This window comes from Mytilus galloprovincialis, chromosome 12, assembly GCF_965363235.1.
Source record: "Mytilus galloprovincialis chromosome 12, xbMytGall1.hap1.1, whole genome shotgun sequence".
Taxonomy (NCBI): domain Eukaryota; kingdom Metazoa; phylum Mollusca; class Bivalvia; order Mytilida; family Mytilidae; genus Mytilus; species Mytilus galloprovincialis.
In genome coordinates, this window is record NC_134849.1 from 80,028,604 (window position 1) to 80,290,689 (window position 262,086).

The following is a 262,086-nucleotide window of genomic DNA, read 5'->3' on the forward strand; positions in this document are numbered from 1 at the left end:
GGATTACTTTTTTTGAATTTCGGGATGTCGAGATATTTAATTTGTATAATAAATTCAGAACCTCAAGATTTTATGTATTTAAGCCCGGGATATTTGGATCAGGGCCCCTCCGCAGTGGCGGATCCAGAAATTTTCATTCGCAGGGGCCCGTTGACTGCATAAGAGGAGCCCGCTCCGGTCATGCTTCAGTGATTCCCTATATAAGCCACCAATTATTTTTCAGAAAAGGGGGCGGGCCCCCTAAATCCGCCCAGTCCCGACCCCCCCTTTAATGAATGTTCATTAAATACAGATAAGCGCTACAATTATTCATGTGTCATTAAAATTAATAGAGAACAAACAAAAAAAAAGGATTTTTTTGTGGAAAAAGGAGGAGCTGGGCTAGAAAAACAATTATCCTGTCCCAAATTACCTATGACTTTTGAAACTTTTTCTGAAGTTCTCAAGTCACTAAATGTTTTACAAAAAAAGAAGATGTGGTATGAATGCAAATGAGACAGCTCTCCACAAGAGACCAAAATGACACCGAAATTAACATGTAAAGGTCACCTTACGGCCTTCAACAATAAGCAAAAGCCGATACTGCATAGTCTGATATAAAAGGCCCCGAAATGACAATGTAAAACAATTCAAATGAGAAAACTAACGGCCTAATTTATGTACAAAATGAACGAAAAACAAATATCGCTGAACCACTGAATTACAAGCTGCTGACTGGAATGTTCATAATACATGTACACTAAATGTATGTTCATAATGAAATTAATAGAAAACAAAAAATGGGAATTTTGGAAATAAAGGAGGAGGGGTAAAAAAAGCATTTTTCTGTCCCCAATACCTTTTAGTAGTTTTGATACTTTTCCTGAAATTCTCAAGTCATTAAATATTTTACAAAATTCTTCCTACAACACTTTGCATCCTTTCAAATAGGCTCTGAATGCCCGCGATTTCGCGGATGTGTTCTAGTATAGTTGTAATTGTTCTTGTTGGCCATTGGTATATAATTTTCTTTGTACATAGTATAAAAACTTTGTGTCAAGTATAAAAAATGTGTATATTCACAAAGAAATCGAAATTACGTATCAGTTGCTGGAATATAAATGGTTTTAAAAGTAAAGGGTACAATAAATATCAGGACTTTAGATTTTTAAGAGAAATAGAAACAAAGGATATTGTTTGTTTATTGGAGACACATTGTACCCAGGAGGAATCTTTAGTTATTAATGGGTTTAACTCGGTCCATTTATCAAGAGCAAAATCCAAAAAGTCCAATAAAATATGGGGAGGAATTTTAGTTTTTGTAAAATCAAACTTGAAAGCTGGGGTAAAATTTTTAGAACACAAAACTAATGATTACATATGGTTAAAACTTTGTAGCACATTTTTCAGCACAACTAAGGATATATATCTTTGTTTCATTTATAATACACCCTCTAATTCTTCTTACACTCAATCTCTAGATGAGGACATTTTTGACCTTTGGAAACAGATATTGAGAAATATTCAAAAAGTGGAAGTATAATTTTAGCAGGAGATTTAAATTATAGAACAGGAACTAAACAACCAGATTTTATTGAGGGGGATAATAGAAATGGTGTAAACCAGATTTTTAATAACTTTGATCCAGATATAAATGTACCTGTAAGTTATAGTATGGACGAAACTATCTCGTCTATAGACAATAGACAATATTTTATTTGCACAAACACATTTACATTAAATGGTTATGGCATACAAAATTAAGACAATAAACTTACAATAGTTAAATTGATTACAATTATATTAGAGTGACAGTGGTATTCACAGCAAAGAAGAAAAAAGGCTATAAATATCAACAGTTAACACATTATTAATGTTTATGAACAATTGAAAAAAGAACACAAACAAGAATTAGGTTGGCATTGCATATTAAAAGAAATACAAGTTATACAGATGTTCTTAATAAAAGACAATCATTAATATACTTTATGGTGATTTTTATAATGACTGGTAGACTGCTATTTAAAAGTACAGTCAAATGCTTCAGTGTTATAGCGGACTGTAATTTAATAAAATTGAAATTAAGATTTTTATTAATATTTTGTATATAGGGCAGATTTTACAGTATTGTGTTCTGTCTCCTACTTTTATGTTGCTAATGTGACGGAGACAAAAATGAGTAACGTTAGCGACATTTGGACATGTCACATGAGCAACAACATCTTTAAAAGTTAAAATGTATGCACACAGTGATGTTTAATATATGCCTGGAGTAATAAAATTGTACAGTCTGGTTTAGAATTTCTAAATATACAAAATGTCATTTGCAGGTGTACTTTATATCAAATGAATACACAAGAAACCAAAAAATTAGTAACGTTAGCGACATTTGGACATGTCACATGAGCAACAACATCTTTAAAAGTTAAAATGTATGCACACAGTGATGTTTAAAATATGCCTGGAGTAATAAAATTGTACAGTCTGGTTTAGAATTTCTAAATATACAGAATGTCATTTGCAGGTGTACTTTATATCAAATGAATACACAAGAAACCAATTCGTAATAGTAACATTAGCAACATCTACTATCATGACATTATGTTTTGTTGCGAACGTCTTTTTGATGGACGGAATACATTTAAGGTCCTCTTGTAACGATATTACATACAACTTACCTTCTTTGCTTCCCCATCATGTGAAGGAACTGACTCCGAATATATTTCTGCAAAGGGCGATATCGTAACTCCTATACAGGAGAGTTACAGATATAAATATATGTTGCTCACGTGACACTGATTTGGACGGAAACCTCGAACAGTAACGTTCGCAAAAAATAAAACAGCCAATGATATTGATTCCTCAAGTCCTTTGACCCCCTTACGTCATCCAAATTTAATATGATTGCTATTTTCAATTATTTATAAAACCCGGGATAAAAATAACTACAATGGGCTGTCTGAGAACTAACAAGAAAATTGCGATCGTGACATACCACAATGGACGGAAAAGACGTGACGTTAGCAACAATATTATTAAATTACCTTTTTTAGCCTTTACCAATAAAAATCTGCCTTAAAGTTATGATTAAAACACAAAAGAAGACTTTTTATTAAAATATAAGTCCATGTTATTAGGCTCCACTTATAAATAATACTTCAAAATTCCACTCCAAATAAGCTGGATGTCAGTAAAGTAGGTCATGATGTCTATTCCATGTCCAATATTTTGAAATTGAAAACCCTCTAATTCTAACATAAAACACAAACACAGAGTAATTTTTATTTTTATTTACTCAGAAAGACACATTTTATTCAATAACATAATGCATTACTCCATTACACAGTCTGTTTCACAGTTTCAGCAATTGCTTTTTTGATGGATACAAAAAACAATAATTCCTTCTTATTGTAAAATCTGCCATAGGTATCCCTTAATGATGTATAGCATGGACAGATTGAGAAGAAATGGTATTCATCCTCAATTTCTTGTCTGTTACAGGATAAGCAAATGCGTTTACTTCTTTCAATGTTGGTATAACGCCCTCTTTCAATTGCTAGGGAATGTGCACTTAGTTTAAATTTACTGAAAACTGATTGGTCAGTTTTGAATTTACATATATCAATATATGGGGGCCTTTTTCTAATTCTTTTAGTATGACAAAAGAAATTTAATTTTTCACATTTATTGATAGAACAATTTATAATTTGATAAGCCTGGTCATAGATTCTTTGTTGGATACTATTTATGTGATATTTTAAATTAAAAGTATCAAAAGTGAGATGACCAAAACCTAATTTATTTAACCAGTCTTTTACAATGTTAACCCATTCACTTGTTTTCTCTACATTATTATATATTTTATGGACTAAAGTGTTAGGCGAGTTTACAATATGGTTTAGAAATTTTATAGCTGAAAGCTGAATTTTAAAGTACAAAGGGATTCTGTTTTAATGATATCTGCATTGAAACAGGTCTTAGAATTTTAAATGGACAAACTACTGGAGACTCTATTGGCCAATTAACATGTTATACTCCAAATGGATGTAGTGTTGTTGATTATTTTATTGTATCAGAAAATTTATTATCAAAAGTATGTTTTTTTAAAGTCCACAACTTATTGGGCGATCTCTCTGATCATTGTCAAATTTCTGTGTTATTGAACATACATTGTAAAATAAAAGGAGATACATGTCAAACTCAGATGTCTCTTAAAAGTTATAAATGGAATGAGAACTCTACTGAATTATTTCAGGAAGCATTATCTTCAGACAGTATGCAACAAAAAATTTTGAATTTTAATAAAACTGAATACCATTCTGATATAAATAACATGATTAAAGATGTTAATACTATTTTCTATGAAGCTGCAAATTTATCACTAAAACAAAAGCCTACTAAAAAATCAACAAGCAAGTTAAAACAAAATGTAAAGATGCTTCATTATCTAAATTAAAAAATAACTTAAATGATAAAGAAAAATTATTACAAAAATATCCTTTTGATCCAGTAATAAGGTCATCTTTTTTCAGTCTATTAAAACATTACAGAAAAACAAGAAAGAAAAAAATAAGGGATTTTCGACAAAAAATAATAGATAAATTAGATAATTTAAAAGACGATAATCCAAGTCAATATTGGGCACTGCTTCATGAGTCGGAGTTATCAGATACAAATAGGGAGAATACCAACAGGCTATTGACAAGAACCCCATTAAAAACAGGATTGTAGTTATGACATTAGAAACATTTCAGTCATCGTCTGTGAAAAGGATATTCCATATCTGTCAGCCAACTTGTGATAGCTTCTGTAAAACTTATGTCACTCAGAAGGGATGACTGAATTCCAACTTCTCCTCTTGTAAAACTCTGTTTAATATCTTTAAAAAAACCTGAAAGACTAGCAAATTAATTATTATTCATCACTTAATTATTACTCATACTCAGGCACGGATCCAGAAGGGGGGTTCCGTGGGTAAAAAAAACTTTTTTTTTTGACGATCAATGCATTTGAATGGGGACATGTAATTGGAACCCCCCTTTGTCCTTGGTTAGGAACCCCCCCTTTTTAATGGACATTTACATAATCCAACCAATAAACTGTTTAATTTCAGATTAAATTAGGGAGCTACCATTTGATTTTTAGGGAGGGGGGGGGGGGGTGGGCTAGGATGAAATTTGAAAAAAATAGACAGGACAAGAGTTTTAGAGTAAAAAAAAAAGAAACTAAAAAAAAAAAAAGGCAGGACCGAACAGAGTAAAAAATAAAAAGGCAGGACAGAGATTACAGCTAAAAATAAATGCAGGACAAAATTTTTCATCCTAGCCCCCCCCCTAAAAATCAAATGGTAGCTCCCTTAGTAATCAAACAGTAGTATCCTCAAGGCATTTTATTAAGTCCACTGGTTGTTGACCCTTGACTTTAGTTGAAAAAGCGAGACATAGCAATCAGATCTACATTCCTTCGGCTGCGGCGTCCACAAATATTCACTCTGTGGTTAAAGTTTTTAAAATTTTAATACCTTTCTTAAACATTCCTGCATTTCTACCAAACTTGGACAGAAGCTAGTTTATGATCATAAGATAGTATCCAGAAGTAAATTTGTTTAAAAAAAATCCATTTTTTTCTTTATAATTTTACTTTTAACATTGTATAATAACATTGTGTAAATGGACTTAGTTTTTTCTGCCAGGAAACAACACATTCACTTTGTGGTTAGACTTTTTAAAATATTAATAATTTTCTTAAACTATCCTGTATTTGTACCAAACTTGAACAGCAGCGTGTTATGATCAAAAGCTAGTATCTTGAAGGAAAGTTTGTCAAAATTTTGTACCTGTTTATCTCTATTTTACTTATAAATGGACTTAAGTTTTCTTCCAGTTAACATTACACATGTTACATACAATCTACTGTTAGTTTTAAAACATGTATGATATGCATAAGATATCCTGAATTTTTACCAAACTTGGAAAGAAGCTAATCTTATTATCAAAAGATAGTATCAAGAGGAATATTTTAATAGATTTTTCCCTCATTTTTAGCTCACCTGGCCCAAAGGGCCAAGTGAGCTTTTCTCATCACTTGGCGTCCGGCGTCCAGCGTCCGTCGTCCGGCGTCGTCGTCGTCCGTCGTTAACTTTTACAAAAATCTTCTCCTCTGAAACTACTGGGCTAATTTCAACCAAACTTGGTTACAATCATCATTGGGGTATCTAGTTTAAAAATTGTGTCCGGTGACCCGGCCAACCAACCAAGATGGCCGCCATGGCTAAAAATAGAACATAGGGGTAAAATGCAGTTTTTGGCTTATAACTCAAAAACCAAAGCATCTAGAGCAAATCTGACATGGGGTAAAACTGTTTATCAGGTCAAGATCTATCTGCCCTGAAATTTTCAGACAAATCGGACAACCCGTTGTTGGGTTGCTGCCCTTGAATTAGTTATTTTATGGAAATTTTGCAGTTTTTGCTTATTATCTTGAATATTATTATAGATAGAGATAAACTGTAAACAGCAATAATGTTCATCAAAGTAAGATTTACAAATAAGTCAAACATGACCGAAATGGTCAATTGACCACTTTAGGAGTTATTGCCCTTTATAGTCAATTTTTAACCATTTTTCGTAAATCTTAGTAATCTTTTACAAAAATCTTCTCCTCTGAAACTACTGGGCCAAATTTATCCAAACTTGGCCACAATTATCTTTGGGGTATTTTGTTTAAAAAATATGTCCGGTGACCCGGCCAACCAACCAAGATGGCCGCCACGGCTAAAAATAGAACTTAGGGGTAAAATGCAGTTTTTGGCTTATAACTCAAAAACCAAAGCATTTAGAGCAAATCTGACATGGTAAAATTGTTTTATCAGGTCAAGATCTATCTACCCTGAAATTTTCAGATGAATCTGACAACCCGTTGTTGGGTTGCTGCCCCTGAATTGGTAATTTTAAGGAAATTTTTCTGTTTTTGGTTATTATCTTGTATATTATTATAGATAGAGATAAACTGTAAACAGCCATTATGTTCAGCAAAGTAAGATTTACAAATAAGTCAACATGACCGAAATGGTCAGTTGACCCCTTTAGGAGTTATTGCCCTTTATAGTCAATTTTTAACCATTTTTCGTAAATCTTAGTAATCTTACAAAAATCTTCTCCTCTGAAACTACTGGGCCAAATTAATCCAAACTTGGCCACAATCATCTTTTGGGTTAGTAGTTTGAAAAATGTGTCCAGTGACCAGGCCATCCAACCAAGATGGCCGCCATGGCTAAAAATAGAACATGGGGTAAAATGCAGTTTTTGGCTTATAACTCAAAACCCAAAGCATTTAGAGCAAATCTGACATGGGGTAAAATTGTTTATCAGGTCAACATTTATCTGCTCTGAAATATTTAGATGAATCGCACAACCCGTTGTTGGGTTGCTGACCCTGAATTGTTAGTTTTAAGGAAATTTTGCTGTTTTTGGTCATTATCTTGAATATTATTATTGATAGAGATAAACTGTAAACAACAATTATGTTCAGCAAAGTAAGATTTACAAATAAGTCAACATGACCGAAATGGTCAATTGACCCCCTTAGGAGTTATGGTTCTTTATTGTCAATTTTTAACAATTTTCATAAAATTTGTAAATTTTTACTAACATTTTCCACTGAAACTAATGGGCCAAGTTCATTATATAGATAGAGATAATTTTAAGCAGCAAGAATGTTCAGTAAAGTAAGATGTACAAACACATCACCATCACTAAAATACAATTTTGTCATGAATCCATCTGCTTCCTTTAATATTCACATAGACCAAGGTGAGCGACACAGGCTCTTTAGAGCCTCTAGTTGTTGACCCTGCCATTAACAGCAAAAGTAGACAAGACACTGGGCTCGGCAAAACCCTCACAATTTTTTTTCAATGGACTCCTGTCAGATAGACCCTGAAACCTGAGTATTCATTCAATATTTGACTGGTCCAAGGCAACAAATAAGCAGAGGGAACTCTTCAAACATCAACTCCCTCAGACAAGGCCAATACCAGTATCTGAAGAAGCTGAGGATGACACTGCAGATCTGTAGGTTGTGAACCAGGTCCAGAGTTTCAACATGCAGATCTAAGCCTAGGTTAATTATTATGTTGTACATATAATGTATGATGCAATGTATGTATAATTTCTGTATATTTCTTCATGATCCTTATGATAAACACAAAAAAATATCGGCTGGACAGATTTTATTTTATTTAAAGATGTGGTTTAATAGTCTATTTGCCATGGAGAGCTAGCAGAAAGAGCAAATTTAACTGTGAGTAATGTGAGTAATTGTTGTGGTTTTCAAATCTTTCAATTACATTTTGATAAGCTAAATACTTTTGACATCAGAAATTATTTTTCAAGGAAAGATTGGTTAAATTGCCAAATTATACATCACTTTCAATTCATCATGCTTTGCATTGGCAAAAGCCAATTTTGTCCAGTATAGAACCAGTCTTAGACTGGCAAAGGGAAGTAATCTGTTTAAAATGTGTGTAATAACAGAATCAAATCGGTAATTGGCAAATGGACTATTGCCGATGAGACAACTCTCCACACAACTCCACCAGAGACCAAATGACAGAAATTATCAACTATAGGTCACTGTTTGACCTTCAACAATAAACAAAGCCCATACTGCTATTGTCAATATTCATTTCATCTATATTTAGATTTTGTTTTAAAATGCATTTAAAATATAATGAAAATTATGCATCACAATATCAACTGTCATTTTCACTAATGATTTATTGAATAGATAAAATGTTTTCTTTTATAATTATCCAAATTCTGTGATATTATGATTAGTTTGGTGAGCTGAAAACATGGAAAATAAACTTGACCATTAATCATTCTCAAGATAACTATTCAGTTGTCAAACTGCTTCTTTATAATCAGTTTGCAATTGTAATTAATTATTTTGAATGAGTTAATTTACATCATGTACTGCTGCTGGACAGAAAGATGCTGGATCAATATAGTCTGAGGTATGGACTAAAAAGAAATGTGTGAATAAACAGCTGCTGGGCTGTCATGTCTGTTGGAGTCATCAAAAGAATAAAGGTATATTATAGTACTTTCCAATATTATGTTAAAAAGTTCCCAAGCATGTCATTATTTTAAATTGATTTGTAATTCCCTGATTTCATATAGATAAACCAAGCTCTACAAAAGATCTGACAGTTACATGGCCACACATACCAAATTTTCCAATTGCATATGCGCATTTACTACACTGAACTTACTGAAGAATAGGTCCATCTAAGCCAAAAGCTGAACTATTTAAGAAATCCTTTGCTTATTCTGGATCAGTATTATGGAATGGACTACCACACAAAATGCGTAAAGCTCAAAACACTTTTACTTTTAAGCAAAGTATCAAGAAGTACCTAACACAATCCTGATATTAGAAATGTTTGCTACAAAGTATTTGTATATTTTTTTATTTTCATTTGATTTTTTGACTTCATGTTTACTTCTTAAACAGCATTGTATCTTATGTTAAATTATAACAATACATTTATTAAACTTCATGACTGTAAATTAACTATGTGTAAATATCTGTTTTGATTGTAATACGTATTGTAATTTGTATGTGAGGGCCTCAGGGAAGATTAGTTTATTGTAACCAACTGAGTTTACCCTCTTTAAATAAAGAATTTATTATTATTATTATTATTATTATTATTATTATTATTATTATTATTATTATTATTATTAATAAAATGATCTGAAAAATAATCATTGTATTACATGCATACATCATTTATACAGGGAGAAAACACCTATATATATATAAATGATTCAAACATTCAACTGATTTTTAGAGTTATCTCCATGCTGTAGTGTTATGATCAACATTAAAAGTTTGGGAAGTTAAATTTCTCATCAAGGATGGGTGTAATTGCTAATTGTACTAACAAGGATTGCTTAAAGATTTCATTAGTGTTAAAGGGGCACTAGCTGTCAAATTCATGGTCACTGATTTGACTCAATTCTCATATTTGATTTATAACAATGTAAAACATTTATCCAAACTATCAAAAGTCTTAAATAAACAGTTTACAGAGCATAGGGTAAATATATAGGTTCGTTTCGTGAGTATTTTAGACCAGACGCCATCTAATTTACTATCAATTTGAACTCAGTTTACCATATAAGCGATGTAAACATAAATAAAGATATGAATAGATTAAACCAACACGTGCAATTGGATTTTTATAGGTCTGTTTGATTTGATTTTATAGATTATAAATATGACAGTTTTACTTTGAAATAATAATTAAACATTTCCAACTGATTTCAAAAGTATCATTTGGTGACACCATGACCATGATGACCGGTTGAGCAACTACTGAATAAAAATAAGAATGAAATCAAGGAAGTCAGTTAAAACAATGGTCAAAAATAATGCTTACATATGAAATGTTCATATCAAAATTATTCATACATCTGCTTATTAGACAAATAAATTTGTTTTTCAAACCACAGATGAATCATGATAAAGTGCATGTAATTTTTACTTTCAAATAACATTTTCTATACAAATTACTGATCTGCTGGAATTAAAGGGAAATAATTTACATGATTAATAATCAGCAAAATTTCGTTCTGTCTGACAAATATCAAATTTCCCCCATTTAATTTGTTTGTAACATTATTTCTGTGATTATTCAACTTTGAAAAGAAAAATGAATTTATTTAATTGTCAAAGATGATTTAAAATCTTGAAAAAAGCTGTTAAAACCCTGATTAAATTTTTAGTGTACATTTCAACTCAATAAAAATTATTTCCCTTTAATGCCAGCAAATCAGTAATTTGTATAGAAAATTTTATTTGAATTGCACAATAACTTTCTCTTAGAAGACAAAGCTATAAAATATACACCTACAAAACAATGTTTGGAACTATTCATTGATGAGATTTATTTATGATGGAAGTTTCCATGTCAAAATTAGACCTTTTTATTCAGTTACTCATACTATAGTAAGATATCATTTTTGTTAGAAATGATTGACAAAGGTATCAACTGTGAAAACTGGTTCTCTTTTATTACTTTTTGTTGTACAGCACTCACCTCTACTAACAACATTTCACTTGAGCAATCTGCTAAAATATTTTACCAGTTCATCAGTTAGTTGGAGTACAAATCTAACTGCAATTTGGTAAACTGTTTTAGTCATTGCTATTGTGATACCCCAAAGGTCACTGGATAAGCACAGTAAATAAATATAATTTGCGACTCTAATCTACAAAAAAATTGCATCATTTGAATTGTTTTTGAATTGTTTTTGCCCATCTTAACTCTATACTATATTAAAATGCTTCACTAAGGGAAGCCTGATATGACCACAGAGGTCAAACCCTGGACAGTTGGGATAAATATTGACACAATATTCAGCTTGATACTGTCTGAATTTGACATATTAAATATAGGTTTCTGACACAAAATAAATGTGGTCAAAGTTCTTAACATGAGTGCACACGCTAAAATGCTTCGCCTTCTTTACTAATCATTTATATTATGTTGATAGACCTAAATATAAAGCTTTATCTTTATTACAACTGTCACATTAACTCAACACTGACCAAGAAAACGAAACATTAATCAATGAACCATGAAAATGAGTTCAAGGTCAGATGAACCATGCCAGGCAGACATGTACAGCTAACAATTCTTCCATACAACAAATAAAGTTGACTTATTGCTTATAAATTAAGAAAAACAGACCAAAACACAAACACTTAACACTTAGCAATGGACCGTGCAAATGAGGTCAAGGTCAAATAAAACCTGCGTAACAGACATATACATAATAAAATATTTCTATACACCAAATATAGTTGACCTAATGCATAAAGTATTAGAAAAATAGACCAAAACTAAAAAAACTTAACTTTGACCACTGGACCATGAAAATGAGGTCAAGGTCAGATAACACCTGTCAGCCAGACATGTACACCATACAATAATTCCATACACCAAATATAGTAGACCTATTGCATATAGTATAAGAAAAACAGAACAAAACAAAAAAACTGAACTATAACCACTGAATCATAAAAATGAGGTCAAGGTCAGATGACACCTGCCAGTTAGACATGTACACCTTACAGTCCTTCCATTCACCAAATATACTAGACTTATTGCTTATAGTATCTGAGATATGGACTTGACCACCAAAAACTTAACCTTGTTCACTGATCCATGAAATGAGGTCGAGTTCAAGTGAAAACTGTCTGACAGGCATGACCACCTTGCAAGGTACACACATACCAAATATAGTTATCCAATTACTTATAATAAGAGAGAATTAAACATTACAAATATTCTTAACTTTTTTTTCAAGTAGTCATTGAACCATGAAAATTAGGTCAAGGACATTGGACATGTGACTGACAGAAAGTTGGTAACATGAGGCATCTATATACAAAGTATGAAGCATCCAGGTCTTCTATCTTCTAAAATATAAACCTTTTAAGGAGTAAGCTAGCGCTGCCGCCTTTCCTTTGTAGTATGGAACATTGTAGTAAAATTTAAGAGAGTCTGTATGTGCGTGTCCCAAGTCAGGAGCCTGTAACTCAGTGGTTGTTGTTATATTTTTTTTTTCAATTATTTTTTGTACAAAAATTAGGCAGTTAGTTTTCTCATTTGAATTGTTTACATTTTTCATTTCTTGGTCTTTTATAGCCAACTATAAAGTATGGGTTTCGCTCATTCTGGAAGGCAGTACTGTGACCTTAAGTTGTTAATTTCTGTGTCATTTATTGTCTTGTGTGAAGAGTTGTCTCATTGGCCATCATATCACATCTTCTATTTATATATACAGGTCATGTTACTATTGTCAACAATGATAGAAACCCATACATCATAGTCAGATGTAAAAGGCCCTGAAATATCGAGTCGACTGTTTTTTCCATTACCAGTCTCTGCATGATTCCTTCTTTTAAATTAATAAAGGCAAGATAAATAACAATTGTATGTTTTGAGAAATATGGGAATGATTAGAATGTTGCAAAGATTGAAGTGGGACATCAAAATATATAAACATTCCTATTAGTTTCTAGGTCAATTGAGAACCAAAATAAAACGTATTGTCATGTTTCAGAATCCAAATATATCTTTAGACACAACTATATACAATCCAAATTCAGACAGTATCAAGCTTAAATATTGTGTCCAAATTGCTATAACTGTTCAGGGTTTGACCTCTGCAGCCGTAATAGGCTGTGCTCAGTGAACAATTTATTTGATAAATGTATTTCTATTAGTATCCATCTGATGAGCTAAGACTTTTTCAACTAATTGTTATATAGAGTTCTTATGTTGTATTGTTACATTATTGTCCCAGGTAAGGGGAGGGTTCAGATCCTGCTATTAAACATGTTTAACCCTGCCAGATTCTGTATGAATGTGTCTGTCCCAAGTCAGGAGCCTGTAATTCAGTAGTTGTCATTTGTTGATGTGATACATGTGATTTTTATTGTTAATTCGGTGCCTTTTATAGCTGATAATGAGGTATGGGTTTTGCTCATAGTTAAAGGCTGTTCAGTAACCTACAGCTGTTAATTTCTGTGTCATATGGTCTCTTTCGGAGAGTTGTCTCTTTGGCAATCATATTAACACATCTTCTTTATCATAATCATTTTATATACAAAATAATGTAATCCTACTAGTACTTGAGAAACCCAATAAACCACAAACACTCAATGCTGATCAATAAATTGTAAAATAAAGTATCTGCATGCAAGTTATGAAGCGTAGAGGTATTCCACCATCTTATATGAACAGATTGTGTCTTTACATAAACCACACTGAAAACTGTGGTATAAATTGGCTTGCTAGTTCTCCTTCTGCACACTAAGTTGAAATTAAAACATTAAATAAACAATTATATTTTAGCAATATTTAATCTACTTAGAATTTTTTTCATATTTGTACTTTCACAATATATATTATGAGATAAACACTAAAAAAGTCTTTTTTTATTTAATTATTTTCTCAATGTCATAGCTGTCAACCCGTTCAATGCTGCATGCTGGTAAAAAAAAAAAGAAATGAGTAATTGAATAATATGAAACATCCCTTTCCATTGTCTTCTATAAAAATTCAAAATTTTTTACCATGTCAGAAAAAGAGTTTTATGAGTTATATTAAGTTTTGTCTATTAAAATTTTAATTTAATCTTAAATAAAGCTTTTTATGTATTATGATGCCATAAAGTAACTTAAATTTCTTTGATGTTAATTCAGCAAATAAATGTTTGCATTGATGTACATGATTAATGGTGCATGAAGGGGGTTGACCTCGAACAGGATATCAGTTGTCAGCTATGAAAATTTCATTTTTTTGCCATTTTTTCAGAGATTTAATCTGAACTTTTGAAAAAGTACATTTCAAATAAATAAATACAACTTGCTCACATAATATACAATAAATTGACAAAAATATAAAAAAATTAACAAAAATATTTGAATAAAAAAACAATAACACATAAAAGGAGTCTTTGATTTTGGAATCTTAAAAGGAATGGAATTATATGAAATCACAGAAAAACACAATGTATACACATACAGTATGCTTTAGAAGACAAATTCTTTATTAGAATCATTTTCCTTGTCCGGTCATGACTTAGAAAAAAAGCCTATACAATTTGTTTTTCAATTTTCTAACACACAAATTTGCAACCTGAAAATGCAAAAAAAAAAAAATAATTTGAAAATACAAATTGCAACTTGAAAATGACTGAAAATGACTATAAATGACTGAATTGGACATTCAGTGATTTAAAGGTTGCAATTTGTAACATATTCAAATTAATCTTTCATTTTTCATGAAAAGTTCAAATGCATTGTAAAGAAAATTTAAAATAAAATTGAGAAAGGAAATGGTGAATATGTCAAAGCGACAACCACCCGACCATAGAGCAAACAACAGCCGAAGGCAACCAATGGGTCTTCAATGTAGCGAGAATTCCCGCACCCGTAGGTGTCCTTCAGCTGGCCCCTAAAATATGCATAATAGTACAGTGATAATGGACGTCATACTAAACTCCGAATTATACACAAGAAACTAAAATTTAAAATCATACAAGACTAACAAAGGCCAGAGGCTCCTGACTTGGGACAGGCGCAAAATTGCGGCGGGGTTAAACATGTTTATGAGATCTCAACCCTCCCCCTATACCTCTAGCCAATGTAGAAAAGTAAAAGAATAACAATACGCACATTAAAATTCAGTTCAAGAGAAGTCTGAGTCTGATGTCAAAAGATGTAACAAAAGAAAATAAATAAAATGACAATAATACATAAATAACAACAGACTACTAGCAGTTAACTGACATGCCAGCTCCAGACCTCAATTAAACTGATTGAAAGATTATGTCTTCATCATATGAATATCAGGTACAATCCCTCCCGTTAGGGGTTTAGTATCATACTATCATAAAATATATGAGAAGAACATAACCCGTGTCATGCCAACAACTGTTTTTTTAGAAATAAATGTGTTTAGTTCCGATGCAAAGACCCTATCAGTGAATCAATGTTAAAGCCAAAATATGCAATCTTTAATGACCTGACAACAGTATCGTAACTATATCCCCTTTTAATAAGTCTATTTAAAGGTTTTGTTAGTTTCTGAGGAGAATACTGACATTTTTGTGCTTTATAAAGAATATTTCCATAAAATTTTGGATGTGAAATACCTGAACGTATAAGATGTCTGCATGTTGAGTTATATTTACGAATTATTTCCTTATACCGGTGATAAAATTTAGTAAATGTTTTGACCAGTTTGTGATATCGAAAACCCTGGTGTAATAATTTTTCAGTAATACATAAATTTCTCTCGCTAAAATCTAATACATTGTTACATACACGAGCGAATCGTACAAGTTGAGATATATAAACACCATAAGATGGTGACAAGGGAACGTCACCATCTAAAAATGGATAATTAACAATAGGAAATGAAAAATCATCTCTTTTATCATAAATTTTTGTATTAAGCTTCCCGTTTATGATATAGATATCAAGATCGAGGAAAGGGCAGTGGTCATTGTTATCATTAGCTTTATTTAAAGTAAGTTCTACAGGATAAATTTCTTTAGTATACATACTGAAGTCGTCATTATTTAGAGCCAATATATCATCCAAATATCTAAAAGTATTGTTAAATTTTTGTATCAAATGTTGTTTTGATGGGTCTTTGCTAATTTTAGTCATAAATTGTAACTCATAACAATACAAAAACAGGTCCGCAATAAGTGGTGCACAGTTAGTCCCCATTGGAATTCCAATAACTTGACGATATACGAAATCTCCAAAGCGAACAAAAATGTTATCAAGTAAAAATTCAAGTGCATAAATAGTATCAAAGCATGTCCAATTGACATAGTTCTTTTGTTTATTGCTACTAAAAAATGATCTAAAAGAGTTTGAACATATGTACTCGCATTCCGACTTTTTAAATGCCCAGTTAATTAGGGATGTGAATTTTTTCTTAATAAGAATATGAGGCAAAGTGGTATATAGGGTAGAAAAATCAAAACTTTGAACAGATTCAAAATCACCAATATATGCATGCAATTTATCAAGTACTTCCAACGAGTTTTTGACACTCCAAAAGTAATTAATTCCACTATTTTCAAAGGCCTTATTTGAACAATTTATTATCAGGTTTTTTATTGTACCAAGTGTACTAGTAAGTAAAACAGACAATTTAGTAGTTGAACAATGGCTGGAAGATGAAATAAATCTATATTTGTAAGGTTTTTTGTGCAGCTTCGGAAGCCAGTACATAGTTGGGACTTTCATTGTGTTTGGTTCTGCTTGTAAAGAAGTAGCTAAAAGTTTATGTTTGTTACAGATGTCGTTTTCTGAAAATGAAGTCAGTTGGAATGTTGGTGAATTCGTGATTTCCTTTTGCAGAACCTCTATATAAAATTTACGTCAAACAATAATGATATTATTCGCAGCTTTATCAGCCAGGACAAAAACAAATTCCTTGGCTAGTTCTGTTAGTTTATTTTTGATACGCGAAATAGGGTTTTTATAGTTTTTGTTGAGGGTAAAATGTTCTTTAAAATGTTGTATTCGAATATCAACTATCTTCATTACTGAATTAAAAAAAGAGTCCAAAGATTTTTTGTCAGCTTTTTCCCGTTTTACCCATTTCAAACAGTAGGCGCGGAGTGAGTCGTTGATGGATAGAACTAAAAAAATAATTTAAAATGATATATTTGATTAAAAGCTGGCTTCCAAAAGAACTGTCAATCAGCCTTATATCTAGGAATCCCAAGCTCTAAAAATAAAGCTTCATTTGTTTTAAAATATATAGAGTTATCTACCCTTATTCTTTTTAAGAGTGACCACTTATTTAACATCTGGAGTTAATAATCAACAATTTAATTACACATATTTCAAGACGTACCAATTAAAAATATTAAAATAAATAAATAGTATCAAATATCACATGTATATAAATATATTTAGCTCTAAACTAGCTTAAACATAGCAATTAAATTATGTAATCATATCTCAAATTACTCTTAAAATTGTATATTAAGAATAGCAAATTATTTTTGAAAATAAAAAAGATATGTGAGGTATACATCAATGTAATAGTAATTAAACCACACAAATAAATACCTCACAGAAAATCCATCTAGACGTCATCACATAAAAATAAGAAGGTGTGGTATGAGTGCCAATGAAACTACTCTCCATTCAAGTCAGAATTTGTAAAAAAATAAACATAGTCATCAATAACAAAGGTTCATAAATGTATATGATGTATGTACACTTTTAGATTTTAGATGAATTTGTTTTGAATAACCTTTTTCATCATACTTTTTAATTATGAAGCTGTGGGAAATTGTTTAATTTTAAGTAATGGCAGACAAAGTTACAAATTAGTGTAAATATGTCTATTCAATTCTTTATATCACCAAAGAATTACTCAAGACAATCATGAATTGAAAATTGTTTAACAAAATACAAGGCTTGAATATATAGTTTGTAAAGTCATATAATCAAGTATTTATCAAAATGAACATTTTCTCAAATAATCAAAAATAAAAGTGGCAATTGTTAGAAGCAGCATTTAATTAACAAAATCAATTGTAATATTTTCATTATGATTTAATCGATCTTACAAGTATTAATTCACTTTTTATACTTTGTGTCTAATACTGTATTATGTAATTTCACATGTTTCATCTTAAAAATAAAAGGTATAAAAAGTTGATGTAATGATAATTGATATATAACAATGTTTGAGTAGTTACATTATAAAATACAAAGTATTTATAGTCTGTTTTAGTTGGAGTGCTAAAGTTGTTTGTGGAGATTAATCGGAATCTGTACTATCTGGGACTTTCCATGGAGTTTCTGGGAACAATCTTGCAGCTGGAAAAGAGAAAATATATATAATCACAGATATAAACAGCATGGAGGAATATAAAAAAATAAACTTGTTCTTTTTTTAATCTGTCTTTATACACATACTTAAGTTTCTGTATTATTAGTCAGAAACTACCCTAACTTGTTCTATCATTATTATATCAATAAGATTTGCCTCTATGTGGGTTTAACATTGAGCCTGAACACCACTTCTTTATCGACTGCCATGAAAGAGTCCTGTCTGTTAGTGAATTTGTTCAATCATTATTCAAGTTATTGTATCTGAGAGCTCTGCCTATCTATGTGTGATTAACACTGAGTATGAATACCACTTCTTTTTTGACTGCCAAGTCTATTATTGAACACTTACTGGGTGGATCTCTCTCAGATCTGGCTGAAGGTGGCTGTTTTGGCATTTTCTGTTCAGGACTTGGATGTCCTGGCTTTACCCTAGGTTTGGAAACATTCTTGTCAAAAGATACATTAATATTCTGTGACGTGTCATCTCGAGCCCATTGTGGTCTGTCAGCGTTCATGGCATCCATTGAATAGCTCAGCCTCTGGAAAGTAGTACAATTTATTCAGTTAGTTTTGAAAATTTCTAAAGGTTAAATATTTTATGTATATAAAGGACATCTAGTTTAAAGATCATATCAATATACTCTGCTATTTATGTATACTGTCTTGACTACACATTTGAGAAGCTCAGGGTCTGGAAAATAGTACAATTGTAACATTTAGTTTGGAAAATTTCTAAAGGTAAAGCTGAAATTATGTAACACTTTTGCTGTACGTGTTTAAAGAATTTATCTATTGTTTGATTGATGGCTGTTGTGACTTATATTTTATGTATATAAAGAACATAAATGTAAATGTCATATCAATATACTCTGCTATATGTATGTCTAATGTCTTGACTGGTCAATCTGATTCCATGTTGACCACTCTTCTTTTTTAGCCATTTTATTTTCAACCTTTGAGTGTGAATGTCCCTTTGGAATCTTTTGTTTGTCTTTTCTCTTACCACTCTTTATCCTACTCCTTAATTTCATGCGTTGAGTAGTAGCATATACAAATCTTTCTTTGGTTGTACCCAATCAACGATTGAACCCACAAACTTTAGGTGGGCAAATAACTATTTTTCTAAGACCATTGTCTCAGTCGGTTTTAGGGTTTTGTCCTTAGTAATTATAAATGTTATGAAATTTTGTGAATACAATAAAATCCTCATTGACTTATACTTACCGACATAGACTGACTTTTGCGCGCCTGGTTGAGTATATTTTGTCCTGTTTTCACTTTACTTCTGGCATTAATGTTTATATAATCAGAATGAGGTCCATAAGACTTCTTCTTTCTCCTGAAAATAAGATATCAGATGCATAATTAACATGTTTAATATAACATTTCGGGATCATTTATCACTAACTATTGGGTATGGGTTTAACTCATTGTTAAAGACTGACTATAGTTCTTTATTCTTATTTTTGTGTCATTTGGTCTCTTGCAGAGAGTTGTCTTATTGGCGATTATATACCATTTCTGCTTAATTCTATTATCTATATATATACTCCTGACATTCTTTAACCCAATGAAAGTACGTCAGACCTGTGCAGGTTAAAAAGGGTAAAAATTGCATGTTCAAGGCAAAAGGATATCAATTTGCAAGTATACAATTGAATACAATTGAATAATACACTTTTTAAATAAAATAATGCAATACAACATTTATCATTGCAAATTTTATAATTACAAACGAAGGTATCACAATGAAAAATGAGACAGCATTATATCTCACCTGTTTGTAATTTAGATAGTAAAAGGCAAGTACTGAAATTAAAATGGCACACAATTATGCAATTCAGCCTGTTTCTTAGGTTTTCTGCCATATTTACACTAAATCCATTTGATGTGTACTGATTTAAGTTAAATATCATGGAATTTAATAGGGCTACTATTGAGATTGAAATCGACCTTGCTTGAGCTTACTCATTTCTTCATAGAAAACAAAAACATGCATCTTTCTGTAATTGATGACAATATATTTATCAGCTAGTATATTGTATCGCCATGTTTCTTTTGGTACTGGGTCAGACCCTCTATACTATATACTTACATTTTGGTAACATCCCCTACAATATCATTATTCTCTAGTACATTGTATCTCCATGTATCTTTTGGTACTGGGTCAGACCCTCTCCATGGCTGGGGATTCTTTTTCTTATCTTTCTGTGAGCAGAGAGCTCTATCCTGGCTAATTTTTAATCTCTCTAATTCTAGGAGGGCATCATGCTACAATGTAATAATAAATAAATTCTGAGTATAGAGTAGTTTCATAATCACTGATTTGAAATATCTTTTCTCTGAAATGCTTAAATGTAAAATTAAGGTTGCAGTAGTTTGAAGACGTTGAAATCTCATAAATCAATTAAAAAAGAGATGCACCAAGTAAAAAAAAAAAAACTGACATTGAACTCCAAAAGGAGCCAGACTGGTTGTGTTGACAGGATAATAACCTATGGATGAATCAGTGATGAGCAAAACTTATTTCCTGAGGTATGTCAACACAGTACAATGGAGCAGAGGGTATGTTAATGCTGGCAAATGGGAAGTTGACAATTGAAAATTTGAAATCATAACGTTTGTCATAGATTCTAGTTTGAAGTCTTCCAGCTGTGTCAATATCAAGGGAAAGTTCTCAAAATACATGAATCAACCTTCTACTTTGGGATGTATCCTTAGTCCAAGTTCACTGAGACTTACAAGATGTAAAAACTAATTGAAATATGGTTTATTGATTGATCATAAAAAAAAAGATCTTTGTTATACTATGAAGATAAACTGCCTCCAGATTTGTTCATACCCAATAAAATAAATTTGTCTGAAATTTTCCTACAATGGCAATAATTAGAACATCCCAATCTGATATTTTAGCTGTTTACTTTTCTGTTAATTTTATAATTTATCAATAAAATCTTAACAAACGATGCACATTCTGTTTTCTACTTGGATTTGTAAAATCAGCAAGCTACTTAAAATTGTATGGAAGACGAGGCTCTGGCATCTCTGAATGTACTGCCTGTATGTAAGTCAAGGTAAGATACTTTTAGCATGTTTAGATAGATCTTTTGATGTAGCAGTTGAAGTGCAAGATAAGGTTTGAAGAGGTATGAACTAAACATCTGGTTGCAATTGACCTGGCCAGAGTAAAATAAAAAAACAACTTATTTATCATATTCCAAGCATAGTCAACGAGAATTACCTGGTTTTAATGCTAGACATACCCACATCAAAATTCAAATTCACATTTTTAATTAGAATTAACAAAAGTAATTGAACAAAAGAATTGAAAAGTTATCAAATAATCAGTGTTAACAAATGATAATAACACTAAGTTAGTACTTACTACTTCTTCAATTAGAATTATAACAGAAGACTATATTAACACGGTCTATAATAACAACCTTTTCCTGAAACTCATGTCTGGAATAATTAATTTAGCTTGAATAACTGTCGATTTTGAAATAAGAAACTGCTCTGCTTGAAAAGCAGTGTTGTTTCACAGCAATGTAAAGTCGGCAATTGTTGCTGTCTATCCCTATCAACTTGTACAGGATATTTTGTTTATAACATGAAGAAATTTTTAAGTTTCTATAAATAACTACCCGGTATATGTGATTAATAAGCCGAAAATGTTTACATATATTACTATTCTCTTCCCATTTGAGATTCTCCTTAAACAATTTCTTTGTTTATCAGTTAAAAAAGAATAATGATGGATTGAAACTAATCCCTAATTTTAAGTGAACATCCTATAATCTCCCTTAGAAATTTCTGTATCCCTGCCTACTCTTACTACTGATCAGTCAGTACTGCCAGTTATTAGAAAAGTTTCCTTTCGAGCTAAATACATTACTCTGTTACTCCAAACATGACTTTTGAGAAAGAGCTTTACTGCCATTCCAAGTTATACATATTCCAAAGCTGAATTTAAGCTTAGGCCCAAAAATATAATATGTGTGTTTCCTAATTCATCTTTGACAAGGTAGGTAGGTTTTTTTTTAGTTTACCATTTTTTTATTACATTCTGACTATTGAAAAATGAAAAAAAAACAAACAAAAAACTGTAAAGTAGGCAATTTTGTTTAACTTGGAAATATAAGAGGGTATGATAACAGGAAACACACAAATACTTTAAGTTGGCCTTACTAGACAATGATCATGCACAACATAGAGATCCATGATATTAAACCCTAGCATATAAAATGGAAACCTATAAGTTAAACAAGCATGTACCTTAAATCCATGCAGTATCAGCAAATATGTTGTACCTTGTTACAAGAACAGTTAGCAAAGCATACCTTTTGTACAGCTATTCCAAAAATATGTATGAGTTATTGGAAGGCATTATTTCTCATAACAGCCACCTTACCTATTTCAAAAATCTGAGTACTGTAAATTCAGAAATTATTGGGAGGTTTTTATTATTGCGAAAAATGCGACAGAATTGTAAACACAATAATTTAAACTCACATTTTGAAATTTTTTATATGAATTAAACAGGAATTTTATCTAAAATCGTAGAAATTAAAATCACGTTTAAGTCTAAAATGACAAAATCGCAATAATAAATGCACCCAATAATTTCTGAATTTACAGTATTTGCTTTCTAAATCAGTATTTGAATGCAATATGCTCATGGATAAAAACTTCTAAATAAACCATTTGTTTTTCATTTTTTTGTGCCTTCCACTTTCATACATTATTTTTTGGAATAGTTCAAATTCTGAAGTTTATTCCAGTAAAAAATCTAAATATAATGTTTAATATTACCTAAAAATTCTTTCAGCCTTTCAATACACCATAAATTTTATTAATATATTGACAAAAGCAAATATAGAAGTCTTTGGAAGTCCATTTTTATACTAATTCATTTTCATTCAAAATGCATCTTTTGCATCAAAGTTAACAAAAACTATGGAGGTCAAGTACCTCTAATTTTTGAGAAAGGATATTTATTCACTTAAACTATTAAAAGAAAAAATGAATCCTGACAAAAAAGAATTTTTGACAACTCATTTAGTTTTCAAATGAGTAACAAACTGATCCGTTAGTATAGTCTTTACCATGTTTACTGGAATAACGTCAGATATAGATATGAATCAGTATTTTAGTTTGTTCCCTAGCAATCTACATTTAACATATAAACTGACCTTCTTGTATTCTAACTTTAATAAAAGAAAACAAACCATGCTGTTACAAACTTTGTTAAATCATGTCATCATAAACAGGCTTTATTTAAATATTAAAGACAAGTCCAACTATGTGAAGCTATAGACCCATAGCTTTATTCTAACTTTAATAAAAGAAAACAAACCATGCTATAATAAATTTGGTTAAATGTCATCACAAACAGGCCTTATTTAAATAAGACAAGTCCTACTACATGTAGCTATAGACCATAAATGGACAAAGTTAAATTGTTTACATGTCAATATTGATAAAACGAAGATCATGCATATTCGGAAAGCTTCCGCCACTAGATGTGATTCAGAATTTATGCTTGGAAATACCCGGATTGATTTTGCAAATAAATACCGCTATCTAGGCTTAATGATATCCGAAGATATGGACTACGCTGTTTCTGTGAAAGAGCTCTCAACAGCAGCTAGTAGAGCGCTTGGATCACTTACCTCAAAATACATTCATATGGGTAATATGGACTTTGCTACATATACAAAGATATTCGAAAATACGGTTATCCCTGTAATGGACTATGCGTCAGGGGTGTGGGGATCAAAGCGTTTTGATGTACTTGAAAGACTCCAGTATAGAGCAATCCGAACTTTCTTGGGTGTTGGAAAAACCTCGCCGATTCCAGCAATAACAGGTGATATGGGATGGACTTCTATATTTGTAAACAATCAATGTAATATAGTTCGTTTATGGTGTAGACTTATGAAATTGCCTGATTTCAGGATCAGTCGTAAAGTATTCCTTTGGGATATCGACCTTTCCACACGCTACAAGAACACCTGGTTCAACAGTGTTAAAACAATATTGAACAATAGTGGTCTATCAGCCTTAATTAACTGTACAAACAACCACGATACGATCTCAACAAAATACGTAATTGAATCCGTTAAAACTAAACTGGTAGATACTTTTAAAAGTGAATGGATTATTAATGTTCAGAACATGCCAAAACTAAGAACATACAAGTTACTTAAGACCGAATTTTGTACTGAACCGTATGTTAAAAAGTTCTTGTCCAGAAAACAGCGATCGAGTATAGCTAGAATTCGATGCGGTACACTACCTTTAGAAGTCGAACGTGGTCGATATCGAAATATTCCAGCCGACCGGAGAATCTGTAAAGTGTGCAACTCCAATGTGACTGAAGATGAAATCCACTTTTTGTTTTTATGTAACCGTTACTCTGTTAGAAGGAACGAACTCAGACGAGAACTCATCTCAGTTGACTTTGACTCCCCAGAAGAAACACTAAAAGAACTGTTAATCAGCAACCCGAAAACGTTGGCAAACTTTATCATAGACTGTTTAAGGATAAGACAAGATGTTATATAAACATTTTTACTTTAACAAAACTACACGACGTAAAAACTGTAAAACTTAATATTTTATATCAAATCAAATGTAGCTATACATGTATAATAATGTTTTAAAATGACAGTGCTTCGTAAGCCTATAAGGCTGGCTGAAAATAACAATGTTCATATCATATGTATTATATAATGGCAATTCAGGTTGCACTTTAATAAATTATTTATTCATTCATTCATATAGCTCTTAGTGTCTCTATGACATTCTATATTAATTTGCAGAAATCATCAAAAGTTCCATAAGAGCTAAGGTTCTGCAGCTAAGTTTGACTTGCAAGCTGACTCTTTCATAAATAACTGTATAACTTAAGTCCTGGACTGTTATGGTATAGAGGCTTATTTTGAATTAAGAAAAAAAGGGACATAAAGGTTATATGAAAATGAGAACAGATGAACTAAACACATCAAGCTTGTCAAGTGTGAGCTATTGAGAAAATAATTAATAATTTGTCATTTGGTCAAATTATAATGTAAGGTGTTTGAAAATTTTCTAGGGGGTTCAAAATATTTAATTGATAATGCATATAAGAATTTAACTTTTCCTCCCTTGAAAACCCTTACCTCCTCTTTTTGAAAACTATTAAATTCCTATTTGAAATTTGTAGAGGTTTACAGGTTATCTATGATGAGTTTATTAACAGGGTGAATAAACAGCTCAATTATTCTGCAAGAGTCTTTATCTTGTCTGGACATGCTAATGAAGAGTCAAACCATTTCTTTATGCAGTGTGGCATTCATACAAATAATAGTATAAACATGATATTCAAAATGTTTAGCTAATATGCCTATCATATGCACTATGCAAATCATTTACATGATAATGCAGTTAAAAATGCCATGCCAAAAAATCAATACTTGGTCTGAGAACTGAACCCTCAGTTTCCTTCTGTTAAAGGGGCTCAGAATTAAGTCCTTGTATTCATAAACTTCACTCTGAAAATTACCACAACATAGACACTTTTTATTTCAATATAAAAATGATCCCATTTATTAGGTTATCGTAAGTCAGAGAAACAGTAACCAACAACACACAAAAAAAACCCATCATTTTATCTGTACAGAGGTATAGCTTAATCTACTGTAGAAGTGAAAGTTATTAGAAATAATTTTCTTCATTAGGAAAAAATCAAAACTGGAGGGTTGGATCATTCATGGACAATTTCTCACTTAACTATTTAATGTGATTGCAGATGCCTAAGAGATCACGGAGATGAAGAACAGCAACAAATAGAATTGTTTAACGACCTTGACTGGCTATACAGCCCTCGCACGGTCGGTGAAGAACAGCAATGAAAACTTGACACCTTTGTATCACTATTCACAGGCAAATAAATTCAAATATGAGAATCAAATCTAAGGTGAAATATTTACAGCAAATCATGTTTTATTTGATTGAACATGCTGAAACATTTTTAAACTGATTTAAGCTGAGATTGACAAATATAGCAGTATGCTATGACTGTCACATACATGTTCAAATGTACAAATGTACTTGAACTCATAAATATTAGATTAAAAAGAACACTTTCATTCTTTCCTATATTTTTAAATCCATTTCTCTAACAACAGTATAAGTAAAATATTTTTGTAAACTGTTAGTTTTTCAAATTATTTTCTTGGATGTCATGAAAACTGTTACTAACTAAAAAGAGGGGGGCAGGACCTTTTTCAGGACGTCAGGATCGGGTGTTTTTAAGCTCGGGATTTCAGGATTGATCCTTTCAGGGTAAGGGAATTCTGTTTTTGAATTTCAGGATGTCAGGATATAATTTTCTTTAAATTCGTGACCCTGGGATTTCATGTTTTTAAGCCCGGGATTTCGTGATCAGGACCCCTCCCACCACCCTCTAAGAAAACAATGATATAGCCGTGGTAAATTATTCTTAACAAAACTCTTTAAGATTTATTTTTCTTTTATCAATTCATAAATATGAGCTAAAAATAATTACTCTTAAGATTTATTTTTCTTTCATCAATTCATAAATATGAGCTAAAAACAATTAAGTATTTTGTTTGGGCTTGAATCGAACATACCTGATCTTTACACAGAGGCGGATTTAGAGGTTTTTTGTGGGGAAAATTTGGTTGATTATTTAGGGAATTGCTGAAGCATGACTAGAACAAACCCCTCTTATGTAGTCAGAGCCCCCTCAGCTTATGAAAATCTCTGAATCCGCTACACATTGAAGAATTGCTTTGTTTTGGCTTTGATTTATACATGTTATAATCTTAGGTATTATGAAAACTTTCACTTCTCGACTAATAACTAGCATCTAACTACCTTCGGTCGTAACACCTGTAAACTTTTGATGTTTTCTATATAGTTTCTCTTCCATACACCAGTTTCATACGGACTAGGTGTAAAAGGTAGATACCATCCAAGTCTCACACATTTAGGCATCCATAACTGGTCAGATTCTGTCAAAAATTTCCAATGCCAACATACCTGTAAATATATCATAGATAAAGGAAGATGTGGTATGAGTGCCAATAAGACAACTCTCCATCCAAATAACAATTTATAAAAGTAAACATTTATAGGTCAATGTACGGCCTTCAACACAGAGCCTTGGGTCATACTGAACAACAAGCTATAAAGGGCCCAAAAATAACTAGTGTTAAACCATTCAAACAGGAAAACTAACTGTCTAATCTTTATAAAACAACAAGAAACGAGAAACATGTATAAATTACATAAACAAACGACAACTACTGTACATTATAACATGTTTACAATGATTGCAATTATTTACAGGAAATGAAAGTATCTTTAGAGGTACTCAGTACAGAATTCCATTAAAATGTATGAAGGGAGGTTTGAAAATATGGATATATGGTTATCTATGGTTGTATGTCAATTTGAGTTTACTCAATTTTAGTATGTTGGTTATAGAATGTTGAAGGGAGATTTTAAAATCCCATTCCTTAAATATTTATTTAAATCATCTTTTTTTTATATTCTAAACCATAAATATAGATTCTTACATTGGTACCAGTGGATTATCGGATTTATCCAATCCAGATAGTTAAATTATCAATTTTAAAGTCCGAGCCGCCTCGGTTGAGGACTTTAAAATTTATAATTTAACTATCGAGATTGGATAAATCCGATAATTCACGAGTAACTATGTAAGAATCTGTTTCTCTAATGATTAAAAAATACATTTTCATATTTAGTTAAATGAAAATCCCCTTCGAGTGCCTTCCACATTGCACGAAGTTGTCAATTTCATTAACATCTGTTATAGCATATTTTGATTCATTTCTGTCAGCTAAAAAGGTCATGACCCTTAAAATCATCCAATGATCTTCTGAGATCACCGGCAACCACACGTTAATTAATTTTTTTTATACAATGAGTTCGGAAAGGGATAAATTTACATAGAATTAGGGAAATATATATATATAACTTGCATCCTGAATTTGAGGTGGAAACAGCATTAAACATGTTAAATAATGTCTTGCTGATATGGATATTTTTCTTAATTTCAACTGACTTTGATCAAGTTTGATATATATACAAAATGTAGTTTAAGTTACTTTACATTTGTAGCATACCACTTTGAAAGCTAATGTCCTCTGACAGTCCCAGTAGTAATACCAATGTTTAACCATGTTTCCTAATAATCATAACTTTCTCCTTTTTTTTGTTAAAATATTTTCACAATTACCAAAATTGATATGTATGCTGGTGAAAAGCAGAGGCGGATTTAGGGCCCCCCCCCCCCTTTTGGGAAAAAAATTGGTTGCTTATATAGGGAATCACTCAAGCGTGACTGGAGCCCTCTTAGGTCAGTCAGTGGGCCCCCTCTTATGAAAAATTCTGGATCCGCCACTGAAAAGTGTTGTTAGAAATTCTCTTGAAATGTTAGGACCGGCGCTCTCACAATAAATGAATAAGGATTGGTAGTAAATTCCAAAAGAAATGCCATTTTTTTTGGTTAGGCTTATTGTACAATGTCGAAACTGCACTTGTTATTTAAGTGCATGTTACTTACTCCTTATGCCCGACATAAACTCCTTGGATCTAAGAATGAATATAAATAAACACTAAGGACTTTAGGTAGCACCCTTGTAAAGTCTTCCTGCTTCTTTGGAACTTTATCATTAACTAATGTTTGTGTATAGTAACTTACTCTAGAGGCCCGACATAAACTCCTTGGATCTAAGAATGAAAATAAATAAACACTAAGGACTTTTGGTAGCACCCTTGTAAAGTCTTCTTGCTTCATAGGAACTTTATCATTAACTAATGTTTGTGTATGTTAACTTACTCTAGAGGACCGACATAAACTCCTTGGATCTAAGAATGAAAATAAATAAACACTAAGGACTTTTGGTAGCACCCTTGTAAAGTCTTCTTGCTTCAAAGGAACTTTATCATTAACTAATGATTGTGTATGTTAACTTACTCTAGAGGCCCGACATAAACTCCTTGGATCTAAGAATGAAAATAAATAAACACTAAGGACTTTAGGTAGCACCCTTGTAAAGTCTTCTTGCTTCATTGGAACTTTATCATTAACTAATGTTTGTGTATGTTAACTTACTCTAGAGGCCCGACATAAACTCCTTGGATCTAAGAATGAAAATAAATAAACACTAAGGACTTTAGGTAGCACCCTTGTAAAGTCTTCCTGCTTCATTGGGACTTTATCATTTACTAATGTTTGTGCATGTTGTAATTGTTTGATTTTTGAAACATGAACTAAATCTTCTATAATTCTCTTCCTCTGTTCGTCTGTCCATTTCTCATACTGAAATAAACAAAATTCTTATAATTTATTGAGTTAAGCATAGCAAGAAAACCTATGTACCTTAAATTCATTATATCCTTGGTCATGTTTGTTGCTATTGCTACCTTGTGTATATATTAAGTTAAAAAAAAAAATTGAGAATGAAAATGGGGAATGTGTCAAAGAGACAACAACCAGACCAAGTAAAAACAACAGCAGAAGGTCACCAACAGGTCTTCTATGCAGCGAGAAATTCCCGCACCCAGAGGCGTCCTTCAGCTAGCCCCTAAACAAATATGTACTACAAAATGTAGTCCAGTGATAATGAACGCCATACTAATTTGTTTGTTTGTTTTGTACATAAATCAAGCTGTTAATTTCTTGCTTCACATTTTTTCATGTCATGGCCTGTTAATAAATGAATTATTCAAGACGGAAACAAAACTACACGTTCCACTTTCATTAGATTGATCTTCAGATTGATTTTTCCCAAATCAGTTTTAATGGAAATGAATTTCAAACATACCCATTTCTTCAAAAGTCCTCTTCTTTCTTCAAATATCTGTAAAAAAGTAAAGTCTGATTAACATGATTAAGAATATAAACAAATTAAACATTTTTTATTGTATATCATCATTCATCATAGTAATGGTCTTAAATAAAAATGTACATTTGTATAATGCATAAGAATGAATGGTCTCACCCTGTTTTGTACAATGATACTTATTTAAAAAAAAAGGTAGACCCAAAAGAAATGGTAAAATAATTAAAATGAAAAACATAAGTGTACCATGTGTACAAAGTTGATAGAAACTGGGAATCATCATTTGCTGAAGCAGCAAGATTAATTAGAAAGATTTGTGCTTGTGTCTATCCATAACATAGCATCCAGAGCAAATCACACAAAAAAAACATGTACATGAGGGTTGTTATGGGGGTACCTTCATCATGTTCATGATGAATAACAGTACAAATTCTTGCCAAATGACGTTAATGGTATATTTTAATATGAGGATAACTGCACACTTTCTTTTAGACGATAAAAACATCAACTGATTTTGACAAATAAAATCAATATTTAATTGTTTTACTTTGTCTTATTGGGGCCTTTTATAGCTGACTATATGCAGTATGGGCTTTGCTCATTGTTGAAGGCCGTACGGTGACCTATAATTGTTAATGTTTGTGTCAGTTTGGTCTTTTGTGGATAGTTGTCTCATTGGCAATCATACCACATCTTCTTTTTTATATTATCCCAAAATGTTGGTGACGATAACTATTTCAGACTTCTGACGAATCACGAAATGGGTATTTTGAAGAATCACAGTAAAATTTTAACCAATTTGACACTCACGGTAGCCAAAAATTACTGTTTGATGCCTGTCGTTAGTGGGCATTACTACCCTCGTACATGTACATTGTACCAAATTTTTTTTCACATGATAATATTGGCATTGAAATAACCATGATGATTATCTTATGGTTGATGATGGTGATTATTTTTAAACAAAACATATTTCATTGTAATTCATTGTAATTCTTTTGGTTACAAAATCAGGATACTAATTTGACAGATATTCATTTATTTGTTTTGAAGACCCATTGGTGGCCTTCGGCTGTAGTCTGCTCTATGGTCAGTTGTTGTCTCTTTGACACATTCCCCATAAATATAATTTCCATTTCCATTTTTTTCAATTTATTTTTTTTATTCTTTTTGGAAAACATTTTATGTAGAATTATTTTATTTTTTCCAATGGCTGCGACAATTCTTTTGTGTTGACATGAAATTTAAATTTTTTATTTTTGGAGTTTTTTGTGTATAAGAACAGACAATATAATCACAGGAATCGGAAGTTCTATCAATAAAATTCTGTAAATAATAAGGTCGACTATCAATAGAGTTTCTCAAAGCTCTATTGATAGTCGACCTTATTATTTACAGAATTTTATTGATAGAACTTCCGATTCCTGTGATATAATTATTGTTGATTATTTATATTTTTTTTGTTAACAAATTTCATTAAATTATACCTTATTATTAGTTTCTCCATTACTCAATGGTGTCCACGCACTCTTAATCCTGTTTTTAGCTATCTGAGACATTTTGTAAGTTTTAATCAACGTGTGCCAACTTTTTTTTATGTAAAATGAGTGTAGTCAATATTTCTGTGCATGTTCAAACATTCCTCTCTATTTTCGTCGCCATTTTGAAGCCGCCGATGTATCCATGCCGATTCTTTCCGAACTATGTTGAAAAAAAATGGACTAATTAAATGATTAGATTTGAAATAATTTTAATTTAATTATTGAGTCAATCTGCTAATTACCCTATACACACTAATTAACAGATTAAACAAGATTAGCAGGTGCCCGTTTTAATTAATAGTATATTTTTATCAATCAAACGCTTTTTCACATATGAAATGTACTATACGATAAAAGCATCCCATCAACACAGATTCGGTACTTTGGGTGCAGACAAACATGGCCGCATGATTGTCTGAAATTTTCTTTAATGTTTGCCAAATGAATTAAGGTTTAAGAACAAATTATACATAGCCAATTTTCCATTAGTCATCAAACCAAATTACTCTTCAAACTTAAAAAGTAACAATCAAGATGGTACGTAAAGAGATATTTGAGTAAATTATGGGTAAAGTTACCGGCACATGGCTGCTTCAGTACTTGGCTCAGCATCATTACCTTTTTATTACCATTTTTGGCCAGACCCTAGATAATTCTCATGAACAATTTAAAAAAACACAACCCGTTCATCCTTTCATTTATGAAGTATAAGTTTATATATATTCTTTTCTAATTGAAACTTTTTTGTTCAAAAAAACAAGGAAGCAATAGACTATTATAAGGTGATGCTGTATACATAATGTAAACAATGTTTATTTAAACAAATCTTCACAAAATGTACATCCAAATAAGACTTGCACATAAATAACTGGAATTACATACAGGAAACTGTCATATTCCTGACTTTACAGGCATTTTCAAATACAATGATTATATAAAACATTTGCAAAAGAAAAAAAAGCACTAGTAAAACAATACAATTAATTGAAATAAAATAATAAATCAAATTAATCAATGTAGACCAGCAATTAAATCCAGCTTGTTCATTTAATAATATACATTTTGTATTAGGTACAGTGACCTAGTTTAAAAAACTCACAATCTGAACCCAAAAAAGTGTGTTGGATAACACAGGTTACACTATTGTTTTATGCCCACCTACAATAGTAGAGGGGCATTATGTTTTCCGTCTGTGTGTTCGTCGTCCGTCTGTCCAGCTTCAGGTTAAAGTTTTTGGTCAAGGTAGTTTTTAATGAAGTTGAAGTTCAATCAACTTGAAACTTTGTTCACATGTTCTCTATGATCATGATGATATGACCTTTCTAATTTTAATTCCAAATTTAAGTTTTAACCCCAATTTCATGGTCCACTGAACATGGAAAATGATAGTGTGAGTGGGGCATCCGAGTACTATGGACACATTATTGTTTATCTTAGTATGAAGCATAGTAATTTATGAATATCAACATGATCGAGTATCTAACTTAAAAACTCTAAATGTCAAAATAATTTAAGTTTTTGTGATTTTTTTCAGCAACACAACATGAACTCATATCCAATTCAACATAATCAAGGCATGCCACAACAAATGCCACAAAGACAACAACAAAACAGTAAGTCAATATTCTTGAAACTGTTTCATTTCTAAAAATGCTCATGTCATGCTACAAACAAGGTTCCCATGGTTACATCAGTATCCAAATTTAACATACGTAACAGCTGCCCCTCCCAGAACATTCAATAATTAAGGTACATGTACCTAAATATTTGCAAATATCAACTGGTTTCAGTGTTCTTCGCATATATTTCATTTATCATCCTGGTAAACAGGAAAATTTAGAATACCATATTGTTTCTAGAAATTATAGCATCACCTTCATAACATAATTTATGAGAAAACCAATTGAGATAGAATCACATTCTCTAAATAGAGCATCACATTACCAAGATGTTAATTAAGAATTGAATGCTTCTTTTTGTAAATTTATTGGGTGGTAAAAGCGTTGACCGAAGTACATTTTGTATGAAGCGCGGAAGCGCTTCATTCTAAAAATGTATGCACGGTCAACGCTTTTACAACCCTATAAAGTTTCAGAAAGAAGTATTCAATACTTATAATTACATTTTTTTTAGCTAAAATCATGAAAACACGATTTTTATCCAGTTTTATTTAATTCACCTGTGCACATTTTTGTGGGACCTCGTGTCATCATGCATGATAAATGTTATTGTCTGATGCAATTGTTTACGGAATAACATGTTAGCTAATCAGAATAACGTATTGTAATGAAACTTACATCTAATGTAATTAATAGGCATTGAGAAGAACACTGTGTTTGATATTTTTTAATAAATCTGATTTTACTGATTTTACTGTTGGAAAATGTTCTATGTCATGTATGTGATCTCTGATTTACATATATTACGCCAAACAAAAGAGTATCTGTTAACTGTCATATGCTGAAAAAAAATAAGGTAGGAAGGTACTAAAATGTATGATTTAAAAAAAAAATATATCATTTTTTTTACATTTAGTCTATCATCTATGGGAGCAACATTGTGACTTTAACAGTGCTTAATCAAAAATGGTTTAAAAAAAACTTAAGGGTCGGTAGCCTAGGGGGTACAGTAAACACACATACTTTTTTGTTTGACCTTAACACTTTATTGACCATTCTTATTTGACATGCTTCTTTTGCTTTGTAAAGAACAGTGTGATCAAATTCTTTTAACTGCAGACTCTGAGATGTTATTATTTACCTCCCACTTAAATCTACATGTATTGTTACCTATGTGCAAACTCCATGTCAGTTTTATTGTGTTCAAATTGAAAAAGATAAAGAAACTACAGAACTTTTATTCCTATTTTAATGCATAATGTAATTAAAGAATTAAAATTTGGTGTATTTCAGACCTGCCAACTATCCCTATTTTCGCGGTATCATCCCGATTTTTACCCCTCAACCCGAATCCCGATATCGGGATCGTAAAATTAGTCAAAATCCCGATTTTCAACAAATATACCAGAAAAAATTATTGTTTACCGATTTTGAAGTTTTTCTGATCAATTTTAAAAAATCAATCATTTTACCTGGGGTCATATTATGACAAGTTAATGACCCTACGCTAATCAACAGTCACAACAGGTGTCATAATTAGTGGTTGTATGTAATCAGATTACCTAATGGGTCGTGACTGTCCTCAAAATTAATTTGTATACACAAATTTGGTCAAACAGCCTTTCAATTTTAATCAATTTATCATACAAGCACAATTTGCAACATTTGCCGTAGTTCCACAGCAAAATCATAATTAATTGAAAGATGAGAACTGTAAAGAACTCTCAAGAAAACATCGTTTATCTTGAAATTTGTTTAATTTTTGAATCCAGACATCGTGTGTCTGTTGATTTAAAATCGACGCCAGTTTGTATACACCATGAGTAAGACTAAATCAAAATCTGTCTTCATCCTTCTTACTTTAGGACATGTAGTTTTAGGTGTTTTGAGTCAAGGTTCATAGATGAGAAGGTCTATGGAGGGGGGAAAGGAGGGTCTCTACTTTGAATCCTTTATTTTTAATGCCATTTTCTCTATTCCTTAGTTATTTTGTCAATTTTATAATTTAATAGTACAAGAATCATGCAAATAAAAGAAATCAAGGCCTACTAGCTCATCATTAGTATACCAAAAGTAAAAAAGAAGAGAACTTAGACTATTTTAGGAGTAAAAAACAATGCTCACAGAAAAGTCGCTAAAATTGTAACCCTTAAAAATCTTGTCGCGCGCTAAATCCCCCATGGAGATTTTCAAAAGTTGGAAGGTCTGGTATTTAATTATTTCTAAATTCACTCTCAGATAATTAAATAGCACCATGCCAATCAAACAGAGAGATTGTAAACCATATTCACCTTAATGTCAAATACAACTGAAGATTTAGTTATAATTTCAGGAAGTCAAAGAAACAAAGGAGGCATGATAGGACCTGGCATGACACAACAGACACCAACCATTCTACAGCACAACCCAGGACTGAACCAGCCAACGATCCTCCAACAGAACCCTGCTGCTCAGTATTCTACTTCACTTCCTCCCACATCTGTCATGCCTCCTTATCAGACAACACAACATAATACAGTACCACAGAAACCTACTCCCCCTCCAGTTTCACAGCCTAACCAGAATGGAATCATCCATCTGAAAGGTGGTGCTGCTGTTGCTGCACAGAATGGAACAACCCTACCTAGTGGTGAGCAGCAACAACAGAACCTAGAGGACGAAGAGGGAAAGGAGGACATACAGACAGAATCATCAGAGACAGAATCATTGGCAAACACAAAAGAGAAAACCCCGATGTGTCTCATCAATGAATTGGCCCGTTATAACAAGGTAAGGGAGAAATATAGACATAATCATTGGCAAACACAAAAGAGAAAACCCTGATGTGTCTCATCAATGAATTGGCCCAATATAACAAGGTAAGGCCAAGATAAAACATGTGTGTGTTTCTGGTTACATGACCGACCTCATGTTCAGCCATGATCCGAAATATTTTATTTACGTTGAATAAAAAAAACCTAAAAAATCTGATAAACAACAAGTTAAGGGACTTATAATTTTTATGCCCCTTCCATAGTGGAATCCTACATCTGTATGTGGAAGTTGACTCGTGCAGGGCAGGGGCATCTTATGGGGGATTGGCATATTTTGCCAAGAAACAAATTCTCCAATTATTTTAAATATTTTAACTTACAAAAGTCGAGGACCTCTCATGCATTATACATTCTCAGTTTGCCTCTATTCATGGTTGTCTCTTTTTTATTCAATTGATACTATGTATGTTTAATTTGAACAGCTCTTATTGACTGCCATTTAAAGAATAGAGGGAGTCTTTCAGGCTGTTTATGTTTCAAGATAGACTCAGTTCAAGGAAAAGAACTCTTTTAATTGATTTAAAGATAATCTCCCTTTACCTAGACTTAAACATTTTAAGATCTCACATCAGTACAGGGAAAAAAATTAATGGTCGCCCAGTCGCCAATGGCGATCTTCTTCCTCAGTTGTAGTAGCCCAGGTGGCGAATTGAAAACAAGTACTTGAATGACTGAAATACACCATTTACATGACTTCAAGTACTGGCTACTTCACGGACAAAAATTTAAATTAAAAAAGAAAAATCTTTTTAAAATGTATTGCATCAAAGTCGAGGTCCCGATAAACAAGGATGTCAAATCATTGTTTACCTTTGACTAGATAAAGTTCACGTTAATTCAGGTCACTGATCGGTCGTCTATTTAAAGTCAGAATGTATTGTATGTTTGCAAGGATAACAAGAGAGGTGTTCCAATGGTCACTAACAATATGAAGCAATCATGGTTTTGGCCAGGGTTTCCCCTGAGTCAATTATTTTTTTCGCCACCTCTTTCGCCAAAACAATATATTTTTCGCCACTTTATTATTTTTTTCGCCAAATAACATAACTATATTTTTCGTTTAAAAGTTATTTTTTTTCTAACTCCCTCCCCCTTTCCATTAAATAAGCTGATTTTGCCCATTGTGTCTATGATTATGCTCTCAAACTTATTTTAATGAATAAACACTAAAAATTTACTTTAAAACAACAGGTTTTTAAATTTAAAAGGGAAAACTATTCATTGTATTTTAAACAACTTTTCTAATTGATTGGGCCACTATATATACTTTTAGTAATAAAGAAGATATACGTCCTGGAATATAACAAAATTGATGGACATGTTTTGATTATATAATACCAGTATAGTTCGTAGGGAAAGTTTCTTTAAAAGAAAAATACTGATGTTCCCTTTTGTATTAAGAAGGTTTTTTTACAACAAAACAAAAGCTTTTATCACATGATATTGATCCCTCGTTTCATGTGTAGTCATTACATTGAAGGGCTACTCTCATTCGAGCCAACCTTTTGGATAGATTTCCTCATAATCGACAGTTTTCTTTTCTTAAAGGGAAACTTCGCAAAAAAATCAAAAATTGATATTATGTCCATTCTGTATAAAAATGCTCAAATTTATAGATATTAAAGTTTTATTCCGCTAAATAAGAGATCACCATCGATTTTAAATTTTGAGTATCAGTTCTCTGCTCTCCGCCATCTTGTCACCTTCTCCGATGAAAAATCCCGATATGTCTATAAACCACAAAGGAACAAAACTACAGTAAACGATGTAGTCGTAATTGCGTGTCGATATCTTGTCAATTGTACGGTTGTTTTATCTGACTGACTAACTTGATACGGAAAATGGTCTTATATTTTTAAATAACCATATAGTCTGTTATTTTTAAACTGATAATATTGTAATTAGTTAAAAAGTCAAAGTTCAAATCATAAATAAGTGTTCCGTGGAAATTGTTTTCGAAAATCTAATTCGTTCATAATTCTTTCAAGTAATAAACTTTATTTAAATAAATTCGGATCTTCCCTCATCTGATCACCAGCATGGCTAAAGGTATTACTCCCAAAGGTATTGGAAGGGGTGTAAGGTGACACGTCCAGGTATTCAATCGATTTCCTGTCCGGCTGGCTTGCAAGTTCATGCATCGTTTCACTTCTGTAGGTATTGATCAGTGTACACGACCGTTACTTATAACTTTCCATTTTGAACTATCAGGTGCATGTATAATATACATTTTTGTCTTGCGTGTCCGAAAGTGATATTTATACTAGTCATTACTGAACTCATACGCTTGTTTATAAATAACATTTCTGGTGTAAAGAATATTATCTATAAAAAAAAATTAATACAAAAAAAAAAATTGAAGAAATACAAATCTATTTACATATTTTTCCAAGGGTTAATTTGGGAAAATGTAATATATACTCATTGTCAATAGTTTAGGACAGATTGGAACATACCAGAATTATTGATTAAAAAAAATGTGCGCACTTGTCGACGATTCGTGTATACATACGCCTGGGTAGAAAGTTACGGAACTATAGTCAGTAGCGCAATTTAAAATATGTATACATGTATACATTGAACATAAGAAAGAAACATACATTTTGTGTAAATTGTGGTAAAAGTTTTGTAAATTATTATAGACTAGTCCACGTATGCCAACAGTATGTAATCAACGAATTCGATAGACTATTGTATACCAAAAGAAGAAGAAGAAAAAAAAGAAACAATTTGATTTAAATACAGGTCAATTTATAACTTGCTTTTGGTTCATCGAAGTTAAGAACATAGTAAACTCAAAGATTTATATATCAATTAGATTGTTCTCGAATAAAGGACGAAATTTGTCATCATCACAATTGTTCCAACATTCATGTAAAATATATGCAACTGGACGTACACTAATAATCCCCAAGGGATGTGAATATTTTCTAGGAAAACTATTGAGTATCAATTTCGGGATTTATTTTCTTTCTTGATATTCAATGACAGCAATTTAAAGAATAAACTGCTTGTCGGATATTTGTCCGCTTTAGGGGTATTCTTGCAAGTTGAACAGACTTATAATAACATTCAAAAATAGGGAATGATAACATTAAATTCGTTGTCTTTTAATTTTAAACATCGTTGGTCAAATAGTTATTTAAGTATATATATACGTTGGGAGACGACGATTATTATAGTAGTCTCAGATTTTAATAAGGACGTTCCCGATTATGAATAAATTTGGTTGACGTTTTTCACACTTGAAAAGAATATCTATTCGTAATTTTTCGATTCCATTCCAATACAAAAGTATTTTTTCTTTATTCGTACATATTATATTCCGCTTCGGTAGAGTTATCTTCAGATAGTTTCATATATTAATTAATACATGGCTTTCAAAAGTCTAAATGTAAGTGTTCTCGTACATTTTTTCGCCCAATAAAGACAAATAAAAATGATTTAGTAAAGCTATTTCTAATTTCTATGTCCCCCTTTTTTATGAGACATAAATCAAGGACAAGACTTGTATATCATTTCATTCTGACAGATGAATTAAGTTTCCCGTCTTTAACCGAAAATTGTGTATTTCTTAGTAAATTAACTTATTTGAATTCAAATAAATAATAGCACCAAATATAATTAAATAATTCCACGGCGACCAATTTTTATTTGTCACCAACTTGAATATGTATTTGTAATGTGTGTATTAAATGCTCCCACTGATCCGAATAGACAGTCACACCTGGCAAGGTGTGCCCTAGAGGCGTGGTTAAATACCGAAGTGCAAATAACAATTTACCTTTCAACAAGCCATCTACGAGTATTGCCACAGAACCGTGAATACACACATCGTATAAACCTAGTCATAGCAGAGATAGTAAAAGGTCAATAATCATGAGTACACCAACATATTGTCTTTACAGATTATTGTACTTTTAAATTAATTTGTTCACCTTATCAGTCCGAAAATGCATTTATTAAAAATAAATTTATAACTTTTTGTGTTGTCTACAAACATAATTCGAATATATACGTTTAACATAGATAATTTATCTCACGAATGAGTACAATTGAACGTCTGTGCGTTTTATCTTCTTATTATCGGACGGTTATTAGATAAAGCATAAGTCATCGGCGCGCTTACGATTACGTTAAAATATGATTAAAAACCAAGACTTTTAATGATTGTATTTTAAATCCCGGCATGCAAAAATCAGGAGAAAACGTCACGACCTACAGGAAGTAGTTGATATTTTTTCATTAATTATTGAATTTCTCCTTTATTACTGCACATATAGCGATAAAACTTTGTGAATATATATATTATGTCATAATGAACATATTTAAACCATAAGTAAAAAATCGTGAATTTTCCCTTTAACCATCGTAAATGAAAAAGTTGAGACGTAAAACTAGGCTTGAAACACGTGTGTCACTCAAACGACTTTAAAAACGTCTTCCTAATAAATTACCGATATTTAAGTCAAAGGATAATTACAGTTTTAAATCCGAGATTTTTCTTGCTTTTGGACATTTTTCGTCACAACAACAGCTTTCTTTTCTAAACTATCTTTAAAAGCGGAGGAGCATCAAAAGTTTGCTTCAAACACGTGCGTCGCAAAGTGGTAAATAAATTCTGTATGCGACATTTAGCAGAAGCCATTTAACCATATCATTTTGTCAAACAATTCAATCAACACCTTTATTAATGCAGTCCTTTGTTGTCGATAGTTAGAAAATGCAATCAGCTGATAATTGATTTTCTGTCCAAACCTTAATGAGGTCAAGGTGAATTTCGAGTATTGTCTGATTGGGTAAAGTCCGAGAAACTCGTAAAAAGTAAATAAACAAGATGGAGGAAAATAAATCGTTCTATATATTTCTTTCGCCAAATTCTTTCGCAAATGACGATTTTTTATCGCCAGAATTATTATTTTTTCGCAAATTGCGAAAATGGCGACCGCCTGCGGAAACCCTGGTTTTGGCTTCAAGAAAGCGAAGAAAGTCGGGGAAGATGACAATAGCATGTCATGAAGTAATATCAGTCAAATAAAAGAAAGTATCATATATAATGGTGTTAAGAATCTGGAAAACAGTACCTTTTGTAGTTACCTTTTCAAGTCCACATGGTGTACAGAGAATGAGGGTCAAAAACGAAAGTAGAATATTGTCGACCACTTTAAATAACATTTATAGTTAAAATGATCAAAATTCCTTACTATAAACTGAACAGTTAACAAAAAAAAAGAATATCAGAGAAGATATCAAGTTCATGACAACGCTTTTGAAATACGTGAAATAGTCTTGAGAAAAAAGGGGGGTCATTTGTTTACAAATGTACGTAGTTTAATACTCAAAATGAATCGACCAAGATATTTAATAAATTAGATTATTATAGAATTAAATTAAAATATTTCATCTATCATCTACATGTATTCCAGAGCAGAGAATTCTTTAGTTGTCTTTTTAAAAAAAGATATTTACAGGGCATGAAGATTCCCATTTTGCAAATGATTTTTTTTTTAATGAAAGTCAACAACAAAAATAAGAAAAAATTACATTTTCTCAGGCAACTAAATCACCTCCAGGTATGCTCAGAATGCAGGATTTTGCATCTAAAATTTCAAAATTTTCTTGGGGGGGGGCATTAACTTTTGTAGATCTCCCACCAGTACACCCTGGATGATGAACAAGGACCAGCTTATAATAAATATTATCTTCCTTTATCCAGACTTTTACTGGTACATGTGCCTTTACTTTTGTAGATCTCCTACTAGTTCACTCTGGATGATGAATAAGGACCAGCTTATAATAAAGATTATCTCCCTTTACCCAGACTTTTACTGATACATGTACCTTTACTTTTGTAGATCTCCTACTAGTACACTCTAAATGATGAAGAAGGACCAGCTTATAATAAAGATTATCTCCTTTTACCCAGACTTTTACTGATACATGTACCTTTACTTTTGTAGATCTCCTACTAGTACACTCTAAATGATGAAGAAGGACCAGCTTATAATAAAGATTATCTCCTTTTACCCAGACTTTTACTGATACATGTACCTTTACTTTTGTAGATCTCCCACCAGTACACCCTGGATGATGAATAAGGACCAGCTTATAATAATGATTATCTCCCTTTACCCAGACTTTTACTGATACATGTACCTTTACTTTTGTAGATCTCCTACTAGTACACTCTAAATGATGAAGAAGGACCAGCTTATAATAAAGATTATCTCCCTTTACCCAGACTTTTACTGGTACCTTTACTTTTGTAGATCTCCCACCAGTACACCCTGGATGATGAACAAGGACCAGCTTATAATAAAGATTATCTCCCTTTACCCAGACTTTTACTGGTACCTTTACTTTTGTAGATCTCCCACCAGTACACCCTGGATGATGAACAAGGACCAGCTTATAATAAAGGTTATCTCCCTTTTCCCAGACTTTTACTGGTACCTTTACTTTTGTAGATCTCCCACCAGTACACCCTGGATGATGAACAAGGACCAGCTTATAATAAAGGTTATCTCCCTTTTCCCAGACTTTTACTGGTACCTTTACTTTTGTAGATCTCCCACCAGTACACCCTGGATGATGAACAAGGACCAGCTTATAATAAAGGTTATCTCCCTTTTCCCAGACTTTTACTGGTACCTTTACTTTTGTAGATCTCCCACCAGTACACCCTGGATGATGAACAAGGACCAGCTTATAATAAAGGTTATCTCCCTTTTCCCAGACTTTTACTGGTACCTTTACTTTTGTAGATCTCCCACCAGTACACCCTGGATGATGAACAAGGACCAGCTTATAATAAAGGTTATCTCCCTTTTCCCAGACTTTTACTGGTACCTTTACTTTTGTAGATCTCCCACCAGTACACCCTGGATGATGAACAAGGACCAGCTCATAAGAAGACCTTCTATGTAACACTCAAATTAGGAGACAATGAGACCTATGCAGAAAATGGACCCAGTATTAAAAAGGCCCAACATTCAGCTGCTGCTGTGGCCTTAGAGAAGACCTCTTATACTCACCCTCCACCCAAACCACCTAAAAATAGAACTACTCATGAACGTAAGTTTTGTGGTCATGTCAGAAATGCTGTTGTCTTTTATCGAATCTATTCAAAGCTGTCAATTTGACAGAAAAAAAATGAAAAAAACAAATATTTTTTTACATTTATCCATTCAAATATATTTATAGCAGAGATATAGTTTTTGTGCAGTATGAGTGCCAATGAGACAACTCTCAACAACTGAAAAACTGGCTACTGACTCAGGACAGGTACAAACAAATGCATCATCTTTAAACAATTCAACAGGTGCCAACCTTCACTCTGGCCTGAAACAGTAGTTTAACATGTATAGAAAGACACACTTAAAAATATCAATTATCAAAAAGACATATTAACAAAAACAAGAAAACATACACTGAATGAACAGATATGCTATAAATATAATTTTGATAATAAAGAAAAAGGGGGATGTTAAACAATGTAAAAAAGACAACTCTAACCTAAGACAAAATTGTGTTAAATAAAATACATACACGGGGAAATTTAAATAGGATAATTTTGGGGAACGGAAATATTTCCTAGTTCATTCTTTTTGTTAATGAATGTCTGGTATTAGTTGATTTAAGATTAGAGATATCTATTGTGACAATATGTGTAAACTTTTTTTGTATGCTGTAAGATCTTTTAATGTCTGTATTCTATGGTGAGTAAAAAGGTATGTTAGCTATTCTTTTCATGTAGTCATTTCTTAGATATTTTTTTATTCTCTAAAATTTTTTACTCTCTAAAATAGACTTCAAATTTGTATGGAAATTAATTGCTTATTTTTAGTTTTGGATCTTTTTAGATGACATATTTCCATTAATATGGCCTTGTGCCATTAAATTTTCTTCGAAAATAGGTCAATACTCCCTTGACACAATTTTTTTGTACACATGAAGAATAACTGGCTGACTTAATTACTTGTTGACTTGCATGAGAAAATGTATTAGTCCTTTTGGATGTCGTAAGACATCTGATCGGTATATATTTTCTGTAGCTGGTACTATTACTCCAACAGTTGAGCTGAATGCCTTGGCAATGAAGCGTGGAGAGCAGACCTTCTATAAACCACTCGACACTAGATATCCTCACTATCCACAACAGAATTACAACTACAGAGGAGTGTACAATCATAGGTAGGTGTTACATCATGTCTAAATATAGATATCCTCAATATCCACAACAGAATTACAATTATAGAGGAGTGTACAATCATAGCTAGATGTTACATCATGTCTAAATATAGATACTCTCACTATCCACAACAGAATTACAACTACAGAGGAGTGTACAATCATAGGTAAGTGTTACATCATGTCTAAATATAGATATCCTCAATATCCACAACAGAATTACAATTATAGAGGAGTGTACAATCATAGCTAGATGTTACATCATGTCTAAATATAGATACCCTCACTATCCACAACAGAATTACAACTACAGAGGAGTGTACAATCATAGGTAGGTGTTACATCATGTCTAAATATAGATATCCTCACTATCCACAACAGAATTACAACTACAGAGGAGTGTACAATCATAGGTAGGTGTTACATCATGTCTAAATATAGATATCCTCACTATCCACAACAGAATTACAACTACAGAGGAGTGTACAATCATAGGTAGGTATTACATCATGTCTAAATATAGATATCCTCACTATCCACCACAGAATTACAACTACAGAGGAGTGTACAATCATAGGTAGGTGTTACATCATGTCTAAATATAAATATCCTCACTATTCACAACAGAATTACAACTATAGAGATTGAATTATTCACTTGTAAGTGAATCATTCATCAGAAATGTTTCTTAGCATATTGACAAAATTGAAGCTGTCTGGCTGCTAAAAGGGAATCGTTATTTCACTTTTTCACTTTTGTAGCTAGTGCCCCCTTAAGTATCTTGAAGGAATTGAAAATTTTAGTTAAATGACTTTTTCAAGAATGTTCTATAGAAATGTTTATATAAATAGTAATTGACCTGAATCTTCTGAAATCTAGCTCATTGTTGAAATCTGTATAGTGACCTATAGTTACTTACATTCACATCATTTTGTTTCTGTTAAAAAAAAATTGAGAATGGAAATTGGGAATGTGTCAAAGAGACACCAACCCGACCAGAGAGCATATAACAGCTGAAAGCCACCAATTGGTCTTCAATGCATCGAGAAACTCCCGCATTCAGAAATGTGCGGAGATGGATGTCTCATAATTAATCCTACCACATCTCCATATTTTTATTCTTTTTATTTCAGATATCATTATCCCAGAATGCCAAGAGTTTTCTATGTTTCATTGAAATGTGGCCAGCGTGAGTTTATAGGTGAAGGACATAATAGACAGGAAGCCAGGAATGACGCTGCCACTAAAGCTCTCAACATTCTAAAGAAACTACCTGTTCCTAATGACGATCCAAAGAAATCAGATACTCAAACACCTGAGACACAAGAACCCAGTAGGTCAAATTATAGACATAAAAAAACTGATATTAAAAAGCAACAGAGAAACAGTTACATGGTCAAATTAAAAACACAATGTGTACTTTTTTTTCACTATCCTGGACAAAGAATATCATTGGTGATTGAATTCTAATTGAACATAATTAAACCTTTTCCTGTTATATTTAATACAATACAATACATACATTGGTAGACAAATCACAGAATATAATCAAATATTACAGCAGATTCCATTGAGTTTGTAGCCAAAGGTAATATTTTTGGATAGCTTGCATGTTAGCTGAACCATGAAGTCATTGTTAGGTTAGGTAAACTACCCTACTTTTATAGACTAGTCCGACAGAAAACCAATCGATCTGTCTGTTGGACTATGCTGCTTTGAAAGGAGGGTAGTATACCAGATCTAATAATGAATTCAAGGTTCAGTTAACAAGCAAGCTAACCAAAGATATAACCTTTGGATACACACTGTATAAAATCAACTGTAAGATATTAAATATATTTTTCAGATGAGAAGGACCTACTGAAGTCAGAGATAAGTCTTGTACATGAAATAGCTCTGAGGAGAAATCTTAATGTCATCTTTGATGTAAGTTAATAAGCTAAGGTGTAACTTGAGAGTCTAGAACTACTTAAGTCAGAAATAAGTCTTGTTCATGAAATAGCTCTGAGGAGAAATCTTAATGTCATCTTTGATGTAAGTTAATAAGCTAAGGTGTAACTTGAGAGTCTAGAACAACTTAAGTCAGAAATAAGTCTTGTTCATGAAATAGCTCTGAGGAGAAATCTTAATGTCATCTTTGATGTAAGTTAATAAGCTAAGGTGTAACTTGAGAGTCTAGAACTACTAAAGTAAGGGATAAGTCTTGTTCATGAAATAGCTCTGAGGAGAAATCTTAATGACATCTTTGATGTAAGTAAATAAGCTAAGGTGTAACTTGAGAGTCTCTTTTGGCATACATCTTTTGTGATATGTAAGGGAACATCGATTTATTTTTACAGGAAAGCTCCAAGCATGCTTGTAGGATGCTCAGAGCTTTTTAAGTATGCTCTTCTCAGCAGTTTATGTGACAATGATTATCATGATCCATTAAGATGTCAATCAAATCTACACCTCTTTTATAATTCGGAAAGTAAAACTTATATAGGAAGCTCAATTAACATCTGTATAAACATCTGGTCTATTCAAATACATTTTACTTGAAATTTTACAAAATTACGAATAAGCTTCCTCTTAAAGGGGCGAGCACAAGCTGTCAAATTCATGTTCACTGATTCTAATCAAATTCTCATATTTGATTTATAACAATGTAAAACATTTATCCAAACTATTAAAAGTCTACTAAATAAAACAATAAACAAGGCACAGACATGAACATCTGTGGCTTCGTTTCGTGTGTATTTGAGTAGACGCCATCTAATTATTTATTGAGTTGACCTCTATAGTCATCTGATTACCATATAAGCGATGTAAACATACATATAGATATAAATAGATTAAGCAAATATTCTAGGTCTATTTAATTTCATATAACAGATAAAAAATAAATGTTTATCATCGTTTTTCCCTGTATTAGAATGTTTATTTGTTGATCGAATCAGTCAATCAAATGATTTACCTTTGTTTCACTTTCAATGTTGACATTCTCTTCCTTTAAATAACTTTACACATACAATTCACATGTTATCCATCTCAAGGTAAGGGGTTAAATTAAAATTCACATGAATACGAATTCAATGAGGTCCAATTATTCACGAAAGTCATAATCAATATTTTTTTGCTTATTTTGACAAAATTGAACCTTATTGGCTACTAAAAAGGAATTATTATTTCACTATTTGCATTTTATTACTGATTGAGCCAAAAAAAATTAATATATTAGGTTTTTCATATATCTCGTAGCTAGTGCCCCTTTAAGAATTAATCTATGATCCCTAAGGTTATAACATGTAATAGAAGACCCACTCGTGACCTTGGGCTGTTTTCTGATTTTGGTCAGATTGTTTTTTCGTTGACACATTTTCCATATTTAACTGCAATTTTTCAGTTCATAGAACTATCAAGGTCACTACTTCTAGATCTACAGCTCAGCAACGATTTTAGCTTTTATCATTAAGTGATAGTTAGAGCATTGTCTGTGCAATTATTTTTGAAATTCTTTGACCAAATCTATTCAAATTTAGATATGATTTACCTGTGTAATCTTGTCAAATAAAGGCATGTTGTTTCCTGTGACTAAATGACAGTGAAGTTTGATTTAGTAATCTTATTATTTTAGAATAGAAAGTAAAACAGAGCAAGAAAAACATTGTCAGATCCCTATATATGAATCAGATTGTCATATTTTATTTTATTTAGGTCATAAGGGAATCTGGACCACCACACATGAAAAGTTTTGTAACAAAATGTCGAGTCGGAGAATTTGAAACAGAGGCTGAGGGGAACAGTAAAAAAGTATCAAAAAAGAAAGCTGCCGAACTAATGCTGGACAAACTGAAGGAGTTATCTCCCTTACCACTGATGGCACAGCGACCAAAGAACAAACAAAATCAGAACAAGAAGAAATCGAAAAACATAATAAAGGTTCAAAATGTAAGTCACTTTAAGTACTGTATTTATTGTCTGATAATTTACTTATCTCAATTTATATGTCTAAAAGCACAATCAAGGAACAGAATATCTTATCTTTTTTAGAAATGATAATATTTTGCAAAATTTGAAGAAGAAGAAAAAATGACTAACTTTACATCAAGTGCAAAATATGAAACAGTTAAGATATGGTGTAACTCTTAGGAACTTGTGCTAGGTCTACGAGTTTCAACCTTAAATTAAACAAAAGTTCTCTCTTTACAACAAATCAAAAAGACTTATGTAATATGGTTAGGAATTTCCTCAGGTACCTGAATAATTAAACCTCATTGATAAAAAAATTAATGCATTACCATTATCGATTTAAGGGAGTCCTCAGATTGCCGTTTTTGTTTTAGATGCTTACAACAAAATCTTTTACAGAGAAGATTAAACTTGCATAATTGATAATTAAGCAAGAACAAGTTTGTAAGGATTTATAGTTGTTTTGGTTACCCATTGTTTTGTTCTCCCTACAGCAAATGCAAAAGACGGACCCTAACTATGGAGTAGGGATAAACCCCATCAGTAGACTGATTCAAATTCAACAGGCAGAACAGAAAAAGGAACCAGTCTTCACGTTAATCACAGAGAGAAGTCTTCTTAGGAGAAGGGAATTTGTTATGCAGGTACTCGTAGAGAGATTTATTGAGGGTCACTGATGAGTTTTTTGTAGACGAAACGAGTGTTTGGCGTAAATGCAAAATTTCAATCCTGGTATCTATGATGAGTTTTTTGAAGTAATGGAACATTTATTGATCCCAGCAATTCAAAATGGCGGGTCCCTTCTTAGTTAAGACATGTAAACTGTGGATTTAATGGTAACATTTAGCCAATGAAAAAAAATGATACATAAAAATTCCATTAGAAAGATTGAAAGATAGATTTTATGTATCCAGAAGATCTTTATATCGTTATCACCTATAATGTTTTGACTTGTCAATGGTCAGGTTAAGTTGGAAGTTTGGAATGTCTAAAGGTATATATGTTTTACCTATATCTAATAAAAAGTTGTATTTAAGCATTGATAGAATGCATATGAATATTGTATTTCGGTTGACCATTTAAAATATATCTAGACCCATGAAAATCACGAAAATTGGTTTTGAAAGTACTGTAATTCAGAAATTATTGGGATGTTTTTATTACTGCAAAAAATGCAACAGGGTTATAATCCAAATAATTTAAACTCGCATTTTGAAACTTTGTATATGAATTGAACAGGATTTTTCTCAAAATGGCTTTTAGTCTGAAATGATGAAATCGGAATAATAAATGCAGGCAATAATTTCTGAACTTACCGTAATAATAATGAATCCACTGTTGGTGCTGTTTGTTTTCTTCAGGTACAAATAGAGGACAAGACCTGTACTGGTGTGGGACCCAATAAAAAGTTAGCCAAGCGACATGCAGCCGAACAGATGCTCACGTTGCTTGGTTACAACAAACCATCGCCACAACCGACCAAACCTGCCATCAAAACAGCTACAACACCCGAGGTAAGTAAACACAGTATAGGGTGGGGGGCCCAATAAAAAGTTAGCCAAGCGACATGCAGCCGAACAGATGCTCACGTTGCTTGGTTACAACAAACCATCGCCACAACCGACCAAACCTGCCATCAAAACAGCTACAACACCCGAGGTAAGTAAACAGAGTATAGGATGGGGGACCCAATAAAAAGTTAGCCAAGCGACATGCAGCCGAACAGATGTTCACGTTGCTTGGTTACAACAAACCATCGCCACAACCGACCAAACCTGCCATCAAAACAGCTACAACACCCGAGGTTAGTAAACAGAGTATAGGGTTATCCTCTAAAAGGTTAAAAACCAATACATTCACTCGATCTTAAGTTATTTATTATGTAGGAATGGGCATGGCCTGTAAAATTGAGAATTGAAATGGGGAATGTGTCAAAGAGACAACAACCGACTATAGAAAAAACAACAGCAGAAGGTCACCAACAGGTCTTCAATGTAGCGAGAAATTCCCGCACCCAGAGGTGTTCTTGAGCTGGCCCCTAAGCATCATCAGTTTGTTTTCGACTTATAAGTTTGAATATCTCTTTGGTATTCTTAGCCTCTCTTTTGATACAGTTTTTTTCTTGCCGTGACAGAGTCAAATTGCGAGACATAGTTATGCCCAGCGACGATGGCCATAGAGGCTTCAACAATGTATTAGTTTGTGATTAGGTTTAGTTTATGGTGAACCACAAGTGGTAGGTCAATGTTATTCGATATGCAGTTTTTGTCGAGCCTGCAACTTTTGTTGCAGAAAGCTCGACATAGGGATAGTGATCCGGCGGCGGCGGCGGTGTTAGCTAACTTCTTAAAAGCTTTATATTTTAGAAGGTGGAAGACCTGGATGCTTCATACTTTGTATATAGATGCCTCATGTTATGAAGTTTCAGTCAGTCACATGTCAAATGTCCTTGACCTCATTTTCATGGTTCAGTGACCACTTGAAAAAAAAGGTTCAGATTTTTTGTAATGTTGAATTCTCTCTTATGATAATTAATAGGATAACTATATTTGCGTACCTTGAAAGGTCCTCATGTCTGTCAGACAGTTTTCACTTGACCTCGACCTCATTTCATGGATCAGTGAACATGGTTAGGTTTTGGTGGTCAAGTCCATATCTCAGATACTACAAGCAATAGGGCTAGTATATTCGGTGTATATGGAAGGACTGTAAGGTGTACATGTCCAACTGGCAGGTGTCATCTGACCTTGACCTCATTTTCATGGTTCAGTGGTTATAGTTAAATTTTTGTGTTTTGGTCTGTTTATCTCATACTATATGCAATAGGTTTACTATATTTGTTGTATGGAATGATTGTAAGGTGTACCTATCTAGCGGACAGATGTCATGTGACCTTGACCTCATTTTCATGGTTCAGTGGTCAAAGTTAAGTTTTTGAGTTTTGGTCTTTTTATCTAATACTATATGCCATAGGTCATCTATATTTGGTGTATGGAAATATTTTATGATCTTTGTGTCAGTCGCGCAGGTTTTATTTGACCGTGACCTCATTTTCACGGTTCATTGCACAGTGTTAAGTTTTTGTGTTTTGGTCTATTTTTCTTAAACTATAAGTAATAGGTCAACTATATATGTTGTATAGAAGCATTGTTAGCTGTACATGTCTGCCTGGCATATTTCATCTGACCTTGACCTCATTTTCAAGGTTCATTGGTCTTTGTTTAGTTATCTTGGTTAATGTTAAGTTTATGTGACAGTTGTATTAAATGTTAGCTTTATACTTAGGACTATCAACATAATATCAATAATTAGTATAGAAGGTGAGACATTTCAGCGTGTGCACTCTTGTTTAAGCATTGGCATATCTAATTTCCATGGAGATTATTTGGCCCTGCGGCCTCAGTCATGGTCTATTGACTTTGAAACTTTTGCTTAGTTTACATGTATTAGGACATTTAATGGGAAATTACTAGTAGTTGGTCAATGATATTTGGTATGCAGTTTTATAAGCATTGGCATATATCATTACCATAGAGATTATTTGGCGCCGCCCACTTAGTCATGGTCTATTGACTTTAAAAACTTTGCATAGTTTACATGTATTAGTTTGCGATAAGGTTAGTTCATGGGAAACCATTAGTGGTAGGCCAAAGTTAATTGGTGTTCAGTTGTATGAGCATCACCACATCTCATTCCATGGAAAATAGTTTGCCCTGCCCCCCTCAGTCATGGTCTCTTGACTTTGAAACTTTTTCTTAGTTGACGGTGTACTAGTTTGTGATGAGATTAGTTATGATGAACTGATAATGTTAGGTCAATGATATTTGGTATGCAACTATATTGGCATTTGCAAGTATCGTTTCCATGGAGATTATATAGTCCTACCCCTTCATCATGATTTATTGACTTTGAAACTTTTACATAGTTTACAAGTTTATGTTTGTGTTTAGGTTTGTTTAAAGGTAATGACTTATAATAAGTCAATGGTATTTGTAATGCAGTTGTATTAGTATTGGCTCATCTCATTTCTATGGAGATTGTTTAGCCGTGTACCTTCAGTCAGGGTTCATCGACTTTGAATATTTGCATAACTAATATGTTAAAGTATTCCTATTTTAATTTCAACATATATGCATTATCAAAATTACAAAAAGGCGAGACATATCTCTGTGATAACAGTTTATTTAATTTCATGTTTTATCTATTGCAGCAAACAACAGGATCCGCAGAAAAGAAAGTCACCTTCCAAGAAAAGCCAGAGACTGCAACTCCAGGTAAGACTGCCACCCAATACATGTATATGATATAGTGAATGAGATTGAACACACAACATGTGTACATGTAAAGTTTGAGAACTTGCTCACAGTGGATTTTTTATGAATAAATGATTCATGGTTCACCTTTATCCCCAAAATCCATGACAGAAGTTTTAAAGTTTCCTGTAAGGGCTATTCCATTGTAATGTGGTAGGGTGGGAAGGGAATTTCGAAATATCCCTACAACCAAGAACTATTTTTTAAGTAAATTTGCATGATGGTAATGGATGTATACTGAAAAAGACTAATTACCCACATTCAATAATTAAACATCCCTCATGCATTAAATGGAATAGCCCTAAACAACCAATAACACTCATCTGCAACAATGAATGGAAGTTATTAATGACCTTGACTGGCTATACAGCCCTCGCATGGTTCGCCCTGGCTTGTGCCTTTTTGGGCATTTAATAAATTAATTTAAATTATTACCATAAGTTAGAATTGTCTAGGTGCTAAATATAATTTCCACTTCTTGCGTGTTACATGTTGTATATACTGGACTATTTTTCTTGCGTGTTACATGTTGTATATACTGGACTATTTTTCTTGCGTGTTACATGTTGTATATACTGGACTATTTTTTATTTGCTGCATATTCATTGGAGTAAATAACCCTCAATTTAGCTAAGGTTTCCTTCAGTTCTGAAGAAAAAAGTTCTGGAAATTTATCCAGATACTGTTTAAAGGGAAGTAATTATTATAATTTTTAAATATTGTCTCCTTTATTAACATTTTCTATTTCATGGGCATGCACTGACTATTCATTATATGCTATAATGCTGTATTTTATTGATTTATTTATTTTCATAAAAAAATCAATGTATTAAATTTTACTACCAATGGGTCCATGATTGGCAAATAAAAAATTTCTCCTTCTATTTTAGTATAGTCTAAATGTTGAAAATGTGACATACATCAGTTTCCAAGTGCTTTCTTTTAGTTTATTTATGAACAAATAGCTGAGAATACTTTAATTTCTTCCCTGCCAAGACCCTGAGAATAAAATTGTGTAGTACATAGTATATATGCTTTACAATGAAAAATTTGTTTGTAAAAAAGTAGCAGCAGTATAAAGCAGTAGTTTGTTCATTCTTTGAAATAATGACACAGGAATAATCCTATGTACACAACTTATCAGAAATCTACATATGATTAATGATTTTGAAGCTCTGTTATGATAGCTTTTGTTTTACAGTAAGCAGTGCTGGTCCTGGAGAAATTGCTAACGGTAAAAGTGGCCGACAGTTGATGCCAGGGCTATTACTACTGAGAGACTCTAATTATACGTCTGGAACTCAAAATATGTATCAAGGTATTTATAAGTTTGTCCAGTGTTACCCTATAGGGGGTTATTTTCATGATTTTCATTGAATAAAGTATGCAAAATATTTTAGAGGTTATTATTTTGGTGGATTCAAATCTTTTATCAATACCATGAATACCTTTGCATATGCAGTTTTAAATTGGCAGAATTTATTTGTGTGATTTTATTCTACAGGCAAATATTAGCGAAAATTTGCACCCCGTGAAAATAACCAGCTATACGGTATACTGTAGGGAAATAGGACTTAATTTAATTTGGGGTGTCCCTAACAGTATATTATATTGTAAGGAGAAAATATAGAATGCGATGTTTTCATCTTATCTGAAACGCTCTACTTTTAATATACCTCTATAAAGGATAACCAGATATAATATTGCACTTTAATGTATGCATAGAAATCTACATGACATTGTATATTGAAATATAAAAATAAGGAGATATAAGGTATGATTGTCAATGACACAGATATACACCAGAGTTCAAATGAAAAGGCAACCATATAGCCTTCAACAATAAAAGACCCATACTGTATATATAGTCTGCAATAAAAGGCCCAAAGATAAGAAAAAAAATGGAACAATTAGTTGAGAAACATGCGGCCTAATTCATATCAAAACAATTTACAATAAAAAAAAAACCAAGTACAACAGACATGAACCAACGACAACCACCGAACTACAGGCTGCATACTTAGTGCCTATTATTACAATGTATTATACCACCCCATTACATGATTGATTAGTGGTTTCTTAACACCCTCTGATTTATAGTGGTTTCTTAACACCCCCTGATTTATAGTGGTTTCTTAACACCCCCTGATTTATAGTGGTTTCTTAACACCACCTGATTTATAGTGGTTTCTTAACACCACCTGATTTATAGTGGTTAACACCACCTGATTTATAGTGGTTTCTTAACACCACCTGATTTATAGTGGTTTCTTAACACCACCTGATTTATAGTGGTTTCTTAACACCACCTGATTTATAGTGGTTTCTTAACACCATCTGATTTATAGTGGTTTCTTAACACCCCCTGATTTATAGTGGTTTCTTAACACCCCCTGATTTATAGTGGTTTCTTAACACCCCCTGATTTATAGTGGTTTCTTAACACCCCCTGATTTATAGTGGTTTCTTAACACCACCTGATTTATAGTGGATATTTATACACAAGCTAAGTGGGAATACAATGCCTTAAGATGAAAGTCTTGCCTTAGGAGAGAAGTCCCACAACAAATGCACAGTATAGTATGACAATTTTTTTTCTGACAGTTTAAACATAAAATGTCAAGTTCTATTTATTTTTAAAAATCGTAAAAGGGAACTAAGTTTTAATTACTTTGGAACTATTGATTAAATGAAAAATATTAATGAAAAGTATAAATTATAAAATAAGAAACCTGCTATATTTTACCATGTGAGTTTTCATTTGTAGCTCAGCCACCAATGACAGAACCTTTAGTATTTGGTGCGGGACACATGAGACCAGAATTACAACTGAGAGATATTGCTACTAAAAGTAAACTAGAAATCAAATTTGATGAGTTTGCAGGCAAGGTAGGAATTTAACTTGTTATTAAAAGACTTTAGATGATGCACACTGCTAAAAAAGATTGTATGAATGTACCACCTATGATAGTAGAGGGGCATTATGTTTTCTGGTCTGTAGTCCGTATGTCTGTTCGTTCATTCGTCCGTTCGTCCTGCTTCAGGTTAAAGTTTTTGGTCAAGGTAGTTTTTGATGAAGTTTAGGTCCAATCATCTTTAAACTTAGTACACATGTTACCCATGATATGATTTTTCTAATTTTAATGCCAAATTAAAGTTTTGACCCCAATTTCAAGGTCCACTGAACATAGAAAATGATAGTGGAAAGTTCAGGCTAAAGTTTTTGGTCAAGGTAGTTTTTGATGAAGTTGAAGTCAAATCAACTTGAAACTTAGTACACATGTTCCCTATGATATAATCTTTCAAATTTAAATGCCAAATTAAAGTTTTGACCCCAATTTCACGGTCCACTGAACATGGAAAATGACAGTGCGAGTGGGGCATCTGTGTACTATGGACACATTCTTGTTTTATTGGTGTTTAACACTGTTTCAGTTCCCTTGGTCATTTCATTGTGGCACAATGTGGTTAATTGACAAGCTTCTGAACACTGAAGACTTAGAATCAACAATCTTGTGTGAGGAACCCATGCTTTTGTAAACATCAGACGTTTCTAACTTTTTGTACTCTTAGAAATGGAATCAAATTTGCTAATAAGAAACTTTGACTACTTGTAATGTTATAAATCTCAGTCACAGTACATGCTGTGAATGTTATATTAATTTAACACATGTTTTTTTTCAGAACACAGAGATTTTATGTCGAGTGACTTTGCTTACCAATCCCCATCAAATGTTCCACGGTACAGGTCCAAACTCAGACTATGCTAAAGATGCTGCAGCTTTAGAAGCTCTCAAGTTCTTAGCTGAGCTTGGCAGGGAAGAAATTAAAATGACAGGAGATGGGTAAGTTCTTGGCTGAGTTTGGCAGGGAAGAAATTAAAATGACAGGAGATGGGTACTGTAAATTCAGAAATTATTGCGTGCATTTATTATTGCGATTTGCCGACCACAGGCAAAAATGCGAGGTTTAATTATTGCGACTTGCCGATTAAAAAAAAAAAAATTATGCTGAACATTATTGTAAATCACAGATGTTCACATGTCTTTTCGCAAAGTAAAGCTTTGTTCAAGTCTATGCATTTAGTTACCTTCCGTATGTTTTCTGTGATTGAATACACAATTCTTAACTGATGTAACTTGTAAAGGGGATCTAGAAACTAAGATGCATTACTAGAACTTATGTGTTGTGCATGCCGACTTTGGGGATCTAGAAACTTAATTGAACATCGACCACGTGCAGAAGATTAGTGTAGAACGAGGCCCGGCTTGGGTAATTATAGGGGTAAAATAAAATAACATCGTAATTTGTCACTTTATATAATAATCGAACAGCATTCAAAAGTAATTACTAGTACTAGTATCCCATTCATAAAAGTTCCCGGCAGTATTGTTCAATCATAAACATATTACAGACACATTACCAATTAAAAGTCGAAGTGTTATAAAAATGTCACCTGGCTTCACTGATTACACAGGTTAGCCGAAATAAGTTGTAAAAACATATTACCCTTAAATGCCCCAGGTGAAAGGTTAAACACATCACACCACTGAACAAAGGGAGATAAATCAATCACAAATTGACATTGGAAAAATGAAAGTAAGAATGCGAGGTTTAATTATTGCGATCATCCGATGCTCGCATTATTCGCATTAATAAAAACCTCGCAATAATTTCTGAAGTTACAGTAAGTTTTTGGCTGAGCTTGGCAGGGAAGAATTAAAATGACAGGAGACGGGCAAGTTTTTGGCTGAGCTTGACAGGGAAGAAATTAAAATGACAGGAGACGGGTAAGTTCTTGGCTGAGCTTGGCAGGGACGAAATTAAAATGACAGGAGACGGGTAAGTTCTTGGCTGAGCTTGGCAGGGAAGAAATTAAAATGACAGGAGACGGGTAAGTTCTTGGCTGAGCTTGACGGGGAAGAAATTAAAATGACAGGAGATGGGTGAGTTCTTGGCTGAGCTTGGCAGGGAAGAAATTAAAATGACAGATGGGTAAGTTCTTGGCTGAGCTTGGCAGGGAAGACATTAAAATGACTGGAGACGGGTAAGTTTTTGGCTGAGCTTGGCAGTGAAGAAATTAAAATGACAGGAGACGGGTAAGTTCATGGCTGAGCTTGGCAGGGAAGAAATTAAAATGACAGGAGACAGTAAATTTTTTGGCTGAGCTTGGCAGGGAAGAAATTAAAATGACAGGAGACGGGTAAGTTTTTGGCTGAGCTTGGCAGAGAAGAAATTAAAATGACAGGAGACAGGTAAGTTCTTGGCTGAGCTTGGCAGGGAAGAAATTAAAATAACAGGAGACGGGTGAGTTCTTGGCTGAGCTTGGCAGGGATGAAATTAACATGACAGATGGGTAAGTTCTTGGCTGAGCTTGGCAGGGAAGAAATTAAAATGACAGGAGACGGGTAAGTTTTTGGTGGAGCTTGGCAGAGAAGAAATTAGAATGACAGGAGACAGGTAAGTTCTTGGCTGAGCTTGGCAGGGAAGAAATTAAAATGACAGGAGACGGGTAAGTTCTTGGCTGAGCTTGGCAGGAAAGAAATTAAAATGGCAGGAGATGGGTAAGTTCTTGGCTGAGCTTTGCAGTGAAGAAATGACTGTGATGGGTAAGACGTTACATCAAAGAAAATTATATTTATATTTTTTATACATTTACGCTATGTCAATGTTTGAATGATGTTATAACTTGATGTTACTGTACTTGAACTTTGTACACCACTTGTTACAAATTAAAACAGCTGGGGTAATTAAAAAAATTATTTTCTTCCTTACCACCTTTTTTCATGGCCAAATTCCGTCCGTACCCATGGTTAAAAATATGCATACTTTACACACCTAAAGACTATATATGGTCACATAAAGAGAATCCCTAATAATTTTGAGATGGCTTTCAAGGTCAAGGTCTTAGATTTAGAGAGCCGTGGTTTAGTGGTTAGTGCATCGGACTACTAACACAAGGTTCCTGGAGAGCCGTGGTTTAGTGGTTATTGCATCGGACTACTAACACAAGGTTCCTGGAGAGCCGTGGTTTAGTGGTTAGTGCATCGGACTACTAACACAAGGTTCCTGGAGAGCCGTGGTTTAGTGGTTAGTGCATCGGACTACTAACACAAGGTTCCTGGTTTGATTCCTGTTCAGGGATGAAAATTTCAGGGACTGTATTTTCGGCTCTCCCTTGACACCATTTTCGAGTATGGTCTTGAGGAAACAATGATAGTCCCTCGGACGATAAATGGCTGACCCGTGTTAAGAGAGAGTCATATCTCTTGTACGTAAAAGACACCTTTGTAGATTTCGAAAAAAAGCAGGCTTATGCCGCTACAAGGCAGCACTGGAACCCGTAAAGTGGAAAGGAATTAATATAAGTTGCAAAACTTGTTTTCCAATCCACTATAAATGAATATGTTTAAACTTAGATCAAGGTCATAACTACCAGAAATAAACTGAAATTATTAAGAACAGCGATTGGAACAAATTTGACAGAAGATCAAAATCAAGTACATATACAGTTCATTCACACCAAAAACCATATAAACCATTTGATTTTGGAGCAGGAGGGGGGTTGGAAAATATAATCTAGCATATTCAGTTGCTAAAAAAGTAAGCATAATTTAACCTTAGATTTATATTTCAGCCCACATATGAAGACCAATGATCAACTCACCAACTCTACACTTAGTGGTGCCCCTGGTCGGGTGGGACAGATGTAGACACTCTACACTCAGTGGTGCCCCTGGTCGGGTCGGACAGATGTAGACACATTGATGAACTTTGACCTACCCAATTTGAAGAAGAACAAAGCTTATTTTAATCTTCACAATTTGTTCAAGATTGATGTTTTATTGCTTAATTATAGACTTTGAAATAAGACTGCAAATTATGATTGTTGAATTACTGGTAACTGTTAGTGGAATTTTACATGTTGGAACCAGTTGTTGCATAAGAGAGCATTTTCTTTTTTTTTCTCTTTGTATCTTTTTATTAAATCATTTACAGCCCTAGCATTTATGGATACTTTTAAGTTAATTATGTGCAAAAACTGGTCCCAAAAGTTAACTTTTTTATACTGTTTACAGGAGGTCGACATGGTTTAAGGGGGATAACTCTTTACATCAGTTATGAGTTTGTAGTAGGCAGTTTCGACAGTGATATTTTAAGCATTCATGTGATACAGAATAAGAATAATCTGTGTTACATATAAGCTTAAAATATATGTATGGAAAGTTAATGCTACAAGCGTAATAGAGATTTTAGAGATTTGTGTCCCTTATAAACCTAGGTCAACCTCCATTAATTTGGTTTGTTGACAAAGAAGTCAATAGTTCTCCGTGTCAGTTTATTTATTACAGGGAAGGTATTTATTGGTTTAAATCTTTTAAATAAATTGAAACAGAAAATCAAATATTTTGGGTAACTCTTGAAATTGTTGTGATGACTATTTTCTTCAAAGTTTGGGTTCAAAGTTCAAAGAACACTTGAATGAATACATGTGAAGACAACAATGTTTTATGTAACTAGGCAACAAGTCTAGTAATTCTTGTAGTTTAAATGTCCTTCTATGGGTTGTTATTAATTGAAAATATTTTAGAAGCTGTAATTTTTACTCAGAAATGTCTTTCTATTGGAAGTCAATTTTTACTAGAAGTGGATTTTTTGGGGGAAGTTCATTTCATTACGAATATGCTTCTGAAAATTTAGGAATACACTTTTGATTTTGTGTAGAATGTAAATGTACAAATTCATGTATAATCTAAGAAAATATTGTTATAGTTAAAACACACTGATTTATTTTGTTCGCAATTAAATTTGATGTGTTATTAAATAGAAAGGGGAGCATGTAAATATATGGACTTTCTCAAAACTGTATTCCAGCCTTAAAAGGGCTTTAGTACTCCTTTTAGCTGATGTGAGGAAAAAAGTGTACTTTTAATAGTTATGGGAAGTTTAAATTATAAAAAAAAACTTCAATATTTTTTGGGAACTTTTGTTTTTTTGGCAAACTGTTAATCAGTGAAATCTTTAAATGGAAAATTTCATTTTGCATAAAAATTCAAGATGAATGCTGCAAAAAGTATAAAATGTATGGAAAACAATGTTTATAATGTAATATTTAATGAATTGAATGATAAACTTATTACATATTCCAGAATGTTTTTTTTGTAATTTTGCTCATGACTTTAGCATTCATAGTACATTTGTAGCAACAACAAAATAAGTATTCATGTCTTTGTGATTTTTTTTCTTTACATCAACTTTGAAATGTTGTCTTCATGTATAATCATAATATATCTTTTTGTATAAACTGTATGGCATACAGGAGACATCTTCAAATTAACAATTCTGGCTGTTCTATACAAACATACATGGGACTCAGGGAAGGCGCTTTAAAATCTTAACTATGGATGGGCTTTTTTGTACAGTGAAAGTGTAGAACAAATTCTTAATTTGCCTCTATATTTAGTTACTCCATTTTCAAAGTGCCTTCTCTAGATAACATGTTTGTTTTGATAGAACTGCCCTTACAGTTTTTTGCTGAAGTGACATTTTCAAATCAGTTAAAACCTAAATTATGACATCATGTCATTACAATCATACATTGAGATTATACTTTTTTTTAGAATTATAAAGTATTTGTGAAGTTGCAAGTTATTCAACTTTTATATCTGAAAATTTTGGTAACATAACACCTAAGGGAGTTAACTCTTTATCTCTAATTTGAAAATTGTGAATATTTTACTGTTCAAAAATGTTATTGTTTTATGATTTGAAGAATGTCTCCATGGAAATTGTCAGTTATTTTGTTGCATTTTTCTGAGGAAATCCAACCATGTCAAAATTACTGTTAATTTATTAGTCAAATGATATCTTGGAATAAAATTATATTGGAATATTTTATACAATTGAAAATAATCAAAAGCATAAGTGACTTACAGCACATTCTTATCTCACATGATCACTTTTAGTATTTTAAGAAATCATGTGATCTTGGGTATTTCCTTGTCACATGACCACTATTCTTCTTTTAAGAAATCATGTGATCTTGAGTATTTCCTTGTCACATGACCACTATTCTTCTTTTAAAAAATCATGTGATCTTGGGTATTTCCTTGTCACATGACCACTATTCTTATTTTAAGAAATCATTTGATCTTGGGTATTTCCTTGTCACATGATCATTTGTTGACATATGTTAGTTAACATTGTGCTGATTAAAATCATTTGAGAAGGAAATAAGCATACATTACAAACCAATTTATTCACCAGTTCTTGTTCCAGTTTAATGAAAGATTGTATGATTTCAAGTGGCTGTCAATTATATAGTTTGTTAAAGAGTTACCTCCTCTTGTTAATCATACAATGTTAATGTTAAACAGGGGCAAGTCACATGACTTCTGCAGGTACCCATGTATTGACATGTTTAAATTATGTCTGTGAAAAAGTGTCCGTGCCAAATTAAATTCTTTTGTTGAAAAGTTGGTTTGTTAATTTAGATAAATTTGGGGTAGGGGAAACATGGTTTGATTTTCTCATCAAGGGCTATTCCATTAAAATGTGGGTGGAAGGGTAGGAAGAAAGTTTAATGATTGAATGTGGGTCAAGGGTCTTTTTTCAGTATGAGTCTTTACCATTATTCAAAATTATCTAAAAAATGGTTCTTGGTTGTAGGAATCTTTTGGAAAGCCCTACCTACCCTCCCACATACATTTTAATGGAATAGTCCTAAATGGGTTTTTGTATTGTAACTTTATTATTAGTTTTTTTTAAACTTGCAATGAAAGAACCCACTGCTACTAATCTTATTTGTCAAAATAAAATAAAAAAAATTTAAAAAAAACAACATAAAAAAGTGAAAGTTGTGTTGAGTATTATTTGTTTGATTGATACAAGCAAGCCTATTATTGCTAGTTCTATAAGTTGACAGACAACTAATGATCTCATTGGGATATTTGTTATAAGTGTTTTAAAATGTTGATGCGCCCTCGTTGTCTGAATATTTAGTTTTTTAATGAAAATTAGGTACATGTCAATCAGACAGCAATCCAATGTAACACTTCTTTATGTTACAATGTAAAATTGAGAATGGAAATGGGGAATGTGTCAAAGAGACAACAACCCGACCATAGAGCAGACAACAGCAGAAGGCTAACAATATGTCTTCAATACAGCGAGAAACTGCGGCACCTGTAGGTGTCCTTCAGCTGATCCCTAAACAAATATTTATACTAGTTCAGAATTTTAACTGCATTCAAAAGTTTTCTTGGTCAGCTCAATTTTAATTCTTCCCTCACCTGTTGTGAAAGCCACTGGATACAACACCAAGGAACTACAATCTAGAGGCAGCATAAACAATTTGTATTTAACTTAGTTTCAAGATTTGGAGGACTCATATTTTGTTAACAGATGCCTAGTGTCACTTAGTTTCCATCTGTCATATGTCCATTGTCCTTGACCTCATTTTCATGTTTTAAGGACTGCTTAAAAAAATTTTTTTTGTTAAGTGAATGTCTTTCTTATTATGAGAAATGAAATAACAAGAATGTGTCCATAGTACAAGATTGCCCCACTCACACTATCATTTTCTATGTTCAGAGGACGGTGAAATCTGGGTAAAAAATCTAATTTTGCATTTAAATTACAAAGATCATATCATAGGGAACATGTGTACTAAGTTTCAAGTTGATTGGACTTCAACTGAATCTAAAACTTTAACCTGAATTGGGACAGACTGAAAACATTATGCCCCTCTTTTGTTATAGGCTGGGCATAAACATATTTGATATATAGGTTCATTAATTTTCTTGGATACTTTAACACTATGGTGTATGGAATGATTGTAATGTGTATGTCAGTTGGAGGTATTTTGACCCTGCTCATTTTTCAGAAACTATGGAATATATTACATTACATTTTGAATGTATGAACAGTGTCAATGTATCACAGTCGTGGTTCATAGGTAAATGTTAATTTTTCATGGTAAGATCTATTTCTCCGGTACTAATAGCAATAAGTCAACTATATTTGGTGTATGGATTAATTATAAGGTGTAGATGTCTTTTATGAGATCTCTTGATTTTGACCTCATTTTTATGGTTCAAAGGTCAGTGTTGAAAGATTTTAATACATAAATGTCTGTCTTGAACTGAATTACATCATGGATCATTGATAAAAATAATAGTACATTTTCATAGTCAGTAAAGCATGAAAGACATTTCAGCATTTGCATTCTTGTATAGATAATTGTTCTTATCTGTCGCCCTACTGCCTTAATCACTCTGGTCAGCTCTTTATAAAATTGCATATCACAGCTTTGTGAAGTGAAACACGTTGGGCCATCTTAATAACTTTGACACCAACGAATCAGCCATTTCATGATGTTTGAACCAACGTTGATAAGTTTGACCCGAACTTATCAAGTCATCTTCCAGTTCCTGGTGAAACAACACTTCCAAAAGACGCAAGTACAGCCCAATAAATCAATAATCAGGTTGTCTGCATATTGATATTGTAAAATATCAGCTGCGCTCACTTGACAAAAAGCATCAAATAGTGACTCGCAGCATAAAAGTATTGTTCTTTTGGATATCAAGAATAAATATATCAAATCACTTCAACTATTATACCCTGTAAATATTTTACTTTCTTCAACTATTATACCCTGTAAATATTTTACTTTCTTCAACTATTATACCCTGTAAATATTTTACTTTCTTCAACTATTATACCCTGTAAATATTTTTTGGTTGTCAATTAGACATAGACATTAGATTAGACCGTTGGTTTTCCCGTTTGAATGGTTTTACACTAGTAATTTTGGGGCCCTTTATAGCTTGTTGTTTGGTGTGAGCTAAGGCTCCGTGTTGAAGGCCGTACTTTAACCTATAATGGTTTACTTTTTAAATTGTTATTTGTATGGAGAGTTGTCTCATTGGCACTCACACCACATCTTCCTATATCTATATAAATTGCTATAACTTACTCCTAACAAAGACCAAATTGACCTTTGAGGAACAATTTTAATGTTTATTCTCAAAAAAAATCTTTCCTGTGTTTTGGTATGGAGTGTAGCTGATAAAGACTAATCCAGTTTTAAGCACTAGGTAAAAACTGCTGACTCTCAGCCCTTGAGGTTTATCATTAACCAACTTATTCCAGAAATGTGTTAAGTGTTAGGAAATAATAATAAAGACATCTATCAACTTAATTTATATTTCTTCATAAATTTCTTCATAAATGCGTCAACTAAAGTTATAATGAATTTGTTTACAAGTAATGAGTATTTGTTTAATATAACATGGCAAATAAGTCTCGAAATACAATATATTTAAAGTTCAAGATATTTCTATTTCTTGAATGTCAGAGAGTCAACTATTATCCGAAAATTAAACTAATTGGTCTTGTTTTACTGCAGACGACTAGAAGTTTTGAGTGCATAAAAATGTAAATTATTGGAAACATAGTTGATAATGTATTTGATAGTAATAAGAACAATTATTTAAAAAAAACTGAATATATAGATACAGGAAAAGCAGGGGTTATCAAGCTCCTCATTAAGGAATATAAAACACTCATGTTAAATAATATGTGTAATCAAACCATCAAAAGTTTAAGAATACTCGTAAAAAAAACATCAACAAAATTATTTAGTGTCCATTTTGTCATCGTCCGAATCTTTTTTCTTTTGCTGTTCTTGCATGGCTTTGACGAAGGCACCAAGATCTACAAAATAAAATGACCCCTTAAAATAATCTAACATTCTTTCAAAGCATCATGTATACAAAATGTATATCTGATTGAGAAATTTAAAGTTTGTATGGTTAAAGATTGGTTCATAAAATTGAGAATGGAAATGGGGAACATGTCAAAGAGACAACAACCCGACCAAAGAGATAACAACGGAAGACCACCAAAGGGTCTTATCATGGGTTTTTAAATACATTGATGCAGTCTATGAACATAACAATTATAATAGTGACATATTTAATCTGTGTATTATTAGTTCTGGTTTTAATGAACTACAAAATCAACCAACTGTACTGTACAAATAGAATTACTGTAGAAATTATTGCATGCATTTATTATTGCGATTTTTATCGTTTTAGACTTAAATGCTAATAAGATTTTTGCAATATAGAGAAGAATCCTGTTTTAATAACTAATATGAAAAGAAATCAATATACAAGTTTAAATTATATTAATAACCCTTTCACATTTTTTGCAATATCTGAATTTACAGTACCAACACAGCAGCAGACCTTCGAGACTTATCAAGATGTAGAATAGCAATAACAGAATTGTTCATTTGATATGATACAAGGCGTTGAATGCGTTAATGTATTAGACCTACCTCCTTGTGCTGCAGCATTGGCCACGTCTTCACCGAGACCAAACTGTGACATCAGAGGACCTAACTGTCCTGATAGTAATGCTGCACTAAATGATGACAATGCCTACAAACATAGAAGTTAATTTATATGTTAGTTTTTTTTACATGCAGTGTAATCAGTGTAATCCAACACACTGGGAAATCAGAAATAATGTCGGATTAATCAGGGTGTCCGAATACTCAAGGTTTATCTGCAAGGAAAGGCATATTATGGGACCATGAAAATGTGTCGGATAAAGCAGGATGTTTGAATACTTAGGTGTCTGATTAGGCAGGTTACACTGTTTATATTTTAATGAAAAACATGTTACATTTCAATTCAAAGAAGTAAATCAAGATTATAATAGGCTAAACTTTGGGGGAACACATTAAAACTTTTTTATGTTTTCTAGACAAGACAAAATCACTGGACAACAGCTGTTTTCTTCCCCAAGTTTTACTTCTCTTAGTTGCTCCTACTTGACAGAGTACCAGAATGTTCTTCCACAAAGAAGGTAACCTGTTTCAAAATTATACTCTCTGAAGTTAAAGGTCTATAAAATTGACAGTTCCTCTGAACTGACTTGGTTCGTTCCCTGCCTATAAACCACTTGCTGTGTTGTAAAACCTCTCAGATATTTTTGATATTTTTTCTAAAATCCTACCACTGTGTTTCCTATTTTCACCCTCCACACCCTTTCATACATTACCTGTTGGAATTGAGGTGACCAGATAGTGTTTCGCTACATTGAAGACCTGTTGGTGACCTTCTGCTGTTGTTTTTTCTATGGTCGGGTTGTTGTCTCTTTGACACATTCCCTATTTCCATTCTCAATTTTATTTCTAAATTCCTGTTCTGTTTTCCCCTCCCCACCCCTCTAATAACTCACCTGTTGAAACTGAGGTGACTGGATAGTGTTTCTCAGTACATATTCTGTTTACCCCTCCTTTCCCCTCTGATATCTTACCTGTTGGAATTGAGGTGAGTGGATAGTGTTTCTCAGTTCGTATTCTGTTTCCCCCCCCCCCCCTCTGATATCTTACCTGTTGAAATTGAGGTGACTGGATAGTGTTTCTCAGTACATATTCTGTTTACCCCTCCTTTCCCCTCTGATATCTTACCTGTTGGAATTGAGGTGACTGGATAGTGTTTCTCAGTTCCTATTCTGTTTTCCCTCCCCCTCTGATATCTTACCTGTTGGAATTGAGGTGACTGGATAGTGTTTCTCAGTTCCTGTTCAGTTTTGGGTAGAGTTTCACCTTCAGGTAGGAATTTGACTAGTCTTTCTTGGACCTCTGCATTGGCAAGGATTGGAATCATGGACTCTGGATTTAAAGCCTGAACTAGATCTACACCTAAAAAAATATTAGACATGCTCATAAAAAATATCAAAACAAAATTTATGTTTATGGTAAATATATATTACCATAGAAATGTAAGAAAGTAGAAAGTATGCATAAAACAAATTTTTAAAAGTTGAGAAAAGCTAACAGTTTATTCTGTGATTACAATTTTAAGTTTTCAATACACATTTATATCATATATGCATGTAAATGTTATGTCTATTTATTGTGATGTTAACACTTTCATGGGTGACTAGTCTTGTCTGATAATTTCCAAGTAAAATAAAAACCAATAAATTCACTCCTCTAACATTTTATAACAACGGGTGTTGTTTAGAAGTTGTTGATGATGATTCATGAAAACAATTGAGAATGTATAAAAAAAAGATACGCACTTGTGCATAGTAATTTTACATATCTTTTTTTTTTTGTAATTTTTTTTAACTATACCAAATTATAAATATGACTGTTGATTTCCATACATTACATGTGTTTAGTCTCTTGATTTTGCCATTTGTTTCTATTTTGAATTGTCCTTGGAGTTCAGTACTTTTTTATTTGACTTTATACTTACTTTCTTTAGGTGTTGTAGGCACTGAAATAAAAAAAAAACATACAATGTAGAATACTGTAGCAAACTAAACATCAGTTAGAAATGAATAAAAAAAAACCATCAAAACATATATACATGTATATTTTAGAGAACAAGAAACAAAAGCCTACTTTTTGCTCAGTGTTAAATGTGCAAACTATGGTCTTGTTCTAGACTTTCTTCTGTGCACTTTAAGTAATTGCTCCAAACATCATGCATCTTTTTCTAAATATTTGTCAAGAGGGCTTTTAATCAAGTTTTGGTTTATTATTATAATTTTTAAAACTGTATGTTAAGTAGAGGCCTTTTCAGGTTTTTATTTTGTTGTAAGATTGCTATCACTATTTTATGTATTTTTTTCTTTAATTTTTTTTGTGATATTTTTTATATCATGGTACTCACTTGATAAATTGAAAATTCTTAAAATGTTTTAAACTAAGGGTGCACATGGGGTTGTCAATGTGAACACCAGAAATGTCATATGAAAATAGTGTTTTACAGATTATCAATGGTCATTCAAACTCGACGATGTTTCACGCTTCAATGAGTTTGTCACTGAGAAACATTTTCGTGTTTGAAAAACCATCGATAAACTATAGATACATACCAAAAATCTCCTTTAACATGTTTAATTCTAAATTCAAATCAATAAAAAATCTCTTGATTTTATAAGATCTTCAGACTGAATACTTTCAAATAAACAAGTTCAGTCAACAATCAAATAAAGAACAGCAATTTATCTTCTATTCCTATGTATTTTGTTATTAAGTTTGTTCAAGAAATAAATGTATTCAACTATTGACGGATTGGAAGGCAATATTTATTTTACTCTGCCATGCATAATAAATTATACTAGAACATAACTGCGAAATTATGGGCATTCAGAGCGTTGTTGAAATTATGTAAAGTGCTGCAGGAAGAATTTTGTAAAAGATTTAATGACTGGAGAATTTCAGGAAAAGTATCAAAATTCATAGGTAATTGGGGACAGAAAAGTTTTTTTTATCCCTCCTTTATTTCTCAAATTCCCATTTTTTTGTTTTCAGTTAATTTCAATATGAACATATATTTAGTATATTATGAACATTCAAGTCAGGAGCCTGCTATTCAGTGGTTGTCGTTTGTTTATGTGTTACATAGTTTTTCTCGTTTGAATTGTTTTACATTGCATTTCAGGGCCTTTTATAGCTGACTATGCGGTATGGGTTTTGCTCATTATTGAAGGCCTTACAGTGACCTATAGTTGTTAATTTCTGTGTCATTTTGGTCTCTTGTGGAGAGTGGTCTCGCTGGCAATCATACCACATCTTCTTGTTTTTGTAATCAATGAATTTTTGTAAAAGATTTAAAGAATAGAGAATTTCAGAAAAGGTATAAAAAGTCATAAGTACCTCCTTTTTTTTCCAAAATTACCATTTTTTTAATTTCTATTAATTTTAATAACATATAAATAATTTTAGCGCTTATCTGCATATTATGAACATTCATTACTATAAATAAAGTATTTGCTTTTTACTTTCAATTCTCAGTTTACTAATCGATCCACGGCAGTCATTGATATATTATACAGACTCTCTATTTAATAAGCTCCAGGGTTGCCGCTCAATTTGCGAAAAAATAATGATTGTGGTGATCAAAATTTTTCATTGGCGAAATAGTTTGGCCAAAGAAATATATAAAATGATTTATTTCCCTCCATCTTGTTTATTTACTTTTTTTCTTGTTTCCCGGACTTTACCTGATCAGACAATACTAGGAATTCACCTTGAACTCGTTAAGATTTTAACAGAAAATCAATAATCAGCTGATTGCATTTTATAGCTATCTACATCAAAGGACTAATAAATAAAGGTGTTGATTGTATTTTCGGACAAAATGATATGGTTAAATGGCGTCCGTCACATGTCACATAAAGGTGTTATTAACCACTTTGCTACACACGTGTTAGAAGCAAAATTTTGACGTTTCTTCTTCTTCTTTTAATGATAGTCCAGAAAAAAGGAAAAATTCAAAAGAAAAAAATATATTTGAGTTACTTGGCAAAATAAATTAATGAAGTGGCGAAAAATATATTGTTTTGGCGAAAGAGGTAGCGAAAAAATTAATTGGCCCAGGGGAAACCCTGATAAACTCTGTGACTGCTGTGGATAGTAAACTTGAAAATGATAGCAGATAGAAAATACACTTTATTCATGGTATATGTATGTTTAAAGAATACAGAAAAATGCAAACCGGAAGTCTAATCTGACTAAAAATTTCACCCAATGACGGAAACAATAACCGAATGCCTTTTTTCTCGTTTTTCTCCAAAAATAACTCAATCTGAATAATCATATAAATGGATGACAAATGCAACTATGCATGTTACCTATAGGCCACAGAGGCATGATGATTAATTTATTGTGGAAAGAAGAGAACCGACACACAAAATGAGGTCTTCTCGTTTAATAGTATAGATGTCTTTCTAAATTAATCTAAATTTCTAAATTAACCCATCATATGGTACAAGTGTGTTTCCACCACCTTCCCTCCCTAACAATAAATTCTTGAGTAGTACTTTTCTCGTTTGAATTGTTTTACATTTTGGGCCTTTAATAGCTGACTATGAGGTTTAGGCTTAGCGCATTGTTGAAGACCATAAGGTGACCGATAGTTGTTAATTTCTGTGTCATTTAGTCTCTTGTGGAGAGTGTTCTCATTGGCAATCATACCACATCTTCTTTTTTAATACTAAGCCCTTTTATCAAAAAGTAAAACCTACCATTCATACTAGAGAGTATATTCTGTAAATCACTGAGTTGTATTGGTGTTTTGCTGCCCCCTGTAGAGGTAGTAGTAGCAGCCCCTGCTGTCGTACTTGTGGTCCCTGTAGTAGTTGTTGTGGTTGATGCTGTTGTATTCTGGGAAGGAAGAGCAGCAGCAGTAACTGGTCTCTGTTGGTCATTACTGGATCCTCTGGTACCAGGAGATGACTGCACTCTCAGAGGTCTAAAATGTAAAGGGGTAAAATTCTAATTTTAAGGTTTCTAACAATATTGTTACAATATCAGACAAGAAGTAAACATCAAATCAGACACCTACAAAGTTACCAACACAAAAAAACAAAAATGAAAAAAGTCTAAAAACTGTTATGAAAGTATTTTTCAGATTATATTGCAAAATTTGCAGCTTAATAAGGAGGCTTGCGGGTACATAAATTTCGCCAAAAAATTAAACATTTGTTTTTTCATTAATTTTTTTATTTATTACACTATTATTTATTACTTTATCATATGGTACAAAAATCAACCATAAAAATCGATTCTGTTTGACCCCAGATGACATCTAAAATGTTTTTAATCATTGAAAAAGCTCCAAATTATTTCCCTATGGTGTAAAAATGCCATTTTTTGGCATTAAAATTGAAATATCTTCTTTTTCTCATCGGTGACCTTTATTTTTTATTATTGTTTTCAAATAAGCTTTACATTAACTAAATAATTGTAAAATTTTAGCGATTTCTGTAATTTTTATTTTTTTTATTTACCTTTATTTCTCCTATTAGTTGAACAGAAAACTAGAGGCTCTTAAGAGCCTGTGTCGCTCACCTTGGTCTATGCGCATATTAAACAAAGGACACAGATGGATTCATGACAAAATTGTGTTTTGGTGATGGTGATGTGTTTGTAGATCTTACTTTACTGAACATTCTTGCTTCTTACAATTATCTCAATTTATAATGAACTTGGTCCATTAGTTAGGCTTAAATTAAAATGTTGTTTGTTTGCCCTTTACCGACCGACCCTATAAATTCGTTCTGCCTGAAAATCTTTTATTTGTATTTACCAGCAAGATTTTATTTTATTTTATTTTTTCGTTCCTACCAAAATTCTTATATTTGTATTTCCCGCTCAAAACTTTTTTTACCGGAATCCTCGTGTTTTATCTTTAACGTATAAGGTCGAGTCCATTTGGTATCACGTGAGCGTTTGACATGAACACTTGCATTTGAAGTTTCAAAGCATTTGTTTGAAATCGATGTTGAACGCTTCCTGAAATCATGATATGACGTACGTTACTCTGTACCTTTATACTTGAAGAGCAGGGTTCATTTACAAAAAAGCTCGTTTGATACAAAATTATCAACGTGTGTACAAACTATTTTGTAAACGGACGTTGTATTCTATGTAAGGATGGCCTTTTGTGATCCGCAGATCAGGATGATTATGTTAACGATGCCGCTATATTATTAAATCTGACATGACCTAAAGGTGACAAAACCCTGTAAAGTGGAAAATATTTGGCAGTAAAATCGCCAAGTTTTCCATACAGATCATTTATAAATGGGATGTAAAATACGTGACAATTGAGTTTTAAGTCTTGGAACAATTTTATTGGAAACAAAGGCACACACGAAATTTTAAACACTCTAGGGACTTTTTCTACTAATGTATGTCTGCCCGGACACATCTTACCAGTACAAAGTTATCTCTTACAGAAAACCTTTAGGTAAGAGTACAAGGTACGTAGAGTTTCTTGTGTACAATTTGGAAGTTAGTATGGCGTTCATTATCACTGAACTAGTATATATTTGTTTAGGGGCCAGTTGAAGGACGCCTCCGGGTGCGGGAATTTCTCGCTACATTGAAGACCTGTTGGTGACCTTCTGCTGTTGTTTTTTTCTATGGTCGGGTTGTTGTCTCTTTGGCTGCCTACCCATGACAAAAAATATACAGAGCCAATTTATTTTTTTTTTTGGAAAAAAAATAAAATATTTTACCTACCTACCTACCCTGTTTCAAAACATAGGGTCGGAAAAGGGCAAACAAACAATATTTTAATTTAGGCCTTATAGAGGAAAATATTTTGTAAAAATTTACAAAAACTTACAAAATTATTAAAAATTGACTATAATATGAATAAAGAGCAAACACTCCTTGAGGGGTCAACTGACATTTTTGGTCATGTTGACTTATTTGTGGATCTTACTTTGCTGAACATTATTGCTGTTTACAGTTATCTCTATCTATAATAATATTCAAGATAATAACCAAAAACAGCAAAATTTCCTTAAAAATTTCCAATTCAGGGGCAGCAACCTAACAACCAGTTGTCGGATTCATCTGAAAATTTCAGGACAGATAGATCTTGACTTGCAAAACAATTTAACTACTGTCTGAATTGCTCTTAATGCTTTGGTTTCAGAGTTATAAGCCAAAGTCTACATTTTACCCCTATGTTCTATTTTTAGCCATGGTGGCCATCTTGGTTGGTTGGGCGGGGCACCGGACACATTTTTTAAAACAAGATACCTCAATGATGATTATGGCCAAGTATGGTTAAATTTGGACCAGTAGTTTTAGAGAAGATTTTTGTAAAAGATTAGAAAAAAATTACACAAAATTGGTAAAAAATGACTATAAAGGGCAATAACTCCTTAAGGGGTCAACTGACCATTTTAGTCATATCAATTTATTTGTAGATCTTACTTTGCTGAACATTATTGCTGTTTACAGTTTATCTCTATCTATAATAATATTCAAGATAATTTGATATAGACCCACGAGCCCCCTTAAATTTGTAATTCTAACAATTAATTTCTAACAAAAAATTTACTTACTGAAAATGGTCTAGAAATATTTTAAGGCAAATGTTATCATGGTGATGATAATGTACAAATTCTCTCTACGGCAGGGTTGGAATTTTATCTACTTTTCAAGGAGCCTAGTGGGCCCCTAGAAAATAGTATTTTGGTCAGTTTAATGATTTACTTACGGTTCAGAGGCTGTTGACTGAGCACTGCTAGGACGTGCTCCCATCAGAGCAGACAGTCCACCACCTGGACCACCCATTCCCATCGGTCCTACAATACACAAGCACAAACAACTTTTATTCAATATATTGGAAATTTTAACATTGTTCAAAGTCCCTTCAAACAGAAAACAGGTATCTCACAAATATGAAAAGTGCTTAAATATTGAAACTGGAGCTGTTGACTAAAGATGTAGCCGTTCTCTACAGTCATAAAGTATCTATAATACTAAAATTACGAGGTCCAATTTGTCACCCGTCATCACGTAAAAACGATGAATCAAAGAATTCAACTTTATATATAACTAATGTAGTACAATGGTGTTGATTAAAAATTACACCACTCTAGGCCCGATTGTTTTCCACGTAATTAATATTGCCAATAATTATGAAGTTCCGGATCGAGTCCGACACCGATACCAATAGTATATTCACCTGTTACCTATTACCTTATCTGTACATTCCGCATCAGACAGGCGCACCACCAAACAGTGTATTTAGAATTTTGCTGTATACTGTTGAGTAAAAAAAATTCCATTCCAGGCCCTTTTGTTTTCCAAATTATTAATATTACCAATAATTGATAGGTTCCAGGTCGACGGGTTCAAACAGAAAGATTTTGAAAGCAAAGAAAACTGTGCACCTTATACATGTTATAATCGGCATGACTTTATCAGATGACAATACCCATACTAAAATAAGGCATACGCATAGTTATATATCAGTCACGGACCCGCGATATCACGGGTGTGTTCTAGTGATGTTAATATTCATTGAAAGTCGATGCATAGGCAACAGACAAGGTGATTGCAATATAGCCCCACATGGCTGTGTGTGTGTTGGTCAGGGCTTTCCATTGAAGCCGGTAGCCGGCGGAAATCCGCCGCTTGCGGTGGCTTCAAGTGCCGGCTACTTCACTCACTGACAAAAATATAAATTCAAAAAGAAACCAGATGCTCCGCAGGGCGCTTTATACGACCGCAGAGGTTGAACCCTGAACGGTTGGGGCAAGTATGGACACAACATTCAAGCTGGATTCAGCTCTAAATTTGGATTGTGATTAAATAGTTGACACAGCATAGGTTTCTGACACAGAATGAATGTGTTCTAATGAACTTAAAATTTTTGTTTTCTCTTAGAGCAATTCACTATGCTGTTGAATATTAATCCTCTCAAAAAAATGTTTGAAGAAATTTTCTTTTTATTTATGAAATTTCAAATGAGAAAAATTGAACCCACTTTTTTAATCACATCCCCCTTTCCCTTATTCCAAAACTAATTTCAATTAAAATATTCTAATGGAGTTTGCAACAATAACTACTCATTTAAATACATCATAAAATATTAAGATGTAAAAAAACTGCTTGTTATCACTGAATGGTAAAGATTATTTAAATTTATCAGTTGGTAGTAAAAAGTGTATATACATTGTATATTGTATATAACAAAGATTTAAGTTGATTCTGGACAAAGAAAGATAACTCCAATTAAAAAAAATTCTTGCTATTGCACAATATTGTGCAATAGGATATTTCTTGCTTACTATTCTGGACAAAGAAAGATAACTCTAATTAAAAAAAAATTTGCTATTTCACAATATTGTGCAATTAGATATTTCTTGCCATTGCACAATACTGTGCAATTGAAAAGACTTGCTATTGCACAATACTTAATATAATAATTTTAGATCCTGATTTGGACCAACTTGAAAACTGGGCCCATAATCAAAAATCTAAGTACATGTTTAGATTCAGCATATCAAAGAGGCCCAAGAATTCAATTTTTGTTAAAATCAAACTTAGTTTAATTTTGGACCCTTTGGACTTTAATGTAGACCAATTTGAAAACAGGACCAAAAATGAAGAATCTACATACACAGTTAAATTTGGCATATCAAAGAACCCCAAGGATTCAATTTTTGATGAAATCAAACAAAGTTTAATTTTGGATCCCGATTTGGACCAACTTGAAAACTGGGCCAATAATCAAGAATCTAAGTACATTTTTAGATTCAACATATCAAAGAACCCAACCGATTCATTTTTTGTCAAAATCAAACTAAGTTTAATTTTGGACCCTTTGGACCTTAATGTAGACCAATTTGAAAACGGGACCAAAAGTTGAGAATCTACATATACAGTTAGATTCGGCATATCAAAGAACCCCAATTATTCAATTTTGATGAAATCAAACAAAGTTTAATTTTGGACCCTTTGGGCCCCTTTTTCCTAAACTGTTGGGACCAAAACTCCCAAAATCAATACCAACCTTCCTTTTATGGTCATAAGCCTTGTGTTTAAATTTCATAGATTTGTATTTACTTATACTAACGTTATGGTGCGAAAACAAGAAAAATGCTTATTTGGGTCCCTTTTTGGCCCCTAATTCCTAAACTGTTGGGTCCTAAACTCCCAAAATCAATACCAACCTTCCTTTTGTGGTCATAAACATTGTGTTTTAATTTCATCGATTTCTATTTACTTAAAGTTATTGTGCGAAAACCAAGAAAAATGCTTATTTGGGCCCTTTATTGGCCCCTTATTCCTAAACTGTTGAAACCAAAACTCCCAAAATCAATCCCAATCTTTCTTTTGTGGTCATAAACCTTGTGTCAAAATTTCATAGATTTCTATTAACTTAAACTAAAGTTATGGTGCGAAAACCAAGAAAATGCTTATTTGGGCCCTTTTTGGCCCCTAATTCCTAAAATGTTGGGACCAAAACTCCCAAAATCAATACCAACCTTCCTTTTATGGTCATAAACCTTGTGTTAAAATTTCATAGATTTCTATTCACTTTTACTAAAGTTAGAGTGCAAAAACTAAAAGTATTCGGACGACGACGACGCCAACGTGATAGCAATATACGACGAAAATTTTGTCAAAATTTGCGGTCGTATAAAAAATATCTTTTTCAAATGTTTACAGGCAGCCGAGAGACGTATTGTCGCAAAGTCGCGGTCACGATAAACAAGGATGAAAAGTCAGTGTTTACCTTGGGCTAAATATAGTTCACATGAATTCAGGTCACTGATTGGTTGTCTATTTAAAATGCATCGTTTCTTTTCAAAGATAACAAGAAAGACGTTCCGGTGGTCATTGAACGATAACAATAGATACGTTCCGATGGTCATTAACTCGTTGGCTTTTTGGGGCTTTTGAAACGTGAAGACAATCAGATAGAATGACAATCTTATGTTATGGAATATTATTAGTCAAATTTAAGAAAGTGTAGTAGATCATATTGTTCAGAATCTAGAACAGTATCTTTTGAAGTTCATTTTTCAAAGCCCACGTGGTGTTCAGAGAATCAAGGTCAATCAAAGAGCTGAAAGCTCTGAAGAAAAATGACGCCACTGTCTCTAATATTGGGATAGTTTTTATGCAAGTCTTGATTTTCACGTACCGTAATTAGTTTAACAATGCAACATGTATCGTGAGCATATAATTGATATTCGTATATGTGTGTGTGTGTGAAGTGAAGGTGACAACTGGCTGTTTTTTTAAGACAAATGAATAGGTCAAGACTAGCTGAATTGTACAAATAAATACCATAGAAAGGCTTGTATATTTCTCACTGGTACATAGTCTGAATACGGGTCCGTTCGCGTCCATTCACGTTTGCGCCCACTCATTTTCACCCCCTTTCACTTTCACACCCTACATGTTCGCACCCAATCTTAATTGGTTTTGTGTTTAATAACTCTGTAAGCAAGTGTTTTCTTATAAGTATAATTGTTGTCATTGTCTCAAAATAAAGTAAGACAGCAATTTTTTTTTTGTGTTGAATAAATCTTAATCATGTTTTGGATAGGGTATTGCTAAAAATAATAATAATCCTTTCTAAATAAAGTGGTATTTTGTTAACGTTTTATTTTGTGTTGAATAACTCTTAATCATGTTTTGGTTAGTGTATTGCTATAACTTGTTTCATTGACTTGTTTCAAAATGAAGTGAGATTCTGACTATGTTTGTTCCCGTGTGTTGAATAAATTTTATCATGTTTTGGTTATATTAGTGGATTGCTATATTTTGGTGTCTATGTTTTATTGTTTCGTTGTTTCAGATCAATGGGACCAAGCTGTTAAAAAAAATTATCTTTTGTGTTTTTTCCTTTAAAATCTTCAATGTTTTACTCATACCAAGCTATAAATACATTCAGTATTTACACCAAAGCAATTTAAAACAACAACCATGATTTTCCAATTATTCAACTTGAATTTGAATTAAAATTGGGCACGAATGAGTAGAGTGTGAATGTGCGAACGTGTAGGGTGCGAAAATGTATTGGGCACAAACAGACCTGATACAACACAGTCTGAACCCCCTTCTCCCACAAAATATTAAGTAAATAATCTTTTTGTTACTGCTATCAAAGGTCTAATGAAACTCAGATAATTTCAAACATTTTGTCAAAGAATTCTAGTCAAACCGGCACCTAGTTAAATTGGCACCTGGACAAATCATCACCTGGTTAAAATCGACACCTGATATAGTCAATTCATCACCCATGTTAAATATATATTTTTAACAGTATTTTAAGCAATAGGGTAAAAATAAGAAAGGGCTTGCCAGAATTTTTTTCAGTATTTAAGCAAAAAGAGTTAAATACTAACTTTCACATTTTTAGGTGTTCATGTACATTTTGTATATATTTATTTTTCTCAACTAAATGACTTTTTTGGTGTAGTTTTAATGATATATATATATGAGTAGTCCAAATAATTATTACGTCTGGCAAGGCTTTTTTAATTTTATTCTGGAACACTTTCCTATGACCGCAAGGCTATATTAATTTTTTTTCTGGGACGCCTTCCTACGAACGTCGTAGGAAGGCGTCCCAGAAAAATAATAAAATAGCCTTGCCAGACGTCATAATTATTTTGACTAATACATGAGATATTGGGTATTTTTCTGCATTATTTTAACCAGTTGAGCATTTTACAGGATTGTTGGTTTAATGCTGTATAAACTTTACTGAAAAAAAAACACCTTAAATTTGCTAATTATTTTGCATGAAAGATTGATTTATTGAAAGGGACTCATAGTTTTCCATTTTATTTTAATAATTGACTTGTTTTTACAATTACACAAATTGTCTAATTGTTAAAACAACAGCTTTGGTAAGGGCTTCGTTGTTTACCTTTATACACAACATTATTATATTCACTTTCGTTTCGTTGTTTACCAAAATACACAACAACATATTCACTATGTACTTGGTAACAGTAATTAATTAATTGAATAGAAAATATTATAACAAATATTATTGGATGCCGAATTGACGTCGAATAGGTGCCGATTTGACTAGATGCCAATTTAACCAGGTGACGACTTGACTTGTACGTTTCAATTCCTCTGCGATCGTTTGCGGTATTTTCTTGAGAAAATCTATTTTCCATCATCAAAGAGAAGAAGAAACTGCTTTAAAATGATTCTGGAACGCTTCATGATTGTTAAAATAAGTTTAATTCACTCAAAAACAATTTTAAAACTTGCGATGTTTAAGCAGGAAGTTTCCAAAGCATGTGTAAAAGAAGAAATTAACCGGTGAGAGTGAAAATCCGTATATGACAGATATCCCTATAGTACGACTTTGAAAGTAAAACAGTTCAATCCTTTTGTAAAACAGTCTTTAATATACCTTTCACATTAATGTTTGAAGGGTCTTAAGCTTATTCAAACCATATAAGTCGGTATGAAACACCAAAACGGAATGAACAATAACCGATTACGTTTTGTAGTTTACAAATTCTAAAACTGGTTTCCGTCAAACTACAACACTTTGTTCGAGTGTAGTGGAATTCAAGTAGAAACCAGTGTAAACTGGGTCCTGGCTGATTTAATACTACACAATGATGCATAATGATAACACAAGCAGATTCCAGTTTGTATGGAAAATAGTAAATACGAAACCAAGCGCGGTAGGCAGAGAAATGAAATGAAGTTCAGGTCGGCAGTTATGGAACAATGACTGCGTCATTTTCCAAAAACGAAAGTAGAATATTGTCGACTCGACCTCAAATGATAACATTTCCTAATGATTTATGTATCCTACTTATTGAACAGTTTACCTACTTATTGAACAGTTTACAAAAACTAGAGGCTCTAAAGAGCCTGTGTCGCTCACCTTGGTCTATGTGCATATTAAACAAAGGACACAAATGGATTCATGACAAAATTGTATTTTGGTGATGGTGATGTGTTTGAAGTTCTTACTTTACTGAATGATTTTGCTTCTTACAATTATATCTATAATGAACTTTGCTTATTAGTAACAGAGAACTATATTTGGTAAAAATTTACATAAATTTACCAAATTAATGAAAATTGTTAAAAATTGACTATAAAGGGCAATAACTCCTTAAGGGGTCAATTGATCATTTAGGTCATGTTGACTTATTTGTAGATCTTACTTTGCTGAACATTATTGCTGTTTACAGTTTATCGCTATCTATAATAGTATTCAAGATAACCAAAAACGGCAAAATTTCTTTAAAAATTACCAATTGGAGGGCAGCAACCCAACAACCAGTTGTCCAATTCATCTGAAAAATTCAGGGCAGATAGATATTGACTTGATTAACAATTTAACTTCTTGTCAGATTTGCTCTAGATGCTTTGGTTTCATAGTTATAAGCCAGAAACTGCATTTTACCCCTATGTTCTATTTTTAGCCGTGGCGGCCATCTTGGTTGAATGGCCAGGTCATCGGACACATTTTTCAAGCTAGATACCCCAAAGATGATTGTGGCCTAGTAGTTTCAGTGGAGATTTTGTAAAAGATTACTTAGATTTATGAAAAATGGTTAAAAATTGACTATAAAGGGCAATAACTCCTAAAGGGGTCAACTGACCATTTTGGTCATGTTGACTTATTTGTAGATCTTACTTTGCTGAACATTATTGCTGTTTACAATTTATCTCTATCTATAATAATATTCAAGATAATAACAAAAAACAGCAAAATTTCCTCAAAATTACCAATTCAGGGGCAGCAACCCAACAACCGATTGACCGATTCATCTGAAAATTTCAGGGCAGATGGATCTTGACCTGATAAACATTTATATCCCCATGTCAGATTTCCTCAAAATGCTTTGGTTTTTGAGTTATAAGCCAAAAACTGCATTTTACCCCTATGTTCTATTTTTAGCGGTGGCGGCCATCTTGGTTGGTTGACCAGGTCACGCCACACATTTTTTAAACTAGATACCCCAAAGATGATTGTGGCCAAGTTTGAATTAATTTGGCCCAGTAGTTTCAGAGGAGAAGATTTTTGTAAAAGATTACTTTAATTTACGAAAAATGGTTAAAAATTGACTATAAAGGGCAATAACTCCTAAACGGGTCAACTGACCATTTTGGTCATGTTGACTTATTTGTAGATCTTACTTTGCTGAACATTATTGCTGTTTACAGTTTATCTCTATCTATAATAATATTCAAGATAATAACCAAAAACAGCAAAATTTCCTCAAAATTACCAATTCAGGGGCAGCAACCCAACAACCGATTGACCGATTCATCTGAAAATTTCACAGCAGATAGATCTTGACCTGATAAACATTTTTACCCCATGTCAGATTTGCTCTAAATGCTTTGGTTTTTGAGTTATAAGCCAAAAACTGCATTTTACCCCTATGTTCTATTTTTAGCCGTGGCGGCCATCTTGGTTGATTGACCGGGTCACGCCACACATTTTTTAAACTAGATACCCCAATGATGATTGTGGCCAAGTTTGGTTTGATTTGGCCCAGTAGTTTCAGAGGAGAAGATTTTTGTAAAAGTTAACGACGACGACGACGAACGACGGACGACGGACGACGGACGCCGGACGCCAAGTGATGAGAAAAGCTCACTTGGCCCTTCGGGCCAGGTGAGCTAAAAAAGAGAAAATCAGAGGATTTATCAATTTTCTGTCAAAGCTTGAGAAATAATTATGATTTAAATACGCGTAACAGTCTTTAGAGAGAAAAGGGGGGGTCATTTGTTAACAAATGCACGTATAGTTATGCAAAATAAATCAGTGTTCTCCCCAGGCCGTTTTAGCGTCGCGGTACCGCGACGCTATATTTTATCACCGTGATGCTATAATAATTCCAGCGACGCTATAATTATTTTGAAGATGCTATTTTACCTGTCCTCAATTTCGAACTTTCATCTATTATCGATTATGATCATAAAAGTTACATCACCTTTAATTGTAATCCCTTTAAGTCGGACACTAGAGGCAATAAAGAGATTAAATAGCTAGGTGTTAATTGCCCTCAGGGTGATAACTGTTTGGATGCGAATATCCCAAGCTGACACTTGTGACATGACTAATACCACGTGTCTGCAATCACCAATTTCGACATGGAAAATTCAATCATAAAACAATTTAAAATCTACGTTTTGTATTAAGAAATTTCAAAGCTTGAAACGATTATTATTATTTTTTAAAAGATCGTTTATTTGTGCAACTCTCCAAAAATTACTTTCTTTCTCTTCCTGTAATACGAGAGCGAGAATTTTGGTTTACAGCTAAAATAAGTTTAATACTTCTTTAAAAAGTTATCATAATTGGCTTAAGTTTATGTTTAATCCATTTAATGTATTAAAAGCGTCTTATTCATTCACAATCTCTTGTCAAACAATGTTTATTCTCGGACTCATTTTCGTATATTTTTCTACGGCCGCCATTGCACATTTTAGTGTAAACTACGGATAGGAACCGGACGAGATATGACAAAAATCCGCATTTTCACGATAATGACAACAGATGGACAGTAGACAGAAAAAAATATACCAAGAGGGAAAACTACGCATTAACAGACTATTTGTTAGATAACTTTTAAAAAAAATACATATCATTCTAATGTAAAGATAAGAAACTACTGGGACTGATTCATTGAGTGCCATGAAACAATGAATTTCATAAACACGATAAAAAAAAGTTTTTAAATTGATTTTTTTTTGCTACTTTTAATATCTTTACTTAATATAATATAAAAAATAGTTAATTTTGTGTACTAGATATTTAGTTTTGTATATATACAAGTTGCACTTATAGGTATAATGAACCATTCATTCATTTGACTTATTGTTGGGTAACTGAAACCACATATTTATTTTTGTTTGGCACAAAAGAAAAAAATTAATTCTGTAACTATAAATGAATAAAGAAAACATAAACTGAAACAACTGTTGTTGTGGTTATAGTTTAATTGTATTCTCAGTTATGAATTGAACAATATAAACTAAAACATATAAAGGAAATAGAGCATCAACGCGACGCGTTAAATGACATTAAAAAAATACAGTTATTTTTTTTAACGCAAAATGTGATGCTATCCAAAATTTCTGGGGAGAACACTGAATAAATCGATCAAGATTTCTAACAAACCGGATGATTATTTAAATAAAACTCCTTTAAAAGTAAATGAATTTTAAGCATAAGGTAATGAAAATAAAAAACTAACATAAAAAAAAATGAAATTTCTTTGAGTTTTTTTTTTCTTTCTTTAATTTCATACATAAATAATGGTCATTTGAAAGATGAAATTAGAATCCAGGAGATTGCGAGAATGCAGGATTTTGCTCTATTTATGCCAGAGCTTCTGGGGGCCTTGAGCGGCCCCCACACCCCCTGCCGTAAGGCACCAAGCTTACAGCTTGGTGGGCGTCCGGCTTCGCCGAACGCATGTTACAGCCGCCTATAATTTTAATTGAGCCTTCTACTTCAATTTCAATGGAAAGCCCTGGTTGGTTTGTGTATTGTGGGGGAGGGGTAAAAAATATTGCATTCTAAGCAACGTTATTTAAATCAACATTAATTCTGATCAGCCAACAATTAAAACTTTTTATCATATGTAAGTGTTATGTATTCTAATGGCTGTCAACATTTATTACTGATGTTATGGGTCAAAATATCCATCTTTCATACTCATACAATTGAGAATGGAAATGGGGAATGTGTCAAAGAGACAACAACCCGACCATAGAAGAGACAACTGCAGAAGGTCACCAACAGGTCTTCAATGCAGCAAGAAATTCCCACACCCTGAGGCGTCAGTTTACAGTAAACTAAGTTTGCAGCTATCAAATCTACAATAGATGTCTAGAAATATTAAAATACTGAAATAATCCTACCTAATAACTGCATGAGTTGTTGCTGGCTCATCCCACCAAGTATACTCTGTAAATCGGAATCACCTACAAAATATCAAAGTTTATATTAAGTTGCTAGTGTGTGTGATACATCATGTCAGGCAAAATAAAATAAAACATGTTTCCTCTAACCCTACCTAATTTTAAGGGGCTACCCATACACTTTAATATGTCACTTTGGAACATGCACTGCTAAAATCTGACTAATTTCTAAGTAGTAACCAGTTAAAAAATTGTTGTAGCATAAAATTATACTGCCTACCTACCTACCCTATTTTTTACCAGCACATTTAATACCAGAAACACATGTTTTATTTTTTTGGGCCTAAAAGATTATCAAGATACATTTGTTTCAACATGTTCAAGGGAGGTTTGGAAAGCAGAATTAATGAAATCTAATTTTTTTTTTGTCTATGAAGATCAACCTTCAGAAATGAAGAAATACTGTGAGCCAATTTTTATATCTTCACAGTCATGCTGCTGACACAATATTAAGTAATTCTTTTCACTTGTTCAAAATAAAATCGCATCAAAGATAAAAAAAGTTCATTTCAAATATGAGAATACAAACAGAAATTTCAAAAGTGGCAAAAAAATCTTACAAGAAAAATACTCTCAGTCCTGAACATTAAATAAGAACTTTTTTTGTTAAAAGATTTTTGAGGAAAAAAACTCTAGTTATTTAAATCCAAAGAAGTGTGTCAAAAAAAATTTCAAAGAAATTCATTGTTTAAACAAGGACCACAAACATGACAAAGGGAAACCCAAAATGAACTGTTAAGCAAAAAACAAATATTCACATTACCATTTGCTCAACATGGAAGTGGAGTAACATGAGTAACTGGGGACTTTATTCATACAAAAACAAGAATTTGTGATTTCTGACTTTTTATAGAGGACTATGCAGTATTGCTCTTTGTTATTTGTTGCAGGCAGCAAGGTGACTTATAGCTGTTAATTTCTGGGTTATTCTTGTCTCTTGTCATGCTTGTGGAGAGTTGTCTCATTGACAATGATACCACATCTTCTTTTTTATATTAAAATATATGTAAACATGTTATTTGTACTAATTGTCAAAAGTTGGCTGATTGCATGATAAATAAAGTTTACCTAGTCCAGAGAGATCAGAAGATAATCCAGCTCCCCGACTGGATCCTGGTGTTGGTGGATTATTCAGATATTTACCTAGCCCAGAGGGATCAGAAGATAGTCCAGCTCCTCGACTGGACCCTGGTGTTGGTGGATTATTCAGATATTTACCTAGTCCAGAGAGATCAGATGATAGTCCAGCTCCCCGACTGGACCCTGGTGTTGGTGGATTATTCAGATATTTACCTAGTCCAGAGAGATCAGATGATAGTCCTGCTCCCCGACTGGACCCTGGTGTTGGTAGATTATTCATATATTTACCTAGTCCAGACAAATCAGAAGATAGTCCAGCTCCTCGACTGGACCCTGGTGCTGGTGGATTATTAAGATATTTACCTAGTCCAGAGAGATCAGAAGATTGTCCAGCTCCCCGACTGGACCCTGGTGTTGGTGGATTATTCAGATATTTACCTAGTCCAGAGAGATCAGAAGATAGTCCAGCTCCTCGACTGGACCCTGGTGTTGGTGGATTATTCAGATATTCGTTAACTTTCTTACGGTATTCCTCATCCTTGTCATTCTTAGGTTCCTGGAATCAAATAATTTCTTCCGTTACAAATTAGTCATTGAAATCAATGTTAGATAAATTATATAATAATTTCTCCCGTTACAAATTACTCATTGAAATCACTGTCAGATTATATAATAATTTCTCATTTTCTGTCCATTAAAAACTAATTGAAGATGTGGCAGAGAGCCAGTTTTTAAAACAACATTACTTCCCTTGAAAATGGACTGTTGTGAAATTAACATTTAAATATTACTGTTGATATAAATTATTGATAAAAATGATTGTTTTACATGTCATAATATCTATTTACTTTATTGTGCTTTAATTTGTTGAAGATATTCACAGATTTTTGATAAATTTGGAACTTAATATCATTTACTTATAGAGCTTTTCTATTGATCTTGCTCTTGTAAAACTAGTTCTGAGATTAATACCGACAGTGCAAGGGCTGTATAGCCAGTCAAGGTCGCTAAAAACTTCCATTTGTTGTTAAATTGCTTAATCATTTAGAGAGCCACAGTCTTCCTATAGAGACTTTTAACGGTAGGTTCTTTTATGAAAGAAAAGCTTCGCAACACTGCTTGTCGACACTAGTCATTCTGCAGTATAGCTTTACATATAGAAAGCTTGGTCTTGCACAGACCTTACCACTAACTGTTGGTTAGATGACATTGTTATATATATACATTGTAGAACAAAATGTCTATCTTCAGTCTTGCTGGTCTTGCACAGACCTCACCATATTTTGTCACTTTTAATTTATTTACATTTGAATACCTTTATCTTTATAATATTGTTGATATTTGCTAAATTGTAATTTATTATAATAAACTATGAAAACTTGCTAGTGTTAAGTTCTACAAAGCCACATACATGACATATGAAGGATCAGAGACTCAGGATTCCGATACTTACTCTTTACACGGTCTTGGGTATGATATGTAAAAGTTGACACAGAAAATATGCAACGTAAAAACCCCTCCAGTTACAAAGATATGAAAATCATTACTTGAACAACAAAATAACATTTATAGACTAATATTAGGTAATGTACTGAATAAATTGACATTTCACAGTTTTTTTCAAATAACAAAAATATAGATCAAAATTACCATGATTCCTGCAAACGATTAAACTCAGTTGCTTATCAAACATTTTCTGAGAATGAAAATAAAATTCTTTCTGACATCTCAAGACCTACCTACATCCCAGGCCATTCATTAGGAGGCGGTACCAGGTACTTTTACCCTCCTATGCTATTTACAAGTACCACCATAATGTAGGAATTCTTATATAAGATATTCATGATATAAATTGAAAAGTACCACCTAGAAATGTGGAAAGTACCAGTCAACATGAAAGATAATGAAACCCCTGACATCCAAAAAAAGAACTAACTCCTTGAAGTTGAAGTCTTCAACTTAAGGACGTTAGACTCTCCCTGTTCATGTAAGACCTACCTGCATCCAAAAGAAGAACTTTCTGCTTGATGTCTTGAACTTGAGGACATAAGACTCACCCTGTTCATGTAAGACCTACCTGCATCCAAAAGAAGAAATTTCTGCTGGATGTCTTGAACTTGAGGACATTAGACTCACCCTGTTCATGTAAGACCTACCTGCATCCAAAAGAAGAACTTTCTGCTGGATGTCTTGAACTTGAGGACATAAGACTCACCCTGTTCATGTAAAACCTACCTGCATCCAAAAGAAGAACTTTCTGCTTGATGTCTTGAACTTGAGGACATAAGACTCACCCTGTTCATGTAAAACCTACCTGCATCCAAAAGAAGAACTTTCTGCTGGATGTCTTGAACTTGAGGACATAGACTCTTCCTGTTGTACACTGAGTAACATGTTTGAACTCAATATCATCTGGGAAGATTATCAAATCCTAAAAATATAAAGAGAATGCAATTATCTCACCACAATGTATCACAAACAAGAAGCTTGCAAGAGTCTTTACTGCTCACCTTGCATTTGCTAAAAATAAGTTATTAAGGATACATCCTATAGTTTTTGTTGTATTTGAGTTTTTGTAGACCATGTTTTTTTATTACTTTTGCTGATTAAGGTTTCTACTTGTTTTTGTTTTTGTGCCAACTCAAATGAGGGATTGTTACTCATTTGGGTAGTACGAGATTACTCTGAGGTCCAACGGCTGTTTTGCCAGACAAGCTGGGGCCGTGGGACGTCAGAGCTTGTCCCATATCAAAAAGTGGATATTTGCCCACCCAAAATAGATGCACTGCTTCGTCACTTCTGGTGCCGACTGACGGCCCCAGAATTATATAAATCGGGCATCAATCTGTTCATTTTTCATTTATCTCTTCATTTATGTAAGTTTTACCTACCTGCCAACCTTTATTTTCTCAGAATTAGACAGTTTTCACAGTGACCCATAGATTTCGGCATTTTGACTTTCACTTTCAAATGGACGTCAAGTAACGAGAGAGTCCGTGGTCTCGAGACTCAAAATATGCAAATATTTATATTTGTTCACCTCCTTTATAGGAGATCGATGTTTAACATTTAGTAGCCAACCACGGGTTTTCACCTCCTTTACCATGTTGACAGGAGATCCATATGAAGCATTTAGTTCAGACCACATTACAATCAGAAGCTCTTAGATAACTTGCATCGTAAATGAACAAGTGTTACATTATGGTCATTTGCATAAATCATCACTGTTTTCTTGTGGTCATGTGATAATCTTTGAAAATGAAAGGCAAAATGCTGAAATCGATGGGTCACTGTGAAAACTGTCTAATTATGAGGAAATATTATAAAGGTTGGCAGGTAGGTGTAACTTACATAAATGAGGATATAAATGAAAAATGAACAGATTGATGCCCGATTTATATACATTTTGTGTAATCCCAAGGCCGTCAGTCGGCACCAGAAGCAACGAAGCAGCGCATCTACTTTGGGTGGGCAAATATCCACTTTTTGATATGGGACGAGCTCTGACGTCCCACGGCCCCAGCTTGTCTGGCAAAACAGCCGTTGGACATCAGAGTAATCTCGGACTATCATTTGGGGAACAGTTCCCCATTAGGTGGGTTGTCCCCAACCTGATTAATGTACCTGAAAACAGGAAATTACAAAAAAATGAGAATTGCTTAAGTTTAAGCGTCATACAGGAATATGACAAAGCAGTAGGCAGGATTCAGGATCAAAAACCCCAAATGAGACCCCCTTGAAAAACACCCTCCCCCTTTTCCTCCTAATTTCAAAAAGTCAGTACATAGAAAATTATGTACAGATAATTATGTACAGATACACTGTAATTTGTTGTGTAAATCTAACATTTCCTTTCTTTAAATATTAGCAATATCTAGAGCAATACAATGCATACATCAACATGAAATATGTTAAAAACCCAAAATGACATAGCAGTTTTCGTACATCTTCAATCGTGCCGGTGCCCCTGTCCTTCCAACAAAAGTGCATTAGAGAGTCTTCAGCCTGATACACGTAGAGCAACCCCTTCCTTTTATCTGGGTGGACCATTTTCTCTTTCATGAACATTTTGCCACATCGAAATTCAACCAGATTCTTGCTCTGAGAGCGACTATTTCCACCGAACAAAGCTCCAGTAGCCATTTTCAAAGTTTTTTGTACAGGAAGTGAATTGGGTAAATAGACTTTTACCATAGGGTAGGGCAGTAATTTTCATCTGTTCAAAAAATCATGAAACTAATCTTTCAATTTGAAAAATTATAGCAAATGTATCATCTTTTAAAAACAGAGAGTATTTTTTCCCATGAAAATGAATTATCTATATCAATTCATTTGAATTAACTTAATTTGGGAAAAGACTAATCTTTGTCCCCTGTCTGGAAAATGGACTTATCCTGTCAAGTTCAAGGAAAAATTCACAGGGGAGATAATTTGACATTTCTCTCACATGTGATGTTTTGATGCAGCAAAGATGGACTTTGGTGCTCTTTCAGAATTTTGCCGGGAAAATGCCTCAATATTGATAGCTTTAACTTTTATTATATTATACATCTGTTATTACTATCTTTTTGTAGTCAAGGTAAGCTGTCAAACTTTAGAAAATAGCAATTACTAAATTATTAATAAACTTACTGAAGACAGTCATTGACAGTCATGTCTGAATTTTTTTATTTTTAGGTTTTATTGGGGATCTCATTGGGGGTTCTAATTCCCGATATCGCTTACTGTTTTGTCAGATTCCTGTATCTCGCTTACATCATATACATAAGCAAAGTTGAAGATGGGCTTCATTTCTTATTAGAATGCCCTCTTTATGATATTCAAATTTAAAGGGACGATTTTTTTCAAGACATTTCTAACAATTGTTGTAATTTTATAGATTTAAATAAATCTAAATTTGTATGGCTCTTGACCCAAGAAAATGTTACTCTTATGGAAAAACTGGGCTGTTATATTTGTGACTGTTTTGAATTAAGGAGATCAGGTATGAACACTGACACCAAGTCAAGTAAATAATTTGAGAATAAATACATATACATGTATAATGTACATACCTGCCAACTTTCACGATTTAGGCGTGTACTACACGATTTTGACCCTTTGTCACGATTGCACGATCGTGATCGTGAAAAACCCTCTAAAACACGATTTTGTGAAAATCTACACGAAAAATATGACTGTTCCCGATTTTGAACTGTGTACAATGGAATACAATTGTGTTCAGCCAATCAAATTCTATGTTTCTCATGATCAAATTAATCAGCCAATCAAAAAAGTTTTCTCTCAAGAATATTCTAACATCCTAGATTTTGAACTTGTGTTGTATTCCTCTGTTTGTTAAAATCGTGAACATGGCAAATGGTTTTTCACCTGCAAGGAGGTTCTTACACAGAATAAGAATAAAAGCATGACTGATTGACAAACTTCAATGATGCAGTTCTACCATAATAAATAGTAGTTTATTCACTAATTTATTGATATTACACTTGCTGTAACAAATGTTATAAATTATTCAATTAAATTACCAAATTATTTAAGGTACAATGTACTGTTCTTTATTTTTCACATGGACAAAACAAAAAACCCCACATGAGGAATCTCTTAAATGAGGGACTTCCCTTAGTCAAGGGGTCATTTTACTCTTGTAAAAAATAAAATAGAAAAATCATAAAATGTAAAGTTTTTAACTTAAAAATGGGAAATTCTGACATTATATTTAGAACAACTTTTCTAAATGAAGGGTCCAATTATTTTGAAAAATATAGAAGATATAAGGCCAAGAACATATCAAAATTCTTGGACATGTGTTGACCATATAATACCAGATAGATCATAAGATGTATAGTTCTTTTGGAAAAGTTTCTTCAAATAATATGAATATGTGCTCATTTTACTTAAAAAGTGGTTTTTAATGTCCTTACATTGAGGGGTTACCCCTAGGTGTTGTTCCCAACCTGATAAAGGTCCTTCTTTGTGCATAATTTTAAATTGGAAAAGTCAACAATTATTTAATATCCTTACACATGAAATTAATTCCTGGTCTTGCAGCCACATGTTCATCTTTTCTACTGATATATAATAACTAGAATCATGCAAATAAACTTAAGAAAAAGGCATGTAAGCTCATCTCACAAATATGACACTTTTTCTAGACCACTAAACAGCACGCGCAAAATAGTCGTCGCAAAGTATTGTAACTTTTGAAATTGTTGTCGCGCACTAAAACCCCCATGGGCACTTTCAAAAGTTGGCAGGTATGAATGTAATTTTATTATTCTTTTATTCACAATATATATATGTGGTTTTTAGCTTGATTCTGACCAATGCTTATATTCCAAATATATATGTATATGCCTCTATTGTTGTTGTTACCAATTATGTAAATCAATTGTATCTGATTTTATGCCCTTTATAGGCCCTGTAATTTGGGAAATAAAAATATTCTAAAAAAAATTATTCTAAAATATTCTATTCTAAGCAATTCTATTTCCTGTTTTCATGGCAAAATAATTTGACTTTCACATGTCCCACTTACAAAAAAAAACAATCCCGCGTCACTCTTAGACCCCAATGAGACCCACTTTATTGTCAGCAGTATACAATAAAGTTATCAGGTAATGTTTTATCAGTTGTGACATTTTAAATCAGTTTCAGGATGTTTTATCATTTTAATTCAGTTTTCTGCTGTTGTCTGTTCTATGGTCGGGTTGTTATCTCTTTGACACATTCCCCATTTCCATTCTCAATTTTTTTCAATGGTACTAATCAGTTAATATTCATGACGTAGTTATAATAGGTAGAATTTCTGTTGAAAAAGAGTTGATGAGAGCATCTAGATTTATTTGGGATATTTAAAGTTTTAACATTTTGAATCAGTTTTCGGTAGGTTTTTCATGATACCTTGGTACTAATCATTTAATATTTATGACATAGTTATAATAGGTAGAATTTCTGACGAAAAGGGGCAGATGACAGTCAAAGGTCTAACTTAAATAAGTTATTAGAGAAAAATAACAAACATGTCGTTATTGTGGGCTGAAATATCAAAATACTGTAATAACATATGTATGTTACATGTTTCAAAGGGACTATATACAAACTTTATTTTGTTAAATTTTTCACAAGTTCTATTGACATTATAATTTTCTTTATGTATACTAAACTTTGCAAAGATATGGCAGTTCATAGTTTACCAATCATGCATAGTACACCTATGTTATTACAGAAAATATATAACCAAAGGGTGTTATCACAGCTTCTCTACATCTCTTTAAAGCCTTTGCTCAGACATATATCACAATGTATTTCAATTCCTTGTAAGTAATGATGATCAGAACTTGTAGTGAGGCACTGTGCAAAAAGTAATTCCCAAGTGTCTCATATAATAAGTTACTAAGCCTTGTTATTACAGCTTAATTTTCCCTTAAAGGCCTTGTCTCATTGATTTACTATGGTTGATCAAAATTGTATTAATGGAATTAGAAAACTAGTTATCTAGGTAAGATATTAAGCTACTGCGCAAATTTTCAAGTATTCCCATTTGCCCACAAAAGATAAAATATTTATGATATATTTAACTGATAACAAACATATGTTACTACAGATTAAGGAAAAAAGAGTAAACAACTCATGAAAGTGTCTGTAATAACACATGCATGTTATTTTTCTCTAATAACTTATTTAAGTTAGACCGTTGACTGGATAAAGCAACATGATTAATTCAAGATATATATTAACTCGAATAATTCAGCACCCTCTATCGGTCAGTGTGCTCTCGAGCAATCAATAGTGAGTCGCAATATAAAGACTGGATTAGTCGGGTTAGATATATGTTCTGGACCATATGAGTATTTGTACCATACACATGTGTGCATACTCATATTTTCTGACTATACGCGTATGGTCGGACCATATGAGTATATTCTCGTTTGGTTATTAACGGACACGGACCATATGAGTATTTGGACCATATAGGTGTTTTTATACGACCGCAAAATTTGAAAAATTTTTCGTCGTATATTGCTATCACGTTGGCGTCGTCGTCGTCGTCGTCGTCCGAATACTTTTAGTTTTCGCACTCTAACTTTAGTAAAAGTGAATAGAAATCTATGAAATTTTAACATAAGGTTTATGACCACAAAAGGAAGGTTGGGATTGATTTTGGGAGTTTTGGTCCCAACATTTTAGGAATAAGGGGCCAAAAAGGGCCCAAATAAGCATTTTCTTGGTTTTCTCACTATAACTTTAGTTTAAGTTAATAGAAATCTATGAAATTTTGACACAAGGTTTATGACCACAAAAGAAAGGTTGGGATTGATTTTGGGAGTTTTGGTTCCAACAGTTTAGGAATTAGGGGCAAAAAAAGGGCCCAAATAAGCATTATTCTTGGTTTTCGCACAATAACTTTAGTTTAAGTTAATAGAAATCTATGAAATTTAAACACAAGGTTTATGACCATAAAAGGAAGGTTGGTATTGATTTTGGGGGTTTTGGTCCCAACAGTTTAGGAATAAAGGGCCCAAAGGGTCCAAATTAAACTTTGTTTGATTTCATCAAAAATTGAATAATTGGGGTTCTTTGGTATGCCGAATCTAACTGTGAATGCAGATTCTTAATTTTTGGTCCCGTTTTCAAATTGGTCTACATTAAGGTCCAAAGGGTCCAAAATTAAACTTAGTTTGATTTTAACAAAAATTGAATCCTGGGGGTTGTTTGATATGCTGAATTTAGAAATGTACTTAGATTTTTAATTATTGGCCTAGTTTTCAAGTTGGTCCAAATGGGGGTCCAAAATTAAACTTTGTTCATCAAAAATTGAATAAATGGGTTCTTTGATATGCCAAATCTAACTGTGTATGTAGATTCTTAATTTTTGGTCCAGTTTTCAAATGGTCTACATTAAGGTCCAAAGGGTCCAAAATTAAACTAAGTTTGATTTTAACAAAAATTAAATTCTTGGGCTTATTTGATATGCTTTATCTAAATATGTACTTTGATTTTTGATTATGGGCCCAGTTTTCAAGTTGGTCCAAATCAGGATTCCATATCAAGTATTGTGCAATAGCAAGAAATTTTCAATTGCACAGTATTGCACAATAGCAAGAAATATCTAATTGCACAATATTGTGCAATAGCAATTAATTTTCAATTGGAGTTATCTTTCTTTGTATAGAATAGAAGTTGATAATATATGTTGGAAATTTGCCAGACATGACTATGATGTCATTTTCTATTTTTATTTGCCAATAACTTTATGTAAATAACTTCATTGGATATTTGCCAATATAAAATGTTGCTGATGAAGCTTTTTTTCCTTATCTTATCTAAAATGTTTTTAGATAATGTATGTTGGACATTTGCCAGACATGACTATGATGTCATTTTCTATTTTTATTTGCCAATAACTTTATGTAAATAACTTCATTGGAAATTTGCCAATATAAAATGTTGCTGATGAATAAAATTGAGAAAGGAAATGGTGAATATGTCAAAGCGACAACCACCCGACCATAGAGCAAACAACAGCCGAAGGCAACCAATGGGTCTTCAATGTAGCGAGAATTCCCGCACCCGTAGGTGTCCTTCAGCTGGCCCCTAAAATATGCATAATAGTACAGTGATAATGGACGTCATACTAAACTCCGAATTATACACAAGAAACTAAAATTTAAAATCATACAAGACTAACAAAGGCCAGAGGCTCCTGACTTGGGACAGGCGCAAAATTGCGGCGGGGTTAAACATGTTTATGAGATCTCAACCCTCCCCCTATACCTCTAGCCAATGTAGAAAAGTAAAAGAATAACAATACGCACATTAAAATTCAGTTCAAGAGAAGTCCGAGTCTGATATCAAAAGATGTAACAAAAGAAAATAAATAAAATGACAATAATACATAAATAACAACAGACTACTAGCAGTTAACTGACATGCCAGCTCCAGACCTCAATTAAACTGATTGAAAGATTATGTCTTCATCATATGAATATCAGGTACAATCCCTCCCGTTAGGGGTTTAGTATCATACTATCATAAAATATATGAGAAGAACATAACCCGTGTCATGCCAACAACTGTTTTTTTAGAAATAAATGTGTTTAGTTCCGATGAAGTTTTTTTTATTGTTTTATACAATAAACAATGTATATTCACTTTTACTACCAACCAATCTTTACCATTCAGTGATAACAAGCACTTTATTTTACATTTTAATATTTTATGATGTATTTAAAAGAGTAGTTATTGTTGCAAACTCCATTAAAATTTGAATTGATATCAGTTTTGGAAAAAGGGAAACAGGGATGTGAAAAAAAAGGGGGGGGTTTAAATTTTTCTCATTTCAGATTTCATAAATAAAAAGAAAATTTCTTCAAACATTTTTTTGAGAGGATTAATATTCAACAGCATAGTGAATTGCTCAAAGGCAAAAAAAAATATTTTAAGTTCATTAGACCACATTCATTCTGTGTCAGAAACCTATGCTGTGTCAACTATTTAATTTTAGATTTAAAAAGTTTGAAGAAGAAATCTTTAATTGATTTGTAAAATCTTGACATTTGTTTTGTGTAAAAAAAAACATGTAATGTCAAAAATTTGATCACAATCCAAATTCAGAGCTGTATCACGCTTGAATGTTTTGTCCATACTTGCCCCAACTGTTCAGGGTTCGACCTCTGCGGTCGTATAAAGCTGCGCCCTGCGGAGCACCTGGTTTTAAATAATATGCATTAGAAAATTTATTAAAAGAACAATGATTGCTACATGCAATTGTATTATTTACAATTAGAATAACATTAAATATTGATGCAAAAGTTAGTTTTCATCGATAAAATTTTGTATTCTTGCATGTATGCGAAGGCCTAGGGCATATGTAGGGTGACATTTACTTCCACAAGGTACCATAGCTTTTATTGGGTCCTGGGTCATTCCGATGTGTCTACAGTGTTTTTAAAAAGCTCTTGATCTCCAATATCGTAACAAGACTGAAGTACACCATATCACCAGACAACTTTGAAAATTAAACTATGGTCCTTGCCGGTGACATCATTCATTTTTTAAAAACAAAAACATGTATAAGTATAAAAATTCTGAATATTGCACTGCTCATGCTTATTATATAAAGTTTCAGAAGTACAAATGAAGAAGGCAAATTTTAAGATTCTTTGTCCTGTCGACTTTCACGTCAGTTTATTGTAAAACAGTTGACTTTTTGTGTAACAGTTCATTAAGATAATTTTGGAAGTTATCTTCCAAGATCTTCATTTTGCCATTCACTCGTAAAAGCATATCGGTAATGAAAAAAATTTGTTTACTAGTACTGTAGATTTTACTATAGTGATGAAATTTACTATGTGAAACTGCTTACATTATTTTGTTAATCTTGTTATTTTTAATTTTTATAGATCTAGAATAAAATTACCTTTGGTCGTGTCTTTGTAATGACGTGTAACTGTTCTGGACCATATGAGTAGTTGGACCATACGCATATGGCCATGACCATATACGTATAATCTTGCTATTTTTAATTTTTAACAGATCTTTAATAAAATGAGCTTTTGTAGTGTCTTTTTAATGACGTGTAACTAGAAGTAAACCTGTTAATTACCCAATACACATACGGTCGGACTATAAGCGTATGGTCAGACCATATAAGTATATACCCATAAGGTCATGACCATACGCCTATGGTCCAAATACTCACTGACTCATATGGTCGGGAACATATATTTATAAAAAATATTTGCTATATAAGGAAAATATAAAAAATAATCAAATTCCTTCACTTACTAAATTATTAATACAGAAGGATTTGTTGTGATCAGGTGATATCACACATTTATCCCTTTCCTCCATAATGACGCCTTTTGACGCCACCCCTTTACTCCATAATAATGCCTTTCCACGCCTGTGTAGTGCCTCAGTTGAAACTACACATCCCTCTTTTTGAAACATATTAGCTAGGATTAAACTTCATCAGCCTTTAAAAAAAAATGTATCTAATATAAAAAGTATATTCATGAGAACATCTGACTGGAATTTCATTGATGAAAAATTTGTTTTCACAATGCATTAATACTTTAAACCTGATGATTATTTTTCACTGAAAAAATCCTATGCGAATCAAGTATGTAAAAAATAAAATAATCCATGGAGGAAAGGGTTATAATTATCTATAGCTTTTAAAACTATAAACCTGATACTGTGGATTCATTATTATTGGTTGGATACCAGTTTTCATGGATTTCGTGTGAACAGGCGAACCACAAAATAAAATTTTCGACGATTACCAAATTTTCCATATGCATACTTCGGCAAGACCCAGAGTTCGCGAAAAGTGTTGGTCCTTAGAATTTGACCACTTAAATTTTGTATAGAACTAACAGAATTTTAGTATTTTTGATAGAATTAATAGTGAGGACCAGCCGATTTTCTTCATGGACCACCAGAGTAAAAAAACCTTTTCAAACTCATTCAGACCACCAAACTATATATCCACGAACATATAAGTTTTTTCAATCCATGAAAATTTGTACCCAAGAAAAAAGTGAATCCACAGTAAATGAATTCAAAGTTAACATACAAAATCTTTGTGAAATGTTACCATGGTTACAAATATTGTTTTTTTTTTTATTCTTACAGAAACCACAGATTGCTTGTAAGGACCAAAAATTTAAAAGTTTTCTGTTAGAACACTGTCCTGTGTTGAGTAGCAAATTCAAACCAACAATTTGGTGTTTTGAATCACGAGCTCAAACAATTCTCAGGTCATTTATTCCGACCTCTATCAGGATAACTTATGATGCGTAAGTATTATTTTACACAGAATGTTGTTTTTAAGTCACCAGACAGATTAATTTGGATGTGTTTATGGCAAGCTGATTTACTATTTATTCTAACTTCAAGATATCTGATAAACTTTATTATCGCTATTTTGTGCATTTTTCCTTTGATCTTTTTTTGTGATAATTTTCATATCATTCTACTCGCTTGAGATGGATAATTATCGCTAGAAACTAAGCATGCACGTGGCATTGCTAAAGAAATTGACATGAAATTGACAACGTCGTCATAGGTAAAATAGCGATGAATAAAATTAATTGGCTACAAATTAGCTACTTGGTTAATAGATATTAATAATATAGTATACATGTACATCATGATCTTAAGGCCACACACATTTATTTGTTGTTGTTCAATCTTCTAACTTTTAATCCAAACAAAAATTAATATACTGTGGATTCATTTATTTTCGTGGGTACCAATTTTCGTGGATTGCAGAAAATTTGGCTTTTCGTGTATATGTAATTTTGTGGTTTTGCCAAATCTGCATACAACCTGTACCCATCAAAACCACGAAAATTGGTGTCCAACGAATAACAATGAATCCACAGTAGGAAGAACAGTTCAAGGAATTCCATGGAAATACATGGAAAAAAACGAAATTTCCATCATTTTCCATCATTTTTTCATGGAAAAAGTTAAACTGGATGGAAAATCTAGGGATGGGACAGTTCAAGAACTCAGTCAATAAAAATTGCCCAGGTTGACATTACTAATGGATGTTGATATTACACGTGTATAGGTGAGGGGGAGGACAGGGGGTACCCTTCTCCCTTCTCCCACTACCTTCTCCTTTCTCCTACCCCCGTTCTCCTTTCTTCCATTAGAATAAAACATCTCCTTTTGAGATATTTTTTCTTGAAATGTTAGATCATTTTTTAAAAGGAGAGATATTTTATTTTTTCTCCTTTCTCCCAGCCTTCCTCTCCTTTCTCCTTTCTCCGACCCCCTTTCTCCTTTCTCCTACCCCCTTTCTCCCAGTCTCCCTTACCCCTGTCCTCCCCCTCATAGGTACCAGAGGAAATTGTTGATGGATCTGCAACCTTAAAGTACTGAACAATATAACTGTAATTAATAATGTAACAAGTTGTACTCTAATTTGTCTAATTTAGTTGTATGTATAAAAATATCAATACAGTTGTACAATATTATGTATTGTTAGCTCACCTGGCCTAAAAGGCCATGTGAGCTTTTCTCATCACTTGGCGTCCGTCGTCGTCGTCGTCGTCGACGTCGTCGTCGTCGACGTCGTCGTCGTCGTTAACAATTTTTCAAACATCTTCTCCTCTGAAACTACTGAATGGATTTGAATGAAACTTAACATGATTGTTCCTTAGTATATCCTGCACAAAATGTGCGCTTCGATTTTTGATCCGTCAAAAAACATGGCCGCCGTTACTTAAAATAGAACATAGGGGTCAAATGCAGTTTTTGGCTTATATCTCAAAAACGAAAGCATTTAGAGCAAATCTGACATGGGGTAAAAATGTTCATTAGGTCAAGATCTATCAGCCCTGAAATTTTCAGATGAATCAAACAAACCATTGTTGGGTTGCTGCCACTTAATTGGTAATTTTAAGGAAATTTTGCAGTTTTTGGTCATTATCTTGAATATTATTATAGATAAAGATAAACTGTAAACAGCAAAAAAGATCAGCAAAGTAAGATCTACAAATAAGTTAATATGACCAAAATTGTCAATTGACCCCTTAAGGGGTTATGGTCCTTTAATGACAATTTTTCACAATTTGTTCATCATATTTGCTAACTTTAAAAAATCTTCTCCTCTGAAACTACTGAATGGATTTGGTTAAAACTTAGCATGGTTGTTCCTTAGATTATCCTGCACAAAGTGTGTGCTTTGATTTGTGATCCGTCAAAAAACATGGCCGCCGTTACTTAAAATAGAACATAGGGGTCAAATGCAGTTTTTGGCTTATATCTCAAAAACAAAAGCATTAAGAGCAAATCTGACATGGAGTAAAAATGTTCATTAGGTCAATATCTATCAGCCCTGAAATTTTCAGATGAATCAAACATCCAATTGTTGGGTTGCTGCCACTTAATTGGTAATTTTAAGGAAATTTTGCAGTTTTTGGTCATTATCTTGAATATTATTATAGATAAAGATAAACTGTAAACAGCAAATATGATCAGCAAAGTAGGATCTACAAATAAGTCAATTTGACCAAAATTGTCAATTGACCTCTTTAGGAGTTATTGCCCTTTAAAGACTTTTTTCACAATTTGTTCATCATGTTGACTTACTTTAAAAAATCTTCTCTTATGAAACTGCTGTATCAATTTCAGCCAAACTTAGGCTAAATGAGTTTCAGAGTTTCAGAGTATCTAGTATAAATTTTATATTTCATTTCCTTGTATGTCAAGAAACATAGCTCCTATGGCTAAAATAGAACATAGGAGAAAATGATTTTTTTTTGCTTTTGAAGAAAATAGGACGATTCAAAGAACATTTAAATAAATTGAAAAGCCAAAATAATCATTGATGAGAGATTAAACCAAAAAATTCAGGTGAGCGATTCAGGCTCTTGAGAGCCTCTTGTTTTATTCTATTGTGTATACACTATATATAACCAATTATCTGGATTGTATTGATAATGTGGGGGTGTAAAAGAATAACTTCATAAATATTATATTTAACAGGCTATTATTTGAACTTGGAATTATTTTTAGTTATGGAATTCGCATAATTTCTTGTGTTTAAATTTTTTTTATAAATTCCATGTTTATTTTGTATTATGATCTTTTGAGCGGTTAATAACATTTTCCATACAATGTATTTTGGTTAGATAGTGTTGTGCGCGGCACAGTACATTCTATTGAAAATATACTATTTTCTTTGTAATAGAAAGTGTTGTGCGCAGCACAGAACATTTCAGTACAGAATAATCATGGAATTTATTAAAAATTTCAATAACAAGAAATCAAGCAAATTCCATAGTTAAAAATAATTCCAAGTTCAAATAATAGACTGTTATTTGGAAATTAACTGAAAATTGATGATAACTTTGACATGTAATCATGAATATTTGTGGTTGAGTAATAGTAGATACTGATCAAAGCATCATAATCCTTTAATAGCAATAAACCAGGAAAATATTGCCAGGGCTAAACATGCTAAAAACTGAACATTCAGAAAATATTGTGAGGTTTTTATTAATGCAAATAATACAACTAATTGAGTATACATATAGCAATAATATTAACTCATATTTTGATATATCTATTAATACATATATCAATAAAATTGAAAATGGAAATGGGGAATGTGTCAAAGAGACAACAACCCAACCATAGAACAGTCAACAACAGAAGGTCACCAATAGGTCTGCAATGCAGTGAGAAACTCCCGCACCCTGAGGCGTCATTCAGCTGTCCCCTATATCAGTACCCATATATTCCTGAAATTGCATTCATTCATATCATATTTTTGTCCATTTTGTAAAAAATCACTGAATAATTTCTTAATTTACAGTAATCCACAGTCATGATAGTTGAATTTTATTATAGTAATTATATTTATGGTAGTAAACTTTAAACCTGTACAAAAAATGTTGTATAATAACCTTGTAATTTCTATTAGACTATATCTCGTAACAGCCAGATCAATTCTTGGAACCTATGAATGTGACTTAATGAACCCTCCCACACTCAATAATTTAAATTTGGTCCAAATCAACTGTTATGTATATATGTTATGTGATATAACAAAAGTATGATAATTAAGCTGGAATAACAATAACAGATTCCCTTCAGAACCTAATGCTTAATTGAAAACCAATCCATACCAGCGGTTTATTGTTTCTGGACTATGCATATTAGGATCACTTGTTCTATAAGCTCTGCATTGGTGAAAGTTGAATTTTTGGCTTCAAATTTTGTAGATGTTAATTCTATTTTTGTCTGGCCTTGACGGAGTCAAAATGCTTGACTTAAATAAGGTTTCAGTTTCAGATGCTTGAGGCTGCAGAGAAGTCAATACTGTATTACAGGCCCCATGCCCGCACCCCCTCCTGGTGGTTCAATGTCTTTGAAACTTTTACCTTGCTTACAAGTTAAAATTTGTGTTAGTAGGGTATGGTTTTGTCCATTGTTGAAGGCAGTACAGTAACTACAGAGGTTAGCCTCTATGTCGTTTGGTCTTGTGGAGAGTTGTTTCAGTGGCAGTCATACCACATCTTTGTATTTTTATGAGAAGTAAATACATGTAGTATTTAGTATGCAGCTTTATAAACATTAACATTTCTCATTTCCTTAAAGATTATATGGTCCTCCACCTTATATCATGTTCCTTGATTTTGAATGTTATGTTGATTATTTATATCCTTAATCTGAAGATTTTTTGTTCCCTTGTGGTATTACATCAAACAATTGTCTAAATTATGTACATCTATCCCATAATGTTTATTTTACTCATACTATCATCACGACTTGACAAAAGATTGTTATTGAGCAGAAAGTATAGTCGACTCTTAGTAAAATGTGAAGTTTCTAGTTCTAAACACTGACAACGATTCCAATGACATGAGTGATATAATAGATAATTGTATAGGTGCTATATTTAAAGAACTTTTCCAATAACATGACCATATAATACCACTTGCAAATGACATGACCATATAACACCACTTACAAATGACATGTCTATATTCCATAGGGTATGTGGGATACATACAAGCTAATTGCTAGAGACATGACTGTATTACATAGAGTTGGATACATACCAGCTAATTGCTGGAGAGTAATCTATTATTTATGTTTTGTCTGAGTGCATCTGAACTAATATAATAACATTGTTGCTTCTGTAGTTGGAGAATTGTGCAATCATTTTTCCTGAAAATTAGTAGGGAAATTTAACCTTGGCATTTTTAAACACAGTCAGCCTTTAGCTACAACATATGTCTAAATCATAAAATATGTTAAGTTATAGTGAAACCCTTCTTTCAACATGTACAATGTGATAATCTTAAAAGCCTTTCTACAAACAGGCTATCCTAGTTTACATTATATTCTCTAATTTTTGTGCTATTTTCACATTTCCTGACCGGTGTGAGAAAAATATTTCTCCTCACTAGTGAAAAATCTGTTCTCGGCAAATGATTAGTCGAAATTTAATTATGACGTCTAAATGTTTTGTTTTCTTCTGAATTTTCCTATTGTGACGCCATCAAAATAGACGGCAATGCCTGATGACGTCGAGTATAAAGAACACAAGTTTCTGAAAATCTTTGAAAAAGAAGGATAAAAATCATTAGAGAAAGAGATTCCGACACTATAACTCGAGTATTACGATATTTCTCCACTCTCGACAGTTAAATTTTAGTTATTTAAAGTGCTCGGCAAGCCTCGCGCTTTAAATAATAAAATTTAACTGTCTCGAGTGGAGAAATATCGTAATACACTTGTTGCAGTGTAGGAATCTATATTTACGTAATTACAACATATAAAGTCAAGAGAATACTGAGAATGGAAACAAAGAATCTATAACTGATGGTGTTTCAAATTAGACCTCAATTAGTAACCTTTTGAAAAACCAGATAGATCTTATCTTATTATTAACCATCATTTTATAATAAAAAATATAGGGTATCCATCCATGACACAAAATTGGTATATGAGGGGGAGGACAGGGGGGTACCATTCTCCCTTCTCCCACCCCTCTTCTCCTTTCTCCTACCCCCGTTCTCCTTTCTCCCATTAGAATAAAACATCTCCTTTTGAGATATTTTTTCTAGAAATATTAGAAATTATTTTAAAAGGAGAGATATCTTATTTTTTCTCCTTTCTTTAACTTTTTCTCCTTTCTCCCAGCCTTCCTCTCCTTTCTCCTACCCCCTTTCTCCTTTCTCCCACGCCCTTTCTTTTTTCTCCTACCCCCTTTCTCCCTGTCTCCCTTACCCCTGTCCTCCCCCTCGTATACGCACAACAAAAAAAACACATAAAGCAAATTAACAGTGCTTGTATTGCTATTCTTCATACCATAGTCAAGCAAAACATTTTTATTTTTTTTAAAACACATTCAGTGAGGCATAAGTCATTCAACAGGATGCAAAAAAATAATAAAAACAAAATTGGTATATGCTCAGCAAAAAAACCCACATAAAGCAAATTAACAGCGCTTTTCTTCATACCATAGTCAAGCAAAACATTTATATATTTTTTTAAACACACATTCAACAGGACGCAAAAAAAAACCAAACAAACAAACAAAATTTCACCTCACTGCATGTTTTAGACATCCCCTTACACCAGCGTGTGTGGAATTCTTTGCAAAAATAGTAATAATAAAATCCTGTGTTTTTATTCTTCCAGAGAAATAATAACTTTATCAGATGGAGGGCAGATTATTTTAGACTGGTACGAGAATGAAAATCCTATGTTCCCTGACAAAGAAACCAGACCAACTATATTACTGCTTCCTGGTCTAACTGGTAAGGATAATTATATCTGCTCATTATTGTACATAGCTACCAGTAAAATAGCTACTGATGTTTTGAAAGATGTCAGTAAAACATTCAAATTACGGACGTTTTACAGAAAAATAGTACCAAGTATATAGCTATTTTACCTGTGTATTGTTATTAGTTACACAATGTGCAATTGTCCTAATAAGGAATTTATTTGGTCAATGAAATTCAAACTGTGTTAATATAATTAGGCTTTGCCTCCCTGCACTGTGTAAATAATTTATTGTAAATTTTGTTATCATACCACTTATTATTGTTTTTGTGTTAAATAATGTATTAAAATAGTATTTAAAACATTTATTTTTAATGACAACATCAACCAAATATCATGAATATATTTAGATATTTCCATGTTATCTAAATCTGTGAAAATTCAAACACATTTATGAGAATTCTTTTTTATTAAGTGAATGGTATAAGGGAGATAATTTGAATTGACTCGATGATGATGGAAGTTTTTAGCGACTTTGACTGGCTTATATAATTATCAAACAGTTTACCTGAATAGTTTTGATAACATTAGAAATCTTATCTTATAAGCTGTGTGTAAAATTGATACTTATGAGACTTGTCATAATTTATAGAACACCAGAAGATAATCCAGGTTACAATTCACCATCCTTGTTATATTCCTTAGACAATTCTGGCAATTTTTATAAAAATGGAAATAAATCGTATAATTGCTAATGTGACAACTCTCCACCAGAGATCAAATGTTCACATTGATAGGGTACTGTACATCCTTCAACAATAAGCAAAACTCTTAAATCAATTCTAATGAGAACACTGACAGCCTAATTTATAACAAAACAATTTATGAAAATATGACAAATATAAACCAGCAACAACTCCTGAACTACAGGCTCCTGAAGAATATGGCAAAGTTAAGCATGTTTCTGTGACTTTTTTTGTATATATGTACTGTGAATTAAATATTATACATTAGATACTCATTTTCTGAATTTCTTGGGAAGATATGAACCACAAATTAAATGTTCAACAAATTACAAATTTGTGCTATTTAAGTTGACCTTGACCCATGAAAAGAAATGAATCCACAGTCTTTTTTTTCATAGGGTTTACACAATGAAAGTCAGCATGGAGATCTGGGGTTGAATTCATAAAACTTTGCTCAATGCTCCAAGCACAAAAATCATGCTTGAAACATGAAATCCAGCATTTTGATTGGTCGAATTTGTGGTATGAGTACAAAAAACTGACTCGAAAGTTTTATGACTTCAAGGCCAGTTGTATTTTACAAGATATATATCTGCTACTTTCTGTTAACTATTTTATAAATAAAATATTGAATATTGCAGGTGATAGTAGTTGTAGTTACATCCTCCATCTGGTATCTGAAGCAGCACAGCATGGCTACAGGTAATTAATACATTCTAAGGGGACATAACATAATGAGTCAGGGGGGAGTTGTAGTTACATCCTCCATCTTGTATCTGAAGCAGCACAGCATGGCTACAGGTAATTAATACATTTTAAGGGGACATATCATTATGAGTCAGGGGGGAGTTGTAGTTACATCCTCCATCTGGTATCTGAAGCAGCACAGCATGGCTACAGGTAATTAATACATTTTAAGGGGACATATCATTATGAGTCAGGGGGGAGTTGTAGTTACATCCTCCATCTTGTATCTGAAGCAGCACAGCATGGATACAGGTAATTTATACATTTGTATGCCCCCACTGTAGTGGTGTGGGCATTAAGTTTGACCCTTTTCTGTCTGTACTTCCGTACGTCCCAAAATTGGTGTCTGTTCTCTTATTTTTGTTCGCCTTAACCAATTGTTATGAAGCTAATACACAATGCTTATCACCACAAAACTCAGATCAAGTTTGAATTTAAGTGGTGTCACTTGTACTACTCTGGAGTTATGCCCCTTTGCATATGAAATAAATGCTGAATATTTTGTTTCCATTCACTCACTTTAGTTAACCTCAAACAAATCTTATGAAACTTCTTCACAATGCTTAAACAAAACACAGATCAAGGCTGAATTTCCCTAGTTCGCTTTTACCGTTCTAGAGTTATGCCCCTTTTATAAAGGGAAAAATTGCTGATTTTTTTTTCATTTCTTTTCTCTGACTTAAGTTTGTCTTAGCTAAACATTATGAATCTGATACACAATTTTTATAACTACAATACACAGATCAAGTTTGAATTAAGGTAGTGTCATTTTTATCGTTCCTTCATAATGTTGAATGCAAGTGAAGGCATCATCTATGTCACATGAACACTTTCCCCATTTATTTTAAAGTATGTGTATGTGTCAGGGGGATGCTTTTGTAACATATTAAACATAGAATATTCAACTTTAAAATCATTACTTTCTCAAATTGAAAACCACTAAAAAAAAATTATGTCCATGTAATCAATTGCAGAAACAATACCATGACATATCAACCTAAAGAAAATTAAGTTTCTACAGAATTCTGGAGATATAGATAAGCACCAAATCGGGTTGGAAAATGGAAACAGATCATTAATTGTTCAACAATAATGTTTGGTACTCAGTCTCATATGCCTGCACAAACCAATTTTTTTTTTATCTTTTGTAATTTCATCAGACTCTTTTGAGGGGGGATGGACCTTTATCGGGACTTCTGGATTGGGTGTTTTAAGCTCAGGATTTCGGGATTGATCCTTTCCGAACCCGTGAATTCTTTTGTTGTCAGGGCCATATAGTTTTACCCTTGTCCAAATGTTGTCCGAAATTCAATAATTCCGTCATTCTGTCATTCCGCAACAAACCATTATACAGAGTTTTTTTCTAAACGCCTTGAGATATTGGTCTGATTTATGTGAGTTTACCATGATGAGTTACAGATCAAGTTTGTGTGAGTTTCGTCCCGCTCCCCTTATTCATGTTATTTTTGCCAAAATTAAGGGTTTACAACTTTTTAATTACAACTTTACAATCATAATTATACTAATTTTTCTTCTATACGGCTCAAGATTTTGAGCTGATTTTGATATGTTTGTGTCCACATGTGTCATTAAAATTGCAGATTTTTGAACTTTTTGAGACGGGGCTATTTGTGTTGCTTTGACACATCTAGTTTCTAATTTCGGGATGTAGGTATTTAAATTTCTTTAAATTCAGACCTCATAATTTCATGTTTTTAAGCCCAGATTTCTTAGAGCTTTTGAAATACTCAGGCTTTTCTACCTCAGGAATAGATTACTTTAGCTCCATGTATCAAAACATTTTGGAATTTTTGGTCCTCAATACAGCCTCTTCAGTTTCATACTTTATTTGGCTTTTTAATTTTTCTGATTAGAGAGCCACTGATGAGTCTTTTGTAGAAAATTACAAATTTCAATCCTGGTATCTAAAGTGAGTTTATTACTGTGATTCCACTAATTTCTATTTATAGATTTGTTGTGTTTAATCACTTATTTCTATTTATAGATCTGTTGTGTTTAATCACTTATTTCTACTTATAGATCTGTTGTGTTTAATCACTAATTTATATTTATAGATCTGTTGTGTTTAATCACTAATTTCTATTTATAGATCTGTTGTGTTTAATCCCTTATTTCTATTTATAGATGTGTTGTGTTTAATGACTAATTTCTATTTATAGATCTGTTGTGTTTAATCACTAATTTCTATTTGTAGATCTGTTGTGTTTAATCAGAGAGGAAATGGAGGAGCAAAACTAAAGGTTAGTGAATATTGTTATATAGATGATGAAATGTATTGTACCTTTGAGAAGATGTTCCAGTCTCATTGATGTAATCCTGAATAAATTCAGGCAAGGAGATAACTCTATTTCCAAGTCACAATGTATAAAAAGTTGCGAGTATAGGTCAAAGTACAGCCTTCAACACGGAGCCTCACACCAAAAAGCAAGCTTTAAAGGGCTCCAAAATGATTGGTCTGCTTGTGAATTTTTATTTTGTCTGTTGAGGTTTTTAGTTACAAACTTCCCTATCTAAACATGTCACTGCCAATTTATAAATGTATTTACAGTACAAGGCCATTTAGCACAGATAACAAACACGGCACAGTTTTAGCTGATCTTTTTATAACCTTATATATATTATACATGTATACATGGTAAATTGACATCATCAATCTTATTATTGTAAGCCATTTAAAAAGTTTTACAAAATGTGTCCTTTTACTGAATTAAAAATCCTGAGAACATAGACCAGGTGTCTCCAGTGACTGTTTCTGACCTATTGCTTGCATCATTCCTGACACAAACTCTGTCCCCTTTAGTCAACTGGATGGCAATACTGATAGCACCTTCAGACCAGTTTGTACCAAATATTGGGGCGTAGGATTGATCATTTACGGCTAACTGGCAGCGAATGTTCTGTCCTCCCCAGGATCGAATTGTGGCCGATATCATGTAGAGTCCGGACTGTGGCACAGTAAATACCCCAGTGTTCGCCGAGTAGCTGCCTCCTATGTTAGTTTTCACGGAATCAAACTTTATAACGTCATGTGGTCCAGGTTTAAATGTTTTCGTTAGAATTGCAGTAAAAGCTGGTATGGTTTTGGGTGCTGTAAAAAAAAAAGTATATTGATAGTAAATGAAAGATAAAAATATGATAAAATAAATATTACTGGGGCCAGACTGAATGTTGATGGGATTTTGAGTTTTGAGATAAGTCCTGTTTAATTCATATATAAGAAATTTCAAAATGCGAGTTTAAATTATTGCGATTAAAACGCTGTTGCATTTTCACAACAATTTTTGAATTTTCCATACTGTCTCATTGACACCACACATCTCTTTTTATTTGAATCAAAATAGATAATACTCTGATTTTCAACCTGGTCAAATATTATGTATAGATGTAACATTCCACAATGTTATTTTAGAGTATATAATCGAAAATAACCAACATTTACTGAAAATTCATTGGCATTTAAAACAATAAATCTAAAACATTTCTTTTTTATTAAATGTAAAGCAACAGTGAATGCAACTGATAGGTTGAAAAAAAAAGAGAGAGAAATTGTGATCATCAAAAATATGATGCAAAATTATTAAAAATTGTAGATGATTTTGATTGCTTAAATCTTAGGGAATAATGATTTTACTTTAGTTCAATAATATTTGTCTAGTTACTACTGGTAGTTTTTTTGTTTTTTTTACCTTGTTGGTTGACCATTATTTACTCATAGATTTAATCAAATCATCGTAACAACTATCTTAAAATCTTTTCTTCCTTTATACCAAATGTTACCTACCAAATTAGACTTATTACTGGGAATGTACAATCATAAGCAACATAAATCCATAATGGGTGCCACTAGGACCTGCTTACCTTTCCATAAAACCTGCATCTCCCCTGGTTATTGGTGGGATTCAATAAGCTCAGTCTTTAGTTTTCTGTTGTGTTTTGTATACTGTATTTTTTAGACTGTTATTTGTCATTTGGTTCTTTTTCTTATTTAACCATGGCGATGTCAATTTATGTTTATGATTTTGAATGTTTATCTCATGAATTTGAATGTCCCTTTTATCTTTTTCCTCTCTTTTAATTTTATGTACTGTGGAGTCATTATTATATCAATTTTCGTAGGTTTCATGGGTACAGGTAAACCATGAATTCAAATGTTCAACGAATAACATATTTTCAATAGACTTTGTATATAGAGATTGGCAAAACCATGAAATCAAGTATTCACGAAAGTTTTCAGCAATCTATGAAAATGGATACCCACAAAAAATAAATGAATACACAGTACTTACCTTTAGCTGTGATACTCTCATCCACTATTCTCTTTATATCGTCTGTGACATCTAACATTAAGTTCTGTTTTACTTGGTCAATGTAACGTTCAAGTTTCTCTTCAAGTTTAAGTGATTCCAGAACCTCTCCTAGTTTTGTTGTCACTAACTGTGACATTTTAGTTTTGATAGCATCGTTGACATACTGTTTGACGTGTTCGTCTGCACTTGACATGTCAACCATGGCCACTAATGGAGCATTTTGATTGTCCAGTAATGGAGCGGGTAGTTTATTGCCACCAACATTTCCATAAAATAGTAATAAAATACATCCAAAAATTGAAAATAATGGAATCTTCATTTTAGAAAATGATATGTATCACAATGCCTCGTCTGAATCAAATGATAGATTTAAAATCTTGTAAACCCTTTATATAGCAGAAAATGATATTTGTCACTCAATCCAGTCGATGCTCAGAAACATCTGTTTTGAATGGAAAATTGACACCTAAAAATTTAACACTTTATATAGCAGGTCAAGTTTGAATTTTTGTGGTTTGAATGTTTCTACATATATGCTGATTATGATTATCTTGGTCAATATACAGGATTCAAACTTAAGGATGTACTTAGGTGAGGTTAAGTGAAAATTAATAAATTAAGAAGTTAAAATTGATTCTATAAGCTGGTAGAGCATCAATTAAGGATAAAATTAAGTTAAAGATATTGATAGGTCATGGAGCTCCTTTGCGAGATATTTGAGATTTAAAATATGGCGGTAAAAGGCTGACTCTGACTTTTACCTTATATTTGTATTGATATTATTGGGTCTCAAAACAAAAGAAAGAAAATCAAGAATCTTCTAAAATTTTGGTGAATGACCTTTCGTGAGCTATTAAGTCTTATATGAAAAAATAAATGGGTGTTATGGGGCAAAATATTTTACATTGTATTGTATGGAAAAACTTGAAGGGTTCCGAACATTTGACACAAATTCCAAAACCTCACCTAGCTTAGTACATCCTTAACTACAAACTTCTCTTGATCTGTAGTATATTGTAGTATATATGAACTACAGATCAAGTGAATTTTATACATATTTAACATTCATTATTGAATAAAAAATGTGACAGGGTTAAAATGTCAATAATAATGATTTTTAGGATTTATCTCAATATCACTAAAAATAAAATTGTATTTTAGTCTAAAATGACAAAATCACAATAATTTCTGAATTTACAGTAATATTTACAATGATTTAACAGCAATATTCTAACAAATTATTATAAACTTAACAATAAAAGTCTTCATTATGTCAACACTCAAATAAAGTCATATTTTCCCCTTCAGAAATTATTTAAATGAAAAAATATCAAATAATTTACAAACCTTTGTTTTACAAAAATTACTTATGGCAAAAGTTTATGTAAGTCATGACCAATTCAGTATACAAACAATCAATTTTAGTCTTGAGAATTTTTTGAAAGGTGTACGAATCAGATTAACATAATTAGTATTTGTTTACAACAGTGCAATATCTGTAAAAATTTGTTTAAAAACTTATTTTGAAAAATTATCAATTGTTTAAATAAACAGGTAAATTATGTCACCGGTACCTTAATCTAGAACGTTTACAAATTTTATCCATTGATAACCATTGGTAGCTTGTGAATGTGTTTACTTATTGCATTTACTTGAGGAGGGAGACTGTGACTGACTGTACTTTTTCAATTTTGCATTACATAATACATTTATAATGGGAGGGGGACTGATTACTCAATTTTTCCCCTTATTTTATTTTGATCAGTAGAATATTTAATGGTACTGAAAAGAATGGTCAATAAAAATCTGTTCTAATATACCAATTCAAACTATTTTAGGTCAATTGTGACATGTGTAATACGTTAAAACAATAATGAAATAGAGATATTTACATTTTTACAAACCTTAAACATGTAGAAGATTTGTTCTCTTTTAATAGTTAGCATGGTTAGGAGAAAAGAAAATTTCAAAAAAGATTTAATTTTTCAATATTGATGACTGATTGTGTTTACTCTTTTTATTGTTAGACTCCACGGACATATTGTGCAGCAAACACAGAAGATTTAGCTCATGTAGTCAATATCATCAAAGGGAGATTGCCCCAGGCGCCAATAATTGGAGTTGGTGTTTCATTAGGAGGGTAAGTTTCCTTAGAACTTTTTCAAAGGGAGATTACCCCACGCTCCAATTATTGGTGAGGGTAAGGTTAATTTTCCAAAGAACTTTTCATAGGAAAAAAGGGGCTTAGGTGACCGAGTAGTCTTAAGTAGTGTACTACTGTAATCACCAGCCTGTAATAAGTCAACACTGAGGTTAAGAGTTTGAACCACACTTGTGCAGGAGCATTAGATTATAATCTTAAGTGACTAGGTCGTTGGTATTCTCAGGGCACTCCACCTTCCTCCAGCATTAAAAACTGGCAGCCACAAAATATAGCCCAAAAGTGGTGCTCAAAAGTGTCGTTAAAACACACAAAATCAAATCATACAGAAAACTACCCTTGAGAGGACAAATTACCTTTTAATCTATAACCCAAAATATTGGTGTTAGCTGTTTCATTAGAGGGAAAGACAGATAACATGGGGGGGGGGGGGGGGGAATCAAAAATCATAATTCCCATACAAACAGAAAACACAATGGCCTAAAATATAAAAAAGGACAAAAGTTCAAACAACTATAACACAATTAACCTTGTTACATTTATATCATAGGAATATATATATGTGTGCATAATATAAATATGTATGCAAGTTAAGGATGTTCTCTGATTTTGTTTTTGACTTTTTGTCAGATATTTAGGGATCCTCTAGATCAGGTTTTATCCATGTGTTGCTGTCAAAAATTTTGCCACTAACCCTTACTTTTATTTTCAGAATTTTCTTTTATTTGTTTAGAAATCCATATTTTTTGAAATTCTTGGTTTTTGGGATACGATTGCTTTCAAGCAATCTGTAGACTTATACCAGTGGCTCAGGACAATTCCCTCACGTCAACCGTTTTATTCTAAACATTAAGGACTATCTCAGATTCTTATGATTGTCTTGGTTTAAAAGGTAAAAACAAACAAGGGGATTGAACTTAAACAACTTTCCTATAATGTTCTTTTCATAATCTTCATGTTTGATATTTCCCTTGACTTATATGCATGTTTTTAACAACTCGGAAAATCAGAATCAAGTAGAATTTATATTTAGTGTTTTTATAAATTTAGAAACACGTTTAAGAGGGAATTCCCCAGTTGTGATAAAAATGCGAGAGTTCTCTGAATTCCAATAAATCTATTTCTGTCATATAAGAACTGAAGTGGAGTTTTACTTATATGTCACCGTTATTAAACTGATATTTGATATTGTACTTCCATAAGAAATAGAGAACCATTTAGGTTTAATATACGTTCTTACTACAGGGTTTGTTTAGGTAATTGTGCGCATGTGTATAGTTTTCTTGACTTCAAGGAGTACTAGGTTAAATGGTTGCTCTGGATTCCCCACTCAATTGATTAATTTATAACTCATGGGATCCTTTCTATGAATGTCTGCTATTGAGGGTCATTGTTGTTGCATAATTTTAAATCATATGCATCATTTAAATTAAAAGAAATGTAGTCTGTTACTTTCAACATCCCTTCAGGCGAAATGGAGTCTTCCATATTATCGTTTCGAGTTGCCTCCCTTCGGGAAGTCACTTCCATGAATTCTGAATCAAAACATGTACAACACGTTGAGAAAAATTAACTCGTTCTGTCAATCAACGACGTATTATGTTAAAAACGATCGCAATTTAAACCGAGGAATGTGTACGAAAAGGAGTCATGATCACTGACCCAAAGGAAATTAAATATTTGAAGAGTTAACGTAGGAAAATAGGTGATAAGATACGAAGTGAAATACTTCTCTCACTCTGAGTCTCACAGTGACTGCTGTAGAAAGTAAACTTGGAATTGATAGTACAAAAATAAAGCACAATAGGCCTAAGTACATTGATTATACACTTTTAACCAGGATTGGCTTTTTTGATACTATTCAGATTACGTAAATTACATTTTACATCAGTTGAATTAGTTTTGAAAATAATATTATCCAGCTAAATGTATACATGTGTCAATGAAAACAATGGCAATCGTATCTCTCAGAGCAATCTGCTCTTTGATTTCGATAGTTTTTTGTCAATAAGATAAATATGTCTAAGGAATCTAGAGAGAATCATTTCCTGCTGAAATTCAAATGATTGATTTTTCTAAAAGGACATAGACCTTTCATTTTTTCTGCCTTTTTAGTTCTGTTCTTGTTATTTCCTATCAATTTCTTAGAGTCTTTTAAAAAGCTTGCAATTTTGGAAATATGCTGTCAACTTTCTTAAGCAAGCAACAATTGATAATTAGTGTGACCATGTATTTATCTAAGGGAGATAAGAGGAGAAAATACCTATTTATATTACCCAAGGCTGTTTCATTATGAGAGAGAGAGAGATACCTAATAGTGTTCATGATGTTATCAAAAACAAATTACCCCAGGTTCCTTTTATTTGAAATGAAAAATGTACAAAACATAGATAGCGTTTAAATGTTGGTGAAAATAAAATAGAAAATAATGATAAAACTCATGTGTGAGGCAACCAATGGAACTTCAAGACAGCTAGAAAGTCCTGCACTTGGAATCAGGCTTCAGCTGGTCCCTAAACAATAAAGTTTTAACCGAAACAGTAACCACGCTGTATCTCATTCATATTTTCATATGTTTCAAAATTCTATTAAAAGAACCGATAACGGATTTTCTCCGTAAATTACACGACACAGCGTCTGTAACATTTTTAAGTACTTCGATAAGATTTTATTTGATATTATGTTTATTTATAAAGTAATTAAAGAAAATAGAAATGTATTAAATGGATAAATGTATGAAATAAGATAAGTTTTACTGTATATTCTCCCTGGATATCAGTTATAATTGTATGTAACAGGGATACTTGATGGAATGCTGTACATTAAGTAATTTGTTAAAACAGCAATGAGTGCAATAAAGAATTTATGAATGTTAAAAAAAAAACAATAATGCTTACTAGTTCATCAAATGGATATCACACTAATCTCTGAAACATATAAATGAAACAACATTTTTTTTTAATTAACATTCATGTTCAATATCTTTGATTGTTTACAGAATGCAGATGCTTAATTATCTGGCGAGGTCAGGTGACAAGAGTCAGTTAGAGGCTGGGATGTGTATCTCAGTAGCATGGAATGTCTTTGAGTCGGTCGAGTCTCTGGAGAAACCAGGACTAAATCTACACGTTATCAACAGACAACTGTCAAAAACATTAGTACAGATGGTTCAAAGGTTAGTAAAGCAAGCTAAACTAAATGAGATTATTATTAGAGTTAAATCTCGTCTGTACTAGCCAAATTTCACAAATTTAAAGTTGTTTATAAAAAAAAATATATCATGAATGATGGTTAATTACGTTTTTCGGGTTATCAGTTAGACCGCATGGTTCTATTATCATAGGGAAACACCCGAGACGTCCAAAAAATATATAGGTGCTCCTATTATTGGAGAAACATTACACAGTTGTGTTCACACATATGGCTGCATGGAACACGATCGGAAATTCATTTGACGATATCTTAACGTTTCGAAACGAAGTGAAAAATATCGTGCGCCACGTGGGCGCTTACATTTGTCACTGTATGCGCCATTTCTTGTCAATATGTGCTACAGGCGCAGGGCGCACATACTTCCCGATCACTGTTTTTTATATAATTCAAGAATAAACATGGATACTTTTATCTTTTCATCAATAACTAATTTGAATTGTAGTATTTTTCTATTTTTAGCAATATGGAAGTGTTTGAAAATCATTTTGACAACTTGGATCATATATTGAAGGTGAATATATAATATTAAAAATAAAGATGTTGTATGATTGACAATGAGACAACTCTCTTCAAGAGAACAAAGGACACAGAGATAAACAATTATAGGTCACCATTAGGAGTGATCTTTTTTTTTACAATTGAAAAGGTGATTTACAGACTGCAAAAAAAATAATTTAATCCAGGATTAAAAACAAACATTTAAAGCAGACTTATGTCCCTTTGTTCATATTCTTGCATTCAAAGTTGATGAGAGATGATTAAAACAAAACTTTTTCACTGATTATATATGTAAAACTACAATTGAGATCAAGTTTTACTTCTACATATTTTGGTGCAAGTAATTAAAGTTTCACTAGGTGGATGAAATTGAAGAGAGAAAACTTTATAAAAACTCAATTTATTCATCAGAATTTATCTGTTTTAAATATGAACTAGAACACACCTGCAAAATCGGGGGGAAAAAGAGCGTATGTAAACTGTAAAAAAAATATACTGACTGGAGAATATGAGGAGAGGTACAAAATTCAAAGGTACTTAGGGACTGGGCACATTTTTTGCCCTCCCCCTATTTTCCAAATACCGATTTTTATATCTTCTGTTTTTCTGTACTCTATGAACATGCATATTTACTTTAATTACTAAACAGAGAATTTCAGGAGAGGTATCAAAAGTCAAAGGTACTTATATACATATATATACATCAGTGAACGCCATGAATAGTAAAGAGACCCTTCCCCCCCCCAAGATAACCATTAGAATTTATAACAAATACAGTAATTCATAGTAAATGTATGTATGTATACAGAAATATATCTGCAGTGACCGCAGTTGATAGTAAACCATAGGCGGATCCCGGGGGGGCCTCCCCCCATTTCGTTGAAAAAAAATTGTTGATTATATGGGGAATCACTGAAGCATGAGAGGAACCCCCTCCCTTATGAAAAGTTCTGGATCCGCCACTGTAAACTAATTGATAGTAAATAGCAAATATTATTCATTTTCGTTTTCCTCCCAAAATAACCCAAACTGGAACACATTAAGCAAGGATGATACATGCTAGAACTCAAAATGATATCAGAAAGCAAAGGAGTATGTTCGATAAGGTCCTAAAATGGCCCCCTTTTTTAGCATAAATTTCAAATTCGGATTTATTTACCAATATCACGATAAATTATAGCTAATACATTGACTAGATAGGATATAAGTCATTTTGTTGAAAATTTTACGTTTCTGCGTTTTATTATGACGTCACAAGTTGTACTCATATTGATTTTTCAAGAAAAAATCAATGAAAATGGGTAAATTTCCAAAGATTATTTGAAAGGAAACATAGAGCACATACGTCGACAACAAAGATCTTTTAAAATAATGTTTTTGAAGACATTTAACATGTCTTATTTGAATAGAAAGCTTGTCGACACCTGCGCTCTATGTTTCCTGGTCCTTTATTTGGTTGAAATCTAGCTGATTTTGTCAAATTTCACCAAAATCCCTTATCTTGATCTTTTTGGGATGTAAAATTCAACGTGTTAGAATTAAACTTTGACAAAAACAGCTCTGTATAACTTTCTCTCATGCCTTTTAGGCAACTTAAAACAATTATTGTCTTGTAACCATGAACTTTATAATTTGGGCCAAATATGGCACTTACCGAACTTACTCCTTTATATACTTTATTCATAGTCTTTGTATGTTCAAAGTTCAGAAAAACACAAACCGGAAGTCTAATCTGACTTATAGTTTTGTCAAATGACAGGAAAATATCCAGACGCATTCTTTTTCATTTTTTATCCCAAAATAACCCAAACTTAATGATCATAAGAATGGATGACAAATGCGACTATACATGTTACCTATAGGACACAGAGGCATGATGATTAATTTATTGTGAAAGGAGGAGAAGCGACACACAAAATGAGGTATTCTAGTTTAACAGTGTAAATGAGAGATATTGTGGGTTTGAAGTCAATAACAAAAAATCAACACATTTATCCAACTGTGGATTCATTATTAAATGTTGGATAATATTTTTTATGGATTTCGTTGCTATAGGTGAACCATGAAATTAAATGATCATCAAATGAAATAAACTTTTTCTGAAAACTTCGGCAAAACAGCAAAATTAAATTCCACAGATATGCAAGTTTTCCCTCGTCCACGAAAAATAGTACCCACAAAAATAAATGAATCTACAGTAAACATGTTTATGTCAAAATTTAGAAATTTAATAATGGAAAGGATCTTCCTGCTAGCCTGCTATATCATATGAGGGCTGTTCCAGAAATTACCATGTCCCCTGTGAGGCGATTCTTTTTTTTAACTCCTTACCATCCACAGAAATAAAAATTAGTTGGAACAACACTCCCTTTGAACTTTGGTATTCAAAATACAACCACCCATATAAAATTTTAAAAATTGCCTTCCCTTGGCAAAGTGTTTTCTGGAACAGCCATCATCAGTCCTTAACTTCCAGCTTACTCAATACTTATATATGTTTATTCATGAAAATATTTACTGTGTATTCATTTATTTTCATGGGTACCAATTGTCGTGGTTTGAATTAAAACTTGCATATTTGTGGATATTTAATTTCATGGTTTTTACAAAGTCTGCATACACTCCTTTTAAAAAGAAAGTTGGAATTTTTTTGAACATTTAAATTTGTGGTTCCCCTGTACCCACGTAATCCATTAAATTGGTATCCAACGAATATTAATAAATCCACAATATGACATTTACCTTCTATATTTCCCAGCAGAGATATCATTAGTGAGCAGTAGTTAACAGTTCTCCCTTATTTTTACATGCTTTGACATCCAATTAGGTTGATGTAAGTGAAACAGCTAAGATCTTGATGAATGATATTATTTTCTTGTTTTCAGTCCTCAACAATTCGTGAGTTTGACGAAAGATTTACATCTAAGATCTTTGGTTATGATACATGGCAGGACTACTATAAAGAAGCATGTTTACATGATAAAATACATGCACTTAAAGTTCCAGTGTTAGTGTTAAATGCAGCTGATGACCCCTTCTCTCCCCATCATGGTAAGTGTGAGATAACATCCATGCACTCAAAGTTCCAGTGTTAGTGTTAAATGCAACTGATGACCCCTTCTCTACCCATCATGGTAAGTGGTTGATAAAATATATATAAGAAGACATGGGTACCAATTAGACAACTCTCTATCCAAGTCACAGTGTGTGAAAAATAAACATATGCCAAAGAAGTAACTGCTTTCAACACAGAGCCTTGGCTCCCACCGAACAGTCAGCTATAAATTTACAAGATATATACCTTAACCATTGTTAACACTATAGATATTGATAGAATATAAAATTGATTCCTTTTTCATGGTAAGTGCGAGATGAAATGCAATGTTAAAAATACTACTTTCTCCTATGGTTAGGTTTCTATATATAATTTTGCACCTACTGGCAAAAAGATTCAAGATTGCACTCTGCTCACACCTAGATAAATAGTTATCAAAGGTATCAGGATTAAAAGTGTGTACTGTGGACGCTCTTTTCATCAACAAAGAAGCTCAATAAAGACCCCAAAGAGTAGTTAAAGAGAATTGTGGAACCTATTTTCCAAATGTTTTTGTTAAATAAAGCTACGGTAATCTATTCCTGGGGTAGAACATCTTTAGTATTTTGAATTTGTTTTAGTCTTTTTGTTAATTGTTCTGTGTGCTCCTTTCCAATTTGAAAGTCACACCAAATCTTATGGATTTTACTAGTGGGGCTATATTGTGTAGACCTTGTCCATTCTCTTGTCTGTTCTCCAACAAATATTTCTAACTAAGGATTTTCTTATCCCAGGAATAGATTACCTTAGCTGTATTTGGCACAACTTTTTGGAATTTTCGGTCCTCAATGCTCTTCTACATTGTACTTGTTTGGCTTTTTAACTGTTTTGATCTGAGCGTCACTGATGAGTCTTATGTAGACGAAACGCGCGTCTGGCGTATTAAATTATAATCCTGGTACCTTTGATAACTATCTATCACACCTTCCTCAATTACAAGGAGCAGAAGTACTATAGCCTGTCAGCAGATTATCAGTGATTAAATGTAACATGTGAGCTCTTTCCTTATCTATATGTGATATCTACTTCCAATCCAAGACTGAATTTTTCAGAATTGTAAATTCAGATATTGTTGTGTGCATTTATTATTGCTATTGTTGAAGAATGGACAAAAATAGGAGTTTGAATATTGCAACTTCAGAAAAATCTGCATACAGGTATATGTATCAGATACCAAAAATGTGAGTTCTTATTATTGCCATACTCACCCAGTCGCATTATTTGCATAACAAAAACCTTGCTATAATATCTGAAGTTTCTGTATGTTTAATGAACTCTTTTTAGACACACTCATCTCAAGTGCTATTGTAAAGAATGATGTCAAAATTAGTCAACAGCTTCTAATTGATGATTTGAAATGTGTTAGCAGTTACAATTGTCTTAACTAACAATTCCTTCCCCTTTTCCCAAAATGTCTCCTATAAAATTAGACTTATCACTGGGTTTGTACTTTCATGAGCAACACAAAAGGTGTCACATACAAATGACATATGGAGCAGGATCTGCTTACCCTTCCCGGGCACCTGAAATCACCCCCAATTTTTGAGGTTGCTCAGTCTAGTTTTCTATGATGTGTTTTGTGTACTGTTGTTTGTCTTTCAATCATTGAGTTTATTTTCAAAGTTTAAGCTTGAATTTCCATTTTGGTCGATTTTGTATTATTTTTCGCCTCTCATTTGCCATTATGTCAGTCAATTCTTTCCTGTTATCAGTTACTTTGGAGTATAAGTGGTTAGAAAACAATGTGTGCATTCTTGTTACTGTTAGTTCATATGTTGTACAAACCCGACCACATTATGTATGTGACTATCCCAAGTCAAGAACCTGTATGTTGAATGTTGAAATGGTTGCTGTCCATCATATTTGTAGCTTATTGTTTGGTCCTTAATCTAGGTGTTGGTTTTCTTGCTTGGAAATGTTTTGTCTTATCAGAGTTTTTCAAATTGAAGATTGCTGTTGGGTGATTTTTATAACCTCATTTACTGTGGTATTAAGTCATCTCATTTGCAATCCTTTTTTTTTTTTAGAACAAAGTAAAACAAACAAAAGTGGAATAAAAATGTTTTATTGAGGTTATAAACCCAAAAATGCAATTCAGGAAATAAAAAATAAAATTAAGCTAAACAAAAACTGAAGTTCATCTCATTTACATAATGCATGAGGTATTTATCTGGGTTATTTTCTGATAAAAGTTTACATCTAACACCATGTTACTTCCTGTGAGGTTCAAATTGTGGAATGTACCTACTCTATTTTATACAAAATTTATTAGACAACTTCTTAAAGAAGAAGCTGCTGTTAAGTTGATGCCTTACAGGTTGGTTACTTAAAAAGGATTTAAAAAAATGAAATTTAGCACTTTGAAATCATTATATATGTTAGATATTGTTTCATTTGAAATGTATTTGTACCTTAAATTCAAATGACTCAAGCCAATTTTAGAGCACAAATTGAGGCTTTTGTTTTATCTGTTCCCTCACTGCAACCAATCCACAAAAGTCCATCTTTGTCAGAATCCAGACTTAAAGGCAGTACAATTCCCATAATTCCTTATATAGAATAATCTCCCCAGTAGGACTTAGTATATGTAATGCATGATTACTAAAATCAGACACAACAATCATGTGGTTAGAGGAAACTGCTATATCAACTGGGGTAAAATCAGTTTCATCTGTATTTACACTACCACAGCTCTTATATGTCCATTGGATTTGACCCCCATAATCTAGAGCTAACACCTGTCCTTTTAAGTTTTTGTTTATACATGTACGATCAACAACTAATATTTTGTCATTAATACTTTTGATTTTCCATGGCAACGTAAACAGTCTCTGGTTGTCTTTGTCAAACTCATAAGTGTGTTGTATGTCTCCTCTCTGATTTATAACTATAACTTTTGAGACAACATCTGCTGAAGAATTGTCTGATTCAAACAGTCCTACTAGTGTCTGGTTATCTTTGTTAACGTGAACACCTGCTGTGTTTAATGGAGAAAATGATTTGAAAATTTTTACTTCATCATCATTATAAAGTTTCAAACCATTTTTCCAACATGAAATTATTAGGTCTCCATTGTGTTGTATTGCCATATCATAAACCTTGATTTCAACTTCTTCCTGTATTTTGATATTGTCATCCTCAAATTTCACTGCTTTTAATTTCTCATTAACAAGATAAGCTATGAAAGCTGTATTATTATCACAATGATGTATACTTGTAACACGGTGTATATCAGATTGATAGTTTTTCACGACTTCTAAATCTGGAATTGTGTAAAGATTTCCAAATTCTGCATTTATTTGACTCTCAAACTTCTTCAAATTAATTCCTGGAATGAACTTTGTCTCCTTGAGATGAATTTCTGTATCTGCTTTATTTGGCAGTTTGAAGTCCATCGTTTTATTTGTGGAAAAAATGTCAGATGATTGGTGAGAGAGTAGTGTGTTGTCCAGCATACCTTTCCTCAGTACTAGGTCATCTTTATTCATTGTGATAGTTGAAAGTTCTGTTTTGATTTTATTCTCAAGTGGCCTCCATTTTTTTTCAAGTTCTAGTAGGAGATCCCTTGCATATCTTGATATTGTTTCTGTCATTTCCTTTTCAGTTTGGATTATTTTATCTTTTGTCTCTTGAAAATTCTTGTCTCCTTCTAAAAGGAGCTGTTCGTATTTCACTTTTCCATTTTCATGCCATTGAATATCCGTTGCAATTTTCCCCTTCAGAGCACTGTACTCGGAAACAATAGAATCATAAACTTCTTTAAGTTTTTTTAATTCATGTTTTTGATGGGACTCAGTTAAACACTCGGTACATATAGGATATTTGCACTCACTGAAATTACAGTAAACAAAACATTTTTGTTCACTGTGGATTGTACATGGTATATTATGAAGATCCACCTTACGGATTGTTGCAGCAGCATCCTCGGTTCCACATTCTTTTAGATTTAGAATTTCATGTTTGTCAGATGATTTGATTTTACTATGAATCCTTGAATTACACAATTGACATAAAAATAAATCACAGTTTATACATTTCCACTTAATGTTAGATTCTTCACAGAACTGACACAAAGCTGGAATCTGAGCTTTTTCTATAGACTGTGAAAATGCCATTTTACAATTTAGTCAGTTGAAATTTGGCCATCACATTAACAAATGCACAAGCATATGAAAAGTATAAATGGACAGCTTTATCAGTAAATAGGAGTGTAAAGTCTAATTTGATAAACTTTACAATATTTTCATCATTTTATTATCATCTTTACATTTGTATATGGTCTAAATTTCGTACATTGTGATTTAAAATATGAGAAGATATTCAGGGGTCAATAATACCTATGATAATTCATCTACATTTGATAATGAAATATGACAGTAAAAGTTATCATTTTGACCGAATAAATTTTTTATTATAACACCACAAAAAGATTAAATGCTTAAATATAGTTTTTGTCGAGCCTGCAATTTTTGTTGCAGAAAGCTCGATATAGGGATAGTGATGCGGCGGCAGCGTTAGCTAACTTCTTAAAAGCTTTATATTTTAGAAGGGGGAAGACCTGGATGCTTCATACTTTGTATATAGATGCCTCATGTTACGAAGTTTCTGTCAGTCACATGTCCAATGTCCTTGACCTCATTTTCATGGTTCAGTGACCACTTGAAAAAAAAAATTCAGAATTTTTGTAATGTTGAATTCTCTCTTATTATAAGTAATAGGAAAACTAGATTTAGTATGTGCGTACCTTGCAAGGTCCTCATGCCTGTCAGACAGTTTTCACTTGACCTCGACCTCATTTCATGGATCAGTGAACAAGGTTAAGTTTTGGTGGTCAAGTCCATATCTCAGATACTATAAGCAATAGGGCTAGTATATTCGGTGTATGGAAGGACTGTAAGGTGTACATGTCTAGCGGGCAGATGTCACCTGACCTTGACCTCATTTTCATGGTAACTCAGTGGTCAAAGTTAAGTTTTTGATTTTTGGTCTTTTTATCTAATATTATATGCCAACGGTCAACTATATTTGGTATATGGAAATATTTTATGATCTATATGTAAGTCCAGCAGGTTTTATTTGACCATGACCTCAATTTCACGGTTCATTGCACAGTGTTAAGTTTTTGTGTTTTGGTCTGTTTTTCTTAAACTATAAGTAATAGGTCAACTATATTTGTTGTATGGAAGCATTGTACATGTCTACCTGGCATGGTTCATCTGACCTTGACCTCATTTTCATGGTTCATTGGTCTTTGTTTAGCTATCTTGGTTAATGTTAAGTTTATGTGGCAGTTGTAATAAAGCTTTAGGACTATCAACATAATATCAATGATTAGTAAAGAAGGCGAGACATTAGTGGAATAAATTACTTTTGGAGTGTCAAGAACTCGTTGGAAGTACTTGATAAATTGCATGCTTATATTGGTGATTTTGAATCTGTTCAAAGTTTTGATTTTTCTACCCTGTATACCACATTGCCTCACATTCTCATTAAGAAAAAATTCACACACCTAATTAAATGGGCATTCAAAAAATCAGAATGTGAATATATATGTTCAAACTCTTTTAGGTCATTTTTTAGTAGCAATAAACAAAAAAACTATGTCAATTGGACATGCTTTGATACTATATATGCCCTTGAATTTTTACTAGATAACATTTTTGTTCGCTTTGGGGATTCCATATATCGTCAGATTATCGGAATTCCAATGGGGACTAACTGTGCACCACTTATTGCGGACCTGTTTTTGTATTGTTATGAGTTACAATTTATGACAAAAATAAGCAAAGACCCATCGAAACAACATCTGATAAACAAATTTAATAATACTTTTAGATATTTGGATGATATTTTGGCTCTCAATAATGACGACTTCAGTATGTATATTAATGAAATTTATCCTGTTGAACTTACTTTAAATAAAGCTAATACTAACAATGACCACTGCCCTTTTCTTGATCTTGATATCTATATCACTAATGGAAAGCTGAATACTAAAATTTATGATAAAAGGGATGATTTTTCATTTCCTATCGTTAATTATCCGTTTTTAGATGGTGACGTTCCCTTGTCACCATCTTACGGTGTTTATATATCTCAACTTGTACGATTCGCTCGTGTATGTAACAATGTTTTAGATTTTAACGAGAGAAATTTATGTATTACTGAAAAATTATTACACCAGGGTTTTCGATATCACAAACTAGCCAAAACATTTACTAAATTTTATCATCGGTATAAAGACATCATTCGTAAATATAGCTCAACATGCAGACTTCTAATACGTTCAGGTATTTCACATCCAATTTTTTATGGAAATATTCTTTATAAAGCACAAAGGTGTCAGTATTCACCTCAGAAACTTACAAAACCTTTGAATAGACTTATTAAGAAGGGATGTAATTACGATACTGTTGTCAAGTCATTAAAGATTGCATATTTTGGCATTAATATTGAGTCACTGATAAGGTCTTTGCATCGGAACTAAACACATTTATTCTAAAAACAGTTGTTGGCATGACACGGGTTATGTTCTTCTCATATATTTTATGATGGTATGATACTAAACCCCTAACGGGAAGGATTGTGCCTGATGTTCATATGATGAAATCATAATCTTTCAGTCAGTTTAATTGAAGTCTGGAGCTGGCATGTCAGTTAACTGCTAGTAGTCTGTTGTTATTTATGTATTATTGTCATTTTGTTTATTTTCTTTGGTTACATCTTCTGACATCAGACTCGGACTTCTCTTGAACTGAATTTTAATGTGCGTATTGTTATGCGTTTACTTTTCTACATTGGTTAGAGGTATAGGGGGAGGGTTGAGATCTCACAAACATGTTTAACCCCGCCGCATTTTTGCGCCTGTCCCAAGTCAGGAGCCTCTGGCCTTTGTTAGTCTTGTATTATTTTAATTTTAGTTTCTTGTGTACAATTTGGAAATTAGTATGGCGTTCATTATCACTGGACTAGTATATATTTGTTTAGGGGCCAGCTGAAGGACGCCTCCGGTTGCGGGAATTTCTCGCTACATTGAAGACCTGTTGGTGACCCTCTGCTGTTGTTTTTTATTTGGTCGGGTAGTTGTCTCTTTGACACATTCCCCATTTCCATTCTTAATTTTACTCTTGTTTAGCTATAATTAGGATGACATGACAAATACTGTCAATACATGTTTTGGTTGGGTGTTATTACTTCAGAGTATCACCAGCACAGTATTGTAATGACATGACAATTGGAATATTGTATAGTTGGTATATTTAGCTTTGAAGAGACGTCAATTGTCTACCTAAGGAAAAGATAACCTCAGTTGTCTTTGGCAAAATGGTTAGGAATTTTTGGTCCCAAATGCTCTTCAAATTTGTACTTTACTTTCCCTTTTTAACTTCAAGTGTTACTGATGTGTCTTATGTAGATGAAGCCTGTCTGGGGCAAATACAAAATTTCAATCCTGGTATCATAGTACGAATAAGAAGGGAACATTTCATTAGATATTAGATATACAAAAGAAGATGTGGTATGATTACCATTGAGAAAACTCTTTACAAGAGACCAAATGATACAGTAATTAACAGCTTTTGGTCACCATATGGCCTTCAACAATGAGTAAAGCACATAAGGCTATTTGATATATGAGTTTATATTTTTTCTTTCTTTCAGCAATTCCAGTGAAAGAAGCAGAAGAGAATGAAAACATTGCAATAGTAGTAACATCACATGGTGGCCATATTGGGTTTATGGAAGGTTTTATACCAAGGAACAGCACATTTATGGATAAACTTTTCTCACAATATGTTAAAGCTGTGGTTACTCATGGTCCAACACATCTGAAACAAGAGTAAACTGTTTCATTAGAATTCTGGATTGAAATGTATGCAGAAAGGAGGAAACAAGTTTCCATGGATCATCAATGTATGGCTATGTATACAGAATAATCTGGATATAATTTTCCAAATGAAGGAGTATCAATAGAATATTAGTTAAATATATGCCACTTTGTGACAAGAACAGCATTGGTTCTATGAAAACTACCTGATCTAGACTCACCTGAATCAGGAACTAACCATAAAACTTGAACATTTGACTCATAAGAAACAGACATGGCACTGGAGGCATTATTATAGAAACCTGCTAGTCATCTTTCGGTTTTTAAAACCTAGTTTTGTTGTTATCTATGACAAACAAAATCATTAAACTATAACTAGTCATTATTTTAAACACATTTGAAAATTGATTACTCGAAACTAGCATATGTTCCTACCCTGTACAATGAAACTTGTCTTAAATTCTGTACAACAGAGACCTATCACAGTTTTTGTCTGAATGTACATAGGACATTCTTTAGTTTATTCATAAAAAGAAGACAACTGCATTATATCTTTAATTTTGGAGCTGTAATTTTTGTGCAAATATTTTGAAGTGCTTTAATAGCCTATTGATAAAACATTACCAGTAAATCAAAATAATTTGGGTTGATTTTGGACTATTCTTAGTTGTATAACTTGAAGCCAGGTGTATCACTAAATCATAGTTGTTTTATCTATGATAATTAAATGTTGAAACAAACCAGACAAAGTCAAAAATTAAAACGACTTTTTGCAAGAAAAATTTGTATGAATATGTGTAGTAAAGTATGACAGCAATGTGAGTAAAACTCGTTAACTTTTGCACATGTCAAATATTCTTTTAATGAACAATGATGAAAATTGGAACAAAAAAAATACCATATATTGCAATGCATTAAATATTGATATGAACAATTATACCCCTTGTCTTTCTCCATTTCATGTCCGTTTTATTCTCTTCTTTCAATGAAATGTAAACAATTTTATCTAAACAAGACCAACTTTGAAATTTGACTTTTGAAAATTACACACGAAAAGGTATAAATATATGTTTAATTTTATAAACCTTTCATTGAGAAAGGTGCCTTAAATCCACCATTTTTGACATAAGAAAATGCCTGTTCCAAGTCGGGAGTATGACAGTTGTTATCCATTCATTTGCTGAGTTTGATTTCACCAGGTGATTAGGGACTTTCCATTTTGAATTTTCCTTCGAGTTCAGTATTTTTGTGGTTTTACTGGATATTTAATGTCACACTGTTTGCTTACCTTAGAATATATAAGTCGATGTCAAATTGTTATCTTTCAAGCTTGTTATACCTTATTTATATCCCTGGGTTTGACTAGAATTTAACATGTTTAAGGAAAAAAGATCAAGTTTAGACTAATTATGAGAATAAATAGAAATACTGCAAAGAACAATTGGTACCACTGTATCCTGGTAGTTTTCTGTTGTCCTCTATTATAATAACTTTGTTGAGACCAGTAATGGTAAAAAGGCTTGCATATCAAGATTCCATAAATGCATTCTTTTATTGTAAGGATTTAAATGTTCAACAAAAGACACATTTTTGCTATTAGTTTTTTACTCACTTCAGCAAAACCTTGAAATAGTATACCCACAAAAAATGATTTCCTTAATCCACAAAAAATGGCACCCGTGAAAATTAATTAATCCACAGTAATATCTTGTGTTTTTGTTTTGAATGTGTGTATGAATATGTTTGTGGTGTTTCTATCAATTCAAAACCACATGTTTCATAATTTATTATGTAATTTCTTACCATGACTAGTCTCTGTGCTTCAAATTATGTGTTCACCATCGTTCACTGTTATAGAAGATGTGAACTTATTGAATTGAATGTTTAATATGCAATTTTATATACATAACTGTTTACTCTTTGTCATATGTACTATGGTTGTTATTTTTTAAAAGATCTTTATTAGATTGCATATATTTAAATTATTATATATCTATATGTCCAGTACACAATCATTCTCCCTTGTTTAAGAAACATTTTGAACAACAAATATATTAATTTTGAATGTTTGATCAATTTAATGATTTTTTTTTAGATTCTCATTTATTTTATAGATATGAGCATCAGTTGTTAACCAATGAGGAAATATCACATATTAATTAAGAAGACTAATCATAGATAAATACAAAACTGAGGAAATAACTTTTTCAAAAGATAAATTTACAAATTATTTTTATGATATTTGAATTATGTTTATTTATAGAAAACCAAATGAGAACTAAATGTGTCTTTCTTTATGTATATGCCAGAATCTAAACAATAATTAATAATATTTGGTCATCTGCCAAAGATGCTAAGGACATAGTTAACCTTTTCAATATTTTGGTGTTTAATTTTCATGCTTTTGAAAATATTACAAACAGCTGGATTGAAATGCTGAGATAGGCCAGTCTTATAAAATGCCAAACATTAAGAAATAATAGTTATTTAATTTATTTATATCATTTGTAATTTCAATTTAACATTATATAGTTTAATTTGTTTGATTATTATATATTATTTATTGATTTTTAAGTTTATAGATTTTATATCTTTTCACAATTTCTAAATAAATATTGCTAATATATTTTCTTTAGAGTTCTTTATCAAATTGTATGAAAAAGAAATAAATAATGCACTGAATTAAAAAGTCCATTTTCCTGACTTGATACAGGACATTTTAAGAAAAAATGGTAGGTTGAACTAGGTTTGTGGCTAGCAAAAATTATACGACAGGACTACATTACAAATAAATGGAAGAACATACAGGACAAAACACACAAATAATATCTATCAAAAGTTACCAGGATTTTAATTTAATACATAAGACTCATCAGTGACTATTAGATAAAAAAACGTTTGAATCCCAAAACAAGTACAAAGTCAAAGAGCTTTAAAAGTTCCAAAAAATTGTGCCAAATATGGCTAAGGTTTTTTGCCTGGGATAAGAAAATCCTTAGTATTCAGAATAATTCATACTTTTGCAAACAGTAAATTTATAAAAATGACAGTATAATAGATATACATGTGAACACCGGTGGTGACTGACTACAGAAAAAAAAACGAATAGGAAAAACAACCTAAATCAGCACATTAAAAAGACACCGTCAAACAACCTATTATATGTTGGCGGGAGAGATCGACTCACAAAAGTCACGTCTCATTTCAATTTCTAACAAATTCCAAAAAATAGGATAGACTTCAAGATTGGGTTTGTAATATGATATTAATAACAACGAAAATTACAATACTTATGAATATAAAAGTCGGGTAGTAATTAGATAATTAATAGTATTATCTAGCTATTTCGTTATTTCTTCTAAACGAAAACTTTAAACCAAATACATGTACAATCGTGTAAGTGTAGTTGACCCAAACTAAAATTTTATAAATGCAGTGGGTGATTAATTATCTTTAATGAAAGACAGGGATGGGCACGATTACTGACAAATGTAATCGATTAATAATCGATTACATGAAGGATTTTTGTGCAATCGATTAATAATCGATTACTCAAATTTTAGTATGTAATCGATTGTACTTTATCAAAAGTAATTACATTACTTTTCGATTACTGTCGATTACATACTTCAACATTTCAACAAAAAAATAACATGAGTAAAACATAATTATATTGCTCAACATTTGTATATATAGTTGAAATTAAGATCTTTACCTAATGCATCATTCAAAGCATTGTTTCTAAATTATAAGTTAATAGCTGCTTTTTAGATCAAATCTCTTGATGAAAATTAGAAATATTTAAAAAATCTCGTAATTTTGACTTTCAACATATATGAAAGACGTCATCGCATTGCAATAATCACTTATTGTTTTTCAAAAAATTAGCTTTCTTACTGTCACGTTAGCTTTTTTGTTTTTAATCTCTAAAAAGAAATATTTTAGCATAGTTAATTACAATGTTTAAGGAAATATAAAAAAAATAGAATAATTAATTAGTTCAGCTAATTTTTAAGATCAAAATTTATTTTTATAATGACATGCATGTTTTAAAACTTTTGTTTGGATAACCACCCTAATTACAGATTATTTAACTGACACTGGAGTACAATTTATAACCTGGGGCTAAATATTGTAAATTTCCTTCTTTATTAGACATAAGATAATTGAAATAAAAACAAAGTATGTTTGTTATTGATTAGAAGACTTTGATCATCTCATTAGTAAAGGCAAGAATGTTGTTAACCTCTCCAATCAAATTATATACAAAATATATTTATAGTGTCAAAGGGATACATGTATCTATTTCTAAAAAGAATTACTATGCATTGCCATTGGTTCATTGTTAAAAGGATTTTGTGTTCTTTTTTTATTTAATTTATATACATGTATATATATCATAACATTTAAGAAATCAACTGTTTATGTATTCTAAGCTTTAATTTCAACTCTGATTGAAAATGATGTTTTCAGGAAATTTAATACAAATAAGCTTACTACTTTTAAAAAATGTAGTACAGAACTTAACGAAAGACAGACACATTTCTTATTTAAGATCTATTTTATTTTTTCAAATCTATTTTCTTATTTAAATATTAAAGCTCTTGAATTATTGACAAGCACATACATCCATTTGTTTCAAAAACTAGATATAAAGTAAATTTAGGTAGGGGAGGGATCTGGTTACTCATAATGCAGCTAGAGACAATAGATAGAAATAAGGCAGTTGCTTAAATCTCAAGTATTGTTAATGCATAATATTTTATCTGTACTACAAAGTGATAACATACATATTTTCCTCTGAAATAGGTTATTTTTCATCAAACTATTTTACTAAAGTAATCGAAATGTAATCGAAAAGTAATCGATGATTACATCCAAATTTTTGCTGTAATCGATTAAATTACGATTACATGTAATCGAAAATGTCTTCGATTACAGATTACTGTCGATTACTTGAAAAAATGTAATCAATTACAATCGATTACGATTACAGATTACGATTACCCCATCCCTGCTGAAAGAACAGAAAAAATTAAGAGTTTGCAACTGCAAACGATAAGATATTTGACAATATCCGATGAGAATAACAAATATATAACATCAAAGCTGAATACATGAATTTATGATAGCAAAATACTGCGACACGTCTTATAGCAATGCGAATTCACACTCAACAAAACAGAAAAATCATATCTAGACGCATATATCGTTTTTGTCTTGCTTTACTGAGTCAAAAAGCGAGACATGGGTATATGCTGCTTCAGGCTTCGGCGGAGGCAGCGACTTCGGCGCCGTCAACAAAAAGTAATATCACAAAAATACTGAGCTTAGAGGAAAATCAATTCGGAAAGTCCATAATCACATGGCAAATCAAATAACAACGCATAAAAACGAATGGACGATGTATTAGTTTGTGATCAGGTCTAGTTTGTGGTGAACCACAATTTGTAAGTTGAAATGATATTTGGTATGCAGTTGTATTAGAATTGGCACATCTCATTTCCACGGGGAATATTTGGACCTGCCCCCTCAGTCATGGACTATTGACTTAAAAAATTCTTATTTTATTAGTTAGTGATTGGGTCAGTTTATGGGGAATCATAAGTGGTAGGTCAATGTTATTTGGTATGCAGTTTATAAGCATTTCATAGATATTGTTTGGTCCAGCCTCCTTAGTCATGGTCTATTGACTTTAAACATTTTGCTTAGTTAACACATGTTAGTTTGTGTGATGAGGTCAGGTCAAGGGGAACCATTAGTTGTAGGCTAATGTGAAATGATATTCAGTTGTATAAGCACATCTAATTCCAATGAAGAATATTTGGTCCCGTCCCTTCAATGGAGATTTTATAGAGCCACCTATCTTCATGGTTCATTGACTTTGAAATTTTTACACTGTTTATAAGTTAATGTTTTTGCTTAGATTTTAAGAGGGAACAACTTATAATAAGTCAATGAAATTAGGTATACAGTTTTATAAGCATTGGTACATCTCATGTACATGGACTTTAGTCATGGTTCATTGACTTTGAATATTAGCATAACTTGTTAAGTATTGCCAATATAATTTCAACATTTGCATATTCAAAATTACAAAAAAGCCAGACACATCATACAATATTTGAATATCAAAGTACTGCACATGTACTTCATTACTTCATTGTTAATTTAAATGAATCAGAAAATAATTCAGATTGTTCTTTCATTTACTTTCAGTTTCAAAATGTCATCAATTTTCTCTTTCAGTTTCAAAATGTTATAAAAAAGACGATGTGGTATGATTGCCAATGAGACAACTATCCACAAAAGACCAAAATGACACAGACATTAACAACTATAGGTCACCGTACGGCCTTCGACAATGAGCAAAGCCCATACCGCATAGTCAGCTATAAATAGCCCCGATAAGACAATGTAAAACAATTCAAACGAGAAAACTAACGGCCTTATTTAAGTAAAAAAATGAACGAAAAAACAAAGATGTAACACATAAACAAACGACAACCACTGAATTACAGGCTCCTGACTTGAGACAGGCACATCAAATGTTCAATAAAAAATGTTAGTTTATTTATGTTTTGATTTGTTTTCTTATCTACATCGACAACACACTTTAAATACACTATACACTATTGTACTTTGGAACATATGAAGATATTATCTGATCACTTATGTGGATCTGTTCAAACATTGTAAAAAATCAGGAAGTATTGTTGACGAAAATATTTGAAAGGCATTGTAAATTTTATCTGACTATTTCAAAAGAAATGTCTTTTCCTCATTCCAATGATGAGGCCCAGATTCCAGCTTTGTGTCAGTTCTGTGAAGAATCTAACATTAAGTGGAAATGTATAAACTGTGATTTATTTTTATGTCAACTTTGTAATTCAAGGATTCATAACAAAAGTAAAGCTTCTAAATATCATACAATAATAAACTTAAAAGATTGTGGAACTGAGGAGACCAAATCTACAATGTTAAAGGCAGATCTACAGAATATACCATGTACAATCCACAGTGAACGAAAATGCTAGTTTTACTGTAATAACTGCACTCATCAATCGGCAATCCTCGGGTGATTCCGCTTCTCTCCGTCTGTCTTAGATGAGGTACGGAATCGGCCGAGTTGTGACGATTGTCATTGTGTTGTATCAAATCATCAATCGGCAATCCTCGGGTGATTCCGCTTCTCTCCGTCTGTCTAAGATGAGGTACGGAATCGGCCGAGTTGTGACGACTGTGCGATCATCCTATTTGTGCAGATTGTTCAATCGAGTCACATCAAAAACATGAATACAAACAACTTGATGCTGTCTTTCATGACATTATTTCGGCGATAGATGAGCTTAAATGGTATAAACATGAAAAAGTGAATCTAGAACAACTTCTCTCAGATGGAGATAAAAATTTCCAAGATACAAAGGATAGAATAATTGAAACCGAAAAAGAAATGAAAGATACAATATCACGCTATGCTAGTGATCTTTTGCAAGAACTCGAAACAAAATGGAGGCCGCAAGAAATTAATATCAAACGAAAACTTTCACATGTTGTGAAGAATAAAGATGACTTGGTTTCTAGGAAAGTCGTACTAGAAAATACACTCCAATCTCGCCAATCGTCAGACATTTTTTCTGTGAGTAAATCACTAGTGAAAACACTGCCAGAAAAATCAAAAACAGTGATTAATCTCAAAAAGACAAAAATTTTTGAAGGATTCAAACTTAAGAATAGTAAGAGTGAAATGAGTGCGGTGTTTGGGAATATTAAAATTGCCTCAAATTTAGAATAAGTGGACACTAACATTAGTGTTGAAGGCCATACTTTGACCTATAGTTGTTCGTTTTCTTATACATTGATACATGAATGGAGAGTTGTATCATCGGCACTTATAACACATCTTCTTATTTATACCTGTACTAACTGATCTGCTGTATCTGATATAAAAAAAAATAATATTACTATGAACAAAAAGTGTTTAAAGCTAAGATGACAAAATGCATCAAGTTACAAAATCAGATGATTGCAAAGTAAAGAAAGATTTTTAAATTGTGGTTTTTGTTCATCATACAAACAGAGTGATAACAATGGATGATCTAATGCTAAAATTAGTATCATTTAAACGAAATAAATTGAATTACTTTTTTCGAAGATGGAATAAAATCCTTTAGATAATTTTTTCGATTGAATTTAAACCAACACTTATATAACGATGCTCAAATCTCATAAAACGATTTTAAATCCAGGTATTACTCGATTTATTTCACTTGACTGCACGGCGTTTATCCAGTTTGTCATTATAAACCAGTCCATCTATAGATAGGTGTATTAGGATAAACTCATCAATGAAATGTCTAATCATTCTTTTGTAAATTTATTTGAGGTCACTGATAGGTGATTAGAATCAGTAATAACGGCAAACATCGTAATCACACACATTTTCAAATAGTCTGTCCTCATGCAAATTAAAACGTAAGCTCCGCCCGATCAGTTGAAATAACATAGGTAATAAGATATGACAATAATTACTATAACTAAGTTAATCGTACGAACACTAGAATTAGCGACACCTTGTGCTCCGAAAAGGTAAACGTTTCATTTTATCCCTGAAATGCGAATCCAAACTCATACTATATGTTTCCATTTAGAATCCAACATATACCTGTATCTAAATATCAGTAAAATCACAAAAATACTGAACTCAGAGGAAAATCAATGCGGAAAGTCCAAAATCACATAGCAAAATCAAATAACAAAACGCATCAAAAACGAATGGACAAGAACTGTCATATTCCTGACTTGGTACAGACATTTTCAAATGTAGAAAATGGTGTATTAACCCTGGTTCTATAGCGCTAACCCTCTCACTTTAATAACAGTCTCATCAAATTCCGTTATATTTACATGATGCGTTAAATAAACAGTCACAATTATTAAAATAGTCAAAATATGGGTACATCAGTCATCATCGTATAACAATTTTAAAAGGGACAATTTAAAGAACACAAAAACATCTTCTATCTACGAACTCATTCATTGATTTGAGTGTCTGACGTCAGAACATTTTTATACGTCACATAAATTTGTCGTTCAATGTGCATACACACAGTTTTAAAAATTTACAGAGGCAATGTAAGCATACAGGGTTAAAAAATCAAAAGTATGTAAGAATAGATTACAGAAATAGACAGAGATTCAAACTAGTTCAATATCTGCAACCGCGAAGTAATGTCGCCAGTCAGTTGAGACACAGACACAATGTAACCATCTAGTAATTTGAGATATTATTAAATCGTCGATTCATGTTATTCCTTCTCATAACTCTGTTAGTGCAGTTTTTGTGAAAGGAGCACATATCTTATAACGATAATACGTTGGGACAGAACATATGACATTGATGAAAAATTAGAACTTTGCTCTTTGAAAAACTTATGATCACGTTTGTCATAGATTCTAGTTTGAAGTTGTTTATCAGTATCAATATAGAAAGTAGTTAAAAGTAAAATTACAAAAATACACCGAGGGAAATTCAAAACGGAAAAATACTAATTAGATGGCAAAATCAAAAGCTCAAATGGATTACAACTGTCATACACCTGATATGGTACAGGCATCTTCCAATGTAGAAAATGGTGGATTAAATCTGGTTTTATAGCTAGTTAAACCTCTCACTTGTATGACAGTCGCATAAGATTCGATGACATTGACAATACGGTGCGACAGAAGATATGACAGTGATGAAAAATTAGAACTTTACATTTTGAAGAACCTTATGATAAAGTTTGTCATATATTCTAGCTTGAAGTCGCACATCAGTATCAATGTGAAAAGTAACAAATGTTTGGAAATTAGAAAATTATCAGTTTACTACAGATATGTCTGTTTTATCTAATTATAATGTGTTTCTGTAATCATACATAATCGTATTTGTTGAGGTTTTTTTAAACTTACTTATGACTGTGGTCTGGCTGTTGCTTAAAATAAAATGATTATGTATTAATATATGGTCGTCAAATTATAATATTTGTCTCTCAGTTTTATTAAGCATTGTGATAAATTACTTTGCAAATGAAAGTTACTTTAATGTATGCGGGACGTATTTGTAACATACGCCTGGTGTAGTTTCAGCGCCCGTGGCATATCAAAAACGTATTCTGACGTTCAACGAAACATGCTCTGATATTTAAAGTAGCATAATTCCTTGACATGACAAGACCAAGTGTAACATGAAATAGTTCAAACACCACATAATTAGACGTCCTAGACACGCCGAAAGCACATATTATCGTCCAAGGTATGGCCGGGACGCGTCTCAATTACGTACCATGGACATTTTTTCTGCGAAGTGTGCATTTCACCAGCAATGATAACCTTCCTTCCTTTACGGGTAGACTTTATATACATAAATTAAGTGGTACAAGAAAAGCAAACTGAGTATGTTAAATTTGATGTATGCCTTTTTGTGATTCTTCGTTACATTTGTTGTTTTTATAGTGATATTAAGATGATAACACAATATTGACTGCTGTACCCCTATTTTTGACATTTTTACTCTTTGAGTATGTTGGTTTTGTTCATACATCGTTGACAATGTAATGGATTTGATGCCACTGTCATACAAGTGAGAGGTTAAGCTAGCTATAAAACCAGGTTCAATTCACCATTTTCTACATTAGAAAATGCCTGTACCAAGTCAGGAATATGACAGTTGTGATCCATTCGTTTGATGTGTTTGGACTTTTGATTTTGCCTTTTGATTTTGGATTTTCCTTTTTGAATTTTCCTCGGAGTTCGGTATTTTTGTGTTTTTACTTTTTTCATGTAGAGATATACGCTTGGTCAATGCTATAAAATTTGTATTCAGCGTAAAAATGTTCATCTAGTTGTAGCGTTTGTCAAGCGTATACCTGTTCGTTACACGCACGTAATTTATACGTTACAAGCGCGTTGCAAAACGCTACAGATACGTTTGAGACACGGTTAGGGCACGTTGTATACGCTTCAAGATCGTTCGACATTTACTTGAACTTTTACTTGGACGTATGCGGGGCGTGTTTAAAACATACGTCTGTCGTAATTTCAGCGCTCCGTGAACGTATAATACGCACCCGTGGCGTATAAAAAAAAACGTATTCTGGTGTTATACCACCATTGATTTTCCCCTAATAGTCTTAATGTTAAATTTGCATTTTTCCAAAAATTGTGCAGAATTCATTTGTGTTTCAAATAAAGAAATGCTTAAGCTTGACATGAGTAAAGTTTTATCCTGTCCAGTAATAAAGAAAAAAAATCACATAACATTTAATTGCATATAAGAAATTAAACATTACTGGAAGTTAACTTATGAAATGTTTACCTCTTTTTTTTTTATCTGTGTACAGGCTTTGTAAGTGACCATGTAACCTCAATTTTCCAAAATATTCTAAAGTAACCACAAATAAAAAAAATAATGATGTTTTGAAATACCAAAGATATATGTTTATGACACAGAAATGTGTTACTGCAATAAAATGTCGGATTACTTACTTACAACAGTCAAATTTAAGGGAATTTTTGTTTTCGCGTACTATGATCTGGTGGTATTACACCTAAAGACATTTAACGAAAATGTGTAGTGTCACAAAACACAAAAACACAAAAAGGCATCAAACAAAGCTCATTAACAAAAATAAGAGATAAAAATACAAAAATTTATCATGGCATAATCACACAATGACGGTATGTATAAGTACCGAGCCATGTCAAATAGATATTCTCCAAAAAATTACTAAACAATTAACAAGTAAATTTCACAAAGACAAATAAAAGAATACTTTAACAAATTATTAAAGTTAGAAATTAACGTCCGTTCATAAATTCAATTCTTCGAGACCATCGTGTGTTATTTGTGAAGTTGATACGAAATATTTATCAACAAGGTCTTGGAATCTTCCGAAGAACTATTTTAGAAAAAGGATGAACTGTTCTTTCACATGCCCCTAGTTCATCTACTTTGATTAGGACACTAGTGATGATTTACATATTGAGTTATAAATCTACAAGTGAGGCAGAGGAAGCTGTATCTGTTGCTTCTCTAATTTCCAATATAAATGGAACCCTATCAGAAAAGTTAAGATTGTTAATGGGAAGATCATCATCAATAAATCTGAATGTGAAATTAATTGAATTGGCTTCTTTGATCTTCTTGTTTTAGACAAGTATGCTCGATTGTACACAACACCAGGTTCAACCCACAATTTTTTCTTAAAATGTCTTGTACCAAGTCAGGAAAATGGCAGTTGTTATCGACCATGTAGAACGCATCTATCCCATCGAACTAGAGATAAAGGATACTACAGATACAGTTAAGTCGGCTTCATATCTTGACTTACATCTAGAATTTGACAATGACGGTTGGAAACTATACTTTACGACAAAAGAGATGATTTTAGCTTTCCAATTGTGAAATGTCCCTTTCTAAGGAGCAACATTCCAGAAGCACCTGCATACGGGGTATATATATCCCAATTGATACGATATTCCCGTGCTTGCATTTCCTATCATTAATTTTTTGATAGAGGGTTGCTGCTTACAAGGAAGCTATTAAAGAGTTCCAAATGGTGAAGTTGAAATCATTCCTTCGTAAATTTTACGGACGCCATCACGAGTTGGTTGACCGTTATGGAATAACCGTTTCACAAATGATATCGGATATGTTCCTTACGTCGTAACTACAATCTCCTTCTCTTTCATGAATGTGACCTACCGAATTAGACTTTTTATCGGATTTGTACTCACATAAGCAACACGACGGTTGCCACATGTGGAGCAGGATCTGCTTACCCTTCCGGGGCACCTGAGATCACCCCTAGTTTTTGGTGGGGTTCGTGTTGTTTATTCTATATTGTGTCATGTGTACTATTGTTTTTCTGTTTGTCTTTTTCATTTTGAGCCATGGCGTTGTCAGTTTGTTTTAGATTTATGAGTTTCACTGTCCCTTTGGTATATTTCGTTCCTCTTCTTTTACTACTATCATAGCAATAGAGGCTTAAAACGTAAACAACTAATAACTGTTTGGAAAATCAATGTAGAATTGTTAGTATTTTTAAATGGTTTCTTGAAAGACATGCCTTTCATTTCTTAATTGATGAAAATAACACTAACAAAAAACTACGCTTTAACCATATGGAACAGATGTTTTAAAACCTGGACACTAAAAGCATTATGATCATAAAATTAGTAGGCAATTCAGTTCAAGGTAAGCTTTACCTGAGTGAGTTGAAACCTATATTTGATGTTAATACTGTCCAAATTTGTCAACAGAAGTTTTAGGAAAGGTCACCTATGAGAAGGCAAACATCTGTTTGCCAATTCCAAATAGTGGTATAAAATAGTTGTATTTTAGTTAGTATGAGATCAGTAGAGGATAGTTTTTATAGCTTCTGGGTATATATATCCCAATTGATACGATATATCCGTGTTTGTTTTTCCTATCATCATTTTCTTGATAGAGGTTTGCCGCTCACAAGGAACCTATTAAACCAAGAGTTACAATCATCCCTTCATAAATTTTAGAGACGCCATCACGAGTTGGTTGACCGTTATCGAATACCCATTTAACAGATGATATCGGGTATGTTCCTAACGTCGTGTTTACAATCCCTTCCCTTTCATAAATGTCACCTACCGAATTAGACTATTTACCGGATTTGTTATAACATGAGCAACACGTCACATGTGGAGCAAGTCCTGCTTACCTTTCCGGAACACCTGGGATCACCCCCAGTTTTTAGTGGGGTTCATGTTGCTTAGTTTTTAGTTTTCTATGTTGTGTCATGTGTACTAATGTTTGTCTGTTTATCTTTTTTCATTTTTAAGCCATGGCGTTGTCAGTTTGTTTTCGATTTATGAGTTTAACTGTCCCTCTTTTATATGAGATCAGTAGAAAATAGATTTTATGAGATAAGTAGAGGATAGTATATATGAAATAAGTAGAGGATTGTTTATATGAGACCAGTAAAGAATAGTTTTTATGAGATAAGTAGAGGATAGTTTATATGAGATCAGTAGAGGATAGTTTTTATGAGATCAGTAGAGGATAGTTTTTATGCAATCAGTAGAGGATAGTTTTTATGAGATAAGTAGAGGATAGTTTTTATGAGATAAGTAAGGATAGTTTATATGAGATCAGTATATGATAGATTATGAGATAAGAAGCGGATAGATTATATGAGATAAGTAGATAATAGTTAATATGAAATCAGTAGAGGATAGATTACATTGGATCAGTAGAGGATAGATTATATAAGATCAGTAGATGATAGATTATGAGATGAGTAGAGGGTAGATTATATGAGATCAGTAGAGGATAGTTTATATGAGATCAGTAGAGGATAGTCTTTATGAGATAAGTAGAGGATAGATGATATGAGATCAGAAGAGGATAGTTAATTTGAGATTGGTTATATTAATATGACGTGCTTCTTTCCCTCTGTAAACAATCCGATGATGTCATTTCCTCAATAATTTACATTTTAGTTAACACTTCTTACTCATATATCCCAGAGATTAACGATACCTAAGATCATGACTGATGTACCCTGTAAAATAGATCGGTTTACATTCCGGAGTACCTGTGATCACGCCAATGTTTTACTGTGTTCATAGTGTGCTCGGTAATGAGTGTTATAAGAAGCGGTTCGTAGACTGTTGTTTGTCTTATGGTCGATTTTCTCTTTTGTCATTTCCTGTTTGTCATCGACTTTTGAGTTTTCATATCTTTATAAACACTGGTATACTACTTTATACTGTTTTTACGGGTGCCACATGTGGAGCAGGATCTGCTTACCCTTCCGAAGCAACTGAGATAATTCCCATGCAGTTTTTGGTGGGTTTCGTGTTACTTAGTCTGTAGTTTTCCATGTTGTGTATTATGTTCTATTTTTTGTCCGTTTGTCTTTTTCTTTTTAAGCCATGGACTTGTCAGTTTATTTTCAGTCTATGAGTTTGACTATCCTTCTGGAATCTTTCGCCCCTCTTCTATAATGGTGTGCCGTGTTTCATTGACATAAAACCTTTTCTCATTATAACGATCAATAATACTATTGCTCCATTGTAAATTTCCTTTAAGGTAATATATTTAATCTCTGAAAATGCAAACCCTAGCTCCTAGAATTTTGAAACTGCCTTAGTGAATCAGAGGAAGCATACTCGGGTCTAGTGTGGGGCCTCGTGACCACGGCAAGGTAAACGGAACAAAAAATTTAAAATTGGTATTTTCCGATTAGTTGTTAAAGTATGACAGTTGTTATCAAATACTTCGTTGTCTAGGTATGTCGGCGTTTACTTTTGTTGCCGAAGAGTGTTTCTGTTGTTCTCGTCTTATAGTTGGTGTGTCTCTTGGGTTTGGTTTGCGACCTGGATTTATTTTCGCTTAATCGATTTTTGCCTATTGAATAGGGGTATACTACTGTTGCCTTTATTTATTTATTACGTGACGATGCGATAATAAGGGGAAGGAGCACAAAATGGTGGCTATGTAGTCAGAATAATGTCTTCCGGCGGACTGTTACCTTGTGACTATCACGTTGCGATCCAATGTATTGGTCTTGTACATAACAGGGTCTGTTCATATCAGATTATCATGTTCTCGTACTTAATTTGTATATTGATTGCCACTAGAGGTTTAACCGCTATCCATCTATCTAGACAACAATCATAAAGCTTCCTGTAAATATGCTATATCGTGTTTCACATCCACTGCTCATCAACTTATTGTTTACCGAATGTTTTACATGAACAACATTGTAATTGTTTTGACTTTTGACCTTTTTAAAACTGAGCCTGACTGGTTAGTCTCGTGTGGACGGATCGCGCGTCTCGCGTATTAAATTTAAAACATGGTACCTTTTGTTAGCTATTACTCGTGTGTTTCTCTGTCCTATATGTTTTCCCATTTATTTGTATTGTAGTCCTGTCATGTAATGTTGTCATTTTAATTTTATATTTGACATTGCCATAAAAGCGGGAAGTTTGGCTAGCCACAAAACCAGGTTTAACCCACCATTTTTCTTAAAATTTCCTGACCAAGTCAGAAAAATGGCCATTGTTATATATTATAGTTCGTTTCTGTGTGTGTTACATTTTAATGCTGTGTAGAGGTAACTATCCTCTACAGGTGTCATATAAAACGACGGGTGCCGTATACGGTGCAGGAAATGCTTACCCTTCCGGAGCACCTGATTTCACTCCCGGTTTTTAGTGGATTTCGTGTTGTTTCTTATTTATTAATTATAACTGTTGATGTAAATGTCCTTTGATTTTGTGAGTCTTTGTTTACTCGTTGGTTTTGATTGTTATTGTCTTGTTGTTTCATAGTTCTACTCTTATATTTGATATGTTTCCCTCAGTTTTAGTCTGTAACACGGATCGGGGTTTTTTTCTCAATCGATTAAAGAATTTCGAACAGTGGTATACTAATGTTGCCTTTATTTATGTCGAATGTTTAATTTGTGAGCAATATCAAGAGCCTAACTCAATCATCTTGAGCAACATGACGGGTGCAACACTTTGAGCAGGATCTGTCTACCCTTCCGGAGCACCTGTTATCACCTCCAGTTTTTCGTTGTGTTGGTATTGTGCGGTCTTTAGTTTTCTATGTTGTGTTTTATGTATTGTTGTTTGTCTGTTTAAGAATTGGCGTTGTCGGTTTATTTTCGACTTATGAGTTGGAAATTCCTTCTTGAATCTTTCGCCTCTCTCGTAATTCAACTTGTTGTTTTCACAATACTAGTATAAAACATTTTCTATCCTATCAGTAGACGTACATAGTGCAATATATCCTGATACATCTGTTTAACGTATTGTACCGGGTATAACTATAACTGAGGTAATACTAGTACCTAGACTAGTTCACGATCGCAATATTAAGTATGTTACACATATATACTCGTGAGAGAGTATGTTAATAGCTAATACCTGGAACGTAGTCCCGGGAACCAGGATAACTAGTACCTTATAACAGTAACACAATATGTCAAAGCTTGTATATATCCACCATAGCAAGAACAAAGAAAACACAAACAGTTGCCCCAAAACCCACTGCATGATCCAGAAGGGTTATTCATTTTGCGTACTACTATAGAATTAAATTATTTATTTTCGCAAATCGCAGAAAGGCGTTTTCCCGTTCCATTTTAACGGATGTGACCTACCGAATTTGACAATATTCCGGGTTTGTAATTACATGAGCAACACGACGGGTGTCGCATTTGGAGTAGGATATATTTACCCTTCCAGAGCACCTGAGATGACCAACAGTTTTTTGTGGGGTTCTTGTTGCTTAGTCGATAGTTTTCTATGTTGTGTCTTTTGTGCCATTATGTGTCTGTTTGTATTTTTCTTTTTAAGCCAAGGCATTGTCAGTTTATTTTCGATAAATGAGTTTAACTGCCACTCTGGTATCTTTCGCCCCTCTTTTAAAAAAATTGGGAATCAGAATCTTTAATTCGAAAAAAACCATAACCCCCTTTTTTTTATCGAGGTATATGGTCTTTACCAACCCTTCGATTCTGATATATGTTGTTTTAACCATGAATAAAAAATGACATTTCACATGTTACATGATTTATCTTAAATCAAGATAACACCACGGGATAGACCTTTATCAACCAATTTTGATTTTACATAGAATTACATTGGAATGTTATTTCTAAAACATGTTGAACGCTTTATATTAATTGCAGATGAAAAACCTTGGCCTTATTTTCATCTGTTATTGTATTACAGCCAAGCCACAAATGATCGTTTTGGTTAATACAAACACTGAAATGTATATCTATGCCAAATGTCTTCAATTCTACAAATTCTATAATCCTTCCATTTGGACTTAAAACATGTGAAGCATTACTGTCTCTGTCAGAGACCACTATCCTGCCATATGGTGAAACAGCTATGTCTTGGGGTGTAAATTTAGACTTATTGACATTTTTACTATTGCAACCAGCGTAGGTCCATTGAATTTCACCCTCATAGTCTAACACTACAACCCTTCCCTTTAATTGTTTATTTGTAATATCAACAACATATATGTTGTCATTATTAGTTGTTATTCGTCTCGGCCATGTAAATAGTCTACGACTGTATGCGTCATACTCATATGTATGTTGTATGAAACCGTCTTGATTCGTAATCACAACCCTTCTTACGCTGTATCGTGTAGGTCTTGTAAAACCATGTGATTCAACAAGTCCTACTAGTATTTGATCATTTGTGGTTACATGAACGCCTAATGTTTTAAAAGGAGAGAACGACATAAAGGATTTTCTTGTCCATTTGTTGTATACTGTCTGAGATTGTGATTTCTTGATGATAGAATTATGTCTTCATTCTGTATTCGTGCCATATCATAAATTCTAGTTTTTACTTCGTTCTCTACACATATATTATTGTGATCAAACATCACTGTTTGCAATTTTTCATCAAACCAACTAGCTATCACTAATTCATTATTATAGTCACAATGTATCTTTGTCACAATTGAGATATCAGTTTCGTAACTATCAATTAGTTCTAAAGATGGAACAGTGTAAAGCTCACCAAATGTTGTTGATATTTCACTCTCAAATTCCCATACTTTTCCACAAATAAACTTTGTCTTCTTGTGTTGTATTGATCCCAAAGGTTTTGTTGGCAGTGTGTTTTCTAGTGTTTGACCTACACAAAAAATATCGGAAGTTTGATGAGATCGTAGTGTTTTATCCAAAAGCCTTTTCCTCGATTCTAATTCATTTTTATTCTTTATTATAGTCGAAAGTTGTCTTTTGATTTTGTTTTCCACCGGTTTCCATTCTACCTCTAATTTTTCTAGCAGATCACTAGCATATGCAGATATTATTTTCTTCATTTCCTTTTTTGCTTCAATAATTTGTATCTTTGTCTCTTCAAAGTTTTCATCTCCATCTGAAAGGAGTTGTTCAAGATTTTCTTTTTCCTTCTTATATAATTGAATTTCTGTTTCTAATCTATCTTTCATAGCATGAATATTCGAAATCATGGTGTCAAAGACTTCATGAAGTTTTTTGTATTCGTGCTTTTTATGGGACTCTGTTAAGCAATCCGAACAAATAGGATTACTGCAGTCATCGCAGTAGACCCAGCATTTTCTTTCAGTGTGGATTGTGCATGACATATTTTCAAGATCCACTTTTTGGATAATTGCCGTCGCCTCTTTAGTTCCACAGTCTTTCAAGTTTATAATTGTATGTTCTTGAGACGCTTTAATTTTGCTATGAATCTTTGAACAACAAAACTGACACAAAAACAAACCACAATTTATACATTTCCACTTAATAGTAGATTCCTCACAGAACTGACACAAGGCCATATTCTGGGCCTTTTCTATAGACGGTGAAACAGCCATTTCAAAATCTAGTTAGCTGGTAAAATATCACTTCACTTACACACGGGAAAACAATTAAAATGCATTATTCAGCAAGTTCTATAGCCTGTGAAACAGCCGTTTTTAAATCTAGTAGGCAGGAAAAATATCACTACATATTACCCATGTTAACTTACACACGGGATAACAAATAAAATTCATAATTCAGCATGTTCAACATTTTCACTTTAAGATCTCACAATATAAATGACATTGATCGCTCTATCTATACATATTAGTTTAAAGTCCAAGTGACGTAAAATTGTCATAAATATGTGTGGTGTGTACAACTAGGATATGTGTGGTTAATAATTAGTTTATCGTAAATACTAAGAGCAAAGCAATAGGTCAATGATAGCTGTAAATAAAGGCAACAGTAGTATACCGCTGTTCAAAACTCATAAATCCATGGACAAAAAACAAAATCGGGGCAACAAACCAAAACCGAGGGAAACGCATTAAATATAAGAGGAGAACAACGACACAACACCGAAACGCAACAGCACACAGAAACGGACCAAGCAACAGACAATACACCACGAGAATAACAAATATAACATCAAAACCAAATACATGAATATGGGATAGACAAGTACCGTGCCACGTCTTATCTCAAAAATAAGAGAAAACAGAAACGACTCAACGTTAAAATGCAACACACACACAGAAACGAACAATATTATAACAATGGCCATCTTCCTGACTTGGTACAGGACACTTTTAAAGGGGAATAAAATTCATTCAGATTCAGTCTGATTACGATATTAAACTTTACAATCAACCATACATTGATTTCACAATAAGGGAGCTACCATTTGATTTTTATGGGGGGGGGGGGGCTAGGATGAAAAATTTTGTCCTGCTTTTTTTTATAGCTGTAATCTCTGTCCTGCCTTTTTATTTTTCACTCTGTTCGGTCCTGCCTTTTTTTTTTAGTTTAATCTGACTTTTTTTTTTACCTAAATCGTCGTCCTGACTATTTTTTTTGCAAGTGTCTCATCCTGCCTTTTTTTTTTACTCAAAACTCCTGTCCTGTCTATTTTTTTCAAATTTCATCCTAGCCCCCCCCCCCCATAAAAATCAAATGGTAGCTCCCTAAGATAAGTTTTAATTGAAGGTTTTCATTTATGATGTGGGGCAGAAAATACCGGTATTATAAGACTTTGAAATACATCGTTATGTATAGACCCGACCGTGCGAGGTCTGTATAGCCAGCCAATGTCGTAAAAACTCCAATCACGGCAGTTATTATAAGGTTTTTCTGAATAAAAAGACAACAGAAGTATACCGCTGTTTAAAATTCATAAACCGATTGAGAAAAAAAAACCAGATCCTGGTTACAAACTATAACTGAAGATAACGCATTAAATATAAGAGGAGAACTACGACACAACATTAAAATGTAACGCACACACAGAAACGGACTATGATATAACAATGCCCATTTTCCTGACTTGGTACATGAGGAAAATAGTCATGGCCATCAATAACACGTTTATCTCAAATGGGTGTTTTTCATATGGTGTGATCAAAATAATTGAAGTTATATTTCGTATTTGTAAAAAAAAAACATTTTTGTAAATCTTTTGAAATGTTCACGTGGTGTCGAAATTTTGCAGATCTTAGACACTTTTTAAAAGCTTTGTGCGTGTATTTTTCTTTTAAATTGTCAGATCAGCCTCCTTTTGAACTATATTATTTGTAACGTTTGAAGCTGTGTTTTTACAACAGGGAAACTATTACATCAAGGGTTTCAAATGGTTAAGTTTTAGTTGTCCCTTCAAAAATATTTGTATTTGTTTGGCTTTACAACTATTTTGATATGAGCGTCATTGATTAGTCTTATATGTAGACGAAACGTGCGTCTGGCGTACTAAGTTATAATTCTGGTACCCTTGACAACTATTATAATAAACTCATCATAGATTCCAGGACAAAATTTAGTATATACGGCAGACGGGAGCTATCATGTTTTTTGTTACCATAATGAAATTGCTGTGTCACCAATGACCATGAATATTTTCCGCATCTACTTACCAAAGAGTAAAATAACAACAATACTGAACTCAGAGGAAAATTCAAAACGGAAGGCCCTAAACAAATGGCAAAATCATAAGCTCGAACACATTAAACTAATGGAAAACAACTGTCATTCTTGCCTTGGTTTTAAAGCTAGCTAAACCTCTCACTTGTATGAATTAGAATCATGATAATAGTTGGTGAACTTCAGGAGATGGGTTCGAAAATTACCATTGATCGTACGGTGCCGTACTCTATGATTTCTTAGAACCACAGTTAAACAACAAAACAAACTGTATATGTATTAAAAAGATTTTAATATATTAAAATATTTGTAAAAGTTAATAAGTGACAGAAACTTGTACAACAAATATAATAAAAAACTATAACAGTATAAATCATCATCACAGAACTTTTTATATAACTGCACAATTTGATACTTTTATCATAGAGTGTTTGAAACTACTGTACACACATACATGTTAGCAAACGTTTTAATATATTGATAACAATAATATGAAGGTAGATTCAAATATGTCTTTTAAATTATTTGTTTTTTGTATTTTTTACATGCATTTAAAATTCGAAATTATTACTTTTTTTTTATTATTGCAAATGGTTATGGTGTTGCAAACAACCTTACTACGAAAATATCAAAATAAATGTACTGATGAAAACTTCCAATTTCATAGCATAAAAGTGAACTAAGGTACAATGGTATGCATCTTCGTATATACTGCAATACTTGTAGTGTAAGCTTTTTTACTATAAAGCTTTAGTTTCACACAGAGGCACTATTCATAACTTTGGTATAATATACAAAATACTGCAGAGTTTACATTTACACAACAAGGACATAATATATAAATAAGGAGACATACTCTATTAGACAGAATCTTAATATAGTCGTTTTAATTCAGAACTTTTTCTGCAAAGACAAGGACATAATAAAAATATATAGAGACCCACATTATTGGGACGGACTCTTAATAAAGTCATTTTAATATTCAGAACTGTTTTCTGTTCTGCATTGAAAACAAGGACATAATATAGATAAACAAGGACACATACTCTATTATTGGACGAAAACGTATGGTTAGTCGATATGAATATAAACTTTTGTTGTGTTATAGGATGGAGAATAATCACACATTACATTTACATAAGTTGATTGACAAATAACAGTCATTTTCAAACTGATATATAAAACAATCTGATTACAAACAATGGCTGTAAATTCTTCTATGCAAATTTTAAAATAATTTAGTATGGGTCAATTGTTCGTTATCTTTGTATGTTAAATACAAACGTATCAGATATTAAAATTGTTGTTTCTGTTAATGATACAGTATTATAAATAAATTTTGTGGATTGACTGTCTTCTGATTGGTTTAGATTATTAGTTTTATTTTCAACGTTGCCAATTTTAGTGGCGACACGCCCACTCTGCCGTTGTGTTTTCATACGCCAACATGTGTGAACGTTGTTATTGACAAGATAAATAATGTAAAAAGATCTTCGAGCCTTATTTTCGATAGAAATTTATTTATAATGAATGGCAATAATTTATTTTTATTTTATTGAACCATAAAACTAATTTTTGACTCTTCACATTTTACATAATCCGCTTCGCGGATTATTCAATGTGAAGAGTCGAAAATTAGTTTTATGGTTCAATACATTCAAAATAAATAATAGCCATTCATTAAACACTTGGCACTTTAAGATTTATAAACCTGACAATGTTTTTGTAGAAAACTAATATTGTATAAAATAAAGAGCAGTTAGAATAATATATATGTGGATTTTTTAATAACTTCACTGTATGAACTTACTAAGGAGGATAATTCAATTTCAATGACAATTTCATTAAATGCTGCAGGGTGTTAGTTCCCTTTACTCTCGAATGGAAGGCTATTATTTTTTCCTCTGGGTATAAACCACATAATTACTTGAAGATGTGCCCGGAAGCTAAATGGATCAACCATGCAGGACTTTTTTTTTTACAAAAATTCAAACATAAAAAAAATATATATGAATACTCAGACATGAATACTTAACCTTTAAAAAACGTATTTTCAAGATATTCAAATCAAATATGTTCTTCCCTACAAGCATAATCAAAATTTTGTTTAAATAGTGTCAATCCATGTCTGATTAATTATAAAATTCATATTTCAATTACATAAATCTACCTTTTGAAAAATATATTCTAAAATAGCCCTGTTTGTCGGGTCAGCACAATCAAATTTTATAATAAATGACCCTGATTTTAGACAAAAATAAACAAAAATAAATGATACAAAAACGATTAACTGTAGTATCTCTAGTGTCTATCTTTAGTAGCATACTAATTCTTTTCCTAACTTCCGCCTTCGTTTTTCGGCGTAGAATTTGTATTCTAGGTTCTGCATCTGTCTGCCTACATCTGTGTTGACTCTTGACCCATAGTTTCCCGAGTTGGTGTTTGGCATGTCCGAGGAAAATATACTGGCTTTTTCAGGTAAGGGATCTTTCTCTATCTGGTTGCCCTGGAAACAAAATACAAATATTGCTATCAGTATTTTATATCTCGAGAATTATTAAAGGAAAAGTGAGAAAAAAAATCTCACATGGTGGAATAATTCTTTAGAAATTATTTACATTCAAATAGTTATCAAAGGTATCAGGATTATAATTTAATACACCAGAAGCGTGTTTCGTCTACATAAGACTCATCAGTGACAAGTAAAACCTTGAAAAGCATTGAGGACCAAAAATTCCAAAAGTCAAAATTTCAAACCTGAAACTCTAACTTATACAACATATGATTAGCTTGAAAATAAGAATAAATCAATCATTTTTTTACATAATTACCAGTTTTAATCCACCATTTTCTACATTAGAAAATGTCTGTACCAAGTCAGGAATATGACAGTTGTTATCCATTCGTTTGATGTGTTTGGACTTTTGATTTTGCCTTTTGATTTTTGATTTTCCTTTTTGAATTTTCCTCGGAGTTCAGTATTTTAGTGTTTTTACTTTTTATTCATAATTAATTTCAATTTTAGAACTAATGATTTCCCTAGGATTCTGAACAATTCTCGTACTTGTAAATTAAGTTTTTATAAATTATTTTATGATTGGAATTTGACCACTTGATGATCCAAAAATTTCAATTTGTTTACTAACTTGGACTTCCAATTATGATAAGAAACGTTAACATTCTAAATACTGCACACATGCATATGATAATTTTGTTTGAAATTTTCAAAAATCAACATAATTTATTCTATGCCCCCTTCCTAATTTAAACGTAATCAAATAATCATTGCCTTTATTCTAATGTAACTAGTTATTTTCAATCCACCTTATAACAAGCTAGGGCAGATTCAGAGGGATGGATGCTCTCCTTAAAAAATGAGGAAACATATCGTATTTCAGAAATTAAAAAAAATATGAGTCATGCATCAACGTGACCTCAAATCTTGGGTCGGTATCTGTAAGCAGTTTAGGCACATATTTGAACACCCTATAAGCGTACCTGGGATTTTTCTACTTATATTGACCAATAATAAAAATTGAAAAAAATGTAACCAATATTTTGTTATCTCACTCCAAACAAAACTGCACAAAAACATATCTTTGAAAAAAATTTATATTCGGACATGTATTAGTCTTTTAAAAACCACAAAACAAACTCTGCATGAAAAGTCTTGTAAAACTTGTTAGATATAAATTCATCCTGTGATTAGAATTAAAGTGAACATATAATTTACCATTGTAATGCCACCATCACCCTGTAAATGTAATCAAACTAGTCGTAATATGGTTTGCGTCCATTTCATATCCTTGTCTTTAATTTTTGCTAATGTTGTCTTTCATTTTTGCTATTGTGCTTTGACTTCATATGCCTTTTGGTGTTTCTTTTATACATAAGACGTGGCTCTGTACTTATGCATCACACGATTGTGTCATTGTACTATGGTAAATTTATATTTTCTTGTGTTTAATATTTGCTAGTATGCTTTGTCTATAATGCTATTTTGTGCTTCTTTGTTACATATTTGTTTGTTTTTATAACGATTTAGAAGATAACATAATGTTGACTGATGTACCCCTAATTTTGAATATATACCTATTATATCTGTTTGTTTTGTTCACACATCGTTGTCAACATACTGGAACAGTATACGACTGTCATACAAGTGAGAGGTTTAGCTAGCTTTAAAACGAGATTCAATTCAACATTTTCTACATAAGAAAATGCAGGTACCAAGTCAGGAATATGGCAGTTGTTTTCCATTTGGTTGAGGTGTTTTGGCTTTTGATTTTGCTTTTGCTTTTTGGGAATCTTCCTCGGAGTTCAGTATTTTTTTTATTTTACAATTTAGGGATATGAACATGTATAAATATGGATTATCTCCCTTTGATGGATAGAAAACCGTTGTTATATTGGTATACCCATAGCTTTGTAGGATTGTCTGAAGGTTTATCAAAGTTACTGATGTCCAAATAAACAGCTGCGCCATGAGCGCATGATAGTCCTTAGTCTGGCGTGTGAAGTTTTATGCAATAATCATAAATAGTTTCTTGGATACGGCGCGACATGTGAAACCCCCCCCCCCCTTTTATTACAAAAAACTCAATGATTGATAAGTGTGTAAAGTTTAAAGCAATAAGCATAAATAGTTTTTGAGATACGGTGCGACATGTGAAACCCCCCGTTTTAGTTACAAAGTCAAATTTTGAAGGGCGTATAAAATCTAAGACTGTAAATTTCAACTGCAACAAAGTAATTTCACATTTTCCTCTTGTTACGTATTTTTGATCATAAACTTCTATCTTAATAACATAACATGAAGGTTTTACAACGTTGCTGATATTAAAAAGTGTGAACACAAATGTATGGGACATTGAAGGAATATAAAATCGTTATGTCCGGCTTACGGAACTTTCGTCCCAGACTTAACAATAAAAGGAGATGGGGAAATATGTCAACTCAAAACACCAACTGAGGGATATATGTTTATGTTTGAGAAGGATCAAATATTACTATTAAATAAAATTGAAAATGGAAATTTGGGAATGTGTCAAAGAGACATCAACCCGACTAAGAACAGACAACAGCAGTAGTTTATATATTAAAACATTGTGTATCGTTGTTAACCGTCCAGTGGGAAATATTTCTTGCATGTTCAAAACAATCCGACTTTTTTTTAGAGTCTACTCTGGATTACTCATATGGTCCGTTATAAGCATTTGAGCAATGAACTGTGCATATTACATAGGTTTATAATTATAAATGAATATACAGATTTATAATATAAAGAATACTTATAAAGCATTGATCAGCTGATCCGATAAACACTTAAAATGAAACGAAATAATGTTAAAAATATATGTTTACCTTCGAGTCAAAATCTGTTAAGAAACCCCAGTCACTTGACCTGTAAAATATAAGAAAAAATAATAAGATTTTATTGAGTAAAAAGAGCAAAGACGATTGGTTCACCCTGTTAACTTGACATTATAAAACACTATTCAACATGAATCATAGTAATATGTTTTGGAGTTTAGTATGACGTCCATTTTCACTAAACTAGAACACGTTTGTTTTAAAAGGGGTCAGTCGAAGCCGACCTCCGAGTGCGGAATTTTCTCGCTGCATTGAAGATTGGTGGCCTCTAGTTGTTTAATGCTATATGGTCGGTTTGCAGTCTCTTTGGCACATTCGCAATTTCCATTATCAATTTTACATACAAAGGGTCACGCTGTATTATATATGTTATATCTATTTTTACATCCGAACAGTCTGGTAAGGAGAGTTCCCTATTTTCTTTGTGAGGCCCATATAAGGCCCTTTACAATGTAAAAGAAATCGGCCCATTTTCAACACACCCTTGTTTTCATAATGCGGACTTTCATCTCGAGGTATATAAGGAAAATTACACAATATGGAACAATACTTTGATTTATATATAAAATCAATGTTTCCAGTTTAAATGAAAATCATTTTCGATATGAATATTAAAATTAAATGTCAGTCTATTGACAACCACTTTAATTATGTATAAATGTCTGAGTACCTATATAACATTAAAGTCTTTGTAATGCCATATACCATGTTTATAGTGGTATTTGTAATATGTATAACGGCCATGTTCATTGATTACGTCTGAACTCAAGCTATGTAATACAAATAAACATTTACAAAATCGATTTCTCCAACTTATCAAATGAACGTGAAAACAAGGAAATGCATGGCAGAATTCACAAACACAAAGATATATTTTTTTGTATTGATTTTTAAATAAAAAATTCCTTCGTTTGATGATTACCAGTTTTATTACGCTTTATCTTTAAACTGGTGAGACATCAATAGCTTAAAGCTAAAACAATCCTGGAATAGTTATTTTAGTTTCGTGTTCAAAATGCACTTGGAGAAAGAACTCTTTAAGTTTTTTTTTTTTGTTTTTTTTTGTCTTTGTCGGAATTAACAACAACGCTTCTATATGATAGAGCTCGTGCAGTATTATTATAGTAAAGCATGGTTTTGCTTCCGAAGTTGGGACTGTATCCACCAGGGGTTTGAACGCAGGACCCTGAGCAAGCAATGTGACTGCTCCCCAGTGGCAGATAATATTTCTACCAGTGGACACCAGAAGATTCGTCGTCTTCATGTAATCTTAACGTGCGTAGGTTACAAGATTGCTGTCTTCACCCGCTTTATTGTAATAATGCCGTTAGAGTCGTCTATCTGATAGAAGCGTTGTCGTTCCTGACAAATTCTTAAAAAAGTTTGAGAGTTTTGTCTCCAAGTACGTTTTTTTATTGTTTTTTATAAGTTGTAAATGAAAATTAAAATATGTTCATGAGCCCATGCAATGCCAAAATAAAGACCTGAATCAACATATTGTTGAACCTTGAATGTATATATGTGTGTATATTTTCTTTTATTATAACAATAATATTGAGTTGGTTTTAATTTACTGATATCAAAATCAATATTCATATCCATTAAAACAAAATACAACTATTCAATTAGTGTTGAATTGGTAACTTTTCAGAAAAATTGTATCTAGGGGAAAGATAACTTTACCCGGGTCGTATCTTAATTTACGGGTTTGGTAAACGACATCACCATGAAATTAAGATTCCTCACTACAAAAGAGGATGATAGTAAACTTCACTATCGGCAAATTGCAAAGACAATTCCATCTTTTACAGTGGGGAGGATTCAGGGGGTTGGACGCCCCCCCCCCTTGTGTTTTTTTGGACGATCAATGCATTTGAATGGGGACATATAGTTGGAACCCCCCTTAATCATGGGTTGGGACCCCCTCTTTTTAAAATGGCTGGATCCGCCCCTGTTTTATTTCAATTTGATTATGCATACGGTTCACCAACTAACAAAATATCTAAAACTGATTCCTTTCAAATAGAATTAAATTTCGATTGTTCTAAATAAATAAATATATCTCGCACATTCCCGAAACCTCCGGCACCGGAATCTTTCCCGTACTATAGGAATGAGAAAAAGAACAACAAATTATCTCAAAACTTATTTGGTGGGGTTGCTTATTCTTTAGTTTTCTATGTTGTGTCATGTGTACTATTGTTTGTCTTTTTAATTTTTAGCCATGGCGTTGGACATCAGTTTATTTTCGATTTACGAGTTTGACTGTCACTCTGGTATCCTTCGTTCCTCTTTTATTCTTTTCTAATAGAAATATATTCCGATTGTTCTAAATAAATAAATACATTCCCAAATACTAAGTAACGATATTAAGAAACAAAGTAAAAATAGATTGTAAAAGAAACCTACCAGTTTTTAAGACATCTTCTTTCTCCGGTGACAGATTCTTTCCAGATCGTATCTTGTTTGACGGCATCACATTGGACATAATCTCCTTCTTGTCTTTTCTTGTCGGCTGATACTTGTGTGGCCTGGTCTCTTCTGTCAGACGGGACACAGTTCTCGTGGTAGGCACTGCGACGAGAAACAAACAATCTTGAAGTTAATTTGTGCTTAGAATAAATCATAACCTAAATAACCCTCCCCAACCCTCATGACGTTTCCTAGGACTCACTTGTTCTATGCCGACGTCTATGACGTTTTGGACACACACACACGTGGGTCGCATAAATAAACGTTATCTAGAGTGACTTATGCGTCCTCATTCTGCATTTCTGAGGGCCCTCATGGGGATTTTGATTATGTGATTACTTGGCCGTTTTTTTAATGATTATTTGATTATTAAGCCAAATATTTCATGATTATTTGATTACCTAGGACTGTATTTTTAGTTTATGATTATTTGATTACTAAAGATAAGCAAATATTTAATGATTATGTGATTATATTGGCAAAAAAATGGTGATAATGTGATTACTAGGACCCCCCCCCCCCCCATGAGGGGCCTCATTTCTCTCCGTAAATATCTATTCTTTGTATCTTCAGCCATGTAATAATGCACATAGTCAAAAACTCCATGATTTAATAGGCTCACATATAGGGTTGGAAATTTCAAAACAGGCAGTGACTTAAAAATCATCTATTTATTACACTTTAACTTTGATGCGTCCCATACAAATATCATATTTGGAAAGATATAAACAAGTCTAAATTGAAAACAACGTTCAAATCTATGATTGTTTTGGATAACAACCGCAATTTATAGACGTGTGCATGCAAAATAAATTGCTTGGTAGAGCGGTCTGAATACAGCACTAACAACATTTTCCAAAAGACAAAAAAAGTGAAAAAGAATATTTTTACAATACACATTTGACTAGCAAGTCGAACAACCAATGTTCTCAAACCCTTCTGATTGTCATTGGCGATTGCCAAATAAACGGATCACCAGAGGTAACAAAATATATCTTATTCTTAATTTAATACCAGACAGAAAACCAAAAAAATGCCTAAAATATGGTATACCGCAAACATGAGGTGCAAAATGTGTAAACCATCTTCAGTAATGTTAGGAATCGAAACGGTATTTGAAAGGTCACATAATTTACCTCAATTAACGATAGACTCTTAAATTTTTGAAAGAGTCGAAATATGGTGAATGGATATTATAAACCCGACGTCAATTATAATACAAGCCCAAACGAAAAAAAAAATAAACAAGTCTGAAATGAAAACAACGTTCAAACCGATCATACTTGAAAAGTGTATATTTTTATACGCAAATAATTATTCATTCATTTATAAATTCAATTGCTTTAAAATAGGTTCATACATATCGGAAAGAATTTCGCGTATCAAATTTAAACTTTCTAATGATATTCACGCAATTTAAATGCATTTAGTATTATCATTTCAAAAACAGTTAGAGAATAAAACCTTTTAAAGGATTAATTCTTATCTGGTTTCCCGTTTAAAGAATCAATTTCAAGGTAACAGTCAATAATTTCTTAGGCCCAGGTTGAAGAAAAAATGTATGACAAATTAGTAACCAAACTATGACCTCCCGTGTTAGTACTGGAAAATGACACAGACATATCGACTTTTGCATCGGGGTCCTCTATTTCATGACAATTTGGATTGGATTTTTTTTTTGGGGGGGGGGGTCCTTCATTCCAGACTTTTTTTCTAATTTAATTTACTTTTTTTCTTTACTCTTTTTCTTTATTCTTTTTACATTTTGCTCATTATTCTCTATTCTGTATATTTTAGCAACTAATTATCTACTATTCTTTAATTCTTTATCAATTTTATCTCTATTCATTTTATTGTTTATATTATGTGAACCCATATCCACACCATCTGTCGTATACATGTAATGTATATTGATTTAAAAGATTCAAATGAGGGAAAATGTCTACAACTCGAAAGAACAGTTTGTTTATTTTTCTATTTTTTTCTATTTCCTATTTTTGAAAATTACTAAAATACTTTGAAATAGTTATTATTATAGATAATGCACTAGTATACCCAAATGGGGCTGATAAAATCTGAGGATAAAATACATGATAATAGTGAAAGTGAATTAAGTGACTTGACTCTTGATCCTGACTGTACGACTAGATCAAGAGTACACTAATAAGCTACTTTAATTGTTATGGGTCACTACAATAATGTTATCTAACTTGTGACTTTATTTGCTAAATACGTCCCAAAGCCATACACAAATTGTATACAACTAACCTAATATTGAATTTACACGGTTTCAAAGAGGACGCTTTTAACCAATCATATTCCTAGAAATGTATAGGAGGTAAGATAAATATATATATCTACCCATAATAAAAACGAATACACACATAATATACACTTTGTATGGGAACTTTTAGGAGACTGTTGTAGACCTCTTTTAGAAATTCAATGGTCACCTTTATATGTCATAAAAGTTAAAGTTGATAATGTTATATTTGTTTAATTTGTAAGCAAACAAAAGAGACTTATGCAATGTATTTTGTTTTTTAATTGGCGGATCTAGAACTTTTCATAAAGGGGGGGGGGGTGGGGTGGATGGGGGCTGATTGACCTAAGGGGCGACCCGCTTTAGTCAGTTTTCAGTGATTCCTGCTAGTATACTCAACCAAATTTTTCCAACAAAAAGGGGGGGGGGCGGGCCCCCTGGATCCGCCTATGTACCTTTTAATCTATTAATCGTAATTACAACAAAAAAATGAAAAATTATAGAAACAAAACCAAAATCATCTTAATCTAGAAATTTTCTTATTATATAATAGAATTTTAAATTTATAAAGGCATTTAATAAGGATTACCAGATTAAAAGATCACGTTTAAATTGACAATTAATATACTAAATATAAATTAATAATATTGTCTTACGTTTTAGGATAGAAAGAGAATAAGATTCCACTATACTGACGAGCCATGGGTAATGTGTAAAATGTCGTTGTTTTGTTTACGTTATCAACGACGATGTCATCCGGATCATACAGCGGAGAGATGATTGTGATCGGGGAAATTCATTACCTTTAAATGGGTCCGTATTGATTGAATATAACGACAGATTATATGATAAACTTGTTTGATGGGGAAAATTTACTTCGATCGATTATTGGAGAGTTGTCTCTTGTGGAGAGTTGTCTCATTGACAATCATACCACATCTTCTTTTTTACATTGGTGGATCGAAAGGTTCTAATTAGCTAAAATTATTGATTGCTTGTTTTTTAACGTCCAGTGGCAAATATTTCAAGATTCAGAAACTTGACTAACGAACATATGACTTGATTATTAATAAACCGAAATATTCTAACTGGCTAAAATGATGGCTTGTTTTAAGAATGTCCAGTGGCAAATATTCCAAGAATAAGAACCTTGACTAACGAACTCATGGCTTGTTATAGGGGAGAGCGAGAAAAGGGGGCCTTTGAACTAATATATCCTCAACATAGAGCATAATACAGCATGTCACACCAATCAGCAACACGCATATAAAAAATGTTCATGGTGCAGATATCAGCTAGCGTGAATAATGAAAGATAAAAAAAAAAGCGAAAGATTCTAATAGGCCAAAATGATGGTTTGTAATAATAAAGTACAGTGGCAAATATTTCAAGAATAAGAAATTTGACTGGCGTATGCAGGAGGACTTGTTATAGGGGGAGAGAGAAAAAGTGGGTCATTGATCTAAATATATCGTCAATATAGAGCATAATACAGCCTGTCACATCAATCAGCAACACACATATGAAAAATATTCATAGTGCAGATATCAGCTAGCGTGAATACTGTAATGAAAAAAACGAAAGATTCAAATAGGCCAAAACGATGGTTTGTTATCATAAATTTTGAATTATTATTTTATGTTTCTTTAATCACTCTGTAATGTTTATGTCATGTTGTAATTAATGTTATGCTCTTAATGGGCCCTTTAATTTGGAAAATAAAAATATTGTATTGTATTGTATTGTATTGTATTGTATAAAGTCCAGTGATAATTATTTCAAGAATAAGAAACTTGACTAGCGGGCTCAGGACTTGTTATAGGGAGGGGGTAGAGAAAAAAGGAAAGAAGGAGGATTCATTGAAATAAATATAGCAGGTATCGTCAAAAATAGAGCACAGTACAACATGTTAGATCAATCACCAGAGAAGCAAGAAACAAAACAAAATCGTCAAATCATCGAAGAACAAATCATTTTCACTAAATCAGGTCAAATAGAAAAAAGATGTGTGTTTCCTATTACCCTACCCTCTCTATTTGTTAAGCTAAAAAAATCGCCTATACAGGACAGGACAGACGTACTTTAACTTTTGTCTGCATCGTCCCTGGTTCAAAATTTCCTGTAAACTTTTTGACTTCTCACCGGCTTCATGTGAAAACTTGATTTATTGTACATATTAAGTGATTTTATACGAAATTAATGGTATAATATTGACAACATTTAAATACAGGTAAAGACACCACCTGGTGGGTGAAGGGAGATTTGTTATTTATAACATTTAAATTAAATTGATTTTAAATCTTTCTGTGAAGTGACACTTGTAAAGTGATTGAAAAGGTGTATTCTACAGTAGTTATATAATTTGTTTTATTTTATATTATATATATATATATAATTACAGTTGAAGAGCTTTCAATTGATTGGGTTCGTGAAAAGAGAGAAATAAGTAAATAGAAAAAAACAAATATGATTTAGTTCTGTTTCAGGACGATAAACCACAAAGGCAACAGCTACGGATTCAGGTAAAGAAGCGCCCAGTCCCTCTTTTTGAATAATAAAAAATAATGATAATTTCTGCCCTTTATTGAACATAGTTTCCTGTCCTTCATATTGGATGAGTTGAAAGCGTCTGAATGAAAGGGTTATACATAATAATCTTTAAGTTACCTCGAGATTTATAATTTGAATAAAAAAACTTCAGCATGAAAAATAAATGAATTTATGAGAGGACAAACACTGACTTCTAAATAACTTGATTATGGATTGCAAATTATTCTCTCAACAACTAAATCATCATTTGAAAATGATTCTCTCTATAACTCGATCGTGAATTACAAAATAATCTCGGAATAACTGCCTGAATCTTGAATTACAAACTCAAACTCTCGATAACTACATTGTGAATAAGAAATTTGAATCTCGATAATTACATTGTGAATCATAAATTCATCTCTCGATAACTACATCGTGAATCTAAATTAATCCCGCAATAACTAAACGGTGAATTATATATTTGACTGTCAATAACTTCATCTTGAATAAGAATTTTTTTCTCTCGATAATTACAAATTCGTGAATCACTAATTAATCGCTCGATAACTAAACTGTGAATCTTAAATACATATATGTCGATAACTGACCCAATGACTAAAACATCATTCTTTATAACTTAAGTGCCAATCACAAATCATTCTCAATAACTTAAGTGCGAATCACAAATCATTCTCAATAACTTCGAATCACTTATCATTCTCAATAACTTCGAATCACTTATCATTCTCAATAACTTCGAATCACAAATCATTCTCAATAACTTCGAATCACAAATCATTCTCAATAACTTCGAATCACAAATCATTCTCAATAACTTAGAATCGCAATAATCATTCTCAATAACTTCGAATCGCAAATCATTCTCAATAACTTTAAGTTCGAATCGCAAATCATTCTCAATAACTTCGAATCACAAATCATTCTCAATAACTTCGAATCGCAAATCATTCTCAATAACTTTAAGTCCGAATCACAAATCATTCTCAATAACTCCGAATCACAAATCATTCTCAATAACTCCGAATCACAAATCATTCTCAATAACATAAGTGCGATTCACAAATCATTCTCAAATAACATAAGTGCGAACCACAAATCAATCTCAATAACTCCGAATTACAAATCATTCTTTGTAGCCATAAAACAATTTATCTTTAGTTTTTCCTTACGTTTTCGAGTAGCAGTTGGAAGAAAAACTTCGAACAGACTTTGCAGTCATTTTTACAATTTACTTTTAGTTTTTACTTACTTTTTAGTATAGCAGTCCTTAGAAAGTCCTCTAATTAGTTTTAACTTACGTTTAGTGTGCAGCAGTCATAATGAAGTCCTCGAACAGACTTAGCAGTCATTTTTACAATTTACTTTTAGTTATAACTTACGTTTTTGAGTAATACTCATGAGAAAATCTTCCAACAGACTTTGTAGCCATTTTTACAATTTACTTTTATCCATAGCAACTTTCACGTCTACCTAATTATTATGATTCATATTTCTATTTCTATAAAAGAAGGTCCCACAGGGTTATACAAATCGGTCACAATACATTTATTATTCTAAAACGTTACAGTTACATTAATGCCTTCTTAACTGATGCAAGTCGAGTTTTCCTAGCATATTATAGTCTCAGAGAAAATAATTATAGCTACATAGTCCTTTGGGACGTTTTGCATTTTATTTTACATGTCATCTACAAATATTATTTTTTTCCTTTCTTCTAAATATGATTTATTGTGCATGCTTACTTTTTTTATAAATCATAGAAATGTTTGTTAATTACGTCTACATGTACTACATTTTTTGATTGATACAAGATTCGAATTTAAGGATATCTGCATAATTAACGATAAGTGCACTATTGAACACGTGATAACTCCCATGATGCACTTGGTTCGTGTAGCTACAAGCAATTTAAAATGGCTGCTCTTAAGTATTTTCAAAGTAATGACAATGTATAACTTTTTGAGAGATGCGTTCTCGAAAGCCGGAATTATCTTGCATAGATTTTTTTTTCTTTCCAGAAGGGTTTTCCTTCTTGGAACCTCAATTGAGTATATGTATATTTTACTAGATAAATAGGAATGTGTATTTTGAATTATTCTGCTTCCTTTCTTTCTTCAATGTTCAATCAAATTTATGTTTGTTTAAAATTGAAAGTTTGTTTTTGTTCAATATTCATTCATTTGCATGACTTGAGAAGGAAAACAAAATCTTATCCACAAAAAGACAGAATTTAGTAATTTGCAAGGTTATTCAGGACAGTTGTATGCCATTGTTGTTTCTGTTTAACTTTCGTTAATTGTCCACCCCTTTAAAAGAAATGTTTTTAAATGAACCTCGTCATAATATTTCATATTATATTTCTTTATGGTCATTTCGGGTTTTCAACAAAAATCAGTCTAGCCATACTCGGTGTATTTGTTCTTAAGAATTTAAAATTTATAAGACTTTGTTGAATAAATATACTCTTGAGCCGAGTTTAAAAATACCGTTAAAATTTAAAATCTGCTATATCGTTACACGATTATAACATCTATTGCATAGCATTATTTTATAAATCGGAAACACATACACAACTCTGCAGTATGCGATAGCCAAAAAAAATGTCACAATAGCAATTTAAATTGTAGCACTGATAGACGGCAAGATGATTTGTTGTCCGTCCGTTCTCAATTGGAATTATTGGACGAGTTCGGTCAATTCATTGATCGTTGTATGCTTAACCTGCATAGCGAAAAAGACCCATGAATTCTGAGCGCGAACATTTTAACAATGAATTCAAAGAGAACTAATTTTCATGTTCATTCATAATTCGTTTTTTATCTTGTGATCATGTTTCAATTTTCTCCTCAGTTGTAATGGAATAATTGATTTGCAATTATTTTGTCGATAATATTTTTTTATTTGACAAATTTAGCCTTAGTTTCGGTGATATGGCTTATTACCGACTTTTATGTTCTATAATAGTTAGCAAGGCGGAAATAACAATATAAAATAGCAATTATATCTACAAATGGAAAATCAGTTAATCGCGTGACACCATGACAATTAGATGTTTGGCCGTATGCTCAGGTACAAGTTATGATAGAGTATAACGTTGGAAAAAAGTGAGCATTAATATCGCACCACGGGTAAAATACCACGTTGTGATTGGGTTTAACGCCGTCACGTGGTGACCCCTATGAGACCGCAGGGGGTTAGTAAATTTCATAGAGGGTTCATGATGCGTTAATGGTGACGTCATCTATTAATCCTGTGTTTCATTGTTTATTTTTCAACATAACGCAGCAGAAAAGTCCGGTGTGCGATAAATTCGTTATACGGTTAACTACTGACCCCTACGGACCCATAGAGGGTGAATAAAATCCATAGGGGATTCGGCCTCAACCCTATGAATTTTACTAACCCTCTATGAATCCGTAGGGGGTTAGTAGCGAACCATATAACTTATAGTATTATAGCCTGGTATGCTGACCCAATCTAATACTTCGTCGAACAGTGAGCCAGGATATATCAAGGTAACAGTACTGTCACTGCAATTCTACAATAGAGTCATGGGTAAAGGGACCGAATATTTCTATTGAATTCGCCTTAATCTCAAAGAAGAATATAGTGGCACTTAATCTACAGGAATTTAAATATTAAACTTGAAATCTGAATAAAAGACGCCCGTGACCAGAATTAATACATGTAACTTATGTCCAATTGTAATTCACCCTGCATCTTTATATTTCATGGAATTTTGATTTTATGCTTATGATCGATATACTTCCTATTCATTTTTGTTTAATGTGTGATAAATAATGTTTAATAATACATCGGTTGGAACCCCCCTTTTTTTGACGATCAATGCATTTTAATGGGAGCATATAGTTTGACCCCCCCCCCCCCCCCCCCTTTACTCTGGTTCACTTGAGGCATAATAGTACAGTAAATTTAACAACAAATATAATTAATGCATGAACAAACATATATATACATATGAAGTTGATGTTATTGTATCTGGAAGTTAAACATTTACAAATATGATTATTTAAATACAGACATGTAACAATTATCAAACTTAAAATTCTATAACTATTACCTCCCTTTGTGTGAAAAGTTGGATATACATTTACTGTAGTGAACTTTCCTTGACTACAAATTTTGGAGTTTGTATAACAATGAGAAATAAATAAATTCAGAAGGCTGTACCATGAACCTATACGCGTAATTAAGTCTAGCTGAAACATTTTAAATTTAGTTTTTTTAACTAAAAATTTAGCAAAACTTTCTCTACTTTTGTCATTTTCAATATTTAAATTGAAGGGTAAACCAAGATCAGCATCGTTTCAAAATATATTTTGTAACGATAATCATACGAATGACGGTAAATAAGAAAAGTATGAACGTGTCCCACATACAATATTGGAGTATTATATTTATAGTTTATATACGTCGTCACATTTACCAATGATCAGTAAATTTACTTGACATGTGTAAATGGAAAACATGGATAATTTAAAATTATAAATAAGGTGGTCAATTCTGAATAACAAGTATTTTTTGCAGATTAATCGTATAAAGAGGCGGATTTATGATGCAGCCCCTCCCCCTTTGGTGGAAAAAAATTTGGTTGATAATTTAAGGAAAAAAGTAAAATCACAAAAATACTAAACATCGAGGAAAATAAAATAGGAAAGTCCCTATTCACATGGGAAAATCAAATGACAAAACACATCAAAAGCGAATGGAAACACTAAATAATGGCTGGAGTTGGCTCCTGTTAGGAAGTTAGTGACGCCCATCCCCCTCTTTATGCAAATTTGTGGATCTGCCACTAGTTTAGTGTGAGAGATTAAAATGCTGATTTAAAATAAATAAATTAATACAAATACTGGAATGGCCCAGTTTGCTTTATACAGGTAGATGATTATTCATTTTAAAATTTTAAAATGATGGGTCATAGTTATTTTTAGAAAATTCGTAAGTTTTTATTCAGACCTTTGAGTGATGCCAAGTAATTCAACAGAATTTGCGAGAGGAAAGGATTTGTGAGGTAGGACTGATTGGGGGTCGGGATTTGTGAGGTAGGACTGATTTGGGGTAGGGATTTGTGAGGTAGGACTGATTGGGGGTCGGGATTTGTGAGGTAGGACTGATTGGGGATCGGGATTTGTGAGGTAGGACTGATTGGGGGTAGGATTTGTGAGGTAGGACTGATTGGGGTCGGGATTTGTGAGGTAGGACTGATTTGGGGTCGGGATTTGTTAGGTAGGACTGATTGGGGGTCGGGATTTGTGAGGTAGGACTGATAGGGGGTCGGGATTTGTGAGGTAGGACTGATTGGGGGTCGGGATTTAAACATGTGAAGTACATGTAGTATATTTTCTCAGGTATCAAAAATGTTAGATGTTTTGTAGATACCATTGAACTATCAATAACACGTGTTTAGTCAATTGATGGTCTCGTTATTTATTATTTTAGTGTACGTGTACTTGCATGTGTTTGTGAATAATATAGATTTTATTTTAATATCTAAAAAAATAACTTCATTGTGGCAATTTTTTCTCAAATTTAATGTACCAAAAATTAATCATTTTGATAATACTTTGTTTTCTGAACACTCTTTATTAACTATCGTGACTATATTGATTGTTGGTTGCTTAACGTCCAGTGGTTATCGTGACTATATTGATTGTTGGTTGCTTAACGTCCAGTGGTTATCGTGACTATATTGATTGTTGGTTGCTTAACGTCCAGTGGTTATCGTGACTATATTGATTGTTGGTTGCTTAACGTCCAGTGGTTATCGTGACTTTATTGATTGTTGGTTGCTTAACGTCCAGTGGTTATCGTGACTATATTGATTGTTGGTTGCTTAACGTCCAGTGGTTATCGTGACTATATATATTGTTTCATTCTCTCTGGCGTTTTTAAGTCTGGGCTGATAAAATTATGCATAAAATTCTTCCATCCGAGATTAAGGTGGGGGGAATTCGGTCTGCCACTGGAAAATGAAGGTATATTGGCTAGGGACAGGACATTTGCCTTGTAACAGGTTACCTACGGACCCTTTAGGGCGTTGCTGCAATGGTTTTTAACGTGTAGAGAGCGTGGCACTCTTTTTACACGATGCATCGGATTTAACGTCCCCAGTCTGACCGGTTAAGATATGAAGCTATTTCTCTAATACGTGTATAATCTTAAAAACTTTATAAATTTTTATCACTGTTTTCTAAAATCATCGTGGCAATATATAAAAAGAGTCAATATAGTCTTTTATTTAGATCGTCTAGAAGAAGACAATTCTGTCCAGTCAAAAACTTGTAGGGTTTATAATGTACTAAAGATACATATAATTGCTTATATGTCAATGTTTTTGTATTCATATTTCAATTTCTTGCTTAATTGGTGCATAGAATTTGTTTAAATACTCTATTGTTATACTTTAAACTGAAATGACCTAATACTACACGTAATTATAGCCCTACATTTCCTTCGATACGAGGTATTATATGTCAATATTCCAGTGTACCGTATACAATATACCCGACCTTGATGGAACAAAAACCGTTACAATTTAAAAAGACCAGATCCTTCGATAGTGTCATGTGTTTATTTAAAAGTTTAAATATGAATTGTTTAAAGAAAGAAATGTCTTTTTTATTCATATGAAGTGTTCACAAGTGAGTATTTGAAACCAATTTTAAGAATTAAAAGGCTTATTCAGGCAAATTGTTATTTGGATGGAGAGTTTGTACTAGTTTGGCTTTATAAATAGTTTGATATGAGCGTCACTGATGAGTCTTATGTAGACGAAACGCGCGTCTGGCGTACTAAATTATAATCCTGGTACCTTTGATAACTATTGTCTCATTGGCACTCATACCACATCTTCCTATATCTATGTGATGGAGGGTTGTCTCATTGGCACTCATACCACATCTTCCTATATCTCATACCCAACTATATCAGTCCTATTCAGGACCGATAACTCTGTCGATAGATATTATCGGGTTTACAATAGTGTTAAAACCAGATCATTCGTATTATACGTCTCTGTTGGAATGTTTACAATAACTCTTTTTTTTTTTACACAATTTAAACTTTATATCGATTCATTGCTTGGATTTAGCTTTAAATATTTAATTAAAAAAAAAATAACAATAAAATCATATTCAATGATCGAAATTCATTTAAATTAAAATTTAAATCAGAATATTTCTTTGCAATAATTATAGAAACATATAAATATTTGAATGCCTTTTAAGCAAAAAATATTTTTTTAAAGTCTTTTCATAATATTCATATGTTCCTAAAGTTTCGTATGAAACATACTTCTTCTGATTTGACACGGGAAGGAGAAGATATTTATTTGTACATTTATGAAAACTTTTGTATATCACAAAATTTAAACTCTGGTAATACATGTATACACACTGACAGGATGTTAAATGTCACCTGGTTGCTTTTGGTTTGCACGTCTACCTGACAATATATTATGATGTAACATTATAACCCAAGTTAGATTTCACCTGTTCGGTCAAGGAATGAAATTTTAAAGGTATAGAATATTTATCTATTATGATTGGACATTGGTTTTTTCTCTTAGGATGAAAACATTTTTTTTTTGTTCTAAAAGGAATGTATAAATATATTTCTAAAGAAAGATAAAATGTACAGAAAACTTGAAAAACACCTTTAAAAAAAGAAGAGATTTTTTTTTTATTATAGATATTGTAAACTTTTTTCTGGTAACAGTATCTCCTGGATGAATATCTGTCAAAATAAATGTTCCCGTGTCACACTTAAAATTATTTTTTTTTATTAAAAAATTTCGAAATCAATGATATCGAAATATCACTAAAGGAAAATAACAGAAACATCAGAGATTCTTTATGAAAAATTGAATATAATCTAGGAAAGTCTTACTATAGAAATCATTGATTTGATGCAACATTTCCATATGATACATCAGCCGCCATTTTGAAAAATCTCGGAAAATTCCCTTTTCAAATCGATGTTTGACCGAATTTGCCCTGAAATTAAACTGTTTTAAGTAGTATTCTTCGCCAGCTTTATGTTTGAATATACTTAAAGAATTTGCAAAGTTTGTTCTTTATTTACAGAATTTCTTTATTTGTTGTAAAAGTAGACATGGGTATCGGTAATTTAGCATTGAGTCAACGGAGAAATGACGAGAAAAAGTGCATGTTTTACGATTCAGATTTGACCGAATTTAATCAAAAATTAAACTGTTAGGACCAACATTGTTTGAAAATATGTTTAAATATCAAGGATTGATTTGCAAAAGTAAGAAAACGGGTCAGGTTTAAGAGAAAATTAAACTTTATTGAAGCATATATGCATTCTTTATGGGGAAATATAATACAAAATGGCGGCTATTATACGTCACAAATGTCACGTGATGTCCAACTTAGTTGGATATGATGTGATGGAGGGTTGTCTCATTGGCACTCATACCACATCTTACTATATCTATGTGATGGAGGGTTGTCTCATTGGCACTCATACCACATCTTCCTATATCTATGTGATGGAGGGTTGTCTCATTGGCACTCATACCACATCTTCCTATATCTAATTATTCAGCACTTTTTACTATAACTGATTGATTGATTGCTAGTTGCTTAACGTCCAGTGGCAATTATTTCATGCATGTTCAGGGCGATTAACTATTACTGTGAGTGTAATGACTATAGATAAAGGCAACAGTAGTATACTGCTGTTCTAAATTCATAAATCGATTGAGAAAAAAAAAACCAAATCAGGGTTACAAACTAAAACTGAGGGAAACGCATCAAATATAAGAGGAGAACAACGACACAACAGAAACACAACATTAAAATGAAACTATAATATAACAATGGCCATTTTCCTGACTCGGTACATGACATTTTAAGAAAAATATGGTGGGTTGAACCTGGTTTTGTAGCATGCCAAACCTCCCGCTTTAATGCATATGGCAATGTTAAATATTTCAATATTTTTCTTAAGAGTAAGGATCCAGATCTACTTTATCCATCTCATACTCCGAGTGATACTGAGGAATGTCATAAAATGAGACTGGTTTTAATTTTAAAATGAGGCTGCCTTTTGGTCCTAAATGAGGCTGTTTATTTGGTATCAGTAAATCTTGTAGCTTTGTGTGCGAATTCATTTCGGTTCTTGGCATACTATACGGAAGGGTTTTGGTCATTGTAAGAGGCCATACGATGTAGCTTTTTAGACGCCCATTTACGGGACGTATTATGGTATACCGTTGTCTGTCCGTCTGTCTGTTCGCCCAATTTACAAGAAACTTTAGTGAAATATTTATATATATTGATGTGAGCGCCCTTTTGATTTTTATAAATTTCAAATTTACGTTTACTAGTTATGGGGTTTTATTCATTAAAAACTAGGCGGATTTACAGTTTTCGGACAATATGATTTGATCAGTTTTAATTTGATTATACTTTGGCGACAGATTTATATCTATTCAGATAACCTCGATCCCTTTAGTTTTTTTTTTTTTTTTTATAAGTTTCGGATGTGACATGTACCGATTATCAGGTTATCTGCATGTTGATATCGTAAAATATCAGCTGAGAGACATAATATGAAGCTTTTTGTCGAGTGAGCGTAGCGAACGAGATCAAAAAGCCTTCATATAATGTCAAGCAGCTGATATTTTACAATATCAATATGCAGATAATCTGATAATCGATTTATCGGGCTATATTTGCGTGATTCAGAGAGTTTTCTTTGTTTCACCAGGACACAAAAGATGACTTGATAAGTTCGGGTCAAAGTTATTAACGTCGGTTCAAACATTATGACGTCGCTGATATGTCCGGGTCAAAGTTATTAAGGCCGGGTCAACGTATTTGACGTCACAAAGACATGATACGGAATAATATTAAGAGCTGAACAGAGTGATATAGACAGTGGGACGACCGATAATAAGAAGTTATTGAGCTTTATTCTTTGAAAACATGACAGGCGTATCATGCGCTAATGGCGCAGCTGTTTATTAACTGTTCGCTGTTCGGTTCTGATTTGACGACAGGAATTGAAATCAATACAATCTGGGATATTATAAAAAGCATTTCGAAATAAAAAAAATCATTGTGAATTGAAACAAGAGGAGATAAATTTCTTTTAAACGCAGCCAAGAGGATTTTTTTTATACTTTGAATACAACAAAGAAGATATAATTTTGGTTTGAACGCATCAAAGAAGATGTTATTTTAATATAAGTAAATTTCGAGTACGATTCGTTAAGCCTATACGATATACTATTAAGGTCTTATGTATAAATCTTCGATAGTTTTATAGACTTAAGTTGGTTCAAAACTATAAATTTAAACGACAACTTGCATAAAGACAATCACCTATTTATTCTTACTATATTAAGTATATAGACTGAGAATACAGATTAAAATATACAAATAAGGCCACACAAACTCAGTTCTTCGTTCTTCGTTCTTTTAAAATAATGTTAACAAACGGAAATAAATCAATTTCATCCTCCTTCAAAAAAGGGGAAAAACTACAGAACGTAAAATACTGAGCTTAAATGGCGTTAATTCATAATTTAAATTTGCAATTCCTTTCATAAGAAGACTACTAATAATAAAGACTGCTGTATGTTTTGGTAGAATATATTTGTTTATTTTCTTTGGTTACATCTTCTGACATCGGACTCGGACTTCTCTTGAACTGAATTTTAATGTGCGTATTGCTGTGTGTTTGTTTTGCTACATTGGCTAGAGGTATAAGGGGAGGGTTGAGATCTCACAAACATGTTTAACCCCGCCACATTTTTGCGCCTGTCCCAAGACAGGAGCCTCTGGCCTTTGTTAGTCTTGTATTATTTTAATTTTAGTTTCTTGTGTACAATTTGGAAATTAGTATGGCGTTCATTATCACTGAACTAGTATATATTTGTTTAGGGCCAGTTGAAGGACGCCTCCGGGTGCGGGAATTTCTCGCTACATTGAAGACCTGTTGATGACCTTCTGCTGTTGTTTTTTTCTATGGTCGGGTTGTTGTCTCTTTGGCACATTCCCCATTTCCATTCTCAATTTTATTTATAGATGATATTGTGTATGAGTCTATGAGGCGGCAACATAACAATTCAACTCGTTATTTTGTGAGATTGTTTTCTCGTCTGCAAACTTCCCATTCTCATTTCTTTCTAAGCAAATGCCAAATATTAAAAACGCCTTTTAAAAACTCCCCATTTTAGTTGCATGTAAAAACAAGTAATCTTGTATTTTTAATTGCCAGTGTATAAAGAATAGCAGCAATACATGTTCAAAGCAAATATTAGGAGCTATACAACACAAGCCGCAATGTGTAATTTTCAAAATGGGGTTCCCAAACCAGGAAAAAAGGGGTGTTCCAACCATAGGGCCCCATTCAAATGCATTGATCGTCCCCCTAAAAAAGAGGGATATAACCTCCGGAACCTTCCCCTGGATCTGTCACTGAATTCGTTTCGATTGAATCCGGTTTGACAGTTGTCACTTTGCTAGTAAGCATGCACATCTCATCTACATATTCTATATTCGAGAAAATTGAAAATGGAAATGGGGAATGTGTCAAAGAGACAACAACCCGACCTGGGAACAGTATATCTAACTAATATATATGTTCCTGACCCGACCAAAGAGCAGACAACAGCCGAAAGCCACGAATGGGTCTTCAATGCAGCGAGAAACTCCCGCACCCGGAGTATAATATTTTTAATGAATTATTACAAATTGCCAATATAATGTTATAAGATACAAACAAACAAACTGGAGTAGCCTTACTCGAGCGGTATAAAGCCAATACGACAATAAAGTATAACTATATAAGTTATGACCTGGCATTCTGTCAAACCGTGGTGAATCTATTTCAAACATTTAAAATCCTTGAAAACTTTATAACTCTATTAAAGTTTTAACAGAGTCATACTTTAGATATTTTATAACTTGTATTTGTTAGTTTATTAACGTTTTAATGAGCTGTTCAAGTCCTTGGTAAAGTTTAGTTTGCAGTATTTCAAATAAAACGAACGCTAATTTCAACGTTTGTGAAAAGTTTCCTGGTCGGAAATCGCAATATGAAACTTTAAGGTTGAACTCTCAGTGCTATTGAAATGTTCAATATTAAATGTAAATATTAGAATAAAGTAACTAGTATTTGCTTTAGATGTTTACAAGTTATAGTATTGACATTGTATAAGATTTCAGATCGAAACCGGATTTTAAGGAAATGAAATTAAATGTAAATCTAATAAACATTGGGTTTACAAACATCACCTGCAATTTATCCATTAATAGAATACTGTCATCAAAAATGTTGTCCCTTGTCAAAATATTCGAAACAACAATATTTCCGGCGACAAAGCGCAAAACATCAGTCATATATATTATTTTGTCATCAATGTCTTACGACAGATACAGATATGTATTGAGCTTTTTCTGATAATTATTATTAATTTAATTTTGCAGAATGCATACTTTATGACAAAGTAGTTGAACGTATATATAGTGACAACCACAATATTATAGAATAGATTCCCTTTTCTTCTTGTTTTTGTTTATTTGGTTATGCGGCACTTGTGAATCAATAAGAGGGTCCAGGTTTGAACCCCATTTTCTTCTTAACTTTTAATCATGTTAAATTAGACAGATACTAGGTTGAATTATCACAAAGCGAACACTTCCTCTAGACATGAGAGTTCGTACTAAATATGCATGAAATATTTGCCACTGGACGTTTAGCAACCGACAATAAATCAATCAATCTAGATTACTTTTATATATTTAATAAAAAAAATTCAACGATAAGAAGATTTTTTATTTTCAATTATGGGCCCAAGAGGCAATGATAAACATTACAACATATTCAATAATTTCCATAATACAATACAAACTGGCAATGAGATAAAAAAAAAAAAAATTATGAGAAAAATTTGAAACTTAAAGAATATGCAGATAAACCATCTATAATAAAATGTTAGATATCCAATGCATTATAAGTATGTTTTATTAACATTACTTTGAATTTTGTTAAACTAATTTAAAAGTAATTAACTCACCTCTTTCGAGTAGCCAACATATAACTCCCTACCATCCCTCCGCTCATGTTTACGGAGTAATTCTTCTTGTAATTCCAAGTGAAAAATTATAAATAAGTTTTTGTACGTCTTCAACAATTCGATACACGTCGTCTTCGTATTCCTTTTTTTTTAGTAAATATCCATATTTTTCTTTTCACTATTTATTTTAACGGATTACAATATCCAAACAAGTTTGGTCGTAACTAAGTATGTATACGTTCTTACGTTCCGACTTATAACAATGTCAGGTATTTAACAGTCACGGTTATAATTAAGATCTAATTAACAGTAATCCGACTTCACGCCAAGCCAAGCATGACAAAACTTGTTTAAACACCTTATTTCCTTTACACGGATATTTAATTGATTGAATACGTTCGAAGTATATGGCCCGTATTGATCGCAATTTTTTATCTACCTAAAGAAATATCTACATGCACCTATATGATTTCCGACAACAAAGGGACAATAGTTTACCAATACACATTCCAAAGCAATACACAATCAGCGGAGTATCGATATTCATGTCATTAAATGTCAGTCAGGAAGGATTATGTCTTAAGAAGCTTTTATAGTGGTTTGATTGATGGGTTTTGACTTTAGTTATAATTGAAAAAAAGCTGATCGCCTGACTTTTGATGATGATTACCAGGCAAATTATATATCGCTTTCTTGTTGCACGGTATACCAGTGGAGGATCCAGAAGGAGGGTCTATACAAATCTTTGGGACGATCAATGCATTTCAATATTTCAAATGGGACATATAGTTTGAGCTCCACCTTTATTGGGGACGAAGTCAATGCATTTGAGTTGGACCCCTTTAAAAATGGCTGTATCCGCCCCTGTATATGTAACGGTTTATTTCTTCCTCTGTGATATTTTATCCTGAGGATAATTTGTCCCGGTAATTTTTTTCCAGGCATGTTGGTGACCTTCTGCTGTTGTTTTTTATTTGGTCGGGTTGTTGTCTCTTTGACACATTCCCCATTTCCATTCTCAATTTTATTTATGGTATTTCACAGGTTGATTTTTTCCAGAGGAGTGAAAATCTATCTGCGGATAGTATGTACCGGTATATATTTGCCGTACTATATTTCACAGAACCGTGTGAAATAGAGTCCCATTAACTACCATGTAAGTTACTCACAATTAATATATACCTGACTATATTATCAAATGTTTCACAAAGGTAGACCAAATTTGCATAATTTATAAAAGGGAGGTAATTATGAGCAATTTATATTTTATAGATATTAATATAATATATTCTGAATCTATTTTATAGTGAAATTTTTCCTTGAATCTTATTTTTTATATATTCATTTATATAAAAAGATGACTTACAACTTCATTTGATAAGACAGATAACATTTCACAGGTAAAAACTATCCAGCTGTTAAGCATGCTTTTGTTCCAATATATTGTTATGCTATGATTTATCGGATTTCCATATAATCAACAACTACATCTCTGTCCCCAGACAAAACTATTTATAAAGTTAAATATCATCATAATCAAATTCTTCTTTTACTGTTAACAGTAGTAATGCAACTATATTTCTACCTTACTTTTAAATCTATAGTTGTACTGAGATCTGAAAACAACTCACTTTTACATGTATTTCACTAACCTTATTTAGTCATGATATTATTTTCACAATTACGATCTTTGAAATTACTTCTGGTTTTCTTCCCTATGTTTCATGATAATTTTCTTATTATAAGGATGATATTGAATTGAATATTTCAGGAAATTTTTTCAAGGATAATTTGTGAAATTATTTCCCATTATAATACATTTTTTTTTTAACAATTTCGCTTTATTTCAAATACACTATTATTATTTCATAGTATTTTTAAAGGATAAGTTTTTTCTAATAACTATTCAATAAGTTAACTACCCAGATAGAATTTCACGGCAAAGGAAAAAATATCACCGGGAAATATTTTCCTCCGAATAAAAAATCAACAACTACTGTGCCATTTTTTCCTCCGGATCAAATTTCACCCGGATATAATTTTGCTTTACATATACGGTGAAAATGTCTTAATGTTTTTTTTTTAAATATAGGCATACGCCCATAAATTTCCTTTTAGAGTTCTAATTTGAAATCATACATGTTTTCCCGTTTGAATAGTTTTACACTAGTATATGCCCTTTATAGCTTGCTGTTCGGTGTGAGCCTAGGCTCCGTGTTGAAGACCATACCTTGGCATATAATGGCTAACTTTAATAAATTGTGACTTGGATGGAGAGTTGTCTCATTGGCACTCACACCACAGCTTCATATATCTATGTATTTGTATGTATGTGTAAGTATAAGCCTCTCCGTGTTGGTTGTGGTTTGTTGCAGTCAGAATTTAATTATCACGGAATGATTCGTCAAACATTGCACATTTATTTGTAAATTTATACTTCGTGTACACAAAAGAGTACTAACATAGTTTTCAGTCCTGTCTTTTCTTCTTCGATTCGTTGTATGAGTCTTTGGATTTGAAAACAGAAAAGAAAATGATAGTCCCAAAATATGTTTTCAAAAATCCCCGAACAAAATACGATAAAGAAATGAATAATGGGGTTATATAAGGATTGGAGAATAATGGATGTTATTTAGAAAAATATATATGGAATTGAAGGATAATAGTGGCGGATCCAGACATTTTCATAAGGGCCACTGACTGCCTAAGAGGGGGCCCGCTCCAGTCATGCTTCAGTGATTCACTATATAATCAACCAATTTTTCTCACAAAAAGGGGAACCCGGGCCCCCTGAAAAACCCTCTAAATCCGCATCTGAGTGGGCACGTGACAGGAAATAAAGAATAGAGAAAATTCACATGAAGAACAATAATATGTTGGCGTCAGATGTTAACCATTGACCAAACTGTCATCACATGAAGAACAACAATATGTTGGCGTCAGATGTTAACCATTGACCAAACGTTCACATGAAGAACAACAATATGTTGGCGTCAGATGTTAACCATTGACCAAACGTTCACATGAAGAACAATATGTTGGCGTCAGATGCTAACCATTGACCAAACGTTCACATGAAGAACAACAATATGTTGGCGTCAGATGTTAACCATTGACCAAACGTTCACATGAAGAACATGGCGTCAGATGTTAACCATTGACCAAACGTTCATCACATGTTTAAATGCAATTAGAAATTTGTCTTTGCGATCTCCTTATTTTAAAATTGAGAAAGGAAATGGGGAATATCACCAATTTGACTTCAACTCAGCGAGAAACTCCTGCAACCGCTTTCCCATAAATAAGAAATATCCTTATTTTGTGACAAACCGTACCATTATGATAGTAACCGCATTAAATATTAGTACTTTGATATTCCAATATTACAAAAATTGTTCTCAGTTGAACGGCAAACGATTTAATGGCTTCTAAGGTCAAGACATTGGTCACGTGATAAAAGGTCAGAGTTCTAGATAAAATTTTCTATACAGAACATGATTGTTATATAGTTCATTATTTTTTGTCGTCTGTACTTTTCAGTTAATGTCGATAAAAGTTCGTCCGAATTATATAATATCTCCTATGTTGTCTGCAAAAATCCAATACATACACACTTAGTTAGAATTTATCTTCAAAAAATTGTAACCGTCCACGATTAATCAGAATGAGTCTGCTAAAATCCTATATGTCCATACTTAGTCAGAACAAGGATTTGTATAGTGAGAATTGGTCAGATTGTGTCTGCAAAATTTTTATACAAGTCATCTATTTTTTTTTTTTTTGTAAATAAATAAGCCGTTATTTGTCTCGTTTGAATTGTTTTACATTTGTCATTTCGGGGTCTTCTATAGCTGACTTTGCGGTATAGGTTTTGCTCTTTATTGAAGACCGTACGGTGACCTATAGTTGTTAAGTTCTGTGTCATTTGGTCTCTTGTGGAGAGTTGTCTCATTGGCAATAATACCACATCTTCTTTTTTTTTTTATATCTATGCACTACATCAAGTGTTTATCCATGAAAAGTTCGATCATGGACGACTGTTATTAGTAAGACCTATGCTGAAGACACGTCTGGTCTTGTCGGTATGGAGAAGTTCTATCAGATGTCCAAATACATATATATTGAAAAGTGACATGCTTTTTACACGTTAAAAATCTAAGGTTTCTGATAAGTGCAATAGGGGAAAAATGGAATAAGAAGTAACGAAACAAAATTAACAGAGTAAAAAAGGGAAACTTGCAAGAGCTCGTTGGGACTTGGTAGGTGGTTTGTTACAATGCAAACTCTCTTTTACTATCCTAAATATTCTACCACCGACATCGTTGTTTGCAAAATCAAAACACATCGATAGTTTGTTTTAATTGGTCAGTTAAAATCAGATTCGAATGCTAACCATTACATTCATGTATGAGGGTTCGGATGGGGTTAAATGATTAAAGAATAATGCCCTTAAAAAATGAAGATTAGAGAAATTCGTGGTCTATTTTTTTTAAAGATTAGAGAAAAAGGGGTTAATTTTTTGAAGATTAGAGAAAAAGGGGTGAAAATTAAATGTTTACAGAATAACAGACCCCCCCCCCCCCAAATCCAGACCCTCATGTATTATTTGCTTGACAAGTATATGTATGCACGACTCATGCGCGTACTTGACTTCAAAAAGATTAGCCCAAATGATACGGTAGCTATGGTCATGTCTATGAATTAGCACAAATGTCTTTCGCCCAATTCTAATTTCCGAAAGTTCGAAGATATCGTAGGGAAATACTCAATGAAAATTAGCATAGATTTAATTAGATCAATTAACAGATTACACATGTTTATTCATTCATTCAAAGTTCACGCCGCTGATTAATTGAAATTCTATGTGAGTAATTAATACTATTGTTTTCTGTAAGCGTATAATATGTATAATGTGCTTATTTTAAGGTTTAATGAACTTTGTAGAATTACAAATTGATCTTTAGAAGTTTCTGGTGAATTCAAAAAATAAATTGTAACATCATTATGAGATTATTCATGTAGTAAATTTTCAACTGATTTGATAGTTCATTCTTATGTTATACTGTTACCCATTGTTTTATTTAATGTGGTTTGATACCAGCAAATATGTTTAGCCCAATCACTTTCTTTACGTGTCTGTCCCAAGCCAGGAGCCTGTAATTCAGTAGTATGTTTAGCCCAATCACTTTCTTTACGTGTCTGTCCCATGCCAGGAGCCTGTAATTCGGTAGTATGTTTAGCCCAATCACTTTCTTTACGTGTCTGTCCCATGCCAGGAGCCTGTAATTCGGTAGTATGTTTAGCCCAATCACTTTCTTTACGTGTCTGTCCCATGCCAGGAGCCTGTAATTCGGTAGTATGTTTAGCCCAATCACTTTCTTTACGTGTCTGTCCCATGCCAGGAGCCTGTAATTCGGTAGTATGTTTAGCCCAATCACTTTCTTTACGTGTCTGTCCCATGCCAGGAGCCTGTAATTCAGTAGTATGTTTAGCCCAATCACTTTCTTTACGTGTCTGTCCCATGCCAGGAGCCTGTAATTCAGTAGTATGTTTAGCCCAATCACTTTCTTTACGTGTCTGTCCCATGCCAGGAGCCTGTAATTCAGTAGTATGTTTAGCCCAATCACTTTTTTTACGTGTCTGTCCCATGCCAGGAGCCTGTAATTCAGTAGTATGTTTAGCCCAATCACTTTCTTTACGTGTCTGTCCCATGCCAGGAGCCTGTAATTCAGTAGTATGTTTAGCCCAATCACTTTCTTTACGTGTCTGTCCCATGCCAGGAGCCTGTAATTCAGTAGTATGTTTAGCCCAATCACTTTCTTTACGTGTCTGTCCCATGCCAGGAGCCTGTAATTCAGTAGTATGTTTAGCCCAATCACTTTCTTTACGTGTCTGTCCCATGCCAGGAGCCTGTAATTCAGTAGTATGTTTAGCCCAATCACTTTCTTTACGTGTCTGTCCCATGCCAGGAGCCTGTAATTCAGTAGTATGTTTAGCCCAATCACTTTCTTTACGTGTCGGAGCCTGTAATTCAGTAGTATGTTTAGCCCAATCACTTTCTTTACATGTCTGTCCCATGCCAGGAGCCTGTAATTCAGTAGTATGTTTAGCCCAATCACTTTCTTTACGTGTCTGTCCCATGCCAGGAGCCTGTAATTCAGTAGTATGTTTAGCCCAATCACTTTCTTTACGTGTCTGTCCCATGCCAGGAGCCTGTAATTCAGTAGTATGTTTAGCCCAATCACTTTCTTTACGTGTCTGTCCCATGCCAGGATCCTGTAATTCAGTAGTATGTTTAGCCCAATCACTTTCTTTACATGTCTGTCCCATGCCAGGAGCCTGTAATTCAGTAGTATGTTTAGCCCAATCACTTTCTTTACGTGTCTGTCCCATGCCAGGAGCCTGTAATTCAGTAGTATGTTTAGCCCAATCACTTTCTTTACGTGTCTGTCCCATGCCAGGAGCCTGTAATTCAGTAGTATGTTTAGCCCAATCACTTTCTTTACGTGTCTGTCCCATGCCAGGAGCCTGTAATTCAGTAGTATGTTTAGCCCAATCACTTTTTTTACGTGTCTGTCCCATGCCAGGAGCCTGTAATTCAGTAGTATGTTTAGCCCAATCACTTTCTTTACGTGTCTGTCCCATGCCAGGAGCCTGTAATTCAGTAGTATGTTTAGCCCAATCACTTTCTTTACGTGTCTGTCCCATGCCAGGAGCCTGTAATTCAGTAGTATGTTTAGCCCAATCACTTTCTTTACGTGTCTGTCCCATGCCAGGAGCCTGTAATTCAGTAGTATGTTTAGCCCAATCACTTTCTTTACGTGTCTGTCCCATGCCAGGAGCCTGTAATTCAGTAGTATGTTTAGCCCAATCACTTTCTTTACGTGTCTGTCCCATGCCAGGAGCCTGTAATTCAGTAGTATGTTTAGCCCAATCACTTTTTTTACGTGTCTGTCCCATGCCAGGAGCCTGTAATTCAGTAGTATGTTTAGCCCAATCACTTTCTTTACGTGTCTGTCCCATGCCAGGAGCCTGTAATTCAGTAGTATGTTTAGCCCAATCACTTTTTTTACGTGTCTGTCCCATGCCAGGAGCCTGTAATTCAGTAGTATGTTTAGCCCAATCACTTTTTTTACGTGTCTGTCCCATGCCAGGAGCCTGTAATTCGGTAGTATGTTTAGCCCAATCACTTTCTTTACGTGTCTGTCCCATGCCAGGAGCCTGTAATTCAGTAGTATGTTTAGCCCAATCACTTTTTTTACGTGTCTGTCCCATGCCAGGAGCCTGTAATTCAGTAGTATGTTTAGCCCAATCACTTTCTTTACGTGTCTGTCCCATGCCAGGAGTGTCCCATGCCAGGAGTGTCCCATGCCAGGAGTGTCCCATGCCAGGAGCCTGTAATTCAGTAGTTTTCATATGTTGCTCTATATCACATATGCTTTTCGTTTTATTGATTTTTTTTACATATATCATTTTTAAATTTATCATTCCAATGCCTCTTTATATGTATACATCTATGTAACTATGTGGTATTAGTTTTGCTCATTGTAAAAGGCTTTGTGATAACTTAAAATTGTTAACCTCCGTGTCATTTTGGCCATTGGTGCATGGAGAGTTGTCTCATTGCAATGGTCTGCAATCATACCACATCTTATTTGTATATTGATCAATAATTTTATGGGGAAATCGAACTATGTGTAAATCAGTATGGGATCTTTGGAATACTTGATCAGTAATTTTTATGGAAAATTCAAACTGTTTGTAAAATGAGAATGGATGTTAGATCATTGGTGATTCACTCTATATGTAACATCGATTCCACTGCTATAGTGTGCATAGAAAGATTGGTTTTACTGTAAGTGTGCATAGAAAGATTGGTTTCATTCTTAGTGTGCATGGTTGGTTTACTATAGCCGGTAGGATAGTAACGTTATACTTTTATATTTCTCTGGTCAGTAAGATATATTTTGTAACATCTTGTATTTTTTTTGGTAGGTCCCAGCACGATGGTCTGGGAGGGGGTCATTAAATTCTTTAACTTTTTTTTACAAATTTTCGATATTCTTTTTTCATTTTTATCCTTATTTTCTATTCATTATTTTTCAAGATATATTTGTTTATATCTTCTTAAATTTTTGGGCACTAAGTGATATCCTTGTCCGTCTGTACGTCCGTCCGTCCGTCATTATTTCCCAAAATTGGTTTCCGTTCTCTAACTGCCTCAACCAAATATTATGAAAATTTTACACATTGCTTATCACAAAAAAAAAAAAAAAAAAAAATACCAATTGAATTTGAATTTGGGTGGCGCAGGATATTAAATAGGTGTCTTTCTGTCTATTGTTTCAGATAAAGGGGAAGGTTGGTACCTTTTAAAATATTTTGATTGGATAGAGTTGTTTCATTGACACAGATACCACTGTGGGACATCTTCCGTTATATCTATCAATTAAAATATTTTTTCCCGCTGCAAAAAATTAGCATACGTAGCAACATGATAAATCCGGAAATGTACCTTACCAGACACGTTAGATAATTGTTTTATCACTCAAAATTCCATATCTTTTATTTTTAAGGATTTTTAGATAATGAATTAAGATTTATTTAAATTACAGATTTGTCTTCTCAAAAACAGAATGGCGACAGTAGAAGCGCAGACCACAGAAGACTGCCTGTGTCCACAAGATTGTAAATCAATGAACGAAAGTCTGTCTCTATTGTGCTGTTCTTATGACATGTCTGACGTCGTCTTCACGTTCCCCGGGGAATCCAACCAACGTCTTCCTGCCCATAAATTTGTCCTTGCAGTGCGCAGTTCTGTTTTTAAGGCCATGTTTTTTGGAAATTTGCCAGAGAAAAGTCCAGAGATTTCTGTAACTGATGTTCCATTGGAGATTTTTACTGCTCTGATGAGGTAAGGAAACATGGATTATATAAATTCTTTCGTGGGTAGCCTCGTCCTGAACATGCATGAAATATTTGCCACTGGACGTTAAGCAACCAACAATCAACCAATTCGTGGGTACTTAGCAAATGATGTTCTCAAACTTATTAAGTATTGAATTAATTTTAATTTTCTCTTGGTCAACCTATTTTATGTAGGTCTGACACATATAAATGATTACAAAACACTGTATAGAAAACAAAGTAATGACCAACACGAACAATTACAAAATGTCGAGTGATTTCATGTGCTCCGAAAGGGTAAGTAGACGCGGCGCTACTTATTTGATTTTAAAATAGTTTGCTTTGTTTGAAGAAATTACTTGAAAAACATATATGTGATAGTTTGAACCAGTGTGTTTCCATTAAAGATGAGGCTTCAATCTTAGATTTCTGGAGAACCACCACCCATAATATAGCTTGTGCCGAGAACCCTTTGACATTCCTATATTTTGTCCCGAGAACCCCAACCCCTGTAGTTTGTTCCGAGAACCTCTATCCCTTTTTTCCCCAGAACCCCAGCCCCTATAGTTTGTCCCCAGAACCCCAATCCCTATAGTTTGTCCCGAGAACCCCCTTCCATATAGTTTGTTCCGATAATCTCTATCCCTTTTTCCCCTCAGAACCCCAGCACCTATAGTATGTTACAGGAATCCCCACTCTAATATTTTATCCCGAGAACCTCTATCCCTTTAGTTTGTCCCGAGAACCCCACCCCTATAGTTTGTCCCAAGAACCCTCACCCCTTTACTTTGTTCCGAGAACCTCTATCCCTTAAGTTTGTCCTGAGCAACCCCATCCCTATAGTTTGTTCCCAGAACCTTCAACCCCTATAGTTTGTCTCCAGAACCCTCACCCCTATAGTTTGTCTCCAGAACCCCACCCCTATAGTTTGTCCAGAGAACCAAAACTCTTATAGTTTGTCCCGAGAAACCCATACCCTATAGCTTGTCCCGAGAACCCAATCCATATCGTTTGTCCCGAGTACCCCAACCCTATAGTTTGTCATGAGGAACCCCTCGGCCACACAACTTTAGTTTGTCCCGAGAACCCCCTACCATATAGTTTGTTCCGATAATCTCTATCCCTTTTCCCCCCCAGAACCCCAGCACCTATAGTATGTCACGGGAATCCCCACTCTAACAGTTTATCCCGAGAACCTCTATCCCTTTAGTTTGTCCCGAGAACCCCACTCCTATAGTTTGTCCCAAGAACCCTCACCCCTTTACTTTGTTCCGAGAACCTCTATCCCTTAAGTTTGTCCTGAGCAACCCCATCCCTATAGTTAGTTCCCAGAACCCTCAACCCCTATAGTTTGTCTCCAGAACCCTCACCCCTATAGTTTGTCTCCAGAACCCCACCCCTATAGTTTGTCCAGAGAACCAAAACTCTTATACTTAGTTTGTCCCGAGAAACCCATACCCTATAGCTTGTCCCGAGAACCCAATCCATATCGTTTGTCCCGAGTACCCCAACCCTATAGTTTGTCATGAGGAACCCCTCGGCCACACAACTTTAGTTTGTCCCGAGAACCCCCTACCATATAGTTTGTTCCGATAATCTCTATCCCTTTTTCTCCCCTAGAACCCCAGCACCTATAGTATGTCACGGGAATCCCCACTCTAACAGTTTATCCCGAGAACCTCTATCCCTTTAGTTTGTCCCGAGAACCCCACTCCTATAGTTTGTCCCAAGAACCCTCACCCCTTTACTTTGTTCCGAGAACCTCTATCCCTTAAGTTTGTCCTGAGCAACCCCATCCCTATAGTTTGTCCCCTGAACCCTCACCCCTATAGTTTGTCTCCAGAACCCCACCCCTATAGTTTGTCCAGAGAACCAAAAACTCCTATAGTTTGTCCCGAGAAACCCATACCCTATAGCTTGTCCCGAGAACCCAACCCATATCGTTTGTCCCGAGTACCCCAACCCTATAGTTTGTCATGAGGAACCCCTCGACCACACAACTTTAGTTTGTCACGAGAACCCCAACCCCTATAGCTTTTCCCGAGAACCCCTACCCCAATAGTTTTTCCCGAGAACCCCCAAGGCCCTATCCCTATAGATGGTCCCGAGAACCCCCACGGCCCTATCCCTATAGTTTGTCCCGAGAACCCCCAAGGCCCTATCCCTATAGTTTGTCCCGAGAACCCCCACGGCCCTATCCCTATAGTTTGTCCCGAGAACCCCCACGGCCCTATCCCTATAGTTTGTCCCGAGAACCCCAACCCTATAGTTTGTCCCGAGAACCCCAACCCTATAGTTTGTCCCGAGAACCCCAACCCTATAGTTTGTCCCGAGAACCCCAACCCTATAGTCTTTCCAAAAAAAAAACCAATCCCTCAAATGACGAATGATCGGTACATCATCACATAGCTATTGTTTTTTATATTTCAGATACATCTATACAGACGGGGTACATCTTGATGGGAACAATGTGACACCTATGTTTTTATATTTCAGATACATCTACACAGACGGGGTACATCTTGATGGGAACAATGTGACACCTATGTTTTTATATTTCAGATACATCTACACAGACGGGGTACATCTTGATGGGAACAATGTGACACCTATGTTTTTATATTTCAGATTTATCTACACAGACGGGGTACATCTTGATGGGAACAATGTGACACCTATGTTTTTATATTTCAGATTTATCTACACAGACGGGGTACATCTTGATGGGAACAATGTGACACCTATGTTTTTATATTTCAGATTTATCTACACAGACGGGGTACATCTTGATGGGAACAATGTGCACCTATGTTTTTATATTTCAGATTTATCTACACAGACGGGGTACATCTTGATGGGAACAATGTGACACCTATGTTTTTATATTTCAGATACATCTACACAGACGGGGTACATCTTGATGGGAACAATGTGACACCTATGTTTTTATATTTCAGATTTATCTACACAGACGGGGTACATCTTGATGGGAACAATGTGACACCTATGTTTTTATATTTCAGATACATCTACACAGACGGGGTACATCTTGATGGGAACAATGTGACACCTATGTTTTTATATTTCAGATACATCTACACAGACGGGGTACATCTTAATGGGAACAATGTGACACCTATGTTTTTATATTTCAGATACATCTACACAGACGGGGTACATCTTGATGGGAACAATGTGACACCTATGTTTTTATATTTCAGATACATCTACACAGACGGGGTACATCTTGATGGGAACAATGTGACACCTATGTTACATGCAGCGACAAAGTACGCTCTAACTGATCTAGCGAAACAATGTGAACGATATTTGGAATGTGCTATTGACATTGATAACGCATGCGTCATCTACAACCAGGCAACGTTTTTCGGGATGCATGAATTAGCAAACATGGCGTTACTTTGTATAGAGATCAACGCAAAAGAAGTATTTGGCACAGAAGGCTTCGATACATTAGTTATTGAAAATATATGGACTGTTTTAAAAAGTGAAAGACTTAAAGCAAATGAAATAGACATTTTCCATGCTATTGTTAAATGGGCCAAAAATCAATGCGAAATGCAAAATTTGGAAAGCAGTTGTGAAAATCAACGCAAAATTTTAGGCAACCTATTGAACTTGATTCGCATTCCCCTATTGACCTTGGACGAATATTCCAAGGTTGTTGTAAAAAGTGGACTTCTAACGGCTGAAGAACAATTGATGTTTTACAAATACTTCACACTGAAAGACGAAGAACACATTGAAATTCCCGCGTTATTCTCTTGCGAATCACGTGACGGACTACTTCCCTTTTGCCTCGATGTGAACGATCTTCTTGCAAGCCATGTTGGACAAAAGACAATAGAATCGTTCTGTTTTGAGACGTTGAATATAACGACTAAAGTTCCGTTGAGAATACGGCAGATTATACTTCTCCCTATCCCTGAATTCATGTCCGGTCAGTCAAACATAGACTACGATGCTTCTAATGATTGTTTACATAACAGTGTATCTGTAGTGGTCAAAAACACGATCGTGGAGCCACCGAAAATTATCCACCAGGGGGACAATTATCCTCTCAAAGGAGGTAATATACGGTTGGACTACCTTCTCAGTGTTTATCCAGAAAATAGGTTGAAAATTTCCGTGGCCAGGATATGTCATAATTGTGGTATACTACATAGTCCACCGTATAAAAAGATCAACATGATATCGTCACGGTACGGTAATCGTATGACACAGCGTGCACCACTCAAGTCGCTCTCGATCTGCGACACTCAAGTCGATATTTCATTCATGGGGCAACATTTAATCCACACTATTTCGTTTGAGAAGGTACCACAGTCCAGTCTTGACAGTAGTATAGAATCATTAACACAATCATGCCAATCTGTTGGTGTTGATGAAAACTAAACATAACCTTGCCAATCTGTTGGTGTTGATGAAAACTAAACACATCATTGCCAAACTGTTAATGTTGATGAAAACTAAACACAACATTGTATCGGTGACGATGTTAATGTAGATGAAAATTAAACACATTACTGTAACGGTTTTAATGTTGATGAAAACTAAACATAACCTTGCCAAACTGTTAGTGTTGATGAAAACTAAACACAACCTTGTCAAAATGTAAATGTTGATGAAAACTAAACATAACCTTGCCAAACTGTTAGTGTTGATGAAAACTAAACACAACCTTTCCAAACTGTAAATGTTGAGGAAAACTTAACATAACATTGCCAAACTGTCAATGTTGATAAAAAAAACTAAACACATCGTTGTAACGGTGTTAATGTTGAGAAAACCTAAACACAACACAATAACGGTATTAATGGTGAGGAAAACTAAACACAACGTTGTAATAGTATTCATGTTGAGGAAAAGTAAACACAACATTGTAGCCGTGTTAATGTTGAGGAACACTAAACACCACATTGTAGCCGTGTTAATGTTTAGGAAAACTAAACACCACACAATGACCGTGTTAATGTCAAGGAAAACTAAACACAATATTGTATATCACATTATAAATTGTAAGGAAAACTAAACATTGACACAGTCATGCTAAACTGTTGATGTTGATGAAAACAAACTAATCACATCATTGTAACGGTGTTTATGTTGTGGAAAACTTAACACAACTATATAACGATGTTAATGTGAAGAAAACTAAACAACATTGTAGCGGTGTTAATGTTTAGGAAAACTAAACACAACATTTTATATCACACTAAATTATGAGGAAAACCAAACATTAACACAGTCATGCCAAACTGTTGATGTTGATGAGAACTTAACACAAAATTGTAACGGTGTTAATGTTGAGGAAAACTAAACCCATTACTGTAATATTGTTGATGATGAGAACTAAACACATCACTGTAACGGTGTTAATGTTGAGGAAAACTAAACACATCACTGTAACGGTGTTAATGTTGATGAACACTAAACACATTACTGTAACGGTGTTAATGATGAAAACTTAACACAACATTGTAACGGTGTTCATGATGAGAAAAACTAAACACATAACTGTAACGGTGTTAATTATGATGAAAACTAAACACACCAGTTGTGTGATGATAACTTAACACACCAGTGTAACATTACTAATGTTTATGAAAGCTAACATGCAAGATTCACACTGAATATTTATGCGTCGTAGTTTTCATACAATATACACAACAATATCTGTACTTGCTGATCTTTTATCAAATTCCAAGGACAGGGAAAACATTTTTTTTTAGATGTTATATAAGTTCAACTCCAATATTCCAGTTCCTCCCCGCGATTGACTCTCGGTCACTTCGCGAGTAGCCATCGTAGCATTCGTCTCAACTCGTCCGATTCCGTACCCTCATTTAAACTCGTCCCATTCGTCTCAACTCGTCCGATTCCGTACCCTCATTTAAACTCGTCCCTTCGTCTCAACTCAGCCGATTCCGTACCCTCATTTAAACTCGTCCCTTCGTCTCAACTCAGCCGATTCCGTACCCTCATTTAACTCGTCCCTTCGTCTCAACTCAGCCGATTCCGTACCCTCATTTAAACTCGTCCCATTTGTCTCAACTCGTCCGATTCCGTACCCTCATTTAACTCGTCCCTTCGTCTCAACTCAGCCGATTCCGTACCCTCATTTAAACTCGTCCCATTCGTCTCAACTCGTCCGATTCCGTACCCTCATTTAAACTCGTCCCATTCGTCTCAACTCGTCCGATTCCGTACCCTCATTTAAACTCGTCCCATTCGTCTCAACTTGTCCGATTCCGTACCCTCATTTAAACTCGTCCCATTCGTCTCAACTCGTCCGATTCCGTACCCTCATTTAAACTCGTCCCATTCGTCTCAACTTGTCCGATTCCGTACCCTCATTTAAACTCGTCCCATTCGTCTCAACTTGTCCGATTCCGTACCCTCATTTAAACTCGTCCCATTCGTCTCAACTTGTCCGATTCCGTACCCTCATTTAAACTCGTCCCATTCGTCTCAACTTGTCCGATTCCGTACCCTCATTTAAACTCGTCCCATTCGTCTCAACTTGTCCGATTCCGTACCCTCATTTAAACTCGTCCCATTCGTCTCAACGCAGCCGATTCCGTACCCAAGGAGAGTAGCGGATTCTACCGAGGATTGCCGAATGCTATCGTAGAGCAGCGGAACATAAAGACTGGATAATTCGGGTTATTATTATATAGTACTATGTAACCCGGTGAAGATTAAATTTTGAACAGGTACATGTCTTACATAGGGAGATACCATTTGAAATTTAGAGGAGGGGGGTGGGGTTAAAGGATGTTTGAAAAAAAGGCAGGACCGGAGTGTTGATTAAAAAAACCCAGGATGAGCACTTTGCCAAAATAATAGAGGATGACAACTTGTGAAGAAGAAAAAATCAGGATAAACTAATAAAAAAAGCATGACCGAATAAAGTGAAAAACAAAAAGGCAGGACATAGATTACAACTAAAAAAAAAGGCAGGACACAATTTTTTATCCTAGCCCTACACCCAAACCCCAAATTTGGCCGATACTAGCGTGTAAAAGATGCCATATTTGAGTTACCTCTAACAACAGAAACACACTTGATCTGAAAGACATCATTATACAGTCAAACCTGCTATAAAGGTTACCTCTTACAACAGAAACACACTTGATCTAAAAGACATCATTATACAGTCAAATCTGTTAAAGCTTACCTCTTACAACAGAAACACACTTGATCTGAAAGTCATCATTATACAGTCAAACCTGCTTTAAAGGTCACATCTAACAACAGAAACACTCTTGATCTGAAAGTCATCATTATACAGACAAACCTGTAATAAAGGTTACATCTAACAACAGAAACACACTTGATCTGAAAGACATCATTATACAGTCAAACCTGCTATAAAGGTTACCTCTTATAACAGAAACACACTTGATCTGAAAGACATCATTATACAGTCAAACCTGCTATAAAGGTTACCTCTTATAACAGAAACACACTTGATCTGAAAGACATCATTATACAGTCAAACCTGCTATAAAGGTTACCTCTTATAACAGAAACACACTTGATCTGAAAGTCATCATTATACAGTCAAACCTGCTATAAAGGTTACCTCTTACAACAGAAACACACTTGATCTGAAAGACATCATTATACAGTCAAACCTGCTATAAAGGTTACCTCTTATAACAGAAACACACTTGATCTGAAAGTCATCATTATACAGTCAAACCTGCTATAAAGGTTACCTCTAACAACAGAAACACACTTGATCTCAAAGACATCATTATACAGTCAAACCTGCTATAAGGGTTACCTCTTATAACAGAAACACGCTTGATCTAAAAGACATCATTATACAGTCAAATCTTTTAAAGCTTACCTCTTACAACAGAAACACACTTGATCTGAAAGTCATCATTATACAGTCAAACCTGCTATAAAGGTTACCTCTTACAAAATAAACACGCTTGATCTAAAAGACATCACTATACAGCCAAACCTTCTATAAAGGTTACCTCTTACAACAGAAACACGCTTGATCTAAAAGACATCATTATACAGTCAAATCTTTTAAAGCTTACCTCTTACAACAGAAACACACTTGATCTGAAAGTCATCATTATACAGTCAAACCTGCTATAAAGGTTACCTCTAACAACAGAAACACACTTGATCTGAAAGTCATCCTTATACAGTCAAACCTGCTATAAATGTTACCTCTAACAACAGAAACACACTTGATCTGAAAGTCATCATTATACAGTCAAACCTGCTATAAAGGTTACCTCTAACAACAGAAACACTCTTGATCTGAAAGTCATCATTATACAGTCAAACCTGCTATAAAGGTCACCTCTAACAACAGAAACACTCTTGATCTGAAAGTCATCATTATACAGTCAAACCTGCTATAAAGGTCACCTCTTACAACAGAAACACACTTGATCTGAAAGTCATCATTATACAGTCAAACCTGCTATAAAGGTTACCTCTTACAACAGAAACACACTTGATCTGAAAGTCATCATTAAACAGTCAAACCTGCTATAAAGGTCACCTCTTACAACAGAAACACAGTTGATCTGAAAGTCATCATTATACAGTCAAACCTGCTATAAAGGTTACCACTTACAACAGAAACACACTTGATCTGAAAGTCATCATTAAACAGTCAAACCTGCTATAAAGGTCACCTCTTACAACAGAAACACGCTTGATCTGAAAGTCATCATTATACAGTCAAATATGTTAAAGCTTACCTCTTACAACAGAAACACACTTGATCTGAAAGTCATCATTATACAGTCAAACCTGCTATAAAGGTTACCTATAACAACAGAAACACTTTTGATCTGAAAGTCATCATTATACAGTCAAACCTGCTATAAAGGTTACCTCTTACAACAGAAACACACTTGATCTAAAAGACATCATTATACAGTCAAATCTGTTAAAGCTTACCTCTTACAACAGAAACACACTTGATCTGAAAGTCATCATTATACAGACAAACCTGCTATAAAGTTTACCTCTAACAACAGAAACACTCTTGATCTGAAAGTCATCATTATACAGTCAAACCTGCTACAAAGGTTACCTCTAACAACAGAAACACACTTGATCTGAAGGTCATCATTATACAGTCAAACCTGCTATAAAGGTTACCTCTTATAACAGAAACACACTTGATCTGAAGGTCATCATTATACAGTCAAACCTGCTATAAAGGTCACCTCTTACAACAGAAACACACTTGATCTGAAAGTCATCATTATATAGTCAAACCTGCTATAAAGGTTACCTCTAACAACAGAAACACACTTGATCTAAAAGTCATCATTATATAGTCAAACCTGCTATAAAGGTTACCTCTAACAACAGAAACACACTTGATCTAAAAGTCATCATTATACAGTCAAACCTGCTATAAAGGTTACCTATAACAACAGAAACACACTTGATCTAAAAGACATCATTATACAGTCAAACCTGCTATAAAGGTCACCTCTTACAACAGAAACACACTTGATCTAAAAGACATCATTAAACAGTCAAACCTGCTATAAAGGTCACCTCTAACAACAGAAACACACTTGATCTGAAAGTCATCATTATACAGTCAAACCTGCTATAAAGGTTACCTATAACAACAGAAACACACTTGATCTGAAAGTCATCATTATACAGTCAAACCTGCTATAAAGGTTACCTCTTACAACAGAAACACACTTGATCTGATAGTCATCATTATACTGTCAAACCTGCTATAAAGGTTACCTCTTACAACAGAAACACACTTGATCTGAAAGTCATCATTATACAGTCAAACCTGCTATGAAGGTTACCTCTTACAACAGAAACACCCTTGATCTGAAAGTCATCATTATACAGTCAAACCTGCTATAAAGGGTACCTCTTACAACAGAAACACACTTGATCTGAAAGTCATCGTTATACAGTCAAACCTGCTATAAAGGCTACCTCTTACAACAGAAACACACTTGATCTAAAAGACATCATTATACAGTCAAATCTGTTAAAGCTTACCTCTTATAACAGAAACACGCTTGATCCGAAAGACATCATTATACAGTCAAATCTGCTATAAAGGTTACCTCTAACAACAGAAACACACTTGATCTGAAAGTCATCATTATACAGTCAAACCTGCTATAAAGGTCACCTCTAACAACAGAAACACACTTGATCTGATAGTCATCATTATACAGTCAAACCTGCTATAAAGGTTACCTCTAACAACAAAAACACACATGATCTGAAAGTCATCATTATACAGTCAAACCTGCTATAAAGATTACCTCTTACAACAGAAACACGCTTGACCTGAAAGTCATCATTATACAGTCAAACCTGCTATAAAGGTTACCTCTAACAAAAGAAACACACTTGATCTGAAAGTCATCATTATACAGTCAAACCTGCTGTAAAGGTTACCTCTAATAACAGAAACACACTTGATCTGATAGTCATCATTATACAGTCAAACCTGCTATAAAGGTTACCTCTTACAACAGAAACACACTTGATCTGAAAGTCATCATTATACAGTCAAACCTGCTATAAAGTTCACCTCTTACAACAGAAACACACTTGATCTGAAAGTCATCATTATACAGTCAAACTTGCTATCAAAGGTCATCTCTAACAACAGGAAAACACTTGATCTGAAAGTCATCATTATACAGTCAAATCTGCTATAAAGGTCACCTCTTACAACAGAAACACACTTGATCTGATAGTCATCATTATACAGTCAAATCAGCTATAAAGGTTACCTCTAACAACAGAAACACCCTTGATCTGAAAGTCATCATTATACAGTCAAACCTGCCATAAAGGTTACCTATAACAACAGAAACACACTTGATCTGAAAGTCATCGTTATACAGTCAAACCTGCTATAAAGGTTACCTCTTACAACAGAAACCCACTTGATCTGAAAGTCATCATTATACAGTCAAACTTGCTATAAAGGTTACCTCTAAAAACAGAAACACACTTGATCTGAAAGTCATCATTATACAGTCAAACCTGCTATAAAGGTTACCTCTAACAACAGAAACACTCTTGATCTGAAAGTCATCATTATACAGTCAAACCTGCTATAAAGGTTACCTCTTACAACAGAAACACCCTTGATCTGAAAGTCATCATTATACAGTCAAACCTGCTATAAAGGTTACCTCTAACAACAGAAACACCCTTGATCTGAAAGTCATCATTATACAGTCAAACCTGCTATAAAGGTTACCTCTAACAACAAAAACACACATGATCTGAAAGTCATCATTAATACAGTCAAATCTGCTATAAAGGTTACCTCTAACAACAGAAACACTCTTGATCTGAAGGTCATCATTATACAGTCAAACCTGCTATAAAGGTTACCTGTTACAACAGAAACACACTTGATCTAAAAGACATCATTATACAGTCAAATCTGTTAAAGCTTACCTCTTACAACAGAAACACACTTGATCTGAAAGTCATCATTATACAGTCAAACCTGCTATAAAGGTTACCTCTAACAACAGAAACACACTTGATCTGATAGTCATCATTATACAATCAAATCTGCTATAAAGGTTACCTCTAACAACAGAAACACTCTTGATCTGAAGGTCATCATTATACAGTCAAACCTGCTATAAAGGTTACCTCTTACAACAGAAACACACTTGATCTAAAAGACATCATTATACAGTCAAATCTGTTGAAGCTTACCTCTTACAACAGAAACACACTTGATCTGAAAGTCATCATTATACAGTCAAACCTGCTATAAAGGTCACCTCTAACAACAGAAACACACTTGATCTGAAAGTCATCGTTATACAGTCAAATCTGCTATAAAGGTTACCTCTAACAACAGAAACACACTTGATCTGAAAGTCATCGTTATACAGTCAAACCTGCTATAAAGGTTACCTCTAACAACAGAAACACACTTGATCTGAAAGTCATCATTATACAGTCAAACCTGCTATAAAAGTTACCTCTTATAACAGAAAGGTAAAAGGAAGAGTGAGATATACTTCAACGAGACAACAATCCAACAACACAAATAACCAATAGACATCTAGTGGACAACACACAACGCACGAGTAAAAAGAAGTGTAGGATATATGTCAATGAGACAACAATCCAACAACACAAATAACCAATAGACATCTAGTGGACAACACACAACGTACGAGTAAAAGGGTGTGTGGGATATACGTCAATGAGACAACGATCCAACAACACAAATAACCAATAGACATCTAGTGGACAACACACAACGTACGAATAAAAGGAGATGTGGGATAAACGTCAATGAGACAGCAATCCAACAACACAAATAACCAATAGACATCTAATGGACAACACACAACGTATGAGTAAAAGGGTGTGTGGGATAAACGTCAATGAGACAACGATCCAACAACACAATTAACCAATAGACATCTAGTGGACAACACACGACGTACGAGTAAAAGAAGATGTGGGATATACGTCAATGAGACAACAATCCAACAGCACAAATAACCAATAGATGTCTAGTGGACAACACGTAACGTACGAGTAAAAGGAGATGTGGGATACACGTCAATGAGACAACAATCCAACAACACAAATAACCAATAGACATCTAGTGGACAACACACAACGTACGTGTAAAAGGAGTTGTGGGATTTACGTCAATGAGACAACAATCTAGCAACACAAATAACCAATAGATATCTAGTGGGCAACACACAACGTACGAGTAAAAGGGTGTGTGGGATATACGTCAATGAGACAACAATCCAACAACACAAATAACCAATAGACATCTAATGGACAACACACAACGTACGAGTAAAAGGGTGTGTGGGATAAACGTCAATGAGACAACGATCCAACAACACAAATAACCAATAGACATCTAGTGGACAACACACGACGTACGAGTAAAAGGAGGTGTGGAATACATCAATGAGACAATAGGTCACCGAACGGCCCATTGTTGCTCATTGTTGAAGGCCGTACGATGACCTATAGTTTTTTATGTCTGTGTCATTTTGGTCTTTTATGGATAGTTGTCTCATTGGCAATCATACCACATCTTCTTTTTTATATTTACAACATCAGACTCTTCTAACAATAGATAACAGGATTTACCATAAACACCCAACTTCCTACACCCGACTCTTCTGACAATAGATAACAGGATTTACCATAAACACCCAACTTCCTACACCAGACTCTTCTAACAATAGATAACAGGATTTACCATAAACACCCAACTTCCTACACCCGACTCTTCTAACAATAGATAACAGGATTTACCATAAACACCCAACTTCCTACACCCGACTCTTCGGACAATAGATAACAGGATTTACCATAAACACCAAACTTCCTACACCCGACTCTTCGGACAATAGATAACAGGATTTACCATAAAACACCCTACTTCCTACACCCGACTCTTCTAACAATAGATAACAGGATTTACCATAAACACCCAACTTCCTACACCCGACTCTTCGGACAATAGATACCAGGATTTACCATAAACACCCAACTTCCTACACCCGACTCTTCTGACAATAGATAACATGATTTACCATAAACACCCAACTTCCTACACCCGACTCTTCTGACAATAGATAACAGGATTTACCATAAACACCCAACTTCCTACACCCGACTCTTCGGACAATAGACAACATCATTTACCATAAACACCCAACTTCCTACACCCGACTCTTCTGACAATAGATAACAGGATTTACAATAAACACCCAACTTCCTACACCCGACTCTTCTAACAAGTAATAACAGGATTTACCATAAACACCCAACTTCCTACACCCGACTCTTCGGACAATAGATAACAGGATTTACCATAAAACACCCAACTTCCTACACCCGATTCTTCTGACAATAGATAACAGGATTTACCATTAACACCCAACTTCCTACACCCGACTCTTCGGACAATAGATAACAGGATTTACCATAAACACCCAACTTCCTACACCCGACTCTTTGGACAATAGATAACAGGATTTACCATTAACACCCAACTTCCTACACCCGACTCTTTGGACAATAGATAACAGGATTTACCATAAACACCCAACTTCCTACACCCGACTCTTCTGACAATAGATAACAGGATTTACCATAAACACCCAACTTCCTACACCCGATTCTTCTGACAATAGATAACAGGATTTACCATTAACACCCAACTTCCTACACCCGACTCTTCTAACAATAGATAACAGGATTTACCATAAACACCCAACTTCCTACACCCGACTCTTCGGACAATAGATAACAGGATTTACCATTAACACCCAACTTCCTACACCCGACTCTTCGGACAATAGATAACAGGATTTACCATAAACACCCAACTTCCTACACCCGACTCTTCTAGCAATAGAAAACAGGATTTACCATAAACACCCAACTTCCTACACCCGACTCTTTGGACAATAGATAACAGGATTTACCATTAACACCCAACTTCCTACACCCGACTCTTCGGACAATAGATAACAGGATTTACCATAAACACCCAACTTCCTACACCCGACTCTTCGGACAATAGATAACAGGATTTACCATAAACACCCAACTTCCTACACCCGACTCTTCTAGTAATAGATAACAGGATTTACCATAAACACCCAACTTCCTACACCAGACTCTTTGGACAATAGATAACAGGATTTACCATAAACACCCAACTTCCTACACCCGACTCTTCTAACAATAGATAACAGGATTTACCATAAACACCCAACTTCCTACAACCGACTCTTTGGACAATAGATAACAGGATTTACCATAAACACCCAACTTCCTACACCCGACTCTTCTAACAATAGATAACAGGATTTACCATAAACACCCAACTTCCTACACCCGACTCTTCTGACAATAGATAACAGGAATTACCATAAACACCCAACTTCCTACACCCGATTCTTCTGACAATAGATAACAGGATTTACCATTAACACCCAACTCTTCTGACAATAGATAACAGGATTTACCATAAACACCCAACTTCCTACACCCGACTCTTCGGACAATAGATAACAGGATTTACCATTAACACCCAACTTCCTACACCCGACTCTTCGGATAATAAATAACAGGATTTACCATAAACACCCAACTTCCTACACCAGACTCTTTGGACAATAGATAACAGGATTTACCATAAACACCCAACTTCCTACACCCGACTCTTCTAACAATAGATAACAGGATTTACCATAAACACCCAACTTCCTACACCAGACTCTTCTAACAATAGATAACAGGATTTACCATAAACACCCAACTTCCTACACCCGACTCTTCTAACAATAGATAACAGGATTTACCATAAACACCCAACTTCCTACACCCGACTCTTCGGACAATAGATAACAGGAATTACCATTAACACCCAACTTCCTACACCCGACTCTTCGGACAATAGATAACAGGATTTACCATAAACACCCAACTTCCTACACCCGACTCTTCTAGCAATAGATAACAGGATTTACCATAAACACCCAACTTCCTACACCCGACTCTTTGGACAATAGATAACAGGATTTACCATAAACACCCAACTTCCTACACCCGACTCTTCTAACAATAGATAACAGGATTTACCATAAACACCCAACTTCCTACACCCGACTCTTCGGACAATAGATAACAGGATTTACCATAAACACCCAACTTCCTACACCCGACTCTTCGGACAATAGATAACAGGATTTACCATAAAACACCCTACTTCCCACACCCGACTCTTCTAACAATAGATAACAGGATTTACAATAAACACCCAACTTCCTACACCCGACTCTTCGGACAATAGATACCAGGATTTACCATAAACACCCAACTTCCTACACCCGACTCTTCTGACAATAGATAACAGGATTTACCATAAACACCCAACTTCCTACACCCGACTCTTCTAGCAATAGATAACAGGATTTACCATAAACACCCAACTTCCTACACCCGACTCTTTGGACAATAGATAACAGGATTTACCATAAACACCCAACTTCCTACACCCGACTCTTCTAACAATAGATAACAGGATTTACCATAAACACCCAACTTCCTACACCCGACTCTTCGGACAATAGATAACAGGATTTACCATAAACACCCAACTTCCTACACCCGACTCTTCGGACAATAGATAACAGGATTTACCATAAAACACCCTACTTTCTACACCCGACTCTTCTAACAATAGATAAAAGGATTTACCATAAACACCCAACTTCCTACACCCGACTCTTCGGACAATAGATAACAGGATTTACCATAAACACCCAACTTCCTACACCCGACTCTTCTGACAATAGATAACAGGATTTACCATAAACACCCAACTTCCTACACCCGACTCTTCGGACAATAGACAACATGATTTACCATAAACACCCAACTTCCTACACCCGACTCTTCTGACAATAGATAACAGGATTTATCATAAACATCCAACTTCCTACACCCGACTCTTCTGACAATAGATAACAGGATTTACCATAAACACCCAACTTCCTACACCCGACTCTTCGGACAATAGATAACAGGATTTTCCATTAACACCAAACTTCCAACAGCCTACTCTTCAGACAATAGATAACAGGATTTACCATAAACACCCAACTTCCTACACCCGACTCTTCGGACAATATATAACAGGATTTTGCATTAACACCAAACTTCCAACAGCCTACTCTTCGGACAAAAGATAACAGGATTTACCATAAACACCCAACTTCCTACACCCGACTCTTCGGACAATAGATAACAGGATTTTCCATTAACACCAAACTTCCAACAGCCTACTCTTCGGACAAAAGACACATGTATAAACACTAAGATAGCAAACAACGAACAACATCTAATTTACTTACCATTTTTTATATTATAAAGTCCATACCGCATAGTCAGCTATAAAAGACCCCGATAAGACAATGTAAAACAATTCAAACGAGAAAACTAACGGCCTTTTTACGTAAAAAAATGATCGAAAAACAAATATGTAACACATAAACAAACGACAACCACTAAATTACAGGCTCCTGACTTGGGACAGGCACATACATAAATAATGTGGCGGTGTTAAACATGTTAGCGGGATCCCAACCCTCCCCCCAAACTGGGACAGTGGTATAACAGTACAACATAAGATCAAACTATAAAAATTCGTAAGGGTTCCAGGGAACCCGGTGTCTCGCCTACTTTTTCTGTTAATCGCAGACTCAACAAAAATGAGGAAAAACATCAATAAAAATTTCCCTCACGATACTGTCTTTTGATTGAAAGAAGCTTCCAAGTTTGGTAAAAAATCCAGGATAGTTTATGAATCTAATAAATGTTTTATAAACTTTAACTGCAGACTGTATGTAATGTTAACTGGAAGAAAAACTAAGTCCATTTATAAGTAAATTCGGAAAAAGTGAATTTTTTTTTTACAAAATTTACTTCTGAATAATATCTTATGATCAGAAATAAGCTTTTGTCTAAGTTTGGTAGAAATCCAGGATAGTTTAAGAACATTATAAAAATTTTAAAAACTTAAACCACAGAGTGAATGTTTTGTTTCTGGCAAAAAAACTAAGTCCTTTATAAGTAAAATACGGAAAAGTGGAAATTTATTTTTACAAAATTTACTTCTTGATACTATCTTATGATCATAAACAAGCTTCTGTCCAAGTTTGGTACAAATCAAGGATAGTTTATGAAAGTTATTAAAATTTTAAAAACTTTAACCACAGAGTGAATGTAATGTTTCCTCGCAGAAAAACTAAGTCCATTTATAAGTAAAATACGGAAAAGTGATAATTTATTTTCACAACATTTTCTTCTTGATACTATCTTATGATCATAAACAAGCTTCTGTCCTAGTTTGGTACATATCAAGGATAGTTTATGAAAGTTATTAAAATTTTTAAAACTTTAACCACAGAGTGAATGTAATGTTTCCTCGCAGAAAAACTAAGTCCATTTATAAGTAAAATACGGAAAAAATGGAATTTTATTTTTACAAAATTTACTTCTGGATACTTTCTTGTGATCATAAACAAGCTTCTGTCCAAGTTTGGTAGAAATTCAGTATAGTTTAAGAAAGTTATTAAAATTTCAAAAACTTTAACCACAGAGTGAATATTTGTGGACGCCGCCGCCGACGACGACGACGACGGAATGTAGGATCGCTTAGTCTCGCTTTTTCGACTAAAGTCGAAGGCTCGACAAAAATCAGTTGAAAAAGGCTTAACTCATCAGATGGACAAAAATACAAGTGGACGTGGCCGGGTATTTATACATCCAGATACAAAAAGACACAATGAGCAGATCTGAGAGTACTCGCAGTTATCTGACAGCTAGTTCAAAGCCACTAACAACTGATAAAAATGTTTATGGTAAATTTTGTTATCTTTTGTCCAAAGAGTTGGTTGTTGGAAGTAGCAGGTGCACAACTTCATGCCCCCCCCCCCTAAAGAAGAATCAGTGTTAGTTTATGGGCTTATACGTCAATTTTGTTTTCGAGGAGTTCATCAGCGAATTCAGAAGGTCTAGTTGACAACGGTGCTTTGCTTTTGGGCCAATTGGCATTTCATTTGCACCAAAAAAATCTTTTATTTGTGCCATAAACCATATTTAATTTGCGTCACAATGATACATTTCATACGTGCATATGATGCAGATAAAAATATATTGCACTTTTCAAAAATTGGCGCAAATGCAATGCACCCGTTGACAGAGGCCTATAGCGTTTTAAATGACAAAATAGGACGATATCTTTACAAAGTAGGCGATAAAAACGTTTGTTATTCATAAGCAAATAATAGCACAACTAATTAGTAAAACATTATTTTTCTTTAAATCAACATAATTAAGAAGATGTGGTATGAGTGCCAATGAGACAATTCTTCATCCAAGTCACAATGTATAAAAAGTAAAACAATTATAAGTCAAAGTACGGCCTTCAACACGGAACATTGTCTCACACCGAGCAGCAAGCTATAAAGGACCCCAAAATGACTAGTGTAAAACAATTCAAACAGGTAACACCCGTATTCAACGGACATGCGACTGCAAAAACAGGACATGAGCTGAACTGAATTGTCACTGTTATTCCTGATCACGCTGTCACACAATCGTAGAAATCAACAAATCAACACGTCATTATATTTTGGCTAATTAACAAAAGGATAAGTTATGGAATGAAAAAATGAGATATGTTTAAACACATTGATTAAAGTTTAGGTTTCAAACTGTTTCTACTCTTAAACATGTTAAAGCCTGATTGGATTTTGTTGCCTTGGGTATAAATAAATTGAGATCAAACATATTTTGGATACGATAGTCAATGACCAAACCATGTAAACCAGTGTAATTGGTTTTCCAAAACGGTTTTAGTTCAGGATTATTTATAGGTTAGACAATGCTTGGCCATGTTTTTTGAAGATTTAAGCCCAAGGCGAAAACATGACCAAGTATTGTCTGACCAATTTAGAACATATTCACACTTTCGAGTGACCTAACAAAATTATTCTTTCCCATTGTAATATTCAAACATGAATAAGAGTTCACTTTTTATAATGAACTAAATGTAAAACATAGGTAAATTAAATCATCATTTCAATGGATGGAATGAAAAAGCTCCAACCTGCTCCTGTTCCACTAGTTGCACTATCCCATATAAAATAAGTAAATTGTTAATAGACGACGACTCAATTGACGTCAAGTGCCCGTCAGATATGAACTGAGGTGCCCTGGAAGGACTAGCAGCTCCTGTTCCAAAAATTCCACTATCTTATCTAAAATAAGTAAACTTTTTAAAAGACGACGACACAATGGACGCCATGTGAACATCATGCTTGTTGCTAAATTAAGGTGACATACAAGGACGAGCAGCTCTGGTTTCAGTAGTGGCACTAGCTTATGTAAAATGAGTAAAATGCTAGCAGACGACGACACAACAGACGCCTAGTGATGAGAACAACTAAACTGCATGAGCTGCCATAAAAGGACGTGCATCTCGTCATCTCCTGCTCCACTAGTGGTACTAACTCGCGTATTTAACGTCAATTGTTAACAGACGACGACTCAATGGACGCCATGTGTTCATCAGAAATGAACTGAGGTGCACTGGAAGGACGAGCAGATCTTTCTTTATTAGTGGCACTATCTTGTGTAAGATATGTAAATTGTTAACATACGACGACTAAATGGACTAAAGTTATAATTATAGCTGTACTGTAAATCCCCAGAATGACGAGCAACTCCTATTCAACAAGTTTCACTACATCAAAATCATAGTTATGTATACTTTATCAATGTGATTTGTACACGTAACTTTGCCCCTTTTGAATAAATCACTTCCCTTATGTGTATATAAGCAAGTTTAATTTTAAGGAAACATGCCTAAATTTGACTATTTACGAGACGGCATAGGTGAAATCATCATGTTTTTAACATGATTAGGCCGAAAACTTAAGAAAGCAGGTAGGATACAAGTTGTTTAACCTGAAAATTCAACATACAAGATGTTTCCCTATATGCTGAACTAAGGTGCCCTCGAAAGACAAGCAGTTCTTGCTACACTAGTGGATAATGTAAAATAAGTCTTTTTTTTCAAAACAACACAACGGACGCTAATTGAGATCAAAGTTGAATTGAGGTCTGACTCCACTAGCTTATAGTGGTACTATCTCATGTAAAATAGGTAAAATTGTTAACATACGACGACACAACATATGTTATTATAGCGGAACTGAGGTGCCCTAGAAAGACGTGCAGGTCTGACTCCACTAGCTTATAGTGGTACTATCTCATGTAAAATAGGTAAAATTGTTAACATACGACGACACAATATATGTTATTATAGCGGAACTGAGGTGCCCTAGAAAGACGTGCAGGTCTGACTCCACTAGCTTATAGTGGTACTATCTCATGTAAAATAGGTAAAATTGTTAACATACGACGACATAACATATGTGATTATAGCGGAACTGAGGTGCCCTTGAAAGACGTGCAGGTCTGACTCCACTAGCTTATAGTGGTACTATCTCAAGTAAAATAGGTAAAATTGTTAACATACGACGACACAACATATGTGATTATAGCGGAACTGAGGTGCCCTTGAAAGACGTGCAGGTCTGACTCCACTAGCTTATAGTGGTACTATCTCATGTAAAATAGGTAAAATTGTTAACATACGACGACACAACATATGTGATTATAGCGGAACTGAGGTGCCCTTGAAAGACGTGCAGGTCTGACTCCACTAGCTTATAGTGGTACTATCTCATGTAAAATAGGTAAAATTGTTAACATACGACGACACAACATATGTGATTATAGCGGAACTGAGGTGCCCTAGAAGAACAAACACATCCTGCTCAATAAGGGGTATAGGTTCATCATTTTATTAAAATTATTAATATATTTTTTTACTATATAATACTGTTTATTACATGTTTATAATGAACATTAATACAATATCAGGAATCATTATATGTACATAGAAAGTAAAATGGTGAAAATCGTATATACACATAAATTATATTGTAACAATCATATATAAACACAAGTATGTGGTAACACTCATATATAAAAATAAGTATAGTGTTACACTCATATATAAACATAATTATATGGTAACCAACAAGACAACATGATATTAAAGCAAGTTCAAACAAATCCGTACCTACGTCTTAATTTATCCGATGACCGAAAGTGGACCAGGCACATTGTGAAATTTATAAGCAAGACACGCTGTACATTTGGTTTCCTTCTAAGAAACTTACGCAAGTTACCCTGAGAGTGCAACAAACTATCCTACTTTAAAAGCCATGGTTAGATCGGTACTAAAATACCATCCTATCACTTGGAACCCATTCACCAATCGAAGATAGAAAGCATACAGAAAAGAAGTGCACGTTTCATCCTGCACGACTATAAATCCAGAGAAACAGGATGCGTTACAAATATGATTTTAAAACCACCTCTTAAAAGAGCCAAGGAAACACCAGAGGCTGAATATGTTCTCTAAATTTGCTCAGTTATTGATGTCGGTTAACGATTGAAATACATGTATCTACAAGAAAACAGAAACAAAAGCCAAGTCAAGACAAATAACATTATTGATTTTAAATACAAGAACATCACAAAAAGACAAGAAACCCATAATAGCATGAATAGCAGATCATTCCATTTGATGGACTGCAAAACAGACATCTGAAAGAACTCCTTTTTCCTAAAACGATAGTGAAGTAGAACCACCTAGAAAATAACATCACTGCCCTCCAATACTTATACTAACCAACGAGCCCTCTTCTAATGCGCATATATCAGCAATTGGATCCTGCGATGTGTAACATACATTGATAGATACATAGTGGTCAGAAAAAAAATATATGTAAAAATCATATATAAACATCAACATAATAATATGGTAAAATTATTTATAAAAATAATGATATGGCAACAATAATATAAAAAACATAATTATCATGATCTTATGCATGAAATTATTATTATCGATATAATTATATGTACATAGTAATTTGAAAATAATATATGGTAAAATTAACATAATAAAAAAAATATCCTAATATGCTAACATTTTTGCAAATAAAACTGTGTGTAGAAAGGAGCACAATGTACAAAAAGGACACATCCACTACAAAGGAGTACAATACCTCAATTGAGCACATACACAAAAAATGGCCACAATTCACCTCAAAGGACCAGAATGCACTAACAGGGAGTGCAATGCTGCACAAAGGGGTACATACATAAAAAGGAGTACAATGCACAACAAATGAGTACATTGCGCCGCAAATGGGAACAATACACCGAAAGGAGTACAATGCAGCACAAAGGAGCACATACACAACAAAAGACCACAATTAACCACAAAAGAGCATAAACACCTTAAAGGAGAAAAATGCACCACAAAGGAGCACATCTTACACAAAACAGCACTACATCATAAATGTACACTACTCCACATAGGAGCACATCTTACACAAAACAGTACTACATCACAAATGTACACTACTCCACATAGGAGAGCAATGCACACCAACGGAGCACATTGACAAAGGAGTCCATACACTAAAAAGGACCACAGAGGGGTACATAGACTTAAAAGGACCATAAAGGAGCATATACACAAAAAGGACCACAGAGGGGTACATAGACTTAAAAGGACCATAAAGGAGCATATACACTAAAAAGGACCACAGAGGGGTACATAGACTTAAAAGGACCATAAAGGAGCATATACACAAAAAGGACCACAGAGGGGTACATAGACTTAAAAGGACCATAAAGGAGCATATACAAACTAGAGGCTCTAAAGAGCCTGTGTCGCTCACCTTGGTCTATGTGAATATTAAACAATGGACACAGATGGATTCATGACAAAATTGTGTTTTGGTGATGGTGATGTTTGTAGATCTTACTTTACTAAACATTCTTGCTGCTTACAATTATCTCTATCTATAACAGTACTTTCTGTGGGAAATGTTATTGAAAATCTTCAAATTTTAAGAAAATTGTTAAAAATTGACTATGAAGGGCAATAACTCCTTAGGGGGTCAATTGACTATTTTGGTCATAGTGACTTATTTTTAGTTCTTACTTTGCTGTACATTATTGCTGTTTACAGTTTATCTCTATCTATAATAATATTCAAGATAACAAAAAAAAACAGCAAAATTTCCTCATAATTACCAATTCAGGGGCAGCAACCTAACAACCGATTATCCGATTCATCTGAAAATTCCAGGGCAGATAGATCATGACCTGATCAACAATTTTACTTCCTGTCAGATTTGCTCTTAATGCTTTGGTTTATGAGTTATAAGCCAAAAACTGCATTTTACCCCCATGTTCTATTTTTAGCCATGGTGGCCATCTTGGTTTGTTGGCCGAGTTACTGGACACATTTTTTTAACTAGATACCCCAATGATGATTATGGCTAAGTTTGGTTAAATTTGGCCCAGTAGTTTCAGAGGAGAAGATTTTTCTAAAAGATAATTAAGATTTATGAAAAATGGTAAAAAATTGACTATAAAGGGCAATAACTCCTAAAGTGGTCAACTGACCATTTTGGTCATGTTGACTTATTTGTAGATCTTACTTTGCTGAACATTATTGCTGTTTACAGTTAATCTCTATCTATAATAATATTCAAGATAATAGCCAAAAACAGCAAAATTTCCTTAAAATTACTAATTCAGGGGCAGCAACCCAACAACGGGTTATCCGATTCATCTGAAAATTTCAGGGCAGATAGATCTTCACCTGTTGAACAATTCTACCTCAGTCAGATTTGCTCTAAATGCTTTGGTTTTTGAGTTATAAGCAAAAAACTGCATTTTACCCATATGTTCTATTTTTAGCCATGGCGGCCATCTTGGATGGTTGGCCGGGTCACCGGACACATTTTTTAAACTAGATACCCCAATGATGATTGTGACCAAGTTTAGTTTAATTTGGCCCAGTAGTTTCAGAGGAGAAGATTTTTGTAAAAGTTAACGACGACGACGACGACGGACGACGGACGACGGACGCCGGACGCCGGACGCCAAGTGATGAGAAAAGCTCACTTGGCCTTTTAGGCCAGGTGAGCTAAAAAAGGACCACAGAGGGGTACATAGACTTAAAAGGACCATAAAGGAGCATATACACAAAAAGGACCACAGAGGGGTACATAGACTTAAAAGGACCATAAAGGAGCATATACAAAAAAAGGACCACAGAGGGGTACATAGACTTAAAAGGACCATAAAGGAGCATATACACAAAAAGGACCACAGAGGGGTACATAGACTTAAAAGGACCATAAAGGAGCATATACAAAAAAAGGACCACAGAGGGGTACATAGACTTAAAAGGACCATAAAGGAGCATAAACACTAAAAAGGACCACAGAGGGGTACATAGACTTAAAAGGACCATAAAGGAGCATATACACAAAAAGGACCACAGAGGGGTACATAGACGTAAAAGGACCATAAAGGAGCATATACACAAAAAGGACCACAGAGGGGTACATAGACTTAAAAGGACCATAAAGGAGCATATACACAAAAAGGACCACAGAGGGGTACATAGACTTAAAAGGACCATAAAGGAGCATATACACAAAAAGGACCACAGAGGGGTACATAGACTTAAAGGACCATAAAGGAGCATATACACAAAAAGGACCACAGAGGGGTACATAGACTTAAAAGGACCATAAAGGAGCATATACACAAAAAGGACCACAGAGGGGTACATAGACTTAAAAGGACCATAAAGGAGCATATACACAAAAAGGACCACAGAGGGGTACATAGACTTAAAAGGACCATAAATTAGCATATACACAAAAAGGACCACAGAGGGGCACATAGACTTAAAAGGACCATAAAGGAGCATATACACAAAAAGGACCAGAGGGGCACATAGACTTAAAAGGACCATAAAGGAGCATATACACAAAAAGGACCGAAGAGGGGTACATAGACTTAAAAGGACCATAAAGGAGCATATACACAAAAAGGACCACAGAGGGGTACATAGACTTAAAAGGACCATAAAGGAGCATATACACAAAAAGGACCACAGAAGGGTACATAGACTTAAAAGGACCATAAAGGAGCATATACACAAAAAGGACCACAGAGGGGTACATAGACTTAAAAGGACCATAAAGGAGCATATACACAAAAAGGACCACAGAGGGGTACATAGACTTAAAAGGACCATAAAGGAGCATATACACAAAAAGGACCACAGAGGGGTACATAGACTTAAAAGGACCATAAAGGAGCATATACACAAAAAGGACCACAGAGGGGTACATAGACTTAAAAGGACCATAAAGGAGCATATACACAAAAAGGACCACAGAGGGGCACATAGACTTAAAAGGACCATAAAGGAGCATATACACAAAAAGGACCACAGAGGGGTACATAGACTTAAAAGGACCATAAAGGAGCATATACACAAAAAGGACCACAAAAGAGCACATATACCAGAACTAGAGGTTATCAATAGCATGTGTCGCTCACCTGTATTTAATAATGATTTGGAAATCATGTAAAATTTAGATTAAATCATAATAATAGCATACGTTATCAGATATTATAATGATATTTAAGATAATAACAAACCAGATGCTCCGCAGGGTGCAGCTTTATACGACCGCAGAGGTTGAACCCTGAACGGTTGGGGCAAGTATGGACACAACATTCAAGCTGGATTCAGCTCTAAATTGGATTGTGATTAAATAGTTGACACAGCAATTTTCTTTTTATTTATGAAATCTGAAATGAGAAACATTTACCCCCCCCTCCATTTTTTTTCACATCCCACTTTCCCTTTTTCCAAAACTGATCTCAATTCAAATTTCTAATGGAGTTTGCAACAATAACTTCTCATTTAAATACATCATAAAATACTAAAATGTAACAAAAGGTGCTTGTTATCACTGAATGGTAAAGATTGTTTTAATTTATCAGTTGGTAGTAAAAGTGAATATACATTGTATATTGTATAAAACAATGATTTAAATTGATTCAACTACTATTATGGACAAAGAAAGATAACTCCAATTGAAAATTGCTTGCTATTGCACAATATTGTGCAATTAGAGCTTTCTTGCTATGGTGCAATACTGTGCAATTGAAAATATTTGCTATTGCACAATACTTTGCAATTGAAGATTTCTTGCTATTGCACAATACTGTGCAATTGAACATTTCTTGCTATTGCACAATACTGTGCAATTGAAGATTTCTTGCTATTGCTGAATACTGTGCAATTGAAAATTTCTTGCTATTGCACAATACTTAATATAATAATTTTGGATCCTAATTTGAACTAACTTGAAAACTGGGCCCCTAATAAAAAATCTAAGTACATGTTTAGATTCAGCATATCTAAAAAGCCCAAGAATCAATTTTTGTTAAAATCAAACTTAGTTTAATTTTGGACCCTTTGGACTTTAATGTAGACCAATTTGAAAATGTGACTAAAAATTAAGAATCTACAAACACAGTTAGATTTGGCATATCAAAGAACCCCAATTATTCAATTTTTGATGAAATTAAACAAAGTTTAATTGTGGACCCCGATTTGGACCAACTTGAAAACTGGGCCAATAATCAATAATCTAAGTACATTTTTAGATTCAGCATATCAAAGAACCCCACGGATTCAATTTTTGTTAAAATCAAACTAAGTTTAATTTTGAACCCTTTGGACCTTAATGTAGACCAATTTGAAAATGGGACCAAAAATTAAGAATCTACATACACAGTTAGATTCGGCATATCAAAGAACCCCAATTATTCAATTTTTGATGAAATCAAACAAAGTTCAATTTTGGACCCTTTGGGCCCCTAATTCCTAAACTGTTCAGACCTCAACTCCTAAAATCAATCCCAACCTTTCTTTTGTAGTTATACACCTTATGTCAAAATGTCATTGATTTCTATTTACTTATACTAAAGTTATTGTGCGAAAACCAAGAATAATGCTTATTTGGGCCCTTTTTTTGCCCCTAATTCCTAAACCGTTTGAACTAAAACTATAAAAATCAATCCCAACCTTCCTTTTTTGGTCATAAACCTTGTGGCAAAATTTCATAGATTTCTATTTACTTAAACTAAAGTTATAGTGTGAAAACCAAGAAAATGCTTATTTGGGCCCTTTTTGGCCCCTAATTCCTAAAATGTTGGGACCAAAACTCCCAAAATCAATCCCAACCTTCCTTCTGTGGTCATAAACCTTGTGTTAAAATTTCATAGATTTCTATTCATTTTTACTAAAGTTAGAGTGCGAAAACTAAAAGTATTCGGACGACGCTGACGCAGACGTGATACCAATATACGACCAAAAAAATTTCAATTTTTGCGGTCGTATAAAAAGTGCAAATTTCTGTAAAATGCATGACTTGCTCTAAATGCTTTGGTTTCAGAGATACAAGCCAAAATCTATATTTTCCCCTAAAATCTATTTTTAACCTTGGCTGCCATCTAGGTTGGTTGGCCGGGACATCTGACACATTTTTTTAAAACTATATATCCCAATGATGATTGTGACCAAATTTGGTTAATTTTGGCTAAGTAGTTTCAACATGATCAAGTGAGAAGATTTTTGTAATAGATTAAAAAAAATAACGCAAAATTGTTAAAATTTGCTATAAAGGGCAACAACTGTTCAAAGGGTTACTTGACAATATTCATCGTGTTGACTTTTTGTAGATCTTACTTTGCTGAACATTATTGCTGTTTTCAGTTTAGCTCTATGTATAATGATATTGAAGTTAATAACAAAAACTGCCAAATTTCCTTAAAAATACCAATCAGGAGCAGAAACCCAACAACGGATTGTCTGATTCATCTTAAAATTTCAGAACAGAAAGATCTTGACCATCTTTACCTCATCAGATTAACTCTAAATGCTTAAGTTTCAGAGATATAACCTACAAACATCATTTTAATCCCATGTTCTACTTTCAGCCATGGTGGCTATCTTGGTTGGTTGGCCGGGTTGTTGGACATATTTTTAAAACTAGATACCCTAAAGAAGATTGTGGCTAAGCTTTGTTTAATTTGCCCCAGTAGTTTCAGAGGAGAAAACTTTTGTAAAAGTTAACGACGGACGCCAAATGATGAGAAAAGCTCACTTGACCATTTGGACCTGGTGAGCTAAAAAGTACAATCACAAAAAACTGAACTCTGAAAAAATCAGAAAGTTCCTAATCAAATAGCAAAATCAAAAGCTCAAACACATCAAAAGAATGCCATATTCCTGTCTGATGTAGAAAATAGTGGATTAAACCTGGTTTTATACTTTTTGGAATTTTTGATCCTCAATGCTCTTCAACTTTGTACATGTTTGGCTTTATAATATTTTGATATGAGTGTCACTGATGAGTATTATGTAGACGAAACGTGCGTCTGGCGTACTAATTTAATTATAATCCTCGTACCTTTGATAACTTTTTATAGCTAGCTTTAGCTCCCACTTGTATGAGAGTTATATCAAATTTAATTATCTTGTCAACGATGTGTAAACAAAAACAAACATAATAGATAGGAATGTCACCAATAGGGCATGAAGGGGTACAACAGTCAACCGCCTGTTAAAAAGGAGAACAATTCACCAAAGAGGTTTACATACACTTATAATTATTTGTGTTAAACCTAACAATGAACAAGTGTAACTGCGACCTACAGCTCACTGATGATATTCATGAACGAATATTTTAAGGTAAACAGGAAGTTGTGGAGTGATTTATCTGAAAACACAGCACAAGGTAAAGCTGACATATATACACCCTAAAATCCTTGTAATGTAATTCCTGAGAAAAATGTGAAGAAAATGTTCAATTTTTATGTTATGTGTAAAATGATGTAAGTGTTTGGCTAACAGGAAATTGTTCAATTATGAATCTGATAACGCAACACACAGTACACTGACGTTTATAAACCCTGCAACCAAATGTCAGAAATTGTGGTATTTAATGTAACTCCTGAGAAAGATGCGACGAAAAATATTCATGGGACGATCGGACTGACGGACTGACAGACTGACTGTTGGGTGGACTGATTTGATGGACAGACAGAGGCCAAACAATAAACACTCAACTCACTTTTTCAAAGCGGGGTATGTTAACAGGGGATGGATCTGTTGAATGCTCATCGCAGAAATGAAATACAAAAGTAACGGTTAACAGAATTACTTATCTTTCAAACAATGAGGCTAAATTATGCACAATATTTTTCACTTCTTTTGCCTATAATATATTTTCCCTATTCAAATGCACATTTGTTTTTTATGATTCTCTATATGTGCCTTATTCATGCTATTGAACATTTCTTGAAAACCTTTCGACGACTTTGTGGTTTTTGTTCTGATTCTATTTTTGAGATCTTTGGAATTGCACCTTTGTCTTCTGATTGTTGTGAACCTATTAGTGTGTGTCGATCAACAGTCTCCGTCTTTCCCTGACTCTGTGATTTCTGTTCTGGTTCTATTTTTGGTTTCTTTGGAATTGCACCTTTACTTTTCGATTGTTGTGGACCTGTCAATGGGTTCAGATCAATCTGTGACTTTCGCTGACTCTGTGATTCCTGGTCTGATTTTAATTTTGGTTTCTTTAGAATTGCACCTTCACTTCTCGATTGTTGTGAAATTATAAGAGTGTTCGGATCAATATTCTTTAAAACTTCTTCTAAACAACGTGCACCTCTCCCTATGTTAACTAAAGCCTGCATAAGGACCCGTATTGTAGGTTTGATTAGTTGGTCTTCTCTCCACTTAAATAATACAACCCTATTCTGTTCTGCCAAGTCAGAAGGATTGTTGCTCTGTATATTTTCTAGGGTAGGAATTGATAGTCCAATTTCAGTGCCAAGTTGGAAAAACACTTGACCAATTAATGGAGCTAATGTATCTAGAATTTCATCCGTTGGAATGAAATCCAAGTAATCTGCTGGAATATCTGAAACATTATTTTATAATTATTTCTTTTTAGAATACTGCAAAGTTCATTGATCTGTGAAGATTTAAATGATATGAAATAAGCAGTACCTTGTTCTTAATGTTTTCATTCTGATATTTAAGCCTATAGCCCAGTAAATAGAAAGATACCGTGTTATTTTTGTAATCAGTTTAATTGAGGTCTGGAGCTGGGTTGTCAGAAAATGACAGAGCTTCAAGTCCTTTGTTAATCAATGTGTCATTGTCATTTTGATTAGTCTCTTTTGTTACCTTTTCTTACATCGGACCCAAGACTTTTTTAAACTGAGTTTTACTGTGCGTAATGTGTTGTGTTTGGATTTTTTACTTCATGGTATAGATGAATAGGGGTATGGTTGAGATCTCAAAACTAGAGGCTCTAAAGAGCCTGTGTCGCTCACCTTGGTCTATGTGAATATTAAACAAAGGAAGCAGATGGATTCATGACAGAATTGTGTTTTGGTGATGGTGATGTGTTTGTACATCTTACTTTACTGAACAATTATAATTATCTCTATCTATAATGAACTTGGCCCAGTAGTTTCAGTGGAAAATGTTAGTTAAAATTTACAAATTTTATGAAAATTGTTAAAAATTGACTGCAAAGGACAATAACTCCTTAGGGGTCAATTGACAATTTTTGTAATGCTGACTTATTTGTAGATCTTAGTTTGGTGATCATTTTTGCTGTTTACAGTTTATCTCTATCTATAATAATATTCAAGATAATAACCAAAAACAGCAAAATTTCCTTAAAATTACCAATTCAGGGGCAGCAACCCAACAACGGGTTGTCAGATTCATCTGAAAACTTAAGGGCAGACAGATCTTGACCTGATAAACAATTTAACCCCATGTCAGATTTGCTCTAAAGGCTGCGGTTTCAGAGTTATAAGCCAAAAACTGCATTTTACCCCTATGTTCTATTTTTAGCCATGGCGGCCATCTTGGTTGGTTGGCCAGGTCACGGGACACAAATTTTAAACTAGATACCCCAATGATGATTGTGGCCAAGTTTGGTTTAATTTGGCCCAGTAGTTTCAGGAGAGGATTTTTGTAAAAGATAACTAAGATTTACGAAAAATGGTTAAAAATTGACTATAAAGGGCAATAACTTCTAAAGAAATCAACAGACCATTTTGGTTTTGTTGACTTATTTGTAGATCTTACTTTGCTGAACATTTTTGCTGTTTACAGTTTATCTCTATCTATAATAATATTCAAGATAATAACCAAAAACAGCAAAATGTCCTTAAAATTACCAATTCAAGGGCAGCAACCTATCAACAGGTTGTCCAATTCATCTCAAAATTTCATGGCAGATAGATCTTGACCTGATAAACAATTTTACCATAGTCAGATCTGCTCTAAATGCTTTGGTTTTTGAGTGATAAGCCAAAAACTGCATTTTACCCGTATGTTCTATTTTTAGCCATGGCGGCCATCTTGGTTGGTTGGCCAGGTCACCGGACACAATTTTTTAACAAGATACCCCAATGATGATTGTGGTCAAGTTTGGTTTAATTTGGCCCAGTAGTTTCAGAGGAGAAGATTTTTGTAAAAGATAACTAAGATTTACGAAAAATGGTTAAAAATTTACTATTAAGGGCAATAACTCCTAAAGGGGTCAACAGACCATTTTGGTCCTGTTAACATATTTGTAGATCTTACTTTACTGAACATTTTTGCTGTTTACAGTTTATCTCTATCTATGATAATATTCAAGATAATAACCAAAAACAGCAAAATTTCCTTAAAATTACCAATTCAGGGGCAGCAACCTATCAACGGGTTGTGAGATTCATCTCAAAATTTCAGGGCAGATAGATCTTACCCTGATTAACAATTTTACCCCATGTTAGATTTGCTCTAAATGCTTTGGTTTTTGAGTTATAAGCCAAAAACTGCATTTTACCCCTATGTTCTATTTTTAGCCATGGCGGCCATCTTGGTTGGTTTGCCAGGTCACCGGACACAATTTTTAAACTAGATACCCTAATAATGATTGTGGCCAAGTTTGGTAAAAATTGGCCCAGTAGTTTCAGAGGAGAAGATTTTTGTAAAAGCTAACAACGGACGACGACGACGCTGGACGCCAAGTGATGAGAAAAGCTCACTTGGCCCTTCGGGCCAGGTGAGCTAAAAACATATTTGACCTCTTGTCCTTAGCCAGGACACTCTGGTCTTTGTTAGTCATGTATGATTTTTAAATTTAGTTTGTTTTATATATTTCCGAGTTTAGTATGACGACCATTATTACTGAACTAGTATACATTGTTGTTAAGGAGCCAGCTGACCTTCAGCTGTTTTCTGCTCTATGGTCGGGTTGTTGTCTCTTTGATACAATTCCCAATTTTCATTTCTAATTTTATTAAGTGACTGTATTTCTACTTACCTGTTTCTGCTTTGATGATTCTTCTTACCTGCAAACAAAAATTAAATATTTGCTTTTATGTATTTACAAAAAAAGATTAAAATCCTATTGACAACAATATTTGATGTTATATATTTACTGAAACAAACATTAAAAGTAAATGTATTTCATATATTTTGACATACGTCAGAGTTACGGACACTTTGTTAGCATGTTTGTAAGGCAAGTGCTGAAATCATAAATGCTAGAATACAACTTTCTCTATATTTAAGTCAGATTGGTTTGTAGCAGCAATTCCACCGTTGTCTTATTCCTATTCATCAATTTCAATATTATACTAGATTTCTAGGAATTCTATAACTCCCAAATTGTGCATTCAATGTCTGACATATTGTTACATACTTCAGGAGCGAGACGACAAATGTCAACAGAAAAGCAGGACCGTCTCACAGTTTCAGTGGACCTAAGTGTTTTGATTGGTTCCTGTTGGTTGCTTGTACAATCTTTGATTATACTTGATACAGTTGTCAAGAATTGCTGTTTGACTTTACATTTTTTTTTCTTTTCCTTTTATTTACTCTGATTAAAACCTTGGTGTCTTATAAATTTATTGGAAAATTTCAATACATTTGTTTTCAAAGAATAATAAAACTAACAGTGTTTCATTCAAAGACAAAACGAAAGAGTATTTAAAACTATGTACAAACTTACTTGACACAAAACATGGGTCGATATACCCATGTTGATCAGAGCTTCTGACAAAGTTTTGAAATTGGATTTAGCTTTTATCTCTTTCCACTTTGATAACAGCAAAAATTTGGCAACCTGTATATCTTTAGGATGATTGTATTCAACATCTTTCCATATCCTAAGCATTCCAAGATGTGTAACTAATTCATGCATTTTATTTGATTCGCAGTGGTTTGAAAAACGCAACAGTTCAATATCACTTGGTGTCTTGCTTAAAGCGTCATCGCTTAAACCTGAAATACACAATGCAATCATGATCTTTACCTTCAAAAACATCATTAAAACATAAATTAAGATGATTATATGATGTGGATTACTCAACCAGCTAAACATGAGGAAAAGTGCTTGAAAAAATATGTAAGGGTTCCGCGGAACCCAGTTTCTCAGCTACTTTTGCTGTTAATCGCAGACTCGACAAAAATGTGGAAAACATTAATAAAAATATTCCTCTCAATACTATCTTTTGATTGTTAGAAGCTTTTGTCCAAGTTTGGTAAAAATCTAGAATAGTTTATGAATCTAATAATTGTTTTAAAAACTTTAACTGCAGACAATGTACTAATGTCAACCGGAAGGCAAACTAAGTCCCTTCCAAGTACGAATAAACAAGTAAAAAATTTAAACAGAATTTCCTACTAGATACTAGCTTTAGAAGATCAACAGGTTTTACAACACAAGTCACCATTTGAAGTACATATAGGGAAACGTTAACAAACAAATCAACAGGTTTCACAATACAAGTCACCATTTAAAGTACACAGAGGGACACTTAAACAAACAGATGAACAGGTTTCACAACACAAGCTGCCATTTAACGTATAAAATTGAGAATGGAAATGGGGAATGTGCCTTAACGTATAAAATTGAGAATGGAAATGGGGAATGTGCCAAAGAGACAACAACCATAGAAAACAAGAGTGCACACGCTGAAATGTCTCGCGTTCTATACTAATCATTGATATTATGTTGATAGTCCTAAGTATAAAGCTAAGCTTTAATACAACTGTCACATAAACTTAACATTAACCAAGATAACTAAACAAAGACCAATGAACCTTGAAAATGAGGTCAAGGTCAGATGAACCATGCCAGGCAGACATGTACAGCTAACAATGCTTCTATACAACATATATAGTTGACCTATTACTTATAGTTTAAGAAAAATAGACCAAAACTCAAAAACTTAACACTGTGCAATGAACTGTGAAAATGAGGTCACGGTCAAATAAAACCTGCGTGACTGACATAAAGATCATAAAATATTTACATACACCAAATATAGATGACCTATGGCATATAGTATTAGATAAAGAGACCAAAACTCAAAAACTTAACTTTGACCATTAAACCATGAAAATGAGGTCAAGGTCACATGACATCTGCCCGCTAGATAGGTACACCTTACAATCATTCCATACAACAAATATAGTAGACCTATTGCATATAGTACGAGAAAAACAGACCAAAACACAAAAATTTAACTATAACCACTGAACCATGAAAATGAGGTCAAGGTCAGATGACACCTGCCAGTTGGACATGTACACCTTACAGTCCTTCCATACACCGAATATACTAGCCTTATTGCTTATAGTATCTGAGATATGGACTTGACCACCAAAACTTAACCTTGTTCACTGATCCATTAAATGAGGTCGAGGTCAAGTGAAAACTGTCTGACAGATATGAGGACCTTTCAAGGTAAGCACATATCAAATATAGTTATCCTATTACTTATAATAATAGAGAATTCAACATTACAAAAAATCTGAACTTTTTTTTCAAGTGGTCACTGAACCATGAAAATGAGGTCAAGGACATTGGACATGTGACTGACGGAAACTTCGTAACATGAGGCATCTATATACAAAGTATGAAACATCCAGGTCTTCTACCTTCTAAAATATAAAGCTTTTAAGAAGTTAGCTAACACCGCTGCCGCCGGAACACCATCCCTATGTCGAGCTTTCTGCAACAAAAGTTGCAGGCTCGACAAAAACAACAGCAGAAGGTCACCAACAGGTCTTCAATGTAGCGAGAAATTCCCGCACCCGGAGGCGTCCTTCAGCTGGCCCCTAAACAAATATATTAGGGACACTTAAACAAACAGATGAACAGGTTTCACAACACTAGTCACAATTTAAAGTACACAGAGGGACACTAAAACAAACAGATTAACAGGTTTCACAACACAAGTCAATACATTGTCAGTACATTGAGGAACAATTAAATATACAGATCAACACAAGTCACAAATTCAATTACATTGAGGGACACTTAAATTTACAGATCAACAGGTTTCACAACACAATTCATAATTTAAAGTCAATAGAGGGACACATATACACAAACACACATTTCTACAGATTGGAGTTATTTTGAAGTGTTACAATATTTACCTTGACATTCCTCTTCACACTGTTCTTTTGTCTAAAAATTAATATGAAAATTATTATTTCGAATAAAATATTACAAATATGTTTAAATGCGCATTATATTTAATTCAACTGGTATTAAACAGCTGTCATTTTGAGACAAACATCAATAATCTTTTGTTCTTCCTTTTATGTTTATCTTTCATCTGTGTTTCGATCAAGCAAGGTTATGCTTACTTTTTATGTGAAAAACGTTTGATACACGAAGGAATGGAAGAACAGACACACAGATAGATTAATGGACAGAGAAAACGATTACAAATTACTTCTAAAGAGTATTTTTAGGCATCATAATTCGGACATCATGAATATAAATTGATACAAAGTCTGCAATATAGAGCTCAACGCTAAAAAAAGGTTGGTTTACAGTTAAACCAGTGTAGAATGATTAGAAAATCATTCAAGAACATAAATTGATACAAAGTCTGCAAGATAATGCTCTAGACTATAACATAAGTGGGTTTATATATTAACTATAATACAATTACTTGTTTGACTCTTGGATTCTTATTATATTCTATGATTAATGTGTGTATAATTTGATTATGTTACTCATTTGATTATTTCCCTGATATGTAAAACACACCGGATCTTGATTCCAAACACGCCAGTGTCTTCTTTTGTGTGTTTGGTTATGTTTGTCACAAATCCATCCATTGGTCTGCTTGGCTTCTTCTGCACTGATGAAGCATTTTAAATTTGAACATGTATATTCAATGTGAAATGGCGATTGTTGGCTGCCTTTTGCATGGACTGTGGAGTGGTAGAAATCTGAGATTCTTTCCATTGTTACAACCAGGCATTCTTTAACACCTGTAGCTATATCAGGTACGATTAACCCAGAGGAGGTTCTGTGAATGATGTAAAGGAGAATCTTGTTGCCCTCAACGCATACAACGATGTCATGTGATTTGTCAAATGATAAACCAATAAATCCTGAGAACAGGAGTTGTCTCCCTTCATACTGCTTCACGGTCCACATGCTAAGACATGCACTGATCAGACGATTTGGTAGGGCTGGTGGTATAATAGTGCCTTTAAATAAAAACGCTAAGCATATAGCTCTCTCTGGTGTACATTCTTCGTCCATGAAGTTGGTGGTATTTCTCTCTGTAACCATACAGGGAACAAAGAAGTTTTCCACTGGTAACCGACTTCCTGTAGATGTATCATATCTCCGTTGCTCTGCTAGGATATCTAAATAAATCAAGCTGTTAAATATAAACTCTTTGTATGGCAATATTGCACTGAAATCTTTTTGCTCCCAGATTAGGTAGAGGTCTTCCCGTCTTATGGTCCCATATTTTGACATTCTTTTAAAAGTTTCATGAATTTTCTTTTCCTCTGGCCAAAATACTTTATCTGCAAAATATAAAAAACATAAAAAACGCTTTAAAAAGAGGATGATTGGGTTGATTGCCAATGTAACAACTATCCACCGGAGACCAACCAACTTGAATGCAACTAAGGATAAATATGTAATTAATCAATGTTCACTTGAAAGCAAACTTAATCTTGTTTTAAGCAAAATATGAAGGAGCTCATAACCTTCATAATTTGGAATGACATAAATACCTGTCACAAAGGACCTCATAACCTTCATAATTTGGAATGACATAAATACCTGTCACAAAGGACCTCATAACCTTCATAATTTGCAATGACATGAATGCCTGTCACAAATCAAAACCTCCGCGATAAGTATTCACATAAAGGAACTCATATCCTCTTTAATAAGTATGGACATAAATACCTGTCATAAAGGCCCCTAACCTTCATAATAAGTATTGACATAAATACCTATCACAAAGGACTTCATAACCTTCATACTAGGTAGTGATATACATACCTGTCACAAAAGACTTCATAACCTTCATACTAAGTAGTGATATTAATACCTATTACAAAGGACTTCATAACCTTCATACTAGGTAGTGATATACATACCTGTCACAAAAGACTTCATAACCTTCATACTAAGTAGTGATATACATACCTGTCACAAAAGACTTCATAACCTTCATACTAAGTAGTGATATACATACCTGTCACAAAAGACTTCATAACCTTCATACTAAGTAGTGATATTAATACCTATTACAAAGGACTTCATAACCTTCATACTAAGTAGTGATATACATACCTGTCACAAAAGACTTCATAACCTTCATACTAAGTAGTGATATTAATACCTATTACAAAGGACTTCATAACCTTCATACTAGGTAGTGATATACATACCTGTCACAAAAGACTTCATAACCTTCATACTAAGTAGTGATATTAATACCTATTACACAGGACTTCATAACCTTCATACTAGGTAGTGATATACATACCTGTCACAAAAGACTTCATAACCTTCATACTAAGTAGTGATATACATACCTGTCACAAAAGACTTCATAACCTTCATACTAAGTAGTGATATACATACCTGTCACAAAAGACTTCATAACCTTCATACTAAGTAGTGATATACATACCTGTCACAAAAGACTTCATAACCTTCATACTAAGTAGTGATATACATACCTGTCACAAAAGACTTCATAACCTTCATACTAGGTAGTGATATACATACCTGTCACAAAAGACTTCATAACCTTCATACTAAGTAGTGATATTAATACCTATCACTAAGGACTTCACAACCTTCATACTAGGTAGTGATATTAATACCTATCACTAAGGACTTCATAACCTTCATACTAGGTAGTGATATTGATACCTGTCACAAAGGACTTCATAACCTTCATACTAAGTAGTGATATACATACCTGTCACAAAAGACCTCATAACCTCCACCATGAGTAAGGGGTTGATGATTACGAAATCTTTAAGTTGTGGAGTCTCAAAGTACACTATCTTCCCCAGGGAGTGGTGGAAATTTAGGAAATCTTTGAGTTGGTCTGGGGACAGTACAGACACCTTGCTTATAGCATTCAATTCTTCTACATCCTCTAATGATAAGATTTGTTTTCCTTCTGCCACCAGCTCTGCTATCTCGAGTTCAAGGGGAACACACGCATTGGGCATCTTCTCCCCCCAACAAGGATGTTCAAACGTAAGTTCTGTGATGGCTTTCTTGAGGACTTCAATTTCTGTATCTGTGTTATCCCTTGCATTGACAAATATCCGTTGTGTTAGAACTAGGTGGTTTCGTCCCTCGTGGTCCTTGAACAATTCCTCTACTCCATTGTACAACTCCTCACGCCTGGACTCAACATCCTCCTTCAAAGTGATAATTTAAGATATGACATTATCAATTTTTAAAATTACATTTTTTTTAAAAACGTCAATGATAGTAAAGTAAAAAGAGTAAAAAATAGAAAAAGAATTTTACAAACAATGCATGTTTTTTTAATTTTTTTTATAGAATACAGTGGTTTACAAGATAAAAGACAAAACTTGCATCTTACTCCTATGTTCTATTTTAAGCCATGTCGGCAATCTTTTAAAACTAATTGCCGTAATGATGATTGCAGCCAAGTTTGATAAATGTGGACCAGAAGTATTTTCTGTTTTGTATATCTGGCCATATTGATCAGTTTTGCTCATTAAAGTTTCTCTTGATCTGTTACTGTTAATTGATAATAGGCAAAAATGAGTGAAATGTGAAAAAAACTCATCATTAAGGGGGATTTTTCCAATAAGGAGTTCACTGTCGTTTCTGGCCATAGTACCTTATTTGTAGATATAAAAAAGAAGATGTGGTATGATTGCCAATAAGACAACTCTCCACTAGAGACCAAATGATACAGAAATTAACAACTATAGGTCACCGTACGGCCTTAAACAATGAGCAAAGCCCATACCACATAGTCAGCTATAAAAGGCCCCGAAATGGCAACGTAAAACAATTCAAACGAGAAAACTAGCGGCCTTATTTATGTAAAAAATGAACGAAAAACAAATATGTAGCACATAAACAAACGACAACCACTGAATAGCAGGCACCTGACTTGGGATAGGCACATATATACAGAATGTGGCGGGGTTAAACATGATAGTGGGATCCCAACCCTCCCCTAACATGGGACAGGGGTGTAACAATACAACATAGAGATGAACTATTAAAGTCAGTTGAAAAAGGCTTAACCCATCAGATAGATACAAATACTACAAATACAAGTGGACGTGGCCAGATACTTGTACATCCCAACAACGAAGAGACACCAAGTACAGATCTGAGAGTACTCAAAGCCACTAACAACTAATAAAAAATCATGCATCTAAGACTAAATTATCAATGAATACACATCCAACATCCAATGGATTTAGTTTGAAGACGTCATAAACAGTCAGAGAAAAACAGGACCTTGTGCAATGCCAAGATACAGGCATCGACAGACTGTAGATCCATGAATGTGTATATGTATATGAAATAATATTTAGTTTGCTTTTAATTTACTGATAAACAAGAATGTGTCCAAAGTACACGGATGCCCCACTCGCATTATCATTTTCCATGTTCAATGGACCGTGAAATTGGGTACAAAATCTAATTTGGCCTTAAAAGTAAATTGATATACCAAAAGGGAACATATGTATTAAGTTTCAAGTTGATTGGACTTTAACTTCATTGAAAACTACCTTGACCAAAAACTTTAACCTGAAACTCTCACTTTTAGTTTCTATGTTCAGTGGACCATGAAAATGGGGTCAAAAGATTAATTTTGTTTAAAAATAAGAAAGATCATATCATAAGGAACATGTGTACTAAGTTTCAAGTTGATTGGACTTTAGCTTCTTCAAAAACTACCTTGACCAAAAACTTTAACCTGAAATGGGACGGACGGACGCACAGACCAGAAAACATAATGCCCCTCTACTATCGTAGGTGGGGCATAAAAAATCAATATTAATACCAATAAAAACAATATTCAATGATCTAATTACAGTGTTGCATTGGTAACCTTTTAGAATAAGTTTATTTAAAAGGATCGATAAGTTTACCTGAGGATCATTTCTATATTTCAGGGCACAGTAAACAACATTTCAGTAAAAATGAGGATGTGCTATCCGTTTAAAATAAGTTTTCTACAGGTTCAACCAAACTTTAGAACCAAATCTTTATATTTTGGAAGAATTTAGTTAAGGTTTTAAGTAATTTGTGGTAACGAAATCTCTGACTTGATAATTTACCAGAAATACATTGATTATGTCCGTTAAAATAAACTAGAGGCTCTCAAGAGCCTGTGTGGCTCACCTGTTAATGTGTTTACTGATGTCGGCCATCTTTGTTGGTAGGCGGGGTCATTAGACACTCTTTTTAAAAATAAATACCCTAGTATTATGATTGTGGCCAAGTTTGGTTAAATTTGGCCAAGTAGTTTCAGAAAAGATTTTTATACAAGTTACAAATATGAGGAAAAGTTGTTTAATATTGACTCTAAAGGGCAATAACTCCTTAGGGGGTCCTCTAACAATTTTGATCATGCTGACTTATTTGTAGATCTTACTTTGTTGAACATTATTGCTGTTTACAGTTTATCTTTATCTATAATAGTATTCAAGATAATAACCAAAAACTGCAAAATTTTCTTAAAATAACCATTTCAGGGGCAGCAACCCAACAACACGTTGTCCGATTCGTCTGAAAATTTCAGGGCAGATAGATCTTCACCTGATAAACAATTTTACCCTTTGTCAGATTTGCTCTAAATGCTTTGGTTTTTGAGTTATAAGCCAAAAACTGCATTTTACCCCTATGTTCTATTTTTAGCCATGGCGGCCATCTTGGTTGGTTTGACGGGTCACGCCACACATTTTTTAAACTAGATATCCCAAGGATGATTGTGGCCAAGTTTGGTAGAATTTGGCCCAGTAGTTTCAGAGGAGAAGATTTTTGTAAAAGTTTACGGACGACGGACGACAGACGCAGGACGACGGACGCCAAGTGATGAGAAAAGCTTTCAGGTCAGGTGAGCTAAAAATGTCACAACAGATACGGGCATAGCGAGCGAGTTGTGAAATATAAACACCGTAAGATGGTGCCAAAGGAACATCACCATCCAAAAAGGGAAAATAAACTAAGAGAACGAAAATCGTCCCTTTTAACGTAAATTTTAGTGTGGAGTTTCCCGTTTAAAACAGAAATACCTGTATCTAGGAAAGGACAGTTAATACTGTTTAAATTTGATTTATTTAAAGTAAGTTTCTTTGGGTAAATTTCAGCAGTATATTGAGAAAACTCTTGATTATTTAACGAAAAAAAAAAATATCATCAAGATAACGGTAAGTATTGTTGAATTTATTAATTAAATGCATTTGAGACGAGTTTTTACTGAGTTTTGTCATAAGCTGTGATTTATATTTGGCAAAACTTTTAGGAATTTCGGTCCTCAATGCTCAACTTTGTATTGTATTTGGCCTTTTTAACTTTATGGATTCAAGCGTCACTGATGAGTCTTTTGTAGACGGAACCCGCGTCTGATGTAAATAGAAAATGTAATCCTGGTATCTATGATGAGTTTATTCATAACAGTACAAAAACATGTCTGCTATTAAAGGGGTGCAATTAGTGCCAATAGGAATACCTACAACATGTCAATAAACTTTGTTGCCGAAACGTACATAAATATTATCAAGGAGAAAATTAACAGCTTCAATCATCCCATCACACCTCCAGTAAGTATATCAAGCATATTTACCTTTCTTGTTTTAATGATCATTTATAAATATAACTGGACACGAAAAAACATTGACTTGATCAGCCTCCTGTTATATCTAAATTATATTACTTACCACTGGTATTTTGTCTTTGTGAGTGGCAACAAATAAGATCTTCGGAATGCCTACATATACCACCTTACAATATGTTAGAATAGAGTTAACCCAATGTTGAAGGAATACTGAAATATAAAAACAATATGAAAAAATAAAATCAAAGTTAAATAAAATTAGAAACTGGTATGTCATAATTAATAATGATAAAAACCAAAGAAATACATTTTATTAAGGAGCAAATTGACAGATAATTTATTTTTGATGACGGAAATCCATGTAAAATAAAATACAACGACTGTCCCCTGCATAGCACATATTTCACCTTGGAAAGGTCCGTCCAGTGGCAGTTTCTTAAAAAAATAACCTTTTTTTGGTTCTTTTCCCTCTACAAATTTTTTTAGAAAACACAGACTTGACTGCAAATGTAAAGCTATTTAAGATATATTTAATATTTCAAAGGGGCATGAATGCTTAAAGATAATTAATTGGCACTGATTTTCGAAATTATCTACGATACTACTGAGATATACTTAATATAAATTTCATAAAAAATCTGGCAAGAATTGAACATATGAGATCACTAACAATAACTGTTTTAAAAGTAACTAATCGGCACTCATTTCTAGTTTATTATTAATATAATTTTGTAATATATGTCAATTATTTAGTTTTAATGATTTTTTATCACTAGTATTGTTTTTGTACAGCCCTATTTATCAATAAATGATTTTTTCATGAAAATTCGAAATTCAAAGTTTCCCTTGAACAACATAAACATGATCAACACAGATAACAAAGCTACGGTAACTATTCAATGGGACAGTACACTTTGCAAAAAATTAAATCACAGGTAAATTCCAACTGATTATTGGGAAAGCTTTCATTGTCTTCACAATATTAAAGTAAGTATTGGCACAGTAACCTGGAAGCCTTGTTTTTACTGATGATAATGTAGATGCTTTTTTAACATAATAAACAATAAATGATGTTCAATATGAGTGTTTGTATTGTAACTAACATACAATACCTGCTGGGGTTGGTGTCATGTGCTGTCCTGGAAAACACAGAACATCTGGGACTAGTTCATGTAATCCTTTGCTTCCGTCGAATACCACAAGAAACAAAGCTCTGAACGTCATGAAGGTTTGGTGTGTGGTATAGTAGACATACTGTCCACCAAAGTCCCAAAAAATCAGTCTTCCTACTTTCATCTTGTAGTTTCCACTTTTAAGGACTTTTTCCATTCTCTTTCTTATTTCTTCTCTTGTCATTTTTGATTTCATGTTTGTTTTTAACTCTGGTATTCTCTTGGACACACTGTCAGATATTTGAGGTGACAAAGGTTTGGCTGCTAGGGACTGTTGGGAGGGACCAGCGGTCATCACTTTACCATCACTTCTAACAAGGGGTGAATCTGGTAAATGTGGTTTCTTTGGCGTTGTTTCTTCTTTTCTTTCATCCTCTTCTACTGAAGTCATCAACACCTTATTGTAAACCACATCTAAAGCGTCATACGTTTCTGTAAAATAATATATATCACTTGAATAGATAATATTAAAAAAAAAATTATTTTCGTTTAATAATGTGTTGTTGTTATACTGATACCATCTTTTTAAATAATCATCAAAAGACATGCTCAAGGCCAAAAGCATTGAATGATTTTTAACAAAACCATAACATATGCCTCAACAGAATAAATAAGGTGCCTATATGTATATGTCATACTGTCTTTTTAGCAAAGACAAAAACTACCATTTTGTCTGTTTTATTCCTGTGTTTTAACTTTGAGCAGGAAATTTAGGAATGAATTTGAAGCTAGAAGCCTCAGGTATGATTTAAGTTCAGTTTAAAAAGAAGAAATATTTAAAAAAAAAAAATACAGACAGAACGGCAGTAGATAAACAGACGATAAACTCCAAGTTTATAGCTAACACTTAGCATTCTGTGAGTATTGCATGGCAATACATAGTCCCCTACCAGTTTAAAATTCATTGTATTAGAACAAAATTCTAACTTGATCTATAACTTGTCATAATGTAAACTATTTAACAAATATCAAGTCAATAAGTCAAGGACCATTTATTAATCTGCACTCAATCATTAGACTGGAAAACAAATTAAACTTGATTTGTAACTTGTCATGATAAAACTATATACCAATTAACAAATCAATACCTTCAAGCATGACGAAAATTAGTGCTGAAAACTGATTATTTGAGTGAATTTTGTAAGTCAAAGGACCATAACTCTGCAAAAAATCTTCAGACCGGAACAAAATTCAAACTTGATCTGTAACTTGTCATGATAAAACTTATATACACCAAATAGCCAATCAATAATTATATATTCAAGCATGGAGTAGATAAATGGAGGAATGTACCCATGGGACACAGATGATGCCCCTGCTTGCATATAACGTTAGAAAGGGATATAACTCAAGAACTGTAAAAGTGACGCTACCCAAATTTGTACTTGATCTGAGTTTTATGGTAATAAGCATTGTGCATAAGTTTCATAACATTTGGAGGCAAACTAAAGTTTAACTGAGAACAGACACATTATATTTTAGGAATTTTTCCAATTGTATAAGGGGCACAACTCTAGAACGGTAAAAGTGACGTCACCAAAATTAAAACTTGATCTGTGTTTTGTGGTAATATGCATTGTGTATATAAAGTTTCATAACATTTGGTTAAGGCCAGCTAAGTAAGAGAACAGAAATCAATTTTGGGATGTACGCCCTTCACAACGGCTGGGGCATAAAAAGTGTGGAAAACTGATTTGCCGGACTGATCGATGGACAGGCAGACAAACAGAGTGCAACCTGAAGTTCCTTTCGACTCCGTCGGTAGGGTACTAATAAAGAGCTATGCAATGAGTACATTATAGTATATCCTTTTGAACTTGCTGTATGAATCAAATATTATATGCAGAAGTTTTTTTGTTTTTTTATCAGAAGTCCATATAACGGCCCTGTAGAAAAAAAATGCACAACAATATCTTAAGCCGGTTAAGGCATATAAAAATTGCCAAAAATATGACCATTAACATGATAAAAGGACAATATCTCTGAATATCAGACTAGAATTTTGTTTAAATCATAAGAGAAACTATATTCACCAATCCCAACAATAGTGTTAAGTTCATATTACCGTTGAATTCGTTTAATAAGCCGCAGGTTTTTTCTACATGATCTATGTGAAGGAAAAAATGTCTTTGTCTTTTCAAGTTATGAAGATTCTGAAGCTAATAGAGAGGTGGAGATACCAAAGAGGTATTCAAATATAAATGAAAAGTTTTAATGTTGTAGATATTCCTACCTGGATCAATATAAATCCAGCTTCTAGTCTCAACATCAAGGCCACAGCGACCTTCTAGTAGGGAAATCCCATCAGTAGGATGTCTTCCCTCTGGGACGACATCACCAGCTAAGATCTTGACAAGACTCGATTTTCCGACCGCGAACTGGCCTGTTACCATACAGCGCATGTCATAGGAAACATACGTTCCACTGCCAAGTAACCTGTTTAACATAGTGGACTTTGTCTGTGTGTGGATTGGATCTGTAATTATAACTTTTTCTATAAAAATATCATTAAGTCTAAGTTTAATAAAGATTTGTTAACCAATTTAAAAGTTTGTTTTCAATATTTTTCATTAACAAATCATTAAAAGTCTATGTCAAACATGGATTGATTGTTGTTTGTGTAACGTCCAGTTATCTATAAGGTCACATGATCCCAAGTGTCTACGACTTACGGTTTCTGATTTAAAGTGGCCAATTGACTTTGTTTAATTTTCAAAGAAGCATAACCCAACCAAGGAGAATAAATAAATTAAAGTCACGGGGTGAGTTCTTGAACAAATTTCACTCATCGGTTTTGGTCTTCCTATGACAGTTAAGACATTTATTTACTAACAAGATTTTTTGGTTTGGGTTTTGGGCAGATAACTCTGGACTGACAAAATTTTGAGACTGACAGGGTGAGATCCAGATAGCTGTTTTTGATAACATTATTAAGTGTGAACCTTATGGTGGTGTCTTACGGTTACGGAGGGAAATTGTGTCAAAATTTGGCAGCAGAATATTAGCAATAAGAAGAAATATAGTAAGGTATTTCCCTTTTAGAAAAGCATAGACCTTATCAATATTAACTTTTATAGTCAATTCTAATAATCAATGTTAATATATACTAGAATTATTCAGTGAAAACTCTGCAAACTATTGACGATTGACTTGTATTAACCTGACTTTGTATATGCACAATTGAATACAAGAAGTGGATGGAACCAGGTGTCAAGTGTGTCAAACCTCAAACTTGTATGACAGTAGTCACAATTGAATACAAGAAGTGGAGGGAACCAGGTGTCAAGTGTGCCACGCCTCAAACTTATATGACAGTAATCACAATTGAATACAAGAAGTGGAGGGAACCAGGTGTCAAGTGTGTCATGCCTCAAACTTGTATGACAGTAATCACAATTGAATACAAGAAGTGGAGGGAACCAGGTGTCAAGTGTGTCAAGCCTCAAACTTGTATGACAGTAGTCACAATTGAACACAAGCAGTGGAGGGAACCAGGTGTCAAGTGTGTCAAGCTTCAAACTTATATGACAGTAATCACAATTGAATACAAGAAGTGGAGGGAACCAGGTGTCAAGTGTGTCATGCCTCAAACTTGTATGACAGTAGTCACAGTTGAATACAAGTGGAGGCTAGGAACCAGGTGTCAAGTGCGTCAAGCCTCAAACTTGAATGACAGTAATCACAATTGAATACAAGAAGTGGAGGGAGCCAGGTGTCAAGTGTGTCAAGCCTCAAACTTGTATGACAGTAATCACAATTCCATTTAATGATGTATCTATGAAGTCAATGCCTCCAAACTTACATCATGTACATAGCTTTGTATTAATAACTCTTGCACAAACAAACACATTTGTTTGTTTATTTATACATATGTGGCCGACAAAAAGGATACTTCTCCAATTAATTTTGACTTTTACTTTCAATTCTGACATTTTGGACTAAAATTCATTTTGTTGTTTAATTATTTATTCTATATTTTGGTTTCTATTTACATTTCGTATCGATAACTTTTAATCAACATGTTTTGATGTGTTAATTTGAAATCCTCATTTTGTAGATTGAGTGACATATTTTAATTTGTTACCTTATAAGTGACATTTACAATATTCATAAATGTATGTTCCTAAAGAAAGACGAAAGATACCAAAGGGACATTGAAACTCACAAGTCAAAAATAAACTGACAACGCCATGGCTAAAACAAAGAAGACCAAAGGGACATTCAAACTCACATCAAGTCAAAAATAAACTGACAATGTAATGGCTTAAAAAGAAGACCAAAGGACAAACAATAACACACAAAACACACCACATAAACCTAAAGACTGAGCAATACGAACCCCACCACAAACTGGGGTTGATTGTCATAATCACACTATTACTTCACATTCATTCTTCCAAGTTTTATAAATAGTATAAACTTTACAATGAACAATATCACTCAGATGGATTTTTTTGTTATGTTTATACTTGTCAATTCAATTGTGTATAAATACTTGTTTACAATTTTAATAAATAAGATTGGACTGAGGACTTTACACTGACCGCTGTCCATCGGAAATAAAAGTATTCCATGCTGAATTACTGAATTATTCGTCGCGAGTTCTAGAGTCTTAAGCGCTTGTTTGTACCAGAGTTTAAGACCTAGAGTTATCATTGTCAATCAGTGTATTCTTTCATTGTGTGATCAGGTGCATCACACAGTTTCAATAACAAGAGGCCTTTAAGTCAGGCTCTTGTTACACAATTCTACAAGTCACAAAGTTTTTCCCGGTAACACATCTGCTTTACCAAACAGATTGAGTCAGCACGAGTAGCACAATTGATTTTTATTGTACACGCTGTGTCTGACATACTCAAGGACTTGCATTTAATTGAAAATCTTTTTAAACTAATTTTATCTTCAGTTAATTCTTTGAAAAAAAATACATCTGATCAATTCTTAATCATTCACTTTTGCCACATAGTTAAATTTAAAGAATGATTTTATGTAGCAAAGATCAAACGTAACTATAGTCATGATAGTTAAAAAATTAAATGATAATCCTTTTAAAATCCACAAAGTGTACTCTACTTGACAATTTACAGTACAGCAACTTGTAATTAAATATTTGACACATAATAGGTTTCTGACACAGAATAACTAGTCAAAGTACATGAAGAACTTAGAATTGGTTATATGCTTTGATTTAATATTATTTTTTTTGCTTTTATTCAATACACCATGCTGTTGTTAATTGACTCCCCCCACCCCCACCTAATATTCGAGCTTGATACAGGTCTGAATTTGGATTGTAATTTAATATTTGACATATTATAGATTTCTGAATAAATGTAGTCAAAGAACTTGAAATTGGTTATATGAATTGAATTTATATTCAATTAAAGATGTCTTGCTGTTGTGTTATACACTGTGCTGTTGTTCAATACTTAGTTAATCTGTTGTCAGACTCAACAAATAAAGTTACATTAATTCTCAATGTCATATTAGAAATTTATGAAAATCAAAAGGGAGCTTACATCAACATGATCAATAGATATAAACAATTCCCCAAAGTGTCATGAGAATTGCTGACAGAATTTTAAAGTTATTGTCCGAAAACTGGAAAATCCCCCTTTTTTAATGAATAAAACCCCATAACTCAGAAATGTAAGATGTAAAATTTATAAAATTCTAAAGGGAGCTTACATCAATAGATATAAACAATCACCAAAGAACTGCTGAAAGCATTATTGAGTTTTTTTGTGAAGAACTGGAAAATCACCTTTTTTATTAAATAAAACCCCGTAACTCGGAAACGTAAAATGTAAAACAAATAAAACACCAAAGGGAGCTCACGTCAATAGATATAAACAATTCTCCAAAGTCTTATGCAAATTGGTCAAAGCGTTTTTGAGTTAATGTCCGACATGTTGACGACAGACAACAGTATACCATAATACGTCCCGTAAACGGGCGTATCAAAAGAATCATCTAGTGTTGTGTTTCTAATGTCGGTCAGTATAGTTCAGAAATAATTTTGTGACTTGTAAAAGATTTTTCCAGAAAGATCTATTTTGATATTTGATTATTGATTTCTACTACCAGAGGGGACAATATATGTACAGTACGTATGTCTTCAGGGCAAAATTTAGCTGGTTTAAAATCTACAAACAAAAGACCTACTACTAAACCTGTGAATACTGTTCAGACATTGCTTACAGCAAAAGTGGATAAGAATAAACCTGACCACCTAGTAAACAACCTCATTCAGACGTATCTAATAAATTACATCCCAGCTCCTTTGTTTTAACAGGGGTGATCTGAGCCGGATCACCCCTACTCGATCACCCCAGTTTAAGTTTCTTTGTTATGTATGCTTCCCGTATGAGAATATTAGGAGGATTCCGCTTAAAAATAGCAGGAACCCAGGCGGAATCCACCTAAAAATTAAGACTTATAGACGGAATTAAGGCGGACATGGAATATTAAAAAAAATCCGCCTGAAGTATCAAAGACCTTAGGCGAAATATTTACTACTTTCCTGTTGAGTTAACAGGATTTCTTTAGTAAAAGAAATATCATAGACGGAATGCTGGACTCAGTATATTTGTTCAAGTTTGTTAGGAGGAAATTGGACTTAAAAGATTTTGTTCAAATTTATCAGGCGGGAATTGTACTTAGAAATTTTTTCTAACTTTTGAGGCAGAATTGTTCTTTTAATTTTTTTTTCAAATGAAAATGTATCATTACTGATGAGAGAGTGCATGCATGGTGATTATTTGGGCCATAAAGCCAGTATTTGTACCCCCCCTGAAATCCAACATATTTAATATTTTTATATTTAAAGAGTCTTAAAGATGGCATATTAAATTCAATTAAATTCAAATTGTGATAGCATTGTTAGGTAATTTATAACTTTATGTTATGTGTTGCTATTTATATACATTTAAACATATAAAAAGTGACTAGAATATATATACTTATTTCACTAACAGTGATAACAATAACTTGTTTTTGAATTTTCCAACATAGGAATTGCAGGTTAAATTAATTTATTTTCAAGTACAATTAATTATTAAGTGTATCTCTATTTAATTAAGTAATAATCATGATAATACACAAATAGTATTTCCATGCAGTCTCTTTCTTATCAGTTAGTGATAGAAATGTTATGTAGGTCCCCCATCTGTTTTCCATTTGCCTCTGTGAAATGGACAGGAAATGATATGTACACACTCAAGAGTTGGGGCCTTATGAAGGAGACCACATTGCTTTGTACATTTCTCTTAAATTGCTACAGTCCAAAATATAAAAATAATAGATAAAAATTGGTGAATATTATTTATTTATTATTATAAATCAAATATTTAAGATTTAGGTAATTAATAGTATAATGATTAGGGAAACATTTCAAGGAATCAAACAACTCCCAAAATAACCCCAACACTCAGGTCAGATTCAAAATTTTAACTTGCAGACATTACAAGAAAAGATGTCTTAAATATTTATCTTGACCAAAATATGAATTTTACCATGGATGTAGAGTTGTGGACTAAAAAGAGCCAAAGTAGTCTATTAACATTAAAAAGTGCAGATGTATATATTCTTCTGATGACATGACTATTGGATTTGTGAAGATTGATGTTTTCATATATTTTGGATTGAATCTTCTGGTAAGTTGAAATTATGAATATATTAGTATTTCAACCTTTTTGAATATTATGAAACTGCTATTTCCTTCAAATAACTTGTGACATATATATATATAAGTACCATGTAGGATCAAGAAAATAACTATATAAGACCATTAAATTTTTGCATAATTACATCATGTTCATAATTACTGTGGTATTTGTGTATGACACAAGACTTATATCTTTAAGACAATCTCTTTTATATGATATTATTTGATAGCAAAATTGGAGATCTGTTGTATGACTGTAATAATAAAATATATATAATAGACATCTATTCCGAAAAATCATAAAGTGTTATCTTTTAAAATTTAGTACATATGTACTCAATTATCATGATTATGGATCAAATTTAAGATTTTTAAAATCAGGCAAGACAAACATTTTGTACATGTAAATGCGGGCCTATGATGTTAAAGTAAAATAAAAGACCAATACTACATGTACTAATCAAAGTAAAGAATAACCTATACACTTCATGCACAGTATATGTAATAATTATTTTGTTTAATTGTAATAAGACAATTTTTTTTATATTTCAGAACTGGTGAAACAAAAGAAAATTGTTTTCTGATAGGACTGAAGAATGGACACATTCCATCAGACTTGGAGTAAGTAGTTTTATATGAAAGAAATCCTTATAAAAAATCAAAAGTTGTAAACCATCTGTAATATTTTTTTGATATAAACATGATATATATCTTTAAAATTAGCAAATTGAAAACAGGGGTTACAGCCCACAGGTCTTATTTTATTGAGAAAATCCCCAAAACAGGTCATAGTAAATTCATTATAATTATCTGCCCTTAATTTTACAAGGATTTTTTTCTTAAAATATAATTACTCTTTAAAACATGCTTAACATCTTATTTTTCATAGTTTAATCTTATAATTTCAAGTTTTAGATGTTTCTGTTGTAATATGTATATTGAATGATATATGGTAAAAATAGTAAATTCAGGTCAATATGTCAAAATGAAGGAAAACCCCACCTACTTAGGCAGCTCACAATTTACCTGTATAACATAGAGAAATTTGTCAAATTCCTTTTAGTTAAACCAATAATGCATGGTAATTTTAATTTATGTCCTCTTTTTTTCAGGTTATGTTACTGCTTGGTGCACAAAACACAACAGATCCATGCAAGATGGTCATATCAATGATGCTGTTACAGAGCAAATCAGTTATGCACGAAATAAATTCAGGAACTTGTGATAATAATTTATATTCAAAGAACACTGAAAAACCCTTAAAAATATGACTAATAACTGAAAATGAAGAAATTGTGAAGAACTAAAAATGTCAAAATTATACATACATGTATAGTAATTTGTAGTTGCTTAAATAAATTCGATCAAGTTTGATAACATTTTTTGCATTTTATTGTATGAAGGCCTAGTTTTTCTTCGCAAGAAGGCGTGGCAGTGGTAAAAACCTGAATCTTTGGAATGAAAAAATTCTTTCATTGAAGACAGAATTTTTTCATATTCTTAAGGCGGATTTTTTTTCATATTCTAAGGCGGATTTTTTTTCGAAGGCTGATATATTTTCCGTTTCATTAGGCAGATATATTTTCCTTCTCTTTAGGCGGATATATTTTCCGTCTCTTTAGGCGGATATATTTTTGAGAAAAACATTTTTCCTTTTAATTAGACGGAACTTTTTCCTCCTAAGACAGGCGGATAAATTTGCATATTTCGGCTCTATTCCGCCCGTAACCCGCCTGGAATCCATGTAAGAAAGATTCTTCGTGTAAAAGTGGACTTTAAACGGATTCCCTCTAAAATATCCGCCTGGAATCCGTGTAAAAGACACCTGGATTTTTTCGTACAGGTTTCCTTTGTTCTGTAACATTTTGGTGGGAATGTCAAATCCAGTATAAAACTTATAATTAATTATACGGAGAAGACTAACTATCAAAATTCACGTAGAAAAAATCCAGTGTATATGCTGGGATTCGAACTCAAGGCCTTTAGCATATCAAGCCACGACACATACCACTTCACCTGGACGACTGGATAAGAACTATCAGAAATTTAACATACTTAAAGGAAGCAAGATATTTTTATAACTGGGGCGAGTTGGAAAACGTTTACTCAGTTGGGTTTAAACCCTTTTCGTTAAATAAATGAGTTGTCAGACTGATTGTTCAATTTGATTTTACACTTTTTTTAAAGTTGGGCCAGTCAGTTACAAGAGTTAGGCGATTTTTTCATAAAGTGGCGATATAGTATGGGCCGATTGGCCAGTGGGGCGAGTAAGAAAGGATAAACAAGATCTTAGAAAGGACTTTATGGAAACTGTGAAAAAAGAACTAAATGTCCAATTAGACATTTGCGGAAACTAGTTGTATACCTAGGATAACACTTTAGACCTACGACTACAGGTGACAAAAACAAGGGGTCATATCAAAATACAACCAGATGCTCCGCAGGGCGCAGCTTTATACGACCGCAGAGCTTGAACCCTGAACGGTTGGGGCAAGTATGGACACAACATTCAAGCTGGATTCAGCTCTAAATTTGGATTGTGATTAAATAGTTGACACAGCATAGGTTTCTGACACAGAATGAATGTGGTCTAATGAACTTAAAGTATTTTTTTTTGCCTTTGAGCAATTCACTATGCTGTTTAATATTAATCCTCTCAAAAAAAAATTTGAAGAAATTTTCTTTTTATTTATGAAATCTGAAATGAGAAAAATTTAACACCCCCCCCCCCTCATTTTTTTTCACATCCCCCTTTCCCTTTTTCCAAAACTGATCTTAATTCAAATTTCTAATGGAGTTTGCAACAATAACTACTCATTTAAATACATCATAAAATATTCAAATGTAAAATAAAGTGCTTGTTATCACTGAATGGTAAAGATTGTTTTAATTTATCAGTAAATGGTAGTAAAAGTAAATATACATTGTATATTGTATAAAACAATGATTTAAGTTGATTCAACTACTATTCTGGACAGAGAAAGATAACTCCAATTGAAAATTTCTTGCTGTTGTACAATATTGTGCAATTAGATCTTTCTTGCTATTGCGCAATACTGTGCAATTGAAAATATTTGCTATTGCACAATACTGTGCAATTGAAGATTTCTTGCTATTGCGCAATACTGTGCAATTGAAAATTTCTTGCTATTGCACAATACTGTGCAATTGAAGATTTCTTGCTATTGCTGAATACTGTGCAATTGAAAATTTCTTGCTATTGCACAATACTTAATATAATAATTTTGGATCCTGATTTGAACCAACTTGAAAACTGGGCCCATAATCAAAAATATAAGTACATGTTTAGATTCAGCATATCAAAAAAGCCCAAGAATTCAATTTTTGTTAAAATCAAACTTAGTTTAATTTTGGACCCTTTGGACTTTAATGTAGACTAATTTGAAAACAGGACCAAAAATTAAGAATCTACATACACAGTTGGATTTGGCATATCAAAGAACCCCAATTATTCAATTTTGGATGAAATCAAACAAAGTTTAATTTTGGACCCCGATTGGACCAACTTGAAAACTGGGCCAATAATCAATAATCTAAGTACATTTTTAGATTCAGCATATCAAAGAACCCCAAGGATTCATTGTTTGCTGAAATCAAACTAAGTTTAATTTTGGACCCTTTGGACCTTTAAATGTAGACCAATTTGAAAACGGGACCAAGAATCTACATACACAGTTAGATTTGGCATATCAAAGAACCCCAATTTTTCAATTTTTGATGAAATCAAACAAAGTTCAATTTTGGACCCTTTGGGCCCCTTATTCCTAAACTGTTTGGACCAAAACTCCCAAAATCAAACCCAACCTTCCTTTTATAGTCATAAACCTTGTGTTTAAATTTCATAGATTTCTATATTTAGGCCATAATAAATAATAGGTTTGTTTGCTCAAACGCTACCTACCCAGAAAAAAGCTGCCTACTCAAATTCTTTATTGTCCTGATTTGAAGAAGTTTTTTTTAATCAAATAGGCATGAAGGGTAATAACATCTGATACTTCAATTTCCTTTTTTGAAAAAAAAAAGAAAATGCCTACCTACCTACCCACTTTCCCAACCTTTGGGTCAGGTTTGGGCAAACCAAAATATTTTTAAGTGTGGCCTTACTTATACTAAAGTTATGGTGCAAAAACCAAGAATAATGCTTATTTGGGCCCCTTTTTGGCCCCATATTCCTAAACTGTTGAGACCTCAACTTCCAAAATCAATCCCAACCCTCCTTTTGTGGTCATAAACCTTGTGTCAAAATTTCATAGATTTCTATTTACTTTAACTAAAGTTATAGTGCAAAAACCAAGAAAATGCTTATTTGGGCCCTTTTTGGCCCCTAATTCCTAAAATGTTGGGACCAAAACTCCCAAAATCAATCCCAACCTTCATAGATTTCTATTCACTTTTACTAAAGTTAGAGTGCGAAAACTAAAAGTATTCGGACGACGACGCCAACGTGATACCAATATACAACCAAAATATTTTCAATTTTTGCGGTCGTATAAAAACAAACCAACAATACAGATACAAAATAGCAAATGGTGTCTTCTATAAAAAAAAAAGAAAAATATGTAAGCAACACGTTAAAATTCTATGTGTTCGAAGCGGTTTTTTGGATTGAACATCAGGACCGCACAAAGCTGACTATTTGAAGACACTTGGATTTATAAAGATTGAAGGTGTAGATAGATGTGTGATATATATATATATTATCAGCAGGAGCAATAGCCTTTCCCCGCGAAACAGGGTCATTCTAATACAATGGTTGGGTATACATGTACGAAAACCAGCAAAAATATTGTTCATAGGATACTCCACAAACGGTTTCATTTGAAAAAAATAGCAATGTTGATGTCTTTTTTGTTATGATTACAACTTTATATCCACAACTGTTACCTTACCGACTTATACTTGTTCTCGAATAATTGTGATTTTTTTTCTATTCACACCAAAAAACGTAAACAAAAGTGTTTATCCTATCGAGGAAAAATAAATGATTTCAAAATTATATCGAACGGCAAGTGAAATTTTATGAAGAACAAATACATGTAGCTCAAAAACACCCGTCCGCTGTATTTCTTCATTCTCTTTAAAACAAAACAAAAGAGAGAAAGTATGCCTAAGCATAAACATGCTAACATGCTCCATGGTTGATTGCACCTTTCCAAACGCAAAGTATTGCTGACTTTTTTCGGCAATTGCAATTGTCCTAGTCTAGCTACTGTAACGACAATTGCGATATTTTTAATTTGTGTGTCTCATTTCAAATTTATTTTTAAAATAATGTTAGTTCACTCTTTAATAATTTGTACAATTACAGCATTTTCAACCTGGATAATATCGCATACCATAATTTATGTTAACGTATTGCTGCAAAGAGGTAGGGCCAATATGCCATGGATTTTTTTCACAGAAGGGCCAATTTCAAAAAGTGCCGACAGAATAGAATTTACTATAAAAACAAAAAATTAAAATGCTTTTTGATCAATATCTGGATTTACACATATTATGATATGTGTGATAAATAGTTAATTCAACCCCCAAAAGCATGAAAGTCCAATATTCGGAATTTAGGGTGTTTTTAGGTTGGAAAAACAGGGAATCCCCCCAGAAGGACATTTCAAACCAAAAAAAAGTTATGATTTTTGTGACTGTTGTAATTTATACTACTTTTTCCCTCAAAAATTAAATTGGTTTGGTATGTCCTTATTACATAAACTAGAGGCTCTAAAGAGCCTGTGTCGTTCACCTTGGTCTATGTGAATATTAAACAAAGGACGCAGATGGATTCATGACAAAATCGTGATGGTGATGTGTTTGTACATCTTACTTTACTGAACATTCTTGCTGCTTACAATTATATCTATCTATAATGAACTTGGCCCAGTAGTTTCAGAGAAGAAGATTTTTGTAAAAGATAGCTAAGATTTACGAAAAATGTTTAAAAATTGACTATAAAGGGCAATAACTCCTAAAGGGGTCAACTGACCATTTCGGTCATGTTGACTTATTTGTAAATCTTACTTTGCTGAACATTATTGCTGTTTACAGTTTATCTCTATCTATAATAATATTCAAGATAATAACCAAAAACAGCAAATTTTCCTTAAAATTACCAATTCAGGGGCAGCAACCCAACAACGGGTTGTCCGATTCATCTGAAAATTTCAGGGCAGATAGATCTTGACCTGATAAACAATTTAACCCCATGTCAGATTTGCTTTAAATGCTTTGGTTTTTGAGTTATAAGCCAAAAACTGCATTTTACCCCTATGTTCTATTTTTAGCAGTGGCAGCCATCTTAATTTGATGGCCGGGTCTCACCAGACACATTTTTTAAACTAAATACCCCAAAGATGATTGTGGCTAAGTTTGGATTAATTTGGCCGAGTAGTTTCAGAGGAGAAGATTTTTGTAAAAGATTACTAAGATTTACGAAAAATGGTTAAAAATTAACTATAAAGGGCAATAACTCCTTAAGGGGTAAACTGACCATTTCGGTCATGTTGACTTATTTGTAAATCTTACTTTGCTGAACATTATTGCTGTTTACAGTTTATCTCTATCTATAATAATATTTAAGATAATAACCAAAAACAGCAAAATTTCCTAAAAATTACCAATTCAGGGGCAGCAACCCAACAACAGGTTGTCCGATTCATCTAAAAATCTCAGTGCAGATATATCTTGACCTGATAAACAATTTAACCCCATGTCAGATTTGCTCAAAATGCTTTGGTTTTTGAGTTATAAGACAAAAAACTGCATTTTACCCCTATATTCTATTTTTAGCCGTGGCGGCCATCTTGATTTGATGGCCGTTTCACTGGACTCATTTTTTAAACTAGATACCCCAAAGATGATTGTGGCCAAGTTTGGATTAATTTGGCCCAGTAGTTTCAGAGGAGAAGATTTTTGTAAAATTTAACGACAACGGGCGACGGACGACAGACAACGGACGGCGGACGCCAGGTGATGTGAAAAGCTCACTTGGCCTTACGGGCCAGGTGAGCTAGAAAATAAATAGTCTTGGCCTTGTTTTTGTAGGAATACCTGTTCAAGGTATTGAAATAAATAATGTGACGTATGTTCATGTACTATAATTAGCATCGATCTGGCTATTTAAAACATGATTTACCTATCTTATCAAATGAAAAGAATTCACAGGAAAATGGCCCTCCCTCTTTATCAGAAAAAAAAATCGTTGTTCAGCTACAGAAAAAAATCACTTTTATATTGTTACATTGTTTTAGATCGACGGTTTATTTTTTTACACTTTGAGAAAAACCCAAGATTTAAATGTTACCTGTAAGTGTAATTGTAATCCTAATCGTAGGTGTATGACAGTTTCCGCAAATGTCTATTAGGCCAAAAAAAAATATATGTCTGTTTCCTGTTTCCCGACCGACCCTGACTCAAACCCCCCGACCCTAGATCTTTTTATTCAAATCTGGAAAAACATCGTTTCCGGTCGGGAAAAATTCATTTCCGGTCCGATCCAGATCCGTATTTTACTATGCCCAAACATCAAAATGGCTGCTCCCAGCACAAATGTGCTACAATTAAAGTTTAAATAATGTCAGCACTGGGAGGATTATTCAATTAAAGCTTCTTTAAAGGGATTAAATCATTTTGGGGTACAGGACCCTAACCAAACATGACATTTAACGGACTGCAAATCTGACCAGGAGTGCAAAAATAAAAAATAAAATAAAAAAAAAAATCCCGACCTACCGACCCTGATTTATTTGCCTTGGAAGCAGGAAACAGACATATATTTTTTTTTGGCCTTAGAAGACATAGACGTGGTTGCAATTCACCGTATACCATCTCAAAAGACTGGGCCCTATCCAGTTATTGTTAAGCTATTCAGTAGTGATGTTAAGCGTCAAATTATGTGATTATGGACTTTCCGAATTGATTTTCCTCTGAGTTCAGGATTTTGGTGATTTTACTTTTTATGAGATGTAGGAAAGAATTGACCAGTACAATTAGATTTGTGGATGACGTTACTCAAAGAAACATGAGCTTAATAGAGAGACTTAGAAAAACCAACGAATTTGAGTCTGTCTGGTAGAATTTAGGTAGAACACCTGCAGGACTTCAGCTGAAATTTGGACTATATAATGACATTCATTACAGAGTACAACAGAGGAAATAGATGTTATGTCATTAAGTCCAATCAACTTGAAACTAAGTACACATGTTCCCTATAATATGATCTTTCTAATTTTAATGCCAAATTGTACTGGGGACACATTCTTGTTTTTTTTTTGTAAATTAGCATGCATTATTTCTAAATTCATTTACAAACTTTATAGAGAAAATGAAATTAAAATTGCTTTATTGGCATCCGTTTTAAAAATCATGTAACATTGTTGAAATATTTTATAAATCAGAAATATTATATCTGTATAATCAAAATATGGACCATAATTTGGTATTCAGCCTTTGGTTTCTTTTTGTATCCTTTTTTATAAGTTCTAAAACTTTAACTTTTATTCTGTGGGTTGTGTTGATGTTAGAATAGTATTAATGGAACAATTGAGTTTTTCGAGAAAAAATTAATACATTTTGATTCACCGTTTACGTGACAGGAAACAAAACAGGAAACCAATCTTTATTTTCTTTATTTTGCACAATATATTTCAAAAGACATAAATGAACACCATTACTAGTGTTACTTGCTTCATGTTAATATTTAAAATCTATTTTCAATGTTAAATTAAAGTTTTTTTTAAACGCGACAGGAAACCATAAGAAACCGAAAGCATTTTTTTAGTTTTATTTTATTGCAAAATCTGCTTAAAATGATCTGAACAGTATACTTTTTCTTAAAAATCCATCTTAAATGTAACAGTATTATAAAACTCCTAAATATGTGCTTGTTTTGAAAACAATTAGAACAATTTATTCAGGAATTTCCGTATTTTCTTCATTGATACAGGATACCATAATCGTTGTATCTTGATGTTTTAGCCAAAAAAATGTATTTATATTTGGTTTTGAAATTCCAGTTATATACAATTTATTCCAAATCATTGGTAATGTAAAATTCTTTAAATCCAGTAAAGAAAACAACTTTTAACTTGGAATTAGCATCTTTAAAATAGGCACCATGTGATATTTGTGACCTGTACACCATCTACATGGTTTCCACATTTTAACCTACTTTAGTGGGCTAAAATCAATAAAGTACTTCCTTTCAAGTCATGCATGGTAAAAGTTTACTTTTCCTTTGACAAGTTTATTGCGTTTCTGATAAGTGTTTGCAGAACATGAATAAAAAAAATTAATTAAAAATTGTGACAAAGATACCAACTTTGTACATTCCAAGTGTAACGGTACATTAACATGTATTTTTTATTAAATTATCTTTATTCACCTAAAATATCCAGTAATATTTACTGCTGAAGCTAAATCAATCCAACGAACATCGGCACCATGATAGGAGACGTAATTTCGATTGAATTTTCCAAGGACCCTTTACATCGTTATTGGGAAACGAAGTGTGTTAAAACGTCGGTCAAATCTGAAATCGATTTTGTCAAGTCATTGGGCATTTATTTTCACACAAGATCGTAAAAATAAAAGACCCCCGGCGCAATCTCTTTGAAAATTGTATTTTCCTTTTTTAAACAAGACGAAATAAGCCTACAGATTATGTTTGCTTACATCCCGTTGGAAACAAATACAATGTTTAGACCTAGTATTTCGTATATCCGGCTGTAAGGGCGTGATCACATGTTAGTCACATGTTTCACGTATGACCGGAAATGATTAGAACTTAACGACAAAAACAATTTTAATAAATAAATGGACTTCTGTTTCGTGTGAAATGTAACGCATAACGATAACGTCATTTTCTAACTTAATTATTACGAAGAACAAAACAAGAATGTAAATCATCTCTGATTTACCTGTTTGAACATCTCGCGAGAGTTCGTATTTGCATATTGTTGCAAAGAATTCTTTTACAACAAAGCAGATTAAACCATCTAAAATGTGCGTTACGAAATGGGAAACCAAAATAACGACAGTGTTCTTACACCTGCTACAGAAATACTTATAGTTCTCGGCATTTTCTTCTTACTATTCTTATTGGTCGATGTTCTTTGTTATTTTAAAGCAAAAATTACGAATTTGTCCGTGACGATTATCTATAAATTAGTCAGCGTTATGCACTTCGGACGCGAAAAGTAACGCGAGAAACAACACACAAATACGGTCGTATAATCTTTGAAATTTGTTAATTTCAATTTTTTTTCTAGGGAAGAGTAGCATACACTTGTATGTTGATAAAAATAATGGCATCTTTAAATGTAGTTACAACTTTTCTTACAGTAATTCACATTTTATCACTTTTCTATAGTTATAGGAAACGGAGCCCAATAGCAAATTATGGTCCATATGCGTTAATCTATAATTTATTCAAATAACATTTTTTTAATACTTTTATAAAATTAATATTAAATTCGCAATTAATTAATTCTTGTTTATTTAGCAATACAAACAACAGTAACCTTGTTTATTTAAAAACATTTTACTTCATGAAATAATGTGGGACAATCAGAACTTTAAAATTTTAAAATGTGGGACAATCTGGAATAAACCAAAAATATATTGTAAAAATAAAAAGACTAGTCAAACAATGGTCTAGACGTAACATTACTGTTATTGGTCGAATTACTGTTGTAAAGACGCTTATGTTGCCAATTTTAAATCATTTAATATTATCACTACCTAATCCAAGTGAAGATATTATTAAACAGATAAATGAACTTATGTATAAGTTGATTTGGAACTCACCAGTTCATAGAGTGAAAAAAGATGTAATACAAAAAGATTATTGTGATGGAGGCTTAAAAATTATTAATTTACATGCTTTTATAAAATTGAGAATAGAAATGGGGAATGTACCAAAGAGATAACAACCCGACCATAGAGCAGACAACAGCAGAAGGTCACCAACAGGTCTTCAATGCAACGAGAAATTCTCGCACCCGGAGGCGTCCTTCAGATGGCCCCTAAACAAATATTTACTGGTTCAGTGATAATGAACACCATACTAAACTCCAAATTGTACACAAGACACTAATGCTTTGAAAGGTACTTGGATAAGAAGAATTTTTAAAAACAATTGTAAATGGCGAAATATAATTATGTCATATGTTGATAAAGATAGATTCTTTAGTTGTGGTAATAGCTATGTAAAGCAACTACAGCAAAGTATTAAGAATAAATTTTGGAAAGATGTACTGGGTGCTTGGCAAATGGCAATTGAAAAAGAAATGAATTTGCACGACTGCGAATATTTTCTTTCCAGTCCAATTTGGATGAATAACCTATTCCAAATTGACAACAAACCAGTGTTTTTCAAAGACTGGCATAGTAAGGGTACTCTACATGTAAATGATATTGTTGGGGAGAATGGCATCTTTCTAAATTTTTATCAATTTCAGGAGTGTTTTCAGATGGATATAAACATCATGAAATATAATAGCATAATTTCTATGCTAACTAAGACTTCCAAAAAAATTAATAGGGGAGATTATAAATTAGTATCTCCTTTCATACCAACAGTTATAAAGACCATTCTCAAAAGCAAAAAGGGATCTAAAGATATGTAGCTGGTGCTAAACAAAAACAACACTGTTCCTACAGGAGTAAAAAGATGGAAAGCAATTTTAGTTTGAGAAAATCAAAACTGGAAAAATATTTTTCAACTACCATTTGCTATTAAACAAAATACTAAGCTACAATGGCTTCAGTATAGAATTAATCATAAAATTCTGGCAACAAATACGTTTTTAAACAAAATTGGGATAGTGCAAAACCCATATTGTACTTTATGTAAGACTGAACTAGAATCAATTGAACATATACTGTGGGACTGTTATTTTGTACAACAATTTATTGAGCAAACTGAAATGTGGTTTCTCCAGAATGGTATTAGTATACCATTTACACAGGAAATTTTTTTGTTTGGAAATTTATCACGAATGTACAAAGGTGACCCTCAAAACAATATTTTTCTCTGGATTAAACAATATATATATATATATATATAATACACGATATTTTAAAGGAGAATTAAGTTTAACAGCATTGATTGAAAAAATAAAGCATCATTATATTTTGGAGAAGAAGATATCAATCAAAAATAAATGTTTTGACAAGTTTAACCAAGCTTGGTGCATTTACCAAGAGGCTTTACAGGATAATTTGATGGATTAGCAACTATACAAAATAAGCAGACATCAAACTAAATTTTTGTTTTTTTTTATATTTGTTTTTTTGTTTTTTGTTTGTTTTTCTTAATCATCTTTTAATTTTTTTATTTATTAATTCTCTATACTTTTTTTTGTATGTCCTTTTTAATAAGATACAATTATAAAATCCCAACAAAATGCTATTTTCAAGTTCTATACATTTTCTGATAGATTGTATTATATTACATTCATATATATGAACTAACTGTTTGATAACTGTACTGTTGTATATTATGGATAAAAAAAAAAAAAAAAAAAAAAAAGAATATTGCTTGCAATTGCCATGATTGCAGAGTACGAATAAACATGAATATATAGCATCCTACATTAGACCATATACCAAATATAGTAGACCTACTGCTTATAGTATTTGATATATGGACTTGACCACGAAAACTTAACCTTGTTCACTGATCCATAAAATGAGGTCAGGGTCAAATGAAAATTGTCTGTTGGGCATGAGGAACTTGCAAGGTACGCACCTCCTAAATATAGTTATCCTATTACTCATAATAAGAAAGAAATTAACATTACAAAAAATGTTGACTTTTTCAAGTAGTCACTGAACCATGAAAATGAGGTCAAGGACAATGGACATATGACAGACGAAAACTTAGTGATATAAGGCATCTATATACAAAGTATGAAGCATCCAGGTCTTCTAGCTTCTAAAATATAAAGCTTTTAAGAAGTTAGCTAACGCTGCCACCGCAGGATCACTTAACCTATGTCGAGCTTTCTGTGACAAAAGTCGCAGGCTCCACAATAAATTACCTTCCATCCCTTGTCCAGCAGTCACACCTGAAGATTTCTCTGACATGACAGTCTAAAAAATGAGGAATATGCAATGTTAATATATCTTCACTCATGTCACTCATAGAACTATTAAATTTCTAAAATATTTACCCTAAAAAATAATATACAATAAAAATGTGTCACATTATAAACAGTCGAACCTCATTATGTCAAAGTCGAAGGTAACGGACCAAAGTATTCGACTTATCCGAGGTTCAACTCATCCGAGGTCGAGTGTGTTGTCATAAATTTGGAATGCATGAAATAAGTTCTGAGATGTGTGTAAAATAGATACTTTGAACAGTGTGCCTTTTTTTATATGACACTTGATGATTGTGTATTCAATCTCCATATGTTTTGGTCCTTCGTCATAATTAAACACATAAGTACAGATACAAATCATGTACAAATAAAATCAATAGTATACACCAATATATACAAACGAATTTTCTAAGTCCAAGGATCAGAACTCTGCACAAAAACAACAGACCAGAACAAACTCTGAATTTGATCTGTAACTTGTCATGGTACATCTATATACCAAATATCAAATCAATATCTTAAAGATAAAATAAAATGCTTCGATGAGGGCAGCCTGATACGACCGCGGAGGTCGAACCCTGAACATTTTGGTTATGTTTGGACACAATAATCAAGGTTGATACTGTCTGAATTTGGATTGTGATCAAATTTTTGACATAACATAGGTTTTTGACACAAATAAATGTGGTTAAAGACCTTAAAAATTTGAAATGGGACATTTAATTTTCCTAGAATGGTCTGATATCCAAAATGTAACAACATGGTTAGATTCAGCATATAAAGAAACACCAAAAATTCAATTTTAGTTGAAATCAAACTCTGTTTAATTTTGGACCCTTCTAACCTTTATATAGACTAATTTAAAAACAGGACCCAAAATACAAAGTCTAAATGCACAATAAGATTCAGCATCTCATACAGCCCCAATAACTCAGTTTTAGATGAAATCAAACAAAGTTTAATTTCGGACCCTTTTGACCTCAATGTAGACCAATTTAAAAATGGGGCCCAATATCCAAAATAGTAATACAAGGTTAGAACCCCAAATATTAAAGACTTTAAATAAATCCCATTGGAATTGGTTAAAAGATTAAAAAACATACTGTGCTATTTTGAAATTAATTTATCCCATTGAAATTGGTTAAAAGAATTGTCTTTATGTTCAATTGAAGATTTTCTGCTATTGCACAATTCTATGCAATTGAAGATTTCTTGCTATTGCGCAATGCTATGCTATTGTGCAATACTGTGCTACTGCACAATACTGTGCAATTGAAGATTTCTTGCTATTGTGCAATACTGTGCTACTGTGCAATTGAAGATTTCTTGCAATTGCACAATACTGAGCTATTGTGCAATACTGTGCTTTTGCTCAATACTGTGCAATTGTAGATTTCTTGCTATTGTGCAGTACTGTGCTATTAGGCAATAATGTGCTATTGAGCAATACTGTGCTTTTGTGCAATACTGTGCAATTAAAGATTTCTTACAATTTCCAAAATATTGTGCTATTGTACAATACTGTGCTACTGTGCAATAATGTGCAATTGAAGATTTCTTGTTATTGTGCAATACTGTGCAATTGAATTCTTCTTTAAACTTCTCAAAAATTTTGAAGAAAAAATATGAACTCCCCCAAAAAATTGACCCCCCCCTCATTGATTTTTTACCCCAAAACTCAATCCCAGCCTTCCATTTGTGGTATGGAACCTTGTTGTACAATTTAAGAGAGATCCATAAACCTAAACACAAGTTATTGTCTAGAAACTAGAAAAAATGCTTGTTTTTGGGCCCTTCTTGCCCCTAAATTCTGAACATTTAGGGCAATTACTCATTGAATCAATCCCACCCTTCCCTTTGTGATATTGAACCTTGTGATCCAATTTCAGAGAGATCCATACACTTACACTAAAGTTATTCTGGAAACTACAAAAATGCTTATATTATGCTGTTGGTACCATAACCCCCAAAATCAATTCCAACCTTCCTTTTGTGGTATATTTTTGAACCTTCTGGTAAAACTTCATAGAGAGCCATTCACTTAAACTAAAGTTATTGTCTGGAAACCAAATGCGTTTTCTGAAGATGACGCTGAGGCCAACATCATAGTATTACGAATAATGCTATAAATGCAAAAATAATTTTTGTGGTCGTATAAATTTCGGAATACAAAATGGCTACTTTCCCTAGTTAAGGACTGCAGGTAGAGCATGGAATCTACCCCCTCGAAATATTTGTAAATGTACAATGAAAATTCTCGTTCTGAATGAATTACTCAAGAATATATATTTGTTACACAGAATGAATGACAGAATGAATAAAATTAAAAATTTGACATTTACCTATTATGGTTCAATATCCACAATCCAAGTATATCAAAGAACCGCAAGAATTCAATTTTTGATGATATCAAACAGGAGTTTAAAATCCAAAATCTTAATACAGTGTAAGATTGGGCAAACCAAAGAGCACTGATAATTCAATTTTTGATGAAATCAAACAAAGTTTAATTTTGGAACACAAATTGGACCAACTTTGAAAACATGCTCAAAATCTAAAATTCAAAACACTGTTTGATTGGGCATATAATAATTCAATTTTAACCAACTTGAATACTGTGCCCAGTAATCTTAAAAATCTTAAAACACGCTTTGATTCAGCATATTAAAGAACACCTATAATTCATTTCTTTTTTGAAATTAAAATTAAAGTTTAATTTGGGACACTTTGGACCTTAATATTGACCAATTTGAAGAAATTAAAAATCTAAATGCATAGTTAGTCTGCATATGAAAGAAAAGCAATAATACACATTTTGATGAAATCAAACAAAGTTTAATTTTGGACCCTTTTGACCTCAATGTAGATCAATTTAAAAATGGGGCTCATTATCCAAAATAGTAATACAAGGTTAGAACCCCAAAAATTAAAGACTTTTAATTAATCCAATTGAAATTGGTTAAAAGAATGTCTTTATTTTCAATTGAAGATTTCCTGCTATTGTGCAATATTGTGCTATTGTGCAATACTGTGCTATTGTGCAATACTGTGCAATTGAAGATTTCTTGCTACTGTGCAATACTGTGCTTTTGCACAAAACTTTGCAATTATAGATTTCTTGCTATTGCACAATACTGTGCTATTGTGCAATACTGTGCTCTTAAAGATTTCTTGCTATTGCACAATACTGTGCTATTGTACAATACTGTGCAATTAAAGATTTCTTGCTTTTGCCCAATACTGTGATATTGCCCAATACAATGCTATTGCGCAATACTTTGCTGTTGCACAATACTGTGTTTTTTGCAATACTGTGCAATTGAAGATTTCTCCTTGAAAAAAATTAAAGACTTTAAATTAATCCCATTAAAATTGGTTAAAAGATTTGTCTTTATTTTGAATTGAAGTTTTCCTGCTATTGTACAATACTATGCTATTGTGCAATAATGTGCAAATAAAGATTTCTTGCTATTGCCAAAATACTGTGCTATTGTACAATACTGTGTATTTGCACAATACTGTGCCATTGTGCAAATACTGTGCTACTGCGCAATGGAAGATTTCTTGCTATTGTGCAATACTGTGCTTTTTGCAATACAGTGCTATTGAAGATTTCTTCTTGAAACTTTTCAAAAAATTTCAATTTTCAAAAATTTTGAAGTAAAAAATATGAACCCCAAAAAAATTTGAAAAAAAATCCCCCCAAACTCATTCCCTTTCTCTTTGTGGTATGGAACCTTGTAGTACAATTTTTTAGAAAGATTCATACACAAAAACACAAGTTATTGTTCGGAAACTATAAAAATGCTTATTTTCATAGAGAGACATCAATTAAACTAAATTTATTGTCTGGAAACCAAATGTGTCTTCCGACAATGACGCAGCTGACGACAACACCTATGACATCAGAGCATTATAAATATGAACGTATAAAAATGCTGAAAACTGATCACTTTCCTTCATTGTTTAAGCCAAAGGACCATAACTCTGCACAAAGTTTCAGACCGGAACAAAATCTGAAATTGTTCTATAATTTGTCACGGTAAACCTAAAACTGTATACCAAATATCAAATCAACATCTGTATTACAGATTCTGTAAGCATGACGACAAAAAGTGTGGAAAACTGATTACTTGCGTGAATTTAAGAAGGCAAAGGACCTGCAATGTGAGGGACTCAAACTCATAATCTGAGTGTAAAAAGGCTAGTGGTATATTTGTTAGCTACGTAAAAGGATATTTGCTAAAGTAGGATAAAGTTAATTGTTGGCCAAGCAAAAAATAGTTAATACAATACAGTTTTCTCCATTTCTATGCATTCTATTCAAAATAAAAAAAATTGAATATTTGAAACAGCACAGACACAAAAAGAATGTGGTCAAAGAACTGAAAAATTTGAAATTCGACATTTACCTATTATGGTCCAATATCCAAAATCTAAGTACATTGTTAGAATAAGTATTCTATTTTTGATGAGATACTTATAATTAAAACATTCCTGTTCAAAGGGAAATAACTCAAAATAAACAAGAGACCAAATGACATAGAAATTAATCATTAATTATACCATTTCTGTTCAAAGGGAAATAACTCAAAACAAACAAGAGACCAAATGACATAGAAATTAATTTTTAATTACACCATTTCTATTCAAAGGGAACTTACTCAAATTCATATAGTAAAAATCACTTTTGTTACTGAAAGGTCAACAACTCAAATCGTGAAAATTGAACTTGACCTTCATTTAGTCACAGGAAACAACATATCTTAATTTGAAAAGATTTTGTCAAAGCTTTTACATGTTAATGAACGAACAGTGTTTGGCAGCCGCCCACCCGCCGCTGTACATCCTTAAATCAATAACCAAAAACAATTAAATATCAAAAATCAAGAAAACTTGCTCTCGTCTTGTTCTCTCTAGAATATGAAATAAAAGACATCTGCTATGACCAATTAAAATTAATTGATAGATTTTCATCCCCGCCTGCCCCTCTGATATTTTCACGCCCCGATTTTTTTTATTTTTTGAAAAATTATGATTTCCGGATTTTGTTCATTTCCATTACCGGTAACCGTCGATAATTTCGTTTCATTAAAAACTTCCTGTTTCAAATTTCGGTTTTCAAATTTCTTAAGAGTATTCTTACTCAATGATTAAGTCGATATATTCTGCTTATCTATGATGACAACTTCATTTACCGAGAATAGAGATTGATTACAAGACGGGCGTGAAATATGCAGGTTACGGGTAATACGCTGTGTCCAAGAACGGAAATCGCCGTATGTCACAAATGTTTGTGAGTAAAACACCTTGGATTTTTTTTAATTACACAATAACTTTGTGTCAAGAAATTTGGAGTGTGAATGAAACCCAAAAGCGTAAGAATCGTGGAACTTATTAGCATGATTAGTACACAATTCATGACTGAAATAAAGAAATAGACACAAGCATGAACTTGTTAGATTGTTGGCCGTATTTTGAGTTCAGAAAGTCGACAAACATATGCATTTTTTATTTCTTAATTTATAGCAAGCCCTTAGATCTAGATTAGCCATTCGTTTTTTGTAGACAAACAGCTAACATTCTCTGTCCCATTACCCCCGATAGAGTCATTAAACAACTATGTTCTACATTGTAATTATATTTGCATCTTGCATATTCAGGACCAACCTAGTCCTACAACCATTGTTGGAAGGCGTTCTAGAAAATATTTGCATCTTGCATATTCAGGACCAACCTAGTCCTACAACCATTGTTGGAAGGCGTTCTAGAAAAAAATTAAAATAGCCTTGCCAGACATCATAACTATTTGGACTAGGACCAACCCTATTATTTCAATACTGTTTGAGTTTTCATTTTATTCTGTACTTATCATACTTGTGTTGCATACCAATGTATTTGCTTCATTTTAATAGGACAACAAAACATTGCTTAGAAAGCACAATTTTGGTGTAGGTAGTCCAACTGAAGAGAGCATTTCTCCACGTTTCTGCTGTTTACTATAAAATAGGTTTCTAAAGCGGCAATTACATGTAGAACAGTGGTTTGCCAATCAGAGATGTATATTTACGAATTTGAAAAAGCGGCACCAGCATATGGAGTATATTTGTCTTAATTGATACGTTACTCTAGAGTTAGCTCAAAGTACGTTGATTATGTTGAACGAGGAATACTGCTTTCTCAAAAGTTGCTAAGAAAGGGCTATGAATCAATAAAAAATAGGTCTTTACTCAAAAAAATTTATGGGCGCCATCATGAGCTGATGGCCATTATGACAAACGTGTGTCAGAAATCATATCTGATATTCTTCCTCAGTCATAATAACCTTCCATCAAAGAAATAACACGACGGGTGCCGTATACAATGCGAGGAATGCTTACCCTTCCGAAGCAACTGATTTCGCTCCCGGTTTTTAGTGGAGTTTTTGTTGTTTCTTATTTAGTTTTTGTAACTGTAGATGAAAATCTCTTTTGGTTTTATGAGTCTTTATTTACTCCTTGGTTTTGATTGTTATTGTCTTATGCATGATACCTTATGCATGTATTTACATGATATAAGCTTATTTTTACACTTGCATATATGAATAACACGTGACAAGAAAGTTTCATGTGAAATAAAATTAAAAAAATAAAATACTCACACCTGCCCCATTTTTTCAAAAAATTCGGATGAAAATCTACTAATTAATTTTTGTTGGCCTAATTTTGTTGAATATTGAAGAAATCACATAATAATAAATTCCTGAATTGAAAAATGACAACTAAGCTTAGTTAAAAGCTTGTTAAGTGTGGATTTAGCCCCTCAAATATATGATGTTGTCCAATCAAAATGGTGATAACAAATAAATTGCATTAGAATTTTAAATTGTTTGTTCAAAACTAATTTCTGAAGATTTCTCTCCTGAAGTATTTTGGTTTTGCAGCCTTTGATTTCTGAGTTTTATATTTCTTTACATTTAGTAACTTATTTTCTACTCGATTCATTCTATGTGTAAGCATTTGTTACTTTATATCACTATATGTACCTGTAGGTATTCCATCACTTTTTCATACTGCCCGTATTTCCATTCTGCTGCTAGATCATAAGGAGTCTTACCCTAAAATACAGATGCATCTTTATATTGCTTTCATCTGATAACTACAAAGAAGGTTTCTGTAACACATATCTAACCAGACCTAAGGGTAGACAACAGCCGCAGGTTGTGCTTTAGTCGAGTAATTGTCACTGCTTCAAAAGGTATAAAATTTAGAATGGAAATGGGGAATGTGCCAAAGAGACAACAACCCGACCATAGAGCAGACAACAGCAGAAGGTCACCAACAGGTCTTTAATGCAATGAGAAATTCTCTCGTTAAAATCTAAAACATTGCTACATACACGAGCGAATCGAGGAAAGGGGCTGTGGTCATTGTTAGTATTAGCTTTATTTAAGGTAAGTTCAACAGGATAAATTTCTTTAGTATACATATATAGCCAAAATATCATCCAAATATCTAAAAGTATTATTAAATTTTATGTACATTTCTAAATCCCAACTGATTCAACAGATCAAAATATTGAAAATCGGAGATTTCCCGCTGTGAATAGATTTAAAAAAAATGATTTTTGCCGTCGTACCTGGGTTGAAATAATTATCTTACCCATTTTTCAGCGATTAGAAGAAAACTTACAACAAAATTATTTAGCATCAAATGTATTAAAAGCAGGCAATTTTTTTGTATGTTCATAAAACATTGACATCGTTTATGACAGAATCATTGACGATTTTCTCGACGAAATCAGAGGAATATATGCTTCTGGTGAAGTTGAACCATACATACGTCTTTGACGAAAGATGTGTACAGAAGTCATCACTAGAAACCTCTCAATAAATGTCAATAAGAAATTCTAGCTTTGGATCCATCCAATCAATTTATAATAGAAATTTAACATGTTAAATGGGTTAGAATACCAAATAAAAAATGTTTAACCCTTACTCTTTATTTATATACAAGCCTCACGTCAAGAACTATTAAATTAGTGCATATATATTACACTTATTTTATGTTTTTGACCAAAAAAAAGGTCCTAAACAAAATTGGCCCCGCTACGCTCGGCAACTATGAAAAATCCATTGAATGGCATCCAACACAAAATTGGAAGTATAAATTTAAGCCAAGATATTCCACTTTTTGTATCCAATATGATCATGAATATGATTGTTGATTTTTTGACACATTTCATGTTTCAAATTCTTTTCTTTTTTTTTATATTTTGAATTTGACTTTCAAAAAAGTGAGATAACTCAAATTGTTACTAAAAAAAAATTTTCATAAGTGAAATTTAAGTGTCAGGAGAGGGTCAGAATGCAGGATTTTGCACCATTTATCCCAAAATTTCTCGGGCTCTTTAGTGGCCACGAACCCCTGCTGAATCCGCCTCAATGATATTTCTTGTGGTACAAATAACAATTTGAGCACTACGCCTTTGATTAATATTTTATTATTAATCGGGAAATTGCGTGCATCAGAGTTAAGCTTGGGAAACACATTCATGATTTTTACTGCCGTCCTTGACAGGACTATTTCCGATTAAAATTTGTCAAATATCAGAAATATGGGAGGTTGCATTGGAATGTCCCTCCTAGATGGGAATTTGTATGCGTCTGATCACGTTGCAGGTATATTGCACCCTATCTGTCTATTAATGTATCTGTTTTAAGCGCATCTACTCCTGAACAACTGAATGGATATTGGAGAAATATTTACATGAGAAAGTTCTAAATGTTAAAGGGGAGATACTCATTTCTTTAATAGTATGGCATTTACTAATCTTCTGAGTGAAACTCTTCCTGAATGTTTTATGGATTTTAATGAAATGTATGTCATTGTATGTGGGAAAAGGTAAGGGAGAGAGAAAAGGGAGGGAAAAGGGAGAAGGATGGCAGGAGAAGGAAAAGAGGGGCGGTCCAGTCCCAAATATCTTACAATTAATAAGACCAGTAGCAGCTGAGTGGTATATTATTTAATCTAAACAGATGCTAAAAAAATATATATATAACTCATGAGACGACATTTAGATTATTTTTCTCAATTTTGTGAAGACTTTAAATAGGCTTTTAACTCTTTTTTGTCCTATAATTTTCTTTGCAGTTTGAAGATTGGTAAATGCATCCTTATGTCTACATGAGGGTGTGGAGGACCTTGAGGGTCTTCATTTTTAGCTCACCTGGCCCATAGGGCCAAGTGAGCTTTTCCCATCACTTGGCATCCAGCGTCTGGCATGGTCCGTCGTCGTCGTCATTAACTTTTACAAAAATCTTCCCTGAAACTACTGGGCCAAATTTAACCAAACTTGGCCACAATCATCATTGGGGTATCTAGTTTAAAAAATGTATGGCGTGACCTGGCAAACCTACTAAGATGGCCGCCATGGCTAAAAATAGAACATAGGGGTAAAATGCAGATTTTGGCTTATAACTCAAAAACCAAAGCATTTAGAGCAAATCTGAAATGGGGTAAAATTGTTTATCAAGTCAAGATCTATCTGCCCTGAAATTTTCAGATGACTTGGACAACCTGTTGTTGGGTTGCTGCCTCTGAATTGGTAATTTGAAGGGAATTTTGCTTTTTTTGCTTATTATCTTGAATATTTTTATAGATAGAGATAAATTTTAAACAGCAATAATATACAGCAAAGTAAGACCTAAAATTAAGTCAACATGACCAAAATGGTCAATTGACTCCCTAAGGAGTTATTGTCCTTTGTAGTCAACTTTTAACAATTTTCATAAAATTTGTAAATTTTTACTAACATTTTCAACTAAAACTACTGTGCCAAGTTCATTATAGATAGAGATAATTGTAAGCAGCAAGAATGTTCAGTAAAGTAAAATGTACAAACACATCACCATCACCAAAACACAATTTTGTCATGAATCCATCTGCTTACTTTGCTTATTATTCACATAGGTGAGCGAGACAGGCTCTTTAGAGCCTCTAGTTAACTATCTTTTCCAATTTTGTGGACACATTATTGACAGTTCTTTATATTTTTTACAACCCAATATTGTTCTCTATTTTCTATATTTTTGAACCCAATTCTTTTCTATTCATTATTTTTTTACCGATTCCTCTCCATTTTCATTTTTTTCTTCTTCCATTCACGATTTTCTAATATGTAAACCCATCCACACCCCCTCTATATCTGTATACCCACACCACACCCTCCTATATATGTATACCCTATCCACACCCTCCTATATATGTATACCCCATCTACACCCTCCTATATCTGTATAACCCATCAACACCCTCCTATATCTGTATACCCCATCCACACTCTCCTATATCTGTATAACCCATCAACACCCTCCTATATCTGTCTACCCAATCCACACTCTCCTATATCTGTATACCCCATCCACACCCTCCTATATCTGTATAACCCATCAACACCCTCCTATATCTGTATACACCATCCACACCCTCCTATATCTGTATACTCCATCCCCACACTCCTATATCTGTATACACCATCCACACCCTCCTATATCTGTATACCCCAACCACTCTCCTATATCTGTATACCCCATCCACACTCTCCTATATCTATATACACCATCCACACCCTCCTATATTCGTATACCCCATCCACACCCTCCTATATCTGTATACCCCATCAACACCCTCCTATGTCTTTATACCCCATCCACACCCTCCTATATCTGTAAACCCAATCCACATCCTCCTATATCTGTATACCCCATCCACACCCTCCTATATCTGTATACCCTATCCACACCCTCCTAAATCTGTATACCCCATCCACACCCTCCTATATATGTATACCCCATCAACACCCTTTTATATCCGTATACAGTGATATTGATTGCCTTAAATTAATGGAGAAAAATCCCAATTTGAAAAAAAAATGGTTTAAATTATTCCCAAATAGACATCTTTTTCCCAAACAATGCAGTCTCAGTAGTTATTGTGCATGAATACAAACTGAAAAACACTTATTTAAACAATTTTCTGACTATACATGCACATTTGAGGCTTTATTTATGTATCATCACTGACAAAATGGGGTCTTATTTTCAAGCAGAGTTTGACTCTTGAAAATGGGTCTGTAAATTGAAGTTTCAGTCAAATTTATGGTTTATTTTAAATTTTCCAATTTGATAAAAAATGATGCATATTTTCCCCAAAAAAAATGGAAGAGGTAGTTTTGAAAAAAGCCAACAATATAACTGGTATATCCCATCCACACCCTCCTATATCTGTAAACCACATCCACATCCTCCTATATCTATATACCCCTACCACATCAACACCCTCCTATATCTGTAAACCCAATCCACATCCTCCTATATCTATATACCCCATTCACACCCTCCTATGTCTTTATACCTCATTCACACCCTCCTATATTTGTATACCACATCCACACTCTCCTATATCTGTTCACCCCACCAACGACCTCCTATATCTGTATACCCCATCCACACCCTCCTATATCTGTATACCCCATCCACACCCTCCTATATCTGTATACCCCATCCACACCCTCCTGTATATGTATACCATATCCACACCCTCCTATATCTGTATACCCCATCCACACCCTCCTATATCTGTATACCCTATCCACACCCTCCTATATCTGTATACCACATCCACCCTTTTATATCCGTATACCCCATCCACACCCTCCTGTTTCTGTATACCCCATCCACACCCTGCTATATCTGTATACCCCATCCACACCCTCTTATGTCTTTATACCCCATCCACACCCTCCTATATCTGTATACCCCATAGACACCCTCCTATGTCTTTATACCCCATCCACACCCTCCTATGTCTTTATACCCCATCCACACCCCCTCTACTTGTATACCCTATTTCTACCCTCCTATATCTTTATATTGTTATTTTACAGCATTTTATAGTTTTTAGTGTTATCACTGATATTGAATTAAATAAGGAAATAAATAAACGATGACAAAGATGATAGGTATCTCTGCCACTAGCTATAGACAATTTGATTACAGGAATTTGAAAAAAAATTATAGTCTTTATAGGATCATCTCTTTCAAATTATTTTAAAAGTGCCAACACAATATAAAATTATTAAACATTTTTTATTTCCTCCTTATTGAACATACAAATATTGTCTAGTAATTAGTCTTTGTTATAATTGTCATGACAACGGATGTAAGTTTTGTTTGACAAGTTGTTTGTTTACACTGACTTTAAATACGATGATAGTCTATGTTCTTGTGTTTTTGAAGATTTTGGTAAAAATATTAATGAACTTCTCTTATCAGATGTTCATGTTTTTTTATGATAAAATTTAGCCATTCAAGTCTATATAACTTTTTCATAATCTTAAGTCCAATTTAAATAATCATATGACTTTTAACTATAGCCTTTAAAGAGAATCCAACCATATCTTATACATCATTTTAGTGATTCATTACTTAATAGTTAAACACTGGGCATATACTATAAAATATTACCTTAAATGTTGTAACTAAGGGACTGGCACCTCCTTGTTCTACCAGACATCTTGTGATCTGTAGATATCCCCTCCCAGCAGCCAAATGTAAAGCTGTGTATCCATTGATCTATAATATAACCAAATAACATGTAACTATTATGTACAATACTTTGTTATCAATATCAATAATATACAACATATCCTACAACTGACATTAAAACTTGTCTGATAAACTGGACAATGTTGTGTAATAAATATAAACAAAATATATATCACATGAATCAGTGGTCAAAACTGAATAAAATGACCAGTCATACTTGTATTTATATTCTATATAAACAATAAATAAATATGTTTTGTTGTGAAATGTCAAAACTTCCATAAAACCTGATATCTTAAAAAAATATTTTTTTCAAGAAATGTGTAAAATAATTATATCAATGGATTCAGTAGAACAAAACAAACAAAATGAGACCCCACTTTATATGATTCTTACAAATATTTGTTCATTAAAACTGTCTAATTAACAACAGGAATTAGTGTAGATTCAGTATCATTGTCCATTTTAATAAAAAAAAAATTATTTAAAAACATGAAAAGGAGTTATATTTTCTGATTCAGAACAATAATACGAGTAAAATGAGACCCCACTTTATATAATTATTACAAATATTTGTTTATCAAACCTGTCTAATTAACAACATGATTTAGTGTAGATAAATAGTAATGTGATCAGACTAAGTAGATAACATACTGTATCTGTGGTGTCGATCTTACATCCTCCATCAATGAGGAGACTACAGATCTCCAGGCGTCCTCCATAGGCAGCCTTCATTAATGCTGTCTGTCCATCAACCTGGAATAATACAACTGACATCAAAACTTGTCTGATAAACTGGACAATGTTGTGGAATAAATATAAACAAAATATATATATCACATGAATCAGTGGTCAAAACTGAATACAATGACCAGTCATACTTGTATTTATATTGTATATAAACAATAAATAAACATGTTTTGTTGTGAAATGTCAAAACTTCCATAAAACCTGATATCTTAAAAAAAATATTTTTTTCAAGAAATGTGTAAAATAATTATATCAATGGATTCAGTAGAACAAAACAAACAAAATGAGACCCCACTTTATATGATTCTTACAAATATTTGTTCATTAAAACTGTCTAATTAACAACAGGAATTAGTGTAGATTCAGTATCATCATTCATTTTAATAAAATATTTTTTTCAAGAAACATGAAAGGGAGTAATATTTTCTAATTCAGAACAATAATACGAGTAAAATGAGACCCCACTTTATATAATTATTACAAATATTTGTTTGTTAAACCTGTCTAATTAACAACATGATTTAGTGTAGATTAATAGTAATATGATCAGACTAAGTAGATAACATACATCTGAGATGTCGATCTTACATCCTCTATCAATGAGGAGTTTACAGACCTCCAGGTGTCCTTCCCCGCCAGCATACATTAATGCTGTCCGTCCATACTCCTGGAATAATACAACTGACATCAAAACTTGTCTGATAAACTGGACAATGTTATGTAAACAAAATATAAACAAAATATATATCACATGAATCAGTGGTCACAACTGAATACAATTTAGTGTAGATTAATAGTAATGTGATCAGACTAAGTAGATAACATACATTTGTGATGTGGATCTTACATCCTCTATCAATGAGGAGACGACAGATCTCCAGGTGTCCTTCCATGGCAGCCTTCATTAATGCTGTCTCTCCCCAATA

The 262,086-nt window shown here is 33.2% G+C and overlaps 7 protein-coding genes and 3 long non-coding RNA genes across 15 annotated transcripts; 4 read left to right on the forward strand and 6 right to left on the reverse strand.

The window, feature by feature from the left end:
- Nucleotides 1–18,266: 18,266 nt before the first annotated feature.
- Nucleotides 18,267–32,006, reverse strand: LOC143054966 (F-box only protein 16-like). Its single transcript, XM_076228062.1, has 8 exons — nucleotides 31,805–32,006; nucleotides 30,300–30,335; nucleotides 29,588–29,794; nucleotides 27,319–27,483; nucleotides 20,531–20,706; nucleotides 19,660–19,774; nucleotides 18,785–18,974; nucleotides 18,267–18,420 (listed from the first exon to the last, which is right to left on the reverse strand). Exons 1-8 carry the CDS (start codon nucleotides 31,874–31,876, stop codon nucleotides 18,362–18,364), a joined length of 1,020 nt encoding a protein of 339 aa, XP_076084177.1. The 5' UTR covers nucleotides 31,877–32,006; the 3' UTR covers nucleotides 18,267–18,361.
- Nucleotides 32,007–32,225: 219 nt separating this feature from the next.
- LOC143053775 (double-stranded RNA-binding protein Staufen homolog 2-like) lies at nucleotides 32,226–62,582 on the forward strand. Its single transcript, XM_076226555.1, has 16 exons — nucleotides 32,226–32,395; nucleotides 33,393–33,471; nucleotides 35,798–36,246; nucleotides 43,154–43,364; nucleotides 44,345–44,483; nucleotides 45,614–45,813; nucleotides 46,327–46,406; nucleotides 48,177–48,410; nucleotides 48,926–49,075; nucleotides 49,793–49,975; nucleotides 50,110–50,235; nucleotides 52,642–52,705; nucleotides 53,946–54,062; nucleotides 55,512–55,633; nucleotides 56,429–56,589; nucleotides 59,382–62,582. Exons 1-16 carry the CDS (start codon nucleotides 32,393–32,395, stop codon nucleotides 59,455–59,457), a joined length of 2,394 nt encoding a protein of 797 aa, XP_076082670.1. The 5' UTR covers nucleotides 32,226–32,392; the 3' UTR covers nucleotides 59,458–62,582.
- A 2,358-nt stretch (nucleotides 62,583–64,940) lies between these two features.
- On the reverse strand, nucleotides 64,941–89,285 carry LOC143054967 (proteasomal ubiquitin receptor ADRM1-like). Its single transcript, XM_076228063.1, has 10 exons — nucleotides 89,055–89,285; nucleotides 87,424–87,540; nucleotides 85,548–85,665; nucleotides 83,970–84,032; nucleotides 73,801–73,888; nucleotides 70,808–71,034; nucleotides 68,029–68,049; nucleotides 67,306–67,466; nucleotides 66,093–66,195; nucleotides 64,941–65,464 (listed from the first exon to the last, which is right to left on the reverse strand). The coding sequence occupies exons 1-10, from the start codon at nucleotides 89,250–89,252 to the stop codon at nucleotides 65,385–65,387; spliced, it is 1,176 nt and encodes a 391-aa protein (XP_076084178.1). The 5' UTR covers nucleotides 89,253–89,285; the 3' UTR covers nucleotides 64,941–65,384.
- Nucleotides 89,286–89,531: 246 nt separating this feature from the next.
- Nucleotides 89,532–127,006, forward strand: LOC143054968 (phospholipase ABHD3-like). The gene is made up of 10 exons (XM_076228064.1): nucleotides 89,532–89,688; nucleotides 97,749–97,912; nucleotides 104,283–104,401; nucleotides 105,757–105,817; nucleotides 108,078–108,123; nucleotides 112,218–112,330; nucleotides 115,350–115,526; nucleotides 116,024–116,075; nucleotides 118,948–119,113; nucleotides 126,816–127,006. Exons 1-10 carry the CDS (start codon nucleotides 89,581–89,583, stop codon nucleotides 126,995–126,997), a joined length of 1,188 nt encoding a protein of 395 aa, XP_076084179.1. The 5' UTR covers nucleotides 89,532–89,580; the 3' UTR covers nucleotides 126,998–127,006.
- LOC143054969 (uncharacterized) lies at nucleotides 108,467–110,714 on the reverse strand. The gene is made up of 2 exons (XR_012971900.1): nucleotides 110,170–110,714; nucleotides 108,467–108,971 (listed from the first exon to the last, which is right to left on the reverse strand). It is a non-coding gene; the product is annotated as an uncharacterized LOC143054969 (long non-coding RNA).
- Nucleotides 127,007–144,571: 17,565 nt separating the features above from the next.
- On the reverse strand, nucleotides 144,572–147,202 carry LOC143054965 (uncharacterized). The gene has a single exon (XM_076228060.1). It carries the CDS (start codon nucleotides 146,381–146,383, stop codon nucleotides 145,250–145,252), a length of 1,134 nt encoding a protein of 377 aa, XP_076084175.1. The 5' UTR covers nucleotides 146,384–147,202; the 3' UTR covers nucleotides 144,572–145,249.
- Nucleotides 147,203–148,718: 1,516 nt separating this feature from the next.
- LOC143054970 (ciliary microtubule inner protein 5-like) lies at nucleotides 148,719–174,523 on the reverse strand. 4 transcript variants are annotated; one of them, XM_076228065.1, is made up of 5 exons: nucleotides 174,182–174,523; nucleotides 156,228–156,392; nucleotides 153,810–153,849; nucleotides 152,179–152,199; nucleotides 148,719–150,951 (listed from the first exon to the last, which is right to left on the reverse strand). In XM_076228065.1, the coding sequence occupies exons 1-5, from the start codon at nucleotides 174,226–174,228 to the stop codon at nucleotides 150,760–150,762; spliced, it is 465 nt and encodes a 154-aa protein (XP_076084180.1). In that variant the 5' UTR covers nucleotides 174,229–174,523; the 3' UTR covers nucleotides 148,719–150,759. The 4 variants fall into 4 exon arrangements, with proteins under 4 accessions (XP_076084180.1, XP_076084181.1, XP_076084182.1 ...); XM_076228066.1 differs by lacking the exon at nucleotides 174,182–174,523 and adding an exon at nucleotides 159,210–159,358; XM_076228067.1 differs by lacking the exon at nucleotides 152,179–152,199 and having other exon boundaries at nucleotides 174,182–174,502.
- On the forward strand, nucleotides 166,051–187,645 carry LOC143054971 (uncharacterized). Of its 3 annotated transcripts, none has more exons than XR_012971902.1 (3): nucleotides 166,051–166,141; nucleotides 182,797–183,095; nucleotides 186,310–187,645. It is a non-coding gene; the product is annotated as an uncharacterized LOC143054971 (long non-coding RNA). The 3 variants fall into 3 exon arrangements; XR_012971901.1 differs by lacking the exon at nucleotides 186,310–187,645 and adding an exon at nucleotides 185,585–185,687; XR_012971903.1 differs by lacking the exons at nucleotides 166,051–166,141; nucleotides 186,310–187,645 and adding exons at nucleotides 181,916–182,036; nucleotides 185,585–185,689.
- A 25,219-nt stretch (nucleotides 187,646–212,864) lies between these two features.
- LOC143054972 (uncharacterized) lies at nucleotides 212,865–261,816 on the reverse strand. The gene is made up of 14 exons (XM_076228070.1): nucleotides 261,729–261,816; nucleotides 261,065–261,166; nucleotides 260,330–260,437; nucleotides 254,849–254,920; nucleotides 247,762–247,813; nucleotides 229,274–229,516; nucleotides 226,981–227,472; nucleotides 225,972–226,078; nucleotides 222,002–222,455; nucleotides 219,808–220,583; nucleotides 219,186–219,216; nucleotides 216,748–217,019; nucleotides 216,058–216,085; nucleotides 212,865–213,645 (listed from the first exon to the last, which is right to left on the reverse strand). Exons 1-14 carry the CDS (start codon nucleotides 261,804–261,806, stop codon nucleotides 213,002–213,004), a joined length of 3,459 nt encoding a protein of 1,152 aa, XP_076084185.1. The 5' UTR covers nucleotides 261,807–261,816; the 3' UTR covers nucleotides 212,865–213,001.
- On the forward strand, nucleotides 234,500–236,085 carry LOC143053881 (uncharacterized). Its single transcript, XR_012971495.1, has 3 exons — nucleotides 234,500–234,695; nucleotides 235,259–235,327; nucleotides 235,819–236,085. It is a non-coding gene; the product is annotated as an uncharacterized LOC143053881 (long non-coding RNA).
- Nucleotides 261,817–262,086: the final 270 nt, after the last annotated feature.

Excerpts from the sequence above, each read along its gene's own strand:
- LOC143054972 (XM_076228070.1), bottom strand. The coding sequence starts at position 261,806 with ATGTATGCTGGCGGGGAAGGACACCTGGAGGTCTGTAAACTCCTCATT. Across the intron at positions 260,438-261,064 it reads AGATCGACACCACAGATACA|ATCAATGGATACACAGCTTT; the intron begins GTATGTTATCTA and ends GTTATATTATAG. Across the intron at positions 220,584-222,001 it reads TATGAGGTCTTTTGTGACAG|ATAAAGTATTTTGGCCAGAG; the intron begins GTATGTATATCA and ends TATATTTTGCAG.
- LOC143054965 (XM_076228060.1), bottom strand. The coding sequence starts at position 146,383 with ATGGCTGTTTCACCGTCTATAGAAAAGGCCCAGAATATGGCCTTGTGT.
- LOC143054968 (XM_076228064.1), top strand. The coding sequence starts at position 89,581 with ATGGACTTTGGTGCTCTTTCAGAATTTTGCCGGGAAAATGCCTCAATA. Across the intron at positions 105,818-108,077 it reads GCAGCACAGCATGGCTACAG|ATCTGTTGTGTTTAATCAGA; the intron begins GTAATTAATACA and ends TTCTATTTGTAG. Across the intron at positions 115,527-116,023 it reads TTAGTACAGATGGTTCAAAG|CAATATGGAAGTGTTTGAAA; the intron begins GTTAGTAAAGCA and ends TTCTATTTTTAG.
- LOC143054966 (XM_076228062.1), bottom strand. The coding sequence starts at position 31,876 with ATGTCTCAGATAGCTAAAAACAGGATTAAGAGTGCGTGGACACCATTG. Across the intron at positions 30,336-31,804 it reads ATGGAGAAACTAATAATAAG|ATATTTGAAGAAAGAAGAGG; the intron begins GTATAATTTAAT and ends ACTTTTTTACAG. Across the intron at positions 20,707-27,318 it reads TACAGGTGTTACGACCGAAG|CATGATGCCCTCCTAGAATT; the intron begins GTAGTTAGATGC and ends ATTACATTGTAG.
- LOC143053775 (XM_076226555.1), top strand. Across the intron at positions 36,247-43,153 it reads AATTGGCCCGTTATAACAAG|ATCTCCCACCAGTACACCCT; the intron begins GTAAGGGAGAAA and ends TTACTTTTGTAG. Across the intron at positions 46,407-48,176 it reads ATCTTAATGTCATCTTTGAT|GTCATAAGGGAATCTGGACC; the intron begins GTAAGTTAATAA and ends TATTTTATTTAG.
- LOC143054970 (XM_076228065.1), bottom strand. The coding sequence starts at position 174,228 with ATGAGCGGAGGGATGGTAGGGAGTTATATGTTGGCTACTCGAAAGAG. Across the intron at positions 156,393-174,181 it reads ATGTTGGCTACTCGAAAGAG|TGCCTACCACGAGAACTGTG; the intron begins GTGAGTTAATTA and ends TTCTCGTCGCAG. Across the intron at positions 150,952-152,178 it reads GTGATGGTGGCATTACAATG|GGCAACCAGATAGAGAAAGA; the intron begins GTAAATTATATG and ends TTTTGTTTCCAG.
- LOC143054967 (XM_076228063.1), bottom strand. The coding sequence starts at position 89,252 with ATGGCTACTGGAGCTTTGTTCGGTGGAAATAGTCGCTCTCAGAGCAAG. Across the intron at positions 87,541-89,054 it reads GCACCGGCACGATTGAAGAT|GATTTGATAATCTTCCCAGA; the intron begins GTACGAAAACTG and ends TTATATTTTTAG. Across the intron at positions 85,666-87,423 it reads AGTTCTTCTTTTGGATGCAG|GAACCTAAGAATGACAAGGA; the intron begins GTAGGTTTTACA and ends ATTTGATTCCAG.